Below are 243,793 nucleotides of genomic sequence, written 5' to 3'. Positions count from 1 at the left end.
CCCGACTCTGTCACAGCTGAAAGTGGTGTATCAACATCACATTGAACTACAGATTAAGAATGAAACTCTAGTTGATGCCTGTGAAAGCTGGTGACTAAATATAGAATATATTTTTGCATGTTCTTACAATATTTTTGAAAAAAAAAAAGCGTTTTTCCCCATGAGTTTCAACATGCCACCAGGTCTAAAAGTCACTTCCGAACTAATGTAAACACACCGTTTCATACAATTCACAGCAAAGAAGAAAACCGATGAGTCAAGACATTAGAAGAAGCAGTGTATATCTTTATTCCGCTTTATGTACATCATTTACAGTATAATACAGCAACAATACAGTCGGGATTGCACCGTTTTAGAGTCAGGCCTCAGTGGTTGGGTACCGTGGTTACGAGAGACAGCAGATACAGCATACATCTTTGGCTTTACTGGCATAACAAAACACACACACACACACACGCACATCTGAACGCAAACGTCCATCACGACGGACCTGAAGGTGAAAGAAATTACAGGAGTCTACATGGTCACTCTGAAGTCCTTTCTGCACATGCAGAGATCATCTCCGATAATTGGCGTAAAGTTCGTTTGAGGTCAAGTTAAAACCGGTCGACGCTTTGCGCAGAGAAACATCTCCGCAAGAGATTGGACGAGAGGCGGGTGGGGAAACAGAGACAGAGAGGTGACACGGAGAGACGGAGGCGGGAGCCGACGGAGAGATGAATGCGGCGGGGTCGCCGAGGTGAGGAGATGGTGTAATGATTAGATCACAGATACCCTTGAGCCTCCGACCAACCCTTCCTGCGCTCCAAAAAGAAAAAAAATAAAAATAGAGGAAGAGGAAGGCCTGCAGCTTTAAATGGCCCTGCTGTCAGAGGTCAACTAGGTCGAGGAAGAGGAGGAGGAAGAGCGGGAGTGGATTACTGGAGTCTGTGATTAGAGAACCGGCTCCATTTTTTTTTTTTTTTTTTCAAAAGGAGGGTGTGATCTATCTATACAAGGAAGGTTTCCAATAGTTTTCCTGGCGATATTATTGGAGGAAGATTTTCAGGGTTAATAGTCAACATAGCAGAAATTTGAACTATGATTTACTGAGAAATTCAAATCTTCTGGGTTTTTTTTTGCCTCTACAGTTTCCTCCTCCTCCTAATCATATGATGTCATCTCCAGACTTTAAGAGCTGCGCTTAGGATGCTTCCATCTGGTGGTCATTTATTGAAATCGTTGATTTGAAACCCGTGAAAAAAAAAGAACTCATTAATGTGACTCGTTCTTGACGGAGACCAAAAAAAGAAGAAAAGAAAGAACATGATAAAAGCAGCGAGTGTCAGATGTGGCAGGGTGTTATTGGTGACTTTCACATGTAATGGACCTATTAAGTCCACAAAACCGTCACAATGGAAACCATTAACCGACACTGTGGCACAATACGAAGTGGCGTCGACACAATGAAGATGTGTCAGTGGGGTGGAGGGGGGATTGGGTGGGAGACGAGGAGTGAAGGAATCGCCTCGGGGCCGATTTTCAAACGTGACAGCTGCCTTGATCTCGGTTAAATTTCAATCTGCGCTCTGAAACTTCATCTTCAAACGCACTTTCCTACGTCTACACATACAGCCTCTGGTGTGGCGCGCTGTTAGAGAGGCAGAATGCAAAGATCCAAATATGTCAGGAAAAGAAGTTGTAAAGCAGAGTAAAAACAAACAAACAAACAAAAAATTCAACATAGTGTCCTGGTTGCTTGAACAAAAATTATATCGAATTGTGATTGGTCGACTACCGCTTGAGCTCCAGAGAGGATTGTAAATGATGTTAAAAATGGAAGAAAAGTACAAGTTTTGCTTGGAGAAGGCTTTGGTGTTGAAGATAAATTAGGACAATATAGGACAAATGTGCAAAGGTAAACACACCCATTCAACTATTCCACATGTAAAGTTCAACATAAATTTCCACGCATCCTTAAAAAGTCTTAGTGGTAAGACTTTTTGAAATTAAAGCCTTAAAATGTTTTAAACTCATTAGGAAGAATGTAAGTTGACAATAAAATAAAATAATTTTATTTTTTTTATTTGTATCGTATGCAGTTTATTTTTTGTCTGATTTTCAGTTTGAGCAGCACTCAGACATCTTCATTGGGTTCTGTGACTCCAAGCGGTTGAGGCTACCGCTAACTAGCTGCTAATTTGCCTCAGCTAGCTAGCTAGCTTTTTTGTGTGTCCATATCAGGTTCGAGAGTAAATTTATCGCCAACATCCATCTTTGTCACCGGCTCACTTCTGTTCTCCACACACGTTATGCTACATTCATTCTGTGCAAAAAAAAAAAAAAAAAAAGCTTGGCAGTCTTACTTTATAAAATATGAATAATGTAATATGATATACCGGTAATGTATAATGTAGAATTTTTTTTATTTTTTTTACTTTTCTGTCAAGATACAGGTCTTAAATTTAAATTTGGTCTTCAAAAGTCTTACATGCGAGTTAGTGGAACCAACTCAAAATAAGGACCCGCAATTTTATTGAGGGATTTCAGAGTAAATGGGGCAAAACAAGTTCATAACTTTGTTTGCGATGTCTCAAAAATGTGGAGAAGTTCAAGGGGTGTGAACACCTTTGGAAGCCAGCGGACAGCGAGTCAGCCGTTGCCCCTGGCGAGGACGAAGCTGAATAAACCATTGGTAAGCGCCGGCCTGCCAGGCGGCTCGGCTGTCTCCTTCCCACAGGCCGCTAATGCTCGTAATAAGATAAACCCCCGGCGGACGGGCTCCTGCTGACAGAAGCTGCCCCCGATAAGAGCAGGAGGATCATTCACAGCCGGGACGCCGAACAACACGAGAGGCCCGGCTTGTAGATAAAGCGTGAAGAAAATGTGAACAACGACGATCAATCGCTGGCAGCTGTGTGGCGACTTTATCCGACACCGTCGCCACCACCCCCGCTCGCCCTGGAGCTCTCCGGGAAGAACTCGACGACGATTTGATCGCAATCTGATGGAGGTGCGAATGAATCCGAGCCGTCGAGTCGTCAATAACGGCCCGAGTTTGTAGAACAAACACATGAGCAAGGTCTGGAATCCATCCAGAGTGAAATCCACGCCAAACAAAACAAAACAAAACAAAAAAAATTAAAAAGCAAGTAGTTGATGGTATTCGAGTCTTCGCTTGTGGGAGAAAGTGGGAGCTGAGACGTGCAGATAGCGGCAGACTGGTGGGGAAGAAACGAAGTGACGGATGAACGGTTGGAGAGAGGGAGCGTCAGCCGAGCTTGTTTCCCCTCGACAGTCAGGCTGCTCTGTCACACCGAGTCGAGCAGAAATGATGGGGCTTGTTTGCGTCTGCGGCCCATCGTAGCGCTTTCTCTCAGCCGAGGGCTGCTGGGGCGGTTTGAGGCAGCTGGGCGTCGTGTAGGAGAGTCGAGCGACGGCGCCGGATGCTTTTTTCTTTTTCCAATCCAGCTCGTCGGTCGGCTCACTCATCGCCCTCCTCCACATACGTAGACGGAAACCAACCGACCTGAGGGAGAAAGGGACAGATTGAGAACCCTCGTCCTTTCAGTCAGCTTTTAACACGAGGCAACAGGCTGATGATTGTCACCTCCGCGCCGCTGTTTTAAATTAAAACTCGAGCCCGGCAGTAGAAAGGTGAAGCTGCTTAAGCTGCAGATAAATCAGAACCGCAAAAATCCAAAGATCAAAAGTCGATATTGCAGAGCGAGATTAGCAATGCAGCCACTGACAAAGATACGGAATATCATGCTGAAAATTGCTTTCCTACGACGGCGCTAAGATGAGAGGCTACAATTTCATTCTGAGATCCTGTAATTTTTTTCCCCCTCTCTTCTTACTGTGAAACTCCCGGCGAACTTCCTTAGCTGCTGCGTGAGCTAAAAAGGTAACATGGTTATTTCATGAAAACTTTTTTTTCCTATAACAATGATTCATAAAATACTGTACATACAGTTGCTTCCAAAAGTATTCATTTTTCTCACATTTACTATGTCACAACTATAAACTCGCATGTTACAGAAACTTTCTTTGACACAACACAACGTAGAGCTGTAAAATCAACAACAATACTTCGGTTTTGGAAGAATGCACCTTAAATATCGTGTTAACTCTTCAAAAGTCTAATATGATCAACTATTAGATCTTTTTAAAAAAATAAAATAAAAGAAGCAATTTATGACTTTTTGTTTAAAAACTCAATATATCTATATTCTAGGAGCAGATGCTTCTCAAGTATAAATTATTGCATTTACAGAAAGTTCTGCCTTAGTAATGTGAAATTTATCACAGGTCATATGCTGCACTTTAAAAAAGTAAAGATTTCAGAAGGGCACTCTTTTGTCCAGAAGAAAAAGGGCAGGTGCTCTAGCACCACCTAGTGTCTATCTGCGCCTGCAGTTGACATTATTGAGTAAAAACAACTATCAACATTTTGGTTTTAGTTTTTTTTAATCACAATTATAATTTACAGAAAAGCTTCTAAAACAGAGAGATGCATCTGTTTGTCGCAGCGAGTTACACCGGCTGGTTTCCACAGCCTTTTTATAGTCCAACATTGTTCTCCTCTGATTTATCAATCAGCGTTGCCGGGGTGACACTCACCCTGCCGTTGACCTCGCCCCGCCACCAGCCGTTGGCTCCAGACTTGGTGTAGATCTTCACCACGTCTCCCTCCTGCAGCGACAGCTCCCGGGTGTCTCTGGAGCTGAAGTCGTACCGCGCGATGGCCACACCGATCACTTTGGGCGTCAGGACTTGGGGCAAAAAAAAACAAACAAAAAAAAAAAAAAACAGGAAAAAATGAAAAAAAAAAACACAAACACACACACATTTTAGAACAAACGTGCTGACATTTCCCCAACAGGTATGAACAAACACGTACAGACAGTCTGATTGATGTAGACGCAAAAGTGGTGACAAGCTTTAGATAAATTCAGTGAAAAGATTCAAGAAAAACTTTTTCCCCTTTTTCTGCCCAACCCCTGGGAAACGTGTTGAATTGCTTTAAAATAAGTATTTTCATTCATATTTTGCTGCAGCTGCAGAACATCTCATGACAATAGATGGAACAATCCAAGTGCATTTGTGAATAAAAGAACTAATAGAATTATGTCACAACTTTTGACACAATTAATGAAGATAATAGAAGCATTTCTATAATTTATAATGAAAAAAAAATTAAAGGTGACAAATGGTAGAACAAGCTTTAGGTAATCAGACACATTTATTTAGAATGACTTTTAGCACAATGGTAGCATTTTGCCATTTTTATGTTTCTACTACTATTTCATTTTTAATCCCTGAATCAACGGTAAGCACTTTGCTGCAGTACTCACTGTTGTACAGGGCTATAAGAAGAAAATTTGACTGACTAAATAAATACATTTGATCAGTATTTAGTTCTGTATAATAATCTGTTAGACATTATTACTAGATACAAACCAATACTTGATATCGGACTTGAAAACCTCCTTTAGAAAACACTATCTGAGTTCTAATTAGTTTTCACAGACGAAGACCAGCTCCGGTGTTTCGACGTAGGCGTGTGTGTGAGTGTGTGTGTGTGAGAGAGAGAGATAGAGGATGAATGTCTCCTGTTGAGGAGAAAACAGTGCGAGACTCATGTGGAGCAGGTGGAGCTAGTTACCAAAGCTCCGTCCCACCCTGCCGCCTCTCCTCTTGTCCAGACCGCCTGCTCTGCCTGGGCTAAGCTGACAGGTTGAAATGGAATGTCAGACCTCTACAACCCGGCCGTGGGGATAGAATATCTAATATCGAGAAGCTCTGTGAACTTGGACACTTCCACCTTTTCTTTGACGGACACAGGCACGCACACACAGCTACATAAAAGCTGAAAATAAATAAATAAATAAAATCCCTCACATGCCAGGTCTTCTCCCCCCTCCCCCCACTTTTTTTTTTCTTTCAAAAGCAATACAACGTGCAAAAACAAAACACACAAACCTCACATACTGTACATGCAGTAGTCAAACGAACACGCAGGATGGCAGGTGTGCACGCACGACGACGACGCGAGAGTGGAAGAGGTGCGACGGGAGGCCGGATGAAAGGGTGCGAAAGCCGAGGTTCGCGCGATGATGCGAAGGCGCATGCGGGACAGCGTGCTAAGCAGCCTTCGGCGGCGTGGAGAGGAGCGGAGAAGAGAGAGAGAAAGAGAGAGAGAGAGAAATGGAGTGAAGCTGTACCTGTACCTGACCAGAAGGGAGCAGAGGAAGGAGGCACAAAGCTGTAGCCGGCAGGAGTTACGAGAGAGAGGCCGCAGAGCAATGGAGCTATGGCGGGGCGGGGCGGGGCCAGGCAGGAGGTGGGGAGGGGTGGGGGGCCGCAGAGATGCAGGGGACGGGGGAGGTGAAGGGGTGGCAGAAAGAAAGAGAAGCAAAGGAGATAAATGAAACATGTTTTCAAAACACTCCAAACCTGGATTTTTCTATTTCAAAGGCATGTTTGCAGAAACTAGTGCATGCCCTTCACAGGATTTACTCTCTTTTTACCCCATGCACAGACTTTAGCCAGTCATCGACTGTTCACCTCGAATGTTGGGAAGCCGAATGCTGAACGTTGCACCGTTCTGCAAGTGTGCTCGTGATTTCTCGTCGTTTTGCCTGATTTCAGCCCTTAAACCCATAAGCGGAGTGAAGTCAGTCCAGAACGCCCACCAGAAGACATCCAGGAGGTGTTATAATTGAAAACTTTAAGGAGAAATAGTGCAGCTAGGTTTAGCTCCCAAATACACAGATCCAGAACATTGGGGGCTGGAGGGGTAAAATGAAGTTCAAAGGCTGAGCCCTGCTGAGCTCTTGTTGCTGCAGTTCATCCGGCTTTTATACCCGATTTATTGAACAATGCCCGGCAATCTGTGGGCCCGCTTCTCTTTTAAAGGTCACGAGAACCATTGTTAGACTAGAATCTTTTTTGAAATGCCACAGGATTACAAAATATCAAACTTGGACTTGGAAGTCAGATAAAAACGTTCAGTTGGACCAGTTTTGAGTCAAAAGAAATACACCCGAATCTTCATTCGGAACAGCGTCTCTCATTTAAATCTAAGAACTTTAACGGATTTGTGATTAAAGCACTACGCAGTTAGTGGAAAAGAAAACTTGCTTTTTCACCTATAGTAATTTCAAGACGGTTACAGACAAACTCATTAAATATAATTTCCATTGACAAAGAGTAGTGTACACACAGGAGCAGAATCTTCCTTCAACAACTTTACCGCCTTTCTGCATCATGGGGTTAGTGGTCTCGTTGCAGCAACTCAATTAAATGTACTGATGAGATGCTGGAAAAGACTATTGTTGTCTGCAAGTTGTTCAAAAAGGAAGTTGGCCAATCACAGAAGTTATTCCAGACTAAAATACAATCTCAAAACAAAAAATTTTAGCAGCAGTACAGACGTCCCCCATGCTAATGTCCACAGAAGTTACATAAACAATCAGGTGTTCATTAAACACTTGAAGGCTAAACGGGTAGAAAAGGATTCTGACCTCATCTGAAGGCTGTATAACCTTAAAAAAAGCAAATTAAAAGCAGATAATGTCTTTGTTGTTGAGATCATATGTCTATTTATTCAATAATTTAGCAGCAAAATAGAAACATCAGACTACTGCTCACTAATGATGAAACGACACAAATCCAAAGCAGTCCAGCACCACAGATAGCGACCAGATCATTTGATCAATTTCAACTGAGAGCCTGGAGCAACTAGCAACTGCTGAAGGTAGGTTTATTGTTGACGCTTTGAACCAGGTATGCAGCAAGTGGATAAGCAGAGGCTCGCTTGTAATTTGCTTGTAGTTCTGCGTGTCACAGTTAAATGCAAGCGTGAAAATAAAGCCAGTTATGTAGCACAACGGGCTGCACAGTGGCGCAGTTGGTAGAGCTGTTGCCTTGCAGCAAGAAGGTCCTGGGTTCGATTCCCGGCCCGGGGTCTTTCTGCATGGAGTTTGCATGTTCTCCGGGTTCTCCGGCTTCCTCCCACAGTCCAAAAACATGACTGTCAGGTTAATTGGTTTCTCTAAATTCTCCCTAGGTGTGAGTGTGTGTGTGCATGGTTGTGTGTCCTGTTTGTCTCTGTGTTGCCCTGCGACAGACTGGCGACCTGTCCAGGGTGAACCCCGCCTCTCGCCCGGGACGCAGCTGGAGATAGACACCAGCAACCCTCCCGACCCCATTAGGGAAGAAGGGTGTAAGAAAATGGATGGATGGATGGATGGATGTAGCACAACGTTTTATTCAATATTTTACACCTATTACATCAGTTGGTCTGTAGAGTTTTTAGCAACCATGAGGTCCACGGAGCTCTGGCCCTGTACTGAGCTAAAGCCTATATAGCCAAAGTGGTGAGCTTCATCTACGTAAAACTGCAATTCCCACTGCGGCAGATAAATGCCCCAACTTTGTGAAAAATGTTCCAGTTTGAACAATGCAATAGGCGAGTTAACCGGCCCAAGTTATTGATATGCTGTAAGGAGAGCAGGGCTCTAGTGGTTTTTAAAATGAATTCTAATCAAGTCGCTCAGAGACAGCTCAGCAAGCGCTGATGGTTTTGGGGTGCGAGCGATATGAAGAGGGATCACACAGCCGCTGAGACGCCAGCTGAATTTCACATGCTTTATTGTTGAACAATCTGATTTGTGTGACTGCTGAGATTCAGCACACACAGACACACCCATATACACGCACGCAGCATCATTTCGTGGGAGAGAGAGAGAGAGAGAGAGAGAGAGAGAGAGGGAAAGTGAAGATGAGTGTAAGAATCCAATCATGAGCCAAGAGTGCCCACACAGACTGCGAGCTGAAGCCGCTCCATGGCGTCCTGTTTGTTTATGTTCTAAGTTAACACTGACGGTGTCACGTTATCAATCAACTGTCACTCGCCGAAAGCCGTCCAAAGAGCGCTGGAGAAAGCGAGAGCGTTAATTAGGAAGTACTCCAGCGGCGCTCTGGGAATGACGGCAATCATAAACAGAAGTCATTTAAATGTGAAAGAGAAGAAATGAATTCTGCGCTCCAGGAGTGGAGAAGGAAGTGGGAGGGGACGGCCTGCCTTGTAAAGACGGAGGACTTTGGCAGAACAAAACAAAACAAATTTGGACCGGAGCGGCCTCCACTCGAAGCTTTGAAGCCGAGATTGAACCGCGGGAACGGAGAAACCCAGCAGCCGCGCGCAATCTGTTCGCATTTCCGACGCACCTCTGAACGCGACCGGCAGCGAGCGCGCAGCGGCACGCGGGCTTCAGATGGAATCTTATTTACCGCTCGTTGTGATGTCAGATTTTCATTACGCTCTGATTGGCAGCTCACACTATGGCTTTGATGGCGTTTCTCAGCTTGTGCGACATGAACATGGAAACAGCAGGCTTTGATAAGGCAAGCTGCTTCCTGTTCGTCGGTTAACTGGTAGCAATTCTTCCCTTTTTCCAACCCAGAAACATTCATCCAAGCTAATGAGACAGAAAATAAAAGTGATTGAAGCAGAAAAGCGTCCCCAAAAACGTCGCTCCTCGCGTTTCCGCGCAACAAGAACCTCCTTTTTATTTCGTCTATAATCACTCCTGAGGTGAAAGTCTGAGAATGCATTCGCCTCTAAACATGATCTCATTAAAACGCAGCGTTCAAGCTCACACACCAGCTACACCTGTTAACTTTGACATCAGCGACGGTGTCTCCTTTCATTCAGCTCGGATAAATAAAAGCTGGATGCTCAGAGAAAATCGGGGTTAGCCGCGGTAATGACACAGATGCAGGGTTGAATGCATAAATAATCAACAGCGTTTTTGTTGTGCGCTGGTACAGTTTGAAGCGTCTGAAGTGCTCGCTTTTGTTCGGAGGTGATGCTGGGAACAAGCGTTTCGTTCTTGTGAAGGTGGAAAGGAAAAAAGGAAATCCACCTCTTTAAATCATCAGCTCAGCCGCTGACAGACCAAACACAACAACCTTCAGTGATGCCGACAGTCTCTGGGCTGCTTGACGGAGTAAAACTGTTTGTAGAAACATCAGATGGTTCACGAACTTTACAAACACCCCTGTCAGTGCTTTATACAGAGTCATGCAACAAAAAAAATATCCAGGAGCTCAGAGCTTATTCACATTGTGTTACTTTGCGACATCCAAACACTTCACTGGAGTTTAACGGGATTTTATGCCACAGATCAGCAGAACGTAGTGAATGATTCAGCTGTGCTAGTGGTGAAGTGGACAGTTACAACTAAAAATATATTTTAAAGAAAGAGTGGCGCTCCACTGGTGCTCAGCTCACTTTAGATGGATGCCGTTAAATAAAAACCCAGTGCACCCACTAAGGGGTAAAAGTTTTACGGCGCATTCACACCAGTCATGTTTACTCCAGTTTATTCAAAGTCTGGTTCGTTTGTTTAGAAAGTCCAGTTCGTTTGAAGAGGTGTGAATTCAATCGAACTCTGAAGTCAACTCAGGTCTACCTAAAAACCTAAGTGTTCGATTGAAGTGAACTCTGGTGCGGTTCGAATGCATATATGATATATGAAAGCCTAGTCACTCCAAAAGTCACTGTAGCGCAGGGCATTCTGGGTAAATATGAGCACAATGTGTGTGCATGTCTTGCGCAAGGGGCAGAAATGGTTCACAGCCTTTTGCTGAAGACAAAAGAGAAATCTTACAATTGCTAACACCGGACGCCACTGCATTTTGTGAAGAAGTTGTGCTCAGTGTCTTCTTCTGTGGTTTGCTTGTCTCTCCAGTGGTTCTTGGTGTAGTCCCCCCCACAGGCACTCGGGTGAACAGGTATTTCAATTAGTTTGGGTCATTTGAAACAGTGTGACAGGCAACCGCAGCAGCTGAAAATGTAGCAAACGTTGCAATTGAACTGGGACTGCTGCACTTTCAGATGTGAAAACATCCCTAGTTTACGGCTGACTAAAGCCGGGAGAGATTTAGCCCAACAGAGGGGCTATATACAAATATACACCACTCTATGCTGTGTTGGGGGTAGAAATACCACTGCAAAGCACCATCAAGACATGCTTCCAATCCAAAGACTAAACAACATGATAGATTTTAGTCGTTGCACATATCAAATGACATAACGTTGGATTAGATATTTACTTTTCAAGTCCACTTATGAATGTTAATTTATTGAGATTATCCTGCTCCCATGAAACTCTAATTGATTTGATCTTCAGTAATCAGCCAGGGAGTGTTATCAAATCTCATACCATGCTCAGGGAATTCTCCCACCGCCGTCTGACAGCGAGTCAAAACCGATTAGCATCACGGGAGGCCAGGCTGCCGGTAACAGCGAATCGCTGTGCAGCTCTTAAAAAGCCGCCGAGGCGTTCCCATCTGAATTAAGGCAGCGTTGAGGAGGCAGCGCTATCTCATCGTGTGGGTAAGTGTTTTAACTCCCCCCGCCATTCGTCAACTGGCTTTGGTGCAAGGCAATTCAAGGTATCCGTGGTATTTATTCTTTCTCACAAGAAAATATATGGATCTAAACATAACAGGGTCTGTTCCCGTTTTAATGAGATTCAGGATAAAGCATCAAATGTCACAATAATCAATGAAATAGTGTTTTTAGTCATTTTCTAATCATAATTTATGAAGACAAACCAACACACGAACCACATTTTTTGGGTATATCAGGGCCAGCTGTCATTCAGTTGTGTATAATACCTAAGCCAAACTAAAGAAAATAGAACAGCATAAAAAGCTTATAGTTGTGGTTTATATTCAAGCGAAGCAGCAGTCATCGGTCTCTTTTCACATTGATAATTAGCATCTGTCAGCCATAGCTGTGTAGTAACTAGCTACATTTAATCAACTGCATAACTTAAATAACATTTTGGAGAAAAAAAACAACAAAACTTTTTGTTGAGTTGAGTAATTTTATTATGAATTATCGCTCCTCTTGGTTAAGTAATACTCCTGTAGCTTTTAGCCGCTGTGGGAAATGAAGACCAACCTTGTTTCAACCAAACATTCAACAGACACACAACTGCAGTTTCCTAAGTTCTACATTGAAAGAAATTGATTTGGAAAAATGTGTCTTTTGCCGGATTTTATTATTTTGTAATTCTGATATCCGTATGAATTATTTCCGTTTTGGTCTTTAAATACCTCATACTTTGGTCCGTCTGATGATGTCAGTTTTAGATATCAAATGGTTGCTGTTTTGAGTGGCCTTTTTCACCAAATACTCTTGCACTCTTCTTGCTTCTTCTTGAGTAAAAAGACGAGTGCATTTTTCGGGTACTCTACCCACCTCTGCTGTCGGCACAATAAAACAGCCTACAAAAAAACCCCAGCCGGTTTTCGGCATACCGTTTCTGGTATTGAGGTATTCCACTGTCTTAAAAAAGACAAATGAAAATAAAAAATTAAATAATATTCCCACACGTGAACTGTCAAGTCAGCTGTGTATTGTGGCTGAACTGGGCTAAATATCTTATCTACTTCAGCCTCAGTGATACTAATGTGTAGCAGCTGGATCTTGTTATACCCCTTTTATTAAAAATAACTTTCATTTTAATGTCATGATACTGTGAAACGGCGGTATTAGGGCTAACATACTGTAAAGACACTGGATCATTTGTGTGTTGTACTCACTGTTGCTGCCTGGTCGGTTGAAGCGGTGCACCGCCGCGTTCTCCGGTTCCCGGTAGGGGAACTGCAGGGTGGTGTCCAGACTCTTAAAGCCTTCTCTCAGAGAGTGGTGTTTGTAGTACTCGATCAGCTCCTTCACGCAAAACAAGCACACGGTCACATTTACATCAACGTAACAGAAGTAATTTACCCTTTTATTTTTTGTTTTTATAGAAAATCCAGAGTCTACCATTAAGAAAAAAAAAAAGGTTAGTTTCTACATCTCTAATTAGAGCCATCTTAGTGCGTATTGTTAAGACTAAAACCAGTTGTTGACACTTCATTACATGAAGACGTTAATAAGAAACAAAAAGAAGGAAAAGACTCACTAATATGCTCCTGAACTTCTTGTTCTCTGCAATGTAGTAGCAGCCCTCCTTGGTCAGGATCTTTATGTGCTTCACGTCGTTGTTGTACCTGTGGGCCATTGAATAAGTTATGAGTGTAATTTCCCTCTCTGATCACCGCCATCGATCGCTGGCCGGCCTCTGGCCCCTCGTGGAGAGCCCGGGCCATCCCTCTAATGCATCGGGGCCCCAGAAGTTTGTGACACTGTGAGAATGATGAGTGTCAGGTAAATGCTTCCCCAAGTCGCATGTTTGTGTTTGCATTAACAGTCTGGAGGAATAGAAAGCTTTGTGCGCAAATAAAGGACATCGGTCATCCACTGTGTTGCTTTGTAAGCAACAATGTCGACGGTTTGACTTTGACCTACAATTTTGTTGAAAAATCCTGGACATTTAATCGGTGGACTGTATTAGAGGTGTATATAACCCTCAACGACAACAAAACGGTTCAAATTTGCCTTTGATTAATAACAACTGGAACATTGATCAATATGCTTGATGCTTTTGCTTGATTATTTTGTAAAAGCGATGCTTATTGCTCGTTTCATAATTGGTTCCAGTATGATGCTTTTATGGTGTAAAAGCTGCCGTGTTGCTATAATGTGCTATACAAATAAATCTGATATTACGATGGCAATAAATCCAATTATAATGTGGCAAGACTTGAAGCTTTGGTTCAACATCAAATCAAAAGTGGTGCAGATCTGCACACTGAACAAGATTCGCAGCTGGAACTGCAGCAGAAGGTGGATGGACAAAGTTCTAAAGACGGAGGTTCTAAGCTAAAACGAGACTGGAACGTCAGTACGCTTTTAATTTAAAACCTAAGAGTCTGTTTCTGTGGCTCTTACACCGAGCCATGATGATTACGTTTGAGCTGAGGTGTCGACATGCTGCTCTGTGGTTAACCGCAGGCTTGGCCTGGAGAACGGCGATCGCCCCGTCGCCCTTCGGACAAGGTGCAAATTAGTCTGTCAAGTTCTGCGGCGTGGATGAAAGCTACAGCTGGTCAATACTGCGGTTTGGCTAAATAAAAATAACAGTGCTCGCCACGGAGGTACAGAAACCCTGTCAACTAACAGCGGAAAGACAAAAAAAAAAAAAAAAAAGACAATAATCATCTTGGTCTTTGGAAAGACAGGTTGGCTAATCTGAACATCAGCAGCGTTCCTGTTAACTCGGTGAAACGCAACAGAGACCAAACAGCAGCGAACTCCCAAACAAATCTCCAGTTCATGTGGAATGTTTGAAGTATGCTCTGATTGCAGACTTACTTTATGCTGATGGCGTACTCTGTGAACTCTTTGCTGCGATGGCGGACCAGATAGGTGCTGTTGACCCTGTTGATGAGTTCTGCTTCTGCCTGAAATCTCTCTATTGGACCTGCAAACCTACAGCAGTAAAACAGAAAAAAAAAAAAGACTTTAGCTCAATGGAGCTTTTGGCTGTCAGTATCTAACATTCAATGCCTTGTAAAAGGTATTCCTATTGTTTTTACTTTTTTAGATTTTGTCATGTTGCGACGACAAGCTAGTGTTGGTCATTCAGGATTTAAGTACCGGCTTTGCACATTATATGTTTGGCAAAATAGCTCAAGCTTAGTCAGACTGAAAGTCTGGAGAAAAGTCCAACTAGAAGTTGTAATAGTGTTTTGAAGTCATAATTACAAGAACAAGAGTCATAATTTCATATTTTTAAGTCATCGCTATGAGTTTTCAAGTCATAATTAGCAGAATAAACGTCATACTTATGAGATTTAAAGTTATAAATACAAGAAGAAAAGTTGTAGTTATCAGTCGAAGTCCATTGCAAGGCTTAAAGTCATAAATAAGTAAAAGCATCCTCTACTTCATTACTACACGTAATGTAAAACCTTTCTAAAATGCGCTGAAGTTTTGTTTATGGAACATGACCGAATGTGAAAAAGTTCAACAGTTTTGAACCACATATCCTGGCTGGCAAATTCGCAAAAGTCAAAGGAATCCCCTGTACATCTGCATGATGGAACAATTTTGTGCTCAGTCGCATGATGTAGGAATAAAGGCTTTTACATCTGAGCCTTCTAACAAACCCAAAGGACGGCAGCTGTTTGCCAACTCACCACGGCTGTGAGGAGTAATCGACAGGCTTCGGTACCTGCAGCAAGAGGGGAAACAGCAGAGACGTGAGTCTGTGGCAGGTCCACACACACACACACACCCTTTACTCCCATAAAACGACATAACTTCACGTCAGTTATGTTTCCCAAGTCGACATGGCGCTGTTCCACAAGTAAAACTGCTCAATGCTCTCCTTATCTTTACGGCACCGAGATACGGCGATACGACTGTTATCTGCAGCGGACCTCATGTTTCTGATGCAGCCTGAACTTCAGCAAATGGAAAGTAACAGTCCGTCTGCGGCACACGCAAAGCAAGCAACTGCAGAGAAAGATATGAGTCCGAGATAAGTCAATTTTACATTCACCAAATCGGCGTCTGTAAAAACATTGGTTTTTACAGCAACGTGAAAAAATTAAGAAACTTCTCATACATTTGTTTGTGTATTAAGAAATATTCACAATTTGATGTCTACTCTTGTGTTTTTTCTCTTCTGGAAAGAAAGTGATTTATTTAATTAACCTTGTTTTACTCATTAAAGTTTGCCCTCCCAAAAGGCCAATAAGCTTAAAATGTGTGCCAAACACTCCACACTGGAACTAGAAGACATTTTAAATATCCAAAATAAAACAATAAACAAAAACAAAACGGATTATGCTGTCTCTCTAAACAAAGTCTCCCTTCAAAGAAATGGAGCGCCGCAATGGAAACTATCGTTTTCATTTATCATTAGATTAATTACTTATCGTGACAGGACTAGTCGACACTTGAAGGGTTTCCCAGTTGCTTCGCGTGACTGTATTTCATCACATACACGTAAAACATGCCAATCGTCCTTGAAACGGCAAAACCCAACGGCCAGCCCTCCCAGCGACCCCTCGCATCTCCGGATTGCGGCCCGTTGCGTGAATCGCTGCTGGTAGGACTGGAAGATAAAAGCTTGCTTACACACGGACACGGCCGCACGGCGTCGCTTGGAAAGAAGCCAGCCTCTTTCGTCGACAGGATCCTGCCCTGAAAGCACGCAGAGATAATTGTGTTACATACATCTGGCTGGATTGTGTCTCCATAAGTCAAGGACAATTAGGCGGCAGCGCAAATGTACAGCAGCGGTTGGATGTTGCTGAAATAACTCCTGACAAGAAAAGAGAAAGAGGATGAGTTTTTTGGGGTTTTTTTATTCTTATTTTTAATTCCTCCCTTGGTGATAAAACTGAAAGTTCATGGCCATGACGTGCGCACAATGTAGAGACTTGTCTGTTGTAGCAGCTACATGCAGGTTTCTGCTCCCTCTGACAGACATGGACACTGTGAGTTGATTCGATTTGACTTTGATTAACTGATAAGTATTGATAGATAATGGAAATTACAGTCACTGAAATTACATTCCGTGTCTGAACTTTACATGCAGTCAAAATGGCATTTTTCCAACCAACTACTTCAGCATTCTCTCTATTAGTTGGATAAATCCCAATTGGATTTTTGTCGTATGGGTCTCGATTTCCAAACCGTTCCAGCAGGGGACTTTCTGTTTCACTGGATCACTGAAACTGCAACCCAAGCGGGACCGCCGGACCTGTGGCCTCAAACTATTCATGCACACTACTGAATAAAACCTACACATATACTCTAGAGGCATTCCTTAAAGAGTTCAGGAACGAGATTTTTCCTTTTCCTTTTAGAGACACACAAGCATGTGATCTTTGTCCTTTGCATATATTTTCCACACATCAGGTTTCTTTGAGTGTAAAAAGAGCCTTAGTGTGCTTTTCTGTAAAAGCTGCAAAGCAATAAGGAGGTTGGCAGCTGGAGCAGCAGCACATTCGAGACCTCTTTTACCAACTACATTTAGACGTTTGAGGGATTTCTAGGTTTAGATAAGAAGCCCGAGGCAGCTTATATATGGCACTCCAGGAGCAAGTGGAGGTTTTTTTTTGTTTTGTTTTGTTTTTTTAAAGGACATTCCAGAAACATGCATGCTAAGCCCATTTGGTTGCCCTCCTTTTCCTATCTGTGCAACCTCAGGACATCTTATCAGCACAGCGGGAAACGCCGCCGTCTTCTGCGTGCTCGCTCTGATAATGATTTCAGTCACAAGGACTGTCAAAACAAACTCATAATTGCTGCCGAATAAAATCTAATTACACGAACCCTGGAAACAAAAACAGGCAACGTTTCTCTACATAATTAACTGATTTTTATTCTATTTTATTTTATTTTTTGCAAAATGTAGTGAGATCTGCCAAGATATCATAATGTGATGCAATCCCAACCCATGCCTAAAAAGCTACATTTTCAGCCATCATCATGTAGTAGTTATGATTCTGCCAGACTTCCACGTGCACGCGGGTCAGCGACTGCTGCGCCAGAAAATTCCCAGGAAGGAGCTCATCTTGCCAGTTCTAGAAAAGTTCAAACCTGATTCGCCTCCGCCTAACAGTAAGCGTGTGCAATAAACAAACATATCCAGCGTCTGGGAATCCGACTTCCTGCTGAGAAGTGTAGTGCATTGCTTTTAATTGTCTGCTGGGGCAACAACTGTGCCTTGGAATTTCATTTGTATTTGCTGCTTGTTAGCTGAAAGTGTCAAAAATGCTAGCGAGTCTCGTCAGGGAGAAGAAGCGGAGCGATTCGCTTGGAGATGACGTCACTTTTATGAAAGGCTGAATTTATTTCAGCCCAAGAGAACATCTCTTTAACAGACTATATATGTCAGGCAGGTTTCACCAACTCAAATTTAAGACTTTTTAAGATCTTTTTTAATACCACTATCAATGGAGTTTAAGACCTGTAACATGACAGAAATCCACACACACACACAAAAACATTGCCAATAAATAAATTGTATGGGTTGGCAACAAAAGTGATCCAATGACAAAGACGAATGTCGTCCATCCAACTGTCGATAAATTTGCATGTAAAAAAGCTAGCCAGCAAGAATATGCTAGCAGCTAGTTTAAGCTATGTAGTCTGTAAATGAATCAGAACATTTTCTTTTCTACACTTGAACAGTATTTCCTTTGTACTCATTATTATACCCTTGGTAGACAAATGCTATGTTTGTAAAGCTGATGAAAACAAAATAAAAAATTCTTTAAAAACAGAAAATTAGCAGCTAGCTATAGCCGCAACCACCGTATATCACAGAATGCAGTAAAGATGGCAGGATTCAAACCTTCGCGTACCAGTAAAGTCCAGCGAGTGAAAAAAAAGTAAACTACATAGAATATGTGAAATTAAATACTCCTGTCATAGCACAATTTGTAAGGCTTTCAATTTTAAATAGATGAGTTTAAGACTTTTTAAAGATGTTCGGACACCCTGGAAGTAAAACGCTGACAATTAAACTCAAACTTTACAGAATAGTAAAACACTATGCATTTTCAAATGAATTAGTATCTGGGGATGGCTCTGACAGTGGATAAAATGAGCAATCAGGACATGAGAAAGATATCTGACCTGCCACCATGGGCTGTGCAGGTCGGCGCATATTAACTCGATGATGTCTCCGGTCTGGATGGTGAGTGCCGGACCAGAGGCAGGACTCGGCACGCCAAAGTAGTTCCTGATGACCAGCATCTTGGGCAGACCTGCAAGATGCAGACGATTAGCCGCTGTGTGGGATCAGCAAATAGAAAGAGAAACACGAAGCCTTTCTTAAGTTTGACGCATGTAGATGGAAGAAACGTCCCTCGTTGGCTAATATGGCTTGAATAATACATATAAAAACACTTTTGCTAATTTTTCCTTTTTTTAACAGAAAATTGTTGGTGCCTGACAGTTTAGTGGTCTACAAAAAGTTTATAGGTGAGCCCAAGCAGTCAATTAATTATAAGCTAAGGTATTCATAAATCTCCTAGGTTGGAGGAGCCATTTCAAGCATCCGGCATGCTGAGGTGAGTAAAGATTTATCGATGCAAAGCATGAGATTAAGAAATGCAATTGCGCTATTTTCACGTTAAGACAAGTGACCAAAACAAGTTAATTAATTGAACTGAAATGTTGGTAACTTAATATTTAGGGTATGGCCAGTGTCTCCCAGGACCAGCATGATTGGCCAAATTAGTGACTCCACCAGTGAGACTGTTCTGAGTACAACTTATTAAGCCTGATGCTTCCGATCCAATGTTTTGCTTTTTGGAAAAGCAAAACACCTGTAAAAAAAAAAAAAAAACAAGAAGTCCAGTCGCCTTCTGTGTAAGCACTAAATAACCATGCAATTTTTCAATATGTTTTAATATTGTGTGGCAAAAAGGAGATTTTGAAACGTAACACCGCATATGTACCCCATCAAAACTGCGAGACGAACTACTTATTTATTTTTATTGTTTGACAATTTCCTCAGATTTACTTTGCATACACCTGACATATTTGCATACATATTATCTCCAGATCATTTTATTTGGGTTACATAAGCTCTTTAAGCTTTCTGTGCTGCTTATTGCTTATTCTCTTTTATCCCCATTTCATTATGCCAACTAAAATAAGCTAATCTAAGGTGGTGTGGCGGCGATATCGGGGCATGTTTGCTTTGTTGAAATCTTCATTGTTTTCGAGGTGGATGTAAACCACGGAAAGAAAGAGCGAGTGCACCTGAGCACACACACGCGGTAACGCTCTTGCTCTCCAGTCTGCTGGTGTTACAAGTCAGGTGGACCTATGATTCATTTGAATATTAAAGATAAGAAACAGTGCACCGTGGTGCATGACTGGCTGTTCTGCTTTCAGACAAAAAGATAAGTGGGAGTGAGCTTTGCTTTCTCGCTAACAACATGTTCTTGACTCCTTGCTGTACTGTCTGAAAGAAAGTCCAATAAAAGTAATGAGAATACAGTTTGTTCCATTTGCAATAGTGATTTTTGTACAATTGCAGAGTATTAGTGCTGCGTACATTGAGTTGAAAGATTTGAAATATTTAAAAAAAGCTTTATTAAAATAGTTTTTCTTCACTTCGAATTATATCAGTTGAAACGTTTAACCAAAAGGATAAAAATTTGCCATTGTGAAACATCCACTCATGCCAGCCTCACGTCTTATATGCACAATGGAAAGACTTCTACATGTCTTAATTTGGCATTCTGGAAAAAATTGAGTTTGGCAAAAAGAAATGAGAATAAAACAAGTGCTGGCATGATGGAAGCCAAATAAACGAGAAGTCAGCATGGTTGCACTGTGAGCTAGCACAGCTATATCTGGTGAGCTTTTCTTTCAGCATCTGCTCTGTGGCTGGCAGCCTGACATGTGCCATCCTGCCTGAATGGGACTTTTGAAGACACGGGGGCCATGGAGAATCGAGACTCGGGGCCACGGATTCCATTCCCGTCCACAGAAAGACGAGCCACATGTTAGCGCAACCGTTTGAAAATAGACAAAGAAGAGAGGCGGCAAAGTATCATAAAACGTCGAGGTGTCGGGGCAATCTAATGCCTATTGATTTTAATGCATCTTCAGCCAGAAATCATTTTCTGCAGCATAATGGATGGAGGGGTGGAAAAAATGCGTGCCGAGAGCCTGGTTTAGAAGCGATTAAAGGAACTGAGAGAAATGCAGGCACGCACACAAACACTGTGCTCACACCGGTGCTTTGTGTTAGTCATGACCTTTTGCAGAAAGACACAAAGTGGGAACCAGATTTTAAAAAAACAGTTAAACTACATAATTTAGATAAGCTGACAAAAGATTTACAGGTTTGGTTTCTACTAAAAACTGGTTGATCTCTAGCAGCAGAGGTGGACGGGGGTTTTTACCACAAGAAAATCTGGTGACTGGTACATCCTTGCTACATTAGGATTTCTAAATCAGGGTTTGTGCAGGTTTCACAAGCTCAGATTTATGATTTTTTAGACCTTTTTAAGACTATTATGAATTAAATTTAAGACCTGTCCCCTGACAGACATTTACAGCCTTTTAACCCTCATTGTGCCGATTATTGTTGCATCTAGTTTTGGCATCCAACTGGAGATGCCAAGACTCCAGCATGGGTAGCTAGAATTATTATTTTTTTGCCTATGCTAACTAGGTAGCATGGGCAAAAAAAAAAACAAAAAAAACACCATGCTACCTAGCTAGCAAGAATATATTAACAACTAGTTAGTCACCCTAAAGTAGTAGCCTTAGCGAGTCACAGAACGCAAAGAAGAAGTGCATCAATTTCTCTGTGCATGTATAATTTAATAACTAAATATTTTTATTTAATGGATCATAGCTATATTAGACAACACAGGGGTTGAATCGGAGGCACAACTACTGACGGTATGCTTCGAAAGCAACGGATTTGAATCCCTTTTTGTTGCGTGCTAACAAGCTCTTGTACAGTGCAACGTTGCATGCTGACGTCTGATCATTTGTCTTATAGGGAACAGTCTGTGCTTATAAACATTCCCTCGTAAGGGAGGGAGCGTGCTAGAATGATGTGTGCAGATTGGGAGGGTACCTCGCTTTAATTCGCTTACCTGGATCTCGATGTTTGCTCTGCGAAAACACAAGAACACAAACACAACTCAGAACAAAGCAGCCCCGCATGTTGATTCTCATCGCAAGCACACAGCATAAAACACGACATCCGATCAATTTTTCATTCGCCCTAAAAACCGGGATCAAAATCTTTAGCTGGGGTGTACAAGTCGAACACAAGTTATTAATATTTAAAAAGCTGGCCTGCTCTTACCCACAGGCCAATGTAGAAATTCTGCAACATGAACTGCTGCAGAAAGAGTCGCAGAGAGCAAAGGATTTTTATTCATCCAGTAAAGCTCACACTTTTGCATACTTCTCGTGTGCACAGGTTTTTGTTTTTTTTATTTCCCTTTCCAGTTGCACAGCAGTTTAAAGTGAGAATCAAACACTTCTCATTAGCGCAGCAGCTGACAGCAGGAAAGCCGAGTCTGATTTGCAGCACGAAGCAAGTTGAAAACGTTGTAAAGGCAAAAACATACAACAATTTTCACAAGCAGGGACTCGGGTTAAAGCTACAGAAAACACTCAATTTCCTGGCGTCGGGTATTGCTGCAGTAACTGAAGTCAATTGGAGTCTCCTTGGCAAATAGCTGCAGAGGAGAGCAGCCTTCAAAGCTGTGCAGACACACACACACAAAAGCGCACGCCCGCAGATCGGCCACGGACACACATACACACACACATACACAAAGCTCACCTGAGTTCTGACGGAGCCGGAATCTGAAAGAAGTTGGAGAACAGGCATAGTGAATGACGGGTTAGTGGGTGCACGCAAACACTTGCACACACTCATCGGTACAAGGCAACACTCCCTCATTAGTGGAAAAGGCGGACGCCTGCGTCTGACCGCGCTTCGCTTTGTTTTGTTGCGCTGCCGCTACCTGACAGCCGGGATAGAGGAGGTAACGAGGCAGAGGGAGGAGGGAGGGGAGGGCAGACCTGTGGTTTTTGCTCCACCGCTTTCTTTCATTGGCTCCCTTAGGGACGGATTACCAACCTTCCTCCCCCACACACACGCAACCGCGTTCGGCACACGCACACGCGCACCTGAGCGTGCGTGTGTGTGCGTGTGCATACCTGCGCAGGAGACACACCACAGCTGGCGGAGCACCACCAATCTGAGTGCTACTTTAGCGCCAGCCTCCCTCGGCAGGCCTGCTGTTCCCTAAGCTTGACCTTTGACCTGCTGTGCAGACAAGCAGCACCGGCGCTAATAAGGGAGACAAACGCAGGCAAACAAACCTTATCGCTCGGTGACACAAACAAGCCAATGTAGGCTTTTAATGCCATATTGTTGGGCTCTGCGTGACGCAACGCCCCGCTGTCCAATCTGTGCTACGCAGTAAAATAATCCCGAGGCCAACAAGCACAGAGGCAACCAATCAAATCAAATTCTGGGGAAATTTGCAGCTACGGGGAAGAGTGCTGCAAATGCAATCATGCTTCTTGGACTTTTCTTTTTGTTGGGTTTTTATGTGATCAAGAACCTCTGTGAAAATCAAAAAAAGTATATATATATATATATATATATATATATATATATATATATATATATATATATATATATATATATATATATACAGCTGCCTAAGATTCTGGACTAGATTTAGGTGTTTCTTTGACTGGACCATTTCAACAAATGAACATTATTTGATCCAAGCCCTTCCTCTGGCTGAATGCTTTTGAAAATCAAAAATCAGTGTTGGTATCGGTATCGCTATTGGATCAATACCAATACATGCATTATTGCACGCCTCCAAACAAATAATGCTCTGTAAGATGCTCAACGTTTGAAATATTAACAAACCAAGGACTTCACAGAAGAACTGGATTTATACTTTAATCACTAATCAGATAACTTGGGGAAATTCAGAAACTGAGGGAAAAATGAACACTGCCGTTTTTATTTATGAAAATGTATAAAACACAAACATGGATGAGTTTTCCTTCCAGTCGTTGACTGCTTTGTGTTGACCCATCACATAAAATCCCAGAAAAATCTACTGAAATTTGTGGCTGTAACGGAACAAAAATGTTAAAAAGTTCAAAGGCTACGCATACTTTTGCACGGAAACGTTTCCGAAATAGTGAAAAATGCTTGGATGGGATCAGGTTCCCCGTCTGAGCAACTCAAAGTAACGAGAGGCCAAATTCAAACAAGCGTCTCGGCGCCTTCTGACCGACGGCGTTGCCCCAATCTCCTCCGGCAAACCACGGTACCCAGGTGGGCCTGGCAGCGCCGTTATTGCCTCTACATCCCTGATGAGGCCGTAACGGATGTCAGATCCAACAGGAGGTGGTGGCTTTCCACAAGGAGTCCAAACGCGCGGCAGTAAGAGTGCGACTAGCTGCATCACCGTCGCACCGTAAGGGTTCAGCCTGAATCTCAAAAACACAACTGGATAAAAATAAATAAGTAAATAAATAATTAGTTTCAGTTTTCATCTCTTCCTGTCACAGACACGCCGCCTCACGTAAAAACTCGCTCGGCGGACATGCTAAGCTGGTTACTGAAGGTCTGTTTTTCTTTTTGGATTTTGTCAGAAGTGTTCCCTCCACCTCGCTCAAAGCTGTCATTGTTCCTGCGCAGGGAGCTGAGTGACAGACACGCAAGGACGTCATGAAAAGTTTGAGAGAACTCCTCTGTAAAAGCATCGTTAAGCATCGGGAGCTATATGCAGCGACAGAGAGTGACGTTCCCTTTAAAAAGCACACACACACAAACACACAAAAACACAAAAATAACACCAAGGGAAGCAGAGAAGCTGCAGAATAAATATCTATGCTACACGCCAAAAAAAAACAAAAAAACGATAAAATATTTGGACCTTGGTTTAGAAAAAAAAAAGAGGCAGGTATAAAGTGCTTATCTTTTTTTTTTTTTATCTTCACACTACAGTTTTACGTGGAATGTGTTACTGCGCTCATGTCCTGCAATAAAACTGCACTTCAGGTTATAAAATTCAGTTTAAGGGGCTCCCCAGAAAGTAAGCAGGGTTGTGAGAGGACGACTTACCTGTTTTTCCGCAGCAGCCAAAGCGTCCCAGGCATTCTTTATGGGCACCTAAGCCACACTTGGAGCACAGGTAGCCCTGGTAAAAGACCCCCCTGCAGAGACAGGAGAACAGCAGCAGATGATCATGCAGAAAGAGTAAACACCTTTCAGCACACTAAGGAGGATAAGGCAGAGGAGGGTGAATGTAAGATTTAGCACCGTGCCGCACTCTCTGTCAGGTTTAAGGAGACGGGCTGTGAAACAGCCTGGAAAGTTAATTCCTCTTGTTTAGAGGTGCAGCACTGCGCTCGGTTAGCTCACCGCGCCGCGCCGCTCTGTCTGGTGCCATTTTCGAGCTGCGATTGAGCCGTCAGGCAGATTTCCTTGGGATAAAGCTCAAATTCTCACTTCTTTGTTTTTTTGTTTGTTTGTTGTTTTTTTTTGACAAAATATGAATCTTGAAAGTGTGCGAATTCAGTTTATAAAACAGGCATTTAGCCGGAGCTTTAGCGTCATCCATCCCTCCCCCAAAAAAAGAACTATTGCAAGCTTGGAAAACCACACAGCAAAAACACACAATCTCACCAAATTTACAAGTAACCTTTTCGCAAGATATGAATAATTCCTTAATACTGATAAAAAAAAGTAATAGTTGTTATAAACCTGACATTTTTCCTATGCTATAATTTAAAAAATGTCCGAGTGGAACAAATATTTTCTCAATAATAAGGAATTATTGACTTTAAATAAGCTCCTTTTGCTCAAAAGTTGCTTGTAATTTACTTTTGTTTTATTCCAAGTAGAATAAAATATTTATACTAGAAATAAGACCAAAAAAAAAGATCTTGTTTTTGCTGTGCAAACTCTGCGTTAAGGGTTTTTGTTTGTTCACTAATGTTCCCCAACAAACCTCTGAAGTGTTCACGCATCAGTTAGCACTGTTAAACCGTCAGCGTAAAAACAGTGCAGTGAACCCTTTTTGTTTTGCATAACAACTCCAGAAGCCCACTAATAAATGACAAAAAGTAAGTCCTATGCTCTGGCTAATTATCTATCTAATCTCTCTAAAAGAAAAGTTTAAATCGTTGTCTTTGAGCTGCTGCTTTGGAACAAAAAAAGAACACGGCTTGTGTGTTAAATTACAATGTTTTGCTCCATCCGACCTTAATTAATCACCGTTTCTGGCCCCCGGCGATCCTTGGAAATTTTTGTTGGTTTTGTTTCCTGTAGAAAGTATTAATGGCTCGATGGTTTTGTGAAATTGCTCCTGATATTGTGTGTAAGTCCAGTTTGTTTGTATAGCACATTTCAACAACAAGGTAGTTCAAAATGCTTTACATCATATAAACTCAATTGTGAAACAAGTAAACATTACAATTTGTCAAATGCCCATTGTCAAGATCAATAACACACATTCCCTTATTTCAATCATAGAAATCTGCAGTAGGTTCTCGAGTGTCAAATTGAGCCTCCGTTCTGGATGGAGTTGTTAACTAGTTTTGCTGACAACTTCCTCCAGAGATACTTCCCCTATAAGAAGTACAAATTCTTCTCCTTCTGTATTTAGCTCAGTGTCTTTTCTGGAAGAAGTCATTTACGGAACTGCTACTGCCAAAAAAAAAAAAAAAAAAAGACTACTTTCTACATCGATTTATTTTTCATAAAAGAAACTTTGTGATGCTTTATTCGAAGGGGTGTGCATGAGACTGACATGACGCTGTCAAACATGACATAACACCTGTTGTGAACATGAAGGAGTCTTCATGAATGTTGTCATGAAGTGTCATTCGGGAAACAATGGCACTTTCAATGCAAAAGTGTTCTAACAGTTGCATTAAAGGTCCATTAAAAGTGTCAGCTTTGCATTATTTGGTAAATAATTGCACTGTTAATGCAAAGTTGACGCTTTTAATGGACTTTTAATGCCAGGTTTCAACGAAAATTTGCATTGCAAGTGTCATAATTCACCGAACAGTCATAAACATTCATGAAGACTCCTTCATGTTCATAAGAGGTGCTATGTCTGGTTTATGACAGTGTCATGTCAGTCTTATGCACTTTTGTCCAGATCAAAATATGAGTCACATTTAAAATCAGCCTTTAACAAGTCATAATCCAAATCTGGCTTGGAACTCACAAACACAGCCTAACATTTCCCTCAGATTATTAATTCAAGTCAGGTGGTGAAACCAGAGCTCTTTGGAATATACTGCGTAATATGTCAATAAATATATTCAAGGTTTTTGCACCCTATTTTTTTGAGCCACAACACAAATTCTATTAGGGAATAATCTTTCCACTGCCTAACTTCCTACCCAAAACAAATAAGAGCAAAAGTGTGACTGGATCCTGTCCTAAGAGTCTCTAAAACAGATTTAAGAGAGGCTCCGTCTGAAGAGGCGAGTGAATATTAAATCAGCTGTCGCAACAATAACTCTAAATTTTGTGATGTGGGTGGGGGAATTCAGATGGACGCAGAAATAAAACACCAGAGGGACGACTACTAAAGCATGGTGCGTTGCAAAAGAGCTCATGAGCCTCGATCTTTTTCACATTTTGTCACACTGCAGCCTCATTCAGACCAACATATATTTGTGCGTTATTGGTAAGTGAAAGGAAACTGGAATTAATTCAATAAATTCATTTTGTTCAATATTATACACACATAAAATTAAAAAAGAATTTAAAAAAAACAAACATGAAAATGTAAAGTTGGGACCACTCTGCATGCATCGGATAACTTGTAGGACTTGAAATGTTTTTACTGCCAGGAGCGAGACGGCGATCGGAGATTTATCATAAATATGCTTAGATCTAGACCATTCAGCTGCAGCTCTACCTTCTAGAACTGCTCTGTATTTAACCTCATCCATCTCCGGTCATCAATAGACAGTTTCCATCCCCCCACTGACAAGTCCCCTCAGCAAAATGCTGCTACCGCCATATTTCAATTTATGAGCAATGTGTTGATGTGCAATGTTGGTAGTCTGCCACACAGCGTTTTGAATAAAGGTTAATAAGCTCAACTTTATATCGCCATCTTCCTAAAACAATGGCCAAAGTTAGAAGTTGTCAGAAAGGATTTTAGCAAAAAAAAAAAAGAAAAGAAAAAAAATAAATCACCACCTACTTCTTGCTAGTAGTTGATTTCAGAAAAAAAAAACCCAAAAAAAACACTTTTGGCAAGAAATAACTTGGGCCATTATTGATTTTGTATGGAACGTTCCATGTTGATATGTAATCTAAATATATCCAATCCAATTAAATGAGAAGTGAGAAGATAAATCTCTTCAAACTTATCCAAGCAGCTTTTCCAGATTTTTTTAAACTTTTTTTAACCAGCTAGTATGAAAAAGGTAGTGGCTAAGAAAAGCTACAAGTACGCCGCATATAGAGAGGAAAACAGCCTCCCTCTGTCGCCTCCCTCACTGATACAGAGCAATAATCTCGTCCCCATTCTCCATCCGTCGCCTTGAAGAAGTGCCGGAGTGTGACAGACATTTTTTTCCTCGCTGCCTGTCTTCTGTAGGTGAAACCGCTCAGTCGTCCCTGCTGAGGGGGGGAGACGGCCAGGCGCAGTCCTCTGGGTGGCCGATAGCATTCAGCGAACTCAAAAGGAGTTCTGTATAGGCGAAGCCGAGGGGGAGAGGGAGAAAAAGGCGAAGCGGCGAATGGATTGTTGGGGTACACTGGAGAGGAACGGGGGAAGAGTCGAGGCCTTTTTTTCAAGCTCTTGTGTGACAGCAGTTTTTAAAGCGCCTTTGTGCCTGACGATGTTTTGTGCCGCCCGGGCTTCGTCTTTCTTGGTGTGCATGCGCGTGAAGGATGGCGAGCCTCTTACCTCAGCAGCATGTGACAAGAGTTGCAGGAGGTGATTCTCTCAAAGGTGTGCATCCGGAACTCGTGAAAATTGTTGGTCGCGTTCTCAGGACGGAGGTTTGATCTAAAGAAAAAAAGGAGCAAAGGCATAAACGTTAAGCCTCTCATAAAACTAGTCCGCTTTAGGAAGGCTCAAATTTATACATTTATATATACAATTAACTGAACGAACAAAAATAGCTTTGTGCTTGTTTAGTCGGTTTGTTTCAGTGCTGCAAACTGTCAAGGCTGCTGGATGAAGATGTCAAATTTGAAAGCAGAGAGCAACACTTTGCTTCTTTTTTTGTTGTTGTTTTTTTTTTCCTTTTACTTCTAATTGCGGCAGACAAACCCTTCCGCAGCTGCGGCAGCATTTCAACCGATACGCTTCTTTGAAGTGGGAAGGGGAGGATTGTGAGTAGACAGGCGAGGTCTGCTCCCAAAATGAACACAAGAGGCTTCCTCCGCCCCTGGGGACAAGGAAGCAAGTGTGTCTGTGCAGTGTGCAGAAAGGATAAAGACAAACAAAGGCAGAAAGATAGAAAGAGAGAGAGAAAGAAAGAATGAGAGTGAGGGAGAAGGAGAGAATAGAAGAGTTTTTTGCAGTTCCGGTATTCAGGCATGATCTGACCGTCTTATATACGTGCAGCTGCTTTCCTGGATGCTGGAATAATTAGTCAAACTGACCTTTTCTGTGGAAAATAGGACGAACGCGGCCATGATGGAAAATGCTTTTAATCCACATAGTGGGCATTTTTATGACCAAGTTCTTTCAGCCTTCCTTTTTCTGTCAACCTGGCTTATATTGCTCTGTGTAATGACACAGGTGCAACTAAACTTCAAAAACCAGCTGCCCCTTAAAAATGACCAACTACCTTAAGACTTTATGAAAAGGCAAGATATATTATGTGAAGTGCTATCCAGCTGTCGGCTGTGATAACCGCATATTATTGCATTCAGAAGATGTATAGTCAGAAAGACAACACAGACGACACGCAGATTTTAATAAATCTCTTGAGATAGAAAATTACTATTAAATTTACAACTGAAAACATTTTAGCAGTGATGTCAGCAAATTAAAAGCTCAAATTAAGTTATTTTTGAAACATACAGACTTAATATGAGTTGAATTTAATACAAAGATGAATTATTAAGCTGCATATGTTGGTTTTTTTCTGTTTCTCCTGCCCACAATCCAGTTTAATAGGTGGTGGCAATGCACCACCACAGATGGGCTGCCAGCCACCATAAAGCAAAAGAAGAAGAAACACAACATAACGCTTCCTGAAGCCAGGATTTCAACTGAATACTGGCAAGTAGCTCTGTGTTTAGTATTCAACGTGGCTTCTAATGCTAGTAAAAGTGACTGTTGTCATTCATAAGTCAGCATTTTTGATGGTTTGCATCTTATTCAATTATGTGCTGAAAAATGTCTACATGTGGACATGAGTTTGAACACGCAGGAGAGAGAGAAACATTGCTAGCTTGTGATGCTAATTGTGGTTAGTACTGACTTGGAGCTAGAAGATGCTCAACACAGGTGTTCGATTCCCGTTTCTGAGCTCAAGCTAACTAATAAGGATTATTTCTCAACAACGTTCAGTTATAAACGGATTTACAATATGGAGAGTACAAAGTTATTGTCGACAACATGAGACAAACGTTACTGGCTAACTACTAATGACAGTAAAGTTGGGTAATGGCTTAGAGCTTCTTATTAGCGCTACGCTAAGAATTGTGTTTATCGAGTCCGGACTGCATTGGATAATCTGTTCAAACTCTAAAATTGATTTAATATGAAATCTCATTCAAATGACAAGAATAAGTCAAGAACAAAAAACATAAAATCTGGACTGGTAACATTCTGCACTTGTACGACATTTAAATTGGTAATATTTTTCAGCACTGATAAAATATCTTCTTGTCAAGACAACATTGTGAGAAATATTAAGCCGGTGTGATTTCTCTTTCAGTAACTTGCAATCCACGCATTATGTGACTTAATGCTCCAAACATCTTAGCTGGTCTGAAAATGAAGAGCGTGAGAGAGAACATGTGATTGTTCTGTAACACCTCTCTGTTCCTGCAGCTTGTTAATTTAGCCTCACGAGCTAAATCATATAGCTCCCGTTTTCTCGGTCTCACATCAACACTTCAGCTTCTTCATGCTCACTTCCTCTGGGTGCTTCTCTTGTTACTTATAAAATGTTATTTCTCTCGTTTCGCTTTCCTGTACCTGTTTTGAATGCCAGTGGATCTGTTTCATAGCTAGAAGTAGCAACAAGACAAACTATTAATAACACGTAACTCAGTTATCAGCAAGGACTAGGATTTTACCTTTAATTTTTCTTTTTCTATTATTATGAGTTTTAAGCTCAGTAACCTTATCAGATGGGTCAGAAACATCAATTTTTCTCTTGGCACTTCTATTTCTCCCACCGACTGTGTCAAAAGGATAGTCTGCTTTGCTATTGAATACAACAGAAGTGAATGGAAGCAGCTAAAAATCTTGCCCTCCATACATAATCATTTACAACAACTAACAAACTGTCATGTACAGTTAGTTTTCTCACAACATGCAGCTTGGATTTCAACTGATTAGCCTAAATGGCTAATTGCTGCTACTGAAGGGAATGATTACTGATTTCATTAATTAGCCAATCACATGGCTGTCAGCAGACGTTGGGACTTTGTCATTTTTCTACAAACTTACAGCAAGTGCAAGTAAGGAAACTAATCAACACTTCTCAAAACCTTCCTTTTAAACCTATCTACACTCCATTTAAAGAATGCGAGCAAATGAGCTAATGTGAACGACACTGGAAAAGAGCTAAACGAACGCTGAAGAAAAGGAAGTTAGAATCTACACCTGACGATCCCTTAAGTATTCAAACCCAACGTAGACAAAGGAACAGTGGATATCTGTCAACTGCATTAACATGCTGTTCACCCAGACATGGCTGCACAAATAATACTCCTACTCCCTTTCTGCACATTCTGTCACGGGGACAATAATAGCGAAGGGGGGATTGCAGTGCTTGTCAACAACAGATGGCGTAATCCTGGGAAAGTTACAGACAAGGTGCATGTCTGCGCCTGGAATAATAAACTGTTGCCTGCTGGTAGTGTCTGTCAGTGGTATGTACAGACAGAGTTCACCTGTGTTACCTGCCCATGTGCAAATGCAGGCTAAGTTAATGCCGTCGTTTACGTCGGATTTGTTTAAGAAAGAAAGCCTAAGAACCACGGATTGGGCTTTTCTTTTGAAAACGGAACAACGTGGTAACCTGGGTCTGCCTCGGCTCTACGACTGAAGTGCCGATTATTGTTTCTTTCACCTATTGTTTACTTTTGGAATCAGTCACTTTTGCAGCGTTTGGATCCCGTCCAGGACAAGAACCGGTCGACGCAGTTCGGCCACATGCAACAAGAGATTCCTCTGTCTGAATGCAATGTTCAGTATGAGCGTGTCTCCCGGCCGACTCCCCTTCATGTCACTTTCATTTTTGTCGTCCTTTAATCACATCGGACCAGAATAACAGGGCGAGCAACATGTTGTGCCGTGAGATCATCGCGTCGTTGCCCTTGCACAGAAAGCACACTCACATGGCCATGCCGAACTGCTCCAGCCACTTCTTTTTCAGCTCTTTGGTCTTGAAGAAAAACTCAAAGCCGTTCTGGCCCTGGTTGTGAGTGAGGTAGAATCCGTAGGACCACTGCAACAGAAGCAGACAAAAACAAAAACAAAACTGTTTGAGATAGGAGATGAAACAATGGCAGGCAAAACACACTGAGGGAGAAGAGGCAGAAAAGACAGATGGGGACAAAGAGATGCAAAATGAAGGAGGGATGCCTTGGGGAGAGCAGGCACAAAGACAGAAAGGAGGAGAGCAAATGAAGCGATGCAGAAGAAGAGGGGAGGAGTGTGAGTTAACTGTGGCGCATCGCTGCTGGGTTTCAGACGGCACGCAAAGACCCGGGTCTGCAATTGGCTACAATTATCCACTTTAAAGGCTAAATATCAGCCTGTTAGCTTCCGTGTCGACTCGGGCCTCTGTGGTTTTAGACGGCGTGGCGAAGCAGATGGTTTTGCGTGACGCTTCTCACGACTGCCGGCCGTGGTTTAGAAACTCCTCGCCTCTCGGCTGTGAAGGTTAAGCTGGTCCGGGTTCACCGTGCGGTTAGAACAGAGCAGCGGTGCATTTCCTCGACCGGATGAACGGAGGAAAGGAAAAAGCGCAGAGCCACGCTGGCAGTCCCAGTGGACGCCGTGGCCTGTGCTGAAGGGTGAGAGTGTCTTCCTGCCAATTTGTAAAGGAGAGAAACAATGTTTGTTTTGTTTTTCTACGAGAGCCGTTTTATCTTTTTTGTTTTAAAGAGGTCTGCTGGCTGCTATTAAAAAGCTATTAGCCTTCATTATAAAGTCATGGGAAGACTAAGTAAACACCAGAATTAAATAGCTCTTTTTTTTGCAGTATTACTGAGGAACACAGTAGTCCCTCAGTTCCTTTCAAAGCTCTCTTTAGGTGCCACCACAGGATATCAATCAGGTTGAAGTGGGAACTTTGACTGGATCATCACAACCTCGATTCGTTTCATAATCAGCCATTCTGTCATTTTCTGTAGCGCGTGTGATCATCCTCTCATTTGTATGACAAAATATTGGACACGCTTTAATGTAATGAGAAAGTATATCACACGGTGCTGAAGGCCTCTAGCTACAAAACAAGCCCAGACAATCACTCCTCTACCACTGTACTTGACAACTAGGCTGAGGGGTTTCAGGCGTGTGTGATTTTCTCCAACCAAAGCTTTAAATTACCTTATAATTTTCCCAGATTGATGAGCAACAATGGCCGCTTGTATTATTAATGATGTCGTTTCTCCTTGCCATTTGTGTTACACCTGTATAATGGAGATCATCAAACTCCCAAAACTCCTGCAATGCCTAAAAATGTATTAAAATCTACATTTAGATTTTAATAAATCTCAATTTATTAAAATGTAGATTTATTGTAAGTGGCGATGGAAGATATTATTCTCAAATCTTATTCATAAATCTATGTATTTATATATGTTTTACTTGCTAATTGCTAGCTTGCGGTTATTGATTATGTACATGTGAACTTTTCCATTTATTTTACCCCAAAGGATGGACCAGGATTCTTTAAAATATTTAGTTTTGAATATTAAAGCCAGAATGATGGTCTTTACACGGTTTAACTTGGCTTAGATACAAACTAGCAACAATTTGGAGTTCTTCGCTAGTTTTGCTGATAATGTTTAGCTAGTAGTTTTGCTAGCTTGATAGCAAGCTGCCAAGCATTCAGGCAATTAGCATAAAGCTGTTTGTTTGTAGTTTTTGTAATAAAAGAAATAAAAAGTAGCAATAGCAAGGAGTTAATGAGAAAGGTTTTAGCTTGACGTTTTGCTAGCTAGCTGTTGAAGAAAGGTGTTCAGGATGTTCGCAGCCGTTCCTGTGACCCTGGACTGCAAACTAATTTGAATACTTCAGGACTGATACCAAATGAAGCTGATGCAGTAACTTTTAGGAAATTTTCAAATCCCTACCATTTTAACTGAAAAATGTTCCAACACAAAGCATTTTTTCTCTTTGCAATACTAAGTTGGGTCTCGAAACAGCAACTTTTTAATGAAAACAGACTTGGGGATGCCCACTTTTTAAACTTGGATAAAGAGTTTTCCAAGAAACTTCTCATTTGTGCCAGAGAGTATGGACTAACAACTTAGACCAAACAAAACAGAAAATATTCCACCCAAAAAGTGAGTAAACTGAAAATCTTGCTTTTTTTTAAAGGCAAAAAAAAAAAAGTTCACCGACAATAATTTATTTCTCCTTTGCTTCATTTAAATATTTCCTACTAAAGCTATTGCTAAGCTAGAGAAATTACAATAAAATCATCTGTGGGGTTTCAATAGGAAAAACATATGACCCGATAACTTTTAACTTGGCGTCTTTGGCTGAAATAATGCTTTATCTGAAAGCATTTAAACATAATTTATAAAAACAAAAAACAGAAGCTTATGTTTTGTTGACTGTCTTTGGTCTCTGAATACTTTATGCAGAACCGTTTTACCTCCAGATAATCTGCATACCAACATTGCTTTTATGATGGAGGTTCTCATCTTCGCTACCTTCAAGCAAACATGTTCATTTCCATCACGGCTAGCGCAAATATAGCACCAAAGAAAACGCGTTACATTCTTCATGTCAGAGGTGAACGACGCCGAAACGGCTGCAACCTTCATAAATGTAATCCTGTAAGCCCATATGGGCCTAAGCCCACTAATGTCTGCTATTACTGCGTCATTATTACCCAAATCAATGTTTCCTGGCACGCCTTAGATATCATTCTTCATTATGATTGGCAATATTTTCCCCCAGTTGGCACTTTGTATTCACTGTGTGTACAAGAGTAGTCAGGCCCAAAGCGAGGTTTAATGATAGCACCATCTGGGAGGAGGCAGGCTGTTCCAGTCTGACACTGTTTCAGAAGGATGCGGAGAGAAAAAAAAAATGAATAAGGGAATGTAAAACAAGAGCAGGAACAAGCATGTAGCAAATTATTTAGGACTGCTTTCTGTTAATTATTTTGTTGTTCCTGTTATGAGCCTGAAAGGTTTTTGCGTGTAGCTCATTTTCGGAGCACGCCGGGGGATTTATGGCACAGAAGGCGGCAGCGGGGTAGAGAGACTGTTACAGGTGCTTATAAGACCCTATAAAGAAGCATGCTAAGTTCATTTTCATTCAGTTTTATGAACCTGGGTGTATCTGACAAATGGTTATGGTCGTTCATTACGCAGAAATAGCTCCGCTAATTGGTTTGTCAGGACTCCAACGTCTTCTCCGAGCTTTGCTGACTCAGTCATAAAGAGGCAATAACGGGCCTGACGTCGCAGAACTTGCCTCCATTAAGGCGGACGACTCGTTAGGTGGGGCTTGTTTTATTCGTGTCATCTTACGGCATGTTAATAGAGCAATTTTCCTATTATTTTATCTGTTTTAGAAGCTAAATATTACAGCAAAACTGTAAAACGGACAACAGGGCTGCATCCTGCTGGGAAAGCCTACACGGCGCGAAGCTGTTTGTGAGATTTAATACCATCCGAAGCTCTTCAGTAAATCACAGTTAAAGTGGGAGAGAGACTTGGTGAAGTACTGCAGTATAAAATTTTAAGTGAAGTCTCCCAGACATACGGTATTTTATATTCAAAGCCTTTGACCAATAAATCCATACAGAAGCATTCTTAATAATAATTAGAAACAAACGTACAGACACAAACTACACGTTTTCAGGAACATGTTAAAAAAAATTAAAAATCCAGTTTTTACGGTTTTGAAAAGCTTTTAAAAGCTCTCCGAAGGGAAAGTCACGGAAAGATTCGTCTTTCTTCTTTGCCAAAGTGTAACTGGTTTACTATCTTAGAATTGGAACAGGTTTTCTCATCACCATGTTTTACTTTTGCAATAAGCAAAGAGAGAGAGAGAGAGAGAAAACAACCTACAACTGATTGACAGAAAGATTTTGAGCCAAATTGAAAAGTAGACTGACTTGTTTCAGAGCAGATTTATGACAATTGCCTACAGGCTCTTGGCAACGTGTTCACACCTCTTGAACTTTTTTTCCACATTTTGTCAAGTTGCAACCACAAACTTTATTTGTGAGTTTGGGACGCCCTTATGTCTGTTTTGCACATCTAATGTGACATTTTTGCCCATTCTTCTTTGCAAAGTGCTCCAACTCAGTGAGATTGATTGGAATATGGATTTACTTTAAAGGCAATTTGTTGCACAGGATTTGATTTAGAGGTATTTCAGTATTTGGTGCTGAATACATATTAACAGCCCCACTTTTCAGATTTTATAAGTAAAAAAAATATATATATTGAAAAACATGCATCGTTTTTCTGATGTTTTCCAACTCTGCATCGCGTTTGGTCTAATATAAATCCCAGTAAAATAAACTAAACTTTATGGTTGTAATGGGACAAAATGCAAATATGTTAGGGGTGTGAATAATTTTAGTAGGCTCTGCAAGCCTTGCAGTGATGCAACATGCATTACACCTAATATGAGAGGCAAAACATAAACTCTCAGTATGAATGCTGCGCAGCAAATTGGGAATCATTTCTCAAACTTTCATCACGTTCTAAGACAGCCGTTTGAACTATTGCGTCTTCGGCGCCCAGACCTTCCTGTTCTCCTTGTCGGATGTCGGGTTGTTGGTGATCTTGAAGAGGTGCAGGTCAATCACTTCCTTCATCTCGTAGTTGTCCCCTCGGCGCTTGCAAACGATCACGGCAGCGTCGAACAGGAAGATGTGCCTGCGGAAGAAATCGAATTCTATCTGCATCTGTTTTTGCAGTGATTTACCTAAAAAAAAAAACATTGTTTTTTGTTTTTTTTTAACAGAGTAAGCAGCGTGGCACGAGCGCCCCTCTGTTGCTGCTTTTAAAGCTCTTATATCCACCATATTTGTGCTCTAAGCTGGACCAGACAATGTCTCTCCCTCAGATTCCCTTAATGACATTCATTTGCTACGGTGCAGTTCACCCAATTACATCAGTTAGCGGGGAATAACAGGTTTGGTTTCATCGACACTTCGTCCTGAGCTTCTGCCTTCTCTGGAAGGCTTCCAGCAGCATCTCCCCTTCTTTCTGTCTGGATTCACTTGACGTCCTACCTGTCCTGCTTAGCTCGTTTGTCCACTGAGGTCACCCGCACCTCCCCATCGCCTTTGGGTCTCCCGTAATTGCTCAGAGGTTGGTTCTGGGGAGGCAGATAAAGAGAAAGACAGATCGCTTTTCGACTGGCGGCACAAACCCAGAGCACTGAATCACCACCGTGGCATTATTTGGACTCACCAGGTTTTCAATGGATCTCTGATACTGCTCTATTTCTCGCAACGTCTCATTGTCCCGTTTGACTTCGTTGACGTACTGCGCCAAATCCTGCACACACACACACACACACGCACACACACATCAAAAAAGCGATGAGTGTACTTCAACTTTAGTCCACAAAGAAAAGTTTGGAAAGTTGCGTGGAGGACTTAATGCTCGTACATTTTTCCCACAGTAAGTTTTCAAACGTTTCCAGCACCAAACTTTGGAGATAAAAACAATACAAGGAAAAAAAGAAGACAGTTTCAATTCACTATTATATGAGATTACTTTTTTTTTTCCAGAGCTGGGTAGTAACTAGTTACATTTACTCATTTACATTTACTTGAGTAACATAAAAAAAAAAAAAGAAAAAAAAAAAGAGACTTCTAGGAGTATTTTTACTGTGCTGTACTTTTTACTTTTACTTGAGTGATTTTATTATGAAGTATCAAGTAATTTTACTCTTACTTGAGTAAAATTTCTGGATACTGCACCCACTTTACAATAGGAACAAGTTTGTTTTAACTAAAAAGTCACCAGTTTTTGTTAGTTTTGTATTGAAGTAAACGTATGTTTTACTTTTATTCGAATAAAATATGTTGAAGAAGTGCTACTCTACCACTTCTGTTTATTACTGTTACTAATAATGTCTTGCAAGAGTATTCTAACAAGAAGGGACAACGTAAACTTAGAATCTAATAAAAGTTTATGTTTTGAAAATTCCCATACACACACACTAATAAATTCCCCCAATTTCAGTAAGACCACCTTTATTTTATAACACAGATCAACAATAAATATTCATTACATTGAACAGATCGATTAATGTTAAGTTAAATTACCTTCTTGCTCAAGTTAATTGATTAAACACCTTGTAAATGATCACCTGACTTCCTGCTGGAAGTCTTTTCTGCTAGCAGTTTGCTCCAATCTTCATACAAAACTGCAGATAGAATATCAAGAGCTTTCCAAACCTCGAAAGCACATTATTGAAATTCATGCACTTCAAAGATCCTCAAATGTATTCCCCACTCTTTCAGCTTACATGTTTGCATTTTGTCGGGTTGCAGCCGCAAGTTTTTATGCATTTTACTGGGATTTATCTGAGCAGATCAACATCAGGTTGATGCATAAAAGCTCTGAATTTGTAAAGTTGGTGGGTAAATTTTTTTGTTTTTCACAGCTTTGAAAAAAAAAAATCAATGTCCATTAATTTATTAATTGGCTTTAGTAACAAAACTTCTACATTCTCAGTGAATGTTGGGATGGGATTATAGAAATACCTTCATGGCATCCAGCGCTGTCCGTAGATTACTTTTTTCAGAGGCGTCATGGGTGTGTTTTACCAGTTCCTGTTGAACGAAGCAAAAAATAAATAAAAGAAATAAAAAAAAATAATAATAATCACAGAGAAAAGAACCAAAAAAAAATGAAGGCGAATAAAAGACAGCGTACACACAAACATTGATAAAGAGCCGGTACATGCGACATAAAAACTTAAAAGTTTATGCTCTGGAAAGAAAATGAAAACAGCCAGCCCGGTCCTAAAATAAATCAGACACAGTGTGTGTGTGTGTGTGTTGTGTTTTATTCCTCCGATCTATAGGAGGTTGTGTGCATGCGCGTCAGTTTATATCTGAAAGTATTTGCCAGTGCGGCAGTGCTACGTAAACTAGACATCTAGACTTCGGCGGTGAAGGATAAGAACAGATGTCATGCATGCATGAGGCCACACTGAGGGAGATTGTGTGCGCGTGCTTGTGTGTATGTGTGTGTGTTTTTGTTTGTCCTGCCTGGCGTTTCTCAAATCCCCGGTGTCACTCAAGCTCAACCGGGGCATTATTATCACGAGCAAGACGACAGAGGCCTATTTATCAAGCCTGTGCTCTGACCTCCCCGCATCCACAGAGATACAGAGGCTGGGAGTCTTGCTGATAGCGGGCGGCCAAACGTGATGGACTTATTGAGGGAATTCAAACGGGGGAGAGGAGAAAGGACAAGAGCTAATGGCTGATGACCAAAAAAAGTGGGGGGGGGGAAGAAGACAAAGAAAGGAAGAGGCGGTGGATGAAAGAGAGAGGAAGTGACGAGGCATTAGTTGGAGAGATTCTAGATGCCACCAGAATCTCTCCAAACAGCTAAACAGCTAAGCTAGCTGTTACTCAGCTGTTCTATGGGGATTTGGACCCATGTTGACACAAGACGATGTGCTTTGTATCTACGCACATTTTCCTAAATATCATTTTTACTTTTTGGCACGGGTGCTACAAAAAGGTGGGCGAAAGGGGCCCCATGCCCACTTCTATAAATTGGCTGCCCCCTCTTCCACCGCTCTTCCCTGCCTAGGCACTTTTCAACGCGTAATTTTTCAGATGAATACCAAAATAAAGAGCTTAAAAGACTTGTAATATTTACGCATTCACTTTTATCCATCTTTATATCAATTTTTTCCCATTTTTCTTTTTATTTGCGCCCCTCCAGAGAACCTAATTTCGGAGTTTTCATTTAAATTCAACACACTCAAGATGGGAAAATTACAATATGGAACTTTTTTCCCCAAACCGTGCAGTAACCATACCCATAACCTACATAACACATCAACATTATTAGTGTATTATATAAGTGTAACAGACACTTTGATAAATGTCATCGTAACATAATTAATAAAAAAGGCTTCAGTTGTTCAGTTGAATTGCTGTTGTTTATGCCATCAAATTTACAAAATTTTATACAAAAACATGATAATAGATGCAACAAGTATTTTAAGATATACCACAAAATTTAGTAGGCCAATCCTGATGAACTCTGCAAGTCTAATTTATGATTTTTGGATCTAGAATCTACAGAGATCTTAAGTTCTCCTGTTTGCTTATTTTCTTTGCAAATAATAATGAATAAATCTCTATTGCTAATGTGTTTCTTATTATTAAAGTATTACTAATGTGCAAAATGTGTAGAGGAGTGTTATTTTCAGAGAAAATGCTGAAAAAGGACTTCTAGTCTCAGGCAGTCTTTCTACTTGTTAGTCTCTGCTGTTGCTCAACCCTCCTTTCATCGCCTTACTTTATTTATTTTCTTCTTTCTACTTCGCCCTCGATCGTCTGTATCGAATGACAATTACACTGAGGTCATTCTAAACTCAGTCATAAAGTAGATACACAAACAGTCAGGATGAGCTGCAGAGCCTGAAGGACAAATGCAGGGAGGAGGATGGAAAAAATGCAGACAATGCTGCCTCTGGTGGACACATGGTGTAATAACAGCTGTCTTAGAATTATTATTTTTTTCTTTTTAGATCAAAAACTTACTGATTTAGCTGAGAATGTCCTGTTGAAAGTCTGTCGAGACACTGTTGTTTACAGTGACATCTTAAATGTCTGACTAATGAGAGGTTTGTAAGAAACATAGATGCTGATTTTTGAAGACAACTTAATTACACGGATGATTTGCAGAAGGCTTGTGAAAAAGCTTCACATTGCTTCTCAGTCTCACAGAAAATCAGAAGAGATCCTTTTTTTACTGCCTTATCAGAAAAACATATATGTGAAATCAACTGATGCGTAGTATGTAAATAAATTTCTGTTTTTTTCTTTTAAAGCTGTACCTGCAAAAGGAGATGATACTTCAGCACCCGCTGCATGGGAACCACAAGCAGGTCTCTCAAGGTGAACTTGCCATAATTGGCTCTTTTAGAACATTCCTGCAGAAAGATTTAACAATAAAAATAATAATAAAATCATTAATAGGTACATTGTACTATATATTAATCCCTTTGGCAATACTATTTTGCATTTTTCCAGAAAGAAATGTGTTTATTTTCTAACTTATACACATGTACTGATGCATATGCTTCAAGTTTCACAGCAAAATGCAATGCTTAATGAATCATCACCATCTCCTGCAATGCCTCCTTTGCTCACTTGAGGGCATCCTCTTTTCACTCTGTGCAGCTTGAAAACTCTAAACGTGTCATCCTGCCCTGTGGGACATTTATTGATCTCTTTGTCATTTTAAAGCAGCCATGAAGCTGTTCACCTCTAGCTTCATGCGCACGTCCTCCCTGTTTTTGCAGATGTCGTCCAGCGTGGTGATGGCCGTCTCCACGTGACTGCAGTATTTCCCATAGATCAACAACCTGCGTCCGGTCAGAGCAGAAGGACGAAACCGATCAGTAGACAAAACTTCACACAGATTTTCGTAGGTTGATTGCAATCTTACGACCGATATGAGATCACAAAATTGTACTAGAAAACTAGAAAATTATAAACACCCGTTTTTTTCCTGTTAAAGTAGGAAACAAACACAGTAGGGTTGCAACTAACAGTTATTTTAGTAATTGCTCAATCTATCCATTATTACAACGATTAATCAGATTTTAAAAAGTGGCATATTCTAAAGATTTTTCATTTAGATACGTAAGCCTTTGTTTTACAATATTAGAAAGAGATTTAAAAGAAAAAGCAATTCAGTTCCTTTTTTAAATAAGAAAAATAAAAATATAAAAAACATTACCTTAAATGCAATTATGGCACTAATTGAATACATTTGAATCAGATTACACAAAATGCATATATTTTTAAACAGTTTTTGGGTTAATACTCAAGTTTATGAATCAATTACCAAATTAGTTGACCATCAATAATTGATTAATCTGATTAATTACAGCATAATGAAAATGAAATCTGAGCATGTTTTGTCAAAAAATGAAGTTAAGAGAGGATGTAAAATTGCACGGTCTTGTCCTGCTTTCATGAGGAAGCGGGGGGAAAAAAAACCCCAGTAAAAATTAGATGCTCCTGGTGTTGCTTTTTACCTTTCTTTAAAACTTATGAAGATCTGGTAAAGATTTTGGGAACTTCTCTGGTGGACCGACTCTTGGATCTCCAGCAATAAACCCTTGTGAACCTTAACCAATTCCTAAAAAAGCAGACAGAAAATTACATGAATCAGCGCAGACCGTAAAACATTTGTGAGGATTATTTTCCCCTATCCTGAGCTCTAACGGTTTTGTAGCAGGTACATTTCATTAAAAATTAAGACCTTTTAGTCTCAACAGACATACCTGCAACCTACCAACAATACTTGACCGAGCTTTAAATGTGGCAGGAATTTTAGATGCACTTTGTTTCAACAGCAGAAAAATTCACAGAGCAAAACCTGAAGGAATTTAAAAGCCCCAGATCCCACGGTCAGACTCGAAGCAGCATGTATCAATAAATTTCGTAGGGAAAAAAAAAACTTGAGTGGGTGTTTTGGTTGTCAGCAGAGAGGTTCGCACAATCAGGTTTTGCTGGCATTTTGTGCACATTTGAAATTGTAAATCCAGCAAATAGAACATATATTATATTTCTGCCCTTTTAAAAAAAAGATTGATTCTCTCTCCAAATTTCCTCAGGATCGAGCTAAACAAAATCTGACTTTTTAGCAGCTAACCATTAGCTGCAAACCACTTGTCTACCTGTATGTTTTTATGATTTTATGAAACCTGCATTGATTTTGTACTACTAACAAACAGTTGTTATGATGCTACTCTGCAAAGAAACAGAAAACACAGAAAATGTTTACCTGTTTTAACTCTGAAAAACTAGCACTGTCACTGGTAGCATGTTAGCATAGGGGATTTTGGCTTCTAGCATGACTGCTACAAACCACAATATCTAAAAAAGAAGTTGTAATAATATATTTTTTTAAATACATGGCTGATTTTCAGAGTAACGTCGCAGAAATTGTTTACTCCTAATAAACAATTACTATCATATTACTCTGCAAAGCAACAAAAAAACAGAAAATAAGCACTGTCACTGTTAGCATGGAGCGCATTAGCTTCTAGCAAGACTGTTGCCAGTCAAGACCACTAAAAGAACTACAATATCGAAAAAGTTATTATAAAATTCAAAATATATTACATACAAATAAGTAAAACTGAATAAGAGAACATAAAAAAATTGGAAATATATGTCTGTCCGTAGGTGGTGTGGTTTCAAACTTTACTTAACTTTCAGTTGACAATAACTCACCGGAATATTCACAAACACCTTCTCCATCTCAACCGTAGAAAAAAACATGGTGAGGGGCATCATAAAGTGCTGCGGGAGAAACAGAAAGAGAAAAGAACGCATGGGAATGAAAGCTCGTTCCTCCAGTGAAAGTGGGGGAGTCATTTTGAACGAGACGCTATTATATTATGGAGGCCCAGCTGCAAAGAGCTGCAGTAAGCAGAAACAACCAGGCCTGTCTGGGTCACGGCAATAATCTCATTTTCAGAGTGTGCAATTTAATGATTTCCCCTCTCCGAAAACTCCCACCACACAGTCAATTCTGCATCTCGATGGAGTAGGGGAGCGCAAACAAAATTTCACCATAACAAAAGTCATCTACTGTGGCTCTCCGCTGGGAAATCAGGCAAGGGCCCTTTTTTAGTGGACGTTAACATACACAAGGGGGAAGAAGACAAGTAGTTTTGGCTGGGGGTCTGGAACCGGTGGGTCTCCTATAGTCCTGGGAAAATGCAGAGTAAGATGGAAAAGATGTAGTTTTGGCAAAAAAAATTGTAATTGTATTGTTCCAGACTCCACTTTCCACGGTTCATCTTCCTTTACGTCCATTTTAGAAAATGAAAAACCGAGTGGAAAAAATACAAAATCTTGGTCTTTCTTAAACTCATTCTACTGTTTGACAGCAAATTTCCTTTTTTCCCCCACCCCTATTTGGAGTGAGTTTGTTTCAATTTCACATTATACAGCGGTGAAGGAGATTCAGTTGATTTTCAGTGCTCTTGAAAATGTTTGAAAATACCCGTTAGGGGGTGTACTTTTATCTAACAAATTTCCATTTTTTTCCATCAAAGCAGCTGAATGAGACCTCCAATACACTTTGCTTAAAGGAAAATTATTATATTATGCTATAAGTGGCTAATAGCAATAATTTACCCCTTTTGTAAAGCTTATTTAGGTGCAAGTTGTACTAATTATGATATCTTGCAGTAACTGTAATAATTCTTTTCGAAAGAAAAAGTATTTTTGTACCTGTCGTATATAAAGCAAACTACTTTTTGCCTACATTCAGATCTTTATTTCAAATTTTATTGTATTTTAAATACTTTTTATGGTTTTGTGCGATTCAATAATGACATGCAGTAATGGGAACGACTTCAAAAGTCCCAGTTTCTCGTATATTTTTTCTGTACGTGTTTGGGGTGTTTGGCCTTGTTGTCTCGCAACAAAAAGATTCTCAGAAGAGTCCTGGATCCAATATTTATTGGGGGGGGAAATGCTGATTTTTACGCTTTTTCCCCTGGTGTACCTTACTCTCTACCAGTTCGGATGCAAATAGATTTTTTTGATCATTATAGATGGTTAGTGCAACCCTATGTTTCAGTTTTCTGGTGGTTTTGTTTGTCTCCCTTTCCACTGTCCTCATTAGAAACAGTACAAAGATAACCATAGGTTCTTGTCAAACCTTACTTTTCACAATTCTCTTTTTTTTTCTTTCCCTCTCTCTCTTTTTTCAGTTTGTTTGCAGGTACGGCCAAGTTTATTCATTTGATTTTTGTCAAAAATCCACACAAGATCTACAAGGTTATTTCTCTTTCAGGCCACATTAACACAAAAGGGAAACAAGATGGCAAATTAAAAGTTTATATTAATACTATAAATGACAAATTGTACGTTATACTCTGTTAAAGTGTTCAAAGCCATCAGTAAACAAAAGCACCTGTTATGATAGAATGAGTGTACTTTGGAGTCCTATGATGAGATGAATACTTGTTGGACTGAAAATACACTTTCTAAATAATTCATACAGACAATATTTTCAAAGATGTTCATTTGAAACTCTGACCACCTTCAGTTTGAACTTCCAACAATGAAAAATCCTCCAGAAAGTGAGAAACTCAATACATCTTCCTTAACTACACGCATTAAACACTTCCATGTGTTTCCAAGGAACATTACCGACGTGAACTCTTTGGGTCCAGTAAATGCAAAGTATATCACCAGTGTTGTGTTACGGCTCGTTCAGAGCAGAGTAATGACTTCAATTTGTCAGCGTGAGCGTACCTTCTCTATGGACTCCAGGGTCTCGGTGTATTTCTCCTCTGTCTGCTTGATCTCTGTCAAGCAGCAACTCCTGATGTCGATCTCTGCCTGCTTCTGGAACGCCTACACACACACACACACACACACACACCCATGCAGAGGCCGGTTACTATGTGGCGGCGCTGTGGGCTTACAAACCGTCCAAACAGATGTAGTTGATCCAAGCCTCGGAGTGAGGTCAGGGGTTACACATGCTCACTAAAGTGTCTGCCAAATGTGAAAGAACTTTTTTTTTTTTTTTGCTAAACCAGAGGGAGAAAATGTGGCAACTTAACTAAGCATGAAATTAGATATAATGTTTCTGCCTGTTTTCATCTTGAAGACTAATTAGGTGGAAAATTGAGATATTTAGCTTAAATTTAGTCTGATCTGCAAAAACAGGAGTGTGTGTGTGTGGTGTTTTTTTTCTTTTCTTAAACTGTTTCACCATCTGGACGTGAGATGGAGGTTACAGATGGAACACAAACCGGAGGAGGGATGGCTTCCGTCTTCATCAGGTCCTCGTAGATCTCGCCGCCTTCTTCGTCCTCGTACACGCAGGCGTACAGGTCCTCCTCGTCCTCCACGCCGTTCTCACTGTGGGACGCACGCAGAGTGTGTGAGCGGGGGCCGCACGGCGCCACGCTGCCGACGTTGCGTGGAAAAATGGCTTTCGCCATCCGCAACGATCACGGAAAAAGGCTCACACCTGGTCATTGGATCCATCCAATGACCAGGTCGTATGTAAACTTCTGGTTTTACCTGCATCTAGATCAAGTGACTGCTCAGTGAGATTTCATATAGGCCTATAGTATCCCTCTGTCACAAACTACGGAAAACGGATTAAGAACAAAAAATGATAAATTATTCCTCCAGTTTAATGTTTTAGCAATAACTCCGGCACTCTTCTCATTTTGCCAGCATGTTTCTTCTCCCTGGAAGTAACATTAACGTTTTGTAGCGGTCCAGTCAAAGGCCAGACTCGAATCTGATAAGAGAATCCTTGGACACACCAGTGGAAACACATAAAAGCTGCCCAGTCTTCATAAAGAGTAAAAATCGGCCAGTAAAAGTCAGTTATTGAACGCAACTTTTTAGCAAAATCTTAATTGGTTCATAAAACTGATATTCCTTTTGCGTTCTTTTATCATCTTTTCTCTCATTTCCCCATCAGGCTCAGCCTTCTTGAAATGAATTTTACGCCCCAGCATGGCAGCGGTATGAATAACATTGGACTTGGCTACGGCTCACCTTGCCAAAAAGATTTACAGCATACATTATTATTAACTGACTCGTCACATAAAACCGCACAGGACATTTTGGGCCAGAACCAACTACAAGAAAGCTGCTGTGTATAAAATGGATATTTTCTGCTGCCTGTGCAAGTCTCATTCACGAGAAAATGGAGATTCTGATGAGAAAAGCAGAAGTCTAAGGCTACGTTTCGGGTTTTTAAAGATCTAGAAAGTTTTCCTTTGCAGATCAGATGGATTATTTCTGCAAAGTCGGCAGTCTACATGCTTTTTTTTACTTTTTCTTTTTTCTTGCATGTAAATTTCTGCTTGTACGTTTGGAAAGCTTTAAATGTGTCCGACCTCATCCTGCAGCTGGCTGGCTGGTTTATCTCTGCCGCTGCTTCCTGTGCAAATGGAGCTGTCAGCGCTAAACATAGAGCAGATCACTGCGAGGCGTCCCAGCATCTTTATTACTGTGTATTCATCTGCCCCCGCAGGCTTCAGTTACAATCCTAAAACGTCTTTATACTGCAACTGAAGAATTAAACTGCACACAAAAAGATACCATTTCAAAGTTTAGTGTATTTAATGGCGGATTTTATGTAATAGACCAACAACGCAGGTTCTGGAAAAAAATTAAGAGCCCACTGCACTGAACCTCACTGAACCTATTCCACCAAATATTGATTTCTGAACACTTCCCAAGTTAAAACATTAGTATTGTTGATCTCGTTTTCTGCAAATAAATACAAAACTTTTGCTTGGAATTTCAGAGACATGTAAGTCTGTAGTTCATAGAATAAAAGAACAATGTTCATTTTCCCCAAACATACACCTATAACAAGTAAAGCCAGAGAAATTGATCAATTGAAATGCTCTATCTTTTTTCCAAAGCTGCAATTGTGAGATAAAAAGCAAACGTTGAGTTTTTAAACCACTTACAGATAAAAGTCGCCGAAGCGCATTGTGCGTTTGGATTTAGATCCCTTTACTCTAATGCTCCTAATAGTTCAGGGAGAAAGTTGTGGAGATGTTTAAACCAGGGTTCCTGTTACGAAACAATATCCCAGGCTTCAAGCGTCTCACAGAGGAAACGGGGCGCACTGATTTCAGCTTTCTGGCCGATGCAGAAACGTTGAATAGCTTTTGTAGTGTTGCGACCGAAAATAGAACCGTGGATGAGTGGACAGCTCAAATTCAGTCCAAAACGATTCTCAGAAGAAAATCGATAACAAAAAAGGTCACTGTGTTGTCTGGCTATGTTTAGATAAAGGCATAACTGCACCCGCTGACCTATTTGCAGTTAGAGTGGATTATATTGTACGACTATTTTCTTGGGACTTTAAACCCAAAAGTTCAGAAGTCTTAGCATGAAGTTAAAATTTTAATGATCTAATTGTTTTAATCTCTTATTCTAACCACATGACACATTAACCACATGGGTAAAAAAAATAATGTCAGGCTGATCTGGATAGCACGAGTTGCATCGTTTCAAATAATAAAAAAAAACAAACTGTTATTCAATAAAAATCTGCAAAACCTTGCACTAAATGGGGCGTGAATAACGAATGACGAAAGTCCCACACAACTTGTGGCAAACTGAGAAAAAGCCGTGGGGGGGGGGCTGAGCGCACACTGGGAGCAGTGGAGGAGGCGGCTGCCTTCCAGTCGACACCCAGGGAACAAATGCTGCCCTCGTCAGCAAAATGCTCTTTTGTTTTAAGAACGGCAGGAAGCGGAGACGTTTATGTTCGAGGAGGAAACGTACTCCATCAGGTCCTCCAGGTGGTTGTAGATGTCCTCGTCTTCCACGCGCTCCTCTGTGGGAAAATGTCTGTGAGAGGAAACACACATTTATGATTTGCGAACTAATCAGAAGACGTTTTACTGCGCGATAGGTGCACAGTTCTCTTTTTTTTTTCCTCTTTAAAACGACATACCTGACTCCCATCTGTTGTGCGATGCTCGTGTGGGAAAGTTTGGACAGCGTGTCCATAACCTGGGACAAAAAGAGAAAGATTCATTTTGTTTTTAATATTGCTTTTTTGCATTGCAGGAGAAGAGAAACCGAATGTTCTCCTTCATTTATACGTGGCGACACAAGAGGGCAGCATTTTCTAATACTTCTGAAAAACCTGAGCTGCTGTTATCACAGTAAAATTTTATATTCGAACCTTTTCGCAGTAAATCCAGTTAAAGGAGGATTATACCCCTTCAACTCCACCATTTTAGCCACATATATGTATTTTTTTGGTGATTTTAAAGGACAAAACCACTAAATGGCAAATAATTATTGAAGTACGAAAGTGGTATGTTATTTTTATTTTCTGCTTTTATACATTTGTAGAAAGACCTGCATGTCCTTTGAGACACGGCTAACTGTGTAGCAGGTTTTCCTGCGGCTGTCTTCAACAATGTTTACGTCTAAAAGTTTTCCTGCCATCGCATTTTTCTGAATAAAAAAAGAAAAAAAAAGTGATACTATTATCTAATTAAATTTGGTAGTCAGTTGGTATTCCCAGAGTGAGAGAGAATACACGCCACACCCTTTTTAGATATTTTTCTTGCACAAAGTTAAAAAAAAATTTAACAAAAAAAAGTTTAAAATGCATCTTTTGTTTTACTTTCTAAACCTGAACTCCTTTATGTTGTTCTGTCTCATAAAATTCTAACAAAATCCATGAAGGTTTCCAGAAGCAACAGGGCAAAATTCAGGTATTTCAAGCAGAAACGGTAGCAGGAGCTCCGCTAAGCGCACACAAAAAGAAAACATTACCTAACCTCAAGAGAAATTGATCACTAGGATTGTATGATTACTAATATACGGTCCATACTTTAACGCCGCTGTGCTCAGGCCTTCACCCTTACTGTGCACATGTGGGAGCTAGTGATGAATCATCCCTGATCTCCCCTTTTAAATAAAGCTTTAATATCGCTCATTTATGCCCGACGACCCCTTCCACACCACGCTTCCCTTCACGGGTCCACACCAAACACATCTCATGTGTAACATGGATAAATCTGAACCGCAGCCAGCTCTCCGCGATCAATACCGGTCACACAGCCGGCCCGTCCCTCCCAACACATCCCCCGCTCCGTCCAGTAAATGGAGTAAACAGTGGCAGGGTGAGGACAGACCCAGGGATCAAGTTGTCCCAGCCAACATCCTTCCCCCAGCAGCGAGCTCACAGAGCTCTGGAAGCTGCTGCTTTTAAAATCAGCATCTGTGGCTTTTTACTATCAGAAAGGCCTGTTGGGTACGCTGGCTTCTGTGGGTTGCAAGGTGGGGTCGTGAAAAAGACAACAAGTGACATTCTGCGGTTCGTCGTCGTCGTCGTCGCATCCGAAAACATTTCCGACCGCTGGGATCAAGTTGACGTTGTTCGGCTACGTGACGTCAGAGCAGAGTTTGCTTGTTTGCCGGCTGCAGCTTACGATGAGAGAGAAATATCAGTAGGGAGCAGATGAGTGGTGGGAGGCGGTGACTCGGTGTGGCTTCGCAGCAGTGGGCGACTGCAGATCATCAGGAGAACATTCAATAACTTGTACGCACTGACTAAAGTGTCATAAAAAAAAATTTTTTACATCTCCAAAAACTGAAAAGAGAGCTTTATGTAACTGCGACACATGAGTGTGCCGCTATGCATTCTTTAAAATGTTTTATGCAAATAAACATAACGGCTTCAAGACTGATAGACAAAATCCAGGGATAAAAAAAAACAAAAAACAACAACTCATCGAACGTTCTTGGATGTATCCTAATCCTATTGCTTTGGGTGTCAATTGTGTGTACAATTACTAAGCACATTATGTTCCTCAGCAGTAGTTTATCTGCTGCCTGAATACAACACACAAAGTGGCTCCAAATATAAACTGAAGTGAATGACTTCAACCTGAGGGGAATCTGCTGAAACTGTGAATATATGGTGCTGTGCAAAATGAGTTGTTTGTTTTCAAAAATAAAATTAAAAAACCAAGTAAAGGTAGAGAACAGAAAGGACTGCCGTTTGCCGGTAGCAACCATAACCATGCTTGTAAGGTGGTGTCGTCAAGGGCTCAGAAAAAAAATATAAAAGGTGAGAAGAAAGCAGAATCAGCAGCCAGTTCAAAGTCCTTCTCATGGATTTTCTGACATCCATCTCAAGTTGCCAAACCCTCTGACTGGTTTTATGCAGAATTTGCAACACACCTGGACTTCATTAGACTGGACCATGAGAGGACAGGACACACCAAGCAAGGAAGTCTAAACAAAGAATCAGGAATAAGGTTATGAATCTAATTTACTAACAAAATGATCTGCAAACTAAAGCATTTACAGCAGGGCAACAAGAAAGGGTTACTTTAAAAAAAAAAAAAAAAAAAAAAACAATGCAAAAAGAAAGAAAACCCTCCATTTGGTTGTATCCGGTGATGCAAGCTGTGACATCATACAATCTGACCAGGAATTGCTGGGCTGGCGACAAACAATGGTGAGGACAAAAGATGCTTAATGTCAACTCTTCAAGCATTTTGTCTCTGTAATATTATTAAAAACATTTTCTTTTTTGGGAAACAGACCACTTTCTCAAACACACGGTGTGACTTCACCCCTGCTCCTAATGTAAATAATTACTGACCGCTCGCTACGGGAAGACCGACATCTGTCAAAATTTTACAAGATCCAGACACTGGAACCTAAAATGGAAGCAGCTCTGAAAGAGAGTAGTCATATAAAAGCTATTTGAGACGGACATCTTTTTAAAGCCAAGCAAGCAATTATTACGTTCCCAGTTGGTTTTATTAGTCATCTAATGTCTCATTTTCACATAACCTTGTAGCATAATAGCTTCAAAAAGACAAAAAATAAATAAATAAATGGCACAAGCGCGCGTGCATAGATAACGTTTAGTCCTAATTTACTATTATTCTTTTCCGTGCTGCAGCCTAAAACATGTGAACGACCCGTTTATGGATCAGAGGTTCTCCCGTCTTCCGACTAACGCTTTTGATGAGCAGTCGTTACGAATACTGATCTCTCGTGTACGACACCTGGATGCCGGTTCGTGGGCGCAGCATGTTCAGAAGCTGCCCAGGATATCTGGAGGTTTTTCCAGTTGTGGCTTTCAGGAGACTCTGGAGGGGTGAAGGGCGGGAGAAGCAAGTGAGGCGCTGCAATATTTTGGCTTCGCTGACTTTATGAGTCACAGTTTCACAAACTCAAATGACCATCTGCATAAAACAAGAGAGATTTTTTTGTTTTTGACTCGCATGAATTAGATTTTTCGATACTCATAGGAGTGAGCTCAGCATATGGGAGTGTCAGACTCTAAGAGGATATTTGGATGTTTATCCCCTTAACAACCAGGAAAGGAAAACATACGGCATCACCTACAGTGGTGCATACAGGGATTTTGGGGGGGGCGGGTATGAAAAATGGCACTTTGTGTGAGATTTCTTTTACAGGTCACTACAATGTATATGTAAAAAAAAAAAAAAACTGTTTCAGAAGGGCACTTTTTGCCCAGAGGAAAGGGGGCAAGCACTCTAGCACCACCTAGTGTCTATTTGTGCCTGTCCCTAAGTCACCAAAGGACAGCAAGGAAAGCAGCTGAGTTCCTCTCACACCATTTTTGGAAAAAAGTGTGTCATAGAAACTGTCATCAGGGATGGAAGCGGTTTGCTCAGTTCTCTTTTTGGATTTTCTCTTTCATAGAAAGTACTCCTCTCCTAGTACTTATGTGTCTTACTGCGTCATCAGTGGGCAACATCAGCTTGTCGCTCATTATCCACTGCAAAAACACAAAATATTATAAAGTATTTTTGATCGAGTTTCTGCCACAATAACTAATTTCGCTGGACGATAAATTGTCCTTTTAAGTACTATAATAAATGACAATATTGTTGTCTTGAGACCTTCTTCTAGTAATGTATAAGACAGATGAACTACAATTTGGTACATTTAGCATCGGCACCGGAAGATATTTTAAATATCCGACATAAAACACAGCAACCAAAAACAGTAAACAAAACAAAAATTAAATCCACTTACAACCAAAAGCATGAATAAAATGAATTATGATGTCTCTCCAAACAAAATTACCCTTCAAAAAATATTAAAATTCAGATAAGAAATTATCAAGCTTATTTTTACATATCACGCGATTAATTGAGACCGCCAGACCCCCACTGTGCTCTTCTGTTATGCAAAAAAACACCTTGATTTCAGCCACAATTGGCTGGGAAAGCAAAAGAACACAGACTGTAGCAAGACGCCCAGCAGCTCATGCAGGCCACCAAACGGCACGCTTCAAATGAATATAAGAATCAGAAATCATGTCTGAGGATGTAGTATCCACCACGGGCGCTCAGATCAGAGGTGAAACGCTCTGCAGGAGTCATGTACCACCATGTAGCCTCAGACGATCAAGGCTGACAGGGCCTCTTTGATGGAGGCTAATAAACCTGCCCCGGCTGGCCGCGGCCGCTCCTGTGGATCAACCAAATCACTACAGTCCAATTAAAGCCCGGCGAGGCGACGTGTCTCTGTGCAGCAGAGACCGAGCCAAGAGCACAACATGTGGATGTGTGCTAACGTCTGTTTGAAGCCGCGCAGCTGCTCGGCGCCCCCAATGTAATTACATAACAGAAAGGTAACGGAAAAAGAAATAAAATAAATAAATCACGTATATACTGTATACTGCGAGCGTTCCTAATCATATCAGGGCTGAGGGTGGTTTTGAATGAAGCGCACAAGGTGCATGAGTGACATCAAAGATCAGTAGCAGCGGCCGCACACATCTACTGATCATCTATTCTTTATTTATCCTGACAAATAATTCACTCTTATCTAAATATAGAGGGCACCTCCTTTTTTTTTTTTTTTTAAGTTGTGTAGTACGCCAGCAGTCTTATTGGTTTCAGATACGACCCAGCGTGCTGTCCCAGTTTTCTGCTCTCAGCTTTTATGCCGCCTTTCTATGGTTCCTTTTATTTTCCCTCTATATTAGTAATTACCAGCTAAAAATAGATTAAAAATAGAGTCCAGTTAGGTACTCCACTAGAATAGATAAGCTGATTGTATTGAAGGTTTTAGAGAGGGAGGTTGCTAAAAAGGATTTGGTTACAGACACCAAACCATGTTCAGTAACGACGTCGTCAAAATTCCAGATTTGGCCAACCCAATTTTCGGAATCCTGCAAGCTTTGTTTTCTTTTTTTTCTTCTCAAATTTCTACAGTAAAGAAATCTTTAAATATGGATCCTTAAAAAAATAAAATAAAAAATTAAATGGCTGAACGGACCAACATGTGGAATGCTGGACTGATAAAACTTTTAGAAAATGTGATGAGGAAAAAGACTCAAAACATTTCTCCAACAAAATCAAACTTCAACTCACAAGTAATGCTGATACGACCGTGAAAGTAGGCTCACTCTCCTTATGTTCATTGACATGAATCTTAACCAGCATGAATAAATTACTGCAGCACTGAATACACAGATCCAATAAAAGTACAATCTTTTCTTCTCTCATTACACCTTCTCTTTTATGCCAATGTATTGAAAAACATTACATCTAAATGTATGTCAATGAATTTGTGGATTTATTCAACACAGATGCAGACATGTGATTGAAGTATATGTCCTGCTTTTGATTCACTCCTTAAATAGAGCATGTGTATCAGAATCGATGGTGTGGAATTTACAGAGTGCATAACTTGTTTTATGACATTCCTGCCTTTTGTTTTTCTTTATTTAAAATCTATTGAAAGTCTGCGAATGAAATTTCAAAGCTTAACGAGAGCCCTCACGTTGTCAGTTTCGAGCATTTAGTATGCCAGGGTGAGTGGAGCATCTGGTTAGCAAACAGTGAGATTAAGTAGTGTTATGATTGGGTCCTTACTGTGATATCTGTGACAAACTATGTCTGTTTATGCAGTGAGAAACATTTTTAGATATAATGTTTAAGAGCCTCAGATGTTCCAACTGACCAGGCTTACATATACATGTATATACATGTTCTGCTTTTTTTTTTGTTTTTTTTTGGCAAGTATACTTTTATGGTTTTGTCACCTCATTTCATTTGAGAGAAAATATAGCTGAGTAAACCTCACCACACTAACCAGAAGGTGTTGGGACCTTCTGTTCACTGCGGTGTGTTGAACTGATTCCACGTTGGTGGTTATAGCAACTGCAGTTTTTAGTCACAAAGCGTGTGATTTGCAGCTTTCTGCGTTTTGTAGCTGCTTTAGTTTATTTTATTTATTTATTTATTTATTTATTTGCATGAGGACCAACACGTGTTTTTTTTTTTGTGTTTTTTTGGTAACACTTTATTTGACAGGTTGTGAAAAAGACTGTCATAACATGTCATGTCAGATCATGATTTCTTGGTTAATGTCAAGCTGTCATAACGAAGACATTTTGAATAATGTCCGCTTCGTGTTAAAAGGGTCACGATTTTCCAAATGACACTTTATGACAGCAGTCATAAATATTCATGAAGACTTACTCGTGTTAATAACAGGTGTTACGTCATGTTTATGACGGTGTCATGACAGTCTTATTCACAAACCAGGTAGTGTTACTGTTTTGTTTTTATGAAGGTGAATTCATAACATTAACTGATGTGTCCCTGTGTGAAGAGAGCTTATTTTAATGTAAAATGAAGCTTGAATCTTTAGATGAACTAAACACAATTGAGCCTTCACGCTGGATTTAGCAAAAAAATAAATAAAAAAATAAAAAATGATTGAAATTACCCAAATCGCTTAAAGAAACAGCGTCCATAAAGTAATGGTGTGTACTGGAACCACAGAAAACATCCCACCTGACTCTGTTGTTTTTAAGAATGCAAAAGAAGTACAGCTGGTGTTAAAACCAAAGCGCAGTTTCTATGTTTAGAATAACAGTGGTGCAGCAACGCTGCTGGGCTCTTTGAAACTAGACCTGGTCCCTGTATACATATTAACAGGTCATTTCGATTCCATTTGAAGTAAGTGATCCCCCAAAAACCCCTCGCGTTGGAGCTGTATCGACAGCGTCTCTCTCCGTTTGCCGTTGCCTGATAAAACATTCATGAAACGCCGGAAACTTCCGGTAAGTCACTACAATCCCCGTTTACGTTGTCAGAAAGGAAACCACAAGAGGCGATAGGGCAGTTTCCTGAGTTTTTCCCCATGGTTTGCACATGAAATTGATTAATGCTGCTTGTCCGTAAACGTTTGAGTATGTTTGCTAAATTGCGTTGCGACTACGATGCATGGATTTCTTACAGAAGCAGCCGGTGCATTAATTCCAACCCACGAAGAGCAAATGAAAAGTTGATTGGCTCAGAGGGAGATGAGTTAATGTTTGACAATCAGTGCCATCCCTCATTAAGGCTTATAATACATAATTAGTGTGTTTGGATACACACACACACACACACACACACACACACACACACATACTGATTAAAATGCTGAAGGAGTCACTGCCATTTGTCTTTTGACTTTGTTCGCCACAAACCTAAATTTATATTTGTTGTTTGCACTATGTGCAACTCTACTTAATGTAGAATGTTCTTGGTAGCAAAAACATAATTTATTTTTTATCTAAGCCTAAATAATTGCAGGCATTAACCCTTACAAGTAAAACACAGACAGAGTAGAACAATTTGACTTTCAGCTCTTTCTATTCGCTGCTGCTATGTTGTTAGCCATGAACAGCTAAAAGAAGCTACGAAGGTGGCATGTTCATTTGAGTTAATCCTATTTTAAAGGGTGTAAACTACAACAAAACATGAACTCAGAGCGTCTGCGGGCTGCTTGCTAAGTTTATTTTATTTTTTTAAGGTGTTTCTTTGTACAACGAGCCGTTTCAAACATTCTACACACACTTACTACCAGCTTTCATGTCGAATAATACAGTCATAGCCGATAGGGAAAAATTAGAAAATGAAGCTTTGAGTATTTTTTTTTTTCTTATTTTTTCTAGACGTAATGACAACACCTCAACAGGAAACGGGTCAGAAGTGAGGTTGTTCTTGCTGTCCAGGTAAATCACATCAACCTCGGACAGAGAGCCCCGCAGGACCCACACTCATCAGACATCCTCACACATGGATTCACGCCCTCGCTACCAGGTCTTCAAACATCCTTCGCCTTGACCCTTCCTGTGCGCTTCAGGTTCACTTTATTAGGCTGGACTTTTGCTCGTACGATCGTACATTTTTTCTCCATGAACACGCCGATGCTGCGGCGCACACATCCGAGCCGTAAAATTTTTACTCCACAGCGTTTAATTCAGCACGACACCCCTCAAGTGGCACACACCAGCACACACACATTCTGCTGTCGCATAACTCTGTGTGACAGAGGAGTGGAAAATAAAACTGCTTTAGGTATTTTTAAAATTGTTTCAGCTCTTTAAGACGGTCTAACCTGTCTTGTACTTATCAAAATGACATTTTAACAATTCATTTTCATATATCTTTTAATTACAGTTTCAATTTAAACAAAAAAAAATTGAAAGTTGAAATTATTTCAAGAGTAACTTGAAATATTCAAGCCTTTTCCCGGTATACCCGGGTAGTGATAGACCATTTAAAGAGCATATTGGTAAAGTATTGACATTGGCAGGAATTGTCAAGACTTTTACTTATTATTTCATCACGTTGGCATGACAACGCTATTTAGTTAGACAAAATTTTAAGAAAAAAGATACAAAACGCAAAATGCAGAGACAGAGTCCATTTAGAAAGTTTGAAAATAAATTCAAAACTCTTTTTCTCAACCACTACAAGTAGCTTTGTGATTGAATTAAACAATTCCCATTAATTTAAATAAGAAAATGATTAGACACCCTCAATAGACAAAATGGAAAAAGACTCGCAGCCAGAGGTTAAGTTTCTGCAGAGGAGGGGGCGCTCAATCTTAGCAGCAGGCAGACAACAACCTGAATTCATGAGCAATGAAATCTCCACTCTTCTGGGTCTAATGTGCAGTCTAGCCTTTTTAGTGGGGAAACCAGCCTTAGAAGAGGCTGGAGTTTGAGATTTGTTCTGGCAATCATAGTGGCAGTATCAACAAGATCTAAAAGTTTTCGTACCCTCTGTCTTCGAGAGATGAAGTTTGACACCCTGCTCTAACACGGGTTCCTCCAGAGCTACAATGTACTTTGCTCTATCCATTTTCCCATTAAGACCACCTTCAGTTAGCTTGTGGCAAGCTCAATAAAGAGTTACTGTTTTTCTTTAAACAATTGCTTTACTCTTGCCCCAATTCTGTAAAGCACAGAGCTATTCTGTTTACACAAAACCACTACCTAGAAACTGACGGTTTTTCAAATGGGCAAAAAGTTCCCCGTTTAGACAGCGCCACCGAGACACCAAGAGTCAAATGCAGTTGTCATGCCAAGCCACTAGATGGCACTGCGTTTTAGCACATCGTAAAACGTGCAAGCATTTTGGAGCCTTAGATTCCACCTCACTCGCTTCCACCTCATTGTAAACGGTAACATGAACAAAATGCTTATGTAACATACGTATTCCTTATCAGAAATAAACTAAACTGAACAAGGTAAGTAGCACAACACAGCACGATGCAATCTGCAATTGTTTTTGTTGTTATCTGCCCGTTCACGCCTACCATAAACCTTGCACTCGTAAGCCATAAGCGCCTGCTGGGCTCCAACTGACGACCACTCCCAGGAGAAAACCTGCATGTTATACAAATGAAAGACATACTGGCAGTCAAACTGGCTAATAAAGTGGATTCTGAATTAAGGTCTCCAGTTCCTCAAATATAGAGGTTGAGTTTAAAATGAAGGATGGTGCTTTTGTTTATTATTTACAACCATTCTGGGTGTAAAAAAAAGCCCGAGCATGGGCTATCCATCTTGCAGCACAATTCATTGTGGTGCTTTACATGTCAAGCATTTTACTGGCTCCTTCTGTCGTTGCTGGATTACAGTGCTGAGCAGAGCCATAAGAGGTGAGGCTTGAATGAGATGGTCCCAATAAATCCACATCTCAGTGGAATAAGGAATACATGATCAAATGTCAAGGCAGAAAATGCCTGGAAGGGAAATAAAATAATAATAACAAAAAATCCCATTTTCCAATCCAGTAAATAGAGGCAGTCCATCTAGTGTGCTGCTTTTGGATCCAACATTGACAACTTTATAGCCTGTTCTTCTTGTTCTGCTGGGTAGCGTGGGCATTGGAGAACACGATAGGCTGGATGTACGTCGAAAATACTACAAAACTAAGCAGCCCAAATCCCAAAAGTCGAACTACAACAGAGACGCTCGCCCACTCTGTTAAATTCTGATGTAAGTCATGGTAATGCTTGAGGTCTTCATGATAACATGACACATCACACCGAGTGATGAAATCCCAATCTGGGTCTGAGTGTGCAGCAGAAAAGCGAAAAGACAAAACAAGCGGCGATAAAATCCTCCATAAAGCGGCAAATGTGTCTTTTTCACTTCTGGATCTGAGCTGGTAAAAATTTCTCGCCTCAAATAGCCAGCTTGTCAGATCCATAATGGCATAAATGGGTTAGCATCAATTAGCATACCCTGAGGACTCCCCATTGTAATCATGAGCACTTAAATACTCTCTGTTTCAATTCTGAAGGGTGGTTTCCACACATTAGTCATGCGTCAATGTGCAGTCGGAGTTGTTTCTCAGGGGCCGACTTGAATAATTGAAAAACACAAAGTAAAATTTGGATGCTTATTCAAAACAAACTCTTGGGTTAACTTAAAGATAAGACCAGTACAATATGATTTTTTTAATTCCAATTAAATCGCCTTAATTTTGTATCTAGTCTTTATTTGACGTGAACCAGTTCTCATTTCCATACAAAAGTAGTGACGTATCAAGACTTTTGATGGAATGTCGTTACCAACTTGAACATTCATCATCTTATGCTTGATCCTTCATGCTCACATTCAGTTATGAACCCAATCCTACCTGTGCAGATAGTCTGAAAGTAATCTTTTTTTGGACACGGTAATTTCCAAACATTACAAGTGGTATTATAAGATACAGTTTTCAACTAAAACTACAAGAACCTCTTGACATCCTGGCACTATGAAAACAATTTTAGGATTTCAGTTTTGCAATACAGAAACTTGGAGCTATTGATGTTGCGATGATTATAAAATCATTTGAAACTAAAATAAAGGCTATATGGTTTACCAAAATCCATGAAAAACTAATATTCTTATTAGATTATTGTTCTCATTTACATAACTCCTAAATAGCTTATTTTGAGTGTTTGTGATGACTTTAAACATCAAACATAAACCCCTGTCAGAGGGAAGAATGTCTTATTTTCGGCCTTATAAAAACAAATATCTCTGCCACACTGTTTAAAAAAATAATATCATACACAGCGATCATTTCAGAAAGGCTTCCATCTACAACCCACATGAACACGCCAAACCCGTAGGGGGCAGTGTGGCGCAAAGCAATAATCTGCTTTGCCAACCAGACTGCTTCAAAACAACCACAACTTCCTGTTGGGAAATAAACAAAGCGCTGGGACGTTTATTTGAATTGACAAATATATTGGTCAAACTACTTTTAAATAGCATATCAGAATAATTATTAAAACACGAGGCGATGTTCATTGAGAATTGTGGTTGTATTGGCGCATTGTGTGTCGCAGACTGGACCCCACGTCTGTTTTTTCCCCCCCCCCAAGTAAACACACAAACACAAAAATCTTAGTTTTCTCAAATCTCCGCCTTGGTCGGAGCTTTGTATAATTAGTTTTAGTGATATTTAATAGAGTTTTCATGTGGATGACGGACCAAAACACGTAAAAACATATTCCTTTTCCCAAACATCCAACTACATGCAGATTAGGCCTCATAGGTCTCTTTTAATAAGAATTTTATTTTTATAAAAAATATTTCTTAGCTGTATGATAGGTGCATACAGCACAAATCAGAAATTCTCCCACTGCCAACGTCAGAAGCAGCCTCCTAAATCTCCTTGTTTCGGCTCTTCCTGTTATTAGAATATGTAATAGTCACCTGTGGATTCACTAACTGCACAGTCATAAATACTGTATTACCCCGATTCCCTTCAGAATGCTTCCCTCCCTCTTCCAGAGAAATTAGAAACCAAACTTTGGCTTTTCATGTAAGATGGATGACCAGGCTGACTCTGAGTATTTTTTCATTCATGGAATTAATTTCAGCTTCCCTCCCCCCTCCACATTGGTGTGCTATTTCAAAACTGCTTTTTCTTGGGCGTTACGTAACTCAGAGGAGCCGCTTTATTCTGAGATGAGCATAGACTTTTTTTGTGTGTGTGTGTGGAGGATGGAGATTAGCTTCTAAAACTGTACCCCCCAACCCCCATTTTCAATAGCAGCGCAACCACCCACTCCACCTCCATCTTTAGAGAGCAACGCAAACCCGTCCCAACCCGCCTCGAGCATCTGGAAGAAGCACTGTTGACTCGGATGTACGCACGGTACTCCAAGTGGCCTCGGCAGGAGGCTTACGTTACAGAAACAAAACTGAGGCAGATCAGAAGAACATTTACGTCCCTGTGAAATCCCGTACGGCGCCACTTCACGCTCAGGGACCCCGGGCACCTCATCAAAAGGTTTTATGAGAGAGTTTCGTCGAAAAAGCGTCAAGACAGGAATTGCACTTGTTGAAAATAAAAACTTACTCGTTAGCCCTCCTTCTGATCAAAACAGCAGGTGCCTTAGGGAAACAGAGAGGGGGAGGGAGAGAGAGGACTGAATACACACGCAGACGGTTACGCACGGCTCCATCTGAGCGGCATGGTTGCCCATCTGGAAGAGAAAACTGACCACAGGCGATTCGCGACGTCGAAAGATTCACCTTACATAGTCGTCCATAAGCAGGATCAAAGCGCTGTGGCTTAGCTCTGATGTTTAAACCACAGAGAGGAGCATGGAGAACATTTCTGAGCACTGTTTGTACAGCAAATTTTGATCTTTTTTTTCATCCCGAGAACAGAAAATAAAAAGTTGTCCTTACAGAGAGAGAGAGAGAGAGAGAGAGCTCTAGATTAGCTCTAGGTCCTATAAGGTTTGCGAAGCATATTTATTTTTGCAACGAGATGTTGCAAGACTGATACTCTGCCTATTTTCTTAAACACCTTTAGGTTTTTATGAGGTGGACGTTTGTCATAGATGAAAGCACCACTAATCCTGGTGGTGCTTTCATGTCTGGTAATTGAGGTAAGGTTATTCTCCAAACCAATAGCTTGCTGACTGCTTTCCATGGTACAAAACAACTGAACTAGTCATTACAACTTCACACAAGCCCCGACCTTATTAAACAATACTATTACAAGAGAAAATAAAAGAAAATATGGTACAGTATGCACTGGTCAGGCTCTGGTATTAAGCTACACAATGGTTACCATGGTCACAGCAGCATCAAAAAGTTCTAAAAGTTGGTCCAAAAATCTCATTTTTTTTCTCCTCACCAGGGGGTCTTTTTGTAGGCTCTAGTGTCCCTTATATGGCAGTAGGCTGACAGGAAAGGGGGAGGAAGACATGCGGCAAATGTTGCAGGTCCGGGAATCGAACCCGCAACGGCCGCGTCGAGGACTCAAGGCCTCCAAGTGTGGGTCGCGCTGTCCTCTACGCCACCACAGCACGCCCCCAAAAATCTCATTTTTGACCTTTAACTATCTTCCATACCTAGGATACACTGAGTAGATGTTTTGCTTTTTGAATTAAACCATCTAAATCGTGCTACATAGTTTTAAACTTTTACAAAGCAGCAAAAATGTTAGATTTCTATGGTCTGCGCCTGAATTTTACCGCAACAAATGGGAAAAAAGAACTGTCTGAAGATGAAGTACTGAGAATGCAAGAAGCTGTATCAACAGAAGACGAATCCTGACAAACCAAAAAGGATCCAGCAATCTGTGTTGAACATTCCTGCAAAAAATGTCAAAACACTTTGCACCAAATCTCCTTAATATTCGACAGGTCCGAGTTGTTTAAACCGCCATTTTAACAAACAATGATACATACAGTATGACTTCGGCATATAAATCTTTATGCTATATGAAAGTTGGATGGTTGGGTAAGGTTTCAATTTTCTAAAACGTTTAAGTACAACTATTGCATTCCCCAATATGTAAGCCTCTCAACTTGCAGTGCTTAACATTCTTCACATTATCAACTTAAGACTAAATTTAGGAACGTTTTGGATCGCTCCGCCATCGGAGTGACGTTCCGGACAAGCGGTTGCCATCGGAGCCAGAAGAAGGGAGGCCTTGGTCCCCTGCCAGAGGCGCTCTTCTCCCTCCTTCTGTTCTGCTTAGTCGGTACCAGACAGGAGAGAGGAACCGTACAAGATGCGTTTGCACATGTAGCTCATGAGGTTACCCAGACCGGGAGCTGTGAGATGCGTGAGGGAAAGGAAAGAAGAGGGAAAAAAGAAAAAAGAAATATCCAATCTGTTTTTGCTTGTGATTTTTTCCTTAATCTAGCAGTATTTACATTTCTGGCAAAGAAGCAATCCAGCACGTCAGGCGAGCATCGGCGTTCACACACAAGGGTTCCCTCTTTTAATCAGCACAGGTGAATGGGCATTGAATCCAGCAGCTCAGATAACTCTCTGCCTTTTATCTAAATCAAACGGCATACGCTTTGGCTCGCTATGAAAGTTTTGGTTGAACCAGATCATTTTTTGAAACGGAGAGCAACTGTGTTGTGTTTCCGTGCATCTACAAGGAGATGTGGGTCTTTGCCCATAGTTCCACATTTATACACTCACTGTTAAAGCTGGAGGGGGGGTAAAGCTCTCAGAAAGTAGGACAGTGAATATTGAGATGGTTCGTTCGAAGACTTGCACATCAGTCTTTCTGGTCTTTGATCTTAACGACGGTTGTTCGTAAGCTCTCCGGTTCACACTCACTAGTGCCATTTAAATTCACAGAATTTATCTGAGCCAAGTCACTCAAACCTTTCTATTTATATATCTACAGGCTAATTGTGGATGCTTAACCGCTTCCCGGGTAAATACACTTCTCTGTAATAGTTGGAATGATATTAGGAAAACCTGTGACTGCAGTATTATAGTGCATAGGTGTCGAATTCAGGCCAAATTTGGCCCTGCAGTGTAATTATATTTGGCTCACAAGATAATTCTGACTGTGGCTGGCCTGCTGCTAGACACCCCACATGCATCACTAATACTGAAAAATCCCAGAGTGCTCTGCAGGTGTGTTGGCACCTCAATCAGGACCCTCAAGCCATCCTTCCTCTGTCGACATTCAAAGTCAACGTCATCATGCCAGGTATCTGGTCCAAGCCAGATATGTTTGAGTGTGGAAAACTGAGCTTTAGAGAATGTTTTCTTAATGCTACGTTTACGCTGAATTAATTGTTATTACTAGCCTTTGGAGAAAAAAAAAAAGGCTAACACCGTATTTATTTTTAAATTAGCAAACAGCTGCTGGAAGTGCGCATCTGCTGATGCTGAATTTCAACATTATACGATCTACTTCTCAGGGCAACGCTGGAGGTCTTAAACTTCGACACGTTTACGCATTATGCTTCAACTTCCCGGTCCCCGTGACCAGTAACAGGAACAGAGAGGACGGCGTGGACGTTCAATTGTTTTGGCCTTACATGCCCACAAAATGTCTACACAGAACATTGGTTTTATACACGAGGCTTTGTGGCCTCGTGTATAAAAGTTTAAGGTCCACTGGGAATAGAGTTTTTTTTTCTTACAACATGAATGCACCTTTTATTCTCTCTTTTCACGTTAAATAATATTAGAATTTTCAGAAAGAGAACAGCCGGTGTGATGTTGATGTGACTGTTTCCTCTTCCTGTTTCCTGCTGCTGAATCTGGAGATGAGTCAGTCCCCACGAGACTCCCCTCTACACACACTTGCAACAGAAAACCGCACAAACACATGGAAACGCCTCTTATATGCATGTTTTTGCTAAAGACATGAATGTTACATTTTGAATGTTGCAAAAATATGCTGCCAGAAGAGTTGTTTTGTTTTTTTTTTACCTTTGTGTGAGAACTTTATGTAGGAAAATCTCTTTGTTTTTTCCAATTCCTACATGACTCCTTTCACACAGCTGCCTTTACACCAGTTCAGACCAGTTCATGCATTTATTTGAATGTTTATGAACTGTGAACACTGCAAAGACTTTGCAGGAACTGCTATTCAGCTAAACCGTTTAGTTAAGTGTGCAGTAGTTCAGCTGGTAGTGGGTTTTTGATACAGTTCTTCCACTGGTTTTGAAAAAGAAAAATGCATTTCAGCACTGACTTTAAAACAAAAAACATGGCTTTGGAACTGATGTTTTTGTGCAAAATTCATAGATTTATAGATACATTTATTAAAGTTATGTTTCTGTGTGTTAAACTTTTATGAAGAGAAAAAGTAAATAAGTACTTTTTTCTGTATTTAGCAGACAATCATCAAGGATCATTTTTGAAAAAAATTTAATAATAAAAAATCAGTTTGTGTTTATTGTAGGACATTAAAAAGTTGCCCGTATTTGGATTGACTGGAGAATTGGCCAGGCCCTAGACAGATTACACAACTTAGGGGAAAAAACAACACTTCAAAAGGGTCAATTTTGGTTTTTATACATTTTTTTAATAGGATTGTACCATTATATAAAAAAACAACAACATTAAATCACTTTTGAGTTGTTTTGATGTACAGAGAATCCAGTGTACATGTCGTACCTTAATGCTGCTGAAAATGCCTTTCAGTAACTTTTGTTATTAAGTCAAAATTAGCTAAATTGCTAATGCTAACTTAAAATGCTAATTTTAGCATCGCTTCATTTTTAGCTACCTTTAATATACTATATAGAAAACGCTTGAAAAAACAGAAGTAATCTGAATCTATTTCTTCCCTATTCTAAAAACACCTGAGTGATAAAACCATCTCTGTGACCAGCAACCTCAGAGCCAGGAGGCCCTGAGGCCCCGCCCCCCCGAGTGATTGTCAGCAAGCTGTGATTGTGCATGGTCAGTGCATTAATGCTAGTGTGTTTGCCTTCACACATGGGCAAACCTAAGTGTGTTTCCAGTGGGAGCAGCTGACACGTAGCCACTGGAGGCCCATGAATTATCCACAGAGCTTTCAGCCCAGCGGCTTTGCGGCGAGTCCTGGCAAACAGTTTTTCTGAGCCGAATTCAAAGCAAATTGGAGCCGAGGTTAAGTGAAGCGTCACAGATGAATCAGACAAAGACACAAAATAAAGAGTTTCAAATGTATGACCATTGCTGTGCTCTTCTAGGAGATTTTTTTTTTTTTTTTTATCTGGCAACGAGCAGGCTGTTGAGACTTTGTATTAGAAACATCTGAAATAACATCACAAATCAAAGTTGTTCTACGACAACAAAGACGCAGCATAGATTTAAAGCCAGTAAGTCATTTTTCACAGGTTATAGTCCATCTGTATTCTCTCATTAAATCACTCAGTGGGCCCAATACACAGAATTAATGTTGGATAAAAATCCATATCCTGAAGCACAATTTAAGCTCTTTACTTATCAGAACAAGCATTTCAACATGTTAAACAAATTAACAGTTGTGGATTAATTTAAAAATGAACAAGGTACAATGTTTACTGACCTAAAATAAAAACAGGCGCTGCTGATCAAAGCTCAGCTGTCGAACGAATCAGACAGGAAATGCTTATATTTTGAAGTTATCAGAGTCAAATCAGAGTCTCTGTTTTGAGGATAACTCCCGTTAGTAACGATGCATAAATTGTCGACACATTTTCTATATAGTGCAATGTAAGTGGTCCAGGAATATGTTCGATTCTTAATTTAAATCACAAGATTTGCACAAGATGTCAAAGGTAAATAATTTTTTTTCTATTATTTTATTAGTTATTAGATACTCAGTTTTCTTTAAGAAACATACCGGTCGTCCTTATTATTACGCTACAAAAAGGATTGAAAGATTGTAATAATTTGTTATTAGCGACAGAGTCCACAAATATCCTTGGCAAACAAATCAAACGCACCCTTTAACATAAGAACATATAACTCTCTGGGTCAAAGCTCCTGTGTGCTGTTTACTCAATGGCAGCACTAATAAAAAAAATAAAATAAAAAAAAGAGATTTACTTCTATCAACTCTTTCTACTAGAAAACACTGTCAAAAATCATCACTGGGTCCCGATACATGCTGCGGATGTTACCACCAACATCTGTCATTTCTATAGGCTATAGCAACTCTGGGTTTTGTGACTTGACTCGTAAGTCTAACACTTTAGTCCACACGAGTCAAACTCAAGGCCCTGGGGGCCAAATGTGGCCCTCTAGACTCCAAATTGCATCCATAAGTCCCTCCAGTTTTTCACAGTTCTTCAAAATTCACACAAAATCAACAATGCCACACACTTCTTCTGATTTTACAGCAATTTTTTTCTCAAAAATGGTCAAAAAACGCTGGTTTTAAGTGACTGCTGCCTCAGCCTTTTTTGGTGTCAAGTTATAGACCAATACGGCGATTAATAAAATGTCACATTTAGCCTCATACATGAGTGCAAAAATTGTAAAAAAAAATCCTTACAAATATATCTAAATCAGCACAACAACATCTGTGATTTTGATTGCAAAAAATAAATAAATAAAAAAATCACAAAATCCTTGAGGGATTGATTAGTGTGAAAAAATGTTCAATATTTAATTTTAAGAAACACTTACTGAATGCTGAAAAAATAGCTATTTATTAGTATTTTAACAGCTTAATGGGTTTTAGCAATACATTCTGACAGAACCGGCCCTTTAAGAACATTCAGATTTTTGATATGACTCACAATGAAGATGAGTTTGACACCCCTACTTCACTCATATGTGTGACTTCAGTCAATTCAGTCTCTACAATAGTACATTTTCATTTGTTCTCCCATGTACTGTCTTTTCATTCATTTGTCCTTAACTGGAAAACACATTTTATGTTGCATGTATTTCTGCAACTAGAACCTAATTGAAAGTAGGAAATCCATCACCAACATCGGACGTTGTGGTTGGATAAAAAGCCATAAGTTCCAAAAAGTAACGCTTTATAAAACTCATTCTAAGTAAGACAGCTCTAGGTGGGTTACGGCTCCTTAAGTCTGGCAACTTAATTGTAGGTTTAAGAGACAAGACGCCTTCAAAATTAAATGGTGAAACCTCCCACACCAACCTGTAAAGGTTCTTCTGCTAATCTACTCCGTTGCCGTAATGGTGACCTACTTCTGTAAATAAAGGGCCAAGATCAATCAATATGAACACGTAATTCTGAATTCGGCTTTCGGAAAGGTTCATTTAATGTCCAGAGTGCAAGACTGTTCCTGCAGTTCAGCTCTACGGTGTGAAGATAAACTCAGAGTATCCATTAGCAAATAGCAGACACATGATAGCTGACCAAACAGCTCTGCTGCAGAGAGCACAGCTGAAGGACAATGGAAAGAGACACAGGGAGTGGGTGGGGGGGAAAGAGAAATAACAGGGTGGATAGGCAGGAGGTGAATCAGCCTGTAGTGGGTTTCCACTCAAATTTATCACAGTCGACTGAGGAAGAAGGCACCTATCAATAACCTCTCTCACTTCTGCTTTCCTTTAAACAACATTTTTACCCCTCGCTTTGAAAAGAAAAGAAAAAAAAATTAATCTCAACATTTCACGCTGCCCATATCTTCCTCTATCTAAATAAACTCCCACTTAACTATCCACATGTGTTGATTCAGATACGAATAAGTGAGTCGATGGTTGCAAAAATCAAAGCACTCCTGAAGCTCAAGTTGTTTGCTTCACCTTTACATCTGACAATGATGAGTCATTTTCCCTAAGAACAGGAAAACTGTCCATCATATGACAGTGAGGATGGACGGCTCATGTCAGCACTTTGGTTCTATTTTAAAACAAGCTGGACTTCGCAGGAAAAAGGGAATGGAGACACTTAGTCACTGACAGTCAGAAAATGTGACTGCAGTGGATTTTTTCGCTGGATGTCACAATGGATGGATTTTACATTTCTGTTCCACAATTCAAGCTCATACGCCAAGACACGATGAGGAAATGTTTGCATTTTACAATTTTAACACCATCATGGTAATATTTAACTATATTTAAAAACACATTTGCCCAATGTATTTTTGAGCCACATTTATTCTAAAGAATCTGAAAGTCAATACAGCGGCTTTAATGCTGGTCAAAATCTAAGGTGGTCCTATTTCACTTTTTTTTCTTTTTTTTTTTTCTTTAAAGAGCATTGATTACCCTTCCTGTTAGTGTTTTCACAAATAGTACAAGAATAACCATTGCTGGGGCAGAATTATGCATTTTGAACAGGAGGGAATTAGCAGCAATAGAAGACTACGACCTAGCGGCTAGCAGTTAGCATGTCAGAGCACAAGTAGTATTTTAAAGATGGCGGAGGCTCCGACGTTGTTGCTTTTGTTAACAACATGTTTTGCAATAAATAATGTGATGTTCTCCAATCATGTTTAGATTTTTCTTGCTTATTGTTTTGTAAGATTCTTTAGCTTAAAAAAGCCAAAGAAAAGCTGGAACTGAGAACTTTTCCAGATTACATATTTTTTTTCAGCTGCTTAATATTAGACCCTGTTTCCACTGATAATAGTTCTGATAACTCTTTGCAACATCCTTCTAATGTATATTTACAAAGTTTAAAAAGTGGTTGCTGAGGTGGTTGTTCTGAAACATCCCCCTGATTCATGATTTATCCTTAACAAGCAGCTGCAGACAGTCATTTTATAATTGAAAGAGTAGGATGTGATGCAAGTAATAAAGCTAAAGTACAAAAAAGGCATAGAGGAGCAATTTCCAGCACCATCCTCATAACAGCGACGGTGTAGATGAGGAAACTTGGAGAGCAGACCACTTTTAACATGGGAAGCATCTAAAGTGCTTCTGGCGCCAAATACTTTCACAGACTTCAGCAATGCATGATAATAATACCATAACGTGGCTTTTCATTGGATCTAAATAGTCTGCGACACATGTGTGATGTTCTCCCACACATCCTCTTTCTGCCAGGTGGGGATTAGCGTGGGTCTAAATCTGCATGGCCTCTGAAAGCCAATTCTCTCTTCTCCCTAAAGAACCCAGAAACCCTCACGTACCTACAAAACAGATGTCCAAACCAGATGTTTTGCACTCAGGCAACAGTTCAGACCTGCTCAGTTTGTTTTGATGTTCTCCAAATGCAAAGTAATGCACCCACAGCTTCCCTCAGAAACACTCCAAGGCTGCTACATTTACCTAGGGGTGACTTTTTTTTAGCCTAATTAATAATCATGCTTTTTTAATTTTATTTTTGTTGCTCCGTTCTAACGACTAAATTGAAAAAGTCGTAACTCCAAGATTAAACAGTCACAATCGCCACTGTAGCCAACAGAGCAGTCGTTTCCTCATATTGCATTTCCTCAAACAGACTCTATCAAAACCATGAAACAAACATTAAACAAACAGGGGCTGCTTATGTTTTATTCAAGAGCAGTCCGGCAGCTATTTTTAAAACAAAAAGCCGAGGAAAAGGCGCTGAATGGCAGTAGGAGTGACGGTGAATGGCAGCTTTGCCCATTCCTCTCCTCTCCTCCCTCCATTAGCCTGTGCAGAACCAGCCGAGCGAGCGTTGCCAGCAAGCAGGCACTATGATTTCGGTATGTTCCATTCACTTTGGGCAACGTGTTGACTTCAAATCATCAAAGCGCTCAGCAGCAGCCGAGTGAAATCGCCGTTCAGTACAAAACTCAGAATTGATCGTTCAGAGTATAATGGCTCAGAGACACTGAGAACCGCATTGTTAAAAAAAAAACAAATAAATCACTCTCACATGATTTGTTAAGAAATAACATACAATTGTGTGGTGTGTATTTGTATTCATCCACCCTGAGTCAATAGTTTGTAGAGCTAACTGTCACCACAGACTGAAAGTATTTTAGGTTTGTAACAGACACTTTAAGGAACTGAAATGTTCAAGGTTCTCCATAGATTTTCAATTGTATTTAGGTCAGAAGTTTGGGTCATACACTTACATGAGAAACTGTGAAAAGTAAAGTACTTTATGACAATTGTATCGGTTTTAAGTAGAACTGAACGGAATAGATGGAGGAGAAATACTCATTCCCCGTGCTGAGTGCCTAGCTTGATAGCATACTCCAAAGACTTAAGCTAAAGAAAAGGTTTCAAAATAAACTTACTTACTCATTAAATGCAGTTTTTATTTATTGAGCTAAATAAACACACTATTTCCACAGAAAACCTTCTGAAGGTAAGTTCACTCACTAAAAGCTTCAATCTATTGTTTTTCTGGCGAGGCTAAGCTAGCAGGCTTTAATTTTTCTGTTCAAATTAAGCATTGAAAAACAAGAGACGTGGCCGTATCTTCTCGAAAACAAAGCACCAAACTTGGGCAGGAATGTCAATGGAAAACCACAGAAAGACTGAAACATTACAAAGAGCAAAAAACTGTAAAGCAATGAAAAGAAACTTTCTGTTTGTTCTTTTCCCCAAGAGCAAGGATAAAGATCCGTATTAGCATATTCTCACTCAGCAACACAGCAAACGCAGAAAGAAACTTGCCAGAGGTCCAGAAATGTTTTAATTATAAATGACTAAATTAAGACAAAAAGGCGCCTTAATTCTCTCAGCTGCCTATTCAGCCGTGTGCGCCAATGGAGATAAAAAAAAAAAACCAACATGCTGTTGTCTGTGTCTAGAGCCTTTCTCATTTCACAGCTTTATTCTTTCCAGAACTGTATTTTTTTTAACCATCTACTCATTTTACATTATTAACAAGTGATTAAAAAATAGTGCTTCCTTAATTACACCAACCAAAGGTTTAGTGTTAGATATTGGCTAATTTGTCATCTTTCATTTTTAGCTAAAATGAGAGTCTTTCACACCGAGAAAACCTGGTTCTGCTCATCATGTTCCAACTGATAAGCTGAAAAGTTGAAAAGCAGACACAGTTTCACAATGTTGGCCAACGAGTGCTGTTGCCGACAACGAAACGGTGCAACTCTTTCACAGGCCTGCTTTACACAAGCTGCTGTCTTTCATAAACCGTTCACTGGAACAGTGTTGCCACCTGACTTGCACACTTGCCCTAAAAAAGGGGAAGTTCAGTGACACAAGAGTAACTAACACGTATGCAAGTCATGCAGCCGCTTTAGCGAAATGTGTTTCTTTTAACAGGAGAAACTAATTGCTATAGGCAAAATCACTTTGCTCCGGTGGCGCTTGCTTAACTTATCCAATATGGGCTGCATATGAAGTAGCAAGCCTAGTCTTTTGATTCGGAAGTCAAACATGGATGCTGGTTAGTGGGGATGAAGAACATCATGAAGTCCTGTCACGTCTTTGAGTGTGAATTTTTATAAGTAAAGGGAACATAGAGTGAGATAAAGTACATTTTTTATAAGGTATTTGCTCTGATATTTGAGTTACATCAATTCTCTAGCAGTGCTGCTAAATCTCTGCGTTTTTGTGCTTCACAAATAGATTGAAGGTTTCATAAATATCAATTCTCTCTTCAGTACAAAATTAGCAGGCTCAGTTTAGGCCACTAAACATATTTTAGATTTTGAACAAGAGGCACACAAAGCCCTGCTGACAATGAGCTCCGAACTAAATGTCGGTGGCTAATGGTAAGCTAACGGTTAGCCAGTCACGATATTGCAACGTTTTTGTTCATTTCTACTGAAACCAGTGCCCAAAATGCTTCCACGTGAACATATAAGGAGCTTATTGAATTGAAGCTGAATGTCGTCTGTAAGACTGACGGCGTCTTTATTCGTCACATTCAACATCCAAACGGACAAGAACTACTTCTTGTCTTCCTTCAAACTATAGTCTCAAACACAGTCACAAGAAATCTGTGTTTGATGAAAAATAACGCTGCGAAACGAGTCGTTAATGCCATCCTATTTAACATGTACATAGGCCTGTCGCGATAAACCGTAAATCGATTAATCGTACGATAAAAAAAACCTATCGACGTCATTTAATTTATCGTCTATATCGTCTCTGCCTGTATTTTTCTCTTTCTATTGATTGCGCTGGATGTGAAGGCTCAACTCCGGTGCTATCCACTGACCCCTCCCTTCCTCATTTTTTAGGAAGGGAAAAATGAGAAGGGAGGAGGAGTGGACTATTACATCAGGTAGTCAGCGCACGCATCATTTTGTACTGCTGCAGCTTTAGAGCCCCGTGAGGAGTTAGCAAGGTAAAGAAACACTATCTCATATTGGGGGAGGAGGTACTCGAAATGGAACTGGTTTCAAAGCCGAACGCAACTGCCGCAGTGTGGGAGTATTTTGGATTCAAACCAAATGACCGAGGCGAACCGCTGAACCTTTGCGAGCCGGTATGTCGCATTTGTCATAAAACAGTAGCAACTAAGAGCAGCAATACAACCAACTTGTACGTGCACCTAAAGCACCAACCATCCAGTAAAGTTTTTCCAGCTGAGGACGAAAAGTAGCTACAACCAGTGGCCCGTCTTCGTCTTCAAGTTCGGGACACACCACCGTCATTGAAACATTTCATCGACAGGAAGCGTACAAAAAGGACGGCGCAAAGTGGTGCGCGCTCACAGACAGCGTAGTTCGCTTAATTGCTAAAGAGATGCTCCCATGTAATATTGTTGAAAAGCCGGCATTTTGAAAAATGTTGCAAACATTTGATAGACGGTACGAAATCCCCGGAAAAACATGCATATCTCAAACGGCAATTCCACAACTGTACAGCAGTATTAAAGAGGACATACTGAAGGAGATAAAAGGCATTTCATTTTACTCTGCTACGTTGGATATGTGGTCAAGTTCAAATATGACCCCTTATATGAGCAAAACCATTCACTATATAGCTGCTGACTGGACCCTGCACTCTAAATGTTTAGAGACCAGATATGTCCCAGATAACCATACTACTGACATCCTGGGAGAAAACCTGAAATCTGAGTCCATTTTATTTTTATTTCAGCTTGTTTTATTTTATTAACCAGTTCCAGTGTTGAGTGTTCTTTTGAAAATAAAGGGTATACATCTTTGGCAAGAAATCGCATGCATTATTTCGTCATTTCCATTAAATCAGTGTACAAAGGTCTTCTGACAATACTATCGTCTATCGCAATAGTTTTTTGAGACAATTAATCGTTCAGCAAAATTTGATATCATGACAGGCCTACATGTAAATAGATATTGAACCCTGATGTGTCTGACCATCCGTATCGGAGGAGCCTGTAGCATGCTATCGTCAGCTAAAGGCTGCTATTTCTAATTAAACCCCTGGGGAACTTCTTGTGGCCAGCAACAGGGCTGTCGGAGAGCCACAGACACTTTCTCAGCCCTGCAAAGCAAGGATAAGAGCCTTTTACAAGTAATGAACCAGAGGCCCCACTTTTTAAACCCTTGTAAAGCCAGCAGGCTGGGGCATTTTCACTTTAATGAGAGGAAGCGATTGAACTGCTGGGTCACGCTGTTGCTTTTTCAGTTTTCGGATTACAGCTCAGGTGTGGGAAGAACGCTGCAACACGGCCTCGGCCAGCGTCCACAGGTAGAAGTAGGAAACACTGAATGCCACAACTGAATAGCTATGATATTGTAACGTACTGGTGTTTGCTAAACAAGCATATAAGGTGGTGCTGTGCGATGTGGCTTGAAAATAAAATCAGACCCTTTTCTAATTGACTTTCTCGCTCCCTTTCTTTTCTAAAACAGGAAATCACAAATGACAGAAAATGTTGAAAAACTGGCTTTTGTTTCAGTCATCCCTTCAGGGAGTTGTACGATGGAGGTTTAGGGACCGATTGCAAGAATTTGTCTTTGATAATGAGGATATTGTCACAACATAAGAATAAAAATGAAATTTTATCAGTAGAATGTCTTAGAATTGCAAGAAAAAATTGTTTTGATGAGGATAAAAAGCTTGAATAATATATTTTTTTGTTATTTTTCATGTTGGTGTTTTCATAAAATTATTCCTTAGTTCTCCAAATATTATGACTTTATTCTGCCAGACTCTTTTATATTATTTTGACTTTATTCTCTTTTTGCTATGACTGTACTCCTGTAGCATCATGACTTTATTTTTGTTTTCTAAAACAAGAAACTTAGCCTGACCCTTATATTTATTTCATTGTAATGTTGAGTTGACCTGAATAGAAAGTCCAGTTAAAAAGAAGCTGTAAAAAAACTCTTGTCAAACAAGATGGTGGGATCTGGGCTTGCTGACATCACTCTGAACTATGAAAACCTCAGGAGTGCATTGGTGGAAAAACAAAGTCCAGATTTTCCCAACATTAAATCTTCAATCATCCAAATTGTGTTTGATTAATAACATTAATTTATCACCCAGACCATGTTTTTACACATCAACACCTTCGCTGTAAATTCAAATCTGAAATTACATGGTGAAAAGAGAGCTCTTTTACCTATTAGTAATGCTAAAGCTGCTTTTCTGCTTCCACACACACATAAAGGCTCGCTTGTCCTATGCAGCACATCTTTGGGGACAGCTGGCGTGTGCGGCGGGGAAGGAGGCAGCCTTCATTTACCAAAAACCAAGCCAAAATGTCACCGTATGACTGCCGGCAAGTGCCTCTGTTACCTTGCCAAAGTTCCTGACATCAAAAAGGTCAAAGGCGTCGAACAGTTCGCTCTTCTTCATTCCGAATGAGTCGCTGCACGCCAACAGGAACGTCCGGATATTCTTCAGGCACAGGAACTGCATTTGGAGGACAAAATAAAAGAAGAAAAAAAACGGTTAATCGCTGTGTGGCTCCCAATCAACAAAGGAGCTGCGTGGCATTAATAAATGATCTAGCCCATTATTATTCTATTATATCTCACTTTCTTCTCTAAAGGGTATTCACATGCGGTGGAGCTGCTCTGCTAGTTTTGCCTGTGAGCGTCAGTGTGACTGTCTAATTAGACAATGTAAGAAGACGGTGCCTCTGAAAGCTCTTGGGTTAGTGTTTATAGCCAACATGAGAGCATTTTGTTTCATTAGAATAATAAAACAAAATGTCAAACGAGGGCAATGGAGTGGTGTGGCACTATAAGAAGAGTCTAAATACATTCAAATGTTTGACGCATAACCCCAATTTCAAGTTTTAAAGCATAAAACAATGGATCCAAATGAGCTTGATCTGCGTCTGTCATTAGAAATATTTCTATTGGCTTTAAAAAAGAAGTGTGAAGTTTACAACGGTGTAATGGACCAATTGTTCAGCAGCTGACAGTTTTTAGACTGTCTTGCTGATCTGTCGTTCAAATAGTTTAATGCAAATGAAGCTTTGAGCTAAAAGCAATAAAAACAATGCTGTACTTACACGTGTTAAGCTGTTAACATCTAAATAACATCTACATCTAACATAAAAAGAGTAACTCGGCAAAGATGCTTCGCAACCTACAACCTTGACTCTAAACGCGGCCGAGAGCTGGCCACATGAAACCAGAAGCCAAGGGCCTAAATCCACGTTCTGCGAGCTAATTCACATTCTTCAGAGCTGCAGCCAGGGTTAACAGGAATGTAGCAACAGTGTGCAGTTGGCCAACACGCTGCGTGTCTGCGACTTCCCGTAAAATAGAGGCCAGAAGCGCGCCTCTGCTGATAGACTGGTCTGAGGGGAGTCGAGTTTTTTTTTTGCTCCACTTCGCTGCTTTTGCTGGATCGCCTTTGACGGATGACTTCATCTTTGGGTGTAACCAACCAACAATGTGTTTGTGGCGTTTTCCCCTCTGCTTGACGTCTCTGCTTTTGCTGCAGCTGTTTTAAACTGCGCCCTAATAAAACAGAGTATTGTGGGGAGCAAAGAAAGAGGATGTCGTTGTAAAGTCTTCCAGCTTATCAGCTGCGGTTCAATGGCTCTGTGGGGAGCAGTTAATTTTTCTGGCTCTCCACCGCACCTAGAAGACATCTGAATAATGGGAAGGACATACAATTTTGGCCACATCGTGCTGTTTTAACGCAGATATTAGTTTAATTTGAAATCTTATTAAAAGTGGAAGCAGTTCTGCTCCAAATTAGGTGCTTCAAAATGTGATTAGGGACTCCTTTCAGAGTCCGAGGGGTTTTTAGAGAGTCATAGTAGAGGAATTATCCCCCCACCTCCTAAAGCAGCTCCATTTTTTTTCTGTTCTTACGCCATCACAACAATCTTTAGAGATCTAAGCCCGTATCGACGATTTTTAGACATAATTTCTCTCACTGGGAACTCTCCAATTAGCTTCCTTCTGATGACAGTTCTTCGGGATTGCTCTTTAGAGAGAGAGAGAGAGAAAAAAAAGGTCTTCCAGGAAATAGATTTCATTGGCAATTTCCTGTTTGTCAAGCGAGAGCTCACGCTGAGGTGTCCGTATTTAGAGAGCTGATTAGGTTTGACTGTTTAGCAGGAAAATAAGTCAGCAAGTGTCAAATCAGGAAGCAGCCATGCCTTGCAGCCATGCAGAATTATACATTTTTTATTTTGGGGGGGAGGGTGGTTAACTTTTTCCATGATAAATGTAAAATACCTCCCAAAAACAATTGAATTGCGCAATAGCAGACAGATGGGAACCCCCGCCGCCTTGAGACACCAGAAAAGCGTGAATAAGCAAACAAAAAGTCAAGCGGATATTACTGAATGTTTACACTTGTAAACATCACTTGCTTTTATCAGACAAGCACATCTTGTCTGCCCAGAGCCTCCGGAGTCTCCCAAAGGACACCGGTGTATTATCTGAGGGAAGCAGCTTCTCGGAGCGCAACAAATATGAAAGACGGCGTGTCATCTGCACCGAGCCAAAGACTGAAAAATGGGGGTGGAGAGGGGATCACATTAAAAAGGGATGTTGCAGCGTGAGGCAAACCTCTAACTGTTCCACATGCAGCTTTTCTTTGACGTGAGGGTCTCTCTGGGGCTCACCAGCTGAACCGCCGAGGGGGGAGTGTGGATGTGCGAAGGCACTATTGGTACAAACCAAATCTGTCTTGAAGGGATTTTTTGATTTCACTTTTCTGTTTTTTTTCTTGAATAAACCAAAAAATTCTGATGGAAGCTGGAACATTCATATACACAGCCGAAACCAGAATCTTATACCGAATAAAAAGACGCATGGGGACCTTTATTTTCTCACCATCTAAAGTTAAATCAGGCCAGACATCTCTTGTTTTAGGTCAGTTAAGATGACCAAACTTATTTCGTCTAGCAAAATGTCACAATAATCAGAGAGAGAATATGTCAAGCATTGTTTTTCCTTTTCCAAGATCTGAAGTCTGGTAGATCATTTTCTATGAAACTGGTTGACAGCGGGCACTTTTGCAAAAACGACAGAACAATAAATAACAGTAATGGACATTATTCTAAAATATAATAATAATAAGAAGAAGAAAAAGAAGAAGAAGAAGAAGAAGAAGAAGAAGAAGAAGAAGAAGAAGAAGAAGAAAAAGAAGAAGAACAACAACAACATGATGGAGGTGAGATTAAGGAAGTTTCCCCTTGAATAGCTAGAATCTGAAAATGTTAAACACCCTCTCGAAAAATGTGTATGTGTTGGTACACAGAGTGGAAACCGTCTTGGCACGAAGCTAACGTGTACAGCATGTCAAGCAGCATTGCATCCAAGTATTTCAACTTCCCAAGCTGCATTTTCTTTTGAGTATTTTAGAAAAAAATTGTCCAAAAAAACAAGAATTTTCCGCCGCTACATCCAGCAGGTGAATCTGGAAATATTGAACCACAAATAGGCGATGGTGCACGGGAATTTCTTTATGCTAGTGCTACTTTTAGCAGTAGAGTTAATAATGTTTGTATAAATACTTTGTATCTATGGTATTTTTACTCAAGGGCATAACACCATGAGAATCTCATAGCATTCCATGATTATTAGGATAAGATCAATAACTGAGTTACTAATATGAGGGTTATAGAAACCTGATAAGGATTTTAGTGAAGTCATGAAGGCAAAACAATGGGGAACTTTTCCATTTTAGAAACAAAAGCCTTTAACGCTGTGCTACACAATATGAGACTGATTGTTTTTTGTTCAGGTCTCAAGTTCTTTATGCAAAACCATCCCGTCAAGCAATGTTTGTAGACCTCAAAAAAACCTTAACCACAATTATTGGCCGGTGATCCGAGAAAAGCCATCGGAACAGAAACCGTACCTCATCCAATGCAAACGCAGCCAACGGTGTGAACCGACCCGTTTCTGTCTTCCGATGCAGAAACCAGCCTTCTTCGTACACAAGGAGGAACTGAAGATTTTGGATTTTATTTAGATAACAGCGTTAACGTCCCAGCTGGAGTCTGCAGAACACATACTGAGATGTACCCAATGAAAAGGAAGGGATCGTTTATGAAAGAACAACGTGTGCAGGAACCCCCCCCCCAAAAAAAAATCTCTCCTGCAGCACATTTCATTTTCAAACCCAACCATGCGCGGTAAGAGAGCAGTCCTGTAAGAGGAGCTATCTCGCCGCTTGCATTGGATACGAGGCCGTGCTCTGTTTCTGTAATATCCATAATAAGCATCCCAGTTTCTGCTTATGTATTCTTTGACACAAGTCAAAGCTCCATAGCAACAAGCTGGGAGCTTTTATGGCCCCAGTGTGTGAAGCAGGGCATAATGAAATCCTGTCCTCTGCGCTCGTGAAAAACAGCAAAGACAGTTTGGCCATCTCACTGCTCGAATCTCGTTGAGAATTAATTAATGAGCATGAATGGATGCGAAGGGATTTGAAGCTTGAAACTTAAATTTGATTTGATTTGATACACATCCTGGTGACGTTGCGAGCCAGCTGCGATAAAAGTTGGACGTTTACGTTCTGCTCTTCAACGCCTCGAGCGAACGCCGCTCATGATGGAGCTTTTTTTTTTATTTTTTTTTTTTTATAATGACATATCGCAGACCGGTCACATCCATGTCATGTAGGAGCTTTTGTCGGCCGTGTAACCAGGAAACGGGAGGTGGAGGGTGAGAGAGGTTCTGCTGACGCCGACGAAAACGCTGCCCTCTCCCCTCTCGCTGAAGACACTCGTCATCTCACTTATCTTAATAGAATAATGTCAACATGAAGCAGCAGTCAGCAGCTTTTTCACTCCGAAAATATACTGTGGCAACTGATTTCACGCGTCATTCTGAGGAAAAACCCACAGACTTGAGGCACAGCAGCAGCAGCGGCGGCGGCACATGACTGGAAAGCACTCAACAGCTGCTTGTTTGAGTCACTTTTTCCATTCATTCACAACTGCTTGTATGCACAGTTCCTGACACCTCTCTCTTTTTTTTTTTTTTTTTTTTGGCTTGTCACAATTCCTGTAAGCGGCAATTCTTCATGCTCTGGTTATTGGCCGCTTTAGGAATAGAAAGTAATTGGCTCCCAAAGTTGATCTGTGTACGGTTAAGCTCAAAATTATTCATACCATTGGGAGGATTTACACTTTAAGTTATAATAATTCAGAAGTGAAATGTGCATTCACTGAACATGTTTTGTAGCCATATTCCTTTTATAAAATTAAACTCAGAGGGGAGCAAAACACTGGTCACCATCAGATAAAAAAATGAATAAATAAATAAAACTCTCTATTGCTTTGTAATAATGAATTTGAAGTTTATTAGTTTCTTACTTCAAAATAAGAGTCTCAAACGTGCACGGGACAAATTATCAAACTTCCACCCGTTACCTTCATATTTTATTTATCTCTCTGGGCAAAGTCACATGCTGCCAGTAACTAAATAGTAATTTACAGGACAGAAATGTCCATGTTTGGAAATACTAGAAGATCTCAACACTTAATCCAAAAACAGGACCGTGAGCAATGTTACATGATAAAAGCGAAGCCACTATTGTTTTGTACGAAGCTTTTCTAGCCACAGGCTAATTCCTCATTTGGTTATTTAGTGTTATTAAGCTAAACGGAGAGATGGCTTCTGTCCTGCAGTGCCTACAGCTCTGAACAATGATGAGCCCCTGAATAGCAAAGTAGATCTGACAGCTGACCTAAATTGATAATTAATAAGATATTATCGATTTGTTTGTCGTAACAGCATGTCTGCAGCTGGCCAGTGTTATCAGCTAATCAGCTAATAGGGCACATCCTCAGTCAGTTGTAGTCAACAAAGTACTTTATAATATGATTTAACGTTGCTTGTTCTTGTATGTGTTAGGTATGACGTCCTCTTAAATTTCCAAAAGCAAGTGTTGTTATAAGAGATGCATTCATCAAATGGCCAGATAGCAACACATTTTTTTCTCATCAGCTCGGATTTATTTTATTTTTTTCAAACTTACGAAATGCATCATAACTGCAAACTCACACTATTTTCCATCAAACCTAACTTTATGCACTTCTGTTAACTTTAATGAAAATTGGGGCATAGTTTAGCGGCAAACGTTAAAATGAAACTTAGAACTTAGATTCAGGCCTATTTTCTCAGGAAACTGCAGCACATCTTCTTTCTTTCATGGAAGTTAGTCCAAAGGGGAAAGAAAAAAAAACTGGAATGGATTCAAAGTGGAATTGGCATGTCCAACCTAAAATAAATCCAAAAAACAGATATCAACCAGAAGAAGATTTTTGTCTATGCCTAAACGATTTAATTTACACATAGTTAATAATTCTCACACACTTAAGAGAGCAATCGGAGGAAGAAGTGAGGATGACAGCGTCGGTCCTGTTACCTTTTTTTTGCTTTGGATTTTCCATCAACACTTTCTGTCCATTAAGATGAAGGACCAAAACACACACTTGCTTCTTTTCCTTCATGTTCATTTCATGTTCTGACACTAAGGCAAAAAGGAAATAAAAAAAAGAATCGTGTACCTCCCCCATAACACTAATAAGTGTCCCCGGAGCCATTTTCCCATTAAATCTTGACTTTAACCTCAGTGACCCCCTATCTACACAAACCTAACTCCCTCCCCCCTCTATCTACAGGGTTTGCATTAGTATTACTGCCTGAAATGTGAATTCTCCTGGCGATGGCAACACAGGTCAAGCTGTTTGGCTGAACTGTGGGTTAGTACGTGGCTAAAAAAGAAGGATTAGAGGAAATTAGCGTGGAGGGAAAGTGGGTAATTGAATATCACTGAAACCAACTCTAAGATCAGCACTAAACGGCATGTACGTCAAGAGACAGAAAGCCCGGATTGTGAGCAAACACCGAGCAAACACCCTCTCCTCCCCCCTTCGGTTCTCTTGAAAAATTGTGTTAAAGGAGTGTGAATGATGTTTTTTGCGCTAAATGACAAAGAGGGGTCAAGTGCCGACTGACCTCTATAAGTGCATTTTGTGTGTGGACACACGGTGATGTTCACTGGGACAGATTGAGGTCTCAGGAGGGTAAAAGAATACAAATAAGGGATGTGACTTTGATTCATATTTAACCACACCATGACTTTTCTTTGTCCTCCACCGCTATAAAACTATGTTAGGCTCTGCAAAAATAAATGCACACAATATATGTCAATGTACCAAATCGTCACTGTACAAATGTAAGATAAAGAGACGCAATTAAGTTGTTTTTTTTAAGCACTCCACTCCAAATTAATGCAAAAATGGCTGGTAGGAATGACTAAGAATGTGGAATATTGCATTGTTCTCACTTTAAATCAGGATATTATAACAAATCATCATCTCATGACTCTCTTGATGAACCCTAGCTGATCATTTTGAGCAATTGTTGAGGAGTTTTTTTTCCTAGACCTAGACAAAAAAATATATTTTAGGCAAGAAAAGACAGGATCTTAGTTGCTCTTTAAAAAGACCTTTGCTTTATCTAGCAAAGGTTCAAATGCAAAATTGTGTGCACTAAAGTCTGCTTTTATCAAAAATCGCTGCATATTTATTATAAAATAAACTGTAGGATTATTAAATATGGTTAATGAAAACTAAGAATTTTCCACTCAGGAAGATTTAAATTTGTTACTAAAAACATTGCTCCAACAGAAAAAGAAACATATCCATGGAGCGTAAACGGTTTTAGTAAGGAGTGGAGAAACCCTCAAAACCATTGAAGGCTAACAGCTAGCTAGACAGACCCTCTGTTTAATTTCAACTTCTCCAATAACAATACAAACTTAAAATGTTTATACCTGTGTGCAACAAACAAAAATGAGATCTGAAAAGCATAACAACATGCAATTTTTGACGTCTGACCCGAGATAAAACCTAAAACACTACTCTCTTCTTGACCGGACAGACTAATGAGTCACAGCTGGTGCTAATTTTTAATAGCAGCACAGATGTTGTTACACTCAGAAATCACAAACAGTTTCTTCAATAATTGCTAATATATAGTAGTACTCATTGAAGACAATGCTAATGTCACCAATATAGCATAATTTACATCAAATACATACATTTTTTTGCTGGAGTGGTTTTAAAAGGCAAAATTAGCCAAAACAAAAGGTATGTTAGGCTAGCTGTTAGCTTTTGAGAACTTCTGAGCTAATCTGCATACTCACAACAAAACATATTTCTGGAACAACTTAATATTTAAATGTTTTTCATTTTAAAGTGAATGAATCAGCACATGAATTTTGAGTTTCTGTATTCATCTTGTTACTACAAAACCCCTCAAAAGCAAGAGATATTTGTTCTACTATTGTGGTTTCTGGGTGTCTATTTCTCCATTAAAGCAGTCGGTGAAAGCATTTGGCATTTACATTTGTTTCTTTTTGCTGTTTTGTCATACCCATACCAAACTGTGACCCAAAAACCGAGGCACACACCGAACCATGGCTTAGGTATCCTGTTACACCTCTAAAAAACACATAGGCAAAAATAGGTATGTCCTTGCCCCCATTCCTTACACTGTACAATACATGTATCAGGTCACGGCTATCCACGCTCATTGGAGGGATTTTATTTTATTTTTTTTTGCATTTTTTTATTACACAGTGATGCGCCTTCTCGTTTTTAAACAGATAGCTGACTCGTTCAGAACAGGTCACCTGACACGTAAATGACCCAGCTGGAAAAGTCATGAACTCCTTAATCTCCTGAACTGCACAGGGCCTTATCCGTGTCTATTCTGGGTCCAGGCACGGAGATATATGGGCCTCATTCACCCACAAGGTACCGTCTAGGCAGCACAATTCATTTCTCCCCAGCCAGAGGAGGTTTAGTTTGTCATCACTCCATGGTCAGAGTTTCTCACTACTGTGCCTCTAACAGCAAAAGCTGCAGACGAATGCAGCTGGTTATGACTGTGAAATCTGCATTCTGTTGTTTTAAGCTAAATAGTAGTAAATTGGCTCACATTTTTTACTTACTACACACAAAACTGACTTAAAAAATACATATTATAGGCCCAGTAATCTGTAAATTCTCATAAGCATAACTTAGGTTGAGATTCTCCTCTGATGTCAGGAATAAGTTACCAGCTTGTCTCTTCTGATGAAGCTCATTATCAGGAAAAAAACAATAGCAATATTGACTTCTTTTTTAAGAGCTTGAAGAGCACTTAGCAGTGATTAACTGTAGCCTCCAACAAAGCAACAAAATAAATAAAAAATCAATTTAAAGGCACCAGCTCTGAATGTTTCCTAATAAAATCATCATATGCACAATCTATAATATGATGCGCAGTGAAATTTACTTAGATGGCTCAAGTTCAGGGCTGTTACCTTAGAGATGAACTGAAAGGTCAGCTTGCCCTGAGCAAATGTGCATAAACAACTAAGATGCAATACGGCCACAAAAGCTGCTGGTGAATAAACTGCGGTGACACGGCGGAACGAAGCCGTGTCACTGCATTATGCCGCGCTGGAATTGTAAAATTGGAAGGCTGCGGAGCATGGCACCAGTGCGGGGCATGCATGGCTGCCCTAACGTGGTGTTTACACGCTGACAGGTGCAATCCTTTCAACAAAGTGAATCAAGAGGGCAGCGGTGCTACTGCAGCTCTGACAGGCTGCGCCCTTTGTGTGTCCACTGCATGCCAATGCTCTGCCGCACATAGTCTGCATACGGTATACTGTAGTGGAAAATAATCGGTACGTGGTTTGATAACCGAAGTCTGACCGTGAATGCTTAACAGGCCTTCTCGAACGAGCAGAAGCAAATCAGGAGATTAAGGAAGTAGCAGAGCAGAAACGTGAGCAGCTTGGAGAGGTTTTAAGATTTTATGATGTCTCTGAAGCGAAATGAGTTAACTGGGAAGTTCCTACAGCGCTTTGTAAAGCACAATAACACATGGCATGGAGTCAAAAAGCCTGACTGCATGAAGCTCCACAGCCTTCACTCAGTTGGGAAGCACACGGTCATGAAAATTAGGCTTTAAATCTCAAATGCAACCTCCTTCCAACCAGAGTTGGGTGATATGATAATGTCACGTCAAGGAAAATTAAAATGTGGATGAAATGTAGCCTACTTCTCCTATCACCCTTCTTCTCCTGCCATTTTCCAGCAGTATTAATTAAAGTAAAGCCCATTGTTTAGGTAGGGACAAGTAGATTCTTGCAAGCAAAGAAAGAAAACAGAAGACGAAAGCTAAACCTCAATAAATTGGGTAGACTCGTACATAAAAATCAACTGGCGACCATAATTAGCCAATTCAGAGTTTGAGCTACGCTGTTTGGTGACTAACCAGAAACCTGAAAAGCAGATGTTTCTCCAATCAGCAATTGCAACATACAAAGCTCCAACAGGCAACAAGCTTTAATGTGAAAGATGTTACTAATTGGCTCAACACACAGGGAGAGACGAACCATAAAAGAAGCGAGAGTTTCCCACAATTCCGGGTGAACCCAAAACATGGGATGCGATAGCGGTAGAAGCGACAAAAGCTTAACGTTTTTCAACTTTCTTGTGTTGCATCACTACAATTGCAGACGTCTATGCGCACGAGCTTGAAATTTCACAGGCCCGAATCTCGCCGGTCGAAGGAGGGAAAAGCAATCGTCCCCCTCATGGCACAAGTTCCATAGGAATTGAATGGAGAGAGAGCGAAGTCGCTCCCCGTGTGTCGAGCCCCTAAGAGAAGAAGACTCAATGTTTACAAAGAGACGCACAAAACGGCTTTGAATGAAACTAAATTCAGAGACGTTTCCGGAGATGGAGAGAGAGCCAACAGCATACGGACACTTTACAACACTCACTAAAATTTATCCCTTTAGCTGCGTTTCCATTGACTGCATAATTCCCCAATTTGATATTTGGAAAATAAATCTGCTCAATGGAAATACGGTAATTTAAATAAATAAAAATTTAAATAAAAAGTTTTGTCGCCGGATCACAAAACTGATATGGAAATTGTTTTGTTTTTTCTCCTCCGCATCACACGAGTCACGTGATCAACAACCGAATGTTGCCACTGGAGCAAACCAACGGAGAACAAGGACTCCTTCACTTATGATTTCAATTCCATTTCTTACTTAATGGAAACAGTTGCAAAATTGTGTTTCTTTGACATTATCGCAACATCGTCAAAGATTTGCGCATATTTGTAAAGAAAATGCAGACACTGTCTGAAATAAATTGAAATTTTGACATTCCACATAATCTACACAAAGACAGTGCTACTTCTGTAATGTTAGCCACGCTCACTGAGCCAATAGCTAATATAAGCTGTCAAAGACAACTTAAGATATTGCGCTGTTATTATTTTTTGCTTTAAAACTTTTGCCATTTTTTTTAAAACAAAGATCAGAAACGGAGCACCAAACTGGAAATGGGTTTCTCCAGTCTTTCCTTGTAGAACAGTGACAGGACACACTAAGGAAGAATGAGCAGAAGCAGAACTGACAGACTAAGCAGATCAACATAAGAATCTAATCATTTTAGTGCTATGAAAGTCCAAGCCTACTTTTTTTTTTTGTTTGTCTCAAATTGACCTATTTCTAACAAAATAAAAATTTAGGAGAACTAGGTTTAACCTTGTAAATGTTTGTTTATTAAATTACTGCAACTTCACCTTTTTGTGACGAGTCAGCAACAAGAAATTTCTATGGATATAACTTTGAAAAATAACTGAATCTTTAATGTAAGAAGATGCAATGATTCAATATCACTATGAAAACGAGAAATAATCCACGTTTTTGTGAAGATTTGGACTTTTAAATGCCGTGGTCTTAAACTTTTGATCAGCTCAACATTGTATTTGTAGTTTAGTTGTTTGAAATGAACTGCTTACTCAATTTTTTTGTGTGTGTGTGTCTGTCCCATTTCTCCTTTTTGCATTTTGAAGCTGTACTCAGGACTTTCTCAATATCCCACAGTGGGAAACTCTTGCCATTTTCAACTTGTCTTGAAATTTTGATCAGTATGCCACACTAAATACTAAATATAATGATAATATACCCCCGAAAAACCCTCTTTATTCCACCATAAGTGTATTTTAATGTATAATTAATACCCCAAGCTCTTTAAAAAAAAAAAAAAAAACATGGTAATCAGAACGTGTAGTGCAGAGCCCACTCTGGCTTATAGATCCTTATAGAACTGTCCTTCTTCTACTAAACCCAAAAAGCAAATTAAGTCATCTCCTCTTTGTCTTTCTCATCCTCCCACACTAACTTTTGTGTCTCTGCTGCAGGAGAATGACGAGCGAGTCTCGAAGGCTTTGAAGCTCGCTGTGCGGCGCGTTCGCTCTGTGAAACCGGCTTTTCTCTTCTCACTTTCACATCGCAAAATCTTTGTCTCAGTTCAATAAATTAAACGCACGCGGCTGCATTATGCAGAGCATTTGGGATACAGCTGCTTCGGCCTTCAAGAGTCTGCTAGGGATCAGCTGAAATCACGTATTTGCAGCGACACAGCTCGGCGGAAAACAAACAAAAGAATGTGTGAATTATGGATTAGTTCACAGAGTTGGATCTGGTGGACTAAAGGAAAGTTGCAGCTGTACTGCAGCTATGAATGAGTCCGGTTTTGTTGAGGTTTTCAAGTCACATCTGTGTTGAAATTTGGATTGCCAACGCTTGAGTCATTTGTTGCTATCCTAAACACAATGTGTTGCCAGGAGTTTGTTTGACACCCGACTCTAACTCTGATGCTTTCTCTCACTTTTACTTTCCAAAAATGCAGAAATCATCGAGGTTGACTCGATAGAGCAAATATTTTTTTTTTTTTCTTTCTTGTGCCTGAGAATAATGAGTGTTTTTTTTTCTTTTTCTTTTCATTGTGCCTGACGCTTTTGGTCTTAATTTGATCGAGGGTATGTTTTAGTTTCACTTCCTTCCTGTATTCCATTTCCTGATTTCCTGCTCTTGTTGAACCTCAAGGCTGCACCGTTCGAGGGGCTTGGACAGGGGATGCGGGGGGGTATTGCTGCTGCGCTTTCCCCCCTTTTTCCTGTGTCATGGGAAAAACTTGGATGACAGTGAGGAGAAACAGGGCTCCAATTGAAAGTTTTCAATTCCAAAGTCACCCAAAGAGCTCCTTTGTAGCTCTACTTCATGGCTGCTTTAAAAGAATCGCTTTATTTGAAAAGAGACTTTGTACTTTGTTATGACTTCCACGCACGCAAATAACGTTCCCTTTCTTGCAAAAACGAAAAAAGAAACCCAGGACGTGTGCGCTGTTCACCATGCGGTCTGCTAGTTGCGCCATGACAAGCATTCCCCCCAGTTCCTCTGAAAGCTAAACCTCTGTTTTCGACTCAGCTGAGACAGAAAGCAACTGCTGATTATGTGGCGCTTTTCGCTGCCAGCGAAGCAAGGGCTTGCACACGCTGTGGTCGGGCTTTGTCTAGACTTTGTAATTGGGCTCATAACAGCGCTGTAAACTTCTGATCAAAAGAGGCTGAATGAGGTTTTTTTTTTTTTTTGCTCAAGCCCCTAAACTAGAACTTTGAGCTCTGTCTTGCAAGCAACAAGCAACAATTGGTGGAGTTCAGTCAGCAATTAAGCATGTTATGTATTTCTAACAAGAGGAAGAGCATGTTCAATACTTCCTAGAGTATTCATTATTCAATTGACACGTGTGGAGGGTACTGTGGGCATGCTTTTCTTTTGCAGACAGCTGGTCAGAGTTAATTGGTTAATTGCTTCACTTAGAAACATGGCAATGTTAGAGGAAACCATGTTTGAGGTTCAGCTGAAGCTCAATTACCTTCACCGTGCAGCCAAATGCGTTAGCTCAAAGAAATGCGTGCCACACTCTCCACTTTTGCTTTGTATTTGTAAAAAAAAAAAAAAAGCCATTTGTCAAATTTGTCATTTTCTTTCAGCTTTACTGTAGTAGCGTAGTGCGCAAATCTTTGTCTATTTTATGCTACTGTCAAAAAGACACCATTTTGCAATCACGGTTTCCTTTAAAGAAGAAATGAGATGAAAATCACACGCGATTAGGCGTGTTCATGGCGGCAGCAGATCCAAACGGTTACATGGGATCACATTGATAATTCAGCGATGACGCCAGTTCAATGCTTTTTGCATGACAAAATGTTGAAAAAGTTAATCTCATTGGTAGTCTTAAGTAATGCTGAAAAAGGTTGTTACTACCACCAGGGAGAGAACTAAAACATGCAGGATGCCGGCCCTTGAGGACCGACTTTGGGCACTTCTGTTTTAAACCCAATCAACGCACCACGAATGAGAAGCAGTGCATCACGATTCCAGCACTCCACATGTGAAGTCTCCAGAGCTTCATATGCATTGTACTTTAATTAAGCAGCCCACCCCAGCGAAGCACACAAAGCCCCCTCCAGGTCCCTTTATGTCTTCTGAGGTGCCTCAGCGGAGGGCCAGACACACTCTTCTTTTTGCTTTTCTTTTTTCACTGCCTTTGTCTTCTCCATCTCACGACTCCCACTGGTGAGGCCACGGTAGCGTCCCATGTGTTATTATCGGCCAATGATAAAGTAGCTGCCACAGCCCTCATGCATTATGCAGGATGAAAAGGAAGGAACTCCTCCCCCAGTTATGTAAATCGAACTTATTTTGTAACGGGGTGGGGGGCTGCAGATCTTGACATCAATTTCTCTCCCCCACCCCACAATGATCTCCTCACTGGAGGAGTCGGTACCACAAAGGCAGTGTGTCAGTATGTGAAAGAAGATAAAACAAAAGCAAACCCTAATTATGCCGAGCTACTGATACACATTTAACTTGAGGACCGATATGAACTCTTATGAAAAATCCTCTAAAGTAAGCCTGGAATTTATAAATAAGGATTGCTATGACATACCGTCTGATCTGTACACTACAGCTAGCAAAAAGAAAAAGAAAAGTCAACTAGCATCACCTGCAGCAAAAACTTGTATATCCTATTTTTAAATCTCTTAAAAAGTTCTTGGGCCTTCTGCTCAAACTGTGGCTCCTTCATGTTCTCAATAAAGGAATAATTTCATTGTTATTAGTGAACAATTAATATCTTGAATAGAATAACTATCGCTCTTTGACTAACAGCTAGCAGAGGGTTGCCCAAAATTCAAAGCGGACTTATACCCTCCAATCTTATGTTTGTAAAAAACATTGTTTATTCTTCTACACTTTAAACCATTACGGAGTTTCCATTGAGTGGCTATTTACGCAAATAGCAAGGATTATTTACACTGGAATTGGAGGTCAGAGACGGCGCGCCACCAGTGATCTTCCTGAGTGAAAAGTGTGTGAAGCATTTCCGGCATGTCCAACTTAAGAACTATCATGCAGAAACAAAAAATTTACTTTGTAAATAGCAAGAAAGTTGTGCTCGATTATTTCTTTGTTGTAGAAATACTTTTTGTGAACCAATATTATGACATTGGAAACTTGAAACTTTGCTAAATCCTCTAAATGTCAATACCAGGCAACTTATTTTGCTATTGACTTTTGTTTGGTGTTCTTCATTGGTTTGGGAGACTAAAGTTTTGAAGAAACAAAACTTTTCGATTAACAAAGAGCAACTGGCTTAGTTGTGCGTGGGAGAACTATACACTGCTCCTCCTGGTTCTGGACACAGGCTTGGTCAAACACTTCTGTGGTATAGCAACCCATTCTTCAACCAGCCTTTGCTGCAAGTCAGCCGATGTGGTGGTGCCGGTCATCCTAGCTTTAGCAGCACACTCCAGACTGATTCTATGAGTTGCTCACTAACTTTGAGGTCAGGTCTCCCAAAAGGCTGTATATATAGTCACTGCTAAACATCGTTATAGATGGATGCACATCAATATCCTCAGGAATGGAGTAATGCTCCCCAAGACTGGCGATTTGAGATTGCCACAAGTTGCAAAATTTTAGTTTGATATTGTATGTCTCTGCAAAGGGATTGCCTCCAGCAAAAACAGAGTTTGTTTTCCCAATGAAGGAGAGACTGTGCCAAACCTTCACCTGTTTTCACCTGAAGCTGTTTACCGCTGTCACACAGGATTTGGCAAGTTTTCCACGGACACAACCCACATCCTCAACTCTGCTGCTGAATCCACAAATGAATCTCCATGCAAATGTGGCACGATTTCAAGGGAATTTAACAGGTTTCCCAGTGGTCTAAGATTGACTGACGGGAAGAAATAGCCCAGAAAAGCTAAAACAAAAGCTTTACGTTCCATTTTCAGTACCGGTTTCACTCAGGAGGGCAGACCACCTCCTACCTTCATTCCCCTTAAAAACTAATCTCTGTTTTTAAGATTGGAGTTGTTTTAAAAAAGATAGACCAGTTTGTTTGACCATTTGTGGACTAGCTGCAACCTCACCTGCAACCCTAGCTAATCTGAATTAATACCACATGAAGATACAGAGAACACTATCTACGGCAGGTAAGAGATTATAATAAGTCCATACCACCCTGCAATGAGTGAAACAAACTCTGTCTACATCTATAAATAACCCATTCTGGGTCTAGATAGGCCTTTTTCATAAACCACACCACCGATGAAAACTCTACTGCATTTCCTGATGTTATGGTTGACACGAAACACAGTATGCCTCTTTACTGGCACAGACATTGTCTGTAATACCTTTTACATTACCACCAAATGGGCTTAATAGACTCCGATCTGGTTTTGACTGAAATCTCCGAGTAAACATTCTCAGATGGACACAGACATCCACGGCTCCCCGGTGACACTTAAAACCTCCGTGCAATCTTAAATTGCCCACTCATCCCGCTCGCTGCAGTCAAACAGCAGCCACGCAATTCGATTGTGAATGACCGTGCCACCGAGGTTAATGCGCTTCTTTCCAGGAGGCAAGCCAGATGCCCCGTTTGATCAAGCATGAGGTACATCACAATACTGTATTCATGATTTGATTAGCTGTTTAGGATAAAATTTGAACCTTGCATGTTACAAGGCAATACACTGTGGTCAGAGTGTGTGGGGGTGTACTCCGCCTGTATGGGTAATACTTCTAGAGCAGGTCTGCAGGCTCAGTAGGGGAGTGTCTATGACACTGTGCTGTCACCGAGCCAGACGGACAGATTCACCGTTAGAAAGACGAATATTAATCAGGTCCCGGCTCAGGCTGTCCTGATATTGAGGCAGATGGTATCTGACAAACAGGGCCACGTGGCCATGACTCACTCCATCTACCTATCTACTTATCTTTTTTTTTTCCAACAATCAAAAATAGTCTTAAAATAACTTACTCCAGCTGATTTTATAAGGAGTGGTCAGACAACTTTGAGATGGCACACCACAATCAAGTCAATTTCAGGAGTCATAAAAAAAAGTAATATTAATAATATTTGCAGCTCGCTATAGTTTGTCCACTTCGGTTTCATCATTCATGCTCATAAACTTTTTTCGTCTTGGTCATAGCAAGAAATCTGTGGGGAGTCAATAGGGGTGTTTTCCCCTGTTCCCTCTTTGGAGGCACAGGTTCACTCAGTTTCTTACTGTTTCATAAAAGTATGTCAACTCTCTGCTAGTGACTTTAAACACATGAAGTTAAATAAAAAAAAAACTAAATAAAAACAAGAAGGGAAATTTGAGTGTTTCACTTGTATGTTTGTTTTTCTGCTATCTTTGAGAATATGAGTTTGATCAAGCTCACACCGTACTCCATGCAATTTTTCTCAAGTTCATGGTTTTGCACTTACTGTAAGCAACAGCAAAGTGAAAAAACAGCTACTACTTGCTTACAGTAATGTTTAAGCGACAGTCCTTCCTTCGGGAATGGATTTGCACGCCAAAATTATGTGGAATTAATCCGAAAACACCCTCCTAGGTAACTCACAGGCGGCTATTTTCAGATGTTTTCCGGCAACAGACCGCATGCAGTAAGAATCTGTAAAAGTGCGAGTAGAAATAAAAACGCTTGTAAATTTGTAGAAATTCGTGAACCGGATTCAATAAACAAACCACTTAAATACCAATTAACTCGAACTACAATGTTGCCCTGCGGTAAAAATTGGTAAAACTGGGGAAAATTTATAAATGAGCATAATCCCTATGGAGTCTGGCCATGTTGCCTTCATAGTGGCTACAGCGGAGAAACGGGAGTCGGGGAGGTAAGGGGAAGATTCGGGTGAACGTCTTTCTTTTTCTTTTCTTTGTTTTTTGTTTTTTTTACCTGTGACATTTGCGGCCGGAGGTTGATCTCCTTCAGGTTGATGCACTGGGGCTTCAGATTGTTGAGCAGATGGCACAGGAGGACTCCATCCCGGAGGGTCTGAGCCAAGTCAAATACCTGCGCTGACTCCCATGTCACCCTGTGGTTAGCCGGGAGCACCTTGCAGTTGATCAGCCACAGCGCGCACTGCCTCCAATACTCCATCATTATTCTGTCTTCAGCCGGAGCGAGTTCTCACGGGTCTCTCCGTGTGTGTGTGCGTGCGTTCGCGCGCGCGTGTTTATAGACTCAAACTGCTAACGGTTCGGCAACACCTCTCGTGCCTTTCAGCAGACCGGACCCATGCCGGATCCGACCCAGCGTAAAACCCGACGAGGAGAGTAAAGGGAACCGCGGCGGATAGCTCCTGGGAGATGCGTGGCGGACGCTCCACGGATGACGGGGTCCGGCGTGGCGAGGCTGAAGCGAGACTGTAGATGGAGTGCGTCCTGCACCCTTCCTCTCTCCTCTCTCTCTCTGTTTGTTTCTCTTCCCTCCCCCTCACCCTGTTCACCTCTTCCGCTTGCCACACGGGCTCATTGAACAGTACTGTGACAGTACAGCACAAGAAATAGCATGACTTCACACCTCGTAAGCTTCAAAAACGGGGTAAAGACAATATTGTTTTGTTTTGTTTTTTAATTAGGTTGTATTGCTGCTAGTTCTATTAAGGAATTACAAAAGAGCTTGAGTGCATGTAAATATTCCAGCGGATCAAAGGGCTTATTTACTGTGCTGAGCAAGCCAAGCACAGAGCCACTTTCCCTTAGCTAAACAATAGTCAAGTGCACAGACACACAGGTGGTACTAAATACAGAAGGGGTAATCAGGGAACGAGACACACCTGGAAACTAATCAAGGAGAGACAGGACAACAGGGAAACTCAGACACACAGGAAACTCGAAATCAACACGCAGAAAAACACGGAACATGACAATAATCTTGTGTATCAAGTACAGTACAGACCAAAAGTTTGGACACACCTTCTAATTGGGTCCAATTAGAAGGTGTGTCCAAACTTTTGGTCTGTACTGTATGCCTTCCACTTTTTTAATTGTACTACATAATGAAATCCCTATTAAGATCAATCAATCAATCAATCAAACTTTATTTGTATAGCACATTTCAGCAGCAAGGCATTTCAAAGTGCTTTACATCAAATCAAACACAAAAACACAATGCAACATAGAATCAACATCAAAAACACAACATCAAGTCAAATTCCGTCAATAAATTTGCAATTGATTACGTTTCAAATACAACTCTAAACAAGTGGGTTTGTATTTGAGATTTAAAGGAAGTCAGTGTTTCAGCTGTTTTACAGTTTTCTGGAAGTTTGTTCCAGATTTTTGGTGCATAGATGCTAAATCCCACTTCTCCTCGTTTAGTTCTGGTTCTGGGAGTGCAGAGCAGAACCAGAAGACCTGAGAGGTCTGGAAGGTTGATACAACAGTTGATACATAAACGGAAAGTTCAGTGGAAGAGAAAATAGTTGCTGAAATAAACTTTCATTATATTAAAATTAGCTTACTAAAATGTATTTCCATGTACTGTGCAGTGTAAGGACTTAATTCTTGGTTGAGACTCTTTTTTTTTCTTTTTTTTTATGAACTATTGCATCAGAGAATCATGAAGTCCTCTAAAATTAATTTTTTGGAAGTAGAGCTACAAGTGCTCCCAAGTGTCCATGAAAACCATTTGAGTAAATCTACAATCCAAAGGATTTATAGAGAAACAGCCGTTAATATTCTTGTTTTTACGTCACAAATGTCGACGTGTGGAGTCAGTTGAGATTTGACAATGTGGCTCAGTTAACGTGTTGCATTTGAAGAAAATATATCAACTTTTTCCCACTGCCAAAAAATGCAGTTTTAGTCAGATCAACAAATGCACAATATCTACTGACCTGATGATTTTCAGGGGGAGTATAAAGAGCAAATGTCTGATATTTTTAACATTTAGTAACTCTTTCTCATTTGCTTGCTAATGAGTCTGCAACACTTTAATCATTTCTCCTTTGTAGAGTATAAAAACAGTGACTTCTGCTTTGGTTGCCTTCACAATTTCATTGGCAACAGACAACAGTTGCAAACATGCTGTTTGGATGTTTCCACAACTGACCAGAAGTAGAAAAGACAGTCATGGTTTCTTTAGCAACAATGTTGCCTTAGAATTTCACCAAAAAGTTCATTGACTTTAGTTTTTTGGATTCAAAAAGTGAAGCTCATATACAGATTCATCCCATAAAGTGTTTGTAAATCAAAAGATTTTCTGAAATTAGCCTGTGTATGCATATTTTATGAGATATTGCACTCTGTGCCAAGTCTAGCTTAGTGAATTTCTGCAGTTCACTGTGGCACAGGGACAATCATCCTTTAGCATTTCTGCGATGTTAGAGAAGCACATGTAAAACTTGCTCTAAATATCGGCCTTCAGCTCAACAGTTTGCTCATCGATCAAATATAATAATTCAAGTTCAAAAATACTTTATTGATCCCAATCGGAAATTAAATATATTGACCAATAAAAATGTTAAGAGATGACTACACACACCCCAAAAAAAAAAAAAAACCTAAAAATTACTTGACGTAAACAACAGTCCCATTGGAGTAGAGATAGATTCCTATTTACAAGAAACATGAGCAAAAATCATCTCAGTTCTCTGGAATAATGCAGAGAGAAAACAATACAAAATGGGAAACAAAACTTAAAATAACAGTTGTAGAATTATCCCAAATGTGAGAAATACAGGAAAGCATTCATTCATTTTGCTGGAAGACTTGAACAAGGTTTCTCAAATCAAAAGTAAACAGGCTTCTGCATTACATGAGCGCAGGCGGGAGTATGTGAACCCAATCAGTCACATATTTTTTGGAGCTGAACGAAAATACCTGGGTATTGGGAGCAAGTTGAATCAACATTGATTAAAATTCTGGGCTATACAATCCTACATACTTGAAATCTGATGGATTTGGGAAATATGACAATGTTGAATAAAGAAGATTTGCTTCTGTCAAAGGTAATGATGAGTAAAAAAAAGGGGCAATAACAAACACATGGTTAAAGCCAGATGATTGGCGCAGGATTGTGGAAAAAATCTGAATAATGGAAAAAATGACAAATAATCTTTGAAACAAAAAGTGAAATGAAAAAAAAATGGACCCTACTCCAAAGTGGTACATGCAAGACTGTAGATAAAACTGAATGAATAATAAATATCATCAGAACTATACAAATTGTTGGTCACTTTTTTGGTTCTGTGTTTTGTTTTGTTTTGGAGTTTTTTTTGCAAAACTTTGGTAAAAATTAAAGTATACATAAAATAAATTAAGGTTCTTACAGATTTGCTCGCTTTTATAGCTGCGTCTTTGTTTTTCTCTGGAAATACAGACGACATGACAATTTATTTGCATGCTTGTTATTATTATTGATATAAATGTTACAGACATCATTGACTGTTGTCGCCGCAGTGATGGAAGGCAGGAGGAGAGAAAGACGTTTCCTCACAGTTCCAGATGTTTCTGTTTTTTATGTGGATCAGGCTTTTTCTCTTGTGTGGATTCGCTGATGAGCCTTCAGTCTGGAAGCAAATCTGAACCTCTTCTCACACTAACTGCATTTGTAAGGCTTTTCACCAGTGTGGATTTGCTGATGACACTTTAGGCCAGAGAAATCTCTGAACCTCTTCTCACACTGACCGCAGCTGTAAGGCTTTTCACCACTGTGGTTTCGCTGATGACGTTTTAAGCCAGAGGAATCTTTGAAGCTCTTCTCACACTGACCGCAGCTGTAAGGCTTTTCACCACTGTGGATTCGTTGATGACTCTTTAAGCCAAAGGAATCTCTGAACCTCTTCTCACACTGACCGCAGCTGTAAGGCTTTTCACCACTGTGGATTTGTTGATGACTCTTTAAGCCAGAGGAATCTTTGAATCTCTTCTCACACTGACCGCAGCTGTAAGGCTTTTCACCACTGTGGATTCGTTGATGACGCTTTAGGCCAGAGGAATCTTTGAACCTCTTCTCACACTGACCGCAGCTATAAGGCTTTTCACCACTGTGGATTCGTTGATGACGCTTTAGGCCAGAGGAATCTTTGAACCTCTTCTCACACTGACCGCAGCTGTAAGGCTTTTCACCACTGTGGATTCGTTGATGACTCTTTAAGCCAAAGGAATCTCTGAACCTCTTCTCACACTGACCGCAGCTGTAAGGCTTTTCACCACTGTGGATTCGTTGATGACGCTTTAGGCCAGAGGAATCTTTGAACCTCTTCTCACACTGACCGCAGCTATAAGGCTTTTCACCACTGTGGATTCGTTGATGACGCTTTAGGCCAGAGGAATCTTTGAACCTCTTCTCACACTGACTGCAGCTGTAAGGCTTTTCACCACTGTGGATTCGTTGATGATTCTTTAAGCAAGAGGAATCTCTGAACCTCTTCTCACACTGACCGCAGCTGTAAGGCTTTTCACCACTGTGGTTTTGCTGATGACGCTTTAAGCCAGAGGAATCTTTGAATCTCTTCTCACACTGACCGCAGCTATAAGGCTTTTCACCTGTGTGGTTTCGCTGATGAAGTTTCTTTGTGGAGGAATTTCTGAATCTCTTCTCACCCGGGGTCGTGCAGATTTGGTTCTACAAATAGAAGTACAGTAATTATAACAGAGTGTCACTATGACGTACAAACACTCTGATAGTCGACAGTTTGAGTTTATGGCAAACTTTAAAAAAATCAGAATACATCTCCTAGTTTGGCTTATTCAAGTGCAAAGCTGTGTATTTGTCTTTCTGTAAGATAGGCCAGGGGTTTGAAACCTGTGTCCCACAAGTGGCTCTTTGGATATTTCACAACGGCACTTAATCATATTGTTAAAAATGCTGAAAAACCAGCTGGTGGTCTCTAATCACAAATCACAAAAGTACATTTAATAGAATTCAAAAGGTGATTCCTTTGAATTTCCACAACAGAATGACAAGAAAAATACCAGTAATCTTTTTTTATGTGTTTTTCTTGCCATTGAGTCTAAAGCAATCCTATATTTTCAGTTAATACTCCACAAATATTTACATGCCATGACTGAAAATGTATCCCTTCTCTTTTAGTAAGATATTCTGTCTTTTAGACAGAATACAAATGAAATTACGGTTCTTTAAAAATGACGACGCATTTTCTATAGTTAGATGTTCATCAAAATTACAAGTCGTAATATTTTCAACTCTAAAATGGTGGTGTTGGTTTTTTATCTGGATTGAACTAAAGAAGGTTTCTTTGGACTAAAAGGTTCCAGACCCCTGTTGTAGGCTAACATGAAAAGATTTAGCTAGGTGACGTATGGGTCACCAGTCAAAAAGGCAACAAAGAAACACACAGGAAAAAGAACAATGCTCACACACAACCATACTGACAGCAATTCAGATAACCCACATTAAAATAATTGTTGTGTTTTTGAAGTATGGTATGAAGCCGGGGTACCCAGGGAAACCCCATGCATGCAAAGGCAGAACTTTCAAACTAAATGCAGAAACACTATGACAAACCAAACAGGAGCACTCGGTTTCCCACACGTTTTAATAACTAACCTCTTCCAGTGATGTCATCGTGTCGCTAACACCAGCCTTCTCTTCCAGACAAAGTTTCTCCATTTCAGTTCTGGATGAAACAAGCATTTATAATATGTAAGACAGATGTGAATTGACGTTATTTGCACAGCAGTGGCAACTGTTTCAGATATTGATCGTGATGTCATGCTCTTCAGAAATCTGACGGCTTCGCCATGACAGACGTCAAAGCAGCTAATCCGCTACTTTAAAGCCTATTAAAAAAAACCATACAGCCGGTAGTCTAATATCACTTCTGTTTAGTCGATTTCATTTTAGAAATGGTCATAGAGTGTTGTGCAGTCGGCTGGATAAACAGACAAGGATAGAAGCCAAACTTGTCATTTTATTTTACTGACAAAAGACAGGGCGGTGATAGTGATAAAACGTTTTTAATGCTTCTCCTGTATAAGGGGAAATGGTGTTTATGACATAGTGATATAACTCATGTGGTGGGAACTCAATATGTGAAGACTGCCATTTGATCAACATGTCAGGAAAGAGGAGGCAAGGGTAGAAGGATAGAAGCCTGTTAAAAAACATACAGCGGGTCGTCTAATATCACTTCTGTTTAATCGATTTCATTTTAGAAATGGTCATAGATTTCTAAAATCTATGATCTAGATTTTATTGTCTAGATAACATCTAGACAATACTACAGCATTGTAGTATTGTAAGTATCACCATTACTTACAATCTCTTTGAGCGACCTCTGCAGATTTACCTTTGTCAAATTTTATTGTCATGAATCTAAAATCTATGACCTAAAATCATTAAATCAGATTTCGTCAAAATATTTACGTTTGACAGGATGCTTTTAAGATTTCCATGGTAACATCGTTCAAAAGATGACAGGTCCATATGTTTTTCGAAGCTAGCTCTTTCAAACTTTTGTAATTACCAAACCCCGACCAAGTGTGTTATGTTCACAGACACATCAGCTTGACTCAAACAAGTACAGTCAAAACAACTTTGGGCAACTATTTCAGTTCAATACTGTCCCTCACTTCCGACATCCATCATGACCCCTCGAATGATTAAGTGATGTAGCAAAAGGTCAATAGTTGAAACCAAATATTTCTACACCATATAAGAGACAACCTGATTTCTTACAATATTATTTTAAGACAATCTTAACTTCCTGCTTTAGGTCAGCTAGGATTACCAAAATCAATAAATTCCCTAATTTCACAGAGAATTTTTTTGTATCGCTGTTTTAAAATGTTAAGTTTTCTCAAGCTAAGCTAACTATGCATTTAAACAGATGCTTTTTAAACTTCCCTCAATCTAAATAGTCAAGATAAAGTAAATGAGAAACATGAGACACAAGGATTACTTCTGTTTGGCACATTTAAGTGATGACATAATTCTACATATATTGTAAAGTGAATTATTAAACATTGGTATGAGTTATTACAAACATATGTGACAAATAAATAAGCCTTTACTTACAATCTCTTTGAGCGACCTCTGCAGATTTACCTTTGTCAAAAATATTTACATTTGAGAGGATGCTTTTATGGTTTCCATGGTAACACTGTTCAAAAGATGACAGCTCCATAAATATTAGGCTCTGTATGTATTATCTTTTAAACCACTCAGCCATGAGAACTCGTTGTAGTGCTTACAATCTCGTTTCCATGGAGATTGGTTGTTTTGATGTTTTAGGTGTGAGTATCAGTCATAGTTGAAACAAATGACTACATTTATTTATGACTTTATTTATTATTATTTCTTTTTTTTTTTTCTTTTTTTTCCCCCACACCATCTTACTAGGTATGAAAAGGTAACTGTGCCTCAAAGTACAATATCTGATGACCGTCAATGACAAAGCAAGGAAGAGTGTAAAACCATGGGATGCTACATGGAATGTTTCTGGCAAATTGTTACGTTATCAAAAAAGAATGCAGTGCAGAACAGTAGAAAAAAAAAAGCACAGCATGTGCACCAGTTATCAGTCGAACTTACTGTCACAGAAAGAGGCAATTAATACGTTTTGTTTTATCTTTATTTCAAGTTTGCATGAATTGCGCAGCCCGGACAAAGACTGCAAGAGATGGAGAAACCCAATATGTGAAAACTAATCCAAACCTGGAAGAGGAAAGTGCTGGTAATCCCATTAACAGTTGCGGAGGGTGCTTTTTACAGTCTTAGAAGTGTAGATGGAAATGATGGAAGACTGGAATAGGGGAACTGCGCACCTTCGAGACTCATTTAATCTCAGCATTCCCCGATATCATGAGGAGGAACCTTGACAACAGAATGAGGCTGTAAACAGTGTGTGCTGGAGAGTGCTGCTCTGAGGATTTACATACAATAATAACCCAACACAAAAGGCTGTGCAAACAGAGCTGTGAAGATTAATCTTCAATAGCATGCAGTTGTCAAAGCCGAGTCTCTTGTCTCTACTTCTTCTCATCATCATTAGAGAGAAGATGGTTGTATGAGGAGAAGGTCACCAACAGGAATGTCTGCTTCGTATTTTACTTTGTTCTACCTGGGCTAAAAAAAGAGAGAAAAGAAACAAAAACAGATAGGAAAGGTGGTCAAATGGTTCAGCTTCCACCTTTTCCACTGGAGTGACTCTGGATGCCGTGGCTAACATCGCCAGCGGTGGAAGCTGAAGGCGGATGCTGGCAAACCGTGCCGCAACCCTTCTCTTATTTCAGCTTCCTCTTCCATGCTGGGCGCCTGTGAGGTCTGGCAATTATCACCATAAATGTGGTTAATGATACAGGGAGGCTGCTGGCAAAACATGCAGACACATAGGGTTCTGATGGCAGGATGTTGTTCCATTAAAATTTCCAATAACTAATCAATTGCTGGTGGCAATAACAATCACCTGCTTGGGAAGCCTTTTAAGCACAAATAAGCAAAAGAGGCAGTAAAGTTTTTTGTTTTATTTTTATGGCGCTATTGCATTTGGATTAAAACATCCTTATCTTTCCATTAAAGTGTTGAATAGCCTTGTAATGAGTAACCATGTGAGCTTCCCATGCATGATAACGTGTATAACATGACCTAACTTCATCCTGAACAACTTCGGTAACTAACGTCACTGTTTAAATATGACATAAAAATTTCCACTGTGTCACTGTAAGCAAAATGATGAGCAAAATGAGAAGTTGTGTCTCTTTGAGCAGTTCTATTTGAACTGTGAGAGGAGCGTTTTAATTCCGCTCCTCTAACTAGAGCCGTTGTTAAAGACTTTAACATACCTCTCTTTAAGTTTTTGTCCAATTAAGATGAATAATTTTGCTTACAATACAAGCAAAGGTATGAGTGAGACATTCTGTCTCATCGTGAGTCACAATTAGAGGTGTCTCAACACTTTCTACAAAGACAACAAAGTTTCTTTCAGCATAGTCCGGCCTGACTAAAACAAAACAACAACAAAAAAACATGTTGCCATCACCCATTTTAAGGCTTTAAAATGTAACCCTAACAATTATGTCACAAACAACGTCTTGCTTCTGGCCTTCCTTGAATACGATTGACATTATACAGTACTTGATGTCTTTTTATTGCACTTTTTTTTTCCACCAAATGTCAGTTTCAACTACAACCCCTAAATGTGCTATTTAACTTTCTAAGTTTGGTCCAAAATTGCTCACTCAATGCCTGTCTCTATTGCGCAAGAGTCAGAGTACAGCACACCAGTCCATCACAGGCCACCGTACATAAAAGATTATCTAAGTTATTTGAATCACAAATGTCTAACTGATTACAGTTTTTAGATGGTAATGTATTAAAATCCCCATTAGCCAAAATAAACCCATAAACCCCAGCTGTAATCTATATTTAGCCTGAACTGGCACATTTTAGCATGCTAACGTAGCAGTCGTATTTTAGTGTGCCACCATTTCTGTTTCTTGAAAAAAGTAATTCATCTCTGCAGTTTTCCCCATGGATTAGAAAGATATTAAGGTGATTATCATGTTCACATACTCTCAGTGATCACATTATTATAAGCACCTAGCTTGTTAGCACAAATAGCTAATCAGCCAATCCCATGGCAGCAACTCAATGCACTTAGCTACACTCTGAGTCTACAGACAGTGATGATGACTTGCTGAGGTTCAAAGCAAGAATATAATGTGAAGGGAAGACGACATATGAGACTTGGGTTGCAGCGTGGCTACTGGTGCCAGACAGTCTGTGTAATAAACTCTGTAGAGCGTTAAACCTCATGCTGATGTGAAAACACTCTCCCCAGTAATAAGAATGTTTCTTAAGATGAGCAGTTTGAGATGATATTTCAGAAACTGTTTAGCATTGATGCAGTACTTCTTATTTTAAAATAAACTAAGAAAGAGCGGAAGATTATATTTTCTTTTCTTTTTTTTTTTTACTTTCAAATGTTTACATCGGTGCCACGTTCAACTTTTCAAATAATTGCAGCTATAAGCCGCAGGGAAATGTGGGAAATCAACCCCAGAACAAAAGCTGAAGACCTTGTAAAGATGCTGGTTGAAGCTGGTGGGAGATTGTAATTATCCCCTAGGGAAATGTAGTCATCATAGAGGGAGAGGCCATTACTTCAAATGCACAATATTAACCTAGCTTACAGTTTACAAAAGCACTTCAGGGAAAAAGGCATTCATTCTGGAGACATGTCATGTCAAACTGAGGTTTAAGTGTTTGTTCAAAGTAATCGGTGAATTTGGAGGCGTAAAAGGTAGCAAACCAGGAAACAATGTTTTGCTGCAGGAGGAACAGTGCACTTTGCAAAACAGATGACATTATGAGAAAGGAATATCAAGTGGAAATATTGAAGCCATATCTTAAGACATCAGCCATGGAGTTGGAGCTCGGGCTCAAATGGGTCTTCAAAATTGACACATGGGCGTAAATCCCAGAGGGGTCCGGATGACAACAAAATAAGGATCAGCAAGTGGAGAAAGAGCTGTCTAGGAAATCTGAATGTGAGAAAAGGAAAACTGATCACATGCCAGCAGACTTTCTCGATGTGGTGGATCTGTTACTGCACCAAAAATCCCATGTTTTTTTCTCTAACACATTACCTGCACATTTTCCCTCAAGTCTTTGTAATATATAAATTTTTTTCTGATCCTGGGATTGGATTACAAACAAAAGATGGTGAAAATTCTACCAAGGAACTGCTGAGCGTGTGTGGAAAACATTGTACAGCAGTGCATGAGAAACAGAAACGGTAATGATTGCTATCAGGCCATGAACACAAATCATAGCAATCAATCAATATGCTTTTATTAAAGTGGAAGTCTCTGGGGCCTAAAGAGGAGCGCCCAAGTGGAAATCTGGACCGATCAATGAGACAGCCGCCCGTGGCCACCTGCTTGACAAAATGTGGCGATAACACATGATAGGAGGGGTGAGGTGAGAGGCGCCCCGCTGTAATTAGCCGATTAGAATAGACCAAGAGACGCAGCAAACAGACATGACTTCACTTGCCAAACTCAACATTACCCTGAAAATGTCTGTATTCCCATAGAAATCAGCAACGGGAAGCAAAATTTACAATAGATGTTGACATAGTGGAGATGTGGTGTAATTAAACGTCTTTATGCAACATAAGATCCAGCAACCGTTTGTTGCTGGTTGAGCTCAAAGCACTATTTTTGCTCAAGCAACGGCTTTTGTTCTTGCATTTTGCCTCTTGTAGCCATAACACTCGCACTGAACCTGAAAAGGGAAGCCATGAGAGCGGCTCAGCATCCATTCAAAGGTTCGGGCACGAAGCAGGCAGCGAGCCACATCAAATCCTCGTATCATCTTGCATTTCTGTTAAGAGTGTCATTTATAGAGGCTCCTCCTGCTCATTGTGTCATTTGATCTGGTGACAGCGGCAGATCTATTTGTGCATCTCTTTCATCTCTCTATGAAGGGCACGTTATCTCCCAGCCAAAGACGGGCAAAAGCTGCTCGTAACAGCAGATGAGCTGCTTGAAGATTCATCTCTGCCGGTGCTGGCAACTCAATATTTCCCCCAAAATCTGAGTGCGGTACATCTTGATTGCAGCCTGAAATGAATCATTGTCATCTCTAATCACGTTCTGATTCACTTGCAAGCGTAAAATCTCATTTAAAACATTTTTTTCTCAAGCACTTTGGCGCTTAAAAGCAGCAAGGTTTGTAGCAGGAAGTGTGTCAGCACGGGGACTGGAGAGTGGGGTCACGCAGAACCGGATCACTGCAGCTTTGGTTCATTGTTTTCTGGTTACAGCTATTGATTGCCCGACTCTACCCTCAGCACTCTATATTCGCTGTTTTAGGAGGTCAGGAGAGAAATCAATGGGCTGGGAATACCCATGAGGGCCCCGGGATAAGTGGTGACAGGCCTGGATTAGCGAGGTCTCATCGGAACTGTAACACCAGGGACGATCAGCTGCGATGCGAGGAAGATGGAAGCAATGGACTGAAAGAGACGGAGGAAGAAAGAGAGCATGCTGAATCAAAATGACATAGAGAGTGTGTTCAAGTAATTCACCCTGTGGTGTCTATAGGTTATCAGAAACTGAACTATTGACCCGTTAGCAAAGTATTTTAGTGGAACATTAGCCTTATAAAAACCAGCCTCTTCTTCTACACTTCGCTTCGTAGAGAAGGTCTGGGCTCTCAGCTGCTATAGCTTTGAGGTTTTAAATTTTACCCAATTGCTAATGCTTCCTGTGACATATATTGTGCGCCAGTTCGATGCTATGAAGCTCACCAGAAGTTCCGTGCACTGTAAATAACCATGCTCCACTGCGACGCACTGTACTATATGGTTGTGGATTTTAATTCGATATTTGGAAGCGTCTCCAACACGGACTGAACAGCTTTAACTCCCACCACTGCTGTCGTCAAAACTACAACAATTCAAAACCCGAAAATAGACTTAATCGTTCATTTCTCCTTCTGTTCGCTGATTGGTCCAGTTGAAATTTTATTGTCGAAATCAAGCTCAGTGAGAGGAACACCACACGGAGCTCTGAGGGGAGATGAGAATCCCCAAATTCAATTTTTGGGGAAATTTCTAAATTTTGTGGGTGTTTGTAGCAAACACTTTATTCAAGAACGATTCATATAGATAATAAAACTAATATTGAATAGCTCCATGCCTGAATTCTAAGACCCACACCAATACAGATTGAAAGGCACAAGAAAGTAGCTTGTATTTGCTTCTAAAATACATAAACAGGCCGAAGAGGTTTTGGTATGCTGTTTTATGGGGCAATAAATAAAACTGATTCAAACTGAAGTCTGCCCCCATGGGTCATGGTAAACTACATAAAATTTGGCTAAAACTGTGTTCTTTTCCATTTTTTCCCTTATGACCTTTTGTCTATCTTTATACATGTTTTAACACTAATATTTTCTGCTGTCGTACATACAGTATACATATGTTATGTATTTCATTCCTTTGTGATGGAATTCCATTTAGCATCCTTTTATTAAGTGAATCTTTCATGTACTGTGTAATGGTGTGGAAAAATAAGTCACGTTCTTGAATAACTTAGTATTTAATGTAGGACATCAGACACGAGCTAAACGCAGCACAGCACGTCGCATATCCTGCAACGTCTTAATCGTTCTTACTCTTATTACTGTTTCTCTTACTTCTTGTCGGCGGCTCCACCTGGTGGCGTGGAGTGACATAATACTGCAAAACAACAAATTTAGATAAATGCGATGGAGAGAAAAACAAAATCACACAAAACATATTGTTGATGAATTTTCAGAAACTGTCACTGCCCATTTTCTTTACACCAGCAGGATCAGGTAAAATAAAAATATTAAAAAAACAAACTTTAGGATTATACAGAGAGATTTTATTCGCTAAGCCTAGTGTTTAAGGATCTAAGAAATTTTGAAAATCTGTGGATATTTTTTGTGTATGCTGACGAATTAAATAAGGAATGGCTGTAAAAAGAAATTGGGCACTAAGAATTTATACCTAATATTTCTAAGGAAATTTTCAAAAGAAATTCTTTGTATGTGTGTGTGTGTGTGTGTGTGTGTGTGTGTGTGTGTGTGTGTGTGTGTGTGTGGGTGTGTGTGTGTGTGTGTGTGTGCGTGTGTCCAAACGACACAGGTGGAATAGAAAATGAAGGCAGAGTGTTAAGGACTAGGCCTTGACTCAGTGTGTGTTAAATAACAGTTTCCCATAGGCTGCATGTGATTGGCTGTTCTTATCACTTCTGTCAGTTTCCAGAAAACTGACTGAACCAGGACTAGAAGGAGCAGTCTGAGAGCAGAAGGTTGCACTTTGAGGTAGGAATGAAGAAACAACAATAAAAAAAACTGTTTTACTGATACTTTTTGTAGCAGAATATGATGTTTTGAGACATTTTAGTGACAGTAAGCCAGAAATTTTCACATAGATATTCAATTACACTGTAATTTACATTATAAAAGTGATGAATGGTGATGTTTTACTGCAGTCTGTTGCAACGCAGAAGTCGTAGAAGTTAACAGGTCAACCTGATAGGGCAATGAGAATCAAACACAATGACTTTTGCATGTGGATTTTCTACTCTGCGTCCGGCCAAGTATTTTTAGCCACAAGCTGCCTTTTCCCAACAACAGGAGGGAGCTGTATTTCCACTTCTCTAATGAAATTCGCAGACTTTCATTTCAAGCTGTAGCTGTCTTTTTTTTTTTAGTATGAGACGTCGTAATGTTACGGGAAGCCCTCAACATATTGAATGTCTTGTCTGTGGTTTAATAGAAGCAGATGGCCTCGAGCGTGGCTGACAGAGCCATTGGGGCCATTATTGGGGCAGCTGTGGCAGATGCAGCAGGTAAGTTACACACCACCTATACAGATAACACTGCTCAGTATATAGGTATGTTGCTATTAAAAGCTCAACATATTTCAAACAGAATGTTGTTGCTTTCTTCAGTCAGTGCGCAGATGCTTTATCCGTTAGAAACATCTGGACGTGCTGGTAGAGTTTAAGGGAGGTGCCGTCGTTTCTGAGCCACGTTGATTACACCGAACAGCTACACTGATAAACAAATTCAAGATAAGCGCATTCATTCTTGGTACCACGTGTTAGCTCTCAGAGCATTGTGAAATTGAACAAAATGAACGGACGGACTCTAATTATATACAGTTTGAATCAAAGATGGATTTTCACTTAGAAATATAACCTGGACTCAGTCAGATTTGGTGGAGTACGACAGGGTACTAGGGCCAGGCTAAGAAATTGAAAAGTAAAAATAAAATAATGCAAATAAATTCATAATATTACAACCAATCTTGTAAGATTATGACTTCGTTCTTGAAATTTTTTGACGTTATTCTCATATTCATTTGACTTTTTTCTTGTAAAAATGATTCTCGTATTATTACAAATTTATTCTCGTAATATTAGGACTTTATTCTGGTAAGGCAATGACTTCATTAGTGCTTATTCTCGTAGTTTTCCTTTTTTATTATTATTTATTTTTTGTTTTATTGCACTTGGAGGGCATCTATGATTGTCATTTGTCATATTTCTGAAATTCGACTGGGCCGATCTAACACAATTGAGTGTTGTTGTTCTGTTGGCAGATGAAGCTCCTCCCTACTTCCAAGATTCTTTTTCTTCCTGTCTAACGTCTCCATCTTGGTTAAGGAAAAATGCCTCTCCTCCTTGTATTGTAGCATAATTTTGGATTTTACTTGTGAAAAATAAAACGCTCCCTTAATTCCACTTCACAATTACAAACTCCTTTGTGTGGATCCATTAGGTGAAATGCATTAAAGTCTAAAGATGTAGCTTGACAAAATGAAGGTTAAGGGCTTTGAACGCTGTATCTCCCGTTACAGAGATACAGACCATTAACAGCAGGTAAAACACTTTAGGAAAGCAAAGGAGAGAGAGAGAGAGAGAGAGAGAGAAAAAGAAGATATTATTAAATTTTCTATCTCTTCTCGTCCCTCCGGTTTGCCGTTAACCCCTACAGCTCAGCCGATGCACTGGATCTACAACCCGGACAGGCTGAACGAAGTCCTCTCCGACCTGGAGCCCCGTCCCGAGTTCCGGCCTCTGTCAGCAAATCCTTTTTATCGCAGGACAACGGGCGAGCAGACCTGCTACGGAGACCAGGCGTACGTCCTGCTGGAGTCGCTGAGTCAGTGCGGAGGTACTGGACTTCTCCCAAAACAGGGCGGCGAGAAAGTGTGACACGAACAAGCGGGATACTTTTCAGAGCCCTGACTCGACTGTTTATCAAAATTGTTCGTTTTCACTTTTGCTTGCAAGAAAACGTCACGTGAGAATAAACAGAATCAAGTCATGACGGAACTGTCGAGACGTTACTCTTCTTCAGAAAACCTTTTCCCAAAGACGTCAAACTGTTCTTTTATCAGTCAGAATGTTTTTTTCTAAGCTTCACAACCGGTCTTTCTTCTCATTTAATCACTTAATAATTGCCATTTCTGACTGTTTTTGATAGATGTCGACGTGAAAGACCTGACTAAGCGCTTCTATGAGTTCTTTGGGCCCGGAACGGTGTACGACCTGCCCGTCAACGATCCTTACAGGAAAGAAGGAGGTAGTACTTTGTGACTTTCAGTTTTCCACTGATTTCCCTATGCGTTAATGACCAACTTTATAGGCCGGCGGGGATGTGAGAGCCACTGTTACGATCTGTTAAAACCCTCTGTATGTTTTTTTCTTTTTTGCTGAAAGGAGAGTCACTGTCCGTATAAACGTGGCAGGAAGCACAACTTCCCTATTCTTGGTTGCGCTCTCTGTTGCGCCGTAAATGTTTGTTTTACTGCTAGGACGACATGTAAGATTCAGTTCTGCAGTAACTTACCGCAGCAGCGCAGTACGCCGCTGGGTCCAGTAAAATGGCAGACAGCTGCATGTCTTGGAGTCATTTCGTCGTTATTTTTCGGAGGGATTTTCGTCACGACCGAACGTGGAGCTTCACCTACAGAAACCTGACCTCAAGAAAGCATACGTGTTTTTTTTTTCTCTCTCTCTCTCTTTTCCCCTCCTGAGTTTCGCATCTGGTGAAAATCTATTCCTATATCTTACAATTTCTTCTGTTTTTAACACTTCAAAACATACTCAAAACGTTTCAGACATCCAAGCAATTTTTGATACGAAACAAAGATAATCTGAATTCTAAAATAATACTAAAACAGTTTCTAAATGATGAATTCATTTATTTACCACTAGTCTTTGCCACATTAATGGCAACGGATAAATGATCTATTGAACTGGACTTTGACTAAGGCTCTGCAAAATCCTCACTTTCATTTTCTTTCCTATTGTTTTTTTTTTGTTTTTTTTGCTTTTATTCACAGGTAGACAAATTTTTATGCATTGAATCATTGTCCTACTGCCTAATACAGACCTGGGCATTTTAAGGCCCGCGGGCCAGATATGGCCCGTTGGGCATGCCTGTCCGGCCCGCGTCCCCCCAGTCAAAACAAAACACCGTATTTTCGTGTGCATGCGACACAGCTGTCTTTTATTTTGAAAGGGCTTGACGCACCGTTTATGAATGCACGTACGTAAATGCTAACGCACACAACAGGTGATGCTAGCAGCGAATACACGATCCCCACAAAATGTCATCTCACGGTAAAAAAAGAAAAGTTGATTCCGAATTCTGCATTTTTAACAAGGCATGGACAGCGAAATATTTCTTTATTGAAGTCAAAGGCAAGGCCGTGTGTTTAGTTTGTGGTGCGCAGGTGGCTGTGTTAAAGGAATATAAATCCACCGTCACTACGTGACCAAACACAGAAGAGATACAAGAACTTTTCAGAGAAAGAGCGCGTCACTGAGTCGTCTGTACTCGTAGCCAAGTTGCAAGCTCAACAAACACTTTTTACAAAACGCCTGGCATCTAGAGGAGCTGCAGTCAAGGCAAGTTTTGTCATATCCCTAAGATTGCTAGGAAGAGCAAACCTTTCTCTGACGGAGAGTATATTAAGCAGTGCTAATATGTCCTGAGAATAAAGACGCTTTTGAGAACATCTCCCTCTCCCGCCGCAAACGTAACGAGAAGGATTGAGGACATCGCGACGAACCTGGTGCTGCAACTGAAAGACAGCGTGAATGATTTTGAGAACCGGTATTTTTCCCTGGCTTTGGATGAGAGCTGTGACATACGGGACACTGCCCAGCTGCTCATCTTAACGCGGGATCAATGCAGAATTTAGCATCACGGAGGAGCTGGCAGGCATGCGGTCAATGAAAGGGACAACAACAGGGAGTGAGCTCTTAGTAGAGGTAAATGCGTGTCTGGAAAGCTTGGGTCTGAACTGGGACAAACTGGTGGGCGTGACAACAGATGGGTGTCCAAATCTCACAGGAAAAAAAGTTGGTTTATTAAAGAGAATCCAGGACAAAGATACTTGAAGCTGTCTATTCCTTGTAGTATTTCAGTTTTGGTTCTTACAAGTTTTCAAGTCATTACAGTTTCATTTTGTAATTACATTTTGTAATGAGTTATTTTAATGTTACCTAAAGTGATATTAGTTTTGTGTGTGTACCTCTTTAAGTTTCTGCTGCATTTAAAGTACTTTGTGGTACTTGTTTTCCCATTCATTTGCATCTGATTGGAGGTACTTTTGTGTTAGTCCTTCAAGTTGCAGCACTGCAGGTTCGTCAGGCTTTTTCCAACACTTAAAACCATTTATTGCTCATATATGCAGTTGATCAGTTGATTAATATAACACACACCATTTCAATTGTGGAGAGATTAAAAAGTTAAAAATAAATTCACATGTGATATTTTTTTAAACTATTAATTTGATAGTATTAATTCTCACTTCAGCCAAACCACAAATTAATTTTTATTAATATTTACTGAATATTCTTCTTAACAAAAGAATATGATTTAAATATTTTATTACAACAAGAGGTATGAGAAAATGAATAATGAGTCAAGATTAAATTTGAGTCATTGCTGGATCGGCCCTCCAACATATTTCAGATTTTTCATGCGGCCCCCTGAAGAAATTAATTGCCCACCCCTGGCCTAATATAATTAATTTAGTGCATAAGGTTACTAATAACTAGAGGTCGGACGTTGTCATTTAGCATTTTTTGGCACAAACTTTTGTCAATTAACACAAATCATCAATTTTTTTGACATAGCAAAGCAACGATGATGATGTAGATTTTAAACAAGTCTTACACCAGATATAATAACATTTTATAAAAACTAAAAATCCACCAGATTTTTGTCTCAGTAATCCACAGAAAATATTCCCAAAACGACAGAATTTCTTGTTCCCTGAAGTCAGCCTAGAAACTCTCCCACAAATGTCATTTTTACCCCTATTTCTTCTTTATTTTCTTATTTCTAACAATTGACACTGTCCAAAGCTTACCACAAAGCGAGGCTTGTGGTTCTTATGCAGCTTCCTGGATAAGTTTATACGTTTTTGTTTTTTCTTGTTGCGTTCTTACCGTGGTTTCGGTGGACCAGTCTCTACTGGCACGGTTCACCGCTGTTCCATGTTTTCTCCATATGGAGAAAATGTGAAGCACCACTGGGGTTTTGAGATCTTTTAGTCTACTTCATGTTGTCAGACGGGTTCAAACTGGGTGAATTTCTTTATTCTGGCAGCAATCAAGCCTAGATTTGGGTTGTGAAATTGATTCCCAAAAAGCGGTTAATGACAATAAAATTCCTGATCTAACAAAGGGAGCAGTGATATTTTGACAAAGTGCTGAGCTGGTTTCATAGGTTTTCTCCCTTACTAATTGAAACAATCACCATCAAGACTACAATCTGATGTTAATATTGAGTAATATTAACATTTGTCTGGTGATCTGACTGCTATGAAACACTCTCATCGTTTCACCGGTTAGGTCCCAAAGCCATTCTTCCCATTGACGGTCCGTGGAGGAACGCGAGCCTGAAGGCTTTCTTAAAAAATGTTGATGCCGGAAAAGAAGAGCCAGGTGATAAAAAAAATAATTGGCATCTGATATAAAATATTCAAAGACTATAATCCCGCCATACCTGTTTTTTTTTTTTTTTTTTTTTTTGTTTTTTTTTAAAGGTTGCGACATGGACTGTCAGATTGACGGTGTCACCAAGCTCGCTCCGGTCGTCGCCATGTTCGCCGGGCGACCCAAGATGCTGGAGAAAGTGGAGAGCGCCGTACGCGTCACCCAAAACAACGACATGTGCGTGGCAGTGACTCTGGCTGCTGCGAGGTGAGGAGGGCGGGGTGTGGGGGGAAGCGACAATTTCGCCGGATGACATCTTAAGCGACAGGGGCGTCCTGAATCGTGGTGTGTTTGTGTGCGAATTCCAGATTTCTGGAACGTTTCGTTCTGAAAGGCCCGGATCCCGACGCTCTGGATGCAGTCGTGGCTCAGCTGAGCGACCCCAACAGGAAGAACCCTCAGGATCTGGACAGAGCTGTCGTTGGTGATTGATCTGACGCCGCAAACTACAACTATCAAGATAGGGCCCTACTTTGTGAATGTAACAATCTTTAGGCCTATGGATGTTAGTACTTAAGGGCTGCATTTACTGTGGTCATTAGAAATTGTGAAACTAAGAGTTGTAAGGTGATTTTAAGAGGAGAGAGTAAACATGCAATCTTGGGTAAGAACCACATAATTACCATTATGTGAAATGAGCCACAGCCTCAATCCAATCAGTTTGACTCTCAGCTTTAATTCCAGTGCGCTAATGAAAAGCCCCTGGAGCATCCATGATAGTTAAACATAAGTTTTCCTTAAGAAATGCTGTACATGCTGATGTCTATCTTGAATTTGCACAGCGGAAACTAATTCCCCTTTAAACAGGAGCAGTTAGAATAGAAGTACATGCAGAACATATTTGAATTAACACCAGCGTTTGACTGATAAGATTCAAATGAACCACTGTATTTTGTTTCTCTTCTTCTTCTTCTCTGTCTCGACTGAAGCGCATATTGGCCAGGTGAAGGAGAACTTAGCCAAAGCGTCCCATCAGCTCATACCCGCTGTGTTCACTAACACATGAGGTAAGCCAGTAGATAGCAGCGGGACTCAGGTCTGTTGACTTGGCATTGTCTGCACGCCCTTCCTGAATGTAGATCCTGTCATTAGGCCCCCCCCTTTTGCCTTTGATCTGTAATGCTCTCCCTCCTCCTTTGTTTTTTTATTTTTTTATTTTTATTTTTATTCTGCCCTCCCCTGCTGAGTTGGCTGTCTCGGGGTTTAAAAAGCTTTTAAAGTTCCCCTCGCTAGATCCGTTCACGTCCCTGCTATTGGCGTCTGAAGAGCGATGACGGTGCTTTTGCGGGTAATTGGAAACATGCCTGTGGCCGTCTGTGTCCAGCTTTGCCCGGCGCGTTCCAGGCGGCGCTGCACGGAGTCCTGACTATGACACAGCTGGAGGAGGCTGTGAGGGACACCATGCGCCGAGGGGGATGCACCGCCAGCCGGGCCTCCTTCATCGGAGCCTGCTTCGGGGCGCAGGTACAGTAGGAATGTCGGTCAATGATCTGAACTCATTCTGGTATGGGAAAAAGATTGTGCGTAGTTTTTTTTATTTTTATTAAATATCTTCAGATGTAATGTATTTCAATGTAGAGGTACGCTTTCACAAAATGGTCATTAATACATTATGATTTAAAGCCGAAAGAGACAATAATAACAAATGCTAATGTGTGGCACTTTGATCGGAACTGCGCCTCAAAACAAGGATTGTGAGAGAGAACGTTATGGAAGTCATGCCTCGTTTTAAAACATGGTGGAGGACGTGTAATGCTGTGGTTCTGTTGCTCTACCAAACACTCTGGGAGTTTTGGGAGTACAACCCTTCAGATCAGAACGCCACAAAACCAGTGCAAAATGTTTTATCACACGCATCAAACTTCTTCCGTGGTCGTCTCAGTCCCTAGAGCAATGGTTCCCTTTGTGATCAATAGAGTATTTTTGAATTCAATTGAACTGGACTATCATGGGAGAATTGGATCGCAAAATGCATGGTTCCGTTTTTTTGGCGATAGGTTGGCAGAGGTAGTCGACTTCCTATCGTTACACCTGATTGGTTACAATTCATTTCCTTTGTGATTAAACGGAGCCGTGTTTCAATCAATAATTGTATCAAAAATCTCTCTCAATGTTTCAATCTTCTGCAATGGTATAGAGAGTACAACTCATTCATATCAAAGGTACCAGAAAGTGTAATATTGGCAATTTTGTTGAATAAAATTACCTGTGAACCAAATAAATACCAACAAATTAAAGGTTGTATTTTTGTAAAATTTCCAGTGAGACGCAGTAAAAGTAGACATTTTTTTTTCGCAGGTCTTGATGATAAATGATGCATGGAAACATTTTGCATGCTTTCTCCTCGTCTATATTTGTGAAACACTCATTAGCTTTGACAGCGCGCTCGTCTATGCCAAGAGTTCTTCTGCATTAATCTGTCACCTCAACGTCTTTGCAGACCGGCCTCCGCGGAATCCCGGAATCCTGGAGGAAGAGGACGCTCAGATACCCTCTGCTGTTGGAGCTGGCTGAAAATGTGGTCGGAAAACGGCAGCAGTTGTAGCTTTAGCATAACATCTATTATTGATCAATTGAGTGTAGGCCTCCCCAGGATACAGATGCACTTTGACATGGCAGTTCATGATGGCTGCATTCTAAAGTCTGAGTGTAGCTCGAAAATATTTGCTCTGTCAAAGTTTATTTAGTTGGTGGGGGCATAAGGGAGGAGGAAGAAGAGAAGAGAAGAGTGTGTGTAAATTGTGTGTGCTCAAAATAAAACTTTTTTTCCCCCTAACTACCATATCTGTATCGGTCTGTTATCTTCTCTGCTGCTTGTCTGGTGGGTAAATCATCCGCCGCAGTCAAGCTTCAGCATCATTTCGACCTTCTTTATCCCTCTGAGTACGTTCTGTTATTTTTGAAGTGAAGGAGCTGCAGCGGACAGATTTACTTCTGGAGAGAGGAGAGATTGCAACCTTCTCTTCTCTCCAAGGAGCCTCTTTGCCTTTATGAAAGTGCTGACTTCTATATTCACATGTTTAAAGCATCCACCCCAACACTCCTGAAAGTTGGCCAACTGCAAGGCCATGCCAGAGACTTTTATGTCTTTAGTACAGCGTGGGTATAAAAATGAGGTGTGTAGGCTACTTAGTTGCTTTTCCAGCCCACTTGTTGAAAAATGACAAACGGGACCTAGTTTAAAGTCTAAACTCTAAAATGTTTTTTAAAAAAAACTTGCTTTATTTGACAAAAAACTGTGGTTTTGTGTAACAGGAAGAAAGCACAATTGCGATTGCGTAATTACAGCCTACATGGTCTGTTAGCCGACGTTTAGGAGAGTGAAAAGATTGTAACCAGCAGAAGCTTTTGGCTTCCTCCTACACAGCATGCTCATTCTGTCATAATTACCTCCTGACATAAGGAACATTTCTTTATTCTTCTTCGTTTTTTTTTTTTTTCAAAAGATCTGCCAAATTGTGCATTCTTTGAATAGCTTAACACTAGAACAGGCTTGCTAAATGTTTTCTTTTAAGGATGCATTCGGTTCCACTCAGAAAAGTGTCACATCACCCTAACACTATTATTTATACAAATTTTCATCAGATTAGAAAAAAATAAAAGCCCACCTACAGGAAAAAATGCATTGTTCTTCTGATCCTCCTGTTGTTTTCTCAGTTTTATTTTTTTATTATTATTTATTTTTTTTAGTCTTTCCACTGCTGTTTTAAAGTTGGGAATGGATGGCTTTATAAACTCCACACATAATACAATGCATTTTTTGGCCACTAATTTTGGTAGAAATGTTTTTAATTTAGCTAAATTAAAACCAAATCAGCCTGTTTATGGTCATACTGTGGCATTTCAATCTAATTGAAGTCCAGACTTTGAATAGGCCACTCCAAAATATTCATTTAGGTCTTTTTGAGCCATTCGGAAATGAACTTGATTGTGTGCTTTAGATCATTGGAAATGTACTAATGTTCAGAGGTTCTCCTGGTAGAGAGCAGAGTATTTCAATCAATTAAATCAAATTGTCCAGGTTTTTGAGGTCCTGGGGTAACCTACTCTGGGTTTGTACATCTAGTCCCTTGAAGTCTTTATATTATGACTATAAGTACTATCAAAAAGTAAAAAATGTCCATGACTTACAGCATTATTCTCTCTCATAATACTTCCAAGTGTTAAACACCCTTTAATACGGTGTTCTGTCAGATAGCCATACATTGTCAGATCGTCATACGCGTATGACAAACTGACAAACTATATCTGTCAGATCAGCATACGTTTGCATACGTTTCAGCATACGTTGTCAGATACGTTGTCAGATAGTCATACGCTTAGCTCAGACATGTATACGTTGTCATTACCATATGATTTTATTTAATCAGCAACATAGAATCATGACGTAGATAAGGATTTTTTTCAAAAGTGAAACACTGGTTTTGCCCCAGTTTCAGTGTGGGTAAAAATTGCGTTTTCATACACGACATGCTATCCAAGTTAGCAGACATGTTATCCAACCCAAAAATATTAAGGAAGTGGGGGACGTGAATTTAAACAGGGCGTGTTTTAGGGCGACGTGTTTGTAGTTTACTGCAGCTGCAGCATTAAATTTAATTTATTTAGTTACTTTTTATTGTGTCTCTTCTCGCGTATGACAAGCTGACGACTCCTCTCAGTATGGCGGACCTCCTGCAGAATGCGCATGCGTGCGCATGCGCTCTTACCATATGTATGCTATTCTGACATGTATGGCTATCTGACAGAACACCGGCCATAATTTTTCATCTACACTTTTAGCGACAGCACACTATTTTACTAGTATGTAGTTACAAAACTTTTGCAAACTAGTTTGCATAATTTGTGCATAGTTGTTAACAAATTGGAGGTTTTAGAGCCAATTGTTATTGGTCAGTGGTCACCCACTAATCTGCTGTAGCTGATGACCTGTGGGAACTTTTATAGTAGTACTGAAAATACAGTTCTACTTTAAGTAATTGTTTGGCTAGAAAAACAGTAAGCGAAAAGCACATATTGTAAATCTAATATGTATAAAACTACTTGCCATACAGGAACAAATATAGATCAAGAGAGATAGCCTATGCCGCCACATACTTTTGCTCAAGTGAAGAAAGTGATTTATAAAACGGCGTCGAATAAAATGAAATGATTAATACAAGCTACAAACGGCGTATGAATTATGAATTTTATCTGTTATTTCATTCGAATTTGTTTATTTTATAATTTTACCTTCTATTTGTCAGTGAATGCCTCTCGCGCATGCGCGCGACTACGTAAACGTTGTCTCTGAGAAGCCAAAGCCGTGAACTATCTTTCAGTGGACTATCTTTGTCTGGCCCAACAGCTGGGTGGAACTCAGACAAAAAAAAAAAGAAGAAAAAAAGTTGCTTCAATGACACTTTTTGTTGGGATGACAGCTTGAACGTGAGAGTGAGATAAGCCCTTTCTTGTGTCAGGAGGAGAGCAGTTTCACCTGGACCGCCATGGATTTTAACGTTAAGCGCTTAGCTGCGGACGCCGGTACTTTCCTGAGCCGCGCGGTGCAAGTAAGTGACACTGTCGGGAGGAAGTTGTTGCTAACTAACCTAGCAGCTAGCCTAACCAGCTAGCTCAGCTGTGAGATAATTACCGTTACTGCTGTTGTTACTATGTAGCTAAGTACCCTGTCGTCCCATAAGTGAACGTCTTTGTGCCCTCCAAGCTTAGCTGTTACTTTTAGATAGTGTTTTTAAACTGCGTAGTCTTCGATTTTTACATGGTGGTCCATATAAGCACCAACGCAGGCCTCAAAAACCATCAAACAAAACTATTAGATGTAACTGGGCAGATAGCCACTTGACACCTCGGTCCTCTTTTGATAAACCGATAAATGAGCGAAACTAACCTTTTTATTCTTATAATTTGGCTGACAGTTTACAGAAGAGAAGCTTGGACAGGCTGAGAAGACTGAGCTGGATGCCCATTTGGAGAACCTCTTAGGCAGAGCTGAGAACACCAAGCAATGGACAGAAAAGATCATGAAGCAGACAGAGGTCTTACTACAACCTAATCCAAGTGAGTATTTTTATTTTAAAAAAAGTAAAAAAAAATTCTTTTTTACCTTGTCATGGACTTGTGGATCATCTAAGAAAATTACGTAATCATATGTAAACTGGCATTACCGTACATACTGTATTTTGATGCATTTTATAGACTGGAAATGGTGAGATTCTTAGTCGCGATGCATTTAATGAATTGAAAAATATTGTAAAAGCCGACTTGTTTATCTCTTGTTCATCATTTGTTCAGATGTAACTTCATAATCTGTGTAATGTATAAATTTCTCCTCAACGCCCCTTTAGAACAATGCCTAATCCCCAGATCGGTGTGCTTTTCTTTCTTTCTTTCTTTTTTTTTTTGACGCTCGTCTTTTTTCGGTGTGTGTGTGAAGCGTGAGCTCAGCTGTGCATCCTCCACAGTTCACACCCTGATGCCATATCTCTGAAGCCCAACCGCAGCTATAGGCACAACAAACACATGGACCATCTGGGGATTCAGGTCTTGTGCAACAGTCTGTGCTGAACTGTCTAATGTTCTTTTTACGACTAAAACATATTCGATCAGAACCAGCAGAAGACCATATCAGTTTTTGCTTGTCATGATTGGCATTAATGCAGCTTTCTGTTTTGAGATAACTGGAGTCAGGGCGAAGTGAGCTCAATTAGAACACTCCTTGCATGTGGCTCCCTCACGGATGTCTTATGACTTTGTAATTGAGTTATCCTGTAACGTTTTTTTTTTCTTCAGATGTTCGACTGGAGGAATTTGTGTACGAGAAGCTGGAGAAAAAAGCCCCCGCACGAATCAACAACCACGACTTGCTGGGCCACTCCATGATTGAAGCCGGAAGCGACTTCGGACCTGGGACTGCTTATGGTGAGTGAGTTTATGACGTCGATGAGCTTTCACGTTGTTTCTTCTACTGGAAAATAAAAAATAAAATATAAAAGGCTTTTGGAAAAAGTTCCTGATAGATTCTGATCCTTTAAGACTCAGAAGCTTTGTACCAAACATCAATTTCTTTCTGTTTATGCAACAAGTAAAAAGGCTGAAAGCTTCTTAGAGCGCATTAGCTTGGACTGAAGGTGGGAAAGTATAAAACAGTTCATGTGCATTTTCCTTTGATCTGAATATGTGTTAGTGTATTAATTATTTCAAAGGATCAGTTCTTGTGGACAATTTTCCTTTTTTTTGGATTCTGACTCATTTCTCTGTAAGACCCATAATCTAAGATTTAAGTACAGCATTCAAAATATAACTTCTGACATATCGGTGCTGCATTGTGTGATTGAATGAACAGTTGAGTTTAAAGTTGATATTTTTAAACTATCTGTCGCAACTTGGAAATTAGCTTTGTTAGTATTTCTGAGCTTTCCAGTTGCAGGTTGGAAACCGGTGGGATTTGTTGTACAGTTAGCATTAATAACAATATATTCTCCCCCTCACCCCCTGTTTTATGAAATCAGTCACTAAAAGAAGACATTTACCGATATTTTTACAGTAGGCTGTGTCACTGGTTTAATAAAACCTGGTCAGTATTGCTGATAAATAGTTTATTTCGTGCCGTTCCGACTTTCCCAGTCGGAATTTCAACTTCGGTTTGCATTCCTGTTGTTTTTTCTTGCTGGGGACCCAGGGAAATCGCAATTCAAAGACTGCAAAGAGAACGCACCATTACCATTGCTTGCTTTTTTTCTTTTATTTCTAAAGAGTGCCAAGACTTTCAAATCCTGTACGATCCTCGGTAGACGGAGGAGGAAGGAGCAAAAAGGATAGAAAACACCGTATAAATCTCCTACTGATTATTTTTCTCATGAGATGATTATTCTGACAAGAAATCTACCTTCAAATACAAAAGATTAATGCCAAGTTAATACTGTGAAGTTGCAGGACCATGAGAGCTTAACGAAAAGACTTACTCGCAGTAATGTATATCATCAGAGAAATAAAAATGGACAAAAGTCCTGATTATTATGGCAGTGTGCACAAGAAGTGTTTTTTTTTTATGTGACAAACATGAGATACTTTGCATTTGCACATAAAAAAAGTGACAGGGAAATGCTTTTCGACACATTGTAAAATCATTCAATGTTCTGCTGAAGCACAGCGCTTTGTTATATTCATGAAACTTGAATAACATACTAATAATAATAATAAATGTTCAGCTCTGGGTATTGATTTGTTCAATTGTTTTCAATATTTCCATAACTATACACTTTTTTAAAAGTTATGGTTATAATGGTAAAAGTGGAATTTTGTAAAAATAAATAAATAAATAAGCTGGAGTTTTGACGGTAATAAAGCATATTTCATAGTTTGTCATTGATTCAGCTAATTTCTCTTTGGGAGTCCAACTTATTGAGTCCAACAACTTATGTTTTATCAGCCAGAGCGCATAGCTTTATTATTTTAGCTTAAAACTCTTTTTATGTCTGAATAATTACAATGAGGTTTGATTTCCTGAAAGTCTAAAACAGAATTTGACCCTCTTTCTTATTTCTGACTTGGATATTTCAGAAATGTACATACAGACAGTAAATTAGGAAATTGTCCGTGTTGCCTAGCAACTGGCAACCTTTTTCCTCTTGTTGCGCTGAAGTAAATTTAAACTGTTCAGTTTTTTTTCTTCTTTAAGAGAGAAAAATATGTCTGGATTTAGTTGCTAATAAGCTAATAACATGCGTAGTGTGTCAGACAGAAGAACTGCTCAACCAATCACCTCTATGCAATGCTTTGGATTTCTTATAACCGATAAAACAACCTTCCTTTGGAAGATTATTTTATTTGTGCAGCAATTTTTTTATTATTATATTTAAAGGGAAAACAGGAAGGATCTGGATGCGTGAACACTACGTTTTTGTAACGCAGCCCCTGATGTTTTAAGGACAGACATGCTGAGGCCTCCGGCAGACTGCAGCGCTTTGTGAACTCTTCCTTGTGCTGCTGACTAACAGGAAACGCGCTGATAAAATGTGGCGAGACGCAGAAGCAGATCGGCGGAGCCGAGCGGGAGTTCATTCAGAGTTCTGCCATCAACTTCCTGACGCCTTTTCGAAATTTTCTAGAGGGCGACTTCAAAACCATCCTGGTGAGTTGGCTTAACACAACAAATGTGTGAAAGTTTCCAAACTGGGTTTTTTTTTTTTTTTTTTTTAAACTTTACGTCATTCCCTATCTTAAATAAAGCAGCTGACCACAGCAACCGCACCCTTGTACTAGTTGAGATTTAGCACCGTTTTTAGAATCCAGGATTACTAATGATGTTACTCCCTTCTCTTTTTTTCTTTTTTTTCCCCATTTAGAAAGAACGAAAGCTTCTACAGGTCAAACGTTTGGATCTAGACGCAGCCAAAACCCGGCTAAAGAAAGCCAGGATGCCTGACGCAAGAGCTGCCGTGAGTAGACACTTTTTTTGTTTTAAAGAGCCTTTCTGTGTCTTTTAAGTCACATTTGTAACCAGTTTTAGAGACACAAACATCCTGATACGGATTGAAAGCCTTCAGGATAAATGTTTTACCCTCTAAAGTCGCACAAGTTGTGACTGACTCACGGAGCTGAACGAATGTCCACCTCTGCCCTCGTGACTTCTATTCCTTCTTCTGAGCCAGAATGGGAAGTTTCAGGTTTCCTTTTTCTGGACGGTTGGTTTTTCACTGTGACGGCCAGTTTTTCTTCTTTTTGAAGTTCCGCTTTCTTTAGGCCTTTTCCTCAATGTGTTCTAAAGTATTTTAAAGCCAACTTATCGATATTTGCAAGGTTTTAGAGACGTTGAAATACCTCCAACTGACCAGCGTTAAATGTGTTTGTATGAGGGCTGCAAGACACTGCAATGCATACCTGGTTATTATTAAAATATTCTGCATTCAGGCTGCATATACCAGTAAAATACAGCAGTAACTAATGTAGCATAAAATTGAGGTGTCATGGTAAAGTCATAAGGAACTACAGCGAAGTCCAAAACAGCAGATGTAGACGGATGATAACACACAATTTTAATCGTAATAATAAAATTATTATTTCGGTGATTGATATATTCATTTGATTCTTCTGACAATCAAACAGAAAATGTCGCTTAACCCTTTGAGGGTTAAACTCTGTTTAATTTACTAACAAATCGTATCGTTCTGTCTGAAACAAATAATGTGAAAAATTCCAACAGTTTCTTAAAGGGGAGACGTTGTGCTATCCAGCCAATATCGGGTCATTTCGGTAATTTCACCCTCGCGCCGTAGCAGGGAGTGAAATTAATCTGATGGGGACTTTTAATAGATGGTAATTTGTGAAAATAACTTGCTAGATATTGAAAGTTCCAGTTGTTATGGAAAAATGGGCAAATGTATTTCCTCACAGCACATTTAAAGAACTGTGTACAAATAAAATAAGCAAAAAATATCCAGGCGGAGATTTTTAAATTTCAGACATAAAGAGTTATTAAATTCCTCTTGTCCTTGAAAAAAAAAAAACTTAAATTTGAGTTGTTGAAATCTGCCGAAGCCCTGTTTGAGTAAGCGAACACAAAACCTCTACTGTAAGTATTAGTTTCTGTGGGTTAACACCAGCACTTGGTTTTTTTTTTTTCCACTCATTCTGCACCGTTTAGTCGTAAGAAAACAGATGAGAACCATCTAACAGGCGGCGTCGCCACAGGCGGAGTGCGGTTTAGTTTTTTTCGCCTCTCTATAAACGCGGGAGTGAGGATGTTGCTGTGTTGGCTGCAGCCGTGCAGCAGCTATAGCACTAACTACTGTGTCACGTTTATTTTATTATTTTTTTTTGTTTTACGCAATGCTGCAGATGTGAGCAGAGGAAGTGACAGAGGTGAGTGAAATGTTGGAGCCATGTTTGATTTGAACACCCAGAGCAGTTTTGTCAACAGCTGCTAATCTTCCTGCATCTCCTCCATGACGCATTCAGTCCCAGTTTTTAAAATGTTTTTCCCCCACCAAACTTTGTAGTGTTACAACCACAGTAAATATATTCTGTTGTGGTTTAATGTTCAAGAGCAATGTTTTTTGTAAAAAAAAAAAAAAAAATGTAGCAAATAAAAATCTAAGGTTGTGTTGTCCATTTGTGTTCATCCCCCCTAAATTTATCATGTTGTGTGAATGCTTAGCATATGAAAGTGGTTGAGATTTTTATTTCATAAAAAATTTTTTTAAAAAGGTTTAATAACCATATTTAATTATAAAAATGGCTAATCTGTCGATAAGCTTAGAAACTTAAACCGACTTTTCTTGGTTCTCAGGCAGAGCAGGAGCTGAGGATGACCCAGAGTGAGTTCGACCGGCAAGCAGAGATCACGCGTCTGCTGCTAGAGGGCGTCAGCAGCACTCATGTAAGCAAACTCACAGAGAGCTACAGGTCTTTCTCTGCTGTGATTTAAAAAAAAAAGAGTATCTGGGCGTGCTGTAGGGGACAGCGCAACCCACATTTGGAGGCCTTGAGTCCTCGACGCGGCCGTCGCTGGTTCGATTCCTGGACCTGGCGACATTTGCCACATGTCTTCCCCCCTCTCGCTCCTCCTTTCCTGACAGCCTACTGTCATATAAGGGACACTAGATCCCACAAAAAGACCCACTGGTGGGGAGAAAAAAAAAAAGAGTATATATTAAAATGACTGAAATAGGGGGGTGCTGCGGTGGCACAGGGGGTTAGCACACCCCACGCTCGGAGGCCTTAGTCTTCGACGCGGACGTCGCGGGTTCGACTCCCGGTCCCGACGACCCTTGTCGCATGTCTTCCCCCCTCTCCTCACCCGCCTTCCTGTCTGCCTACTGTCGCAAAAATATGAGCCACTAGCGCCACAAAAACTCTTTGAAGAAAAATAAAAAAATACTAAAATAAGCAGAAATGTTTCTTTTCTTCTTCTTCTTTTTTTAATTGATCAATTTTTATTTATTTATTTTTTCTTCCACATTGTCAGGCACACCATCTACGCTGCTTGAATGACTTTGTGGAGGCCCAGACGACGTACTACGCACAGTGCTACCAGTACATGGTGGACCTCCAGAAGCAACTCGGCAGGTGAAACGTTGCTGCCACCTCGCTTTCGTTTTGTTCGTTCCCAGAGAGCTGAGAGATCACAACTATAATTTGAATAAAAGAGTGACTAATCCTGAATAAATGAAGTTTGGTCACAGTATCTTTAGTGCACGAATTAAGAGTTAAGACTCAAAAAGAAAGGAAAGAAAAAAAAAAAAAGACCGTATTGCGTGTGTGCTCATTGTCAATTAGCCTCTATTTTCGAACGAGTTTCGCTCATCCTGTCTCCCGCCACCACCAGTTTCCCATCCTCATTCTCCAACAACAACCAGTCGTCCATGTCGGGCGGGGCCAACGTCTCGATACCCACCGCACCCATGTCTGCCGCTCTGCCCAGCGTGTCGGCAGGCGGCGGCAGCTTGGCGGCGGCGTCGGGGGGATTCAGCGAGCTGCGGAGCTCCAACGGCAGCCGCAAAGCGCGGGTCCTTTACGACTACGACGCCGCCAGCAGCAACGAACTCTCCCTGCTGGCCGACGAGGTGAGGCCGCACGGAAATTCTCACTGACAGTTGTGTTTTCGTTATTATGCATTCCCCGTAAATGTTAGTTCCATAGTATTGTTGTTTATTTTTAGTTTTCTTTCTAAGAATCCACAGAATTACAGCCAGCTCTGAATCACAGCAGTTTTGGGTTTTTTTGTTTTTTTTTTGTATACACAGACGCACCATCTGTTTAAACCACATGGTCTCCCATTGCAGTTCTGCAGAAGTGCCACTCCCTGTATGAGGCAAGCTTGTGGCTGATTAACAGTGACTCCACGTTGCCTCAAGCAAAAATCGTTCTTCCATAAATTGTTAGTCTTTGTTGGAGGTTTCTTTGGTTTCATTAACTTGCTAAGTCTGATGGTAGGAAAGGCAGAGAATTCATTGAGTGGGCTGCTGTGCTTTTGAGTTAGAAAAAGTTAAAAGTTGACAGAAAATGTGAAAATGTCACTAGCTTAATTACCTGTTATTGGAAGGCATTATAAACACCTTCTATGAGGTTTTAAAAAAGCAAGCACAGAAGAAAAAAATTAAAATAAATATCAGTTTTTTGCACTTCCAAAATGTCCAAAAAATTTCTGATCCTTTTTCTGTGGCATGCCACTTTGTTTGCTGATGTTGGCTTGTTCCATTAAATTTAAAAATAAATAAATAAATAAATACTAACCATACTATGCAGCCATTGTGCTTCCAACCATTTCACCGAAAAGACTCTCTAAACCGTCTTTGCCATCACCGTTACTGGCGTATAAAAACAATTGTAAATAATTGTAAATAAACAAAAGTCCATGCTGATGACCTTACTTTTGTAGTTTTGATAACCTCGTGTTAATAATTCTCTCCACTTTCTGTTTATCCCTCCAGGTGATCACAGTTAACAGTGTCCCAGGCATGGACTCAGACTGGCTGATGGGGGAGCGAGGCAACCAGAAGGGCAAAGTGCCAATCACCTACCTAGAGCTGCTCAACTGAAGCACAAATCCTCTCTCTCTCTCTCTCTCTCTCTACTCGCATGTGATCCCGTATTTATACCACGCTGCAGGGACAGGCCTCACTTTCTATCTCATTGAGTTTTTTTTCCCTTTTTTTAATGTTTCTTTTGTTGAAAAAGAAAAGAAAACATGGACTCTGTTATGCCGCAGACTTTAGCAGGAATAAATAAATTTGAGTGACGGAAGAGCGGACGGACGGACGGACCTTTTTTCCCCTCATTAGTTTGCAGAAAATCTCTTAAAAAAATCTCTTTGATGCCTTTGAGTTTGGTTCCACGCGAACTGAAACGTGCCTCACTTTTAAAGATTTTGTTTACAAAATTGATCTCAGATGGTAACCTAAATGCTTAGCTTCCCCCGCTCCCTCCTTTCCTTCTGGAAAAAAAAAAAAACAGAGCACTTCAGCTTGAAGTGAAGAGTTTTGCTAAATCTTTTTAATTCTTATTTTATAAGCGATTAATCTCGAGGAGCAGTAGCTGTTATGGTTGTCCTGAAAACGAATTTCATTTGGATTGTATTGTTTGCGTTTTGTCACAGATGTATTTACATGACGCTCACAGCCGTTTCTGTTCCTGTCCAGTGGATTGTTGGAATATTGCCTTTTACAATTTGCATCTCCTCCATCAGTATTGAGCTTTGTAGCTCACTCTGCTAAGTATTGGTCACTAATTGTTCAACCCCCATCGGAAAGCCCTTTTTTTTTTTTTTCTCTCTACCAGTTTTTGCGGGACAGAAATCAGCCATGATTTCTTAAAATAAAAAAATTCTGTCTTGTTCCGGGAAAGAAAGGCTGGTATTTGTTTCTCTGGTTTTGATCGGCTTGCTGTTTTACTAAAGAAAAATGTCCGCAGTACAGATTAGTAGCCCATCTGGAGGAACATCACGTTTGCATTTCAACTTTTATATGAGCTGTATTGTCGCATTTTTCAGGACGTATTACAAACATTGAGCTTTTTGTATTTTGTGTAACTGATGCAGTGGCATGTGATTGTAAAATAAATATGAAATATGAACCATCTAAAGGAGGCAGTTCAACATTGTTGTACGGGTTAGATGAAAATTTCAGATTGCACAAGGTGTACTTACAGATGCAACCACTAGAGGGCAGGGCAGGAAAAAATATTGCTGTGAAACACACAATCCGTGAAAACGTTGCTTGAATATTTTTTGCTTTTCAAAGCCAGCAGAGTGAAACTGAAATGGACCAAAAACAAACAAAAAAAACACACCAAAGAATGGAAGAATCATTTTAAACAAAGAAGTTCACAAAGTAAACTTTTGGTCATTTAGACATTTCAATCAAAACATTTTACCACTAAAAACTATAAGAGTCTGTTTTCATACACAAAAGTGGGTATTCATAGACCTATGGGAAGCAGTTTGTGTACTATTTGATATTGTTAATGCATGCCATCATTTATTTTGTGTACTTCTACACAGCTAGGCTGCACAATGTGCTCTTACAAGGAAAACTTTCCCAATTATGAAACGTGTGTCCAACTATTAGGAGCAGAAGTTTTTCTGCACCAGTGGTGTAAAAGTACCTTCTATTTTTAAATACCAACTAGTTGACAAGTCGACAACAAAAAAAAACTAGATATATTTAGATGGTAACTAAATACAGGATCTGACTCCTACGTTACAAGGAGCATTTAACTCATGTGGCTGGTTTTTATTAGTCATGAAAGAAAAAAAGTTTTTTGTGTCAAAAGATAAACATTCATTGTTAATTAAAATTTCTTTCTTATACGTTTCAAACTGAATTTAGTGGCGCTATTAAGTATTGACAAACGGTAGTTTATTTCAAACATGATTGGAAAATAAGAATAAAAAGACCCCAAAATATATAACGTATATAATCAAAACATGCAGCATAATAGTTCAGTTTTATGTTTGGATAAATGTCCATATGTTATATCCTACCCCAGCATCTCAAAACCAAAACTGTCTTTGCCTCATCGTGTTGAAGTATCCGACAGTAACTGTTGAGCATTTTGCTTAAAAATTCAACAGCGTTCTATAACCTATGAATAAATTATGACATCCTCAACTAAATCAGTGAAGTATCTTTCTTTCTTTTTTTCTTTTCTACTGGGTGATGTTTTTACATTCCTGTATTTCTACACCTCTTTAATTCTAACTACAATCATTGACAACTAGCGTGTTTCTAAAAACTGGCTCGAACTTTCGTCGGGAAGTTTCTTACGTAATATTAAATCTCAACGTTTTGTCAGATTTTCATTTTAGCGTTCCGAGTTTGTTGAAGAATTACCTCTTGGCCGCGTTAACCACGGCCTCACTGTTTGCTGAGCTCCAAGCCCTTTACAATAAGACATTCGTCATCTTTATCATTCCATAAACCAGTGACCCGGAGGACAGGAAGCCATTTTGAAAGCTTCACAAGATGGTAGTGCCACACAACATTTTCCATTTGAGGATTCCTCATCTGAATTTCAGAGTTCTCTGCAAGAGGAGGAAAAAAAAAAACATTCACCCCTCATATTCAAGTGTGTAGTAGTTTTAGCAGATCTGCTCTTTTATAGAATATTACAATTTCCCCTTGAACAACCTTGCTTTGATATGACAAAGGTGTCAAAACCATGACAAAAACGGCCAATCGGCCTTTGGCTTGGTGTGTTGTGGGAGCTTCTCCTTCAAGCTGTTCAGTGTCAAACAGATTGGTCTCACTGAACAGAGATGTCAGGATGAGATTCTACTCCCAGCGGTAAACCCATATCTCCACTCTTTGGGACCAAACTCTAACCTCACATTGTGGCTGTCTCTCAGAGACTACATTCGGAGTTAGGTTAGTAGAGATCTGTTTGGATAGTTTAAAAAAAAAAACCCGTCTAACCAAAAATAACTCAAACACATTTTCTTTTTTGTTTTTTTTTGCAGGGTGGAGTTCTTGTTTTAATTTGGTTGTCTCCTGTTGTATGATCCAATTGTTACAACCATTCAAAAATAGATTCCATCCACTCTGTTCCTTTCACACCTGCAACTTGAACTGGACACGTGCAAGTTTAAGTTTCTGCTTACGTGTTTTTGATAAGTAGAGTCGCTGTTTATTTTTGTGCGATTGGTTTTCGTTGACATCCTGGTAAAGCTCGACGCTCGCTGCAAAGGGCCTGTCATAAGAGCAGGAGGGTAAAGAGGAAGTGAGTTTTGCAAACTGCCTGTTGACTAATAAGCTCCCTGTACATTTCTTTATACACGGGAGAATATTTTTATGTTACAGAACATATTAGTGAAACCTAAGAGCTAGCCTTTTGTTATCTTTGCCCTAAAGGTTTGCTATTTCGTATTTAGAGCTGCAAAGTTAAATAGATGTTACAGCCAAAATAAAGAGTTTTTCCATTAATGTTTAGTTTAGACAATAACATCAAACCAAAGTATTACCACAGTGCTGACTGAGAGTTTAAATACTTCACGCTGTTATTGGTCCGTACCGGACCACATCGCAAACTGTTGCTTATCATTTCGTGTTCCCAAAATGAGCGTTTTCACAGTTTTCGTCCCTCGCGGAGAGGTAAGACGCAGCCAGCTCACAGAGAATCAGATGAGCGGCAGCATGCCTGAGAAAAAGCACTTCCTCTTTCAGCAGTCCGTATTTTCTTTCATATTTTGATGGCTGCCACAACTCTAAAGATGTGCTATTTCAGCGATGTATCTGGAGCCCGCTTGACGAAGGCTTTCAAGCCACAGTAACAGAGGATGCAGATACCAAAAGACAAATGCGTTCATGTGCAATCAACTCCCTATGGCAGGGGTGTTAAACTCCAGTCCTCCAGGTGTCCGCTGTCCTGCAACTTTTAGATGCTGCACCACACCTGAATAGAATAATTAGGTCATTAAGGCTCTGGAGAACTGATCTGCACAAGGAGGAGGTAATAAAGCTATTTCATTCCAGTGTTTTTTTTTTGTTTTTGGGGGTTTTTTTGTACCTGTGGGACATCTAAAAACTGCAGGACAGCAGCCCTTGAGGACTGGAGTTTGACTCCTGTGCCCTAAGGTGACGAAAAACAGACATTCTGCAGGAAAGTTAACAGTGGAAACAGAGAGATAAACAGAAGCGCAACGATAAGCATCTGCTTATTTAAGACGTTTTGTGCAGGAAGCTGAAAGTGCTTGAAGCTGAAACTACAAGAACATCAAGAGAAAAAATGTCTCTACATGCTTGTGTACAGCTTATTTTCTTTTTTTTTAAAGTAGTGAGTTACATGGTTGCTAGATGATTTGACCTCAGTAACCATTTAATCTACCATCCTACCCAAAAATGGAGCGTAATTGGTTGCATTACTAACATTTCCTGCTCCTCTGATGCTCAGGGTTAGCACTTCTGTTAGTTTGTCTGTCATCTAATGTTGCTACTAGCTCATTATGTGGAAAAGGCGGCTTCATGCTTTATTTTTAAAGACAGCTAATAGTAGCTGGTAATGTGTGAGCTTCATGCTCACACATTACTAACCTGTTGTACTTGCAAAAGGTTAACTATGTTGCAAGTACAACATGGCCAACCTGGTTTTTATAATGATTAAATCTGAGAATTTATTTAAGCTAACAGCCACCAAGATTTAATTTTGCCCTTAGGCTCAGAGCCTGTGGGGAAGAATATGCAAACTGTATAAAAATTTCACGGCTGAGATGTAAACTTTAAGCTTTCTACCCACAAGAAGTTGAATTTTTGCTGAAGGAATTTATCCAAAGGATGATGGTCAATCAAATCAGACATCACAATCTATACCAGCAAAAAAAAAAAAAACAAACAAAAAAACGCTTTACCTCAGTGAGAGTTCACCTCCAAGACAGATATTTGTAAGTAAATATGGCTTTCACAACCACTATTTGTGCGCATGTGTGACTGCGAGCGGAGATATATAAGTGACAGAGCAGAGGGAATTTTTGATATTAGCAAGAAGTTACATCGAGTAGTGACTCCAAAAGAAGATAATGTGGACAGACATGTAGTGAGATGAGGTACTCGTTGTGGAGGTTGGTTTCAAAGGCAGCTGCTGTGCAGAGCTGAGATGTTCATTGCTACCCAGCGACCCATATTGGTTGGCTGGTTGTGACTAGATCCACAAATCTGATCCTTAGCACAAGACAAACAAAGCTGTGTGTTAAAAAGAAGCCTAAGTCAGAAGGCTTAGGCTTGGTATGGTATGTGCAACAGTGCTATCCATTCTCCATATTATTTTGATTGCACCCCACTGCTCCACTCAGAAAGGGTCTTCCTGTAACATCCTGTTTCCAAAAACGCCCGGACATCCTCAGATGTTCTTCATCCGCAGCCTGACCGTCCTAATCTGTTCTGATCCCAGCGGCTGGTATTTGTGTAAATCCAACTTCTTCTGACATGACATGCCCACTTGGTACATTCGGAGGTTTGCAGCTCATACGTGCAAAATATGCTGCCAGAAAACATATCATTCATCCAATTTCACGCCCAATTTCACTTCTCTAAACTTATTTGCATTCATCTGTGTGAAACTGTTGAGGCACACACGGAAAGAAGTGCACAGGCAAATACCATTTACAGTCAGCCACACATATACTTGTGGTGTATATTTGGCAACCCATCTCAGTTTGTTCCACATAACCACAGATGGGCTATTTAACAGAAAAAAAACTCAACACAGATAAGTATTTCCAGCCTAATGTCCTGTACGTGTTGTATTCTCAATATAGATTATGAAATCAGTAACTCGTGTTTAGTGCAGTGTGTATTGCTCTTTTAACTTTTTTAATAAAGTTGTTTTCCGTAGTTGAGTAAACAAATGGAATGACTAATTTTCCACAATCTAAAGCAGCAGCAAAGGACCTTCCTTAAATGAAGGTCCCGTCTTGTCGTCGTTTTACCATTTTGGACGACCAGAATCAGTTCTTTACTTCTCCGCATTGACTACTTGTGCCACCTAGCATCTTGGCTTCTCTCAGCTCCAAAACCTCTATGTGTTGTAGTATTTCAGTTTCACAGTAACCTTACACTCTTCTTAAGACGTCAATATGATGATCATCTGTGCACGGCCACCCTGTTTCCATGAATGACCAACACCTAAACCAGAGGCCTGAAGCCATGAGTTTATTTCTCACTCTTATCAGCTTGTGCCCTCTGTTGACAACATCCCATCACCTGCTTTTGACCTAGTTTGCACTCATGCATATTGTTTTAAACGTTTTAAAGCAAGACAAAAGCAGAAATCACGTTTTGGATTTCTACTGACTCATAATGCCTAAGGCAAAAGCAGTGTCAAAACTAATGACGTTTTTGAGACTCGGAGAATGCTTCACTCTGATTTCTCTTTTTATGTTCCAACCACCATGACCCTGAGCATCACCACAGTGGTATTTTGGTTACCTTCTGGTTTGACTCCGGGACTTCATACAACTGCACACTTATCTACCAGCCTCCCCGCTACTACACAACGACACAAATCGCACGCAAAGGAGTGTGAATGCTCCGCTGCTTCCTTCTGTGCAACATAACGCTGGGCTGTTGTTTTACAGCCGTAGATGATCGTATTTTCCACTGATTTGTGAATAAGATATTGCGTCGACGCAGATCGTGCAGCACGTTTTATTAAATAAAGACTGAGCAGAGGGATCAGAGTGACTCCTCGCACGCATCAGTGCGCTGGAGTCGTATGTCGATGAAGCGTCTTCGTCTCACTGATGGGAATGAAAGCCCCAAACCCCTCCTCTTCGAGATACAGAACTGGGCAGTTGCTGCACATTTTAGCAAAACAGGAAATTTCATATTTCCTCTGCTGCTTATAGCTACAGCTTGCATCACTCTACTTCTGCATATCTTCACACACACACACACGCACACACCCACCCACATACTGACAAACCGAGACCCACAAAAACGCAGCCACAGTTTTACATGACGGTATTAGGATTCGGGCTGGTTTTTAACCACAGTTCAAAGAGCAACACAAGGCAATAAGACACAGTTAAATGCACCTTTTGTTGATGCAGTTATTCCTGTGGATGGCTTTTAAAGTGTTTTTTTTTATTATTTTATTTTCAACATCTGGACAATGTACAAAATGCATTCACATTTGGTGTTTATAAAGTATCAGTAGGACGTGGGCTTCAAATACTTCTTTTTGATTGATGTTTGTAGGAGTTTGGGCTTGTAGGTAAGGAACGCAACAATGGAGATTCCTGTCAAAAAAAGACAAAGAGGCACAAGTAGCAGAACGTACCACAGGATTGACTCCTCTGCTTCTAAACAATAAAATTTGTCTGAGTCCTGCACTCTGTGTGTCATTTGTAGGATATCGCGGCATTCAATATCTGACATTGCAACCATATTAATTGTCTTTGCACTTTCAAATATCCTAAACCACTCTGTTTGACAGCAGTTAAATGCATTTCCACTGAGGAAAATAGTCTGCAGTCTTGAGGCTAGTGTATGAGCTTCACCAGAGGGGATGGAGGACAGTATATTGTCCCTTACGTCCAGGACTTTCAGGTCAATATCATAAAGTGATTTGGGAAGACGGTAAAGAGAATTACTTGATAGATTAAGTGACTTCAGACTTTGAAAACGGGACAAGTCAATGTCTTGTGTTTGAGTGTTCCCTAAGCCCAGATGTTGCAACGTCCTGCTTAAACATTGTAATGAATCTTGGACATCAATCCCAGGATTGTCGGACAGTTCTAGGTGGGTTAGTGACAACCCTGCGAATGCAGCGTTTGGGACAGTTCCAAGGTTGCAACCTTTAAGGTGAAGCTGCCTGAGGGAGTCAATGTTGTTCCATTGCAAGCATTCTGTAATGCTGCTGGTGTTGATATTTGTTTCATCGGGTAGGCAAATGCCAATGTTGTTATAGCTCAAGTCTACAGAGTGGATTCTTGGCAACGAAGAAAATAATCCAAAAGGTAGCTCCTTCAGATCGTTCCGACTCAGGTTAACGTAAGTCAGATTGCCTAGCATGCTAAGCGACCCATCATTCGCTGAAACCTGGTTCAGTTTGTTGTTGCTAATATCCAGTTCGTACAAGCTGCTAGAGAACTGCTCTGTTGAGAAATGGAGTGTTTCTAGGCAGTTCATGCCGATCCGGAGTCTTGACAGGGTGGGCATTTTCTCCAAGAACCCATCGGGGAAATAATCCACTTGGTTTCCTCTCAAATCTAAAGTGTCCAGAGAAGAAATATCACCGTGAAGGTTGTCATCCCATAACTGAGCAGTCACGTTTTTTATGTGCTTTTTTAGGTTATAGAACTCAACACTCGTGGTTGAGTTCTGGAGTGTGCTATTGTCTGCCAAATGTTCGTAGAACCTGAGAATGTTGTGCGAGAGATAAAGGTTCTGTAATTTACTGCGTGATGGCAAGAAGGGAAAAAAGAAGAGCCTGTTATTTGACAGATCAAGCGTCTCCAGCTGAAAAGTGTCGTTGAGTTCCTGCCTTGAGATAAACCACTCGATAAAGTTGTAGCTGGCATTGAGGACGACCAATTGAGTCATGTGGAAGTCAGTCAGACAAGGCAGATAGTTAAAGGCCAAGTTGAGCCTCTGAAGCTTTGGGTTGCTCCCGAAGGCGCTGTCAATTTCAAACATTGCATTTCTCTGAAGATCAAGGTCTTTGAGGTTATGAAGATCCCTGAATGAGGTCTCATCCAATCTCTGCAATAAGTTCCCAGAAAGATTGAGGTACTCCAGGGATGATAAGTTTTGAAGTAAAGTGGAAGCCATTTCATCGATAAGCTTATTCTCAGAAAGATCTAGAAATCTCAGACCAGGTAGCGTTCTTAATGCAAGGCTGGTTTCCTCAAAGCCAATGTTTATATTGTTATTTGCAAGGTTTAGGTTCTCTAATAATTGTGAATCTTGAAAAACATTTGATTGTACTTTCTCCAGCCCATTGCAAGCTAAGGTTACAGTGATTAGTGATGGGTAGCGAAGAAAAGAGGTGTTATGTAGTGTTTTAATTTGATTGTAGTTTAGCTGAAGCTCTTCTAAGTTCCCGGGCAGTCTTCCAGGAACAGATGAGAGTTTGCCATTGTTGCACATCGCTGCTTTTTGTACCTGTAGAAAAATGAAAGCACGCAGGTTTCAGTTTTTGCATTGTGTTCTTAGTTGTGAAGAATTAATTAATTGTTGCAAAGAGTCATAAAAATCTGGTTTTATTTGAAGTGACGACCAACGTTTAGAAAAATTAATATTTCCACAGTGTTGTGGGCTGTAGCATCGGGCTAAGAAAGAAAGATCATCATGTCAAAGCTCTTTTGGTTAGCTTTTGAAATTACTTTCAACAGCACATCACATTGCTATAATTATCCACATGGTAGCACCCTGTTGGCATTACTACTGCTATATTAGCATGCTAATGTTAGCAGTAATAAAACCAAAGCATTAGTATTCTTTTGTAAAGAGACAGATAAACTTCATCTTCATTAGGTCACCTGTTTTAATAATGTTTTAGAGGAAACCTGTCAAGTCAGTTTTTCGTCCTGAGAAATTAATCAAAAGTTTTAGTAAACGATAACTGTAGTTTGTTTAGTTTCAACCTGGAGTGTGAAATAAACGTCAGTGGAGTTTGAAAATAAAATATGTGTATAGGTTTACGTCTGGTTGAACGATGTGTGTGTCCAGTTGATTTTTTCTTTTTTTTTTTCTTTTTTGGGGGCCATTTTATTGTAATCCATAGGGAGGGACCAGAAAATCTTTGAGAACCACTGAAATTATGTAACCACATTTACACAAGTTAGCCTTGGGTTTCTAGACCAGACAGGTTCTAGCTTAAAAAAAATACAGTTTAACAATGCTACTGGTTTTGTTAAACAAAGCTGACTTCACACTTTAGGCAATTAAAAGTGATCAACCAATTTCAAAGGAGATATTGCAATTCCTGCTAGCTTTAGATTGCTGATTCGACCTTGTCCTACTGAGATGATGACGAAAGCCCACTTTTACACAAGTAAACCAACCTTTTGTTTTCTCTAGTTTGTTCTCAGCACATGATCTGAGCAGAACGGGTTTTCCATGTGCATGAGAACTATTTTGCGATTGGTTCGAAAATTTCAAATGACTGAGGCTAATATGGTAAGAAAAAAAATCCTCAACATTCCTCTTACCACTCTATCAAAAACGTCCTGCGAACTATGTACCGTCTTTATCTGGGGTAGGTATATAAAATAGGTTGATATGTCAGGTAAGTAGTGATAGAATACTGCACTGTTTCATGTTACAGTGCAGTATTATTTTACAGCTGTCTGGCCTGTGCGTTGAGCGTAAAGTAAAAAATAGTAACAACTAAATTAACACAGACAAGAACTCAAAACGCTAATTTTAGTATATTTTACTCTAATCAGTTTTGCGACGCAAATATTTTATAATGTTTACTTAGTCTGGTTGTATTGGGAAAGCAGACAAAATATAGATAGTAGTGAAGTAATAATCAATAAAAACAACAATGTATATAAAGAATCTCAAACTCTAGGTAATAGAATAATGATAGCAGTATTTCATGGTGTCCTATTTCTGGTCCAAATAACTGCTTGTATTAGTATTAATACTGCTAGTATTTTATTATCTTTTCTAACAATCACTTTTGCTCTCTTCTTATTTTTTTGGATTTTTATGAGCATGTATGAATTACTTTATACATTGTACATCTTCTCGGTGGATAGGAAGAACTTTAATATGTTGTTGTTTTTTAAGCAAGTTCATAAATAATCCTAAGGAAGTAAAATAGTGTTTTGCAGAGCCAGCGCCTTTTTGATGCAGCCTGTTCTAAGCGTCTTCCCGTGTTCTTTATTTTTGTCTTTGTATATTTCACATTTTTCAAATTTTTTTCTATTATTAATGAAAATGACGCGTCTTACCAGCTTGCAGGGACTGTACTGTGGATGGCTAGAGACGGGCGTCAGGATTCTCCACATGGCCAACAAGCAAAATAGGATGGGAATAAGACCGTGGTCTGGCATTTTATCATTCTCACTATTAAAAAAACAAAACAAAGAAGACAAAACAACAAAACTTGGTCACTTCTCATTAGTTTTATTTCTTTATATCATTTAAAAAAAAAAACTCATGTGCCTGTGATACATGAAAGATAGCAGAACTTAACTTCATTAACCATGCACTTACTCAAAGAGAAGAAGAAATGAAAGCAACATTAAGCTGATTTAAAAGTAAGGCTCTTTCCTTCACAGTTGCCAAAACTAGATTTCATTTTCTGACTCAAAATGAAAAAAAAAGGTCACATTGCAAGTGAAGTAATGCATTTTCTTTAATATAAATTACATAAGCTTGTGTTTTCCCATTTTAATAATTTCCCAAAACCTTAACTGTCCCGCTATGCTAAATTGTTGTCACTGTAGGTGTGTGATTAAAATGTCTGGTCCATAAATCCTTTTTTTTAGTGGTTAGAAATCCTAAAAACCCAAATGTACACTGCACAGTCTAACATATTACACAGATTTAGAATTTTTTAATTTAGATACTATCTCAGGGAGCAGAAAGTGGCATATTTTTTTTTTCATGAGAACGGCAGCCTTGGTAAGAAAAAAAAAATCAAAAATTCCCAAATTTCTTCTCAAACCGCTGTCATGCCTTTGAAAAAGGGAGGTTTTGTGTTCCCCTTTTCGCCGACACGCATTGTTAAGCAATGCACTTTTAATACTGACTTTTTTTTGTTGCTGTTTTTTTTTGTTTGTTTGTTTGTTGTTTTTTTTTACATGGAAATGCCATGTAAACGACAAAATCTTTCGATGTCAACTCTCTTTTTGTTTTGCCGATACTTTTGTTGCCGAGTTTATCGGCAATCTTCAGGATTCACGGTGACTGCACCGCTGTGTGCCGCCTGCTTGCTGTGCAGTTTTGTCGCACATGACTGCTGTTCTGAGAACAAACTTGCTTAAAAGATAACACACAGTCCGCTCAAGATAAAAATCACTGGTTGGATAAAAAAAAAAAAGCAGCACAATACAATTTGAAATAATGCAACCCTGCATATAAATTCCTTATATTATTGTGAGCTAAAATCCGTCCCAGAGTTAATGCTTAATATAAGAAATGCAAGCAACATCTGTTTTCAGAGCGTATCATTCCCATATCTTGCTGAAAGGCTGTAAAGGTCAAACATTTAGCATCCTTAACTCTGTTTATTTAGCCGTGTCTCCTAGCATACTGCAGTGGTTGAACGGAGAATAGTGCATGTACTTACACTGGTGGTTAGATGCGGATTTCCCAAGCCACTGACGGTTGATCCCCTGACCATATCGCAGAGTGACTTGCTGTTGTAGAAAGAGCTCTCGTGTGTGTGACTTTCAGCTGCAGCGCCTTTCTCTTACTGAAGCGCCAGTGCCCCCCCCTCCTTTTTTTTTTTTTTTTTTTTTTTTTGTTGCTCTTCACGGAAGCAGGCAGGCAACGGAAACCGAGTCACATGGACAAGTTGCAAACACACTGAGGTTCTCAAGACCCGAGCCACAGGAAGGCGAGCGCAGGCTCAACAGCTAGCAGGACCGTGTGCATGGTTCACGTTCTTTTTTTTTTGTCTTTCTGTCTTCTCTTTCTTCCTTTTTGCTCTTTGCAACATCACACCAGTTGTGTTGTGACGAGAGAGACGACTAGAACCAGCAGCATGAGTGCCACCGCAAAACCCCAACGAGAACACACCCTTCACACCCTCTGCTCATTCTGATCAGTCAAGCTACTAGAAAGGAAACCACTCAATACACACGCACACACCCTTCCTGCCTGTTTTTCGGCCTCTCGCAGAAGCTGAGGCACATATGCTTAAAGGCAGGTTTACTAAAGTTACGTTGAAGGATTGCAATGGTTCTGGACCAGGAAATGCAGCCAAACGGACAGAGTGGGGTGTCATTAATGTTGTACACGACCTCTAATAAATCCACAAAACGGCTGCGTTCAGCAACCACACAGTTCCACAAACTGTTCCCGTCTTCTTGTTGAAAATCGGCAGGAGCTCGGCCAACTTGATCAAGTTGGTCGAGCTCCTGCGTGGCTGCTGCTTTGAAATCTAGCGGATGCAAGAATAGGGAATTGGGAATCAGGAAGTGCTGTTTCTGTCCTTGGAGGGTTCATTTGTAAGTAATTCCTTCCTGTTTTCGTGCAGGATATCTCAGGCTCTCAGTTCTGACTGATTTAAAATTAGGTGGCATGTGCTTTACAGAATGTCCATGTTTACTCAGCTACCTGGCTGTTTGTTGGACGACTAAGAGAGAACCTAGAATGGGCACAGACAAAAACGTGCCGCCAACTTATTCTTTTGCACAAAGGCAAACTTGCCTCGCGAGAAATAATGGAAGCAAAACCTTCTGGCGGTTTAGGAAAACTGGAGTCCATCAGATGACACAGATGTCTTCTGAAATTGTGGTTCAGTGAGACATCACAATCCGTCACGAATTACCGTCAAACACAGCTCCGATAGGAGGTGCACTATTTCTAATTTTCACCCTGCATTTGGTTCATTCTATTTTCAGGGTGAAATGAACATTACACAAACGACTTAATCTTAACAACAAGCGCTGGATTTTACAGCGGCTCAAAATCAAGCGTACACCCCCACGGATATCTGCTTAGGAAACCATTACCAAGTTCCAGAGAAACAACTTACTTTCTTCAGAAAACAACAAGGCTCTGGTATAATGATTTCTCAATGTATGACCACTCTTCTTTCCAAAACTGGCAGGGGAGCCTTAAAATGGGGGTGCTTTTAACAGCAAGGGTGTAGCTTTAAACTACAGTTCATGGACAGGTTTAGGTCAGTATCGAAGCCTAATATGATCCCAATTCTACGTTAAGTTTGGATTGGATGTTTGGGGATCATCGTCAGGTTGGAGCCCCCAACAGTCTCCAGGTTTGACCCATCTGACCTAGGCTACCTTTTCCACGTGAAAGAAAACTGCTGAGAATGATCAGAAATCCAGCAACCATTAAGTTAATTAAAAATCGCTGGAAGAGAGTGGAGTCGGTTTTAAATAACTGTGGATTACAAAGATGCAGACAAATAAAGAAGGGTCTGCTCCAACATTGTGCATCCGTTTCCTCATCAAATGCTGGGTGCCAGCAACGTTGGTATGGAAGATGGAAGAATACAGGATGACCTTGTCAAGTGTTTGGTTGTGTAGAGAACAATGTCCTATGTTTAATCTTAAGACATTTGCAACACCTCCTGGTCATATGAGGAACTGCATGTACATGCATTTTGGAGATGGAATGGTCAAGTCCAAAGCTTGTGAGGATGCATTAATGTTTTTAAGAACAAGAACCGGGTGCAAGAAAGGTTAGAACTTGGTTAGAACGCTTGAAGTATCCCTACATGATAATGACATCAAACACACCTCCAGGACAACAGCTGCCTTACCAAAGAGGATAAAGGTGCTGGACTAGAAACGCATGTCTCTAGACCGAAACCCTTCATAAGCATCCGTGGGGCATCCTCAAAGGGAAGGTTGAGGAACACAAGGTGTCTAACTTCCATCGGCTTCATGATGCCTTATAGGAGGAGAGGAAGAGGACTCCAGTGACAGCCACTGAAGCTCTGGTGAACTCCATGTCCAGGAGAGTACAGGCAGTGCTGAAAAATAATGGTGGCCACTCAAAATATTGACACATTGGACACAATTTGGACATTTTCATTTAGCTTTTGAGTGAGTTATTTTGAGGGGACGGCAAATCTACACTGCTTTACGAGGCATACAGTGATATTTTACACTGTGACAAACTGTCATCTTCAGTGTTTTCCCATGAAACTGTAAATAAGACATTGTAAGCCTGGAGCCAGAATTAAAATGAAAATGTAATAAAAACTAAGTACACATTAGGGATTAGCATCATATTGAGTAACATCTCAATCAGCTATGGAGAAAAAGGGATATAGTCATTTGTGATTGTGCACAAGCAGTGTTGTGAAGAGCATTGTGATTTGCTCTATTAAACACAGATCAAAAAGATAATGTAGATATGAGCTAGCATATGTACATTATGTTAGTTCATAAATGGCTTCTACATAATTTAGCATCTGGTATCAGTGTTGTTTTTGAGGTCAGCTCTGTCAGGCATGTTCTCAGATTTCATTTTTACCATAGCACAATGTTGCACCTTTTGCCATCACAGAAATCATCTGTGTGTCTTTGATCATCATGGAGAAGCAATCACAAGCTAAAAGATATTCAGGTTTTTTTGAAGATAGTTTCGGATTTCCATCTATCTATTGTCTATGTCGTTTATCCATTGGGAGAGAGGCAGGATACACCCCGGGCAGATCCCCAGTCCATCACAGGGCAACACAGAGACAAATACAAATGTACACAAACACATGTCCAAGGGAAACTTAGAGAGACTAATTGTCATAAAATAGAAATTTTTGGACTTTGGGAGAAGGTCAGTGCACCGACTGGGTAGAACATGCAAACTCTGTGCCTGACTGGGTTTTGAAACGGGAAACTTGTCAATGACTGCCCCAGAATTCTGCCTCAAGTAAAGTTGAGTTGAGTAAGTACAAGAAAACCTAGCCATGTTTGGGGAAACTATAGTCCAAATTATTCCAAGAGTCCTCTGGCTCATCCAAAACAACACCTAAAGCACTGGAGATTTCACGCTTGCCTCAGTTAATGTCGATTAGTACAGCAGATGGGATCATTTGTAGGGATCTTTCAAATGGTGGTATAAGCAGCAAATTTGGCAGATACTCCTTAGACATTTTCAAGATGCCCACCGTATCCTGTATAGAAGTAGGATTTGCTATAAATATGTACAGACTTGCCCCTATAGCATCCAGATTGATCAATGTCGTAGGATTCTGTGGCAGAATATGCCATTTGCATGGCAGCCATCTTTGATTTCAAATGGTTCGCATACTTTTTTTAAGAGTAACGTCCAAGGAATGTTCTCACGAGGTTGGTGCCTGTATCGTGATTTGAAAGTTTATTTCCACTAAACTTTCAGGATGATTCAACAATAAGAAACAGACTTGGCTTGAAAAGGTATCCATGGGAGAGTTCCAAGGCCAAAACCACTGCTGACCCAAAGTGACAAATTCTGTGGACGAACAAGATGAAAATGGAACATTATGTAAGGTTTAGTTCCTATTAAAATTGGCGTAAAACTAATACATTTCAGAAAAAGCTAATTTTACTAACAATCAAGCATGTCGGTGATTGTCTGTGGGGTTAGCGTTTTAGCTAAAAGAATAATTGCCTGAGATCGAAATTTGTTTAATTTAAAACATTCAAGTGTGATGACAGAAAAAAAAAACACAAACAGAAGATTTTATTAAGGAGGATAATATGTCTAAAAAATAAACACAAAAATCTTTGTTGTTATGGTGGCACCGTGAGGACTTTATTTTCAGGCCATACAACCGTACAGTGTCTATAGTACCGGAGATAAAATCACAAAATAAATAACATGTAATACTACAGTAGCACATTAAAAAGGACACATATTGTCATGACACAGGCAAGGTTTGCACTGTTTATGAAATAATTATGTCTGCAATTCATGCACTTGACAGCTGGTCGTCCATTTGTGAATTTGATCAAAGTGTACCAACAAATCACAAGGATTCGGTTTCAATTCACTGCAGTCCGATTTTGGACAGAACAGATGACTTTGGCTAACCCGCAGAGTGTTGTTTTAGCTAACATACACCAAACAGTTTGCTTTAATGATTACTGTTTCACTTAAAATGCTGAAGCATCTGCCACAGTTTAGAGTAGTTCTGGCCTCATTGAAGCACAAATGACGTCTTACATAATTGTTTAGCTTTATTCACCTGAAGTATAGGAAATGAAACGATGCTTTACTGTCCTGTGATCAAAACAGTCCAGCAGACAAACCGTAAAAGTGGAGTCCTTCCACGTCGGTAAAGAAACATTGTTTAGGACAAGTCCGTATGTTTTTCCGTTTCCACGTGTTGTGCGCGGCCTCCCGCGCGATCTTGTTGAGCTGTAGTAAAACAGCCACACCTTAACTCTAAAGTCTGTTTTTCCTCAGCCTCAGCCACATTCAAACTTCATGACAGAAAGTGGTAGCAGTCTGTTGACAAAAAAAGGGGCCGCAGGGGGTTCTGCTCCTGTCGGAAGTTTATGTTTAATGCGAAAACGGGGTTAATCTGCGTCTAGCCGTCCAGAGGTTTTCCCAGATAGACCATTGTGACTTCAGTGTTGCCGTACACGGCGGAGACGGCCGGGAACAGGCAGACTTTTGGAAGTCCGCGGAAAGCAACGCCAAGGAACTCGAAGCCTCTCTCGAAGGCTAACGTCTTGTCGTCCATGTCTAGAATTACTCGTATTCGCTCCCCGATCTGTCAACGAAAATAGTCACATTGCAGAGTTTGATTACACAGAAACGATTGATTTCAAAGAATGATAACTTGCAGAAAATATGAGTTGAGAATAGTGATGGGCCACTCTAAAGGTGTTATTTCAACTTTTAAGCGCTAAAATTTTTTGTTTCTGGGAATCTTACGAGTAAAAGTCCTTCTAATGAGATATTAAGAAAATGACTGTATGTGGAGCAGCCAGCTGCAGGCTAGCTACCTCATCAGATAGCCTGACTAATTTACCGGCTACAGGCTTGTTTTAACCTACAAATAGCAGCACAAAATTTAGATTTTGTTTATCAATCTGCCACTAAAAATGATGCGAAGGTCAAATTTACAACTGTAAGAATCAATATTTTGCATTAATAGGATTGATTGTTTCCTTCCTATCTTAGATAATAGCAATAAAATCACATTTTGCATTTAGAAGTGCATCACTGAAAACCATCAATTGTTTTTAATTCAGTTCAAAAAGTGAAATACTTCTAGAGTCTATTCCTATTATACTGATGATTATGGCTTACAACTAATGAAAACTGAAAATTCAGTTCTTCAGAAAATCACAACATTAAATAAGATTGAAAAAAACAAAAAAAAACAATGGATTTTTCATACAGAATTGTCATCTCACTGAACACTATGCTCATGTACTGCACAGTACATGAGCTTCACATCTTTTTGCATGAGTTACAGCTCGCTTGCATTGTTCTGTCAGTTGCCTTTTAGCCGATCATAAATTTTCTATGGTAGCAATCAAGCAAAGTGATGCCATGATTATTAAAGCAGGTATTGGTACATTTGACAGTGTGTGCAGGTGCCAAGATCTGCTGGAAAACAAAGTCAGCATCTCCATCAAGCTCCTCAACAGAGGGAAGGACAAAGTGCTTCCTGCTAGATGGCTGCGCTCACTTTGACTTGGTGAAACGAGGACTTAACTCAACAGCTCTCTGAACATGTGATTATCCCTGATGCTCAATAGGCCTCTTTTATTTCCGCCACTTAACCTCTCCTCAATTTGCTCAAAAACAGCATTTTTTATTTATTTATTTTTTAACACTGATTTTTGGTTTTCAGTTAAATTCTAATTTTCTAACGTGATTTCATTTCTGCTTTGTGTTCAATCAGTAAAAGCGCGGGATACGCTGTGCTCACCTGATATTTGGGTGCGTTGTTGCACTGCGGGAAGTTTCCGCTGACCTCCCCGTTGTGAAGTAGGTTGTTGTCGACCAAGTTCCAGCCCCAGCTCTGGTCGTCGCTGCCCAGCAGGGCCACGTAGCCCTGGCACTGCATCGCCGCCCGCTTTGTGGCGATGCCTATCACGGCCACGGTGCCCAGGGGCCCTTCCCACCAGATCTCCCAGGCGTGCCGGCCTTCTGTGAAGCCGATTTTGCCTCGCGCGCCGTCCGTACTCTGGGCTATGGGGTTGCGGTGCAGAGTGAAGCCGTTCTTCTTCACGTAAACGTTGCGGGAGCAGTCATGGGAGCTCAGGGCGTGTTGGAAAGCCTTAAGCTGTTGACAGAAGACATGACATCAGTCACATGGTTGGCATCTCTTGTGGCTGTTAGTTGTGCATATTGCTACACTTTAAAAGGGTTTCAAAAGTTTGTCTGTCAAATAAGGATTGTCATCTCCCAGGGACGCTTGGTGCATCCACTGATTTTTCCCATATCTTTGTGTTATACAGCAACAGAACAATCTACATTTTGTTGCAGCATGGCATTTAGTTGTCAATATTAAGACATGTAGGCCACACCTTTTCAAATTCTTATTGATAACAGATATCCAAGGTTTTCCATCCACTTTGTGTTCAAATCCCAATAAAATGCACTTAAATTAGAGGTTGCAAAGTGACCAAAGGTGAAATGGTTTACAGAGGTATGAATTGTTTAACTAGAGATCATTGTTGAACACATCTTCAATGAAACACAGCAAGAATAAGGGATAAAAACAATGCATGATGAAGAATTTAGTAATAATAAAAAAGAATCACACTTGTAGCATTTCTATTGTTTCTTTTCATTTTTAAAGGAGTGAGAATCTTCAATTTAGAGACACCTTTCACATTGTTTAATTCTATAAGATCAGATGATATGATAAGATCCCACAACAAGTGTTAGAGTCAGTACAGAGAATCCTTACTTGATGAGCATGAAAACAGAAAAGCACATGGTCCATCTTGCTAAGTCCAGCTTAAAATATGCATTAAAAACGATTTCAAACATGTACAACAAGTATATATTAGCTTTATCGTGCTAATAACAGAGGAGAAGTGTTGCTTCTTGTCCAATAGAAACCTTCCTAAGAAGGGTTTTTGAAAGAGACTCGTCATCTATCACGTTTCCCACATTCCTATAGAACAAGACGGCCTGTGGAAGCCTACCTTCCCCTTATATGTAGGCAGGTTGCACAGGATATCAGATCGCAGGGCTTCATCGCTTAGCGTCCGAGAGCTGAGGCTGCGCCACACCTCGCTGTTCTCATCCGCCAGAATGTTGTTCCAGTGCCAGCAGACCAACGAGCAGCGCATCAGGTCAAACAGCTCCAGGTACGAGAAAATATGCTCCAGCACTCGGGCTGGCAACCTCCCGGCCACCCCGGCGCCTCCGCCCGTGGGAGTAGAGTAAGACAAGCCGGCGGAGCTGCAACTGGCCGCCGCCGCCGCCGCTGCTGCTGCGCCCAAGCAGGGAGAGCCTCCTCCCCCAGCGGCTGCTACAGACATTGGGGTCCTCGCTCCTCTACGACGACACCGGCCGACCGACTAGTTTCACCGTGTGCTGTGAGGCGACCTCTAAAATAAACAAAACGGCGTCATTTTACCTGTAAAAGCCCCACACAGGTCGCAGTTAAACCATGAGCACAGAGCCTGCTCTTCCCAGTTCAATGGCTGAATGAAGCGATGCGTCAAGGTCCTGGAAGAGCAAATACAATACTCAAAGCCTTGTCGGAAAACTGTATTACACTTAAATGTGAAGCTACTTAATCTATTTAGAACTACTAAAATGATTTTAAACGTATGAGTCAAACAAATGCCAATGAAATGCAGCCCAAAAATCGGGTTGTTATGTTTTTATTGATCTTTAAGGACCAGATAGTTGTCATAATAATGAGCTCACAATTTCACAATGTTTACGAAATTTGAGGCTACATTTTTAAATATTTAATTTTTGTAAAAACGTACTGCTTAAACCATGTCTTTCTCGAAGGATAAAATAATATTTTCTGACCTATTACGGCTGTTTTTGTTATTAATCGTGTCCTCAACATATGGCGTACAGTGAAAAAATAAATAATTGCTTTATTAAGTAAAAAATAAAAAATAAAATCATAAGAGATAGAAAGCGAGAGAAAAACAACTAACTCCGAAGGGCAAAAGAAATCCGAAACGCTTCGTCGTTACCGTTGCTGCCATATTGTGAGTGGAGTTTTGTGTTGAGAGACTTGAAAGACGGTTGTGTTCCAGTGATTTTTTATAAAGGTTAACTTAATGGGGATTTTTTTTAAAATATAACGCAAACTTAATGAAATGTAGTAGTTTGCGACTGTGTTAATTTTAGGCACATTTTGTTTCACATTGTTATTTTAAGGTCGTGCAGAAGTCTCTGTTATTCGTATCGAGATAAAAATCTTACTGATTAAAAATTACTCATCAAATTCAGCTAACATTTATCACTTTTGTTTTAAATCTGATAAACCTGGTCTCTTAGTTTCCAACGATGAACTTGCCACTGTCAATATGGCGGACATGCTTGACGTATCGTTTCTACCAGGTCAACGAAGCCAATGCGGCGAAGGATTGTGCTATGAAGACCACGTGACAGAATACACGGAAGTGACGCGTGGTGCTCAAAAGAGTTAAGCAAAGCATCTGGGAACAAAACACCAGCTAGCTCAGTTTTTATTTAACAGCGGAGGACCGGAGCTGGAAGCAAACACACGGTGGAAACGGTTGACAGTAAGTTCCAGCTCGGGTTGTATTGAAATGAGTCAGAGTTAAGAGTTGTGTGCAATGTTGGGACAGTCCGTCAGAGCACAGCTGTCTCGGTTGCCTGCCTTCCTCCTGTCCGGAGCAGCGCGGCCTGTTGACAAGTCCGTCCCGTCTGCGGGCTGTCCGGGAACTGTCCCGCGGCTCGGCGCGGTCACACGAGTAATCTGCGGGTCACACGGGACATCCGAGAAAAACATGCGAGGAGCAGGCGCGCTGAGGTAGCCGCAGGTTCTGTACCATTTAAAACCTGCGAGCTAAGCTAGCTTAATGATAACAAAGCGACGGGATGTTTCGGAATTCCTCCGCTGAAAGAGAGGTTGCCATCTTTTCCTGTGCACAAGGAGAACACCTGACGTCTTATTTAGCAGAACACACACATAGTCCTTGGTGTTGCTAAAAACTACAGGGAACGGGTTTTTAAAGAAAATCGGAAAGTGTTGCTTAAATAGACTTAATTTAAAAAAAAATAAAAAATATTTAAAATAAAGAGCTGATTATGTTACGTCAAATAAGCAAATTTAATGTAGCTTAAATACCGCCAATATGGCTAAAACTATTTTGTCTAATGTGGTTTTTATTTTGAAAGTGATACTTTTATTAAGAAATATTGACCACATTGTTTGTTTTGGTTTTGTGCTGAATTCTTACATAAACCAATGCACAACTTTCAGCCTTGTTTTTACGCAAGTCTTGTCTACAGTTATAATATTAAATGTAAGTTCTAATTATCAAAATTACCTTCAAATTGTTTTTTTTTTTAATTTTTTGTAAAGTGATGTAATGGTGTTCCCAAACATCACCTCTAGAGGGCAGCATACATTATGTCTAAACTAGAACTCAGCGTCTAACGTCACGTGGGGGGGGGAACGATGTTCTGAAACATAAACATTTTATTAGGGTATTTAGCAAACAATATGATGTAAGTGAAAGTCATGTTTGTAGGATGCATTTTAGTATTTTTTATTATTATACTTTGTATATGAATGTGTTGGAGTTTAGTTTTAAAGGCACATATTTCATGTTTAAAAAAAAAAAGGCTAATGTAGTATAGTGTGTTTTCCACTTTCCACTGGCTTGCCTAACTTGTATCTTAAATGGGTTTTTTTTTAACACAGCTACTATAAGCAGACAGACGCCATGAATCCTGTATACAGCCCTGGAACAACAGGGGTCTCCTTCACCAACACAAAGGGTTTGAGCTATCCAGGTAATTTCTTCTGCAGCAACACAGGCAAGGAAAAAAAAAAGCGACACAGATTCATAAAGGTTCTCCAAATCAATTTTATTTAATTTTTTTCCGCCCCTTTGTTTGGCCACAGCAGCCGGATTCCCTGTTGGATACGCGACCGCTGCACCGGCATACAGTCCCAATGTTTATGCTGGAGCAAACCCAGGCTTCCCCAACGGTAAGAACTGAACTGTAGCTTTGAATGTCTTTCGTTTACCTTCTCTTACCATCTGTCCCCATTGCATGATCGGCAAAAAAACTGAATGTTTGTTACAACTCCAGTGCCATTTTAAGTATTGCTAAAAATAACTCAAATGCTACTGGAGTTGCAACAGTAGCATTTTACTTTTGGTTTATGGTTTACCGGTCACACCGTCCAATGATTATAAATTAAAAGTTCCCAATCTAACTTACTGAAAACAAAACATTAATAACAAAATAAATTATTCCTTCACATTTATTTAATAGGACTTGTAAGAACTTCACTAACTGCAGTAGCGGTTGAGGCTACCTCTAACTAGCTGCTAGTGTTCGCTCATTGGTTAGCTAGCTAGCTTTTTAGCGTACATCTTGGGTAACTGCAAATTTATCACCAGTTGGCTGGACAAAGTTTGTACATTTGTGTGGCGATACAGGTCCTTAATTCCATTCATAATGGTCTTTAAGAAAGTTTTCAAAGTCGGTGAAACCCTGAATAAAACAAAGTGTTTCCTCTCGCCAGGCTATGCCACTGGCACCGCTTTCAAAATGTCCTGCTCTCCCAACACGGGGACCGTCCCGCCGTACTCCTCCTCTCCGAACCCATACCCCACCGCCGTTTACCCTGTGAGGAGCACCTATCCCCAACAGAACCCTTACGCACAGGTCAGTGACTGGGAACAAGTTTGGACTGTCATGTCTGACGACGTGATCGTATTTTTCTAAAAAAAATATTTTGCTCCTCTTGATCCAGGCGCTAATACCGTCACAACAGCAAGGCACCTATTACACGCAGCCGCTGTACGCTGCTCCGCCTCATGTCATCCATCACACGACGGTGGTCCAGCCCAACGGGATGCCCGCGGCCATGTACGCCCCGCCTATCCCTCCCTCTCGCCCCAATGGTGTAACCATGGGGATGGTAGCAGGCACAACCATGGCCATGTCAGCAGGTGAGCTTCGGCGGTTTCCGACACGTTAGCGGTGCGCTTCAGGCTGAAACAAAACGTGTTTGTTTGTGTTTCTTTCTAGGAACTTTGTTGACAAGTCCATCACCTGCCCCCCATCAAGTTACGATGCCCACATATCGGGCCCCTGGCACCCCCAGCTACAGTTATGTGCCGTCACAGTGGTGAAGAGATTGAAGCGTGAGTCCTGTGTATGACTGAAACTCTCTCAATATTGCAATATTCACATCCCTTTTAACTTTTTCACATTTTATCACATCATAAACGTCAGAGTGTTATGTGATAGAGCAGGGATGTCCAATTTGCGCTCCTGGACCCATTACCTGTCTTAAAATCCCAGGGAACTGCATTACAGTCAGTTATTGAGGCCCAGGGGCCAAATCCGGCCCACCATAGTGGCCCTCTAGAGAGAGAGAGAGAGAGACTCATAAAGAGGCCCTTCAAGATAACTGTTAAATATTATTCTAGCAATCATTTCAAAATAATTTTTATCTGTTTACTGCCAAATTACCGTTCTCTCCTCTTTTTCTCAAATCTGCGCCTGCGGAAATTCTCGCAAAATCAACAGGTCCTCCCACTTTTTCGCACTAATTCACAGTTGCGAAAGTGATCAATGTGAAAAGATTTTAATTTTAAGAAATAATTATGGAATGCAGACACCGCGGTTACTATTTCAACAATTTGTTAATGGGTTTTATCGATGCATTCTGGCACGACCGAGCATTGAGAACATTCATGATCCTAATATGAAAATGAGTTTTTTTTTCTTATGTGTCAAAATGTGAAAAACAAAGTTCAAAGGGTGTGAATAGTTTGCGAGCGGCTTGCAGAAACCCGTCTTGACTCGTGCCCGTTCTTCTCCCTGCAGGTCGCGAAGGCGTTAGATATGCATTCACACTCTACTCCAGTGTTTTTCGCTCTTGGCAGCGGCCTGCCCTCGCAGCCTCTGCAACTACTTAGTCTTCTTCCAGCATAATGTGAATCTAAAACCCAACTAACATAGATCAGAGCCCCGTTCCAACATGGAGGGGGCTTGGAAGGATAGGGACCCATGTACCCCTCCTCCCCCCGTCCCTCTTATATCAACAAGGCTGCAGTACCCCCCTCCCCCCTTTCCTTCCAGGCCCCGCCAGCATCAGCACCTCTGCAGCCTGGCCTCATATCTCGCATCAAACTGCAAAAAAGGAAAAAAAAAAAACCAACATAAAAAAAAAAACCTCCAGGTGAACCTTTTGCGGACTGTCATGCAGGTTTTTATAGGTTAAACTTTGCAGTGGTAAAAAGGGAGTTCTGATTTTTTTTCTGTTTATTTTTTATTATTATTATTATTATTATTATTTGGAGGATACCTATGATGTTGAATGCATGTGTGTGTGTATATAAATATATATATATATATATAGATATATGAAGTAATGCTAGCTTGATCTACCTGCTGTGACAGATGCAAAGTCAATAAAAGGCACACGTCCAAAGGAACTAAAAAAAAAAAGTAATAATCTGCAATGCTGAATCACCAGTGACCGTCTCATAAATGTGAAGAAAAAAAAAGGTTTTTCATGCAAAAACGTGCCTGCGTACTCCGACGCAGAGTCTTACCATTTCCACTGCTTTCGATATGTAACGCGAGGTTTTTATTGTTTCTTTAAATGATGCGGCGTCTTTACTTTCTTTTTGGTTTTTTTGTATTTTAGGGGGAGGGAATAAAAGAGACGGGGAGTGTTTGACTTCGTGCCTCTGACTGACAGCCATTCCGCAACTTAACCAGCCCGAGTGTTTCATTTCTTTTTTCCTTTTCTTCTTCTCCTGTGTTTTTAGGAAAAGCTGCTTTCTAAAAAATAAAAAATAAAAAAAAAAAGAGAAAAAGACCAAAAGCAGTTTCAGGCCTGTTAGAACTGCAGCGTCTTCGTTTTGGCCAGAAGTGTTCTTTAGTAAGGAACAGAGAGAAGTCGGGGCAATCGTTTGACGAGAACGAATGAATGGGATCAGCGTTTTGCGTGTGTGTGTATGTGTGTGTGTGCGTGCGCGCGCTCGTAAAAGAAACGGTCTTAATGTTGAAAAAAAAAAAGTCCATAAAAAGCAGTGCCATACAAGTGCAACATGCTTTAAACGTTCACATCAAGATAGTTTGTGTCCGGGTAGCTCTGACGCACTACAGCATTAAATCACTGCTAACTGTGGCTATGTTAGGAAAACATCATATCGTTCAAGTCCAGTTGTGAATAGCACAACTGAATGAAGGCACTAAGTGAAAACAGTTCAAGATTTTTTTTGTTTTTGTTTGTTTTTACCCTTCGACATGGCTCGCTGTCTTACCTCAAAGTAAACCCACCAGTATCACTTGTTTCAGACATGCTTTTTCTATGTTGCCTCGGTCACCTCAGTTAAATAATCTGTTTTGTAAATGTTATTTTTGTGATTTTGGTTCATGTTTTGTACTCTAAAAATAAAAACCAACTATAAGGGAAAACCTCTTGTTTCTTTTTTAAATCAAATACTTTCCACAGACTAAATAATGACTTTATACATACATAACTCATTTTCAGGTATAAGTAGTAGTAGTTTTCTCTGGTCTTACTTGTTTTTGAAGAGTTGCTAAGGGAAATTTGCCTCTTTGGCAATTCATATTTTGATTAATTATTAAAGACTGACTTTTCTTGAAAATTACTAATTGTCTCCTTTATTTTTCAATATGAAGCTTTTATTTAATGAATGAGCCTATATAAACACATTTTTTCCTCGTATAAATACACGATATGCCATTATTGCTAGTTATTTTCTGTTTGGATTCTTGTTTTAAAATATAATCTTCATTTGTGAATATGTTTCTAATTAGCGTATCATTTTCTTCTACTTCCGAATTAACCATATGTTGTCCTATCTTGTAAAATCCTGAGAATATATATTGAAGTTTTTCGTTGTAACGTGACAAAAAATTTCGGCAAGTCACCTTGCCGAGGGAAAGAATGAGAGGGAAAGAATTTGCTTTCAACAGCAGAGGGCGCCAGAGCCACAGGATTTCAGCGACCAGAAGAAGACTTCCCATGATGCAACTCGGCGCGCTAACTTCAAGGTAGAGAGACATGTTTGTTTTCGGTTCAGCGTAGAAATTTTTCACTTTGCTGTAGTGGTGTCTCAAACCTCTTTGTGTACATACTGTTCGTGTCATTCCTTCGAGCTAAATGAGCCACAACCAATTAGTCTAACTTTATTTTCTTGTTTCTTTGTAGTATTTTAGTTCCTGAAGCTGCCTTGGAAAGTTCGCAGCTGGATTTATTAAATAGTCGAAGTCTAGTCTACATTTAAATAAATAAAAAAATATCCTGTTGACGGGTCAAAGGAGGATGAGTAGTCCAGGAGACCGCAGCGGCTGCTCCGTCAGTCCCGCTGACATCTTTGAAGACGTTTGGAGGCAGCTAAAAGAATGCCACCAGAACACAGTACAGGGTAACACACCCAGCCGAGATTAAATAAAAGTGATTAAAGCTATGCTTTAGACACTCACGTTCAGCATTTTTCGTCCTCTAGAATATGAGTCGAAAGTGAGCAAGCTGAAGAAAGACCGCTGTCTGTGAGTATGTTGCACCATTTGCTAACTGCGCTGGTCACCCGCAGGCCAGCTGAGATGAACTTTGTTTCGCTGCAGAGACGCTCAGAAGCTGGAGGTGTTTTATAATCGCAACCAGCAGCTCAAGGAACAAAACAAAAGCCTCCAGGACTCCATCAGCCTGCTGGAAGACAGGTAGCCTCCTCACAGACTCACACTTCTGTTTTGCCCAGGGACCTTTTAGGGTAAACAGTCTGGTGGATGTGGTTGCAATGCACTGCTACGTCTGACAAGGGAGCAAAGTTAGGATAGTTTTAAAAATAAAATAAAAAGCATGCTTTGCAGGTTCAAGTTGCATTTATTTCCAACGCATATTTAGAAGCTAAACGCTCAAATAGCTCCCAAATAAGATGAGACTGAAGCAATTGAAGGAGTGATTCTACTAAGGCATCTATGAACCAATAGGAAGATTTCTAATGTAAATCTCAGTACATTGAGCACTGGTGGGGAGATTATACCTCCATAATTATTGCATCTGTGTTAGCGGACAGCTGACACAGATGCAGCTGTGTGCACAGATGCAGAATTCAAATGTGATATTTGTGACACTTCAAATATCACATTTGAAGTGTCACAATTTTGCTGTAAGACATCTAGCAAACTAAGAAGAACATTTCCTGTTTCCAGGCTCCGTGTTGCAGAGTGTGATCGATGTGCCTTCTTGGAGGAGAAGCTGAAAAGCAGCCAGGATCAGAATCTGGATGTCATCAATAAACTAAGTAAGTTTTGTTTCTTCTATATGAAGAGGCACTTTCAACCTTTTGTAAGCTTAAATAAACTTAAACCTCAATGTTTACATGTTGCCATAACAGCTCTGTAAACCAACCCAGGGTTATAAACTGGGCAGGTTCATCATGTAAAACAGGTGGAGCTAAAAACAAAAGCACCATCACTATAAAGAGGCAGAAAGGAAGATGGCAGGTACACAAATCAATAAGGCTGTTTTAGTCTAAAGTATTAAAGCTGCAGTAACCCTAACCCTAAAAAAATTTTTTTTTTCCACATTTTGAAACCTGTCACCATGTTGTGACAGAATTGTATGAGACGGATAATCTGTGAAAAAAAATTAGCTTGTCTGCCTTTCCTCAGTGCAACCAATCAGAGCCAGGAGGTGGGTCTTTGCGCTGTCAATCACTAATCAGTGTGGCTGGTCATCCCCATATGCTATCTGTTTTTTTAAAATTCATTTAGACTAATTGATGTACAATGAGAGAAACCATTCAATCACACAGCCAAAGCTGTTTTAAAAGGTTTATATATACATATATATAAAACAAAGCTCATACAAGTATTAAGAGGTTTATTTGTCGATTAATCTATTGTTCAGTCTACTTACCAAAGCCTGAAGAACCATGTGTATTTTGAACCTTTGTCATTCTGAGCATCACTGGGCATAATGATCTTACATTCTGGGATGTATTTAAGAGTTTTATATATATACTTTGTTCCAGAAAATGAGAACAAAAACCTGGAAGATGAAAACAGAAATCTTCAAGCTGAGCTGCAGAAGATGAAGATGCGTCAGTAAGTCTCCCAGCTTAAATAAATGCAGCATGAAATGTAGTTTTCTTTCAAATTAAACATTTGTTTAATTAATTATCTTATTAGCCGTGTCCTCTAAAGTCAAGCCATTTATTGTTATAGTTTCAATCTGGTGTTGAAATGACAAAAAAAAACAAAAAACCATCTCTTTATTTGAAAACTGAACCCAGGTCTTCACTAGCTGCTCTCTGATACTTTTAGCAACTTTCTCAGGTTCTGGTGTCAGACAGGAAAGTAGAGGGAAGTTTCACTTCCCCTTTCATCAGCAGATGTTGTTTTTGCATCAGTGCGGACCTTGAGGAGACATTGGAGCAGGACGACGGCGTCATCCCGGACTCGCCGATCCTGACCAGCTCGCTGCCTGCGGCGAACAAACTGAGGAAACGTAAACACCCCGACAAGAGCAGACGTGTTCGTTATGCCGAGACGCCGCTGCCACAGAAGAATAACTCCCTCTTTAATGGTCGGTCCCATCGTGAGGCACCAACAAGCGGCTTTCATGGCGATAAAATATGCCTCAATCTGTCTTTTTATTCTTATTAAAGAGTTGAAGAAAGAGGCTGATGGAGGTGCAAAGAATTCTGGGAGAGAAGTGCTCGTGCCAAACACTTGTGAACTGGACACATCCCAGAGCTCAAGTATAACCACATCCTACTGGTTTTTACAGTTTAATGACACCAGCAAGAGGCGTCATTAAACACCTCTATGCATAAAGAAATGCATTTCTTTATGCATAAAGAAATGCATTTCTTTATGCATAAAGAAATCGCATATTTACATATTTACTAAGTATAAGACTTGTACTATTGTTTGTAGAATTTCAGATTAAGGTTCTGTAAAGTTTGGTGGTGGGTTTTTTTTCTCCTGTGGACTTTAATTTTGAAATTTCTATTATTTCAGATGACATGAAAGAAGAAACGGAGGACGTAGTTGCAGAAACGTGCGCTTTGGAGGTGCTGGGCTGTCGTCATCTTGTAAGTACAGCTCTGTTTGATTAAGCCACACATACAGCACCCAACATATAAATATACGTAACAAAAATGTATTCATATTTTATTGCACTGGTGAAATATTTCTACATTATGGAGCAAATTGCTTTGAAAAAGCAAGTCAGAAGTGCTACATTTATTTTAACTCCTAACAATTTCTACAAAATAAAAGTCATCAACATGTTTTTTTAAATTTATACTCATAGGTTGATTAGAGAGTCCATCACTTTCCATTAATTGGAGCCTCTCTTCAGAATGGAAAAGATAAAAATGAAAATACTCCGTTCCTAAATCTGCAGGCAGGGCAATAATTGAAAGTTTGAAACACTTGAACTACGACAAGCAAGTCTGGGCAAAGAACCACCACCAACAGTCAGCTGAAAGCTGAGGGAAGTAAAATATATCCCTGTTCTACCATCACAAATGCCAACTGGAACTGTGTGCTTTTGGTCAGTGTATGTTGAAAGGCCCCCCGATACCAATTAATAAGTATGTTGAAGGCTCTTTTATGCTGTCGGCCTGTTTTTCATCCCAGCCAACTTGACAGGCATCTGTTCTTCTTTCATTTTAAATCCGTTGCCTTAGAAAGCCGAGTTGACTCCTCGTCATCAAGACGACACACGGAATATCTGGAAGCGCAACGCTCGTTTAAGGCAAGCAAGAAGACATTTGATTATGTTGGATCCTTCTGTTTTATCAGCAAGTAGTTCTAATAATCTATTATTTCCCACACTTTAAGGCCTTTCTCTTCAGCAGCACAGATCCGAAATCCAGACTCGACCACGGAGAAATCGCCGTCTCTTCTTCCGAGCATTAAACGCTTGTCGGAGGAAGGTTCCTTTTGCTGGGCCAAACGGAAGAACAGTGGCACTGAGCAGCAGGGAGAAGGCAGAGCGGGGAGTAAAGAGAAGGTGGATAATCAGAAGGAAGCTAAACCCTTACAACTTGAAACCACGAGGCAGACCGACACACTTGGCTTCAAAATGGAGCAGCCGGGCAACCAGGTATCAATGCCTTTTTAAAATTATGTTTTAACTCAATTTCCAAGACCTGGCGTTTGTCAGAAATACAGTTTCAGAAGAATCGCTTAACGTTCCACAGGGTCCAAACCAAATGCTGAACATCTCTTATGCAAGTCCCACTTTCAAGAAGCCACTGAGTAAAGCTGGAGACGAACCAGATGGAAGTAGGAGAGCGCCTCCGCAGGATCGGAGTGCGTCACAGAAATGCCTTCAATCTAACAACGGTTAGTCATTTACAGCATAAGCTAATGATTATTTTAGTTACCAATTAATCAATTATTCTGACGATTAATCGGTTATAAAATTGTAACATTTGTAGTAATTGTTAATCCAATAAATTATTAATTATTCTTTGGATTAATCAGCAAATAAATGGGTAGCAAAATGTGGTTAATAGATTTTTTTAAATTGTATTTTCATTATACATAATTTGAACCAGGACAAGTTAAAACTAAGCCTCTTGAGGACTTTTGTGTTGAAAGTATTTACAGACAAAGTTTTTTTTGTTCACCTTAGATTCAAAATTGATTTGTATTTTGCACACTTTTGAATTAACTACTTCTCTGGATGTGTTGTTCCTTCAGAAAATGGCCTTTTTGGGGGGTGTAAAACAATCGATTTAGTAAATTAGTTGACGATTGTTTCAATAATCGATTCCTCACGATTAATCGTTCCAGCTGTACTGACTGTGGTGTTTTCCCAGCCGGCAGGAAGGAAATGGTGGAGTCCACGTGGAGCGTCGACCCCGCGCTCGCCTTGTCCATGTTTGAGAGCGAGGTACGGCATCGGCAGCTTTATAGCCGTCTCTATCATCTTCACTCACAGTGCCTTGAAAAAAAAAAAATAAATAAAAAATCATAATTCTGAGGTGGGTTTGCTGCGTTTTTAGGAAGTGGAAGAAGAACAGCGACCCGGAGAGCTGGCAGACACCGACTGCACCTGGGTCAGCCACAGCATGCTGCAGCGTCGAGCAGAGGACGGTCAGGACGGGGAACGCGTCAAGTCTGGTATAGACGAGTTTTTGTTTTGTTTTTTATAAATGAGCGGGCAGAGAAATTGGGTGGTTGATTCCCATAAGTAATAAAAAAAATCGGCCACGTTTAATTTTCCTAGGACTCGGCGACAAGGCCAACGACAGTTTGGACATGATGTTTGATGCAACAACTTTCGGGGAGTACAAGTCGTACACCTGCTCCAGCTTGGATCAGAGTCGGCATTGTGATGATGGCGATGACGATGCCGAGGAAGTTGAGATTATCGGTACGCGTCTAGATTGAAAGAACCAATCAATCACCAGGCACCTACTTTGAGTTTGATTTCTGATTTACCCATCAAACTAGATCAAGATCTTCCTGAAACTCCTGCGTGCCACAGCGGAACCCGGTAAGAAAGTTCTCGATCAACGCGTGTTAGATTATTTTTAGAGGGTTGCATGGGTTCCAACGCATTCCTGTACGCCGCAGGCGGCCGACGTTTGCACACGTGGCCGTCGTTCGCAAGAAAGACGAGAGGAGAAAACTGAAGGGCACCACCTGCAAGGAATGTGAAGTGGTGCGTATTCTGAGTTGGAGCCCGTCCTGTAACGTCGGGTTTTGTTAAAATAATTCCCCGTTCCTTGCAGTACTACGCTCATCTGCCCGAGGAGGAGAAACAGAAGAAGTTGTCCGCTTGCTCCAGGCATCGATACCGCTACATTCCACCCTGCACCCCTGAAAACTTCTGGGAAGTCGGATTCCCGTCAACACAGACCTGCATCGAAAGAGGTAACCGACTTTTAAGCCGCAAAGACAGGACGAGTGCAACCTTTCAATGCCTTGAGCTGAAAGCTTTCTGTGTCTTGCTCAGGTTACATCAGGGAGGAGAAGAACCCTCAGGCTCGTTCACGAAGGCGACAGCCGTTTAATGTTTTGTTCACCCCAAAGAAAAGCCAGAAGCAGAGCTGAAACCACTACAGATGTTACCAGAGCTGGACGTTCCAGCTTTATATGCGACTGTAAAAACTTTATGCTTCCTGTAGAACTGTAAGATAAAACACATGTGCTTACATGTATAGTTTTATTCAGATAATCAGACAAGACATAAAAAATAAAAATAAAAAAGTGAAATGGGGGAAAAAAAATCTCTTGAAGAAGTGCAGGTTTTTGTCTTTATGGTGGAGATTCTCTGTCTGCATACAGCAGCAGGGCCTCTCCAACATGGCTGCCAATCACACTGTAAAAAAAATAACAAAATCCTAAAGCTTTTGTGTAATTTCATAAGGCATATTCTCTAGAAATCAGAGTGAAATTTTTACCAAAGTAGAGACGCAGAGTTAAAGTCCATGTTGAAAACCAAAGGAGAGAGGAGCACGGCTGTGACCTGGGAGGAAACGGTACCAAATAAATGACCTCCTATTAATTTGAAAGCAGCTGCCGCCTGTCGGACATGTTGTGACGTTTACCTTGGACACAAAAACCCAAGCCTTGAAGTGCTCGAGGGACGGCCCGCGTTTTAATCTGACCGTGGCCAACAGCAACAAAAACCCCAACAACGCACTGCAGAGGCAGAAACGCAGAGTTGAATTAAAACATGTTTTTGTTTTGTTTCTAAATAACAGTTTCACATTTATCTAACGTCAAGTCATCATTAGACGCCGCTATCTGCAGTCACCTGGCGCAGCAGCCGCAGTGAAACGTGTGGGACTGGAGGGAGGGGAACTCCAAGGCACCGGTAATGTCACCTGCAGGGAGACGAAGTCGTCCGATGTAAACACGCACACGCCAAGCTTCGTCAATTCATACCGAAAGGTGTGCTAAATCGCCACTTGATCGGTCATACCTGTTGGGTGAGCAGCAAGACCCAGCAGCAGCACGCTAGTTCAAACACAAGGACGGCTGTTGAATATTTGTATGAAAGACAAACAATCCTAATAGAAGTGATTAAAGCCTCCCTTGAAGACTCGGAGATGTCCCGTTGATTAGAAGTCTTCTGCTACTTACAGCCCTGCTTTGTGACTTTTGGTATGTTTTAAATGTCTCAATAGAATTGTACAAAATCAACAAAAAAAATAAATTCCCATGAACTCCGATTTAATACGATTGTATTCTTACCTGAACAAGTAGTTGATGCACTGCTGGTCAATGTCACTAAAATAAAATAAAAAGTTTTTTTTTTTTTTTTTATTAACTGAGATGAGTCGTTAAAATAAAAATTAAAAAAAAGTAAAGTATGTAGTTACTGTTTCACTTTGGCATTTATTTCTTTCAGGATACAACAAAGCTGAGATTTTTCTGTTACATCTCCTGATGTTTTGTAATCAGTGATATTCTGGAAACAAACCCAGATTTTGAGCTCCTGATGATAAAATGAAGTTTGCATTTGAGGAGCAGAGCTGTGTAGGGAGCCTGGAAAGCATTTCATTATCAGGTGTGAAATCTGAGTAATAAGAGGACAAAAAAAAAGATCTGGCTGAACCACCAAATCTTGGATATACATGGTGCTGACAAAACATATTTGCCCTCTTAGACTTCTGTTAAAATATTTCAGCTCAGACAAGAAAGATAGGAAAATACAACCACATTTAATATTATTATATTTGCAGAAAAAAAGCTGTGAAAACCATCTATAAGCTTTGTGAAGATTACTTTGCTAGCTAGTGAGAAGGCTACAAACGTGTGGCCTCTCTGTGACCACTTTTTCACATAGAACCAAATTGGTTTTTTTTTGGTTGTTTTTTTTTTTACTCAGATTATCTTAGTCTGACATAAAAATGCGTCCGACAACTACAGGTGTTCTACTAACCTCAGATTAGTGGACTTGTGAACTTGAAACACTCTGTATGTGCCTGGAAACGACAGATCGGTCATGCGGAGGACGCGTCGGACTTTTAAACCGACCACGTCAGGATCGGCCGCGTGCCACCGTACTTACCGACGCAGAAGAGATGGCACAGAGCCCAGACGTAGCCGCTGTGGTCAAACTGTGACGAAAGCATAGAGTGACGAGACGTGCGGCAGTGTTGGCGTTACGCCCTCCAGTTCATTGTGGAGAACCGTTACCTGAGGGTCACACAGGGGCAGGTTGACGGCTGACAGCAGCAGGAGGCAGACGCTGCAGCAGGGAGATGGATAATATAGATGTAGAAATGTATGACTAAATGTGTTTTAAAAAAAAAAAACATTATGAAAGTGTGGTGTGTATTCAAACTTCTTCCAAAATCCTTAGATTTTGATAAAAACTAAATGATGTGTTGCACCGAAGATGTCGGAATATCTCAGTCTAGCAAATTTATGTAAATTACTGTAAGTGTTATAAATACACACTGGGTGTCCAATTTGTCCCACGTGATTTAATGTTATTTTTCACCCGACGCTGCGCTTACCCACATCCAAGGGCTGGTGAGGAGCAGATTATTATTATTATTATTTTTTTTAAGTGGTAAAATTCTGTGGATTTTCTATTACCACAGTGGCGGAACAGAAAAGCTCACCTGATTATTTTAAGCCGCTGTGTCTTCTGCGGGAGAAGAGAGAACACAAAACTCATGTTACTGTACAAGAATCCAATTTTGACAGACTACATTTTTTCGTGTTCATGACGAGTTCTCGGATCGAAAAATCGCGCAGGCTGTGTTCAAAGTGTAATAAAATGAACACCAACTAATTCTTGACGTTACCGTAGGGTGATTGTCTAAATTACTTGAGTCTCTTTTTTTTCTTTTTCTAAGAAATCAAATGTTGGTTCCTGAATGACCGTCAGCTGTTTGACTCTAGATCTCAATCTAAATCCAAATCGAAGTTTTTCACAGTGCTGTCAACAGTGCAACCACATATTCACTTCATTGAAATTTTACGAGATAGACCCAGGGCTGGCTTTAGGACAATAAAGGCCTCTAGGCCAGAGCTGGCTTTGGTGACCTATAATAAAAAAATAAAAAATGTCACGCAAACTATGTTGCATTCAGACTGATCAGCAGGTTTCAAAGAGGAGCCAAGAGGAGAACTGTTACCTGTTATTATTACAGTTAAGAAAAAAATGTAACAATATTAATGTCATGGGTTTTACAAAAGGTACAATGTTTCAAAAAGATGCCTTCATTACAAAACATAACTATTTGTGGGCCTGGACTGCTGCCCCTGTAAGATCTTTCTAAAGTCCAGCCCTAATAGGCCAAAGAATAATTACTGAGTGGAAGTAAAATAATACATGGTTTTCAGAACTTTTAACAAATACAAATAGTCTTTAGTCAGGTACCCCTAAAAAAATGTAATGCAGCCTATAGGAGTCTCTGTATCCATCTAATCTCGCTATTAATCCAGCTGTTTGGTGACGCTAGCGTAAGAAAATATGTTGACTTGACTGTAATGTGACAAAATGTAAAGAGGGGCACTCATGCCAAAAATTGCATCGTTTTTCAGATTTTTAGAGATCACACGGGAACCCATATGATAATTCTTCTATAAAAACGGTGTCCTCCGTCAGAGGCTTCTTCAAATTCGCCTTAATACAGACTGCTGCAGGAGAGCCCTTCCTGCCCACAACCAACTATCTTGAATTGAACTGATACGGCTTTTTGCTCTGGTTCTAACAGAACCCAGCTGCCCAGACACAACGAAATAACGCAAACAGCAGGCGGCGAATGCACTCACCTCTCTGTGAACGGCGCGGGCGATTATGTAACTAACTACAAGGGAGGAATTCTGAAGAGTGAAGAAGAAGGGAATGTCCTGTGCAGGAAGTGAGAGCGGGAAAAAAAGCAGTGAGAAACCACAGTATAAAAAATGTTTGAAATAATTTTTGTAGTTATTCCGTCACTCACTATTCGTGATAAGGCCCTAGAGCCTGCGTATATATTTCCCACAAAAAGGAATGAGCCCGGAAGCCAGGAGAGAGCAGCGGTTCTGTAGCCGACACACACACACACACACACACACACACGCAAGATATGTCTGGAAAGCTGGTAAAACATAAACAGCAAGAAGAGCAGCAGAGGAGTACCTGGGGATGCGACTCATCTCCACCCAGCCCAGCTTTCCAGATAGAAAAAGCAGGACGGCTCCAACAAATGTCTGCCATCTTGGAAAAACAATCTGTTAATTTATGCATGAAGACATAGTGTTGGTTAATTTGTTCGTTTGTTTGTTTGTTTTGACCTACTCACCCTTGAAATAAAGTTGGATAGGTGAATTTTAACACAGACAGGACAAACTGCAACATAAAATGGTTGGGTTATATTCCAATAGATATGAAACAGAACAGTGTGGTGCCATCATTCATTATTAGGGTTGAGAATTAGTTTTGATGAAACTCGGGTGTCTAAGCATGTTTCCTTCAGAAATAGCGTCCATTTTTTATTTTAGTTTTATTTTTTTTGGCTCCATCCACTTTCACTCTCCCTGCTGAAGAAAAGGCATGATGCTGCCACTTCCATCATCCTTGTTTCAATGTTGAGGATGATGTGCGTTCTCTTTTGTTCACTAATGTTCACAAAAAAGCGGGATTTATGCTGGGATTAAATTACAATCGCAAATGAACTGTTTTATGGACTTCTGAAGACACTTGGTAGCACTTGATTTTACTTGAAAGGCATCAGGAAAAAAAGGCGTGCATGGTCATTTATGTCGTCACGTGGTTACGTAACAACATAAATGTCTATGTTTGTTTTGGGGCTTTTAAGTAGAGCTTTGTTGTAGCTGCCTTTTATCTTCTACACCGTAGGATAATACAATATTAATATTATTATTATTAATTATTATTATTATAATCCTGGCTGCGTTTTGAATCACACCGGATGAGTACTTTACCAACAAACCCTTTCTATATAAAAACCAGGCATTTATAGCCTCCCTTATCCTTTTAAGGCTTACCTTATTCGTGAAATACGACACAATGAAAACGAAGCTAAACGCGAAGCCAGACACGTGGCTCCTCCAGTGCATGATGTTCCGCAGACAGTCTGCAGAAGATACATTATGTTTACACAAAATCCTACATTTGATACAATGTATGGCGCCTTCCCAAACAGAAGTGTTTTTCAAGCTCGGAAACTTCCCTCACTGACGACACGTCAAGACGCCAAACAACACAGATCGTCTACAAATGGAGAGATGACTCGCTCGCGGGGCGCCCGCCTCCACCGTCGACATTAAATGAATTATTATTATTATTATTATTATTATTATTATTATTATTATTATTATTATTATTATTATTATTATTATTATTATTATTATTATTATTATTATTATGGTAGGTAGTTGTATAAAAATACAACTACCATCCAGTCAAAATATGAGATTTTACATGTTTGATTATTATTGTTTGTGTCTCTATTTATTTATTTATTTATTTATTTACTTACTTACTTACTTACTTACTTACTTACTTACTTACTTACTATGTCTGTTCAACGATAATTGCAGATACACACAGAATATCACATCCCACTCAATCCACTAAAACCTTTTTATTTGTATCACTATGTTGTACTGCAGCGTTTCCCATTGCTGTCCTCAGTACACTACCCTGCATGTTATAGATGTTTCCCTGCTTTAATATAACAGATTCAGATGACTGCAGCAAAAGCCTGTTAGCCAAACGTCAACTGAATTCAAGATTATTAAAGCAGGGAAACATCTAAGACATGCTGGGCAGTATGCGTTGAGGGCCATGGTTGGGTTTTGTTTCCAACCTTGAGTTCATCTGTTTTTTTGCTTTGTTTAACTCTTTCCAGCGAATGGTTAACAGCAAAACATTAGAATGAATGACCATGAAAAAATATATAACTGAAACAATTTGATCAAACAACCGGATAAAATGTTTCTTCCACAAACAGTGAAAATCATTTGGTTCTAGACTTCCTTTTTGACAGATATCCCGCAGCACAGTAATATTTCTTGCTATCCCCTCAAAGAAGAAAGTAAAAGAAAATAGTCAGAATGAGGACTCTTTCCTCTATCACACATCTCATTTGGCTAACAGTTGGTCACGTGGTTTCATGCAAGTTTCCGTGTTGACACATATCTTTGCTGCAAAGCACTCGGTGTTGAGTTTCTGAGGAGGATGCGGTGCCGTCATGGCCTTTCTCAAGACGCAAGAGCGAACCAAAGAAAGGTTAGTGCCGCTCTATCGTTTGTCACCATCTTATTGTTTCTGCCCGGGAGGTCGAGTAGCCTTTGTTTTTTTAGTCGCAGCTGCGGCGTGTTTGCTTTCACTGCGGCTGAATGTCATTTATTTACCGTGTGGGTCACTCAGCTAACGAGAGCTCCTCTGACAGCTGTGGGGAGCTTCTCATTATTGAAGTCATGAAGCTGCTGCACAAGCCAAGGCGAAACAACACATGACGGCTGCTTCATATCATGCCTGGAAATAATAAGGGCTAAGTCATTGTAACCTATATTTATGTCAGCCATCATCTCATACAAGCATCGATGACCTCACCTCTCCGAGTTGAGGTTATCGATGGTGGTTTTTGCACCGGTGACGGTGTTGTTGACAGTAGGTGCTCTAAGCTGAGGTCGCAGCAAAAAGACAGGTTTTAATGTTGGAATTCTAAAAGCTGCACAATACATTTTTTTTTTTTTTTTGTTGCAGGTAAAATACCTTTAAGCACGCAGAATTCCGTCAGCAACAAGAAAACAAATTATAAATATGTTCTTGTTTGTTCAGACGATAGCAAAACCTCTATTTCGTGTGGCTATAGGATACCATCCTCGATATATAGCAAATATATTAAAGTAGTGTCAGAGCGCGTATTATTTTTTTCAAATGACTGTTTGGAGCGATATGGAATATTAAATTTATCGCGATATTTTGCGGTACAGTGGTGACAAAAAATACGAGGAAAATAGATTTATCAGGCGGTTGTATGGCAGTGAATGCATGGCTGTCATCAGACTATTAAATGGGATTTATCAAGACGCAATTGACTATTCTTATTATGATAATACATTTTTCACAATGAACAATACGATGAAAGGGCTAATATATTTCATTTTCCAGTTTTCTCCTAATGTGCAGCCCTGATCCCCATGATGAAAAATAGCGATAGAAATTTTGAGGCAATGTGGTTTTGTCTTTTGTTTGTTTTGCTTTTTTTTTTTTTTTTAGTAATAGTGAATAAGCTGGTCTACATTAATTGGAAGGCAGATGAAGCAAAAATACAAGCCAGTCCTGAAAGATGACCCGTTAGTTGGTGGATGGAATGGAGATTCACCTTCCAGCAGAACTACGACAATAAACATCCAGTTAATCTCCAGTTCTGCAACTTTTAGATGTGATTCTTCTTTTCCACGCCTGGATCAAACAATAAGATCAACAAGCTATAAAGTGCTGCAGAGGCACTTAGGTTTGTTGGAGCAAAGATGTATCTAAGGTTTGCAGCACTCCAACCTTCAAGGTTTTGAGCTTAACACCCCTTGTTTGGATGTGTTAGCATGGCCTAGTTAAAGTCCAGACCTAAATCCAACTGAAAATCTAGAGCAAGAATTGAAAATTGAGACGTGCTGTTTTGTGTGTTTGAGTTAAGACTTTGAACAATTCGGACTGGACCTCACTTGGCAATTACTTTCACCGGTTTCATTTCACGACGCAAGTTTGTAGATCGGCCATCTTAAAAGAAACCTGCGAGCTGAAAGTGATGCTCTTCAGGCAACATGTGAGTTAAATTAGATGATTAAGCCTCTTTGACAGAAAGCCTTTGTTTGTTTTGTGTGGACACGCTGACCAAACAGCCTGCGGTAAATAGGTTACCATGTTCTGATATAAAAATAAAAAAACTTGAAATAATGTTATCACCCCTGAGGTGGGATCAGACAAATGTAGTTTGACATCTTTAGGAATTATTTGAGTAAAGTTAGTCTATGTTTGTGGGAAAATGGGCAATAAATAGCCAAAGAGTCCTTCAATAACCAACTTGTTTTTTTTTTTTTTTTTTCATTTTGTTCAACTACAATGAAACTAAATAGTCATACTCTGTATATCCTGTACTAATTTAATTATTTTAGTAGTATTTTAGTCTCTTTTTTTAATATTCTGGTTTTCAGTTGCCTGATATGCAGTTTTGCTGATTTGTTTTGTCTTGGGGTTTTTTCTCAGGTTTTCTCTCTTGTTGCTGGACTTGGAGGAATATTACTTTGAGCAGCACACTGCTTACCACGTGACAAGCCCTTCAATAAAGGAGAAGTAAGTGAGAGCATTAATGGAAATTCTGAAACTCAATCTCGTCATCTGCTTTGCTTCAGGAAATGACTTTCTTCTTTTTTTTATTTTTCTCCTGAAATATAAAAGACTGATTTAAATCTGTCACCTCTGTAATGTTCGCTTCATGCCTGTGGTGGCTTCTGTTTGCTTAAAGTTAGAAGCCTATTGAAGAAGCTGTTCGATTATGTAATAAAAGAGTGAGCAAACTAAAGGAAGGTTAAGATCAGATCTTATCAAGCAAAATATAAACACAGTGACTATGTGACAGCTAAGCTGTGCTGTAGTTTTCACTTTTGTTTTTTAGTTGATTGAGGTTTGTTTTAGGAGCTAATGCTACCAGCACAACAACACAAACTAATAACCTCATTCTGAATTCGAAAATGTTCCAGTTGTGCTGTGTTGTACATGATCGTAATGTTCTGTTTAATGTTCTGTTTGTATTATAATCTTTCTGCACCAGTAAGAATATTTAAGTTAAAAATATTATTTATTAGATTACTTTAAGTATATATTTTTTTCATGGCAGTGTCTCGTTGAGAATAAAGTGCATTTATGTTACAGATTAGTTTTCCATGCACGTGTTCAACAAACGGTCATTTCTATATATGCATATTATATTAATGGACTGTGACCCACTCAAATAGCTGTGGCAATAATTGAATCTTTAGTTAAAAAAAAAACAAGTTTCATTTATTTTCTTTAAAGATTGTTTTCATGCAAGAAAATGTTTAATTTTATAGAATTAAAACAAAGAAAAACTTTAGCTCACAAATATTGGTAGTTCATTTTGTTGACTTTTCTGAAATATGCAACTTGTTTGGTTTTGGTTCTTTAAAATAAAATTGTAAATGTGGTTTAAATAAAATTGTATCATAGCTGTTTGTTTTTTCTTCCAGTAAGGTCAGAGGTTCCTTCAAAGTTTGCTCCAGATCCATCATCTTTGATCCAGATGGACTTGCAGAGCCAATCATAAAGGTTTGTGTTGATACGGCAAATGTAGATTTCTGTCTCTTTAAGTTTATGCAGACGGGTGCCGCACTTTTAGAAATCATAAAAACCATTCAATGTAGGATTGTTGAAAGTTAAGACATCAAGTAGAGCATGTGCAATAAAGACTGACTTGATAACTTTTCTTATGATGGGCTGTTTATGTGATGCGAGGATTAAGGTGAGATAAGAGAGTTTATTGATCCCACAATCAGGAAATTTACATGTGCTAGCAAGTTTTTAAATAGCTGTGTCGGTCTTTATGGCATATCCTAATCGATCCTTGATGTTTGTACAGATTCCTCTGCGAGACTGTCAGAGAATCGAGTTTGTGGAGAAAGAGAACAACCCTTTTTACGAGTGAGTTTCCCTTCGTTTCTGAGCTTAGCCTAAAGCTCTCGAATATTTGTCGTTTCGTCAAACTGGTTTGCTTACTTGGAAGTGTTTTGCGGCTCTGCTGCATGCGTTGTTTTGTAAAAACCCAGTCTGCTAAACGTATTTCAACCTCATCGGATTTGTATTCCTCTCTCAGGCCCAGGCCACCGGCCATCACAGTTTCCTGTGAGCAGGTGAGATATTCCACAAGGCCTCCAAATAATGGCTGCACTTTTCTATTTAGTCTGAGTGAATGTGCCCGATTCATTTTCACTTTTCCTTTCAGGTTATTTTCATCAAGGAAAGCAACATCATTGCGCCGTATAGGAATGAAAGGGTGAGTCAGCTGGAGAAAATCATATATATATATATATAAAATAAGTTTTACATTTAAATCTAATTAAATTAAACAGAGGAATCTGAAAGTAAAACTCAATATTTGACAGTGTTACATAAGAAATATTTTAAACAATTGGTAAAATAGAGCAAACTGCCAGCTTTTCTGCCTGCTTAACTTAATTTCTCTTATTTTGGCAGGGATCAAAGAAATTGACCTTTGAATTGGAAGTTTGGAGCAAAACAGAAGATGTGGTGCAGACATTATTGCAGGTATGTGGCTGTTTTTGTGATTATTGTTATAAATGATTTCAAATAATCACAAATAATCTGATTTTCAGAAATCAAATTATTCAAGATGGTTGTGTCTTTTGAGAGTGTTACTTGAAGGAAATTTCAATTTGTTTTCATTGCTTTAAGGTATTCACAACACAATTATAACATAAGCTACCATTTACAAGGTACTTTAACAATATTAGCAAAGCTCAACAAAGTAAACGCAGCATAAAGGACAGAGTAAAAGAACAGCACAAACACACTCAGAAATTGTATAAAAGTTATTAAAAATACTGAGTCAAACAAGTTAAATCAAATGCAACCAAGGAATAATAATTATAGTCCATATCTCACATTTGTTTGGAGCTAATAGGGGAAGGAATCAGTTTACACTGCATCTTTGGAACAACTTCAAAAAGGCTTCTGCTCCGGTCGCAATTGGAGAAAAGTTTCTGTCTACTGCTAATTTTACTTGACAGTGAAGTGTCAGGATAGAATCAATATTCACTCCTAGTTTTGATAAGGGTTTGTTTTATAGGAAGAGAGATAAATACAAGGTGTCCTTCTGAGCACTGATGGTGTTGAGCAGAAAATAAAGCTTAAAAAAAAGCAAAGATCCTGAAAAAGAGCACAGAGTCGCAGCACTGACAATAGAAAAAAGGGGAGGTCTGAGATTAGTACCCTGTGGTACTCCCCTCTCCTGATTTCATTTTAAACAAGGAAAGAACTCAGTTGGCCACTTGTTAGAACTTTACACAAGAAAACCTAAAAAAAAACACCCATAGTCTGACTCAAGAGAACTGCCAGAGTGGGAGCCTGCTGGGTTCATACTGGAAACCAGATGGATGACAGGCAGGCTGGCTCCAAGTGGTCAAACTCAGCCACAGGGCAGTAAAACCAATGGATCTCCTGGGGATTGTGAAATAAGAGCCCTAGTCTTCACCACCTCCTCCATTTTCACCACACAGGAGGAACCATTCCTTCCCAAAACATCAGCAGAAATATTAAATGGGGACATATCAGTAGGACTAAATACACGATACAACTCAGGTGATTTTTACAGCACTGGCACTAGACTGTCTTTAAGAAATGGCCTCACAGGCATGTTCTTGTGTGTGTCATGGATGTTTCGTACTGTTGTACAAATTTGTGGTGTTACTAGGTAGTTGGGTGAGCACACTGCTACCCTCCGCTTCTTTACTGATGATGTCACAGTAAAAGCACTGAAAACATGGAGTCTGCTGGCAAAGCAAAGCCACAACCACCCTGCACATTCATGGACAGAGGAAATAATGTTTCCTATTAGCAGGGATGCACTCATTATGTCAAATTTGGGACCTGGAGTCTTTGTAGTATTTTTTGCCCAAAAAAAAAAAAAAAATCAATTTGATGAATGTGTTTAATCCTCTCTTAGCCTTTTATCTCATTGTTATTTTTCTGTTTTTTATCCTCCTAAATCTGGCAGCTCCACAGGGCTTCCTGTCTGGACAAACTAGGAGACCAGACGGCTATGGTAGGTTGATCATTACCTAACCTCACCTCAATTCAGACAATAAAAAACATTAAAAAAAGAACCTGAGTAACTCATCCCGTGACATATTTCGTAGATTGCGGCAAATCTGCAGTCCCGCCTGGCAAGGTCGTCCTTTGATAAGAATTGGTAAGCAGATATCCAAAATTCATACTGATTTAATTCCATACACTAGCAAAGACATAGCTTTAATTTTGGGGAAATGTGACGATGCTCTGCTGTGAAGTTTTCAGAGTGTTGCAGAGAGGCCACACATGGAGTGTCCTGTAGAGATGGTGATGCCTCTGGTGTGCAACCCGGGCCACGTCTGTGTCACAAATGAAAACCTTTACTTCCAGCCCCTTAACGGACATCCGGTGAGTCCACAGACGCAGCGGCCACCTGCTCGCAAAACGATGCCGTCCGACGGAAACCCCGCTTTAACCTCGCGTGTCGTTTCAGCAGCATGTGATTCAAATCAAACTGAACGAAGTCAGGAGAATCTACAAGCGACGGCACGGGCTCAGGCCTTTGGTGAGCAGCGCTGGACGGCTGCTTCAAAAATAAAACATCCCTTGCTGTCGCGTCCATAGCTACAAAAAGATTACAAAACGTGTGTGTCTTTGTGTTTTTTCAGGGGCTGGAGGTGTTCTGTAGTGAGAATAACTTGTGTTCTGACATCTACTTGAAGTTTTACTGCCCAGCCGACCGAGATGAAATCTACTACTACATCGCTACGTTTCTGGGTAAGAAAACGCAGGAGAGCTTTCGAAAGCGTTCGTCATCAGCAAGCAGAAATGCAAACAACTGTGAATAAAATTAGTCAGCACCTCAAAGATGATTTAATAATAAATAATAAAATCCAAGGAAATCATTTTTGGTTGTAGGCACCAGATTACACAACACCCAACTCTGAATGTCTTGAAATTTATTCTGAACTCATTTATGGATTCACATATTTCCATATTTATTTTTATTTTGTTCATTTTATTTATATTTTGTATTTCGGTCATGTTTAAATATCTTGTAATTTCACATTTGTGTTATTAATTTTATTATCCCATATTAACATTTGCTAATATGTTACTCTTTGGATGGGAGCAGCTTGTCAACAAATGAGCAATTTTTCTTTTTTCTTGGGTGGTCAAAAAAGTATATCTTAATTCTTATGCTTATGAATAAAAAAACAAGAACACGAGAAGTCATTTTAAAGATTTTCTCATACTTACTAGCAAAATCCATCTGAAAAACAAGTCTGAGAAGAACCAAATACAACTAAGTTGAGCTCTTAGACAACCAGGTATTTCATCTTTATATCATAGGAGAACATGACATGTCATGAATTTCTGCACCTAAAAAAACATTGAATAAATGATCTGGTTCTCAGTCACACTTGACAATCATTTCATGTGTTTATTAATGCATTTCCAGATTCGATATCTTGCATTTTGGCGCGTTAGTTGCAATGGTTACGTGGACAACAAGCCATTAAGAAACATAAAACTTTAAAAAGTGGAGAATGTTCCTAATGCCATCAGACATTTAGACTTTTTTTTTTATTGTTGTTATTTTTTAATACATGTATGACTGAAGTTGCCATTTATTTACGTGAAAATAGTAGAGTTTAAAATGTACTGTAAAAATACAGGAGAAAAGATCCCTTATTGTTGGTGTTGAAATGTTAAAATGAATCCGATTTCATTGAGTTGTCCTCTGTTTGGCTCAGAGAATCACATCAAGGAGCACACAGCAGAGAGCTACATGCTGCAGTGGCAGCGCGGGCATCTCAGCAACTATGAGTATCTCCTCCATTTGAACAACCTGGCTGACCGCAGCTGCAACGACCTGTCCCAGTACCCCGTCTTCCCCTGGGTCATAGCCGACTACACCAGCACACAGTTAGGTGGGTCGGTCTGCCTGTTGCAAGCAGGAAATGTGTGGGGGTAAAAAAACCCCAAAGCTGTAAAAGAGGTTCTGATTTATTCAATGCTTTTTTTTTTCCCCCCCTTTTTCTTTTGATAAGACTTGGCAAATCCGGACACATTCAGAGACCTGAGTAAACCCATTGGAGCCCTGAATCAGGAGCGACTCGACAGACTGCTGGTGAGAGGTTTAAAGTTGTTCTCTGTATTTTAATTTCTTGCTGTGTGCAAGGAGACAACCCCCCCACCCCCACCCCCACCCCCAACCTCCTCCCTCAGTAACCTCTGAGTGGTTCTGCTCTCACAGACTCGGTACGGAGGCATGCCTGAACCGCGCTTCATCTACGGGAGCCATTACTCCTCTCCAGGATACGTTCTGTTTTACCTCGTCAGAGTCGGTACGTTGAAGCTCTTAAGCTCAAAACTATTCAGCATTTATGAAAATTCATGACAAGATGAATGATACAATTGCAGGTCCTTTAATTGTAAATATCTGATAAAAAATAGGGCTGCAAGTAATGATTATTTTAATAATCGATTATTCTAACGATTAATTGAAAAGAACAGCACGTTTTAAGGACGTTTCATTTAACCATGTAGCACTTTTTTTAATGCAATATTAGAAATGCATTAAAAATGCAATTGAACAAATGATTTAGTTTATTTTTTAAATAAGAAAATAAACATTTTATTGCCTAAAATTCAATACCATAACATTCTTTTAGTAAATCTGAACCAGGTAAAGCTAACGGTATACAACCTGAGGAATTTTGGGTGGAACAGATTTATGGACAAAGGGTTTTTTTTGTTTATCAAAAAGGCAAAATGAACACACATTTTGGATTAATTACTGCTCTAATTATGTTTTTTGAGTCTTTATATTCCACCTAAAGACGACTAAATTACATGCTGATTATTTCAGTAAACGATTAATCACGATTAATCCAATTAATAGCTTCAGCTCTAGATAAAAATGAAATCCGATTTTTGATGAAATGTAACAGAAGCTGTCCTCTCCCATCAGCTCCAGAGCACATGCTGTGTCTGCAGAACGGCCGCTTTGACCACGCAGACCGCATGTTCAACAGGTAGCATTACTCCGACTTATCAAAATGCAGTAAAGCACAAATCTGTATGTTTTGTTTTCTTATATTAACCTCAACTAAAATTCTTCATTCATCAAATTTTCCACAAAAATTGCAATTTTTTTTATTATGTCCACTTTTGATGATCATCAGCCGTTTGTGTATAAAATAAATTTTAAAAAAAATCAAGTGTTTTCATTTTTCTGATAGAATATTTACTTTGGTGCTTTTGTTTCCTGCAGCATCAGTGAAACATGGAAAAACTGCTTAGAGGGAGCAACAGACTTTAAAGAGGTAAAACCTGGACGTCTCGCACAGAGCGCTGACAGGACTAGTCTTCCTACTCCTTTGTGGGTTTCCTCAGCAGTTTTTTAAAACAGCACCCCTAGTGGAATATCGCAGGGATCAAAGCAGCCAAATCATTTCTCATTTGTTCAGTATTAATGATTTCTTTGTATGCCTTTTATTCAAACTGAGCTGTTTGGAACCAGCAGAATGTTATTGAGAATATTGTTTTTTAAGAACTTTAGAGAATTGTTTTACGAAAGATTTGCTCCACTTTAAGGGTACAAAACAAAAAGTTTTTAGTTTGCAAATAAAGCATCTCTGGAGGAGTGTGTTCTATTTTTATGTGTCCTTACTATTGCAGCTGATCCCAGAGTTTTATAGAAATGACTCCAGCTTCCTGGAAAACAGACTGAGTCTTGATTTGGGCCGAAAGCAGAATGGAACGTTAGTCGGTGACGTTCTTCTCCCTCCGTGGGCTTCGGGTAAGTTAACTTTTTGTCTGCGTATCCCAGGCAGAGTGACCTACACACCCTGCAAAAACCTGGAATTTGATTTAATGATTTTCAATGTTTACTTGAATAAGGGGAAATAGTTGAACTCATTAACCAGCTGACAATGAAGAACTAGTTATCATTTACACTGTAAATACAAAATATGTTTTATTTTTCTGACTTTATTTCTAGTCCCGTTTGTGTAAAACATTCATCAATCTCTTTTCAGTCTGTTTTGTACAAGTTCAATGCTCACAGCCCGACAAAAGCAGAAAAGTCTGACATAAACATGCTGCAGTTTTATGGGAAACTGACTTAAAGAGATTTTATTATTCATAGCCTTAATCATGGGGGAAAATGTGGAACTTTAACAGGGAAATGCATAGGATGAAGTTGAGGTGTATTTTATCTTCTCTCCAGATGCCAGTGATTTTCTTAAAAAGCACCAGCTTGCCTTGGAGAGTCAGTATGTATCCGAGCACCTTCATGACTGGATCGACTTGGTGTTTGGCTTCAAACAGAGGGGCAGTGAAGCTGTTGAAGCTCATAATGGTAACACTCACTTTAAAAAAAAAAAAAAAGTCACTTTAAACCCAAACTATTCCGAAAATTTCATGTATACTTTTCTTTTTCTTTCTAGTTTTTCACCCGTTGACCTACGAAGGCGGGATGGACTGTGACAGGTGCCAAAAAAAAAAAAATCAGTTGAAAATAATTATAATAATAATTATTATTATTCTGCAAGGTTCATGACTAACCACTCTCCCACTCTCTCTCCGTGTGCCCGGGAAGCATCGAGGACACGGATCAGAGAATAGCCATGCTGACGCAGATCCTGGAGTTCGGCCAGACGCCCAAGCAGCTCTTCACGAGCCCTCACCCCCAGAGGATCACACCCAGGCTCCAGAGCCTCACACGGAGCTCCAGCGCCAACTCTGCCGTCGGCGAGCTGTCCCCTGGTAACGCTGCAGCTCGCACATTCAGATGCCTCAATTTCAACTGTGCATTATTAGTAACACACGTTTACTGTTTTCCAGTAAATCTGCTCCAGTAAAGCCTTCTGATTTCATAATAAAAGGCAACTTTCACAGTCCATAAAGTGGATGTGAAATTGAGGCCATGTTGCAATCGCAAACATGAATATCAAACAATGTAGAAAAAGTTTAGTTTATGAAAAATGTTCACCAAAATAAAAAAATCTGCAGCAGTTGTATACCCTTAAATGTTTCCCCCCATCAGGGTGATATAAATTGTTGGTTCTTTTTGCCCAGCACGCTCTATTCTGTGAAAAAGTTTATTTTGGTCTCATCGTATTTGACATCAATTGTGGCAAACCAAACTTCTGACTGCTCTAGTCTTACCACTTTTATGTGAACTTCACAACTATTTGCCACTTTGTGTTGCTCTATCATACAAAATCCTATTAAAATGTGCTATTGTAACACGATGGAGTGTAGAAAGCGGTGTGAAACGTTTTCTTCCGCGTGCTCTTTCAGTCTCTCTGTGTGAGGACTCGTCGTTTGAAGACCTGACTGAGGAAAGCAGGAAGATGGCCTGGGCCAACATGGGAACTCTGAAGCGGATCTCCAGCCACAAAATCCACAAGGAGTAAGTCTGCTGCTCTCTTCTCAGCCACGGTAATAGAAGAGTCATAAATGTAACGCAGCGGAGCAGAGAACTGAAAGTTTAGTTTCAGACATGACATTTGGGCAGCATCATCTCCTTTGGAATATTGTATTAGTGTTGTGACGACAGAAAATCTTTTCTTAGATTTGTTTTTATGAAATATTAGAAGTAAACCTCCTAAGGGTAACTAATTCTGCCTTTTAAACGTCCAGAGCCGTGACGGGCATCGCTGTGACTCGAGACGGAGCTTCTGTCTTCTCTACATCTCAAGGTTTGGAGAATTAAAAAAAAAAAAAAAAAAAAATCCTGTTTAGTACAGCGTGTTGTTTGGTAGCTAAGCAACTGGACAGTTTCCTCCTCCATCAAATTTAAGTTAAACTTAACATGTCTTACTGTTCTGTCAACGTTATGCCTGTATTCCAGACTCGACACTTAAAATGTTTTCCAAAGAGCTGAAGGAATTCCAGAGGAGCGTTTCCTTCTCCAACATGGTACCCAGCTGGATTTTCCCGTCCGTTTTCCACCATGTAAAACAGTCCGGCTCTGCGAACAGTAAACCTCTCTGCTGTTTTCCAGGCGTTATCTTCATGCTTGATGCTGGCCGACGGGAAAACTGTGTTGTGTTCTTCGTGGGACAACAACGTGTAAGTACTGTGACTGAGTGAATGCTTAATGAATTTTGCTTGATGACTCTTTCCTGACCTCCTCTGTCTGTCTGTCCCTGGCAGCTACTTCTACTCCATCCCATACGGCCGGCGGCAGGACACACTGATGGGTCACGATGACGCCGTCAGTGAGATGTGCTGGTTTGATGATAGGCTCTATACAGCATCCTGGGACTCCACTGTTAAGGTGCCTTTTTTTTTTATTTTTCTTTTTTACCTGCAAAAAGGCATTTTTAAACGCTACAAAGACTTACATTCTGATGAGCATTCCATTGATTGAAGACGATCCGATTGCAATTTTCTGGCTGATTTAAAAGCCTCACTTGACTACTCCGATTTACTTATTTTTTATTTTTTTTGTTCTGGTGTTAATTTTTACAGGTATGGCAGTGCTCCTCTAAAAAGCAACCCAGTAACAAAAAAAATACATTTGAGTTGCTGGCTGAGTTGGAACATGATGCCGGGGTGAGTCGCATGCCGACCTGTTTTAAGTTTTCTAATATCTCTGCATCAGTTTACTATATTTTATAGTCGCTACGTTTTATTTTTGGATTAAAAAAAATAAAAAATCCAACATTATCTCTACTAGAATATGTGTTATGCTTTTCATTGCAGGATTGTCAGCTAAATCTTTCTTGCTTGATGCTAATTAAAACCGGGCTTCCTTGCTGTCTTACGTCCAGGTAAACACGGTCAGTCTGAATCCCGCTGGAACTCTGCTGGCGTCTGGCTGTAAAGACGGGACGGTCACCATCTGGGACACCAGCAGCTACCGGGCTCTTCAGCAGGTCCACTGCCATGCTGGAACCATTCACCACGCTGCCTTCAGTCCTGGTGTGTGTCACAACAGCAAACGGCATTTTCTTTCTGCCACGTGCGACGAAAGCAGCGATATGACTAAACCTCAGCATCGATCGACTCTGCACACAAACCCTTCGATTTTATAAAATACTTTGTCTTATATAGAGAATACTCAAGTTTCTCCTGGAATATATATTTTTAGAAGCATGTTTGAAAGGTCTGGGTAACTCATAACAAGTCTCTGGTTGTTGCTTTCCTCAGACAGCAGACATGTTCTCAGCGTTGGTGACGACTGCTGTATGAAGGTGATAGACGTTCAGACTGGAATGATGATCTCTTCTGTTAAAGCTGAGGAGGAGCAAAGGTAGGAAACGGACTCTTTGGGTATGACGTCGCTACATCTGAAGCCTTTTGACATTTTTTAAGTGGTTGGAAGCTGCTAACCTAAACGTGCCTTGGAAAGGTTTTTATAGCCATGAACCAAAAACTATCATGTATTTCATGGGACCGACCAACACATTACAAAGTGGAGGTGAAGCACACATGGTTTGCAATTAAAAACCAAAAAGTGTGGCATGCATTCGTATTGATCTTTACTAAAACACCCATAAGTAAAATTGAGTTCAACCAGTCATCTTAGTAGTTTCTAGAGTTCAGGGTTGGGTTTTAAAATAATAAGTAACTCTAGAGTAGCTGCAGAAATGCAAAGTGAAAAAAGAAAACTGTAAGAAATCTTGTCTATACTTCACATTTGTTTTGGGTTTGTAGGGAGATTCAGGGCGATCCTGGAAGACAAGCTGTTGGTCTGCAAAAGAAGAGTTTTGGTTTTTTTTAGGTTAAATCATTTATGGCCCAGTCAAAGTCCATGAGTATGATTGGGCCAAGAATATCTTAGATCAGGCTAGTATCTTAGATGAGACTTGAAATGAAAGTTCAGTCTGATTGAGCTTGAGCTATTTTGCGTAGAAGGAGCTAAGTACTAAACCCTGGGACACTTTTCGGATTCTTATTTGTGCAGGAAATATGGTAACCATGTATTTATCTTCACATCACAGTTCTGTCCTATTTTGTGTTTGGACATCAATAAAATACATTACGGTTTATGGCTGTAAGGCGACAAAATTTGGAGAAGTTTATGGTGTGTTGCCATCTTTTTTATTTTTGCTGTTGTGAGTTATTTATGAAGACCCTTATCTGTGGGACTTATCAGCGCCTCTGCGTTTTGCAGATGTTTCTGCTGGGATGGGAGCTCGGTGCTGTGTGGAGGACGATCTGGTGACCTTCTTCTATGGGACCTGCTCAGCAACACGGTCATCAGCAGAATCCCCGCTCACTCTGGTACAACTCATCTTTACGAGTTAACCACAACTTTCCATGAAGGATAGTAATAAAACAATCCACTCTGATTCACTGTCATCATACACAGTCAAGGCAGCGAGAGTTATTGAAGAATCAGGTTAAAAAGGCAGACTTTGTGTTCTTTAATTCAGTTATTTTTACGCCAAACAGTGAGCTGATTAATAAATATAAGTGCTTGCTTTTCCAGGTGCCGTCACCGCCATGTGGATGAATGAACTGTGCAGCACGGTGATCACAGGTGGAGAGGACAAACAGATCATGTTCTGGAGGTTGCAGAGCTAAACGTCTCTCTCTGCAGCAACAGAGACCAAATCTTCTAGTTAAACCCACAGGACATGTTTCCCTCTGATCATGTGACCCAAGTACAAGGAACAGACTTGTGACACGGCTAGGAAGATCTGAGATTATGCCTTTATAGTATGTCAGAAAGTTGGGTGGAGGACGTAATGTTACCATAATGTTAATTGTTGTCAGATATATCGAAATACAAACATGTCTAAATGCAGTGTTTGCTTGAGAGCAGGAAGCTAAACCAATGTAATCGCCTTATTTTCAATTGTTTTTAATCCTGTCATTTATCGATAGTTGTGCGGATTTTATTTTATTTTAGTTTTTTGTTAGGTTATTCTGAGGAACAGTTGTTAACCCAAGCAGGTTGGCTTGTATAGCTCATAGGATGGATGTTAATATTTTTTTTAATCATTGATGTTTCTAATTTCATTGCTTTATGTGCATTTTATTATTTAATGTGGAACCAGTGTCTCAGTGCTTTATGTTGCTCAGGTGTTGCTACAGAAACACAAAATTACCTCTAAAGCGGTCGTCCAGTTTGTTTGTTTTAGCACAACAGAAAGACAAAACATGGAGAACCTAAAGGGACACTGAAAAGAAGAAAAATAAAACAAAAAACTTTTTTTGCCTGATCTTGTGCGCACAAGACATGGTAAGCACAAGATAGTATCTCATGCGCACTGTTAATTTTTTTTATTTTTACATTTTATATCCTTTTTTTCCCCCCCTTTCATGTCCCTTAGGGACTTCATAAGCAAAGGTAGCAGTTTAAAAAACCTTTTGTACATCCATTATTTTATATTATCCATCCATACAAACTGAGACTCTATAAATGTAGTCTAGCTAAGTAGTTAGCATCATATGATACCGGGGAAATAAAATGATGCTAGCTAGCCTTGTTCTATGCTTTGTTTCATACAGAGGGTCGAGATTTAGAAACAATTACTTCCCAATGGCATGGACTTTGTATAAGTAATTATTTTGCTATTTTACCCACTCTCTAAGGTTAAGCTGTAACGTGCCAGTGCAACACCGGAAGCTTACCTGCGACTTTTTCTGTTTGCTGATTGGTCCGGTTGAAAAGAAATCCACTCCGATAGGAGAAAACCCAGACGGAGCACTGAAGAGAGGCTATAGAATGGCGTAGCGAAGATGCTAACTAAAGCTTGAATTTTGCGTCCAACTTATCAAACTATCGTATCATTATTGGTGCACCTTATCAAGTCCACTGGGTCAGATCTTTTGCTTTAATAGTACAGCACAGGGGAATGACTTACGGATCTGACGCAACAGCTCACGGCGCATGGAAGGGGCGTGGCCTCAATATCCTATCAAGCTGTACGAGTGAGGAATAGCACTGGTGTGCTTATCTGTACCCGTCTTTGTCAATAGATTCTAGTGGAATCTATTGTAATCTCATGTAATCAACTAATTTCTAGTAAAGCAGTCTGGGAGACTAAGGAGCTAATACCTACGTCACAATAAACCTGTTGAAAACCTTAATTTAAACCATGACACAATTGATGAGGTAAGAACTATTAAAAGATGACTCAATTTTGTGCTTTTAAGTTCATTTTAATGGATTTCTGTCTCTTCAGGATTTAAGAAGTTTAATCAGAATACTTGTTACAATAGATGTGAATTTTAATTTCAGTTCTACTTGGATTTTTATTTTTAGTTTTTTTGTGTCCTAAATTGCAAATGTAAATGATCAGAAATCTTAAGAGTTCTCACAAATCCGCGCCCTCATTTGAGTTTCAATAATCAAAGTTCAAATTTACAAAACTGTACATGATGACATTTAAATTTAAGCAAACTTCCGCCTCTTATTGTTCCTCTTCTGCAGCTTTCTGTAAACAGAAGACAACCAGACATGAGCGTTCATGTGCAATTCTGACCAGAAAATTTACATTGAACTAATCACTGGCATTAACATCATCTTTAGAGCTTTTAATGACGCTTATGAATTAATACTTTCCAGAGTGGAATGATCATGCAGCAAACCATCAAAAAACAAGTTTGAAATTAAGAATTTTGTCATATCCACAAAGGAAACTAGTTCATTTCATCTAAGTCAGAGGCACACTATTATTCTTGTTGTTTTTTGTTTTTTTTTTCTTAAAAAAAAGTTATTTGTTTTGTAACAGTTTCACCCTGCAAAACAAAAGCACTACAAAGACACCGATGCCAGTGGTGATTGGACGCAACCTCCTGACTGAACAGAGGACCATGGGTAATTCCCCATCGGTCTGCGTGTCATGAAGATCTCACCTTGAGCTTGCGCAAGTTGGCAAATGCTTTGAGGAGCTTCGGCGTTGGGGGTTTCTGTCCGAACAGAGTCAGACCTTTCGGCTTTTCGTCCTTGGTTGGAGCCCCGGCTGCAGCTTTGGCTTTAACCAGTTGCCTTTATGGATCGCAGAAAGCACACGCGAGCTCAGAACAGAACAGAACTGCTTCCCTGAAAAGCGACTCGCTCACCTGCCCTTCTTGGCCAAAACCTTCTGGGACTCGGGGTAGTGGACGAGGATGTCGAACAGGTCTTTCTTTTCCAGAACAAACAGGTTGGCAAAGCCGTATGCTCTCACGTTGGCTGTCCGCCTGTTCCCTCCGTCTTTGGCAGATTGCAGCAAGCTTCAGGTAAACGCACACCATTAAAATCTTACTTAAAACTGGGAAAGGGTACGAATGGAACTGAAATATTAATAGAACTGTTCCAGCGGTGCAGCATTGTACCTAAAAAAAAATTTTTATAAAATAAAACAGAGGTCAGATATCCACCAGAATACGGGTCACCAACACGGTGCCCGTGGGGACATTCTAAAAATAACCATCGTCATTAGGGAGCACTGCCAAAGAAATTATTTCATTTAATTTCTGACATCCACCGCTCTACCTGAGCGTCACGCTGAGACTGTGAGTTAAACGATTTAATCTAGCCAAAGTAGAGTAGAAATAAAGCAAATATTGCTGCTTCACCTGACCCTGCGATCAACACTCCCCTCTCTCCGTGAACCACGGTGGTACGGTATATAGGCTTCGCTTCTATGTCTTTATTATTTAGCATCGTCTGAAAAAAATGTCTCTTGTGGTTTAGGTTTGTGCAGATTTTTACGCATTGGGGAGGTGGTTGTGCTCCTGCAGGTCAGGTGCGGTGATAGTTTTGTGCTACCCTCGGATCTGTCGGACCTTTTTTTTTTCTTGACATCTGCTGTTGTCAGCCAGCGGGTGACCCGTCAGCTGTTCAGTTCGCGAAACCACAAAAAAAAGCTAATAAACCCGCGACCCGCCAGAACCGCACATTGTAAAAAGCTCAGGCGGAATCTTAGAACTACGGTGCGGTTCGAACTCCACTCGTTCATTTCTAGCTTACAGAAAAACGCCAACCCGTCTGATCACATTGTAGCAATTAACCATATCTGTCCTTACTGATAACTATTGCGAGTAGTCCCTAACATTAATATGATCGGGCAGCATGTAATCATATGTACATGTATGAATTATTGTCATAGAGGCTGAGCCAAGAATATTTACGTCTGTATCAAACAAGTAGCCCTTCGTATTACTCTGGACCCATGAAGTAGCTCCCAGTCTTAAAAAGGTTGGTGACCCCTGCACCAGAAGCTACAAGAACTTTGGGTTTTCTCCACAAATTTCTAAAGGGAACGTGAGTATTTGAACCAGTATGAATGATTTTGATCCTGGATTAAAGAAAAATCACAATTTCAAATTTGTGCACCAGATTTTTTTTTTTTAAACTTCACTGAAGTTTGCTGTGTTCACTGCAAAAACACAAAATCTTACCAAGTAATTTTGTTCTAGTTTCTAGTGCCAATATCTTAAACTTGAAATAAGACTAAACTAACTAACAAGTAACTTTTCAGCAAGACGTAGGAGCTTGTTTTAAGTAAATCCTTTCTTAATATTGATGAAAAAGTACTAGTTCTATTGGCAGATTATTTCACTTCTAACACGGGAAAATGTCTTGTTAGAAGTGAAATAATCTGCCAGTGAAGCTGGTAGTAATTGGTCAATATTAAGGAGTTACTGACTTAAAACAAGCTCCTGTGTCCTGCTGAAAAGTCACTTCTAAGTTAGTTTCATCTTACTTCAAGTGGAATATTTCAGATATTTTCACTAGAAACTAAACCGAAGTGACTTGGTAGGATTTCTGCAGCGTTATCTTTTCAGCCTGCTAAAGTGCTGATTCAGATTTGGTTCTGTGTCGGCCGAATCCTCCCAGACCTGATTTCTCCGAACACGCAGCCGGCCTTCAGCGTTACGAACACGATGCTGTTGTCGGGTCCTCCCACCACCTGCACCGCTCCACTTTTGATGATGTACATCTCCTTCCCGATGTCGCCCTGCAGAGGGGGAAAGCCAGGAGCGTCAGCTTGCGGCTCGGTCTTAACCTCCTAGCAGCACGACTCGCACTCACCTTCCTCACCACAAAGTCTCCCGGCAGGTAGATGATGGACTTCAGCCTCAGCAACATGTCCACCAACATCTGCTGGTCACAGCCCTGAAACAGACCCCAGTTAAGTTCATTAAAGCGACATTAGTTTGGTTGGTTAAGATTTTGATCGTTTTCCGTTAACAGGTCTTTCTAGCATTCAGTTTAAAACGGCATATTCTTTATTTTTCAGTCTGACTCGCCTGAAAAAGCTGGATCTTTTGGAAGGTGGCCAGGTTTATATCCACAGCGATGGCGATTCGCATCACCAGAGGCATCTTGTCCAGAAGCTCCATCTCATCTGGAGAGGTCGAGACAGCCTTCTGATTCTTACAGGTGCGCAATGGCTTAGCATTTATTTTCAGTCTTTCACTGATTGTAGCAGTACATTAGTTCACACCTAGCATTCCCTGAGAAGCCCAGGTGTAGTTGTACCAGGTGCGGACTCTGTTCTGGACCAGCTTTGGGATGGTGTACGTGTTCATGTACTCGACGCAGCCGTCCATCGACGCGCGGAAGTACGTCTGAGCTGCCGTGGCCGCTCCTATGACGTCTCTCATCTGGAGGGAAGAGACAGAAACTCTCCTTAATCACTGGGTTCCCCCCCTGCCGCCACACGGACGTGGACGCAAGCTTAGAAAGAAACGTGGATCGCGGAGGCTTAGGGACGCCACGACGTCAATTTCTAATTGCACCTCTTACAATGTATGGTCCTCGTCCAGCCTTAATTATCACACTTCCAGATATTTTAAAAGTGTTGACTATTCCTTCTGTCAGGGGCGAAGTAATTTTTCAATGGATAAAAAGTATGCCACCTGTCCAATCAGGCTGGAGAACACAAAGACGCCGACGAAAAAGTTGGTCATCTGAAAGCCGATCTCGAACAGAGTCACCGGCTCCGGGAGGCCCCCGATGTTGATGAGGCTTCGTACTGCAAAGTAGTAACAGCGCAGGTACCTGACAGGAAACACGCAGAGAAATAACATTCATCTGGCCTGTTGTAAACTTACTTGAATTTATGCAGCAGCCCAGTTGATTTAAGGTAACAAAACCCTTAAAATTCATCTTGTGCTCAAGGTGAATTATTGATGCCGTTATTGCTGCTGGTTGAATTATTCATAGGAAAGGAATGTTCAAAGTGAAGCGTTAGCAGACATGGAGTTCATGTTGCATAAAATCACTGGCTGTTTCTAAGAATCATCTGAATAAATCAGAAAGGTTTTTTTTTTTCTTTCAAAGGATAGTTTAGATTCATTTACGGCTTCTCTGGGACTTTTATGACGACTCACAGAACTATGAGTCGAGTCAGCAGGCGCGGAGGAGGGATAACTCATGCCGAGACTTGGCCACCGAAAACAGGTCCAGGACAGTCACGTTTTTATGCTCGTGATTTCAAATTTGAACTTTTCAGAGTCACCTTTGTTTTTTTCAGTCAGTACCACACGGACTCAGTCTGCAGTTGTTTGACAAAGAAAAGAAATTAAAAAATGGGAATGAAAAAAAAAAAAAGTTTAATTTGTTTTGCAACTTCGATAAATGAAAACTGGTTAATAATACAACAAATTGTGATCTTTACAAGCTATTGCACATACAGTACAGAGCAAAAGTTTGGACACACAGTTGTGTCCAAACTTTTGCTCTGAAGGGTTCAAAAACAGCAAGTGATTGAATTTGGATAGGTGGGTTTTTTAAAATTTTTTCGGTACTTTTACGGTGACGGTTAGGGCAATTTGTGCATAAAACGATCCACTCTAGCTAAATCAGGACACTGAGTTGGTCAGCGTTCCTCCACAGCCGTATCAAAACCCCCCTACCAGTTAGCGCCAAAGTTTGATGGCAGACGTTCTCGTCCAGGGCGGCACAATCAGTTACTTTTTCACACAGGATCGAGTTCGTTTGGGCCCATATTAAATCCTCATTTGAAAATGTATTTTTTCTGTATTTACTCAAGGATTCACTCTGTGACATTAACGTTTGTTTGATGATCCAAAACGTAAATGTGACAGGACACTTCTGGCGTTTGTCACATTTATCACTCAGTTATAGTAGCTGCAGCAACATTAACTTACAGATTCAAAATTCAATGTGGAACATACAGATGTTACGTTCCGCTTCAAGCCATCGGCACCACGGTGTACAGAGGCTTCCAGAAGGGTTGGCACTTTGGATTACAGCCTTAAATGGATCTTTGGGCAAGAGAATAAAAAAAAGAAAGAAAAAAAAGCACTTTCTAAAGGAGTCAAAATTTTAAAAAAAAGTACATACGCTGTGCCTTTTCCATCATACACCCATGTAGTCGAAGCCAGACCCTGGTGCAATGAGGCTACGTAGTAAGCGCAGGCGTTGAGATGGAGCATGTAGAGAAGGTAACCTGTGGTACGGGCCACCCTGCATCACACACACAGTGATGATGAGACCGAGGAAGACACAGTTCATTCATTTCCTCAGCATAATGCATGTCTTCAAAGTTGTATTGATATGTTTTGTCTTATTATCGCCTGCGACCAAGTGATTTTGTTTTCTGGAGATGAAACTGAGATTAGACGTCAATATGTGAATGTGTTTAACCGATATCTGAATATTTGAAAAGGTCATCTCCTTCCACCTTTGTTCTGGTGGTAACATGGCTTTCCGTAGTTCGGTCACGCCACCTCGTTCCCCTTCATCAGACAGGAAATTGTCGTATATTTACAAGACAGACGCAAAAAAAGGCCGTCCAAATAACCTTTTAATAGCACCAGATGCGGGTTCCATTTAATCCCGTGTCTCCCAAAAGTCTAAAAATGTCATTGCGATGTTTAGCGTTGAGCATTTACCTCCAGATGTAAGCTTTGGCCATGATACTCTCAAGTCGGTCACTGAACTCAAAGAAAGACTCTATCTGGAACAGACAGACGGAGGGACTCGTCGTGTAAAGTCGAGTGTAAAAAAACAAAAACTCCAACATTTCAATCGAGATGACGTGACGGCCGCCTACCCTGAGGAAGCGGTTGAATCTGTAAATGGAGGAGAAGCCGAAGTGCAGAGAGAGAAGGTCAAAGGGGATGACGCTGACCATGTCTGTCTGCAACAATAAAAAACAACGAAACGTTTGAATCTTTTGAAGTTACCGTGTCTAAATGAAACGACTAAATCATAGAAGAAACACTGTAAGATATGTAGGGAAAACATGCTGGTGGAAGCGAACTAAAATATTATTCATTGGTATCCTGCGAAGTTAAGGAACGTGATCTGAGCCAGAAAGATCCGGTTTTTCCATTGAACATTTGCTGCACAGCTCAGGACAGACAATCGCTTTTTTCACTGTTAGTTTTGGGGGTTTTTCTCCAAAGAGTTTTTGTGGCGCTAGTGGCTCGTATTTTTGTGACAGTAGGCAGACAGGAAAGCGGGTGAGGAGAGGGGGGAAGACATGCGGCAAAGGTCGTCGGGACCGGGAGTCGAACCCGCGACGTCCGCGTTGAGGAATAAGGCCTCCAAACGTGGGGCGTGCTAACCCCCTGCGCCACCACAGCACGCCCCCACGGTGTTAGTTTTGAATATTTAACAACAAAATGTACACGCGCGTATGTGGAGCATACAGATACGTTCTTACCTTAAATCGATAAGATTTCCGATAATGCACTTTGGTCAGAGCTCTGTCTTTCTGAAAGCACAAAGGGTTGATATGAATGATGCACGGTTAAAATGTATCTGGACTTTTAAAAATGCGAAAGAACCCAAAATTTGTGTTTTTTTTTTTTTTTAAACCTGTTTTGTTTTAGAGCTTTTCTTAATTTTCCAAAAACAAAACAACAAAAAAAAGTTGTCACGTTTAGTCTGTTTCTGAGATACGTCTTTGATTCATCTCGTAATTATCTAATTCAAGGACTTGATGCAAAATAAATAAAAATGTGATTGTAAACAACACAAACTAAATATCAGTCAGATCTTGTTCCAATCAGTCTATTACGTAACTGAAGTTGAAAAAGTGTTTGAATTAGCACCTCTGTGTTGTCACAGAAAACGGTGGGGGGAAAAAAAACTTTCCTCTGGCGAAAACTGACTTGGTGTCACTGAATGACCCCTGGGTCGGGTGAGCCTCCCAGACAGAGATGTTTTTGGGACTTACGATAATGTCTCCGGCTTTGACAAACTGTAGTCGAGGCTGCCAAACCACGATGTCAATGACGTTGACGACGTCAGAGAGGACGTCGAGCACTATCCAGAACGGGTTGATAGTGGCATTGTGGTAAGGGAAGGCCAGCCGGGCGGGGCAGAACCAGACGTTGTAGTTGTACGCAACGGCTACCACCATCAACCAGGTGATATACCGACGATCTGGCGAGAGAAACAAAGGGAGACGTGAAGCATTTTCTAGCTGACGACCAGATGTGATTGTTGGTGTTGCGTTGCTGGCACCGTGTACCCGTGAAAGGATCAATGGTGCTTCCCAACACGGTGTCCATCTTCTCCTCGACTGGATGGAAGAGGACGTCAAAGCACGAGCAGCTGATGTCCGGCAGAATCTTTGCCTTCCTCCTGGCCTCCTCCGCCAGCCTCTCCTCCTCTGCTTTCTTCTCCGCCTCCAGTCGTTTCTCCTCGTCTTTCTTCTTTTTCTCCTCCGCCTTTTTGGCCGCTTCCTCGGCCTTCTTCCTGTCTTCTTCTTCTTTTGCTATGCGCTCCTCTTCCTTCTGTCTGACGTAGTCCTCTTTCCTCAAAATGGGTGCTGAAAAGGCAAAGGGGTCACGGTCGGGAATAAAAAACAACTCCCCAGAGTTTCCCTGTTACCAACTAGACCCTGATTATTTCCCACACTTACTAACAGGTGGAGTGATTTCTGGAGATGTAGCATAAGGGTCTATAGACTTCTCTTTGAGTATTTCAGTTCGTTCTCTTAAACTCTTTATGACATTCCTCAGGACGTCATCTGCATATCTGGAGTAGACCACCCGGGGTTCGTCTCTGGAAACAGGAAGCAAAGAAAAAAAGAACATCAGCTGAAAGCTGCTGGTTAAGATATGTTAAATAACATTCCAAAGTGAGGGTTTGACGTAGTGCATTAAAATTCCTAGCACTTGGACTCGCATTGTAAAACACAAACTCCACGACTTTGTTAATTTTTCCATATGCAAGGAGGCCAAAAGGTTCTATATTGAATGTGTCAAAGTGTAAAAAAGATGAAGAGGTAAGGCTACTTTAACAAAGGCACAGATTTGGAAAACCTGAAATGCATGACTTTTTTACTTTTATATGAATGTCTTATAATACATACTTATATTGCCAAGTACATTGATGGGAGAAAAAAAAAAGTTGACTGTCTCAAATCAGTGGAACCTTACGGTACATGTGAATGAAGTCTGGGGGAAAAAAAATTTATAAATTGAAAAAGAAAACAAGAACGCAGTCTGAGATCATCCTCAGTCCCAAACGCTGCATTAAGCTGGTAATCTCCTTTTCCTGCTTTAGGAGTCACGCTGCAGGTCACAGGTGGATCAGGGTTTGTGATTCTGCTACATGGACCCACAGAAACTGTTTGGGCTTTTCACATTTAGTTGTATACGACTGAATGCAACTGTACAACAATTTACAACAAATGTCATTTTGAAAGACAAACACATTAAATTCATATCCAGTTATAATACGAAAGAAATCAATTGAGTATAGACTGAATTGAAATACGTCCATTTTATTTAATTAGGCCTTATTGATAGTTTTAGCTACTAACAATAGATTTTTGAAGCAACCCCTTGCACATGCCATGGCATTTTGTCACCACTTGAGGGCAGACTCAGAAACATCTCACTCACTCTAACCATAGTCACCCCAGTTTACCCCTTACATCGTGCCATCTTTGAAAGCTTGGGATTGTTCCTTTAATTCCACACTCGCCTGGCCACACTGATTAATATGCACAATCATTCACTTTCTAGAGACTAAATTTGGCAGCAGAAATCAATCATCTTGTTCTAAACTCAGGTAAAAGTGATTCTGCGGCTCTTAAAGGCTGGAATCGCTGAACCTTCTCAAGCTCTTTAGCCACAATACACACCAAGGCCTCGATAATGCTGCAACCTTTGTGTGTAGAATCCACTGCTTATTTGCAGCAATAGTGTAGAGATAAAAATAGGTGGAGCTAATTTAGTGAACTCATGTGGAGGGATTTAACCTTGGCCAAGTCTTTTTATACAGTGGCTGATCACTGATTCAGTTGGCTGGCGATCAGGAAGCGTTGATCTTAAGCAGTACAGGATTTGCTTTGTCTTTCCTTGCTTAGGCTTCTTCCTGCCTTTGGGGTTATTCTTAGATTTCTATTTTCAGGGATTTTGTCTTTGACTTGTCCACAGCTTTTACTTTCCAGCGCTTTAGACTTTAGGTCAAAGGAAATTCTTCTTGTCTATACAAGTTTTTCTTTACATTTGCTTTACATCTTGCATTTCTTTGTTTTCATGCTAACATTTCCCATCCAACCTTTGCTCTTTCACATCGGCTTATGTAGAACGCAGTTATCAAAACACACACTAAATGAAGGGGGATCCCTTCCAAACATGAATCCAAACAAATAACATGCATCACCTTAAAACTTCAGATTGACCAATTCTGAAACATATAATATCCTATTGCTTAAACTGATTCTAACTTGAACTTTTTGAGGTTCCCAGCATGCATCGCTTTGTCCACATTCTTACCCTTCAGCTCCTTCCGGGTTAACAGGAGCAATAGGAGCTGGAGAGGGAGGAACAGGAGCAGGACCTGGAAAAAAAAAAAAAGAGTTAAGAAAAACTTTTGGGTCGGTTTAAAGTCTTGAGACTTTAAAAAGGTGAGGCGGAGAAAACTTAAGTGTGTTCTCTGCAGTGGTGAATAGGTAAATGTAACGTAAATATCACCGGTTCGTAAAATCTGTCAAGGTCATACAGCCAATTTAACTCGTCAGTCGTAAATATCATCAGTGGTGCAGCCATACGACGGATGATTTTGTCCATGTGTGAAATGGAAAATTTTAAAACAAATCCAAACTTCTGTCGATACATATAACACTGAGCCTGCTAAAAGAAGCATAACTTCACCGGATTTCTTTAAGACCCCAAAAGATAAAGTCAACACACTTTAAATACGTCTTTTGATGGATTGCCTTATGGCCAGTGCAAAACCTTGATACTAAGCTCAGGCAAAACAGCAATTCCTGTAGGTTTGGTGTTGGAAAATGATAAGTGAACACACAGTCACCAGTCCAACTTGCTGTGTGTGATCTTTAATGCTTTGCCAAGTGGCTCTACGAGACAACTGAAGTGAGAAGACGAAGAGAACGAACAGATTGAGGCCAAAAACTGTCTGTGCAAGTTAGTAAAAGAAAACGCAACTACCTCTGGGGTTCACATGGATAGAAACAACTTCTCACCAGTTGTCTGCTCTTCCTTCTTCTGCTCGTTTATTTGCTCCTCTTGTTTCTCTTCATTTTTCTCCTCCTCTTTCTTTTCACTTGTCGCCTTTGGCTCCTCCACTTTTTCATCTTTCTTTTCTGTTAACTTCTCCTCCTGCAATTCATCAAAACAAGGGAAATCTGTTAGACGTTTCTCTCGGATCAATGAAACTTACTCAAACCCTCCTGCTCCTCCACCCCCTGCCCATCGTGTCTTTTTACTTAAGTTTAAATTATTTTGCTGCGGATTATTTTGGAAGTATCCAAAGCTTTAATAATCACCGATCTCTAAATTAGGATCAAATTGTAATATATACCAAATTACTTCCATCGTGCTGTGGAAGTGTTTTGCTGAGGAAAAAGCGTCCTGTGAGAATTTGAAGCAATTTCCCAAGACATCAGCCAGAAAATTAAAGCTTGGACACAAACAGTTGACGATGACGCCATGTCAGCTAAAAAAGAGCTAAATGGCAAAAATTACAGCAATTCTGTCAGGAGGTTTGGCCCAAAAGAAGAATATGGAACGACAGCCAAAATATCTGACCCAATGTGTCTTAGAGCAATTCTACCAAATGCTTAGGAAATGTTTTTAAATGTCTGAATTTGAAAGAAAAAAAACGTATTTTTCATTATTCTAGCAGGACAAGACAAATCATTTTAGTAATTTTCACTAAAGTAAACCAAGAAGGTTGAGGCTGCAAAATCCAAATCGCTCAAAGTTGCACAGTGAGAAAACCCCCCCAGAATGAATAAATCTGATTCAACGAGCAGAAAACTTGATGCTGTGGCCAGAAATCGAGTATAATAATAATACTAATACTAATAATAATAATAATAATAATTATTATTATTAATTAAAGACGTGAGTAAAAGCTAGAACAGGAGCTCTTCCCCACATCAGTGCCAAGCTGCTTTCACTGCTCATCATCTGGTGTAGTGAAGTGCCATCCAGGCATCCCGTTCGCATTTCAGTAAGTTTTATCTTTTAGCTGCGGCTAAAAGATAGAGAAGTGGAGAATTTAAGTCGATTTTGAAAAAGGAAATAAACAGACGAGGCCTTACCTTGGCTGGTGGAGCTGGTGGGGCGGCTGCAGGGGCAGGCGGAGGCTCAGGAGCGCCCAGAAACCTCCTCAACCTGCTGAACATGCTGGAGGGACTTTCCGTGGGCTCGTCTGCCCACAGGAACCCGGTGGACTGCCGTGTCGGATCCAAACAACACTCTGAGGCTTTAAAATTTCTTTGAATCAGTAATTCCCTTTGGGCACTCCCTCTTGTCTGTCTGGGCCAGCACAAGATGAACCAGCACATCCGCCAATCCCTGCCAGGCGGGATAAACGTTTCTCATGCCGTATTCTGAAGAGCCTGACTTAAAACAGTTGAAGCATACCGCAGTTATTACATATTACATATAATCTGAGATGGAGATGAAGCTACACTTTATAAAGCAGATTTTTTTTTTTTATTCCTTTGTGGAGAGAAAACATATAGAGTGAGAAAATCTGGGGTAAATTTCACTCTTTTCAGTGGTTTACGGGGATGCAGAGTTCATGAAGAGATCAAGCAATTAATCAGCCTTTACAATGTCTGTCTGTCTAACAGGATTAGATCGGATCTGCACCAGAGCTTCTGCTGCGCAAACTGGAGGCTGTGGGACTCAATCAACAGACACGAGAAAACAAAACAACCGTCACATCTGTCAGTCATTTATTAAGGTAAATATGGAAGATTAAATCAGTCACATGAAATAATAATAATAATGAAATAATTGTGTAAAAAAAACCCCCACACACAACAGAATTGAACAATAAAGCCATAGAAAGACAAATACATTCAGTGTAAAACGAAACAATAAACATCCTGCATTGCCCACCATTAGAAGTAGTTCATGAAACCAGTAACGATTTCTTTTTTTTTGAGATGGGTCGTATGGCTCACCACCCAGGGCATCACTTCATCTAGGGGCGACAAGAGTGCTTTACAAATAGAGAAAAAGCTAAGTTTCTGTTTCTTATTAGCTTGCATTGCGACATTGAAAACACTGTAAGAAACAATGGCCTTCAGGCAGCAAAACCATTAGAAAGTGGCAGCAGGTTTCATGACTCATCACATAGCAACCACAATATATAGACGGATCAAACCCCGGTTTAGATATGGTACACAGCTTGTTCAAAACAGTGTTGAGTTTTGAACATTCACTGACTTTACTTGTGGTAGGAAAAAGCAAAGGGCAAGCGGGAGCAGAATATCGGGCGCCATTTAATCGAGAACCGCAGCTGTTTCTAACGGTTCTGATGCCAGTGATTTTATGAAGAAATTTACACGAGCATGCACGGCACATGATTTATATCACATTACAATAAAACAATGAAAAGAAGCTGAAATAAAGCTGTAACCTTTACTCCCAAAATGGAGTAGTCAACAAAAATACACAGGTTAGCAGAGTCCTCACTTTTGTTCAGTGTTCTGTTGAGGAAAAGAAAACAAAACAAAAAAAACACACAAAAAAGTAGGGTTTAAAAGTGTTGTAATGATATATATCGTGTGTCTTAAGTAGCGTCGACTTACCTTTGATTGGTTAAACATCATTTTATTAAAGTTTCCTCCGAAAGCTCGCAGCAGTTTGGGCGTTGGCGGTTTGGGCCCGAACAGCGCCAGTCCTTTCTTCTTCTCTTCCTCTACCTTTGCTGCTGCTGGGCCCTTAGCCTTCATTAGTTTCCTACACGCAGATACGCAAAAGTAAGAACAGATAACTCAGAGGTTTTCATCCACCCACCGCAGGAGAAAATCTCGGATTAATGTTGAACTTTTAGTAATTGGCCTAAAAGGTAAATTCTTGCATATGACATCAGGGACACTCAAACGTCCCCAAGATTATTTGGTTGAACGTCCTTTAGCAATTTACACCTCAGTATTTGACTTCTTTGCTGTGCGGATTTGGCAAAAACACAAAATTTTACCAAGTATTTTTAATCTAGTTTCTACTGCAAACGGCTTAGTACCCTTGAAATAAGACATATGTAATTTATAAGTAACTTTTCAGGAGGATATTGGAGCTTGTTTTCAGTAAATAATTCTTAAAACTAGTTACATTTGGCAGAATATTTTACTTATAACATGGTCAAACTGTCTTGCTATAAGTGAACTTATCTGCCAATGGAACTAGCATTTTTACATCTATATCAAGGAATTATTTACTTGAAACAAGCTCCTGTATTTTCCCCACTTGTGACTTTGTAACGGCTTCAGACTGAAAAAATGTCAAGAACCCTGCCTCTCATCTGCACTTTTTTCACAGCATTGTTTGTTCCTGTATGTATAATTTTGATTTGATTTTAATTTTGATTTGAGTAATTTCACTATAAATGAAAAATAAATGTACATGACTCCATAATTTAAATGACATACTGCAGTAGGAGACTGTGCAGTATGAAACCCTTTCGCGCTGGAATAAGAACGGCTCAAACGCCTGACGTTCATGTGACACTCAAGGTGAACCTTTTAACCAGGTCCTGCACTCACCTCCCTTTTCTGGCCAACACCTTCTGAGACTCCGGGTAGTGGACGAGAATGTCAAACAGGTCCTTCTTCTCCAGAACAAAAAGGTTCGCGAAGCCATAAGCTTTGACGTTGGCTGTTCGCCTGTTCCCTCCGTCCTTAGAAGACTGCAACAAACTACAGGAAACAGTTGATTTTTCATTATATGCGGAGCTTACATGGTGCATTTTTCTTCCGATGGAAGCTGCACGTACAACCCGTAACTCGTTTCGTCTGCGTGAACTGACCTGATTTCTCCGAACACGCAGCCGGCCTTCAGCGTTACGAACACGATGCTGTTGTCGGGTCCTCCCACCACCTGCACCGCTCCACTTTTGATGATGTACATCTCCTTCCCGATGTCGCCCTGCAGAGAGACAAAGACAGTCTGCACAGCAGCCTCCACACTTATTAACCTTGTTAAAGCATACCTCAATACTCCACTTATTGGGAAAACGCAGTCCTGTCAAATAACGCAGTTAACATATTCTATAATTTCTTTTCTTTTTGAGCTGATCCGAGTATCTAGGGAGTTTTCTTCTGACTTCAGAGATTCTTTCTGTAGTGGAAAATGTCTCTGGCACATGTAGCCAATCAACTTCTCTAGGAGGCAATGGAGGGGAAAATAGGCTCTTTTAACTTTTAACATGTGACCTGTGACCTCTGTCACAGTTTCAAACAGACCTGAACTGTTTTATGTGTCCAGCAAAAAAAGAAGAAAAAGAAAAGAATTGAAAGAATGTATCTACCGATATGAAAATCTAAGCCGATATCAAAATCCGATAATTTGATATCGTATTTTGGTCATATTGGTCATGACAACAATTATCGGTCATATTGTTGTCATGACCAATAACTGATACCTACCAACATTTACACACACACACATATATATATGTATATATATATAGATATATATCTCCTTTGGACACCTTGAAAAAACTACTGGCTTCACCGCTGCTTCACTAAAACCCCCCACAATCCTTTGCTGCACCACTATCACTGTCACATGGCCAAACAGATACCACAATCACCCCCTTTCCTCTTCAGAAACAAACAAGAGGGAAATAAATATCAGTTGTTAATATGGACGCGATTTTAATTATTGGACCAAAACGGATATGTTAAAAAGTGACTAATGCTGTCCGATACCAATATTGGTGCTGATACATGGTGCATTCCTAAATCTTTGTATTGTTCTGACATTAATCATACAATTTCCTGTAAACATTGACAATGCAATACTCTCTAGCTTCAGATAAAGTTGAATCAGTGAATGTTAAAGTGACTCCGATTCTCATGAGTGAGATGTCTGGTATTAGACTGGCGATCTACTCACTGTTCAAACCACTTCGTAACAAATACCAATTTCTCTTAGTCACTCTTCAAAATGGTAAAAACAAAGGAAGTACACCATTCGGGAAAGGGAAATGTTTGTCAACGTTTAAAAGGAAGGACATTATTTCAGTATTTGCGAATACCATATAAGTATGAAATATGTTTGTTTATTCTCAGCATCTTTTTTAGGGTGCCAACAGATGTTGCGGATGCCAGATAATTGAATCGTACGTCGGATATCCAGTGGGAAAAGGACACAAACTCACTTTTTTCACCACAAAGTCTCCCGGTAGGTAGATGATGGACTTCAGTCTCAGCAGCATGTCCACCAACATCTGCTGGTCGCAGCCCTGTGGGAGCACGGTTTTTTTTTTTTTTTTGTAGTACACTAGTCTTCTGAAGACGTTGGTGGGGTGATTTCACATGCCGGTACCTTGAAAAGATCAATCTTCTGAAACGTCACCAGGTTGATGTCCACAGCAATGGCGGTCCTCATTACGAGAGGCATCTTATCCAGCAGTTCAGACTCATCTGCAGAACAGCATAAAGCGGGAGAGGTCAGGAGAAATAGGCCAACTCCCAGACCCCAAGTTATTATTTGGCCAGTCTTCACTGACCCAGCATGCCCTGAGCGTCCCAAGTGTAGGTGTACCAGGTGCGCACCCTGTTCTGCACCAAAGAGGGAATGTTGTTGGTCACCATGTAAGCCACTGTGTTGTCCATGGAGGATCGAAAGTAGGTCTGTCCTGCCGTGGCCGCGCCAATCACATCTCTCATCTAAAGCAACATGATAAAAACGGTTAAATAAAGAGAGGATGACTCACTGGCACGTAAATGAAAAGCTACAGTGCTGGGCAGAAGTAAACGAACCTTTCCATATTTGGTCATATTACAGCCACAAACTTTAATTTTCCTTTATAAGATTGAACAACACAAAGTAGTGTGCAATTTTAAGAGGAAGATACAGAATACCAAAGGAAAATCTTTTAATATGTGTTTGTGCATTTGTATTCATCCCCCCTTTACTCTGGTACCACAAAATAAATGTATTCCAGCCAATAACCTTCAGAAGTCACCAAATTAGTGACTACACTCCACCTGTTGGTAATTTTCTTTCTCCGTATTAACCCAGCTGATCTGTGAAGGTAGGCAGCAGTATGTCAGAGAACAGACAGGATTGTGAAGACAGAGGAAACTCAACGGGAAGAAGTCTAAATTGGCAATATCCCAAAACTTGAAGATACCAGAGATTCCAGATTAATCCCTGATCTATAAAAAGCGATCCAGTCAACAGAGTTAATTCCAACCGAGAATCTGTGGAAGGCCTTGAAATTCTTGTTCTCCATCCAGTCTGGCTAAGTTTGAGACATTTTGGGAAGAAGAATGAAAGAGAATCCCCTAAAAAAACCTTCCATTGTGATTGATGGGCCTATTCCACTGTAGGAACATCTTGCGCATTTGTATGTGCAAGATGTTCTTCAAATGTTCTTGTCCCTTTTGGCCTTTACTGCACAGTAAATTGACAGAAAATTTTGGGGGAAGACATTGAGCAAATAGCCTGAGACTGGGAATCAAACCCAGGTCAACTGAGTGGAGGACTACAGCCTCGGCACACCTATAGAAATTTGTGTAATGTATCTACCACTTTACAATCATCCACTGATTTGTGTTGGTAATGTGTCGTCAAAGCTTGTAGCTGTAAAGTGGAAAAGAGTTCAAGCGACACCATACTTTTGCTAGATGCTGTACCCACAGTCAAGACTCCAAAGGGAATCAGAAAAATAAAATCCAAAAGTGTGAAGGATTACAGGGATGTTGGGTGCCTAGTGAGATTGATCACAACTCCTACCGGGACACATTCCATTCAGCCATCATGCTAATAAAACATGTTGAAAGAGGTGTCAGTGTCTTAAGCTAGGAGACGCTAATTTTAGGACGCATACTGACGAGGGGTGCTTGGTCTACGACCTATGCTACGCACAATTTGGTCTCTGCGTTACCTGTCCAATCAAACTGGAGAACACAAAGACGCCTACGAAAAAGTTAGTCATCTGAAAGGTAATCTCAAAGACCGTGTGAGGCTCGTTAAGGCCCCCGATGTTGATCAGACTGCGGACGGCAAAGTAGTAGCAGCGCAGGTACCTGTGAAGGAGGTGAGAGGGTGTTAAAGGGATGTTCACAAACAGCGCTCAGAGTTTCCCGAGAGACATCTGTGCCTGACTCGATTGGATTTCATGAAAGAATGTCAGGGATAAAGATGTATTCTTGTTTTGGAAAATATTAAATTATTTTCCCAGTATGATTCCCAGGAGGTCTTGCTGCAGTTTCTTTGGGTGCATTTTCTTTTACAATCCAACACAGACACAAAACAAAGCAAAGATATAACACAAAGCATGCCACAAGAAAGAAGCTACCTGGCCTAGAATGACGGACATAAAGAATGCCCCGAAAAGGTAGTTCACCATCTGAAAGATCTGTCCAAACATGGTGTCTGGAAATGGCAACTCAGCAATCATCAGAAGGGACTTCTCCGCATAGAAGAAGCAGCTGAGGTAACTCCATCAGCAGCACAAACAAACAACAACACTTTCAGGTTTGGGATTTCTGTCAATTTCTTTGGGACATACAAAGAGGTTTGTCACATAAACATGATAGTTGACATGACAAAGCATTTTTATATTTCTGGAGTGTCATCATAGCTACCAAATCTGTCAGCAGTTCAATTTTTATCAGAAATAATTAAAAAAATGTATTTGGCCTTCTGAGTCCAGACGAACACATAAATATGTAAATAACTTGATGCAGGGACCTGCAGTTAAAAGCAAGTATGTTTAAAAAGGCTTTTACTCAAAATGTTGGGGTGATAAATTGACAAAGAAAATTAGAAGATTCAACTGAATGAAGATTTATGCTTACCAATGATATGCTTCTTTTCCCTTATCAAACCGTATATCTTTAGTGACATTCTCACACCATGAAAATTTTACTACACTTTACCGAATGGGAAGCCTACATTTTATTAGAGTTTTTGCGTATTCACTAATATAAATGATAATGTACTTACGCGCTGCCCAGACCGGAGTAGACCCATTTTGTTCCACCGATGCCCTGGTACTCCGAGGCCACATAGTAGAAGCAAGCGTTCAGGTGGAGCATAAAGAGGAGATACCCAATGGTGCGAATCACTCTTAAAAGGAATAACAGCAACAGTTAAACGTTAAAGGTTCGTAGCTTGAAATTCATGTTGCTTATCTTGACAAGTTTCTCTAAAAATAAGCTGTATCGGGACATAACTGTGATCGGAGGCAAAGCTTTCTGAGTGGATCCTCAATTCATTGTTGGAATCACTTAAAAGATGAACGTTATCAGCAATAAGAACTCGTATGTTTTTTGTTTCCACCACACCCCAAATTAATTTTATGGAACTCACCTCCAGATGTACGCCTTAGCCAAGATGCTCTCCAGACGGTCACTGAACTCAAAAAAGGTATCCATCTTGAGAATAAGTACAGGAGAATGTCAGTTAGGAGGAAATGCAATTCACTGTCAGCGCTTTACTAAATTTACCTTTAGTAAGCGGTTGACTCGGAAACCAGATTTGAATCCGAACTGTAGGTACAACAAGTCGAATGGCAGTACAGAAACCACATCTGCCTGTTGGCGAGAAACAAACGACATTTGAGGTCGAAACAACTTTAAAGAAACTTATAGAGGCTCTAAAAAGCTTTCCAAAATCACGTCTTTCTGGGGATGCTAGTGAGAAATATTTGGACACACAACCGCTCAATCAGGAAAGTCCCCCTTGGAGTGTTTGGAGCTACTCTGAGGTTTCCGTTGAAGTGTACAATACATCTCATTAAATATGGAAAAAAGCTTTAAATGATTTCAGGGGTGTGTGTGCTTCTAAGATCTCCTATGAGTTTAAATGTGCATGGATCTGAGCCGAAGTACCAGTAATCTCTCAGATTCCCTGTAGTGCCTGGTTGTCGAGACACGGTCTTTCTAAAAGAGAGACAAAAAATAATTTGACCCGTTATACTCTTAGCCACTTTCTGAGAGAGTCTCTTGGCTTCACACTCACTATGATGTCTCCTCCTTTGACAAACTGTTTGCGAGGCTGAAACAAGATGGCATCTAGCAGGTAAATGACGTCCGCCACACCGTCCAAGGTGAACCAAATAGGGTTGGCGATCTCGCTGTGGTACGGGAAACACATTCTGGCGGTGATGAACCATGTGTTGTAGTTGATGGCCACAGTAACCAGGCTCAGCCACGCGATGTAGCGACGATCCGTGAAGGGGTCGATGGTGGGACCCAGGACGGAATCCATCCTGTCCGCCAGCGGGCCCATCACCAAGTCCACTGACGCCCAGTAGGCCGCAATCAACCTCGTCTTTAGGGGCACCTTCACCTTCTTCTCCTCCTCTTTTCTTTTCTCCTCCTCCTCTTTCTTCTTCTGCTCAGCTTCCTTCTTTTTCTTCTCCTGTTCTTCTTTCTTCTTCTTATCCGCCTCCTCCTTCTTTATTCTGTCCTCCTCTGCTTTCCTCGCCCTTTCCTCCGTCACTCTGGCGTATTCGTCTTTAAGTAGCAGTGGAGCTAAAATGACAACAGGTCAAGTGAGGTGACCTAATTTTTCTATTTTTGTCCTTATTAGCAATCACGGGTCAGTGTCATCAATACGAATGTGTCACAGCCGAGCACCAGAGACAATGAATGCAGTCATACTCACTGACAGGAGGGGTAATCTCGGGGGACGAAGCATACTGATCAATCACTTTCTCCTTGTATAAATTCAGTCTCTCTTTCATCCGTTGGGCCACCATTCTGAGCTGCTCATCTGAATATTTGTTGATGACAATCGGCGGAGGAGGGGCCTCGTCTTGTCTAGAGAAAACAAAGAAACAAAAAAAAAGTCACCTGACAATGAAATTGGAAGTGTATGGAAGTTGAGAAGTTTCAATCAAGCCTTTTGGTGAAAAATTGTGACAGAGTTTATTGGATTAAATAAGAAATATGCATAAAAATCACTGTGTAGTTCAGCTGTGAGCTTCGTTGCCTCACAGGAAGAAGGTCCTAGAAGCAGTTTAATGGTCCTCCTTGAGTATGAATAGTTTCTTTCTGGATCCAATGGCTTCCTTACCGTAAATACATGCGTGTCGAGTCAACTGAACACTCTTAAATTGTCCTCAGGTTAGTGTGAGAGCTTAAATGTTTATTTGTACCTTCAATGTGATAAACTCCCAACCTATCCAGGGAATACCATGCTGTCCACTGGAGGTAAGCCAAAGACAAATATTACTCGTTTAGTTCTCCAGTTCATTTGTTATTCTTATTTATGAACTCTATGGTAGCTTTGATCTTAGACATTTGTCTCTTTAACCAGTTGTTGTGGTCAAAACTCAGCCCAAACCCATTACTGTGATCTTGTTGTGGTCAGTGAACCTCCACTTTTGAAAGTGAAGCTTCTTAATTCAATTGAATTTAATTTAAATGCCCCCTTTTACAAAGTGCACTACAGGAATACACCAATAAAATAACAGTGAAATAATAATTTATGTGTATTAATTTGCAAAAATAAGCACATTAATTATAAAAATTAACAATAAAAACAATGCATTGTACAATGAAAAGCATAACACAATATTATATAGTTTTAATATTTTTATATAAAACAGTATTTTATGAATGAAGATACTATCAATGTAACTTTCCCCGAAGGAATCAGAAAATGGGTGTTCAAATCATGCCCTCTTGTGGATAGAATCAGTAATACACCAGACTGAAGACTTCACTCGTGTGTGCAAGGTTGTTTTTTTTTTTTACTCTTTAAGGAAAATCATTTTAAGATAAAACCTTTTCTTTATCAGAGTAACATGATGATACTGAGAAGTAACTGTTTGCACTCCTATGTGTAAGGTATTTGTTGAACCCCTTGAGTTTTTTTTTTTTTCTTTTTTTTTGCGTCAAACTTCATAATTTATCAAGGGAGGCAATTATATTTTTACACAGGTCCAGGTCGGTTTAGATATTTTTTCTCTGTCCTCATAAATCAAATCATTCCATAAAAACTCCATTTTATATTTACTGAAATTATTTATTCACTTCCTTCTTTTCTTTTTCTTTTTGGAAGGTTTAAAACTTTTCAGTGTCACAAAAAATAAATCTATAGTGAAGCAAGTACTTCTTCACCGTAGTGTTCAGCACTGGGATGAGCACAAACACAGTGTGTGACCCAAAAATAAAGTCAGACTCGCATCACGGTTAATGGATCTTGAAATATTTCGGTCGGACCAATTACCAGCTTGTAACCCAGGTGACCAGGGTGCAGCCCCAGGTCACCGCCTGCAGGGGGCGTGTCCTCATGTCACCTATGAAACCTGTGACGCTCAGTCCACACCTCCATCACACAGGTCTCATTCTCTCCCTTCTGCCTCGTACATTCATCGTGTTTTGATTGCAAGCCTTGTCTCTACAGCTGAGAAGATTAGCAGCTGCTGCTTCCCGTTAGCCACATGTCTTTCATGGCCGAGCCACACGCAGCTCCGATGAGCTTCTTATGCCTAAAGAGCTGAAAAGCCCATAATCCACTTTCGGGTCATTGCTCTGTTAATATACATGTTGAAACCAAGGGATAAAGATCTCAAATACTCTGTTTACCTCTCCCAGGTTTCTACGCCTCGCTCCCCGCAACTTATCGGGCTACCTGATTAAATCGTGATTAATTAGATACTGGGTGTCTGCCTACGTAAAATGTGCTTCGACATACTAAATCTTCTCGGCTCAGTCACTCCTTAGATTGAATTAATCTCCCCTGAAATGAATCATATGAGTGCAGGCGGTGTTAGTTTAGTTGCTAGGTGCGGGACTCACCCTTCAGGTTCCGGGTGCTCAGGGTCTGCAGGTGTGGCTGCTGGAGCCGGAGCTGGGGCTGGTGCCGGGGCCGGGGCCGGAGCTGGGGCAGCAGTCGGTGCCGGGGCCGGAGCCAGAGCCGGAGCTGGGGCCGGTGCAGCAGTCGGTTCTGGGGCCGGTGCAGGTGCTGGAGATGCAACATGCAAAAATATAGCATTCCTCTAAATAAAATGCACTTGTGCAGATTCTAATTCCTTTCATCTCACCATCATCGATATTACACAGATCAATTATTTCTAAACATTTATCATCCGGCTGTCTATATTTTGTAAAGCCAAAATAAATAAATAAAAGTTTCCCCTTTAAATAATTCTACTGTTATTGCTTTGTGGTTGCAATGAAAAATACAAAAAAATAATAATTTGAAAAGAGGACAAAATAGAAGCAAACAAAGGAGAAGGAGGAAAAAAGAAGAAGAAGAAGTGTCCCATACTGTGGAAATTTAGGTAGAAGAGCAGGTGTAGATTTAAGTAAAACAACAAGATTAACAACAACAATAATATTATACTGTATGAGATTAGAGCATAAAAAAAATTAATCAGTTATCAGAAATCAAGATATTGTACTCATGATCCAAGGGATGTGCAGCTCAGTAGGATGACGTTTTTGTTTTTTAAATGTGCATTTAAATAAATAGTAGAAACAGTTTTCAAACAGTGATTTAGTTTATTGAGTGAAAATAACCATCCAAACTAACCTGGCCTTGTGTGAAGCAGCAAATGGCTTCAAATTCTTAGCAATGTTTGTGTCGCTCCTGGCGGTAACATCTACTATCAATAAGTCTTTTGCATTTCTGTGGAGGATTTTGTTTTTCAGCCACATTGTAAAGCTTTCCTTATTTTTTATTTTTTTTTGCATGAACAGCTGGCCTACGGCCTTGGCACAAAATCTTCGTCTGATTGAACAGTTTATACCATTTGTTGATGCTAAAATATGTTTGATAGTCTGAAAGATTTTAGTGTGACAAGGAAGCAAAACAAACAAACAAACAAAAAAAAATGCAAGGCTCATGCTCTTTCAAAAAACTATAAAATGCAGACACTCATACCAAAGACAAATTTAGAGTTGAAAATAAATTTTACATATATGTATTTTTAAGATTGTAGAAGGAAATTGGAAGTACCCAGCAAAAAAAAACAAAAAAAAACCTGCGCGTGTTTGGGAGCGAGCGCAGAATGCCCCCTAACATTTCAACCCTGCTGACCACCAGACCCACTTTTACACATCAGTGCGTTCCCACATTCACAGGCCAGCGTCCCCAAAAACATCAATGGCGGTCCTGTGTTTACGGCGGCACCTCGTTTATATCTGCCTGGCGCCGTTATTGTCCTGGGCAATACCTGCTGATTGCCTGCGGCGCACCGTAAAGCTCCAGCAGCAGAGCGTTGGGTTTATTGTCCGTGTTTTTCTTTCTCACAGGCAGTGCCAATTGTAGTGGAGCAACACGGAGCAGGCGGGGCTATTTGTTGCTCCGGGGGTCACAGAGATCCCCGGCCGTCGCGTCGTTTGATGTGCAACGATCTCGGTTGCTCGGCTTGTTGTAGGAAATCACTTCTAAACTCTTAACACAGACGCAACTCAACCTGCGGTGTGCAGAGCTCACGCTAGAAACAGAAGTCACAGGATGGACAAGCGACTAAGAGTTGAAAACTCTTTCATCGGACACAATAACAGAACCCTGCTAGTGATTAGTTAGTTAGAAAGAAGACAGATGAGAAAGATTTTATTCTAAATGTAGAAATCTTGCCTTGTTGAAATGTGTGTAACTTGGTGTTGTTCACGCTATTAATGTGAGGTTATCTGTTACGTACTATAATTATGTGTTCACCTCACGGTGTCATCTTCTTTACGTTCGAGACTCTTATTTTGAAATACGAAGAAAAAGCGGTTTTTCATTTATTTGTGCTTTTTCATTTTTTTTCAATAACAATAAAAAGTACCGTAGTCATCTGGAGGAGAATTTTTTAATTTTTCTTTGACATCAGGAGGAAGTTAGAATTGACTAGAAATCCACAGCTTGCCATCTTGAATTGGTTCCAATGATTTTATTTTGCAAGCTGTAGGTTACACCTGGAGTATTGCAGACAGCAATACAGGCTAATATCTGGATTTCTGGTAAACATAGTTGAAAAAATCAGTTTTTTTAAATTGAAAATAATTATATCTTTCGTGCGTTTCAGTCAGATTCTTCTGAGACAGCACCGGTGAAGGTTTTGTATGGCAGTATCGCGTCAGCCTAACCTTATTTGACTTTGAGTCATTGGGTGATTATAAATCAGAGTAAGAAAAAAATTAATAAAAAAGTCATCTGGGGTACCTCAAAGCTCCATTCTCGTGCCTTTTTTCTCTCTCTCTCTCTCGAGATTTATACATACAACACTGATCTTTTAGAGTGCAATGTGCCACAATATCTTCTACAATATAGTTGATGACAATATACATCCCTATAATTCTGTGTTGCCGCTTGAACGAATGAGTCAGAGTTTTTCACAAACTCAATGCAGAAAAGAGAGACGTGCAAAGTTACACCCCTGAAATCAGGACACGGTAGAGTCACAAGCTTACCCTGCAGTTGCTCCTCTTTCTTTGCTTCATTTTCTTTCTCGTTCGGCTTCTCCTCCTACATGACAGATCATCATTTTCCACAGATTCAGATGTGTGGTTCTACTAGTCAAAACCAGATGGCATCAGATAAACATTTGGTATCATTATTTAAAAGAAGAAAAAAATAATACAACAACCTCAAAGTAGCTGGCTGGTAGTCAATAAAAAAAAAGAACATGTCTTCAGGTTGAACTTGTTGGCTTTGACTTCATTAAAAATCTAATTTAGAATAATCTGAAATATTTGAGCACGTCAATGGAAGAGAGGATAGAAAGTCAAAGTTACAAGTTTTGAAAAACATTAAACGGATCCTTCATGACATGCAGGATGGGACCCGCGTTTCTTTTAATGTTTCGCTAACTTGGATGGCACTTCTAATATTTCGTGCTGCTTACAGGCATGGAAGCTAGTCCGAGTATTAAAAACATTTCTTGCATCTTATAAAGCAGAGACTTTGAAGGTGTCTTACCTTGGCTGGAGCTGGTGGAGGTGCTGGAGCAGGAGCTGGTGCTGGTGATGCTATAGTGGTCCCAGAATCAGCTGGAACTTGCGGGCCTGAGAAGAGGCCCTTAAACTTGGCAAACATATTTTTGAAGATGCGGATATCGGTGCATCTGTTGGACTGCGCTCCCCTCTGCTGATGCCTGTGGAGCCAACCGATCCCCTTTGCTCACCGTCCTCTGCAGAGCGACGTATCCTCATGAACTGAGCTGACCCTGATGGCATTACTGCTTTTAGCCCCACTAATGCTCTCGCACAGAGAATAGTCCGCGCCATTGCCACTGACATGTAAACCCATCGCTATCTCATTTGGGATGCAAATAGGCTTATGGGTGACCACGAAAGCAAAGGAGGACAGCTGCAGCAGAGCTGGGAAAAGTAAGGGCACCCTCTCTAGAGTGGTACGAGTTCAAACTCCTTGATGGGAGGATGAATGGAGTTAAATCCTGAAAGAAAACCTGCTGGAGGTTGCTGAAGTCTTGAATCTAGGATGGAGGTTCAGGTTCAAGGAAGACCAAGACCATGAATGAATTGGCAATGAAATGAGCTCATTTATCATTTCACAGACTCAAGAGCACTCGGCAACAAGAAGTAGCTTGTTAAAACTCCTTGCCACAACGTCCATCTCTGCTGTGTTTTGTTGCTGGATATGTTTCCTGTTTTCTTGTTTGTTTTTGTGTTTTTGTCAGCGGTTTGGATTTCTAAAAAGGTTTAGCTGTTTGCTTCAGCACCATTTCATCTGAGATTGGATTTTCTAATTTAATCTAGCTTAATTTTTCATTGTTGATAGAAATGGTTTTGGCTGGTTTATTTCTTTGTGCAACATCCGTTGAGTTTTGTGAAGGACCGGTGTTTTTCTGGGACAGAAGAAGAGAGGAATGCGAGGACCAAGAAGCAGAACATTTGCTTCTTCACCTTCGTGTTGTCTACTGTATCAAAGAAAATAGTCATTAGATCCTATTGCACTGCCTTGAATAATCTAATTAAAGCCTTGGTGTGGGGTTAAGCCTTTGACACGGCGGTGGTAGGAGCTCCAGGTTCACGTCAGTCAGCCTGCCGACAACTTTTGAGTCTCAGAATCACAACATGCTAACCAAAGGACTGGTTATTTCACGTTGTTATAACACGTTTTTAGCAAAATGGACTTTAACTTTTTTGATTTTCCTTTTCGAAATGGAATTAACATGCATTCAGATAACGCATGGATAAAAACAGGTTCTGGTCGCAGAAAAAAGACCCGAACAGGTTGAAAAATGACGTCCTCTCTTAAGATGTAAACTCAATTCATCTGAACTTGATCTGATAATCTAAGCCCAGATTGTCAGATTACAAACAGTAGCTAGCAGATTCCTGTTGCATGGTGGACAGAACGTAGCTTTATGCTACCTATGTGGTTATATAATTTAATGTAGGAAGATGTAGTTCCACTAAATATAGAAATGGTTCAAACAAAAATTTGGATCTTCATATATGATGAAATCAAAATAAAATACGCATAAACTTTTTCTATATTAATTTAGATTTTGTAAATTGTGTATTCTTATTTCTCTGGATATATTAAATCTTAGGTTTATCGCATATTAACTATTCCGAATACATACATGTGAATCTACATGATAAACATTTATGGCAAAGTTTTTCAAGAATCTTGTTTATTTCCACATCTTCCATATGCACACTTACAATATTTTAATTACACTGCTTTATTAAATATCAAAAAGGGACTTTAACATTTGCAATAATGTCAAATTATTAACCATTGACTCGATTGTGCGCAAACATTTACTAAACCCTGCCTTAAAACAAATAAATTAAAAGACAAAACCTGCATTTATAACAAGTTTTTAGTGTTTGATTTAAGAACAAGTTAAATATTTTTGCTTTACTGTTCTTAGGATTATACTGTTGTCATGATTTCATCACACTAATTAAATCAAAATCTCTACATCAAATTAAGCAAAATGACACTCAAAACCAAAAAAAAAGAGAGAATAAAATCCAGAAGTTATACATATTTAGCAGCATATAAGTTCCTAAAGTTTACCTGAACTTTGTCACTTTAAAAAAAGTCAATATGTTATGCAGAAGATGCTAATAGATCCGGTTGGTTCCTGTTTAGTGTGGTGTGTTGCATTTTTCTGAGCTGCCACACGGGGGCAGTAAATCCTTATAAATTACACCTCTCCTTTTTCTTCCTGCAGCAGATCGTGAAACCGATTTCTGTACAACCAGCCAGATCTCATCGAGTATTTCTCCGAGCTCAGTGAGAGACTCCAGCCAGCATGACTTATGAGCATTTTAAAGACACCGACATCTGGTGTCACGTCAAAACTCGTCCCAGGGAAACAGAAAGAAACTTAAATGGTTTAATCCCAAAAGCCACACAAGGGGTATTTATCAACTGAGAGTTTTCCTGGAAACCAGATATGGTTGATAAATGACTATCAAAAGGTTGCTGTGGTTTTTCAGACGACAACATTAAACAATGATTAGCTAAAACGTACTTTTTGTCGCGACGTCACCCGTCCCCAATAGCGGATTCAGCTTGAATGGCATTAAAAATGCCATTACTTACATCAGCACATTTGATTCACATATTGGTCTGGGGTTAAACAACTACAACTCATACATCAGGAGAATGAGAAGCAACCCTGTAATCGACATCCCATCTGTGAACATGTGTTTCAGCTGTTAGCTAAAGGAGGATAAAATGAAGTAACACCCCGGGCTGCAGCTGCGGTGCATTTATTTCTCTGGCGCCGTTTCTGTCTCTCCAGCTGCAGCGTGCCGGTTTATTGGCTCCCCCTGCTGACGCGGTGTTTTCTTTGGGTGCGTGTGCGCCGCGGCGATGACGGCAACCCTCGGCGTGGACTCCACAGTGTGAGTTTCGGCGCGGCAGTAACACAGCAAGCGGGCCCCCGCAGCACCGAGGTGTGTCACTAAGAGGGGCCGAAGGGTTTTTGTGTCTGGCCCTGAGAAAGGAGGCAAACCCAACTCAGCACTATTCTAGATGCTAGTCTGAAAATTGCTGGCATTTTCGCACTCTTGTGCTGAAGGAGGAGGCTCACCTAAAGATGCTGTTTGACAATTGATTTATCAATGTACACTAAAACCCCAAATCAACTTGTTTTTAGGAGATAAAAAATAAATTGGACCCATATTCGTGTGCGTTTCTCTAATGAATCAAATGACAATTCCTTCATCAGCATTCAGTCGTTTAATCCTGCAGAGGCCTGGTAACAAGAAGTTTATTTGACTGAGGTGTATTGGAAGAGTTGTAAGATCATACAGACTTGGACACGCCTGCTTTACATGGTCCTGCATCCTCTCTTATCTTCAGCTCCACTGGTTTTTTTTGTTTTGTTTTTTTTTGTTTTTTTTAAAATGGGATTTAGGCCTGTGGATGGAAATGCTAGTGAATGAAGGTTACTTTTGTATTTCCGTAGTGATTTCGCCAAACGTTTTTGGTCATTTTCCAATAGAACGACGTAATTCTACACCCAATCATTCATTCTTTGTTTTACGCCGGTTCCACCTGTGGCCTCTGTGGCCGAGAGACTCAATCTGAGTTTCGTCAGACCAAATTACATGGTTCTAGTTAAAAGCCCCGTAGAGTTAGGCAAACTATGCATGCTCACATTTATGTTTAGAAAGAGAGGGAATTTCTGGTGTGGCTCCTAAACAATGGTTGTTGTGGAGACTTGGTGACTCAAAAGGTGACAATAAACACATTCGCGAGGCACTACAAACCCAATTTATGTCCGTAAGATCTATTTTGTGCATGCAAACGCCAGCAGTCACCTCGTCTGTCCATGTCTAAACACAATCTCTTCTAAGCTGACAGGGATTTGGAGGGCTTTGTGCCTTCATTGCTTTCAGGTAATGAGTTTTTCTACATCTGGTCAGATGTTGATGCTTCTTGAACTGGTAATGGGGGGATCCTATTGAGAGGGGTTCAGGAAACAAGACGGTCGAATGTGGAATTGCTCCGGTAAAGAAGAAATTCAAATAAAGGATGTTTAGTTCTGAGTGAGAATTTATAAGAAAGAGGGAGAAAGCGGAGGGGAGATTGAACGCTTAGAAAGAAAGACCGCAGGGACAACTAAAGAGGGGCTTGAAGTTATGGAGAAACTGGAGGAAAGATGGAACATGAAAGACAATAATAGATTCACATCAGAAACAGAAACTGAAGAGACGAGGCCAGTCAAATTGATCAGCGCTGTCTGAGAATTGACAAGCTGATGCTCTCCCTTAGACACAGTGATCATTTCTCATGAATGTTAACAGGCCTGTTCCTTTTTTTTTTTTTACCCCTTGCCGTCTGACACACCCTTTGGCACCAATCAAATCTTACACGACAAAGCTGTCAGCCAACATTAGGCCACAGGTCTTTCCTCTGTAACACCCAGAGCCTGACAAAGGTCAATTGTTGCTGAAAAATATTACTGTGGGTCAACACTTCCTGCATGAGTCACACAGACACACACACACACACGCACACACACACACACACACCCACACACACACAGGAAGATGTGATTGAATGAAACGTGGAGTCAGAAAACTGAAGACACAAGAAGATATTTGAACCGGATTATAAAAGTCTCCAAATAGACTTAAAATCAGTATGTGTTGAGAACGAACTTACTTGGTTTTTAAAATTATTTTATATGTGCGGAAACTGTTTCCTTGGAAGCAGCAGATGAACTTCCTGGAAACGTGTTTTCATCATGTGGTTGCCAAGCGACCTCTAGGAAATCCCTGCTATTGTTTGCAGAGAGCTGCCAAAACAAATCACATACAGCAACTCGTTAAAAATCTAACTTAGGATAATTTCTATTGAGAATTTTCAGATTTCCTTCTCTTTTCCATGGCTCTGATGCAACATTTTCAACCTATGAACATAGCAACCAATCATCCCAGTTGCTCTCAGTTACAAGGAGCAAAATTGGACAGGAGGTAGCTTATTAGCATGAGTGGCACTGGCTATTTTCCTACCTCCCCCATTACAATCAGGCACCTTTATAATTTTAACCAGACTGCTTTTTATTCACCCTGTTAGCTTACAAATAGCACAAAATAGTCCTATCTATGAAAGCAGGGGGTTCATTCCCAAATAAAATGATAAGTTGCATAAAGAGAAACTGATTTTCAACCTCTGGAGCTAAATAACTCACATCCGGTTATGATGTAAGGTATAATTTGGTTAAAAGTTGATTTCTTTTCCCCGTCAAGCCGCTTGGTTTTCAAAGTATCTCAGCCACTAGCAGCAAGTCTCTAAGCAGAAAAAAAAAGCAACTTATTTAATCTGTAATTGAATTCAAACGGTAAAAGGCTCACTACACACAGCTCAATACATGTACGGCTTTGACTATGACTGCTAATGAATGTTCAAAAATTCAACATTTCTTTCAAGTAACAAAATTGATTTGTGAAACAGCGATGTTGCTGTCGCAATCACCGGGGAGATTGCTGACCTGACGGTTGCTATTTCCTCCCACAGAGAGGCGAAGCCACAAAAGGTCATTGCTAAAGACGTTTGGGACTGTGTCCAAGCACAAGTGATGAAAAATAGAGTGGGAGAAAAATGTGGAACCTCAGCATGTCGATGCTCTGCTAAATATTTACCTGCAACCTATCCTGTATTGATCAGGGCCTTCCAAGAAAAACCTAAGACAAAATCCCCAAAAGTGTTACTGTGCAAAAAACCTTTTGAAAGGGCATGCTCCGGTGGCGTAGAGGTTAGCGCGCCACACGTTTGGAGGCCCTCAGTCCTCGACGCAGCCGTCGTGGGTTCGATTCCCGGACCTGACGATATTTGCCACATGTTTTCCCCCATCTCCTTCCCCCTTTCCTGTTTTTTCTGTTTGAGTTTTTCTGAACACCAACAAAGACAATAGTAAGTACTATTATAAAGGACTTCAATACTTGGCAATGCGTTGTAATTTAAGTGGCAATTCCTTTCTCTAATAATCTTTTTTCTTGGCCCAAATAGAACCACAGCTCTCTGGGTTAACGCAAAGACACCCAACTCGGGTTTGAAGCCCTTTTTAAAGTCTCTACATTTGTTGGCCCTCTGATCGACCAGACAAGTAAAGCGAGGTTATGTTAAAGAATTTCACCAGATTCTTTACAATGTTTCTATAAAAACATGGTTTCCACCTAAAGTCCCACACCCATCTCAAACACACACACACACACCCACACACACACATAATCACATGGACACTAACACCTGGGAGAACAAGAGGAGGAAGGTGAAGGTTAATGAAATGCGTGCCTTTACTCTTGCCTTGTGCCACCCTTCACAGATGGAGACACTGATAATATCCACACTCCCCGCCCCCTTAGCGTCTCCGGGTCGAGTTGTTTTCCTCTCGATAACAGCTGCAGAAGTGAATATGTTTCTGTACAGACTGCAGATGTGGACTTTTGCTACGGTTTTATTTTTCTGTTGTGAGTAGCATAATGAGTCGTCAATTTACTGATAACTCATTGTAGTAGTGTTTTTGTAACATCTTAACAAAATCTTTTAAGTGCCTTAATTACAGAGGCTTTAGTTCTGTAGGAAAACATATTCCACATATAAAAAGTAACAGCAGTGAACCAACTCCATAAAGAAATACATTTCCATTATCTAGACAGATAATGGAAGCTCGTCACCTTATCGCTAAGACTGAGTTCATCCATCCTGTGGAAGAAGTTCATTTCTGGAGGATGTTGTTCTTTTCATCATCCTCCAGATGATGCAGATCAGTGTACCAATCTGGGGAAAATACAATGACCAAAGGATTGGTGAATTGAGAGTTTGGCTTTTTCACTCAGATCTTCACCACAACAGATCAGAGCAGCACCCACATTACTTCAAGTAAAGATCCAATTTGTCTGTCCGCTGGCCGATCCATCCTATCAACACATGTGAACAAGACACTAAGATACTCTTCATCAAAGTCTGAACATCGTCGCATGATGAAACTTGCATTATTTAGCCCGCAATGAGGTGTCTTCCTCCTTTTCTCCACGATAGGTCTGGGTTGAACTATTTCGCACAGAGCTCTGTGTCGTTTGTTGTGGGATTGCTTGGTTTATTGTCGTGTTTCTTGCAGAAATGCGAAGGGACAGCCATGTTGATATTTCCCTTCAACAGGTTTCTGTACCTTCAGGTGACATGAATCCATTTGAGCAGCCTTTATCAGACGCTGTGAGGAACTATGTATATTTGTACGATTGCATAGTTCTTGCTGTCTGCAGAAGGGTGTGAAACCCACTTTGAGACCACTTCAGTCACAAAGACGATGCCCTATGTCCTTAGGGAATGATGCACACTGAAGCGGACGAGGTGCCAGGTGCATGTGAATACGTCCCTCAACCATGCGACCATGTCGACTATTTGGCTTCGGGTGAAGTTTGGGAGAGCCTTAAGATCCTGTCCATGTGCGCCACAAACAGGATGGGTGGCAAAGTACAGTTCAACACAAACAGGCAAGAGTCTGAACTTTTCACCATGAATGCGGACACAGGTCCCTGGGGAAAAAGAGATTGGGTAGCCACTACAAGATACCCAGACATGCCATGCTTCCGCAGTTACCCACAAAGATATTTACAACACAGTGTTCAAGCTTTACCTGCTGGGATTTAAAGAGACATTTTCAAATCAGCCTTTCCTCTGTACAGAATAAAATGACTACAGATCTGGCAAGTTGAGCACATTCGCCGTGTGATTAAACTGCGAGATGCTGAAAGAAGTCTTCAGAAACCTCAAAGTTTAATCACGAGCCCTAAATCATGCCCCGGCTACCGATGCTGATATCTGTACAATCAATTAGTGACTGCACATGTGTGCAAGGAGGAAACCATCGCTCTCTCCTAGAAAAACAAATGGGCTTGACTAAGGTTTACCACAGAGAACATGGACAAAAACCAGGTCTTCTGGATTGATGTTCTTTAAACAGATTAATCTAAAAATGATGGACACCAGAAAAAAGAAAGCTGGTCCCTGGAAACGGCAAACGTAGCGGCACAAGGCAGTTGCACTTGGTGCGGAGGAGATGTGGAGCCACGTTTAAATCTAAGCATGTCTGGAAAAACAGAGAAAATAAGGGAAAACCCCGCAAAAAAGAAGGTACATCTAGCTGTAGCGTATTTGTTTTGGAGACAGCAAAGCTAAGCGCAGAATTTGTAAAAATGAAAATATCCAGAGCAGCTGTTATCCCCTGTGCATTTGCAGTCGTATTCCATTAATTTTAATACTACTGAAAAGTTCATTTATTTCAGTAACTCAATTCACTAAGTGAAACACATTATATAGATTAATTACACACAGACTGATGTTCAAGCCATTTTCTTTGTTAATGATGATGATTTTCCACTTACAGCTGAAGAAAACACAACATTTAGGATGAGAATTTTACATTAGGCTAATTAAAAAAAATCACACATTTTTAATTTTGATATGGGGGCTAAATGAAAACTAAGTTTGATACGTGCTTAAAGGTTTTTTCAAAAGATACCTTAAATATGACCAAAAAAGGCCTCACTGCAGATTCTGATTTAATGAATATGACTAAGTCTTTGCTTGAATTGCAAAAAAACATTTTAATAGTGTATTTTTTTTAATGGTTAAAAATAAGCAAAAAAATAGCTATTTTACAAGCTTACTTTATAAAATATTTAATACAAGCATGCAAGTCACTCATAATTGGTAAGTTAAGAGAAAATAGAACAATATTTGGGGAAGTGTATGAGTGGATGTCTGCTGCCTCTAAAAATGCCTCTGGGATTTTCTTCTCTGCCGCTGGTTTCCAGTGAAGACGCCAACACATGAATAAATGAGGATTTTATTTCAAACAAGCTCTTGCTGCAGATCGGTGCACAGATCTGAGGACAACAGAATAACCCCAGAACTATGAACATAGATTCTCCTTTTTTAACCTTCCACATCGTGCCTATGCAGGCCTAGTTTTGGCATTCTCTATAACATATGGCTCTAACTGTAAACACAGTCTTCTCTATAGATTAGCACTTTCATAAGAGCTAGCCGTAGCTTCAACAATCTTTCAGGAAGTGGAGGCAGTCTTAACCATTGCTACCCTCCCGGTCCATCTTAATTGAGAGCTGGCGTGTTATCAGAAACTACGCATTTGAAGAATAAAACAAAACAGACTCCCTGTTACTGTTCCAGTTAAACAGAGGTGCTTCGTCTTCAGTTTATTCTCATTTCTTCACTTTTTCCTCACACATCCTGCCTGGTCTTTACCACTTGTTGACTTTGGAGGTTCAGTCCCTCCATCCCCTTTCTCCTTTCACACCGTGGTAAGGTGTGAAAGGAAATGCTTGGCTGCGTAGTCTCCCCATCAAAATAAAGCTACACCCTCACCTGCATGGATTCTCGGCGGAGCTGAGAAGCAGCTGAAGTTGATGTTGGCTCACTTCTCCTCATTTAGTGTCCTTCAGAGCCTTCTGTTTAAGCTGGGAGCAGGCTCCTCTCGTTTGCTTTCAACTACCAGGCCTTAGAGGCGGCTCGTTTGTGGTTGACACAACCGCGAAGATCTCCGTCATCACTTTGAGATCGTCCATGTCGAATTCTGGTTAAGCTGGTTTTGACTCACGCTTTCTCCGATGCCTGCTGTATTTTTCTCAGTCTGGCTTGTTTCACATGAAAATTGGTATTGTCCAAAGATCAGCCCTCCACATAAAATAGCCTGTGCTTGTAGAGAACTTTATCAAGTCCAGAAGACCCCAACGCACTTCACACTACATTCACACACACACCGATGGTTTGGTAAGGCTGCCGTGCATTGACGCCACCGGGCCCTCTCACCATCACCAGCAGGCTAGACGGGGTTCTTGCCCAAGGACACAACGCCTGAGACAGACGGAGCAGGGGGTACAACCTGGCAACCCACCAGTTACAGGACAAACCTCTATCACCGTCGCCCCGCAATATTTGCTTGTGTCGGTCCTTTCTGCCAACTGCAATGTCAGAAAGATTATTTTTGTTTCGTTTCGTTTCATTTGTGCACTGTTTTAGAAACGCTTTATTTTTGTACATTGGAAATGCGTATGTCATTATGGAGCTGTGTTTTCATTAGACTCGGTAACGACGGCACAACGCAAGCAAACGAAACATAAGCAACCAAATAACTATACCTACTTAATCTGCTCAAGCACAAAAAAAAGCAACAATTTTCACATAGATATATCCCCCACACTACAGCGTGGTCACTGCAGGAGACCCAGACATTCCCCTTCAGTCATGTTAACCTGGGATTTTCCATCGTTCCCGCCGCGTCCACCCCGGCTGATCCGAACCTTTTAAAGATCAGCTCAGTCATGCAACATAATTGGTGCCATTTGTGAATTTCTAGAGACGCAGACCCAGTTTTGGTTTCTAAAAATGGCTCTGTGTCACCGTTTGTTGTTTGTTGGCTGTCATCTCATGGTAACGCCGAGTTATGATTACTCCTCTGTTTGGTCTTGAAGAAACAGAAGATGTAAACATGCCGCTTCCTGCATGGTTTGCTTCGTCCCGCCTAACCAACTGGATGTGACCTGCTTAGAGAAACAATCAAAGGATAAAGTGACTGTTATTTAGGGGAACGCCACAAAGGTGAATGTCATAGGTGATGGAAACCCAGATCAAATAATCCTGGATGACGGGAATGAGTTGTAAAATTCAAACTCAGAATGGTTCACACATTTGCCCATGCGGGAGAAACTCAAATTTACCAATCCAGGAAAGATTTAGAAAAAAAGAAAGTCTAAGGGAAATGCATAGAAATGTGCTTGACGTAAAATGACAACTTGTTCGAGCATTTTGAACGTAAAGACTTGCGCAACTAACTCATACGATGACGAGACCCATGAAAACAATTCAATCAACTGCAATTGAGAACGTGGGAATAAAGAAGAGAATTGTACACAGTCACTTGCATGGATGAGCAAAGGCACGTCCAACTTGTTGAAAGAAATAAGAAAATGTTTTTGTGTGTGTGTGTGTGTGCGTGGGTGTGTGTGCGCGCGCACAGGTGAAATAATGAGTTGAAGGCTGAACAAGCAGTTCTGGGAATTGCAATTCCGTTCTGAGAAATGTACCAAAAAAAAAATTTAAAAAAAGCGATAAGAAGTCCAATTTTAAATTTCCACAAGCTACATATTACACATGTGGAAAAAGGAAAAGCCATGTGTGGTGGCAAACAAAAGCTGAAAATCACACTGAATATAGACAGACAGGCATTTTTGTGTTTGTGTGTCTGGTGAGGCAGCAGGCATAGGTAGGAAAAAAAAGCTTTGAATGCAGCGTCCGGTCAGCAGTAATGTGTGTGTGTGTGTGTGTGCGTGCAGAGAGCGCACACACAGGCTAATGTGTGTGCCAATGTGTGTGAGAGCGCACACGCTCTCTCTTTCCTGTTCCCATGCGAGTCGAACTGTGTGCCAGACAGGAATTGGACACATTGTCATCCTGTTGGGACACAGCACTCGTCCCCGCAGGTCGACCACGACGGACAGGACTGGTGATCAGTCAGATCGATCATGTATAACGGTCAGACAGAGAGGAGGTGGGGGTGGTGGCAAAAACAAAAAAAACTTAGTATGTGAGATCAGCGAATCTCACCGCTTGTTTTTCAAGTAAGAACGGTGCTTTGTCTGCCCTTTCCCACAGTGTTTCATTCCGTGTTCTGTCCATTTCTCCTGGTCCCGTTTCGCCTCTCCAACCCGTCTAACATCAAGACAGTGGATGAACAATAACGCAGACTTCCCCTCACCAGCAGTCTCTGTTCTGGTTCAAAAAAAGTAAATCATTTTTAATCGCAAACCCATGACTCGCATACCAAAATGGTTTCCCCTGCTGTAAAAATACCCTGATGGATGTGTTCAGTGATCCAGGGCTTAAAGAGAAATAACAGAAAAGGATCAATAAAACAATCCAGATTGACCGAGGTATATCTTTCTCTTTTTGATCATGATGTGTGTGTGGAGGAGATAAACTCATATCACGTTCTTTTTTTGTTTTTATTTTTTTTTTACAGCGTGTGAAGCCTTTTTGGTCATGGGACACATCTGAAGGAAACTCTTTAGTCTGAACTTGTCTGTTTAATCCAAGTCTTTTCATTCCAAAAACCATCACTTCCAAACACATAAAGACTCTTTCGCAAAACGTACAACTGGAATTACTCGAGCACGTATTCTTTATTGTGCAGACGAACCAATTGAGAAAACGTTCGTAAAATAGGTGGAGCGCTTAAACCAATTTACGGCGATACGTTTTCAACATCCAGTGGAACCCGCAAAATGAAATGTCTGTGAGACACTTGTTTGTATTATCCCCCAAAAACAACTTCGATGATCTTGATTCCAACCAAAGAAGAAGAAAAAAAGATGGAAGAAAGAAGAATTATGTTGAAGTGAAATAAATTTATGGACTAACAGATTTGTGTTTCCTAAACAGCAGATCTCATTGGGATGGAAAGAACAACAGTCAAAGTTTTCATATCTTCATCCTGTCTTCTCAATCTACTCACCTCATGCTAAAGTTGATAATCTTTTAAGCACATTGCTGAAGAGACAGGCCAACGCAGCATCCTTACTCTGTTTGATGAGCCTCATTAAGTTTACATCATATTCTCAGTGCCGTCCTCACGTGTGAATAAAACATCGCAGTAAAAATTGTTATTCACCATCACAAACTTGGAGCTTAGCTTTTGACTGTCATAAAAATTTCATGACTCGTGTTTCAGCTGCTTTCTGGGCCATCTGGGGCTATGTTAGCAGTTTGTATGACAGTGACAGGTCAGAAAGTACGGGAGGCAAAACAGTCCTTCTTTTACAACAATCACTGGAAAGATGGAAAAAACAAAGAAAAGAACCCACTTATTAGATCAAAAACATAATATTCACACCATAAAATTCACTTTCGCGAGAAATGCACATGAACATAGGCTCAAAGAAAACTGAGCGCATAAAACACAACTGCGAGGCTCACTATGAGGTTCAGCAGACACAATTGCAAACGGCAGATCTATAAGTTATCAGGAGATAACAGGCACTTTGAAACCAACTGTTTTAAAACGCCGTGATTCAGACATTTGGACAAGCTTTAGTCCAGAAAGTCAATCTCAGCTTAATATCAATTAACCCTCGTTAGACAGTTTAGAATACTTAAGAGTCAAGTCAAGTTTCCTTGTAAGGCACATTTGAGCAACAAGGCAGCTCAAATTGCTTTACAAGAGCAAATAAACAAAACAGCCAATCACAAAACAGCCAACAACAATTAGATTTGATTTAAATGCCATTATTAAAGTAAAAGTAGTGATCATCAAAGAAATCTTAAATATATGAACCAATTTTTAGTACTTAATAAATCAAAGGGAACTCTAAACAGAAGGGGTTCTGATTTAAGGGAACTCGGTGTTTTCTGGAAATCCAATCCAGATTTGTGGTGCATAGAAGCTGAACGCTGCTTCTCCACGTTCTGGTTCTACCGACGCAGAGCAGAATAGAACTGGAACCAATGAATGGTCTGGAAGGTTGATACAACAAGAGCAGATCTTAAATGAATTTAGCCGCTAAGTCATTCAGTGATTTCTAAATTAAAGGAAGTAATTTAAACTATATTCTACAGGGAGCCAGTGTAGGGACTTCAGTTCTGGGGTTATGTACTCCATCCTCCTGGTTTTAGTCAGAACTCGAGCAGCAGCGTTTTGGATCAGCTGCAGCAGACCTGTAAAGACACTGGTCATTTGCAATTAAAGATAAATGCATGGATGAGTTTCTCTACATCTTGCAGACACATTAGTCCTCTTATCCTAGAGATGTGTTTAGGACTGAGTCCCACTAACCCAGAGCTGTACTGACGCTCTCATAAAACAGCATATTAGCAAATACTGAAAACAGAACCAGAAGATGGGAAAGGAAACGAAGCAAAGGATCTTCTGATGTATCTCGTGTTCTATGGGGATTTATGGGGTTTTATGTAATGATATTCTCTCTGCTGTAGAAACACGTCCGTTACAAATCGTCACAATGCTCTATATGACTGAACGCCTGCTGGGTGGATAAAACACACATGAACGCACACACACCAATAGTAAATAAATGGAACCCAGCCAGACAGCCTGTTGTATTTATGTTGCACGCTGCAACCGCTGCCAGGCCAGACGCCTGCGCTTTCTCTCTCTCTCTCTCTCTCATAAACGCACAAAGCTACTGCAGCAATTCATTTCCTGAACTTAGCCCACTCCTCCTCTTAAATCATCATTACCAATTTATTGGCCTTGACATGGGAACGGCGGGTGGTGCCGCCAACACCAAACGGAGGATTTACCCGGCACCCGGGAATCCACACATGTGAAAAGGCTACGAACGTGCGCGAAGCTCACAGGACCAGAAAGCAAAGGGGGTATTTATTATCGCCCGTGCCCAAAGACGTGAGCGCGATCGATAAGCGGCTCCGTGTTGGAGTGAGCACGGAAACGCGATAGCCGGGCTGCTCCGGATTTGTCTCCGAGTTCGTCTGCTGCACTGGAAGCTGGGATCGATAAGCGGCAAGTCCGAAGGCATCAGACGTGTAGTGACTCAAAGCTGGACTCAATATTTGATCAAGTGTCACCCAGTGACTGCACTGCGGCTCCTGTAAAAAACCCCCCCAAAAAACAGACGTGAACTCTACTGCCTCATTATGTGACCTTTTAAGAGTCTAGAATAGAACATCGTCCATCTATGATGAAGTGGCTAAGATCTACTCTGACTTGAATCAAAGGAGATGGACAGACAACCTCCTCATCATGTCATCAAGTTCTGCAGATACCCAAAAACGAACCGTTCACTTTTTATCCCAATGTGTTAAAATAAAGACTTTACGCCGTTTCTGCATCACTTCACAATTGTGCACTATTTTCCGTTGGTCCAGTGAATAAAATCCTGACCAAATGTGTTTAAAGTGTGTTTTAGCCTGACAAATTCTGAGAAAAGAGGGAACACAATTTATATACAGCATGTGTTTTCCCCTTTATCTTGTAGCCATTGTTCCTGGTGGCCTCGGTTTTGAAATTACAAACAGTCTTTTGTACCTCATTTGCTATATAGCATATTGCTTCGGTTACTTCTTGGCACTGCGGCTACCTATTGTTGAGTTTGGAACTCGGACCTGCAGATAAAGCAGGCTTTCTCCCCCGTTTCCCCGAGATGATGAGTGGTTCTGTGTCACGTTGCGAAGAAATGAGCTTCTTTCTTCTCGCAGCGTTCATCCATCTTATTTCATTTCTGTTTAGTTACAAAGCAAGACGCTGGGTTGCAGCATTTTAATATCAATAGAGACTTGATGCGTTTTGCACAAAAATAACCCACGACTAAGATAATCAACTGAAGAGGCAACTTGCATCCATGGAACTACAACATTTTTTGCTTTCAGACATTATACAGGTAAATAGTATAGACTGCTTTGGATTTTTTTATTTTAGGTTAAAGCTGATATCGACGAAGAGATCAGCTGGCAGTCGAGCAATATTTAATCAGATTCCATGGAAAAACAGATGGACTAAAAAACTCTAAAAATATGTCATGGATATATCCTTTAAAACAGGTCTACGAGGATGTTAAGTCTCGTTTTGCAGGGTTGACGCAGAACCTGCATCTCGAAGGAAGAGTCATTGTGAAGACATACAAATCGTTTGTTACACTGAATTTAAAGTTTAATGTTGATTCAGTGAGAGGAATGACTTCCAGAATAATATTGACAAAAAAAAAAAGAAAAAAAAAAGCGATGTTTGACTGTTGAGCTTGTCTCACAGCATGAAGCTGCCACCACCATGTTTTACTGTGGCTATGTCAAATTAGCCTTCTTCTCTCATAATAAAAAAGCATACGTTTGTATCGACTCACGCTGTCTTTGCATGTCGTAAAATTAAAATTGAGTTTGATCAAGAAGCTAAAAACTGATTTTTCATGGATGGACATTCAAAAAAAAGAAAAAATTATTAAAATACATTTAACCTAAAACCGATCCCCGACAAGCACCGCAGTTATTGTTTTACCAGTTGTCAGCTTCTTGTCCTTCTGTGCACATTTAACACAAGTTAAAGGGAAATGTAAAGGGCGGCTGCATGTTCTTGACCATGCCAAACAGGCACTTAGCCTCTCAACGAGAGAAGTTACAAGTCTAAGTGCCTTTCGAGGCCAGGAAGCTAAGTTTGTGTTCCTTTTTCATCAAGCTACTCACTATTAATATTTTATTACATGCATCAACATGTCCAGTACATGAACTCCAAAACTGTGCAAGGCCTCTTTCTGTTATTGTATGTAATTGCCCTTTAAGAGCCAAGATTGCAACGTTGTACAGCGACTTTAAAAAAGGCTTGAAGTATTTTCTTCACATGTTAGTCGATCCTGTATAATATGGAAGCTCTGCAATCTAAGTTACGGATTAAGGCGATAGCGGCTACGCCGACATGTTTCCATCAGATTTGAAGCTTTGATTTTTTTTTTTTTTTTTTGCCTCCCAGAAAAGTTCAGTTTTCTTCCCCAGTTTGCCTCGTTACTCAGATGACTGAGCGGGGCTGTAATTTTCTGTGCCCCTGGGAACTTTCAGTCTCTCTCGTGTTCCACCACCGGGTTGGCAGCACTCCACGAGCGATTGTGGAGCGAGGAGTTCGTGCACTCGTAATTGGTGACGCTGCCAAATCCTACGGCCTTTTTCGCTCAGTCCTGCAACGACTTGCTGACCTAGCAGAGTCAAACAGAACAGCTGTGGTTCATTGTATTTTTCATTTATTTATTTATTTTTTTACTTTAACCTGCAGACAATTTCCATAGATCTGACCGGTCCTGGAAGACGCCCTACACCTCAGCTGACCCCTTTGGAATAGGAAGGAAAAGGAAAATCGCTTTGCATCGTGGCGCTCCTCGGGATGACTCACTGGACCAGATGAGAGGGGAACTTCCCGTCTCTCTCTCTCTCTCTCTCTCTTCGCTCAGCAGCTCCTGTCCTTTCAGGGTTCTCTCCACGTTGACGTTTATATTTATGTCCCACTCCTTTTCCTCGTCCTGGCGCAGCGTCAGACACGTTTAAATGGAAGAAGAAGGAAAAAAAAAATGGAAGGGGCATGAAATGAAGCAGAGACTCAGGAGAGTGAAAATAATTGGGAGAAAGTAATTCAGGGTTATATTACATTGCTCGTCTGTGGGAATGGTTTATTCCTAGAAGGGCCTTGGCGCCAAAAAAAAACAAAAAATAATCAGCTTCCAAGCACCTGTCTTGTGTTGAAAAGTGACGCTCCGTCTTTCACTGAATCTCGCTGACGTCTGCGCCGTCTTCTTCTGGGCCGGCACTTTGCACCTGCACTCATCTTTTCCGGCACATATCCATTACGTGAACCCGGCAGAGAGATTTGTCTCCCATGCAGTGTGACAAAGCATTATCTGCTTTACAGTGCCTTGAAGTAGGCTGACTTATAAAAACATGCTACAGCTGCTTGGTTTGATTTATCTGACACAGATCCGTCCTGCTCGGCGTTGTGCTGAGCGGAGAGAGGGATGCTTAAATCACTTTTGCTCATGACACCAGAGTTCTGGCCTGTTCTAAAACAGCTCCACATGCCTGTTGCGCTGGGAAACTCTAATGTGAGGAAAAAATATCAAAATTTTCCAATCCAACTTGAAAAACTTGCTAAAAGACGCTCAGATATTTAATCTCTGACTTTTTCATAGCACCATGTATTCCTCCAATTCCCGGTCCGTTCAAAGGCATCAGTAAGGCATGTCCAGACGGTCTCCAAAGAAACGATTAGTTGCCTTAGCATCCCTGACAGCTGAGTAACCTCAATGAGTTTAAATTCTTTACTCTATCCCATTGCTAAGGCTTCATAATCACTGGAAATCATGCGAGAAAATGGCAAAACATAAGTGAGGAAGCTGAACCTTTGGCCTTCGTTGGACTTATAAACAAGATAATGTTCCCGGGCAGATCTCCAGTCTTACAAGGACTCGGTTTAACAACACATCTTATAATATTTGAGTGCTTGTCATTGTTCTCTGACTTTCACTCTACTGAAACTCTCTAGTGGGTTTTGAAAGAGCCGGTTTTTGCAGCACATAAACTCAAGAATATTAGTAAATTGTAAGTCTTCGCCAATAAGGGATGTGATTCCTCAGGCCCTCTGCCAGAAGCAACCGTCTGGCTATGAATCGCATTTGCAGCTGGCCATAACGACACGAGGGTCCGCCAACTACTTCAGAAGCTTGTCGTGAAAGGATTAGATAATATCGAGACTGCTGTAGTCAACAATAGCATTTTGTTTGGAGAAAGCCCAAATTGCAATGGGGGTTAGGGTGAGTTGAATCATTTTGGGTGCAACTTTTATCTATTTCCGAGCTGAATGCAAGTGTACAAACGCCGTTCTTTTTGTCCTGAAGATTGCATGGAAAAATTATGCAAAAAAGACAAACGGTGATTACCAACCCAGTCAAGTTCAGTGATTAAAACCTCTAAAACAATACCTCAACCTTTCCCGGACTTGATGAGGGCCCAGGAAAATGTTCTGATCAATCAAGGTTAGAATGTGGGAGCTATGTCAGGAATAAAAGGCTCTGGGACAATGCAACACCAGTTATTCTCTTCACTAAATCAAATTAATCCCTGCATCGAACAACGGACCAGCCGGACGCTCCAAATGTCAGTTTAACTGAGTATTACTGGCAACAGCAATTCAACTCAACTTAAATGCATTGATTGAGATTTAAATTACAATCCGTTACTGAGCTGGTCACTGGATTCTGGGAGTCAGATTACCGTATTACACTAATCGGTAATGTGTTACTGTCAAGGTCTGCAAATGACGCCGGTCAGTGATCAATGCGTAAAGGTTCTGGCGGCCCAGAGAAGGGAAGTGAGCCTTTCGTGAGGCCCGAGACTCTCCATCCACACCGGACCTCTAAAGCTCTCTGAATTGCATTTCGGCGAGTTTGGATGAAGCTCCAAAGAATAAAATGCGACGTGTGATGATGAGGAAGCTTCATCCGATGAAGAGTAAACTCCTCTCCTCAGGCCTACTGTCTGCAGCTCAGTGCTTTTTTTTTTTTTTTTTTTTTTTACACAGTCTACTTGACAGGCAATTCAGGACATGTTTTTCTTCGCTAACTGTGACCACTTGCCAATTTTTGTTATTTAAGCAAGCTCAGTTACACTCAGGAAAACACCATGACATTTTATTGCATTGTTGCTGAAAGATTTAATGTCTTGCATTCCCTTTTATAGCACGACAGACCAGTACAGAGTTGAGCACAAACGGAAAGACGGAAGAATATCGGCGCTTTTTCAAATTCTCTTGCACGTGCAAATATTAAAAGTGTGGGACATTCAGACATGATTTGCTACATAAAAACTGAATGCAAACAACTGCCTTCAAAAAAAAAAAACAATAATTATGCATACTTGTTTGTTACTGCTCTCAGCTCAGCAGGAGAATCTGCTGACGCGGCGGTTTTGAGTTGCGCGCTCCATTAAAACGGTCACATATTTTATTTGCAGTTTGCAGGAAAGCAGAGGTGAGTACAGTAGCAACCAAAGAATTGGACTAAAGTAAAAGTAGCACTACTTCAATGTTTACCTGAGTAGCCATTCTCATGTAACCCATGTTGCCTGAAAAACAACAACATAATTACAAAATGCCTCTGCTGGAGAGGTTCGCAAACAACTGCAAGAAGTTTGGAGCAACGTTGGAAATCGTAACAGACAAATTATGATTCTGCAAAGGAATTTCACTGAATATGAAGGACGTAGAGTAGGACATAAATATTAGAACAATATTTTATATGTATTTGTTTTGTTATTCATAAAAAAAAAAAAAAATCTCCCGTTGGTAGATGCGAGAGGTTTTGTGCTGGAGATGAAACCTTGAGGGATTTTGGCCAACTCAAAAGAGAGAACAGTTATCTTACAGACACTTTTATTAAAAGTGGTTATTTGCTTTCTGCGTGCAATACGCAAAGGACGCTACTGGCTTCAGTGGAATAAAATGTCCGCTCCGATTCACAGGTCATACGACAGAGCCTGACGTTCATCACGCCGCCGACTCTGAGAAAACATCCTGTGTTTTCCCCACTTTTCGCACCGCGCTCTCCTGGCGCCTCGCCTCGCCGCTGCAGAGCCTCACTTCAGTTGAAATATTATCAGTCTAATCTCTGCGGTGGCTTTGTTTTCTTTCATTTTTTTTTTTTTTTTCCTTGTCGAGACTCAGTTCATTCTGGCAGAGACGGGACGTGACCTCTCGTCCCACTGCCAGGTCTTTAGTTTCTTCTTTTCTCAACTGAAAGACAGCTGCTGCTGCTGCTGGAGGAACTCCCGGCAGAAGAAGGAGCTCCTACACCCATTCTTTGATCATTTGTTTTTATTTTTCCTTCCCGGTGTTCTCATCCTCCAGCTCACCAGCACCTCTCCCTTTTTTTTTTTCCTCCCGCAGCTGGGAGAGCAGGAGGCATTAATCACAAGGCATTGTTCCAGTGGCTGGATGTTCGTGCCGGGTAGCGATGGCGGACACTTGAGTCGTCTTGGCTCTCGGGCGTTGTTGGTGCTGGCTGCGGCCGCCAGGAGAACACGGTTGTTAAAGTGTGGGAAGGTTTTAAAGTATCTGTCTGGGTTCTGTCTCAGCCTCGCCCCGTAATTCATGGGCTATAGTAAAATTCAGCATAAGGCAGAGATATTGAGGACAGCGAGAGGACAGCCGCCATCCTCTCGAGTCATTTTCCATTCTTTTTCTCCCCACAATGCATTACTCGGTGACAAATGTGTCCTCGGTCTCGCTGTCTTCGCCGTGATGGATGGTCCCCAGTGTTCCACGGAGGCTGCGGTGATTGGCTGGTGCTGATAAGCCTAAATGACTTTAGTAGGGCTCTAACAGCCCCGCAGTCCCATAAAGACAGAGTCATCCCACAGCTTCCTTTGCAGCCTGGGACTCTGACTGAAAATTGACATTTAACCAATGCACTTTTTCTCTCACTTTTGACCTTCGTTCCATTGAAGAAGAAGAAGAAAAAAAAATCGCAGACAACCAAGCGCCACAAGACAAACAATCTGCTATGAAAGAGGCAATCAAACTGTCTGGATCCCAGTGGTCAAGCTGCTTCGTTGTAAAAGAAAGTGACTCCTTGGCTTAGAATTAACTTCTACTTTCTCTTTCTTTTTCTTTTTTTTCCTTTCAAGAAAACATAATCCACCTGCTTCCACTCATCCTGTCAGCAAAGCTCAGAAGACCCTAACTTTCATGGAGATAGCGCTTATCAGCGGTGTCCCATCCCGGTGATTTATGTCACCGTCTGGCTCTGTTTTAACTGCACTTTTCTGCTGCAGATAGTGTGAAAGAAGAATAAAGGAGGGAATTTGGTGATAGGCAAGATAGCGTCTGAACGTCTAGGCCTGAGTTGTGTGATAATAGCAGCGGCTGCCGTGTGTAGCAAACCCAGAAGGGTTATGTCTCTTGTTGGGTCAGTGGCAGCTGGTCTCTCTCTGATACCGACACCCGGATGCACTGAAAGGCTTGATTTTCTTCCACACGGCTCCTTGCCACCAGAGTGACGTTTGTGAAACCTGTGACGAGATGATGCAGCGGCAAGCAGGATGTGCAGAGGTGGAATCAGCATCACTGCGATTGTTAATCGCGACAGACTGATTTTGAGGTACTGTTGTTCTTTGCAGCGGTAAAGACCACCAGCAGGCAGACAGACAAAAAACTTCTGAGTTTAGCTTTACAGCCAAGGATGTTTGCTCAGGCTTGCCGCCTCAGCTGTTAATTGTTATGAAAGTGCGTCACTGCCTGTGTGACAGCGACGTCACTGACTCAGTTCCTCTGCCAACTTCGATGATAACCAGACAAGAATTTATGGACTCCCCACTCTTTGATTGAGCCTTTCTTCCTTCTGTGACTCCAGTTTCAGCACCCGCAGTGACAGACGTTGTGTAAATGCTGCACAGATTGTTTCTGTGATTTGGAGTACTGCTTGGCGATCCTGCCAAAAGATGCAAAGACAATCTGAACTTTTAGCCGCAAAGAAAAGCCTCTTTCTGAGCAGCGGGGATGGAGTCAATGGGTCAGGCAAACCAAACTTTGCTCACTTCATTTCATTCTTGTTTAGGATCTACTTTTCATCATGACAATATTCAGTTAAGATTTAAATATCATCCATCATTGTTTATCTGATATCGGGTCCTGGAGGTCCAGGAGAAAGACCCAGATAGATCTCTCCTTAGAGCTGCTCTCAAACTCACTCTTGTTGATTGCATGCAATGTAAACCCATGCTGGAAGCAATATACAGAATGCACAGTCCCTCCAACAAGCCATCGCTTTGGAGTCTCCTCCCAAGGCAACGTATCTGGAAAGTATCCAAGAAGGGCACCAAGGAGGAGTCTGTACATTCAACTCTAAGATGCAACTACTAACCAAAATTTTCATTCTATCGAACAAAAGTGCAGCAAAAAAAAACATAAAAACAAAACATAAATACAAACAAGAAAACAACTTTAGATGATTGTAATCAACAGTCTAATGGCAGAAAGAATAAAAACAGAGCAGGTCTTAGTTTTGAACTTGGACACTCCTGTCTGTCCTGTAAAGGGCAAAGGCTTCTGAATTGCATTAGACAAATTAAAATAGCTGAGATTTCATAGTAAACAGCTGCTGCTTTTGACAGTCACATCTGTGTTAACATCAAACTAACAGCCATATCTACAAGATGGAGAGGAGCAGTGGTTCTACTCCAAACCTTCTCTTGTTCAGGGGGCTCCTTGAGCCAAGCCACCCTAAACAGGAAGGATGCTTTCTACATTTTTAGCAAAATCGCAAACATTTGACGAACAACTGTTTTTATGCTACGTCATTAGCCAAACAGAAACACATACACCGTCTTAAATGGACTGCATTTATTTGTCCCACATTCGGTTCTTGTTGGAGTGATTTTCTCTGATGGCAGGTTGTGACTAAAAGTAGAGCACGGCCATGACAGCTACTCTTTACATGGCGCCAATCTTTCTGCAGATCAACCTGACCGCTCTGCTGTTTCTGTATCTCTCAAACTTTCCACAAACACACACAGTGAAGGACCCGGCACTCCATAAATTAATCTGCCTCCCTGCTTACACGATTGTCTCGAGGGCGTGTATGTGTGCGCATGTGCGCGCGCGTGTGTGTGTGAGAAACTGTGTGTCTCCAAATCCTTGACACTGCAGAAAATGATTCCCTCTCCCCCAAGAATAATTCCAGTCATCCCTGTGCTGGTGGCGATAAACTTTCCGCCAGTTAATTACAAATGTATGGAAGGATTAGCGGGGGCAATTATTATTATCAGTGGGAAAAATTTATGATTAGTGTCACAGAGTGTTGTAAGAAAATAGCAGCCAAAGCGTGAATTAATTTGAGATGTTTGTTTATTGTGACAGCAGGATGAAGACCAGCCACTCCTCATGGCGTAACCTTGAGGGCTCAAGAAATGCAGAGCTTTGCTTTTCTGGAGTTTTTATTCATCCCTCAGATGAAAGCCGAGAGTTTTAAAGCCGACGGGGGTTAAAGTAATGATTTGTGCGTGTTAAACTTGTCCTGCCTGCGACAGCACTCATGCCCTCACATGTACTTCTCTGCTTCTTTCACTCTCATCCGCGACGTGACGTGAAAAGTCGCTTTCCTCACTGACCGTAGCCAGTGATGGCTAATGAAGGGGTGAGTCGTAATCAAGCATGTAAATGGCTGGAAATTAAATCAGGGACAAAATAGATTCATGCACAATTTTATTAATTCCAGAGCTAAGAGCTAAAACATGTCAAGGCCAAGAGACTGACTGCCTGTTTGAATAAATGCATTAGTTACTTGCACGGGTGTCGCAAGATCACTTCATATTGAAAAAACGTGAATACTTCTTATCAAGGTCACGTCTGCCCAGCATTTGGAGAAGTGAATAAGCTGCTATCATGAAGATCGACTCCTATTATCTACATCTTTGCTTCAGATTACTATATCAAAAATAAAAAAGGAAGTAGTTCTTTAAATGCCTTGTTGGGTTGACAAATGTCAGCTAAATAAATTGTTGGTTTTGCCAGCAGCACTACCTCTGCAACTTTAAAATGTTTATCTACCATTTTTATGAAAAAAAACAACCCAAAAAACAGGTAAATTATTTATTAATTAAAAGTGCTGGAGTTCATTCATTTTGTCTCTGTGCTCCACCAGGTCCGTTTACCAGTTTCAGAACCCGACCAGAACCCCTAGGTGTAAATAATGAGATTTGGTTGTATATAAAAAGGATTTAATGCCGAAAAATGATCAAATGTTACATGTCATACAAATGGAACAGATGCAGAGGTACATTCACCGTCCAGCGCTGGGGCCACAGTTAGCAGACCTTAGGGGTGACACCAAGTGAGCCAAAGATTGTAGCGCGACTTTAGCTTTTTATTCTTCTCTGCAATCCATTTCCTCCCTAAAGGGTAATATAATCAGGTTCAGTCTATTATGTATCACTGCCGGCAGCTATATCAAAACATGGTTATGTAAGCTGCAGCGTGTGCTTTTAAGCAGTTAAAAGAGATAGCTAATTGTTAGCAGCTAACCAGTTAGCATCTGCTTCGTAACTTCCTATTGGCACAAAACTTGATGTTTTTATTTTTTCTGGAGTGCATTTCACAATCCCTGGGTCTAAGTATGTAGCGTGATCAATACGCACACACACCAGTTCACTATATTAAAAAAGTTCAGAAGTTACATTGATGGTGTTTGCTTTTCTTTCAAGATGGTTAGATGATTGCAACCAGTGTAATCAAGCTAAGACCTGAGAAAGCTAATACCAGAAGCGGCTCATAATGGAAAACTGGGCGGTTTTTAAAGGAAAGCTTAGTTTTGATCATTGCACTAAATCCAGACCAGATGACAAAAAACAAATCTAGTCCAAATTATTACTGCTAATCAGACATTTCATACATCGATTTGGAGAACTATGTGGCGATTCCAGTGAAATTCACAACCCTTTTAGATCTGGTTGTTGTTTTCTTCTAATAAGAGGCAGAAATCAAAATGGCAAATCGAGCAACTTTTCCTGATATTAGTTTGGACAATTAAAAAGCAAAAAAATAAAACTTTACAAAGACATCCCCGCTAGAGGAAGTGTGGTTGTTGACTATCGGTCTTTCTTGGTCCTAATCAGCTTTATTGAATGCTTAGGCAACGTTGATTACATTTTCACCAAGCCATTTCTCAGCTGTTAATGTTTCTGGCTGACATCAGGAGCAGCTTAACAACAGCCACATATCTCAATGACCTGATACTTGTAAGAGATAAACAGACTGAGTCGAGAGTTAAAGTCAGCATCTCCGATGCAATACGAGGTTTGTGCTGACGCGAATGGTACAAAGTGATTTAAATCTAATAGCCTGCAGGTCAGAGGTCAAGGATACAAATAATAGTCACAGTGTAGTGTCTGAACTGGAGGAAGGTTGGTAAATTAGGATCGGTGGTCTCCATACACCGACCTTAAGGGAAAAGTGCAGCCCTTAAGTTTGCTTTTCCCTATGTGCACAAACACAGACAGTGAACCAGGTCTTATATTTGGAGGCTCATTTTATACTGCAGAATGTCATGACACAATGTGCAGTGGCATTATGAAACAATAAAGAAAAAAAATTCTTATATTACGGAATAAAAAAACATTTGTCTTCAGTAGAGAGGAGAAACCCTCCACAGGGCAACAATTGTGCTTTAGACACTTCCAAACAGCCCAGCTCAGCATAAAACCAATCACTTTGGCTCCAATGTGACAAACTGTAAAACCGAGCTCATCTGGCCCTTCATGTGGTACACTAAGCATGAACTAATTATTACGTCATGCTTACAAATGCAATAAAGCTGTAAGCAAATCTGATACAGATAACAGCCAGTTGATGAGCCGGCCCGACGAGGACAAGAAGTAAAAGCACTGGTTCTGCATGCGGGTTGGTAGGTGTTACGAAAGAGCTGCGGACGTCTGAGCTGCTGAGAGAGGACGGAGGTCAGCACGGTAAAGCTGGTCAAGCTTGTCTGGGCGGAGTTAGATGGAGTCTGGAGAGTAAAAGTCAATGGTAAAAATGACAGTTTTAGTCAGAATGTATCAGGGATTTGCATAAATAATGTATTCCGGACTCTTAAATGCACTGCCTTGCAAACACACTGCAAAAACAAAATATATCTAAAAGTTACTTTGTAAAATACTTTCTAAGCTTTTGTGCTTTTGCGGTGTAGATTTTACACATTCCAGCGACAAATTTCAAGTATTTTCTTGGGATTAAGAATAAATAATTCTGTGTTTTTCCTTCTATCTCTTTTAGCCAATTGCAAAGCTAAAGCTTAAAGAAACGACATGTTAAGAAACACCTTCAAGGCTAAGGTTAGAGGATATGACACACTGGGGAACACTCTCTTTAGGGCGTAGCTTAGAGGCTAACAAAGGAAATTACAAACTGTTGTTTGATGCCATTTTGTTCTGAAAGCCCTTAGAGATAGCATGAACTATGGACCAGCTGTACTTTGGTCTTAATTCTTGAATTCAGCTCACTGACTCTTCTTCAACCTCATACATCAAGAACCTCGCATGGAGAAAGGGATATTTCTCCACAGGATAGTAAATGTCATGCTAACACAGCACATGAAGTGTGAGGAAAATAATGTGTGGTTCTTAGTTGTTTTTATTTATTTATTTTTTTATTTTTTTACTTGAAATGTGTGGCATGACCCTCCTCACTCCAAATAAATGAAAAGATGTTAGCAAGACTGCAAAGCCACCAAGGTAAATGTCCATGCAAACTGAAAGGCCTAGCAAGGATAACATTTAAAAGAGAAACTGCAAAAATCCACAACTTTGGTGGGAGAATCTGAGATCAGGACGATTACTAGCTGTGCACTGAACAAAAAAAAAAAAACAAAAAAAAAAAAAAGATTTTATAAAAAATTTGGGCTGGAGCTTCACCTTCCAGTGGAACAGCAGCCGTAAACAAACAGCCGGAGGTACAATATAATAGTTTAGATCAGACCATATTCAAGGGTTGGAATCAAATAAATCAAATTAAGAATATGTAGATTTGGAAAAGAATATTCACAGGTGCTCTCGGTCCACTATGACTGAGCTATTTTTGCAAAGAAGAATGCACAAAGAATTAGAGTCCACAGATGTGTGAAGTTGATAGAGATATAAATCCTAAAACAAAAATAAATATGAGGGGATTTTGAATCTAGTTACCGATCAAAATTCAAAACAAAGGAAGCACTCATTTATGCCATATTTCACGTCTTTTCAAATATCCAATATAAGAATTTGTTTTTGTTTTTATCAAAGTAGAACATACAAATCTCCACCATGACAGAGCAAATGACAGTTTTTGTACATCATGTTATTATTTACTAAAAATCTGACCATTTTAGTATTTGCTGTGACGTGCAGGACCATCACATGTCAAGTTCGCTCAAGATGCTAACGTGTCACTGTCACATTCACTGGAATCCAGCGCATCTAAAAGCAGCCAATCCAGAGGGGCCATTTCTTTTCCTCCTGGAGTTGATTGGCTGCAGCCTCAAGAGCAGAGGTGTATTTGAACTACTAAAATAGGTTCATGTATTTCACAGATTTCAGCTGAATACCATGCTTTTTCAGGACAACCAGATTTAACTTTTTTTAACGCAGGGTTATGCCACAAAATTCAATCATATCTGCAAAAAAGAAGCTTCAAGTGATGTGGCTCCGATTCCCCCCCCCCCCATTTCTGTTTCTTAAGACCGGACCGACATGTTTCTGTCATTTTCGGAGCCCACGCTCTCATGTAAATGTATGAAGTGAACACATAAAACATCTCTGTCTGTGTGCGTCTCTCTCTCTCTCAGTCATGCTCAAATACAGCCTCCCACTCAGCCTATATTGTGGAAGTGCCTTTGATTGATGACTCTGACCTATTCTGGGAGCAGGCTGCCACATCTGCAACCTAATTACCCCATCATCACTACTTCTCTATGTGGCGCTGTGAAACACACACACACACACACACGCACACGCAGACATAACAGCAAGTTTCTTTTTTTTTCTTTTTTTTTTTTCTTTCCTCGCAAAGTTCAAAGTACAAGTTGCAGGTTTCAGTGTGAACAACTCAACTCACGACATTTGCCCTTCCGGTCACAGCAGAGTGGGTTATTTTCACAGTAATTCCCAGAGAGCGTTTTACTGTAGAGAAAGCAGTTTGGGTCTCTGTTGCCATCCATTTTCTGTTTAGACAATGGCACGTCTTTATTCTGTTTATGGAAACAGCGAACGCGCCCTTTTCGTCTCTGTTGCTTTGTTTGAAAAAAAAAAAAAATCCCCACGCACTTCGCAGATGGTCGGTCCGGTGTTCAGCAGTGCTCCATTTAGGTCGCTTATAAAAGCCTGTAGCTGAGGTCTAAAAATACTGGCTCCCTAAACAGTGCGGATAAAGGGGTGTGAAAAGCATTATTTGGCTCTGCCGTGACTGTTGTGCCTTTGTTTGACTCGTAGAGAACACAGCCAGAGCTCCGTTCAGAACGGCTGAAAACATCCAGGGAAAAAGCGGGTTTCGGGGAGACAAAATAGGATTTGCCCTCCATGTTTTAAATAATCCGCCACCTCAACACAAAGCGCCAGTGGTGAAACGGTTTTCCGCGAGGTTCCGACGTGGATTCGGACTTGGCGAGCCTGACTTTTATTTATTTTGTGGCATTCAGAGGTGGCCTTTCTGATGTCCGTCTCTAAAGTCCACCTTTACGGTCAGAGTGATGAGCGAATAATTGGGATTGCTTCAAAAAGATTCATTTTAAATCTTTTTTGCATTACGCGGGTCACGTGATCAACAACCACAAAGAAGAAGATGACATGCGGTAGTTGGAGGATGATGGCGCGGCATGTTTTCTATCTTATCGCGGGAATAAACTTGTTCACGTGTGATTTCAATCGAGTCTCTTATTTAATGGAAACACCACAATTGCAAAATTGTGTGCTTTTGTTTGATGCTACTAACAAGGTTTTGTGCACATTTGTAATGGAAATGCAGCTACTGACAGGTGTGTGATGGCTGCCCTGGTGGAGGAGGAACGGGGCAAGTGGCAAATGAGGAATTTGTCACAAGAATGGTAAGCAATCTGTGTGGTCGACTATGAAAGCAAGTCAGCAGTTTTACTGCCGCAGTCTTCACGCCTGAATGTAATTGTCTCATCAGCCTGCTGGAGATTTACGGAGCAGTTGGGAGACCAGTCGTTTCCGGATGGTCAGCCTGACCAACAAAACTGAGCCCTGAGTTTTTCTTCTAGAATGTTATCCAGCCTATGAGAAGTTGGAGGTTTGTTGTTTTTGTTTCTTTGCCAAAATGATTCCGGTCCTCCGGTGCTGTCTGTTAAACCATCTAGATCAGGGGTGGCCAACCCTGGTCCTCGAGGGCCGGTGTCCTGCAACTCTTAGATGTATCTCTACTTCAACACACCTGAGTCAAATAATGAGGTCATTAGAAGGACTCTGGAGAACCTGACTGCACTTGGGAGGTGATTCAGCTCTTGGATTCAGGTGTGTTGGATCAGGGAGACGTCTAAGAGTTGCAGGACACCGGCCCTCCAGGACCAGGGTTGGCCACCCCTGATCTAGATCTCACACGCTGCCTGGATTCTCCGACTTCCTCTGCACCCACAAACTGGAAGATCCCTTTCTTACTCAGTTGAAACTTCCATCCATTCATCTGCTTCCCCAGTCTAATCTCTCCTCTCCACACAAGCCCGGACCCTGAAGCTCCTCTCTGCGTTCACGTATTTCTCAATAAACACAAACTTTTTTTCTTCTGAGTCCTGGGTGTGCTTTACAAATCTTCTTGTCATGACAATGATTTGAAAACTGACACGGTGAGGTAAAGTTGTCAGGAAGTGAATTGATACTAATCTCCTTCATAGGGCATTGTTTGGAAGCTTGTAAAATCAAGTGTTGGGATAATAGTTTTCGCCAAAAGAAGCCATTCTTCTGACTTTTTTCACGTGGAGAAAGTACTAGCCTGGCAATCGTTTCCCAGAAAACTATTTTCTGCACTGTTTAAGAATTTTAGTCTGAATTTCTGCCTTAGCAATGGCAGAGGAGGACGAAGTGAACGAAGCTGTTCAGTAAGTGTTGGTAATGTTTCTAAATATTGAATTGACATCAACAGCTGCCTCGTTTGGATTGGCACTTCTCTCTTCACAGTGGAGGACGGTGGTTTACAGGGCAGGCAGCTTCCGGTAAGCTACTTAGAGTCAAACTGGTGCATTTCATACGTCACAGCAAAATGTTGATAATGGGGTAAAATAGAGGGCTGCACATTGGCGCAGTTGGTAGAGCTGTTGCCTTGCAGCAAGAAGGTCCTGGGTTCGATTCCCGGCCCGGGGTCTTTCTGCATGGAGTTTGCATGTTCTCCCTGTGCATGCGTGGGTTCTCTCCGGGTTCTCCGGCTTCCTCCCACAGTCCAAAAACATGTCTGGTTAATTGGTCTCTCTAAATTCTCCCTAGGTGTGAGTGTGTGTGTGAATGGTTGTGTGTCCTGTGCGTCTCTGTGTTGCCCTGCGACAGACTGGCGACCTGCCCAGGGTGACCCCGCCTCTCGCCCGGAACGTTAGCTGGAGATCGACACCAGCAACCCTCCTGACCCCATTAGGGACAAAGGGTGAATAGAAAATGGATGGATGTATTGGGTAAAATTTAAAACCTCAACACAGTCCATCCTCCCAGAAAGCAATCATTTAACAACCGAGAGTCCAGACAAGAGGTTTGTTTTTACCAGGCTACAAAATGACCAACCCATGTCATTCATGCTGGTTTTGGATACAAAAGACATCTTCAGAGTGCAAAATGGTATCAGTGAATCAACAGAAGACATTTTGGGTGAGTCAATGGACAGCTTGTCAGTCTTTAACTCAAACAGGCTTTGATGTTATCTAACATATGTATTTTTTTCTATCTTATTGAAGACACACAGTTGCCATCTATTGTTCATTGTTTAACCCACTGAAGTTATTTAAATATGTCAAGCAAACCAGAGAATTTCCCCCACAGACTGCACTGCATTAAGCCAGGAAGCAAAACAAACAGGGTGAATCTGTCCGCCTGCTCACTCCTGTGCAATCATTAGACATGGATGTGTGACTGCACACGCTAATGCATATGTAAATACACACAAGCTCTCATGCTCACCACCCACAATCGCTGAAACACGTTCGTTTTTGCTTCTTTCACAATAGGAACTGAATCTGAAATGTGTCTTATTACCCAAAATCGTTCTCATTTGATTTAGCTTTAAATAATTCCGTCTGTCATCGAACCATCCAGAACTCACTCTTGACTCAGCTAAACCCGATCCTGGGGAGAAAACGTCACGGAAACCGAGGTTAACTGCAACCTGTTCTTTGTGTTAAGAGAGACATGGAGGAAGAGGTGAATATCAGGAATGAGACATTATTACTGCAGTGTGTTTTATTCGGCAAACATACTGCAGATGTTAGCCGAATAAATTTGATACAAACAAACATATCGTATACGTACACGCCATCAAAAATAATGGTAAAAACATAGAACACAGTTAAAATCCCACCAGTACAATTATTCTGCAGTTTCAGAGTTAAAATCACCTACAAACCCTTTGGTTTGTGGCATTTCGCCCTGTAGTCTAGCACTCACTTAAACGCTGGTGACCCAACGCGCTCCTCCTAAGTGATGTGTCCAGACAAACCAGAAAAACAAACAACCCAAGCAGACCTAAGCTTCGACTGAGCCTCTTAGCTCTCAAACTGAGATCCGACACGGCATCTGAAAATTGCCCAAGAATTATGGATGCAATTTCCTTAAATCCAGAGGATCAGTGGGATCCAGCCCCTACATCCTGTGTGGGTTAGACACTCCAGCACACCTCCATAGGTTCCCTGCCCATAAACCTTACACGCCTGAGTTGTTATTTAGCAAGCCATAAAAAGCAGCAGAGTCTGAAATCTTCCATAAAACCTGAAGAGGGGCTGAGCAATATTGCCATGACTACAACAGTCAATTCTTCTTAGGAAACTCTGATTGCATTTGTTGCTTCACTGCAGTTATGAGTCTTAAGGGGACGCTGCACAAAACAGGCAAACACACAGTCCGCAGTTAATGTGAGTGACATAATCACTTACTCAGAGAGGATGGATTTGGAGGATAAGAAGTCTCCGCACTTTCTTTTCCAAGATCTACTGTAGATTACTGCATCTTATTAGTGCAGCATTCTGAGCCAGATATCTTTGTGAAAGGGTTTATTAAACTCGGGCTGTAATCCTCTGCCAGAATGACGTGCACACGTAAGTGTTTCATTATGTGGGATTTGATCTGCTAAAATGTTTTATGAAGCACCAAGTGCAGAGCAAAAGGTCATTCAAACTCAAAAATGAGCGCCGACTGTAATATGCAACGCTAAACCTTGTAATTTCTTTTAATCCAACCAGACCTTTTTCAGATGACCTTTGTGTGATTTCACGGTTTCTTTTTCAGTTTTTAGCAGAGCAAATAAAGGTTTGGTCTTAAACTTAGAGTTCCTGTCAAAATTGGGTTTCCTGTGGTTCCTGGACTTCCTATAACTTTCATTCTGCATCTCTTCCATGAAGGGACACAAAGGCATTGGATTAAAAGGGATGGCACACAAACGCACACATCACTCCGTAAGGAAAAACTTTATGCAACCATTTTACTTGTACGTGACAAATGTTTTCTACTTTGTGTTGATTTATTTCTGAAAAAGCATAAAGCACATTGAAGTTCGCTAGGAGTGTGAGCTCTACTGCATCTCAAATTCTACTCATATTTTTGTTATGTACTTTTTTTTTACTTTAACTTTTAATTGGACTACATGTGATTTTCTTTTTATAGCACATAGCATTGTGTTTGTCAGTTCTGCTGCCATCTTTGACTGGTATCTTGGCCGCGTGTGGAGAATGAAATGTTATTTTTTTTGCCTTTTTTATTCCTGTGTGCTGGACTGAGGGTTTGTCCTGCTTATCTGACTCTAATGTCCCCAAGCTGGGCAAAACAGGAAAATGGACGCAAAACAAATTGATGGAGATTTTTATAGACAACACATTATAGTGACTGATGAAAATCAAAACATAAATTATGTATAAAAAAAACCCAATAAGGCCAGTGATGCAAAACTTAACAACACCCAGGAAGCAAATTACAGAACAGTCTGGAAATTAAACCGCTTGTTGTCCCAACACTGTTCTCCACTGGACCAAAAACCTCTGAGGTTGGAATTTCCAAAGAGCCTCTCCTTCAAATGGCAGTGGCTTCAGTCCCTCGTGACCACTGGGATCACTGAGGCCACTACTTTACACAACGTCTCGCACTCATGTTCTGAAAAAATTACATATTTTCTCAGTCATCCCATTTTTGCGTAGGTTTTGTGTTTGGCTGTAAATGTTTGGCTCCATTTAGGTTTTTTCTGATCTCTGTTTCCGTTTTTGGAGAATCCAGCCATTTCCTACCATTAGGTCCCTTCAGTCTCCTGCTCCCTCACTGATGTTTAGTAAGCACATCTTTCCTCTAATCAATAATCTCCCTTTTCAGTACATATGTATCCTAGTTTAATTCATCCCCTGTCAGCTACTCCTACTACTCGCTCACTGTGCCATTACTGTTGTAGCCACTCTTTGCCACTTTTCTTTCTTGCTCCCATAATGTTGGTTTTTCACTCTCATTAAAACCTCAACTCTGAGGTTGAGGTTTTAAAAGTGAGTCTCAACTCTGAGGCAGATATAGTTAAAGCCTCGCCTGTGGAAGACAGGCGTAAAACCCCAGAGTGTGTCGAAACCTTCTCAAGAATGACTGGTAATCTCAAAGTGAGAATTTCTGACAGTAATTTAACCAGGTACAATGGAAGAGATTGAAGTAACCAGATTATTTGGGAGCAAATCAACAAAGTCATTTTGTACAATCTTTATTATGTAATTCTGATTAAATTGCATAAAATTGTAACAAAGACTCTTCTGATAAAAAACTGGTCCAATTCAAATGCATTTCCTACAAATAAATTCCTATAAAAAACCAATTCCAAACCTGTTTTAGGTCATTAAAAGAAGGTCAACTATCTAACCAAACCAAAAAGTTACACTGAAGCTCTTAATATGAATAAGAATCACAATTTTCTGAAGAAGCCTCGAGCCATTAAGACATGTCTTGAATTTTGAAAAGCCAAGTCTGAAAAGTTTGAGAGCTCCTGCTGAGAGGTCCACTAAATCATTCTGTTTTTTTTTTTGTTTTTTTGCAATCTTCAAGGTTAGGTTTCTTTAGAAACTGCTTCGCTTATTACCTGAATGCTTACAGACGTATGAGCACAATATGTGTCTGATTCAAAAACCCTGATCTCTTCTGTTCTCCGTCTCTCGATTAAACTCCATTTCTTCAGTTTGGTAAAGAAGAGAAAACGCCGTGCCGGATGGAAAGACTAAAAAATGTTCACGGGTATACACACACACATTCCCCCAGTGACTCTCACCAAATGAAGCAGTCTCTGTCTGAATCATTTTCACTCATTTATATGCATGCAACGAGTCAAGCTCTTGATTTAAGGAAGAAGAGAGAGAGAGAGAGAATGTATGAGTGTATCTGTGTGTCTAAGCTAGCTTGTGTCACTTCGAGTGCTGGGGTTTCCCTCTTAGCAAGAAATAAACCTAGACTTTTGTTTGCAATTCAGCAAATCAAGTCCTATGCTTCTATGGTGCTAAATGTACTTTTTATGCCAAAAAGTTGAGACTAACAGCACGGACATGTTAGCATTCCTTTAAAAATGGGATTCAAATGTTTTCTGAAGGGATCGCATCACGATGGTGGCTTTGATTGTCACCATAGTTAGTGTATTGAAGGTGCAACACAGGATATGGGATTCATTACAGTTGTATCAAGTGACTCTACCTCCAACCCTGGAGGGAGGTCCATTGCGCAGTCGATCTCGGTGTCCGTTGAAGCACAATGGAAATACTGTGAAGACTCATGGTGTGAATTTCAATCTTGGTCTGATTTTGAATCTTCAAAAAACACCATTCACCCGACAGCAGTTACCAATTTAAATTCAGATCTATTGAACACATTTTTAAAGAACGATGTCGGCATGTGTTGAAGCCTTCGGGGCTTGTACATAATGTTCTTGACTGCAGCAATGGCTTCAACAAAAAAGGAAATTCTGGCTAATACTGCTTTTCTCAAAGATAAAGAGGCACAATGTTTTGTGAATTCTTCACATGTAAAAAGTGAGCAAATCTTTGTAGACACTTGGGCAATAAAGAAGATGCTCTTATTTTTTTGCTAAATACTAATTACTTCAAAATGTCAGTTGTGGAAGAGGCTATGAAACATCGCCACCGTGGTTACAAAATGTCCTGAAAATGGCACCTGAAAAAGTGAGAAACAACACAAAACTAAAACTGCAAAGGTAGGAAATGCGAAGGGTCAAAGTGACCAGCACTCCCAGGAGTCTTGCTGATGTTAGAGCTGCCCTTGCCTATGTGTGATTTGGTATTTGCAGACCATTTTGTGAGCTTTTTCTATGAATCTCAACTGCAAATTATTCGCAGAAAATTGGCCTAATTATTAATATTTTCCTACAAGATATTTAAAATGTTCAGAAGAAAAGTCAGACTGAGAAGCAGAGAGAGTTGGACATAACGCTACTTTGACACACTATTGACTGGCATTTGCAAAGCGGCATTTTCTTTCCTTGGCGCTGATCAGCTGTACCCGAGGAAGATTCTTGATATTATCTTATTTGGTTGATTACCCTTTGGCTGTAAACTATTTTAAACTATATTACGGTATATTTGGTGTTTAAAGGTACCAAAATAAACAGCTAAACATTCTCAAGTGTTGTAGGATTTTTAGGTATCCGTTGGTTGTTGTGCTCCATAACCCCAGCAAAAGAAATGAAATAAAATGGTTTGTTCGGTCATACTATTCAGGTTGTGTTCAAGATACATGAATTATAACACATTAGCCATTAAAACAATATTTCAATGGGAGTAAAACTTTGTTCTTTGCCAGTATTAAGTTTCTTTTCAGTTACATTAAAATTGAAACGGAGACAGAAGCTAATCACCACCCAGCACAGGTTTCTTTTTTTATACTTAATTGAACAGAAAACAAACGTTACACTTCATCCAAACCCCATAGAAGATAATGTGGGTAGAAGAAAGAAAAACATTGGCGTAATTTAGATTCAGGGCCCACCTGTATGTAGTCCTCTGCAGGCTGTTAAATCAATTTGTTGAGAACTTTAATGAGATGCAAGGCAACACATGTCAACACTGGTGAGAATGAAACGTCTACGATGGTCTCTTTTAGTAAACAGAAGAGCCCTTTTTTTTTTTTTCCCTCAATGTCGTTTAACACGAGTTGTGGCCATGAATTTTGAAACGTGCCTCTGATTATTCTAAAAGTTTATTCACATCTGCTGTCCCAATCGCTTGAGGTCGGGGCGATATAAATATGTTTGACAGTGAGTGCCGTTCCGTCTCCAGAGACTCTGCCGTCCTCGGCTTTGAGAGAAAGCGTCGGCTGTCAGTGAATGCTGCCCTTCTCGTCAACTTCGCATCACTTCGTTTAGTCGGAACCCCGTTACCGCTGTCGGGAGCTGACCTCGCCTAACATCGTTTCTGTTGACATGTCGAACTCCTGAATGAGATTAGGACAAAAACTGCTCAGTGTATTTGCTTGTTTCAGCGCAAGCACAAGTAGTGGTAAAAAAAAAAGAAAAGAAAAGAAAAAGTAACCTGCTTTTTGATTAATGCTGTGGTCTGACTCTCAATCAAAAGCCACAATGATGAGCTGACAAACACAAACAACAGAGTTCATATGAAAGCACAGCACTACTTCAAAACAGTGTTCAGACACCAGCCATTAGAAGAGCAGGCCTTTAAAACAAATGGTAGCTGTGTGTAAGAGAAAGCAGTACTGAAAGTACTGTTTTATGTCTAAGATACAGTTCAATGTGGATGGGAACTTAGGTAAGCAGTCATTCTTTAAGGCACTATGAGTCAGATAACGCCTCCACGCCAACTTTGATATTGGCAAAAATACTGTTGTTCTGAATAAAAGCCCTTTTACAGCCATCAGATTATTTAATCATTGTTTATAAATTGAAACGTGTAGGTTTTTTTTTGTTTGTTTGTTTGTTTTTTCTAGGTCAAAGTTTTTGACCCGATTTTTGGTTTAAAACTATGCAAAATTTGTCCAAACTGACAGAATACAGCATGTGGGTGTTTATGTAATCTCCCCTATTATATAAATACTCCTGGGATAGATCTGAATGAAGACATTATTCTAGTCTGTATTTTTACCTTTTTCAGTTTTCTAAAGTCTAGCTAAAAGTGGTACTTTAAGCAGAGCCCAAACTAACTCAATGGTTTTCATGTTCCTACTGTTAATGTTGCACTTTGTATGTTATCTTTTCTTGGTATTAGGCTTCATGGTAATTTGACACTTGTTCTCTGTATTGGTAACCTTCTAAAAAGTGGGGTTTTGCTTCTGTTTAGTTGCTAGGAGAGAATTAATCAGAACACAGTCCAGTTCATTACAGGTACAGAAACCATTGAATCACCACTGTGAACCTTATGAGCTAGCCAGTTGAACCTTTGGAGGCAACTTTAGCAGAACAGTGTCGCTGTTTTTGCTAGGTTTGCAATGAAGGTCTTGAGTATTTTTGTTTCCTGGTATCTGTGTTTTCTGCCTAAGTATTTATGTATGCAAATGTAGGCCGCTCTTCCTGGAAGAAAACATATTGTATCTTAATCGGACATTCTTGATAACGTAAAAGGAAGAGTCATACTGAGTCTCAGCCAAACCAGCCAGGTTGAA

General features: G+C 40.4%; 12 protein-coding genes across 27 annotated transcripts; 5 read left to right on the top strand and 7 right to left on the bottom strand.

Moving 5' to 3' along the window:
* Nucleotides 1-264: 264 nt before the first annotated feature.
* On the bottom strand, nucleotides 265-93,820 carry LOC122823935 (guanine nucleotide exchange factor VAV3). 2 transcript variants are annotated; one of them, XM_044103990.1, is made up of 28 exons: nucleotides 93,021-93,820; nucleotides 75,207-75,323; nucleotides 48,555-48,613; nucleotides 48,383-48,448; nucleotides 45,868-45,976; nucleotides 45,362-45,463; nucleotides 43,322-43,390; nucleotides 42,118-42,221; nucleotides 41,340-41,439; nucleotides 40,909-41,004; nucleotides 38,588-38,656; nucleotides 37,284-37,370; nucleotides 37,103-37,188; nucleotides 36,611-36,743; nucleotides 32,004-32,113; nucleotides 28,381-28,482; nucleotides 24,561-24,652; nucleotides 22,242-22,264; nucleotides 21,541-21,559; nucleotides 18,548-18,678; nucleotides 16,037-16,102; nucleotides 15,091-15,125; nucleotides 14,264-14,380; nucleotides 12,972-13,059; nucleotides 12,607-12,736; nucleotides 6,213-6,293; nucleotides 4,603-4,754; nucleotides 265-3,508 (listed from the first exon to the last, which is right to left on the bottom strand). In XM_044103990.1, the coding sequence occupies exons 1-28, from the start codon at nucleotides 93,225-93,227 to the stop codon at nucleotides 3,464-3,466; spliced, it is 2,595 nt and encodes an 864-aa protein (XP_043959925.1). In that variant the 5' UTR covers nucleotides 93,228-93,820; the 3' UTR covers nucleotides 265-3,463. The 2 variants fall into 2 exon arrangements, with proteins under 2 accessions (XP_043959925.1, XP_043959926.1); XM_044103991.1 differs by lacking the exon at nucleotides 6,213-6,293.
* Nucleotides 93,821-96,465: 2,645 nt separating this feature from the next.
* On the bottom strand, nucleotides 96,466-100,147 carry LOC122824178 (zinc finger protein 271-like). Its single transcript, XM_044104470.1, has 3 exons — nucleotides 100,113-100,147; nucleotides 98,643-98,712; nucleotides 96,466-97,697 (listed from the first exon to the last, which is right to left on the bottom strand). Exons 2-3 carry the CDS (start codon nucleotides 98,703-98,705, stop codon nucleotides 96,669-96,671), a joined length of 1,092 nt encoding a protein of 363 aa, XP_043960405.1. The 5' UTR covers nucleotides 98,706-98,712; nucleotides 100,113-100,147; the 3' UTR covers nucleotides 96,466-96,668.
* Nucleotides 100,148-106,769: 6,622 nt separating this feature from the next.
* LOC122824002 (crystallin J1B-like) lies at nucleotides 106,770-115,381 on the top strand. Its single transcript, XM_044104144.1, has 10 exons — nucleotides 106,770-106,895; nucleotides 107,353-107,425; nucleotides 108,576-108,755; nucleotides 109,068-109,166; nucleotides 112,454-112,546; nucleotides 112,648-112,804; nucleotides 112,906-113,021; nucleotides 113,527-113,604; nucleotides 113,922-114,061; nucleotides 115,038-115,381. Exons 2-10 carry the CDS (start codon nucleotides 107,359-107,361, stop codon nucleotides 115,140-115,142), a joined length of 1,035 nt encoding a protein of 344 aa, XP_043960079.1. The 5' UTR covers nucleotides 106,770-106,895; nucleotides 107,353-107,358; the 3' UTR covers nucleotides 115,143-115,381.
* A 2,495-nt stretch (nucleotides 115,382-117,876) lies between these two features.
* On the top strand, nucleotides 117,877-127,173 carry sh3glb1a (SH3-domain GRB2-like endophilin B1a). The gene is made up of 9 exons (XM_044104490.1): nucleotides 117,877-118,146; nucleotides 118,513-118,654; nucleotides 119,387-119,515; nucleotides 121,594-121,727; nucleotides 121,942-122,034; nucleotides 123,885-123,974; nucleotides 124,563-124,663; nucleotides 124,923-125,160; nucleotides 126,028-127,173. The coding sequence occupies exons 1-9, from the start codon at nucleotides 118,084-118,086 to the stop codon at nucleotides 126,133-126,135; spliced, it is 1,098 nt and encodes a 365-aa protein (XP_043960425.1). The 5' UTR covers nucleotides 117,877-118,083; the 3' UTR covers nucleotides 126,136-127,173.
* A 5,974-nt stretch (nucleotides 127,174-133,147) lies between these two features.
* On the bottom strand, nucleotides 133,148-138,782 carry nrros (negative regulator of reactive oxygen species). The gene is made up of 3 exons (XM_044104480.1): nucleotides 138,335-138,782; nucleotides 136,992-137,106; nucleotides 133,148-135,192 (listed from the first exon to the last, which is right to left on the bottom strand). Exons 2-3 carry the CDS (start codon nucleotides 137,091-137,093, stop codon nucleotides 133,237-133,239), a joined length of 2,058 nt encoding a protein of 685 aa, XP_043960415.1. The 5' UTR covers nucleotides 137,094-137,106; nucleotides 138,335-138,782; the 3' UTR covers nucleotides 133,148-133,236.
* A 3,657-nt stretch (nucleotides 138,783-142,439) lies between these two features.
* On the bottom strand, nucleotides 142,440-147,106 carry fbxo45 (F-box protein 45). Of its 5 annotated transcripts, XM_044105554.1 has the most exons (5): nucleotides 146,683-146,775; nucleotides 146,276-146,367; nucleotides 145,839-146,193; nucleotides 144,611-144,967; nucleotides 142,440-143,440 (listed from the first exon to the last, which is right to left on the bottom strand). In XM_044105554.1, exons 3-5 carry the CDS (start codon nucleotides 146,175-146,177, stop codon nucleotides 143,255-143,257), a joined length of 882 nt encoding a protein of 293 aa, XP_043961489.1. In that variant the 5' UTR covers nucleotides 146,178-146,193; nucleotides 146,276-146,367; nucleotides 146,683-146,775; the 3' UTR covers nucleotides 142,440-143,254. The 5 variants fall into 5 exon arrangements, with proteins under 5 accessions (XP_043961489.1, XP_043961488.1, XP_043961487.1 ...); XM_044105553.1 differs by lacking the exon at nucleotides 146,683-146,775 and adding an exon at nucleotides 146,856-147,106 and having other exon boundaries at nucleotides 145,839-146,367; XM_044105552.1 differs by lacking the exon at nucleotides 146,683-146,775 and adding an exon at nucleotides 146,817-146,832 and having other exon boundaries at nucleotides 145,839-146,367.
* Nucleotides 147,107-147,243: 137 nt separating this feature from the next.
* On the top strand, nucleotides 147,244-151,378 carry fam168b (family with sequence similarity 168 member B). 6 transcript variants are annotated; one of them, XM_044105560.1, is made up of 7 exons: nucleotides 147,244-147,410; nucleotides 148,559-148,674; nucleotides 148,763-148,849; nucleotides 149,393-149,535; nucleotides 149,624-149,822; nucleotides 149,902-150,017; nucleotides 150,706-151,378. In XM_044105560.1, exons 2-6 carry the CDS (start codon nucleotides 148,581-148,583, stop codon nucleotides 150,003-150,005), a joined length of 627 nt encoding a protein of 208 aa, XP_043961495.1. In that variant the 5' UTR covers nucleotides 147,244-147,410; nucleotides 148,559-148,580; the 3' UTR covers nucleotides 150,006-150,017; nucleotides 150,706-151,378. The 6 variants fall into 6 exon arrangements, with proteins under 6 accessions (XP_043961495.1, XP_043961496.1, XP_043961492.1 ...); XM_044105561.1 differs by having other exon boundaries at nucleotides 147,247-147,410; nucleotides 148,559-148,650; XM_044105557.1 differs by lacking the exon at nucleotides 147,244-147,410 and adding an exon at nucleotides 147,437-147,661 and having other exon boundaries at nucleotides 148,766-148,849.
* A 1,116-nt stretch (nucleotides 151,379-152,494) lies between these two features.
* rbbp8 (retinoblastoma binding protein 8) lies at nucleotides 152,495-160,069 on the top strand. Of its 4 annotated transcripts, XM_044105545.1 has the most exons (19): nucleotides 152,495-152,910; nucleotides 153,068-153,284; nucleotides 153,366-153,408; nucleotides 153,484-153,579; nucleotides 154,072-154,163; nucleotides 154,896-154,968; nucleotides 155,253-155,449; nucleotides 155,532-155,624; nucleotides 155,887-155,960; nucleotides 156,561-156,628; nucleotides 156,715-156,979; nucleotides 157,077-157,221; nucleotides 157,701-157,774; nucleotides 157,887-158,004; nucleotides 158,111-158,257; nucleotides 158,338-158,380; nucleotides 158,461-158,548; nucleotides 158,619-158,760; nucleotides 158,843-160,069. In XM_044105545.1, exons 2-19 carry the CDS (start codon nucleotides 153,182-153,184, stop codon nucleotides 158,938-158,940), a joined length of 1,959 nt encoding a protein of 652 aa, XP_043961480.1. In that variant the 5' UTR covers nucleotides 152,495-152,910; nucleotides 153,068-153,181; the 3' UTR covers nucleotides 158,941-160,069. The 4 variants fall into 4 exon arrangements, with proteins under 4 accessions (XP_043961480.1, XP_043961482.1, XP_043961481.1 ...); XM_044105547.1 differs by having other exon boundaries at nucleotides 152,495-153,284; nucleotides 155,274-155,449; XM_044105546.1 differs by having other exon boundaries at nucleotides 152,495-153,284; nucleotides 155,256-155,449.
* Nucleotides 159,046-164,072, bottom strand: LOC122824685 (transmembrane protein 241). Of its 2 annotated transcripts, XM_044105548.1 has the most exons (15): nucleotides 163,843-164,072; nucleotides 163,137-163,183; nucleotides 162,974-163,051; nucleotides 162,795-162,876; nucleotides 162,625-162,702; nucleotides 161,466-161,491; nucleotides 161,035-161,086; nucleotides 160,907-160,955; nucleotides 160,778-160,820; nucleotides 160,087-160,122; nucleotides 159,815-159,849; nucleotides 159,647-159,716; nucleotides 159,438-159,531; nucleotides 159,291-159,355; nucleotides 159,046-159,208 (listed from the first exon to the last, which is right to left on the bottom strand). In XM_044105548.1, the coding sequence occupies exons 1-15, from the start codon at nucleotides 163,912-163,914 to the stop codon at nucleotides 159,145-159,147; spliced, it is 891 nt and encodes a 296-aa protein (XP_043961483.1). In that variant the 5' UTR covers nucleotides 163,915-164,072; the 3' UTR covers nucleotides 159,046-159,144. The 2 variants fall into 2 exon arrangements, with proteins under 2 accessions (XP_043961483.1, XP_043961484.1); XM_044105549.1 differs by lacking the exon at nucleotides 160,087-160,122 and having other exon boundaries at nucleotides 163,843-164,042.
* Nucleotides 164,073-164,890: 818 nt separating this feature from the next.
* Nucleotides 164,891-179,713, top strand: nsmaf (neutral sphingomyelinase (N-SMase) activation associated factor). 2 transcript variants are annotated; one of them, XM_044104251.1, is made up of 31 exons: nucleotides 164,891-165,088; nucleotides 167,072-167,158; nucleotides 168,073-168,151; nucleotides 168,462-168,523; nucleotides 168,696-168,732; nucleotides 168,825-168,875; nucleotides 169,076-169,147; nucleotides 170,616-170,663; nucleotides 170,758-170,810; nucleotides 170,908-171,037; nucleotides 171,126-171,194; nucleotides 171,298-171,406; nucleotides 172,387-172,563; nucleotides 172,684-172,763; nucleotides 172,890-172,980; nucleotides 173,607-173,670; nucleotides 173,910-173,961; nucleotides 174,317-174,437; nucleotides 174,867-174,998; nucleotides 175,087-175,129; nucleotides 175,239-175,405; nucleotides 175,943-176,054; nucleotides 176,285-176,343; nucleotides 176,496-176,563; nucleotides 176,649-176,716; nucleotides 176,801-176,924; nucleotides 177,119-177,202; nucleotides 177,421-177,571; nucleotides 177,800-177,902; nucleotides 178,767-178,876; nucleotides 179,085-179,713. In XM_044104251.1, exons 1-31 carry the CDS (start codon nucleotides 165,051-165,053, stop codon nucleotides 179,177-179,179), a joined length of 2,736 nt encoding a protein of 911 aa, XP_043960186.1. In that variant the 5' UTR covers nucleotides 164,891-165,050; the 3' UTR covers nucleotides 179,180-179,713. The 2 variants fall into 2 exon arrangements, with proteins under 2 accessions (XP_043960186.1, XP_043960185.1); XM_044104250.1 differs by having other exon boundaries at nucleotides 164,946-165,088; nucleotides 171,123-171,194.
* A 199-nt stretch (nucleotides 179,714-179,912) lies between these two features.
* On the bottom strand, nucleotides 179,913-192,230 carry cngb3.1 (cyclic nucleotide gated channel subunit beta 3, tandem duplicate 1). The gene is made up of 18 exons (XM_044104252.1): nucleotides 192,097-192,230; nucleotides 191,014-191,149; nucleotides 190,304-190,367; nucleotides 188,437-188,579; nucleotides 188,044-188,343; nucleotides 187,747-187,955; nucleotides 187,231-187,281; nucleotides 186,616-186,702; nucleotides 186,455-186,519; nucleotides 185,904-186,026; nucleotides 184,454-184,595; nucleotides 184,039-184,198; nucleotides 183,842-183,939; nucleotides 183,624-183,707; nucleotides 183,431-183,549; nucleotides 181,667-181,819; nucleotides 181,460-181,592; nucleotides 179,913-181,038 (listed from the first exon to the last, which is right to left on the bottom strand). The coding sequence occupies exons 1-18, from the start codon at nucleotides 192,178-192,180 to the stop codon at nucleotides 181,015-181,017; spliced, it is 2,175 nt and encodes a 724-aa protein (XP_043960187.1). The 5' UTR covers nucleotides 192,181-192,230; the 3' UTR covers nucleotides 179,913-181,014.
* A 1,249-nt stretch (nucleotides 192,231-193,479) lies between these two features.
* LOC122824676 (cyclic nucleotide-gated cation channel beta-3-like) lies at nucleotides 193,480-206,293 on the bottom strand. The gene is made up of 16 exons (XM_044105537.1): nucleotides 205,889-206,293; nucleotides 205,381-205,435; nucleotides 202,777-202,942; nucleotides 200,636-200,790; nucleotides 199,988-200,502; nucleotides 199,858-199,908; nucleotides 199,474-199,560; nucleotides 199,337-199,401; nucleotides 198,971-199,093; nucleotides 197,907-198,048; nucleotides 196,524-196,683; nucleotides 196,340-196,437; nucleotides 196,173-196,256; nucleotides 194,817-194,935; nucleotides 194,554-194,706; nucleotides 193,480-193,750 (listed from the first exon to the last, which is right to left on the bottom strand). The coding sequence occupies exons 1-16, from the start codon at nucleotides 206,003-206,005 to the stop codon at nucleotides 193,480-193,482; spliced, it is 2,361 nt and encodes a 786-aa protein (XP_043961472.1). The 5' UTR covers nucleotides 206,006-206,293.
* Nucleotides 206,294-243,793: the final 37,500 nt, after the last annotated feature.

Source organism: Gambusia affinis, linkage group LG21 (assembly GCF_019740435.1).
Source record: "Gambusia affinis linkage group LG21, SWU_Gaff_1.0, whole genome shotgun sequence".
Lineage (NCBI taxonomy): Eukaryota > Metazoa > Chordata > Actinopteri > Cyprinodontiformes > Poeciliidae > Gambusia > Gambusia affinis.
This window is presented reverse-complemented; position numbering and strand designations above follow the sequence as displayed.

Coding starts and splice junctions, on each gene's coding strand:
- LOC122824178 (XM_044104470.1), bottom strand. CDS start 98,705: ATGGAGAAACTTTGTCTGGAAGAGAAGGCTGGTGTTAGCGACACGATG. Junction 97,698..98,642: donor CGATGACATCACTGGAAGAG/GTTAGTTATTAA, acceptor TTCTATTTGTAG/AACCAAATCTGCACGACCCC.
- LOC122824685 (XM_044105548.1), bottom strand. CDS start 163,914: ATGCACTGGAGGAGCCACGTGTCTGGCTTCGCGTTTAGCTTCGTTTTC. Junction 161,087..161,465: donor CAGCGGCTTAAAATAATCAG/GTGAGCTTTTCT, acceptor TCCCTGCTGCAG/CGTCTGCCTCCTGCTGCTGT. Junction 159,717..159,814: donor TCTTGCTGCTCACCCAACAG/GTATGACCGATC, acceptor GTCTCCCTGCAG/GTGACATTACCGGTGCCTTG.
- rbbp8 (XM_044105545.1), top strand. CDS start 153,182: ATGAGTAGTCCAGGAGACCGCAGCGGCTGCTCCGTCAGTCCCGCTGAC. Junction 153,285..153,365: donor CCACCAGAACACAGTACAGG/GTAACACACCCA, acceptor TTCGTCCTCTAG/AATATGAGTCGAAAGTGAGC. Junction 153,409..153,483: donor CTGAAGAAAGACCGCTGTCT/GTGAGTATGTTG, acceptor GTTTCGCTGCAG/AGACGCTCAGAAGCTGGAGG.
- nrros (XM_044104480.1), bottom strand. CDS start 137,093: ATGCCAGACCACGGTCTTATTCCCATCCTATTTTGCTTGTTGGCCATG. Junction 135,193..136,991: donor AGTACAGTCCCTGCAAGCTG/GTAAGACGCGTC, acceptor ATTTTTCTACAG/GTACAAAAAGCAGCGATGTG.
- fam168b (XM_044105556.1), top strand. CDS start 147,465: ATGTTGGGACAGTCCGTCAGAGCACAGCTGTCTCGGTTGCCTGCCTTC. Junction 147,662..148,558: donor CGAGGAGCAGGCGCGCTGAG/GTAGCCGCAGGT, acceptor TTTTTAACACAG/CTACTATAAGCAGACAGACG. Junction 149,536..149,623: donor AACAGAACCCTTACGCACAG/GTCAGTGACTGG, acceptor CTCTTGATCCAG/GCGCTAATACCGTCACAACA.
- LOC122823935 (XM_044103990.1), bottom strand. CDS start 93,227: ATGATGGAGTATTGGAGGCAGTGCGCGCTGTGGCTGATCAACTGCAAG. Junction 32,114..36,610: donor CCGACAAGGAGAACAGGAAG/GTCTGGGCGCCG, acceptor CTTCTGTTGCAG/TGGTCCTACGGATTCTACCT. Junction 16,103..18,547: donor TGCACAGCCCATGGTGGCAG/GTCAGATATCTT, acceptor GCGTGCTTTCAG/GGCAGGATCCTGTCGACGAA.
- sh3glb1a (XM_044104490.1), top strand. CDS start 118,084: ATGGATTTTAACGTTAAGCGCTTAGCTGCGGACGCCGGTACTTTCCTG. Junction 123,975..124,562: donor AGGGCGTCAGCAGCACTCAT/GTAAGCAAACTC, acceptor CCACATTGTCAG/GCACACCATCTACGCTGCTT. Junction 125,161..126,027: donor TCTCCCTGCTGGCCGACGAG/GTGAGGCCGCAC, acceptor TTATCCCTCCAG/GTGATCACAGTTAACAGTGT.
- nsmaf (XM_044104250.1), top strand. CDS start 165,051: ATGGCCTTTCTCAAGACGCAAGAGCGAACCAAAGAAAG. Junction 165,089..167,071: donor CAAGAGCGAACCAAAGAAAG/GTTAGTGCCGCT, acceptor GTTTTTTCTCAG/GTTTTCTCTCTTGTTGCTGG. Junction 177,572..177,799: donor CCACGCTGCCTTCAGTCCTG/GTGTGTGTCACA, acceptor TGCTTTCCTCAG/ACAGCAGACATGTTCTCAGC.
- cngb3.1 (XM_044104252.1), bottom strand. CDS start 192,180: ATGTTCAGCAGGTTGAGGAGGTTTCTGGGCGCTCCTGAGCCTCCGCCT. Junction 191,150..192,096: donor CACCAGCTCCACCAGCCAAG/GTAAGGCCTCGT, acceptor GATGAATTGCAG/GAGGAGAAGTTAACAGAAAA. Junction 186,703..187,230: donor GGAAATCTTATCGATTTAAG/GTAAGAACGTAT, acceptor TTATTGTTGCAG/ACAGACATGGTCAGCGTCAT.
- LOC122824676 (XM_044105537.1), bottom strand. CDS start 206,005: ATGTTTGCCAAGTTTAAGGGCCTCTTCTCAGGCCCGCAAGTTCCAGCT. Junction 199,909..199,987: donor TCAAAGGAGGAGACATCATA/GTGAGTGTGAAG, acceptor TCTCTCTTTTAG/AAAGACCGTGTCTCGACAAC. Junction 196,684..197,906: donor TCTCCAGTTTGATTGGACAG/GTAACGCAGAGA, acceptor ATGTTGCTTTAG/ATGAGAGATGTGATTGGCGC.
- fbxo45 (XM_044105553.1), bottom strand. CDS start 146,177: ATGTCTGTAGCAGCCGCTGGGGGAGGAGGCTCTCCCTGCTTGGGCGCA. Junction 144,968..145,838: donor TGCCTACATATAAGGGGAAG/GTAGGCTTCCAC, acceptor TTCTGTCAACAG/CTTAAGGCTTTCCAACACGC. Junction 143,441..144,610: donor ACAACGCACCCAAATATCAG/GTGAGCACAGCG, acceptor TTTCGTTGACAG/ATCGGGGAGCGAATACGAGT.